Source organism: Coregonus clupeaformis, chromosome 9 (genome assembly GCF_020615455.1).
Source record: "Coregonus clupeaformis isolate EN_2021a chromosome 9, ASM2061545v1, whole genome shotgun sequence".
Lineage (NCBI taxonomy): Eukaryota > Metazoa > Chordata > Actinopteri > Salmoniformes > Salmonidae > Coregonus > Coregonus clupeaformis.
Window position 1 is genome coordinate 17,023,973 of NC_059200.1, and position 288,358 is coordinate 17,312,330.

Here is a 288,358-nt window from a genome sequence, read left to right on the forward strand (position 1 = left end):
TCTGTTGCCTCCTCCGCCTCCTCCTCCTCCTCCTCGGATGATCGGAGGTGGTCCTGCCTACACGGTGCGTCGCATCATGGATTCCAGACGGCGGGGCCGGGTTTCCAGTATCTCGTGGACTGGGAGGGGTATGGCCCTGAAGAGAGGAGTTGGATTCCGCGGCGACAGGTCCTAGATGCGGACCTCATCAGTGACTTCTACCGCCTCCATCCTGGCGCTCGGGGGAGTCCGCCCGGTGGCGTTCGTCGGAGGGGGTACTGTAACGATCCCGGCTGTCTGAGTCGGGTCCTGGCTGGTGACTAGTGTTCCTGTTCGTAATCTCCAGTTTCCCGAGGGTTCGGGAACGCTCCGGGGAGCGCTCTTGTTTTCCGCACCTGCATCCCATCAGCAATCTGCACACCTGGTCCTGATCATCACCCTTCTTAGGCTCTGGCCTAACATCCAGTTCCTGCCGGATCGTTAGCTATGAACAGTATGTTTGTCAGCGTATCAGCCTCTGAGCCATTAGTGTTAGTTTTGTTGTTTTGCACCTTGTGACTTGCTGTGTACTGACCTCCGTTTTTGTTCTGTCTGCAGTCTCTCACCCGGAACCTTCACCCAACCTCTGCCTGATGGTCGGCGGCTGCCGAGCCAGTACCGGACCAACCACTGCACCCTCAACAACCCATCCACGCCACCCGCTCTGTTCCCTGGATTATTCAGCCTCACTCGCGGAATCGATTAAATAAACACTCACCTTTCTCTCAACGTACCTTGTCCTGGTCTGCTTCTGGGTTCGGGCTTAGTAAACCGTGACAGAACGATCCGGCCAGTAATGAACCCAGCGGACCTGGACTCTGTTCGCCATGCTATTACCCAGCAGGAGAAGATGTTGGGCCATCATAGCACGGTACTACAGGAGATCGCGTTGTCAGTTCGAACCTTTCTACCGGTCTGACGGAGGTCCAGAACCAACGCAAGTGTCCGGTGGAGGATCCACTACGGTTTCACCCATCTCGCCTGCCGCTTCTGAAGCTGTGTCCATCCGTGAGCCCAAGGTTCCGACGCCGGATAAATATGAGGGGGAGATGGGAAGATGCCGTTCCTTCCTTATGCAGTGTGGATTAGTGTTCGATCTACAGCCCTACTCTTATGCCACAGACAAGGCTAGGATAGCCTTTGTGATTGAGTTGCTGCGTGGTCGAGCGCTGGAGTGGGCGTCAGCCGTTTGGGAACGACAGGATCCCTGCATGGCTTCATACCAGGGGTTCACGGCCGAGATGAGGAAGCTCTTCGACCATTCCGTCCGAGGGAGGGACGCAGCTAGGCGCCTGTTTTCGCCAAGGAACTCGCAGCGTGGCCGACTTCGTGATCGAGTTCAAGACGTTGGCTGTGGAGAGTGGGTGGAACGAGGAGTCTCTGCAAGCGGCCTTTTACCAGGGTCTGTCGGAGCAGCTCAAGGATGAGTTGATCTCCTATCCGGAGCCTAGTGACCTGGACAGCTTGGTAGCCTTGTCTATTCGGGTGGATAATCGAGTCCGAGAGCGAAGGAGGGAGAAGCAATGGGGTCCGTCCAATCGATCAGCTTCTCAGTTCCCAGTCGGGTCGGGTGGTGGACCAGAACACGTCGATCATTCTCCACCACAATGGATTAGTGGAGAGGTCCTCTCTCCCGATTCTGAACCCATGCAAGTGGGGGCGGCACGGGTTAACCAAGGAGGAGCGTCAACATAGACGTAAGACCAACTGCTGCCTCTACTGTGGTAGCTCGGGACATTACATCTCCACTTGTTCCCGGCGGTCGTCAAACTGCCCGGCTCGCTAAAGTTGGGAGGACTTTTTAGCGAGCCAGTTTCAACCTCTCAGTACCTCTGTCAGACCCCGTTTCCCGGCTACCCTTGTGAACAGGAATCGGAGCTTAGCGCTTAACGCCTTTATCGATTCAGGTGCCGATGGACGCTTTCTTGATGCCGAAGTTGGTGGAACAGCTGGGGCTTTCCAAGGAGCAATTGCCGGAAGCCATTGAAGCGACCACTCTGAACGGCAGTAGTCTGGCACGTATCACGATGAGGACTGAACCGGTTAAGATGCGGTTGTCGGGGAATCATTCTGAGATGATTTCATTCTTCATTCTGCCGTCTTCCCATGTTCCTCTGGTCCTTGGATACCCCTGGCTGAAGGAACACAATCCCACGTTCGATTGGGTGACGGGCAAGGTAACGAGTTGGAGCCTTGATTGTCATGCTAACTGTCTCAAGACTGCCTGCCCCCATTCGGTTCCCAGTCAGGTGATTGAGGCTAAACCCCAGATTTGTCCCTGGTTCCCGAGACATATCACGATTTGGGGGAAGTTTTCAGTAAGCAGAAGGCTCTGTCACTCCCCTCCCCACCGACCATATGATTGTGCCATCAACCTGGTCCCTGGAGCTGTCTACCCCAAGGGGAAGGTTATACAGTATCTCCCGACCTGAACGTGAGGCGTTGGAGACCTACATCAAGGAGTCCCTAGCTGCTGGTCTCGTTCGTCCCTCGTCATCACCCCTGGGGGCAGGATTCTTCTTTGTGGGTAAGAAGGATGGCTCTCTTCGACCGTGTATTGATTATCGGGGGTTGAATGACATCACGGTCAAGAACAAGTATCCCCTGCCCTTGATGAGTTCTGCCTTCGACTCCTTACAGGGTGCTACGGTGTTCACCAAGCTAGACCTACGCAATGCGTATCACCTGGTCCGGATCAGAGAGGGGGACGAGTGGTTGACGGGTTTCAATACACCGATGGGTCACTTCGAGTATCAGGTGATGCCGTTTGGACTGACCAATGCTCCAGCGGTATTCCAGAGTATGGTGAACGACGTCCTGAGAGATATGATCGGTCTCTTTGTGTTTGTTTACCTGGATGACATTCTGATCTTCTCGAAGGAACCTTCCGACCACGTCCAGCATGTCCGGCAGGTTCTGCAGCGATTGTTGGAGAATCGCCTGTTCGTGAAGGCCGAGAAGTGCGAGTTTCACGCCCACACGACATCCTTTCTCGGGTACATCATCTCCAGGGGAGAGATTAGGATGGACCAGGAGAAGGTTAGAGCGGTTCTGGAATGGGGCCAGCCCGGTACGAGATTGCAGCTCCAGAGATTTTTGGGGTTTGCGAATTTCTACCGCAGATTCATCCGGGATTACAGCCGTGTGGCCGCTCCGTTAACTGCCTTGACTTCCAGTATCAGGACCTTCAAGTGGAATCCGGAGGCGGATCGAGCGTTCTGGATTTGAAGAGGCGATTCACCAACGCACCGATTCTCTCTCAACCGGACACGGCCCGTCAGTTCGCCGTTGAAGTGGACGCGTCTGATGTGGGAGTTGGCGCCATCCTGTCGCAGCGATGCTCCACGGACAGTAAACTCCATCCCTGCGCCTACTACTCTCGTCGCCTTTCGCCTGCGGAGAGGAATTACGATGTGGGTAACCGGGAGCTTCTGCGTGAAACTTGCCTTGGAGGAGTGGCGCCACTGGTTGGAGGGGGCGGAGCAACCGTTTATTGTCTGGACTGACCACAAGAATCTTGCTTACGTGCAATCGGCTAAACGTCTCAACTCCCCGTCAGGCCAGGTGGGCGTTGTTTTTCGGACGATTCAGGTTTGCCCTGACGTTCCGACCTGGATCTAAGAACGGCAAGGCGGACGCCTTGTCCCGGATGTTCTCCAAGACGGAGGAGAGTGGGTCCAAGACCCGAGACAATCCTCCCCGGAACTGCGTCGTGGGAGCAGTTATGTGGAAGATTGAGGAGGAGGTGCTGGCGGCCCTCGGACTCAGCCCGGTCCCGGTAACGGTCCACCCGGTCGGTTGTTTGTGCCTGAGTCGGTTCGTCCTGCTGTCCTCAAATGGTCCCACGCCAGCAAGATGGCTTGTCACCCTGGCGTGGCTCGGACAATGGCGTTTCTTCGCAGACGTTTTTGGTGGCCTGCCATGGCCGAGGATACTCGGGGTTTTGTTGCTGCCTGTCCAGTGTGTGCGCAGAATAAGAGTACCAATCGGCCCAGCTCTGGACTACTTCACCCCCTTCCTATTCCCCGCGACCATGGTCGCATCTGGCCCTGGACTTCGTCACTGGGTTGCCCGCTTCTGAGGGGAACACGGTCGTTCTGACTATCGTGGACAGATTCAGCAAGTTCGCCCACTTTGTGCCTATTGCCAAGCTTCCCTCTGCCTCGGAGACGTCCGAGATCCTGGTTAGGGAGGTTTTCAGGGTCCACGGTTTGCCCAGTGATATCGTTTCCGACCGTGGCCCTCAGTTTACCTCTGCTGTCTGGAAGTCCTTCTGTTTGGCCATTGGAGCTACAGTCAGTCTCACATCTGGTTTTCACCCCCAATCCAATGGTCAGGCGGAGAGAGCCAACCAGAAGATGGAATCCACGCTACGCTGTCTGGTCTCTTCCAACCCCACCTCCTGGGTCTCTCAGTTGCCTTGGGTTGAGTATGCCCACAATACTCTTCCTACATCTGCCACTGGGATGTCTCCCTTCCAGTGCCTGTATGGCTACCAACCTCCCCTGTTTCCTTCTCAGGAGAAGGAGCTCTCAGTGCCTTCTGTTCAGGCCCATATTCGGCTGCCACCGGACCTGGCATCGGGCCAGAAAGGCACTCTTAGAGTTTCGGACGGTATCAGCTCCAGGCGAATCGTCGCGGATCCCCGCCTCCCACCTATACCATCGGAGATAGGGTTTGGTTGGCCACACGGGATCTTCCGTTACGGACTGAGTCTAGGAAGTTGTTACCGAGGTTCATTGGTCCGTTTGTGGTGGAGAAGGTGATCAATCCAGTGGCAGTTCGACTCAAACTACCGAGGACGCTCAGAGTCCATCCCACCTTTCATGTCTCCTGCCTCAAGCCTGTCTTCCTCAGTCCTCTGTTGCCTCCTCCGCCTCCTCCTCCTCCTCCTCGGATGATCGGAGGTGGTCCTGCCTACACGGTGCGTCGCATCATGGATTCCAGACGGGCGGGGCCGGGGTTTCCAGTATCTCGTGGACTGGGAGGGGTATGGCCCTGAAGAGAGGAGTTGGATTCCCGCGGCGACAGGTCCTAGATGCGGACCTCATCAGTGACTTCTACCGCCTCCATCCTGGCGCTCCGGGAGTCCGCCCGGTGGCGTTGGTCGGAGGGGGGTACTGTAACGATCCCGGCTGTCTGAGTCGGGTCCTGGCTGGTGACTAGTGTTCCTGTTCGTAATCTCCAGTTTCCCGAGGGTTCGGGAACGCTCCGGGGAGCGCTCTTGTTTTCCGCACCTGCATCCCATCAGCAATCTGCACACCTGGTCCTGATCATCACCCTTCTTAGGCTCTGGCCTAACATCCAGTTCCTGCCGGATCGTTAGCTATGAACAGTATGTTTGTCAGCGTATCAGCCTCTGAGCCATTAGTGTTAGTTTTGTTGTTTTGCACCTTGTGACTTGCTGTGTACTGACCTCCGTTTTTGTTCTGTCTGCAGTCTCTCACCCGGAACCTTCACCCAACCTCTGCCTGATGGTCGGCGGCTGCCGAGCCAGTACCGGACCAACCACTGCACCCTCAACAACCCATCCACGCCACCCGCTCTGTTCCCTGGATTATTCAGCCTCACTCGGAATCGATTAAATAAACACTCACCTTTCTCTCAACGTACCTTGTCCTGGTCTGCTTCTGGGTTCGGGCTTAGTAAACCGTGACATTGAAGGAGGAAACAAAGTACTTTAAGCATATGTTTTCATTTCAGGCGCCTCCATCTCCTCTAACTGAAGCAAATTGTAGAGATTTTTTTTCTATTGATAATGTAAAATTAACAGCCATACAGAAAGACTCATGTGAAGGTGAAATTACAGAGGAGGAACTTCTGGATGCAATTAAAGACTTTAAGTCCGGGAAAACTCCAGGGTTGGATGGCGGTCGAAGTATACCAAACCTTTTTTGATATACTCAGAGGACTGTTATTAGCATGTTTTAACCACTCCTATGTAAATGGTAGATTATCTGACACTCAAGAAGAAGGTCTGATCTCATTATTACTGAAACAGGATACAAGTGGAAAATATAAAGATCCTGTCGGCATGGTTATACTGGCCTGTGGCCTTCTTGGAGGCCTTGATGATATCGGAGGGGGGCTCCCATTTGAAGCAGGGCTCCAGATTGCTAGGCTGTTTCTTCTCTTGGTTTTGTTCAGTCCCACAACTGAAAACACCCTCTCAGCATGTGAGTTTGCATGGGGCAACACCAGGACAAGCTTGGCGACGGCAGCAAGCCTCTCGAATTCTTTGGCTCCTGTCACCTATGGTAAATGCACCAAAACACAATGGAAAAACCTACCTTGATTTTTGATTGATTAATACTGTAAGTATACTGTAGGTTGATCCATTGACAAAGTTCAGATAAAAACACGCATAATTTGCAACATGCATGACACATATATGCATGCAACAATTTTAAGCAACAGATGTAGCCAAGCCACACCTGCCAAAAGGAAAGTCAAAAAAGGAAAAAATTTTTACCTTATGCTTCCGGGTTGCCATTTCAGCCAAGAAGCTTGCCATTTCAGTTTCGTCCTGCAGGGATATCATTGGCATGGTCTGATAATTTAGAAACTCCTCACCCAGAAGGTCATGCTCCTCTGGCCCATGGTATGGGAGGAGATGGGGAAACCTATTTATGAATGTAGAGTTACAAGTTGTTACGTTTTAGGTATATAGTCATCAACCAGCAGCAGATCATACACATCTTTGAGGAGAATCCACATAAGAATATCTCATGTGCAGTTTAGGAGTGAACACACCTCATCATAAAACACAGGGTATTTTAGCTAAGATGATAGACAATAATTAGAGAAAAAAAACTAACCTTTCAACAAAGTACAGGACATCTTTGATGTCACTTTCAGCCCTTTGCCGTACATCTACAAATTGTGCGTGCTTGATCAGTGGCTCTTCCAGTGGCAGCTTCTTAAGTGCATAGTCCACAGCACTTGTCAGGAAACACAACACAGCTTCATGAAATGAATCCACCTGCTGTGGTGTGATGTCACCCTCGTCGAGTAATCTGTTAAATTTAGCCCTGGTTGTGAACCCAATGTTCAACTTTCTTCCTGTCACAGATACAGCATATCGGTATAAGGTACAAGGCTAAAGTGAAAGTTGGTACGGTGGCTTGGAAGAACAGCAGGTACACTTCTGTCATGGGGTCAGTGAATGTCTGCACAAGTCTACTTCTATTGCACACATTTCCTGTATTTATGTTAAATTCTTACCTGTTCGAAATCAGCTGAGTTTACATTCACCACACTAAATCATGTTCACACGCACAAACAAATAATTTCTTTCAAGATTTGAAGTTTAAGAGAGTGAGTACTCAATTGGACGACATTTCATTGTTACATACCTAGTCTCAGCTCAGCTTCTTCTCAGACTTCTTGAGGTAGTGACCGTTTCTTCTCCTGTTGTCTTTTTCTGTTGCTAACTTCGGGGTGCAGTGCATATGGTTCAGTGGCGCTCATCAGCGCCATCTACCGTCGGGGAGTTTGAAAAAAGGAACGAACGAGTCTCGGCCAATTTTTTTTGCGTGAGAAATTGGATGTGTGGCGTGAGTGCGTGTGAAAACAGGCAAAAACGTGTGTCACACGGCGAAAGCGTGAGAGTTGGCAGCTCTGTGATGGAAAGATCCCCAACCCTATATCCTGGACACCCACCTGAGCGACCCATACACCAAAGAGAAGTTCCCATCTCTTTTATGGACCTGCTGTGAGTATGCAGCCTAAACAGAGAAATAAATGCGGTCAGAGACCTACTTGAGCAGCACCGCCCCCTCAAGATTCTGAGCCTGCCTGGCAGGGTTGGTCATACAAAGCCAGAGCCCCCTGATTGGAGAGCATTATATACAAGGACATTCTCAAAGCTGCTAATGAGAACCTTGACGACCTTGTACCTAGCCGGTGGGGATTCCGGTGGGGTACCCCCACCCAGGTAGTGGCAGTGCTGGCAACACTGGCTGCAGTAACCCATGGGGAGGGGGTCACACTCAGACAATCAGAGAGGGGGTTTATCATTGTGGCCCAGGTGGCACAAAATAATCAAAGGTCTGACTGCACGGAGATGCTTGGGGAAAATGGTTACAACGGGGGACCAGAGTGTTTGTGTCTCAGGTGAAGAGGATGGATCTGATCTCCATCACCTAGGACTTGACATAGATTAAGTAGATTAATCAAATCTGACATTGTTGTGAATTTCTGCTCAATCTTGCATGCTTTCTCAATCAGCTGTAACTGTATGTGTACTCGTAAATCAGGTCCTTTCTTGAGTTGGGCTCTGGGATATAACAACCGTTGAGTATCTGATTTTATGGTGGATTGTGGAGGAGGGGGGATGAGTGTGTTGGAGTATGTGAGTATGTGCGTGTGTGCTTGTCCGGCATCTGTTGTGGGGTGGTGGGGATGTTGGGGGGGGGGGGTTATATGTTAAAATCCTACGTATGAACTGCCGACATTATTAAGCATATTAATTGATAATGATGGAAAATAAGATATGCAAGATATTTGAATAGATATATATTTTTAAATAGTTATATATAGAGGTGAAAGCATTGGAAATGCTTTTGGTGGTTAATCTGCTTCTGTTTTGTGGGTGGCACTGTGTGCTGTTTTCGATGGATGGGTCCTGGCCTCTCGGGGCCATAGGGATACGGAGGGACGTGGGTGGGATGCCGATCACTGGGATGACGGCTCAACTTGGGATGGGGAGGGGTTTTAGCGGGGGAATTAGTGGAGAACAATTGAAGGGATACTTAGTAGCAATGCAAATATCATGGTACAGCTATATGGACACTCAATCATTACGGTATTTTTTAATGGTACATTTACAAACATATATAATGATAAATAGACTTGAAACTTGTATCTCATTATGGTATGTGGTGAAATAAGTATAGCCAGTTATAATTGTAATGGCTTAGCAGATAATAACAAAAGAAGAATAATATTTACATGGCTCAAAGAGAAGGAATATAATATCTATTGTTTACAGGAAACCCATTCAACAATTCTAGATGAAGTTGCGTGGAAAAAGGAATGAGGGGGCGAAATATACTTCTCCCATGGGCAAAGAAATTCAAAAGGGGTGATGATATTAATTAATAGTAATTTCGATCCGAATGTGCAAATTGTACAAATAGATACGCAAGGTAGATGGATTATTTTAAATATGTTATTGGACAATAAACAGATATGGCTCATTAACATTTACAGACCAAATAATGATGATCCACACTTCTTTGACAATATATATAAGAAATGATCAACCCTGCAATTATTATTATTAATGTTATTATGGTGTGGGATTATAATACTGTTTTAAATAGCTCAATGGACCGTAAAGGAAATCACACCACAAACAATCACCCACATGCTCTTAAGGAAATCGTGAATGTCATGGATACATTAGAACTAGTAGATACAGTGGGGAAAAAAAGTATTTAGTCAGCCACCAATTGTGCAAGTTCTCCTACTTAAAAAGATGAGAGAGGCCTGTAATTTTCCTCATAGGTACACGTCAACTATGACAGACAAAATGAGAAAAAAAAATCCAGAAAATCACATTGTAGGATTTTTAATGAATTTATTTGCAAATTATGGTGGAAAATAAGTATTTGGTCAATAACAAAAGTTTCTCAATACTTTGTTATATACCCTTTGTTGGCAATGACACAGGTCAAACGTTTTCTGTAAGTCTTCACAAGGTTTTCACACACTGTTGCTGGTATTTTGGCCCATTCCTCCATGCAGATCTCCTCTAGAGCAGTGATGTTTTGGGGCTGTCGCTGGGCAACACAGACTTTCAACTCCCCTCCAAAGATTTTCTATGGGGTTGAGATCTGGAGGCCACTCCAGGACCTTGAAATGCTTCTTACGAAGCCACTCATTCGTTGCCGGGCGGTGTGTTTGGGATCATTGTCATGCTGAAAGACCCAGCCACGTTTCATCTTCAATGCCCTTGCTGATGGAAGGAGGTTTTCACTCAAAATCTCACGATACATGGCCCCATTCATTCTTTCATTTACACGGATCAGTCGTCCTGGTCCCTTTGCAGAAAAAACAGCCCCAAAGCATGATGTTTCCACCCCCATGCATCACAGTAGGTATGGATGCAACTCAGCATTCTTTGTCCTCCAAACACGACGAGTTGAGTTTTTACCAAAAAAGTTATATTTTGGTTTCATCTGACCATATGACATTCTCCCAATCATCTTCTGGATCATCAAAATGCACTCTAGCAAACTTCAGATGGGCCTGGACATGTCCTGGCTTAAGCAGGGGGACACGTCTGCACTGCAGGATTTGAGTCCCTGGCGGCGTAGTGTGTTACTGATGGTAGGCTTTGTTATTTTGGTCCCAGCTCTCTGCAGGTCATTCACTAGGTCCCCCGTGTGGTTCTGGGATTTTTGCTCACCGTTCTTGTGATCATTTTGACCCCCACGGGGTGAGATCTTGCGTGGCGCCCCAGATCGAGGGAGATTATCAGTGGTCTTGTATGTCTTCCATTTCCTAATAATTGCTCCCACAGTTGATTTATTCAAACCAAGCTGCTTACCTATTGCAGATTCAGTCTTCCCAGCCTGGTGCAGGTCTACAATTTTGTTTCTGGTGTTCTTTGACAGCTCTTTGGTCTTGGCCATAGTGGAGTTTGTAGTGTGACTGTTTGAGGTTGTGGACAGGTGTCTTTTATACTGATAACAAGTTCAAACAGGTGCCATTAATACAGGTAACGAGTGGAGGACAGAGGAGCCTCTTAAAGAAGAAGTTACAGGTCTGTGAGAGCCAGAAATCTTGCTTGTTTGTAGGTGACCAAATACTTATTTTCCACCATCATTTGCAATTAAATTCATTAAAAATCCTACAATGTGATTTTCTGGATTTTTTTTCCTCAATTTGTCTGTCATAGTTGACGTGTACCTATGATGAAAATTACAGGCCTCTCTCATCTTTTTAAGTGGGAGAACTTGCACAATTGGTGGCTGACTAAATACTTTTTTTCCCCACTGTATATGGAGGCTTAAATATCATGCTCTAGTGAGATATACATGGCAGAGACTCAATCAAGCTAGTCGTCTTGACTTCTTTCTTATGTAATTCTCGTTGGCACCAAAAGTTTTAAAAAAGTATTGATAGGGGACAGAATGCGGTCGGACCATCATATAATTGGCATATACATTACTCTTACTGAATTTCCACGTGGGCGAGGATATTGGACATTTAATCAAAGCCTATTGGATGATAACTTGTTTTAACTAGGACAGAGGAATTTATAACTGTTTTTTTCCAACATAACATAGGTACAGCAAATCCCCTTATTGTATGGGACACCTTTAAATGTGCCTTTAGAGGCCATGCAATTCAGTACTCATTTCGAAAACAAAAGCAATTTAGGTCAAAAGAGTCCATACTAACAAAGGAAATAGAAGGTCTAACAGAACAGATAGATAGCAATAAAAACTGTAACATAGAGGCTCAGAATAAAGTAGAGGAAAAACAAAAAGAAATGGAGAAACTTATTCAAGAAAGATCAAGTGTAATATATTATAAAAATAAAGCAAACTGGATAGAATATGGGGAAAAATGCACCAAAATCTTTTTTAATCTTCAACATAGGAATGCTACCAAAAATAATTTATTGAAACTGGTTACAAATGACGGAGTCACCCATGATTCACCAAATGATATTTTGAAGGAGGAAACAAAGTACTTTAAGCATATGTTTTCATTTCAGGCGCCTCCATCTCCTCTAACTGAAGCAAATTGTAGAGATTTTTTTTCTATTGATAATGTAAAATTAACAGCCATACAGAAAGACTCATGTGAAGGTGAAATTACAGAGGAGGAACTTCTGGATGCAATTAAAGACTTTAAGTCCGGGAAAACTCTAGGGTTGGATGGCGGTCGAGGTATACCAAACCTTTTTTGATATACTCAGAGGACCGTTATTAGCATGTTTTAACCACTCCTATGTAAATGGTAGATTATCTGACACTCAAGAAGAAGGTCTGATCTCATTATTACTGAAACAGGATACAAGTGGAAAATATAAAGATCCAGTCCATTTAAAAAATTGGAGGCCTCTTACACTTCAGTGTTGTGATGCAAAAATTCTAGCAAAATGTATAGCGCATAGAATTAAAAAGGTATTGTCGGACATTATTCATTCTAATCAGACAGGTTTTTTTACATGGAAGATACATTGGAGATAATATAAGGCAAGTATTGGAAACAATAGAACATTATTGAAAATCGGAGAAACCAGACCTGCTATTCATAGCAGACTTCGAAAAGGCATTTGATAAAGTACGACTGGGGTTTATATATAGATGCCTGGAGCATTTCAATTTTGGTGAATCTCTTATAAAATGGGTCAAAATCATGTATAGTAACCCTAGGTGTAAAATCGTAAATAAGGGCTATTTCTCAGAAAGTTTTAAACTGTCAAGAGGAGTGAAACAAGGTTGTCCACTATCGGCATATCTATTTATTGTGGCCATCGAGATGTTAGCTATTAAAATCAGATCCAACAATAATATCAGGGGATTAGAAATCCAGGGCTTAAAAACAAAGGTGTCATTGTACGCTGATGATTCATGTTTTCTTTTAAATCCACAACTAGAATCACTCCACAGCCTCATAGAGGATCTAGATACATTTTCTAACCTCTCTGGATTACAACCAAATTATGACAAATGTACTATATTACGTATTGGATCAATAAAAAATAAAAATGTTACATTGCCATGTAGTTTACCAATAAAATGGTCTGATGGTGATGTGGATATACTCGGAATACATATCCCAAAGGAAATAAATGATCTCACTTCAATAAATTATAATAGAAAGTTAGCAAAAATAGATAAGATCTTGCTACCATGGAAATGTGGGTGCCTGTTAATTTGTGGAAAAATCACCCTCATTAACTCTTTAGTATTTTCCCAGTTTACCTATTTGCTTATGGTCTTGCCTACGCCTAGCGAACTGTTTTTTAATTTATATGAGAAAAAAATATTCCATTTTATTTGGAACGCCAAGCCAGACAAAATTGAACGGGCCTATTTATATAATGAATATGAATTCGGAGGACAGAAATTATTAAATATTAAAGCATTAGACCTATCACTAAAAGCTTCAGTCATACAAAAGTTATACTTAAATCCGAACTGGTTCTCTAGCAAATTAGTAAGATTGTCTCACCCAATGTTCAAGAATGGCCTTTTTCACTTTATTCAGATTACAACCACTCACTTTCAGTAATTTGAAAAGGAAATCATCTCCTAGATATCACTATTTCTAAAACAAGCCATAGAAAGTTGGTTGCAATTTCAATTTAATCCTCCAGAAACGACAGAACAAATAATGCAAAAAATATTGTGGTTAAACTCAAATATACAAATTGACAAAAAACATATATTTTTTGGACAAAATGTTTAAAAAAGGTATAATCTTTGTAAATGATATCATCGGTAGGACTGGTGGAGTTATGTCGCACATGCAGCTAACAAAAACATATGGAAATGTCTGCTCTACCCAAAATTACAACCAAATAATTGCAGCCTTACCGCAAAAATGGAAGAGGAAAGTGGAAGGAGGAGAAAGTAAGGAACTTGTCTGTCGGCCTTGCATTAAAGAACATAATTGGTTAAGGAAAACTGTGATAAATAAAAAAGTATATCAGTTTCATTTAAGGACCAAAGGATTGACAGCCGTCCCATATAGATTGCAAAATAGTTGGGAAGAGATTTTTGACGTACCGATCCCATGGCATAGTGTTTATGAACTGATACGCAAAACGACACCGGATTCAAAACTTTGAATCTTTCAATTTAAATGATTATATAAAATTCTTGCTACCAATAGAATGTTATTTATATAGGGGATACAATCTTCCCAGCTCTGCAGATTTTGCTGCGAAGAGACGGAATCATTAGATCATTTGTTTTGGTACTGTCCATTTGTAGCTTGTTTTTGGACACAGGTCCAGGAATGGCTAAAGGATTGCAATATTTACCTGGAGCTAACCCTGCAGATAGCACTACTGGGTGATCTGAAAAGTCATAGTCAATCGATCAATAACATAATAATACTATTAGCAAAAATGTTTATTTTCAATTCACAATCTGTAGAAACAATGAGAATAGAAAGGTTCAGAACTTTTGTAAGACATCACAGTACAGTTGAAATACAGTGGGGAGAACAAGTATTTGATACACTGCCGATTTTGCAGGTTTTCCTACTTACAAAGCATGTAGAGGTCTGTAATTTTTATCATAGGTACACTTCAAATGTGAGAGATGGAATCTAAAACAAAAATCCAGAAAATCACATTGTATGATTTTTAAGTAATTAATTTGCATTTTATTGCATTTACATTATTTAGCAGACGCTCTTATCCAGAGCGACTTACAGGAGCAATTAGGTTTAGGTGCCTTGCTCAAGGGCACATCGACAGATTTTTCACCTAGTTGGCTCGGGGATTAGAACCAGCGACCTTTCGGTTACTGGCACAACGCTCTTAACCACTAAGCTACCTGCCTAAGTATTTGATCACCTACCAACCAGTAAGAATTCCGGCTCTCACAGACCTGTTAGTTTTTCTTTTAGATTCCGTCTCTCACAGTTGAAGTGTACCTATGATAAAAATTACAGACCTCTACATGCTTTGTAAGTAGGAAAACCTGCAAAATCGGCAGTGTATCAAATACTTGTTCTCCCCACTGTATTTATGGCAAATATAAATCCTATATGGATGGTGTTAAAAGATAGATGGGAGGTGTTGAATGGAATTGAAGGATGTGACTAATAACAACTAACAACAAACAATAACAAGATAACTAATAATGTAAGCATACTGTGTCCATAATAAGTATATAGGTTGTATGTTGGGAGCTTTTGTGAAGGAGCACAGTTAGAAAGATATGGCATATAGAAGCAAACCGGATGGACATCATGAAAATGATCGGAGAGGTTGAGAGTAGAAGAAGTTCAGGAGAAAAAACAAACAAAATCTAATTACTGTAAAACTGACTGTGTCCATAAAATTTATATAGTGGGTATGGGCTGGAAGTAGAGGCCTAGGCGTTGTTGTTCACTAGTTTACTCCAAGTGGGGAAAGGGTGGTGGGGTTGGAAAGTAATAAAGGGGAATATATATATATTTTTAAAGGATATGTATGTATGTATGTATGTATGTATGTATGTATGTATGTATGTGTGTATGTGTGTGTATGTGTGTATGTGGTCCTCTGTAGCTCAGCTGGTAGAGCACGGCGCTTGTAACGCCAGGGTAGTGGGTTCGATCTCCGGGACCACCCATACACAAAAATAATGTATGCACGCATGACTGTAAGTCGCTTTGGATAAAAGCGTCTGCTAAATGGCATATTTATTATTATATTTATATTATATGTGTGTATATGTGTATGTATGTGTGTATGTGTATGTATATATATATATATATATATATATATATATATATATATATATATATATATATATATACACATGGGGGATTGGAAGTGGTGCAGACAATTACATTGATGGAAGTTACAATCTATCTGCAATATTAAGCTGATCTACCCCCAATAAAAAAATACAAATAAAGGGAAATATACAGTGAGGGAAGAAAGTATTTGATCCCCTGCTGATTTTGTACGTTTGCCTACTGACAAAGACATGATCAGTATAATTTTAATGGTAGGTTTATTTGAACAGTGAGAGACAGAATAACAACAACAAAATCCAGAAAACGCATGTCAAAAATGTTATAAATTGATTTGCATTTTAATGAGGGAAATAAGTATTTGACCTCTCTGCAAAACATGACTTAGTACTTGGTGGCAAAACCCTTGTTGGCAATCACAGAGGTCAGACGTTTCTTGTAGTTGGCCACCAGGTTTGCACACATCTCAGGAGGGATTTTGTCCCACTCCTCTTTGCAGATCTTTTCCAAGTCATTAAGGTTTCGAGCCTGACGTGTGGCAACACGAACCTTCAGCTCCCTCCACATATTTTCTATGGGATTAAGGTCTGGAGACTGGCTAGGCCACTCCAGGACCTTAATGTGCTTCTTCTTGAGCCACTCCTTTGTTGCCTTGGCAGTGTGTTTTGGGTCATTGTCATGCTGGAATACCCATCCATGACCCATTTTCAATGCCCTGGCTGAGGGAAGGAGGTTCTCACCCAAGATTTGACGGTACATGGCCCCGTCCATCGTCCCTTTGATGCGGTGAAGTTGTCTTGTCCCCTTAGCAGAAAAACATCCCCAAAGCATAATGTTTCCACCTCCATGTTTGACGGTGGGGATGGTGTTCTTGGGGTCATAGGCAGCATTCCTCCTCCTCCAAACACGGCGAGTTTTGTTGATGCCAAAGAGCTCGATTTTGGTCTCAGCTGACCATAACACTTTCACCAAGTTCTCCTCTGAATCATTCAGATGTTCATTAGCAAACTTCAGACGGGCCTGTATATGTGCTTTCTTGAGCAGGGGGACCTTGCGGGCGCTGCAGGATTTCAGTCCTTCATGGCGTAGTGTGTTACCGATTGTTTTCTTGGTGACTATGGTCCCAGCTGCCTTGAGATCATTGACAAGATCCTCCCATGTAGTTCTGGGCTGATTCTTCACCGTTCTCATGATCATTGCAACTCCACAAGGTGAGATCTTGCATGGAGCCCCAGGCCGAGGGAGATTGACAGTTATTTTGTGTTTCTTCCATTTGCGAATAATCGCACCAACTGTTGTAACCTTCTCACCAAGCTGCTTGGCGATGGTCTTGTAGCCCATTCCAGCCTTGTGTAGGTCTACAATCTTGTCCTTGACATCCTTGGAGAGCTCTTTGGTCTTGGCCATGGTGGAGGCAAATGGTGGTCAAACCAGATACTGACTGGTTTTCTGATCCACACCCCTACCTTTTTATTAACGTACTGTATCTGTGACCGATGCATATCTGTATTCCCAGTCTTGTGAAATCCATAGATTAGGGCCTAATGAATTTATTTCAATTGACTGATTCCCTTATATGAACTGTAACTCAGTAAAATCTTTGAAATTGTTGCATGTTGCGTTTATATTTTTGTTCAGTATAGTTTAATGATTTCGTATGTCGCTTTAATTCACCAGAAGGTGTTAGGCAAGTGTGTAGTTTCAATATGACTCAAAAGCTATAATCCTTTAGGACAAAGAAGAAAAACACTTTTTCAATACTTGAAACCCTTTGGTGCCCTTTTCTAACCCCACACATAGTCATTTGAGCAGCGGAGGCTGGTGGGAGGAATTATAGGAGGACATGCTGATTGTAATGGCTGGAATGGATTAAATGCAACGGTATCAAACACATCAAAAATATGGAAACCACATTTTTGACGTTCCATTTATTCCTTTCCAGCCATTACAATGAGCCCGTCCTCCTATAGCTCCTCCCACCAGCCTCCACTGAATTTGAGCCTGTGTTGTGGCAAGAGCAGAGCTAGTCATGTGTCCTGCTGCACATGTGTAATGTGAACAGTTTTTCCCACACAGCAGAGAGAGAGAGAGAGAGAGAGAGAGAGAGAGAGAGAGAGAGAGAGAGAGAGAGAGAGAGAGAGAGAGAGAGAGCAGAGAGAGAGAGAGAGAGAGAGAGAGAGAGAGAGAGAGAGAGAGAGAGAGAGAGAGAGAGAGAGAGAGAGAGAGAGAGAGAGAGAGAGAGAGAGAGAGAGAGAGAGAGAGAGAGAGAGAGAGAGAGAGAGAGAGAGAGAGAGAGAGAGAGAGACTTGACCACTGTGACTGAGCCAAAATTAAGAAAATCCTTGACTATGTACAGACTCAGTGAGCATTGCTATTGAGAGAGGCTATGTGCACACTGCCCACAAATGAGGTGGAAACTGAACTGCACTTCCTAACTACCAAATGTATGACCATATAAGAGACACATACAGTGCATTCAGAAAGTATTCAGACTCCTTGAATTTTTCCACATTTTGGCACATTTTGGCACATTTTGTGCTTTATTCTAAAATGGATTAAATTGTTTTTCCCCCTCATCAATCTACACACAATACCCCATAATGACAAAGCAAAAACAGGTTTTTACAAAGTTTTGAAAATGTATAAAAAAAAACAGAAATATACATTTACATAAGTATTCAGACCCTTTACTCAGTACTTTGTTGAAGCACCTTTGGCACTGATTATAGCCTTGAGTCTTCTTGGGTATGACGCTACAAGCTTGGAACACCTGTATTTGGGGAGTTTCTCCCATTCTTCTCTGCAGATCCTCTCAAGCTCTGTCAGGTTGGATGGGGAGCATCGCTGCACAGCTATTTCCAGGTCTCTCCAGATATGTTCGATTGGGTTCAAGTCCGGGCTCTGGCTGGGCCACTCAAGGACATTCAGAGACTTGTCCCGAAGCCACTCCTGCATTGTCTTGGCTGTGTGCTTAGGGTCATTGTCCTGTTGGAAGGTGAACCTTCGCCCCAGTCTGAGGTCCTGAGCGCTCTGGAGCAGGTTTTCATCAAGGATCTCTCTGTACTTTGCTCTGTTCATCTTTCCCTCGATCCTGACTAGTCTCCCAGTCCCTACCACTGAAAAACATCCCCACAGCATGATGCTGCCACCACCACGCTTCACCGTAGGGATGGTGCCAGGTTTCCTTCAGACGTAATGCTTGGCATTCAGGCCAAAGAGTTCCATCTTGGTTTCATCCGACCAGAGAATCTTGTTTCTGATGGTCTGAGAGTCTTTAGGTGCCATTTGGCAAACTCCAAGCGAGCTGTCATGTGCCTTTTACTGAGGAGTGGCTTCCGTCTGGCCACTCAATCATAAAGGCCTGATTGGTGGAGTGCTGCAGAGATGGTTGTCCTTCTGGAAGGTTCTCTCATCTCCACAGAGGAACTCTGGAGCTCTGTCAGAATGACCAAGGCCCTTCTCCCCCGATTACTCAGTTTGGCCGGGCGGCCAGTTCTAGGAAGAGTCTTGGTGGTTCCAAACGTCTTCCATTTAAGAATTATGGAGGCCACTGTGTTCTTGGGGAGCGTAAATGCTCCAGGCATTTTTTTGTATCCTTACCCAGATCTGTGCCTTGACACAATCCTGTGTCGGAGCTCCATGGACAATTCCTTCGACCTCATGGCTTGGTTTTTGCTCTGACATGCACTGTCAACTGTGGGACCTTATATAGACAGGTGTGTGCCTTTCCAAATCATGTCCAATCAATTTAATTTACCACAGGTGGACTCCAATCAAGTTGTAGAAACATCTCAAGGATGATAAATGGAAACAGGATGCACCTGAGCTCATAGCAAAGGGTCTGAATACTTATGCAAATAAGGTATTTCTGTTTTTTAAATGTAATACATGGCCAAACATTTCTAAAAAGCTGTTTTCGCTTTGTCATTATGGGGTATTGCGTGTAGATTGATGAGGATTTTTATTTATTTAATCCATTTTAGAAAAAGGCTGTAATGTAACCAAATGTGGAAAAAGGGAAGGGGTCTGAAAACTTTCCGAATGCGCTGTATTTCCCTCAGATCACACAGACCCATAAAGAATTTGAAAACAAATCAAACATTGATAAACTCCCATATCTGTTAGGCAAAATACTGCAGTGTGCAATGACAGCAGCAAGATGTGTGGCCCGTTGCCATGAGAAAAGGGCAACCAGTGGAGTACAAACAACATTGTAAATATCACCAAAATGTATCTGTTTTTTTTATCTTCCCCCACTATTCTTACTACAACTATTTGCACATTTATTTATTTATTTATTTATTTATTTAACCTTTATTTAACTAGGCAAGTCAGTTAAGTACAAATTCTTATTTACAATGACGGCCTACACCGGCCAAACCTGGACGACGCTGGGATAATTGTGCGCCGCCCTATTGCTAAAACACTGTACATAGCTGATAATATAACACTTGAAATGTCTTTATCTTTTTGAAACGTTTGTGAGTGCAATGTTTACTGTTCATTTCTAATAGTTTTTTGTTGATGTTGTCTTTGTTTATGCTCACTTTTGTTTATTGTTTATTTCACTTGCTTTGGCAATGTAAACGTGTTTCATATGCTAATAAAGCCCGATTGAATTGAATTGAATTGAAAGAGAGAGAGAGAGAGAGAGAGAGAGAGAGAGAGAGAGAGAGAGAGAGAGAGAGAGAGAGAGAGAGAGAGAGAGAGAGAGAGAGAGAGAGAGAGAGAGAGAGAGAGAGAGAGAGAGAGAGAGAGAGAGAGAGAGAGAGAGAGAGAGAGAGAGAGAGAGAGAGAGAGAGAGAGAGAGAGAGAGAGAGAGAGAGCCCACTGCACAGTTAGGGGCCAGAGAGAGAGAGAAAGAGAGAGCTATTTCACTTGCTTTGGCAATGTAAACGTATGTTTCCCATGCCAATAAAGCCCTTAAATTGAATTGAATTGAGAGAAGGAGGGGGAGACCCCACTGCACTATGTGGTAGCATTGATTGGGTAAAAAGCCTCCCACACAAATACATCCCTCCCTCCACCAAAGCAAAGCCACATGCAGGACAGGCTTATTGACCCAGGCTTGGGGATTGTGTTGGGTTTTTGCACACACATTTTTACACTGCATTTCCAGTAGTCTCTCTGCTCTGTGTTGGGGGGGTTGTGTTTTCCAAAGGAAACTGGCCCTGTGCCACAGCGAAAGCATTGCTTTAGTGTCTCATGGAGGATCTTTAACACCAATCAGCATGACAACCCTGGAATCAGCATGACAACCCTGGAATCAGCATGACAACCCTGGAATCAGCATGACAACCCTGGAATCAGCACGACAACCCTGGAATCAGCATGACAACCCTGGAATCAGCATGACAACCCCGGAATCAGCACGACAACCCTGGAATCAGCATGACAACCCTGGAATCAGCATGACAACCCTGGAATCAGCACGACAACCCTGGAATCAGCATGACAACCCTGGAATCAGCATGACCACCCTGGAATCAGCATGACAACCCCGGAATCAGCATGACAACCCTAGAATCAGCATGACAACCCCGGAATCAGCATGACAACCCTGGAATCAGCATGACAACCCTGGAATCAGCATAACAACCCTGGAATGTAATGGAGAGATAATCTTAGATGGTAGCTAAATGCAATTGATTCCAATGTGTTTTTTGAAGTCTTAAAATGTGGAATGTTCCGTTTTGGGGGAGCCTTAGATTTAGATGTAGCTAATGTTCCCCCAACATCGGACACCCCCTAATTTCAGACACTCTCTTCAGTCCACTTTAAATGGACTGTAAAATAATGGTACGTTTTGCGACTAAAGACACCCTTTCTAGCTAGCTGACCACAGATTTTCATTGCAATTTATGTAAGTTAAGTTAGGTTTTGAGAGTTTTCAAAAATATATACACATTTTGTGTGACATTCTGTATATTGTAAAATTCGACTGCGCGACTGACCACACATCATTTACGGTAATATCCAACTTTTTACCTCTGTAATATAGCTAACAGATTTTCTAATGTTGCTATCTTAGTTGTTAAATATTGATAGAACTGCTAAGTAAGTAAAAAGGAAAGAAATTGTAAGCGTTAGATAACACATATCACGGGGGTGTTTTGCACAATCTGCAAAAATTTACTTTGAACTTTGAACCATGAACATTTTGACACCTATCACTGTTGGCTATGTTTCGTCTTACAACAGCTACATAGAGACAGTATTTAGTCAAATGTTACAATGCATGCATCAATATTAAACTAATTGGGACACTAATTTTCATTACAGATAACATCAAACAAGAAACGTGGGGACACTTTCAGTTATCGTGAAACCTTTCATCATCACCTTTCAGTGCCTTAGCTTTGAAATGTAAATGTTTATACATATTCAGATTGAGTTATCTTTCTAAAATGTTTATAGTATGCCAAGTTATTTGGCTACATGTATTTACCACCACAGCATGGAGAAAGTCAAGAGGAAGCAGTGGAGTGAGGTGGACATGTTCCATGCCATGGAGGACTGCGGGGCAGGGATGGCTATCCGCCAGGCTGCCAAGGTTAGGCATCTTTTGTTTTTAGGAGATTACCACATGTATGTGAATTGTATCTGCTAGTAACAGTTTTATTTTCTTATCTACCAAGGTGCATGGTGTACCTCGGCAGACCCTGGCGGACAGGCTGAGCGGCCGGGTGACCCATGGTTATCACAGTGGACCACCCACATTGCTTGAGGATTAACATTTTCTGGTGCAGTACTGTATATCCTGCGCCAGCCATGGGTTCCCCTTCACCAGACAGAGGCTGATGAAATACGCCGACAAAATACGCAGTTATTTGGTGTTCTATGTGTTTATGTATGCAGATTGGTGGACTGACTGTTCTCAATGTGTGTGATGTAAATGTGGATGTGTATGGTGATGCCAAAACAAACATTTTCATCCTGGATTTTTAAAATTTGTATTTCACCTTTATTTAACCAGGTAGGCCAGTTGAGAACAAGTTCTCATTTACAAATGCGACCTGGCCAAGATAAAGCAAAGCAGTGTGATAAAAACAACAACACAGAGTTACATATGGGGTAAACAAAAACATACAGTCAATAACACAATAGAAAATATATATACAGTGTGTGCAAATGTAGTAAGTTATGGAGGTAAGGCAATAAATAGGCAATAGTGCAAAATAATTACAATTCAGTATTAACACTGGAGTGATAGATGTGCAGAAGATGACGTGCAAATAGAGATACTGGGGTACAAATGAGCAAAAAATAAATAACAATATGGGGATGAGGTAGTTGGGTGGGCTAATTACAGATGGGTTGTATACAGGTGCAGTGATCGGACAATTATATATATATATTATATTATATATTATATATATATATATATTCAATTATATATTCAATTATATTGTAGGTTTCGGCACCCAAGAGAAACAATCCCACCACTGGGGAAGAGGTGGTGTGAAATGTTCAGGAGGAGGCACAAGAACCTAAGCATGAGGAGGCCGGACACCCTGGATAGGGGGAGAGCTGAGTGTGCCACACGTCCGACGATGGACACCTTCTTCACTTCTTATGAGAAGCACTTGGAGGAGAGTGGGTTGAGGGAGAAACCCAGACAAATCTATAACTGCGAGGAGTCTGGGTTTCGTAGCGACCAGAGCAGGCACAAAGTGCTGGCTCCCCGGGCCGCAAAACACGTGTACCAGCAGGCTCCTGGGACCAAGGAGCACATCACAGTGCTGGCCTGCGTCAACGCAGCTGGGGAGGACGTCCCCCCTGTTTATCATCTACCCCAAGAGTTTCCCCGGTGGACACTTCACACTGGGAGGCCCCCCCCCCAAGCCTTGTACAGTGGGGAAAAAAAGTATTTAGTCAGCCACCAATTGTGCAAGTTCTCCCACTTAAAAAGATGAGAGAGGCCTGTAATTTTCATCATAGGTACACGTCAACTATGACAGAATTAGCAAATTATGGTGGAAAATAAGTATTTGGTCAATAACAAAAGTTTCTCAATACTTTGTTATATACCCTTTGTTGGCAATGACACAGGTCAAATGTTTTCTGTAAGTCTACACAAGGTTTTCACACACTGTTGCTGGTATTTTGGCCCATTCCTCCATGCAGATCTCCTCTAGAGCAGTGATGTTTTGGGGCTGTCGCTGGGCAACACAGACTTTCAACTCCCTCCAAAGATTTTCTATGGGGTTGAGATCTGGAGACTGGCTAGGCCACTCCAGGACCTTGAAATGCTTCTTACGAAGCCACTCCTTCGTTGCCCGGGCGGTGTGTTTGGGATCATTGTCATGCTGAAAGACCCAGCCACGTTTCATCTTCAATGCCCTTGCTGATGGAAGGAGGTTTTCACTCAAAATCTCACGATACATGACCCCATTCATTCTTTCCTTTATACGGATCAGTCGTCCTGGTCCCTTTGCAGAAAAACAGCCCCAAAGCATGATTTTTCCACCCCATGCTTCACAGTAGGTATGGTGTTATTTGGATGCAACTCAGCATTCTTTGTCCTCCAAACACGACGAGTTGAGTTTTTACCAAAGTTTACCAAAGTTTACCAAAAAGGGGCGGCAGGTAGCTTAGTGGTTAAGAGCGTTGTGCCAGTAACCGAAAGGTCGCTGGTTCTAATCCCCGAACCAACTAGGTGAAAAATCTGTCGATGTGCCCTTGAGCAAGGCACTTAACCCTAATTGCTCCTGTAAGTCGCTCTGGATAAGAGCGTCTGCTAAATGACGTAAAATGTAAATGTTATATTTTGGATTCATCTGACCATATGACATTCTCCCAATCCTCTTCTGGATCATCCAAATGCATTCTAGCAAACTTCAGACGGGCCTGGACATGTACTGGCTTAAGCAGGGGGACACGTCTGACACTGCAGGATTTGAGTCCCTGGCGGCGTAGTGTGTTACTGATGGTAGGCTTTGTTACTTTGGTCCCAGCTCTCTGCAGGTCATTCACTAGATCCCCCCGTGTGGTTCTGGGATTTTTGCTCACCGTTCTTGTGATCATTTTGACCCCACGGGGTGAGATCTTGCGTGGAGCCCCAGATCGAGGGAGATTATCAGTGGTCTTGTATGTCTTCCATTTCCCTAATAATTGCTCCCACAGTTGATTTCTTCAAACCAAGCTGCTTACCTATTGCAGATTCAGTCTTCCCAGCCTGGTGCAGGTCTACAATTTTGTTTCTGGTGTCCTTTGACAGCTCTTTGGTCTTGGCCATAGTGGAGTTTGGAGTGTGACTGTTTGAGGTTGTGGATAGGTGTCTTTTATACTGATAACAAGTTCAAACAGGTGCCATTAATACAGGTAACGAGGGGAGGACAGATGAGCCTCTTAAAGAAGAAGTTACAGGTCTGTGAGAGCCAGAAATCTTGCTTGTTTGTAGGTGACCAAATACTTATTTTCCACCATAATTTGCAAATAAATTCATAAAAAATCCTACAATGTGATTTTCTGGAATTTTTTCTCTCAATTTGTCTGTCATAGTTGACGTGTACCTATGATGAAAATTACAGGCCTCTCTCATCTTTTTAAGTGGGAAAACTTGCACAATTGGTGGCTGACTAAATACTTTTTTCCCCCACTGTATGGACGGTCAAACAGTGGCTACATTGACGGGGACCTGTTCAGGAAGTGGTTTCAGCACTTCATTAAGCATGCAGTGAAGGAGCGCCCTCTCCTTCTCCTCTTCGATGGGCACAAGAGTCACATGGACCCGGAGGTGCTCGCGGCGGCACTAAGGGAACGGGTTATACTTCTTTGTCTTCCACCACACTGCACCCATGTCCTGCAGCCGCTGGACGTGGCATACTTTGGCCCTTTTAAAGGCTGAGTTCTCCAAGGTAGCTGGAGACCTTAGCCATTTTGACCACTCCTACATGGTAAACAAATCAGAATTTTCCAGAGTATTCCGCTACCCGTACCAGCGCTGCAAGGACATGTGGTGCAAGGGTATAATAAGTGTGGCCTCTTCCCTTTTGACCCTTCAGCCATTGAAGGGTCCCGTTTAATGCCGTCTCGGTCCCTACCGGGTCCCACCACCGCCTCTCCAGGAACCAGCAGCACTGTGCCGTCCGTCAGCGCCTCCTCCCCAGCGACCACAGGAGGACCCTCAGCCCCTGCTCCAGTCCCAGTTCCACCCCCTGCTCCAGTCCCAGCCCTAGAAGAGCACCCCCTAATAGAGGGGGGGCTGATAGCGAAGGACCTGGGGCACATCCTTACTGTCCTGAAGTATCGGCTGGACCGATACAGAAGACTCCCTGGACCAACTGCCTCCTCCATCTCCCCTGATCACACCACCACAGCAGCCTCGTCTGGTGTCCCTGGCCCCCTGCAATTCGAATACAGCCACCTCCACAGGTAAACACATGTTAAATTACACAAAAAAAAGACAGTTTGTGTTTGATAAAACTGCAATGTTTCAACGTTTTTTCTGTCTTTACATCTCTACAGTCCATAACACCTCCTCAAGGCATGTCCACCTCCTCCAAAACTACTGCAGCTTCCTCCAGAGGTATTGATGTAAAAAAAGTTGAAAAGGGTTTTCATGAAACATGCTCTGTCTAACACCCATGGCACCACTCTCAGGTACTTCATAATCTGTTTTTCTCTCTCTCTCAGTTATTTCAATTACTATTGTTGTTGTAGAAGTTCTACATTTTGCAAAACCATGTTAATCAATTAGATTTTTATTGATTTTTAAATAAAAGAAGACACCACCTGCTGTGCTCGCTGCGGGGAGCGTGATCCACCTGCAAGCTCCCTTCAGGAGTGTAGGTCTGAGGTGTAGTCCCCTGTAGCTCAGTTGGTAGAGCATGGCGCTTGCAACACCAGGGTTGTGGGTTTGTTTCCCACGGGGGGCCAGTTTGAAAATGTATGCACTCACTAACTAACTGTAAGTCGCTCTGGATAAGAGCGTCTGCTAAATTACTAAAATGTAAAAATGTGCCATGGGTGTGCTGTGACTTCTGCCAGCACTGGTTCCACTGCAGGTGTGTGCAGTGGGATCTAGGGTTGGCGGGGGAGCTGTATTTTTATTGTGATTTTTGTGACAATATAGGGATGGAGGTCGAGATGTAATTGTTTGTTTTGTTTGTTTTCATATGAAATTATTTATGTGTAAAAAAATACGTCTAAAATATAATATAATATAATATTTATTCAACCCATCTTGTGTATTCCTCCCTGAAATTAAAGTTGTATTTGATGTAAATTATTCATACTCATTTATATTTTAGTATTAAACTGTTATCTACTTTCTCAAAACATAAGATTAATCTATAAAACAAATTGAGACATGATTTGGTTACGACACTGAATATGTTGGCGAATAACCATTTTTTAAGAGTCCACAGGAGGGCGCACCGGGCTACGCAATAAAACATTGACAGGAAAGTTGTTGTTTTTTACCGGAAGGCTAGCCAACTAGTCAACTATCTAGTAAACACTGGTGTCTCTTTTTCGAACAAAATGTAACTGATATATCTTGTAATTGAACAAAATAGTCAGGTGGCCAATAACTGGGGATTGTATGCCGCTAATATGGGATGTATTTTTTTTTGCTAACCCGCTTATCAAAAAGCTGATAATAGTAGTATTTTCAATGAAATTTCAAACATGCTAATTGCTAACCCGTTAGCTAACATTTTTTTACGACACCAATAATCACAAAACATTGATGGCTTGATCAAAAGATTACACTGTTGAAGGTAATATATTTCTTAAACGATGTTGAATGTGCCGATAATACGGGGTGCTACGCTATATCTCGTTCAGCCTGTAACTGAGATCCAGTGCTTATTGTGTGCCGTACATATGTCACATATGGTTGGATGCAAAGATGCCTGGGTAGAAATATGATCCTGAGTGTGTTTAGGCATCAGAACAAAACACTGGGCTGGATTAAACCAATCAAATGTGTGCCTCTCCCTCTGTGCATGGTTACTGGATGGCATCGGGCCAAGGCTCGTCAGGCAGGCAAATAATGTCTGTGAGCTGTGCTAGAAGAAGCATGGGCATTGGGCACGGACACGACACGTGCAGCCAGCCCTTAATACGCCCAGAATGAAGGCTGGCTGCCTAAGAAAGGTCAGTCACTGGACACTTGCGCTCTCCCTTTCTCTCTCTCTCTCTCTCTCTCTCTCTCTCTCTCTCTCTCTCTCTCTCTCTCTCTCTCTCTCTCTCTCTTTTCCCTCTCTCTCTCTCTCTCTCTCTCTCTCTCTCTCTCTCTCTCTCTCTCTCTCTCTCTCTCTCTCTCTCTCTCTCTCTCTCTCTCTCTCTCTCTCTCTCTCTCTCTCTCTCTCTCCACCCTCTCTCTCTCTCTCTCTCTCTCTCTCTCTCTCTCTCTCTCTCTCTCTCTCTCTCTCTCCCTCTCTCTCTCTCTCCTCTCTCTCTCTCTCTCTGTAGAGCTGTCTGGCAGGCTGCCAAGAGCCAGAGCAGATAGAAACCCGGCTGCGTCCCAAACAGCACCCTATTCCCTAGTTCACTACTTTTGCCCAGTTTGCTATATGGACCCTGGTCAAAAGTAGTGCACTATATAGGAAATAGGGTGCCATTTGGGACGGATTCCCCACCTTCCCCTCACCTCGCAGGCTGGGCTGTGTTAGGGCCTTACCTCCTGTTCTACTGCTCTGCTCTGGCTGAGGGATTACAGACAGTACTGCTGCCAGGAAGTGTTTATTCGGAGAAGTGTTGGAAACACAGGTCGCTCAGGGGTGGGAGGGTGCCTCGCTCGGAGTGTGTCACCAATAGGCTGTAATTTATCGGCTGTGGGGCAGTGGAACTCCGTCAGTCCTGACATTTAGGGGCAGGCCCTGAAGGCTCCCTCTCTTCCTCTCGCTAACATTATTTGCTGTAAGCCTGCCTTCCCAGCTAACGACAAACGTTCCCACAACTTTCGAGAACGTTCCCTTAAGAGTCTCGTTAGGTCATTACCTAATGTTTTCATATGAATGTTCCAGTGACGTGCAAGAGACCACTCCCTTAATGCCAAACAGAACTTAGCCAGAATGTGGTTAACATGTTCTAGAATATTCAATATTCTGTTCTAGACAAGTTTCATGGGAACGTTGCAAGAACATTCCTGTGTATCAGTCGTCAAGATGTCGCCTGATGGTATACATATTTTCAAGCATAGTGGTGGCTGCATCATGTTATGGGTACGCTTGTAATTGTTAAGGACTGGGGAGTTTTTCAGGATAAAAAATAAACAGAATGGAGCTAAGCACAGACAAAATCCTAGAGGAAAAGCTGGTTCAGATAACCAGACACTGGGTGATGAATTCACCTTTCAGCAGGACAATAACCTAAAACACAAGGCCAAATCTACACTGGAGTTGCTTACCAAGAAGACAGTGAATGTTCCCGAGTGGCTGAGTTACAGTTTTGACTTAAATCTACTTGAAAATCTATGGCAAGACCTGAAAATGGTTGTCTAGCAATGATCAACAACCAATTTGACAGCGCTTGAAGAATTGTTTTAAGAATATTGGGCAAATGTTACACAATCCATGTGTGGAAAGCTCTTTGAGACTTACCCAGAAAGACTCACAGCTGTAATCGCTGCCAAAGGTGCTGCTACAATGTATTGACTCAGGGTTGTGAATACTTATGTAAATGAGATATTTCTGTATTTAATTTTCTTAACATTTGCACAAATATCTAAGAATCTTTTTTCACTTTGTCATTATGGGGTATTGTGTGTAGATCGGTGAGACAATTTGTTTATGGAATCCATTTTGAATTATTATATAATAATAATAATATGCCATTTAGCAGACGCTTTTATCCAAAGCGACTTACAGTCATGCGTGCATACATTTTTTTGTTGTTGTGTGTATTCAAGCTGTAACACAACAAAATGTGGAATAAGTCAAGGGGTATGAATACTCTCTGAAGTTATTGTATCCAGTGTTCTATATCCTGAGCTCTTTAATCCCACCCCTCTGCTACTCTCAGTCCATCCCACCTATCATGAGCTCTTTAATCCCACCCCTCTGCTACTCTCAGTCCATCCCACCTATCATGAGCTCTTTAATCCCACCCCTCTGCTACTCTCAGTCCATCCCACCTATCATGAGCTCTTTAATCCCACCCCTCTGCTACTCTCAGTCCATCCCACCTATCATGAGCTCTTTAATCCCACCCCTCTGCTACTCTCAGTCCATCCCACCTATCATGAGCTCTTTAATCCCACCCCTCTGCTACTCTCAGTCCATCCCACCTATCATGAGCTCTTTAATCCCACCCCCTCTGCTACTCTCAGTCCATCCCACCTATCATGAGCTCTTTAATCCCACCCCTCTGCTACTCTCAGTCCATCCCACCTATCATGAGCGCTTTAATCCCACCCCTCTGCTACCCTCAGTCCATCCCACCTATCATGAGCGCTTTAATCCCACCCCTCTACTACTCTCAGTCCATCCCACCTAGCTTTTGATTTCCATGTGCCATATATTTTTCAACTGTGCTGTGATGTCTTACATGAATTTTGAACTTTTCTAATTGCATAGTATCCACAGATTGTAAATTAAAGATGAATATTTTTCCTAAGAGTATGATATTGTTGATTGATTGACTATGGATTTCCAAATTGCCCAACACTGCTATTTGTAGATTTCATTTTAAAATGTTGTGATTTTTCAGCCATTCCTGAACCTGTGACCAGAAACAAGCTACATGGGGACAATACCAGAATAAATGATCGAGTGATTCTGTTTCTTCACTGCAGAGCTGAGATTGTTGTATGCCCCATATACAGTATATAGCGTTCTGTTGGTGGCAAGACATTTTCATAATAATTGAAATTGAAAAACTTGAAGTGTTGAATGAAACGTGGTTTTGTTGATCAGTTCATACACCATGTGCCATGGAATCGGTACATCAAAAAATATCTCCCCAGTTATTTTGTAACCTGTATGGCGTAGCTGTGAACATGTTTGTCCTCAAATGAAACTTGTATATTTTTCTATTTATGACGATCTTTTCCAGCCAATTTTGGTATTTAATACATGGCAGACAAACAAGTTCCCAACCTTGTCCCCCTTCCACTTGTCTCCTCCATTTTTGCGGTAATGCTGCAATCAGTTGATTTTGGATTGAACAAACATTCCCATATACAGTGCCCTCCGTAATTATTGGGACAGTGAAGCATTTTTTCTTATTTTGGCTCTATACTTCATAAGTTTGGATTTGAAATCAAACAACGACTATATGAGGTTAAAGTGCAGATTGTCAGCTTTAATTTGAGGGTATTTTCATCCATATTGGGTGAAGCGTTTAGAAATGACAGCACTTTTTTTGTACATATTGGGACAAATTCACTTGTCTGTGTTAAAATAGTAAAAAGTTAAGTATTTGGTCCCATATTTATAGCACGCAATGACTACATCAAGCTTGTGACTTTACACATTTGTTGTGTGCATTTGCTGTTATTGTATTGGTGAGAGGTTAGCATGTGTGTATGATCATCATTCTTAGTAATCTAGTGGAAAACCAGTTCGGGTTTAAGTATAATTTATGTGTGAGTGAAGCTTTTAGTGAGAGGTTTAATGCTTTAATACTTAATAATTTCAGCCCTCCGAATTCTTATTCATTATATAAATAGGCATGTTTAATTTAGTCTGGCTTAGCATTCCAAATAATGTAAAATATGTTTTGCTCATATGATTTAAAAAACGAATCATTTGGGTGGGCAGAGCCATAAGCAATCTGTGATATGACTAAATTAATCAGGGCGATTTTCCCACAAATAGAAAGGTATTTACCTTTCCATGGTAGGAAGATAAAATCTATATTATTATTATTATTATTTTTTTTTTTGGGTGGATCAGCTTAATATTGCAGATAGATTGTATCTTCTATCAATGTAATTGTCTGCATCACTTCCAATCCCCCATGTTTTTTATATATATACTCCCCTTTATTACTTTTCAACCCCACCATCCTTTCCCTACTTGGAGTTAATTAGTGAACAACAATGCCCAGGCCTCTACTTCCGGTCTATACTTACTATCTACACCTTATGGACACAGTTAATTTTACAATAATTCTATTATATATATATATATATATATATATATATATATATATATATATATATATATATATATATATATATATATATATATTATTTTTTGCTCCTGAACTTCTTCTACTCTCAACCTCTCCGATCATTTTCATGATGTCCATCCGGTTTGCTTCTATATGCCATATCTTTCTAACTGTGCTCTTTCCCAAAAGCTCCCAACATACAACCTATATACTTACTATGGACACAGTATGCTTACATTATTAGCTATCTTTGTTATTATTTGTTGTTATTTGTTATTAGTCCCATCCTTCAACTCTATTCAATACCTCCCATCTATCTCTTAACACCATCCACATAGGATTTCTATTTGCCATATATATTTCAACCGTACTGTGATGTTTTACAAAAGTTCTGAACCTTTCTATTCTCATTGCTTCTACAGATTGTGAATTAAAAATAAACATTTTTGCTAAAAGTATTATTACATTATTGATCGATTGACTATGACTTTTCAGATCACCCAGTAGTGCTATCTGCAGGGTTAGCTCCAGGTAAATATTGCAATCCTTTAGCCATTCCTGGACCTGTGTCCAAAAACAAGCTACAAATGGACAGAACCAAAACAAATGATCTAATGATTCTGTCTCTTCACAGCAAAATCTGCAGAGCTGGGAAGATTGTATCCCCCATATAAATAACATTCTATTGGTAGCAAGAATTGAATATAATAATTTAAATTGAAAGATTCTAATTTTTGAATCCGGCGTCGTTTTGCATGTCAGTTCATAAACACTATGCCATGGGATCGGTACATCAAAAATCTCTTCCCAACTATTTTGCAATCTATATGGGACGGCTGACGATCCTTTGGTCCTTAAGTGAAACTGATATACTTTTTTATTTGATTTTATCTATTTTTGCTAACTTTCTATTAAAATGTATTGTATTGAGATCATTTATTTATTTCAGGATATGTATACCAAGTATGTTCAATTCACCATCAGACCATTTTATTGGTAAACTACATGGTAATGTAAAACTTGTATCTTTTAGCAATCCAATACGTAATGGAAGCTAGTTCCTGCAGCAATGTTCCAACATCTAGTGGAAAGCCTTCCCAGAAGAGTAGAGGCTGTTATAGCAGCAAAGGGGGGACCAACTCCATATTAATGCCCATGATTTTGGAATGAGATGTTTGACGAGGAGGTGTCCACAAACTTTTGGTCATGTAGTTGATCTACCCTAATTACCTCGTACCCCAGCACATCAACTCGGTACTGGTACCTCGTGTACAAAGCCTATTCCCCCTCAGGAGACTGAAAATATTTGGCATGGGTCCTCAGATCCTCAAAAAGTTATACAACTGCACCATCGAGAGCATCCTGACTGGTTGCATCACTGCCTGGTATGGCAACTGCTCGGCCTCCGACCGCAAGGCACTACAGAGGGTGGTGCGTACGGCCCAGTACATCACTGGGGCCAAGCTTCCTGCCATCCAGGACCTCTATACCAGGCGGTGTCAAAAATTGTAAAAGACTCCAGCCACCCTTGTCATAGACTGTTCTCTCTGCTACCGCACGGCAAGCGGTACAGGAGCGCCAAGTCTTGGTCCAAAAGGCTTCTCAACAGCTTCTACCCCCAAGCCATAAGACTCCTGAACAGCTAATCATGGCTACCCGGACTATTTGCATTGACCCCCCCACCCCACCCCACCCCACCCCACCCCCTCTTTTACGCTGCTGCTACTCTCTGTTTATAATCTATGCAAAGTCACTTTAACTCTAACCACATGTACATATTACCTCAATTACCTCGACTAACCGGTGCCCCCACACATTGTCTCTGTACCGGTACCCCCTGTATATAGCCTCCCTACTGTTATTTTATTTTACTGCTGCTCTTTAGTTATTTGTCATTTAATATTTTTTACTTAACACTTATTTTTCTTAAAACTGCATTGTTGGTTAAGGGCTTGTAAGTAAGCATTTCACTGTAAGGTCCACACCAGTTGTATTCGGCGCATGTGGCAAATACAATTTGATTTGATTTGATTATCATTACTCATTGTGATTTAAAAAGTGTTTCACTTTTCTATTATTTCTCTATTTTCTCTCTCTCTGCATTGTGGGTAAGGGCCCATAAGTAAGCATTTCACTGTTGGTCTACACCTGTTGTTTACGAAGCATGTGACGAATACAATTTTGTTTGAGTTTATTTGACTCTGCTGCACTTGCACTGTATGTCCCTCACCGGTTCACTGCATGTTCCTCACCAGTTTTTGAAACCTCTTCAGGGGACATACTGTTCCTGTTCTGTGTTCAGTCCAGGCACGAGTCTTTCTAAAGATTCTTCCTGGCACCACAATCAAAAGAGGCCAGCTTGGGGAAACATGGTGGAAGCTAGATCTTCCTATGTGCTTTGCACACTCAAACAGTAGTCTTTCTTAGACTTGACATCAAACTGCATACTTTTCCCTATTCAGCTGTGTAGAGAATGAGAAATGTGTAGAATTATGTGTTAACAGAGAATAGGTGGGTGGCTGCAGCGTTTCCCATAGTTGGGAGTGGGGACCAGGGCTGGGGTCTGTTGGAATTGAAAGCAGTCAATTCAGGAAGTGATTTTAATTTAAGATTATTATTTTTTTTTTAATAAAGAAAACTTTGAAATAAATAGCTTCTTCTCCTATTGAGAAGTAATTGAACATCTATTTTTTTTTTCAAGTTTGAATTTTTATTTCAGTTGACTTCCTTGAATTGACTGCCTTACATTTCAATTGACCCCAGCCCTGGTGGGGACCATCATGTGCTGTGTGCCACCCTGAGTAAAATAGGGCAAAGTAGGTATGTTCATGATATTGTGTTTCTGCCAGCAGAGGGAGCTATAGTCAATATAATGCTCTCCACAGCTCGCTGTGGTAATGTAACGCCCACTGTTGTTGCAAACTGTCCACCATTTTCCTGTTACTGGTTTCTATATAAAGGTTTTCTTTTCCAGCTCTGAAAAAGTTCCCGGTCTCTCAACTTCTAATGATTTGCTCTGGTAAAAGATGAAACTATGCCCTTCTTTTTTGTGCAAGCTCACAGACATACACAATCATGAGAAGTTGTTTTAATGTTGTGCATACTTGATATGGTTGGGAAAAAATTATAGTAAAGCTCACAGTTTACAGAGTATAAATCAAACCAACTAGTGTGGTGTTATAGCAAGTTAAAGTAAGTAAAATAGAAGTTAAAGTAAATAAAATAGAAGTTAAAGTTAAATAAAATAAATGTGCTGTAGGACAGTTTCTGGGTTCACATACTTAAATTAGCAGCTAATGCATGTATATAAGTATAATTCATATAAGAAGCTTATACATTCAATATGCATACACTACCGGTCAAAAGTCTTAGAACGCCTACTCATTCAAGAGAATGCCAAGAGTGTGCAAAGCTGTCATCAAGGCAAAGGATGGCTAGTTGAAGAATCTCAAATGTTATACATGTTTTGATTTGTTTAACACTTTTTTTGGTTACTACATGATTCCATATGTGTTATTTCATAGTTTTACAATGTAGAAAATAGTACAAAATAAAATAAAGAAAAACCCTTGAATGAGTAGGTGTTCTAAAACTTTTCATCGGTAGTGTATGTGCCATCAAATGTTTGCTCCACACAATAAAGCACAAATGAACACAAAGGCCTCAAATCCATATTATTTGAAATATCATCTCATTCTAGAATCAACTATCGACCCAAAGCATACGTCCAGACAGCGTATTAACCAATGATATTGTCATCTATCAATCAATGAAATACAACAGTTCATTTTCACCTTCCACACATTTACCTCAGGTTCTTCTCAATGCCATCCTTCACATCCTTCAGAGTCAAAGATGTGCTGCCAAACTGACAGTCCATTTCAAGTCATCGTTCACAGTGCTCCATTTAGTCAACAGTCTTTGTGTGTGAAAGAGTTCAGGGTATTTCATCTGACAATCGGTTGTTTTACTGACTTTGCATTTGAATCTATCTTCAATCTGGCATCCTTTTTCTTTTCCAAAAACAGGATATAACCCACTGTGAGTGTTAGTGTTTCCCCTAGGATTTCTTTCAGCAGCGGTGACAAAGGTAGCGGGTATTTAAAGACTGAATGCATCAAATGCTACAAATATATGTTGTAACTTGTCACTCTATATTTTTTTTGGAATTGGAGGGGCACCGCTGCTAAATCAATATATGGAGAAACACTGTGTTATATACAATATGTTGCTGACTAGATAGATAGTTATTAAATAAGCAAGACTATCAGATCCAGATGCATTTGCTGTAGGAGAAGGGTTACCTAACAATTCTGACAAACTAACCTTGATGCCATCCACATTTTGGATGGTCGTTGGTTTAACAAGTCCATTTCATCCCCCCCTCGTTGCTTTGTAGGTTACTTAGTCTGCCTCTGCCACATCATCACCAGGAAAGGTGGGCATCTAATATGAACACCGTTTTCCAAGGTGCTCTGCCGTGGGACCACCTGCACACAGAACGTTGGAAATCTCTTTGTCACGGTGAACTGGTCTGTGACGTCGAAGCGGAGGCCACAGAGTTTGGAGAGTGGCGTGGGGCCGTTGAGAGGAGTCAGTACGTTGTTATGGTGGGGGAGAGTAGCTCTCAGTCCGAGGGTTTCCCCGTTAACCAGTGACACATCCACAGGTAGCATGATGTAGACATGAAGCAGGAGCTCGCCGGGGCTACACTTAGTTTTCATAGACCAGCAGTATTCTCCATGCTCACCTGTGGAGAAAAGGGGATAGTCTTAGTATGATACATGGTATATGATATATGACACTCCCACCAACTGAGCTACACACAGCACCACAGCTCGTCTTTTCTGCATATCCTTTTTATCAGTGCAAAAAAAAAAAAAAATTCTAGAAATGAATGCCTTTTATTCTCAGCAATTCCCTTAGACTGTGATATATCATGCTATATGGTGCTTTTACAGTATATCATATTATATGGGGTGGATACCAATATTGATAATTCGATATGATATTGATATCATTTGATATAGTTTGATATCGAAATGAGCAAGGCATACCGATATGATATCAATATCTAATTGAAAAATGCAACTGATATCGATATAGATTTTCCATATCGGTGCCCGTCACAAAATATATATATATAATGGTGTTCTCACCTGCTGTAGAGTCTTTGAAGCGTACAGTCGGTATAGCTTGGGTCTCCAGCATAGCTCTGTAAGTCAGTACAGTGCAACCCAGCACACACTCAGACGGTGGGTCCAGATCTTTGGATATCTCTGTCAGTAATCTGTCCTTGTCTGTACATTCCATCCCACCATCCAGTGCCCCCACGGCCATGAGCATGGTGGACAGAACCCCACAGAAAACCTGAACAGACCAGTAGTTAGCCATTCTGACCCAAACCAGCCAAAAGTCAAGTCAGGAACAAATTGAGCTGCTGCCTCTTGCTGCTGCTGTGCTGTGCTGTGTCGTAGTAGCTCTGAACATGTATCCAAAATCCAATAAGCATATTCATTGCTCATCACTCCCCCCCCAAAAAATGTAATGTTTTAAATAGCAGTTGGGTCATTCCCACCAATTTGGTGCCTTTTGAGAAGTGCAACTTGGTAAAAAAGTTTAATTTCACCTCATTTTAAAGGGGCAGTGCAGTTAAAAATGATTATTTCCACACTATGAGGTCGAAATAACACTCTGAATTGTGAAAATGATGATAACGCCCTTTTTGTGTAAAAGCTGTTTGAAAAAAATACCTGGAATTTCAGCCTGTTCAGGTGGAATGGAACTTTTGGCCCACATTATGATGTCACAATGTGATCTGATTATAATAGACCAATGACTGTTCATTTGGGTAAGGTGGTGGACTCTAGACCACCCTATCAGCCAATCAGGGCTGTGTATGTAAATAACTTCAAATTTGTTTTCTAACTCCCACCCGATCAGACTGAGCATTTCGAGGGCCGAAGGATGCTCAGGGAAATTAATAATAAAAAGTGTAATAAACACACAGTGATTTATTAGACAGACAGTGATGATTTAAAAATACAATTCCAAAGACTGCATGGGGGCTTTAACATTCTGTCATAAAGAATACATTTTCCCATCTCAAAAAATACTATACCTATTAAGCTCCAAATAAAGAAACAGGGTTGACCACAAAGTTATTATAGTTTTGTGTTTTCATATTAGTTTTTATTTCTATTAGTTTTTTCGATTTTTATTTGAAACTATAAACTTATTTAGTTTCAATTAATTTTCAGACCTGAATGCTAGTTTTTATTTCATTTTAAATTTAACCAATAAGGCCCAAGGGGGTGTGGTATATGGCCAATATACCACGGCTAAGGGCTGTATCAGCTGTGGTATATTGGCCATGTACCACAAACCCCTACGTGCCTTATTGCTATTATAAACTGGTTACCAACGTAATTAGAGCAGTAAAAAGAAATGCTTTGTCATACCCATGGTATACGGTCTGATATACCACGGCAGTCAGCCAATCAGCATTCAGGGCTCGAACCACCCAGTTTATAATATGTTTTTATATTATTTAGTTATAGTTTCAGTTTTAATGTTAGGGACAGAAGCATGTGAGGATAGAAGCCATTTGTGTTGTATAGTTTTTGTTTTTGTTTTTGGGGATGTCACTTATTGCAACTGGGGAACAGTAATAAAACTGGGGGACAGTAATACAACTAGGGGACAGTAATACAACTAGGGGACAGTAATACAACTAGGGGACAGTAATACAACTAGGGGACAGTAATACAACTGGGGGACAGTAATACAACTTGGAGACAGTAATACAACTAGGGGACAGTAATACAACTAGGGGACAGTAATACAACTGGGGGACAGTAATACAACTAGGGGACAGTAATACAACTAGGGGACAGTAATACAACTGGGGGACAGTAATACAACTAGGGGACAGTAATACAACTAGGGGACAGTAATACAACTAGGGGACAGTAATACAACTTGGGGACAGTAATACAACTAGGGGACAGTAATACAACTAGGGGACAGTAATACAACTTGGGGACAGTAATACAACTGGGGGACAGTAATACAACTAGGGGACAGTAATACAACTAGGGGACAGTAATACAACTTCGGAACAGTAATACAACTGGGGGACAGTAATACAACTGGGGGACAGTAATACAACTAGGGGACAGTAATACAACTTCGGAACAGTAATAAAACTGGGGGACAGTAATACAACTAGGGGACAGTAATACAACTAGGGGACAGTAATACAACTAGGGGACAGTAATACAACTAGGGGACAGTAATACAACTGGGGGACAGTAATAAAACTGGGGGACAGTAATACAACTAGGGGAGAGTAATACAACTAGGGAACAGTAATACAACTGGGGGGCAGTAATACAACTAGGGGACAGTAATACAACTAGGGGGACAGTAATACAACTGGGGGACAGTAATACAACTAGGGGACAGTAATACAACTAGGGGACAGTAATACAACTAGGGGACAGTAATACAACTGGGGGACAGTAATAAAACTGGGGGACAGTAATACAACTGGGGGACAGTAATACAACTAGGGGACAGTAATACAACTAGGGAACAGTAATACAACTTGGGAACAGTAATAGAACTGGGGGACAGTAATAAAATTAGGAGACAGTAATACAACTAGGGGACAGTAATACAACTGGGGGACAGTAATACAACTAGGGGACAGTAATACAACTAGGGGACAGTAATACAACTAGGGGACAGTAATACAACTGGGGGACAGTAACACAACTAGGGGACAGTAATACAACTAGGGGACAGTAATACAACTAGGGGACAGTAATACAACTAGGGGACAGTAATACAACTTGGGAACAGTAATACAACTAGGGGACAGTAATACAACTAGGGGACAGTAATACAACTTGGGAACAGTAATACAACTAGGGGACAGTAATACAACTAGGGGACAGTAATACAACTTGGGAACAGTAATACAACTAGGGGACAGTAATACAACTAGGGGAGAGTAATACAACTGGGGGACAGTAATACAACTGGGGGACAGTAATACAACTAGGGGACAGTAATACAACTTGGGAACAGTAATATAACTAGGGGACAGTAATACAACTTGGGAACAGTAATACAACTGGGGGACAGTAATACAACTGGAGGACAGTAATACAACTAGGGGACAGTAATACAACTAGGGGACAGTAATACAACTAGGGGACAGTAATACAACTGGGGGACAGTAATACAACTAGGGGACAGTAATACAACTAGGGGACAGTAATACAACTGGGGGACAGTAATACAACTAGGGGACAGTAATACAACTAGGGGACAATAATACAACTGGGGGACAGTAATACAACTGGGGGACAGTAATACAACTAGGGGACAGTAATACAACTAGGGGATAGTAATACAACTTCGGAACAGTAATACAACTGGGGGACAGTAATACAACTGGGGGACAGTAATACAACTTCAGAACAGTAATAAAACTGGGGGACAGTAATACAACTAGGGAACAGTAATACAACTGGGGGACAGTAATACAACTAGGGGACAGTAATACAACTGGGGGACAGTAATAAAACTGGGGGACAATAATACAACTTGGGAACAGTAATAGAACTGGGGGACAGTAATACAACTATGGGACAGTAATACAACTGGGGGACAGTAATAAAACTGGGGGACAGTAATACAACTAGGGGACAGTAATACAACTTGGGAACAGTAATACAACTAGGGGACAGTAATACAACTAGGGGACAGTAATACAACTGGGGAACAGTAATACAACTAGGGGACAGTAATACAACTAGGGGACAATAATACAACTAGGGGACAGTAATACAACTTCGGAACAGTAATACAACTGGGGGACAGTAATACAACTGGGGGACAGTAATACAACTAGGGGACAGTAATACAACTAGGGGACAGTAATACAACTAGGGGACAGTAATACAACTAGGGGACAGTAATACAACTTCAGAACAGTAATAAAACTGGGGGACAGTAATACAACTAGGGGACAGTAATACAACTGGGGGACAGTAATACAACTAGGGGACATTAATACAACTGGGGGACAGTAATAAAACTGGGGGACAGTAATACAACTTGGGAACAGTAATAGAACTGGGGGACAGTAATACAACTAGGGGACAGTAATACAACTGGGGGACAGTAATAAAACTGGGGGACAGTAATACAACTTGGGAACAGTAATACAACTGGGGGACAGTAATAAAACTGGGGGACAGTAATACAACTTGGGAACAGTAATAGAACTGGGGGACAGTATTAAAACTAGGGGACAGTAATACAACTGGGGGACAGTAATACAACTAGGGGAAAGTAATACAACTGGGGGATATTAATACAACTTGGGGACAGTAATACAACTGGGGGACAGTAATACAACTAGGGGACAGTAATATAACTAGGGGACAGTAATGCAACTAGGGGACAGTAATACAACTAGGGGACAGTAATACAACTAGGGGACAGTATTACAACTGGGGGATATTAATATAACTTGGGGACAGTAATACAACTGGGGGACAGTAATACAACTAGGGGACAGTAATACAACTGGGGGACAGTAATACAACTAGGGGACAGTAATACAACTAGGGGACAGTAATACAACTAGGGGACAGTAATACAACTGGGGGACAGTAATACAACTAGGGGACAGTAATAAAACTAGGGGACAGTAATACAACTAGGGGACAGTAATACAACTTGGGAACAGTAATACAACTAGGGGACAGTAATACAACTAGGGGACAGTAATACAACTAGGGGACAGTAATACAACTTGGGAACAGTAATAAAACTAGGGGACAGTAATACAACTAGGGGACAGTAATACAACTAGGGGACAGTAATACAACTAGGGGACAGTAATACAACTGGGGGACAGTAATACAACTAGGGGACAGTAATACAACTAGGGGACAGTAATACAACTAGGGGACAGTAATACAACCGGGGGACAGTAATACAACTGGGGGACAGTAATACAACTAGGGGACAGTAATACAACTAGGGGACAGTAATACAACTTGGGAACAGTAATACAACTAGGGGATATTAATACAACTAGGGGACAGTAATACAACTGGGGGACAGTAATACAACTAGGGGACAGTAATACAACTAGGGGACAGTAATACAACTAGGGGACAGTAATACAACTAGGGGACAGTAATACAACTGGGGGACAGTAATACAACTGGGGGACAGTTATACAACTAGGGGACAGTAATACAACTAGGGGACAGTAATACAACTAGGGGACAGTAATACAACTAGGGGACAGTAATGCATAAGGTGATGGTTCAGGTGTTTACACCGATCCAATGCTTTTTAACTTTATGTAAGAAAAATCAAGTTAGCAACCTAGACGATTTCCCCCCTGTTAGCTTGTGATAGCTAGTGATAGTGATGCACAAACTATGCCTATTTTAAACATTGCCTTCTCCTGGCAGCATTTTCACACCTGATTCAGTAGCTTGAAAACCCCATTCGGTATTTTGCCCAACATTTAGAAACAATTAACGTAATTCATGATGGTTTTTATTTTATTTTAGTTTGTTTTGTGGTCACAGATAATAGTTTCGGTATAGTAAAAATTGTTCTAATGGGTTTGTTAATTATTTCATTTCAGTTTACTAAATAGTTTTTTCATGATTTGTTTTTGTTTTTGTTTCAGTTTTCGTTTACTATATTAACTTTGGTTGATCGTAACAGGGTTGACAATTTCATCTTAAATCAGCCCTAAATCCCCTTGTGACAGGGGGAATGGAAGCTTGTAGTGTGCAACAGGGAGTGGCAATTAAATGCAAGCTTCACAAAACAATTTAAATTGTTAAAACTGTGCAGCTCGCGGCTGGGTTTCCCTTTGTAATCCGTGATAGTTAGCAAGCCCTGACACATCCGACAAGCGTCAGAGCCGGTGTAGTAAGATTCGATTTTAGTCCTTTGTTGATATTTTGCCTGTTCGATGGTTTGTAGGGCGTAGTGGGATTTCTTATGAGCGTCAGGATTAGTGTCCCGCCCCATGAATGCGGCAGAGTGAAAGATGTCAAAAGAGATAACAAGCTTCCAAGCATTTGGAAAACCGTCACACCCCCAGTAAACAGAAACAAAGACATTGTATAACACACTGTAGTGTACATGACCTTTGATCCATTGGACCCACTAAATATAAACAACTGGGTTGTTCCAACAAAGTCGGATGCTTTTTGAGAAGTGTAACTTAAAAACAAACAAAAAACTTGATTTCACCTCATTTTAACATTGTGTCATAACACATGTTCAACTTAATAAAAAAACATGTTTTCCCATCTAAAAAAAAAAAAAAAAAAACTATGGTAAATACCTATTAAGTGCAGAGTAAATTAACAGGGTTGACCGTAACAGGGTTGACCGTAACAGGGTTGACGATTTCTTCTTAAATCAGCCCTAAATCCCCTTGTGACAGGGGGGATGGAAGCTTGTAGTGTGAAATAGGGAGTGGCAATTGAATGCAAAAAAAAATTCAATTGTTAAAACATTTCTAGCCTGTCTATCTATGGGTAACAGGGATGACGTGTTTTGCTCGACCCGCTCAGTTTTCCACCACAAAACACCAGAAAATGGCCAGAAAGAGAAGAACCAGCTCACCTGCTTTTACACTATGATTTGACTAATAGATGTTCAATGTTTCTTTTAAAGAAACATATTTAAAAAGTAATAGTTTCCCCATATTAAAACGAGAGTTCAGTTCACGGACCAAGGTTGTACCGTTTGACCTTGAATGAGGAACAGATGTAAATGAATCACTAATTACATGAAATAAATAATAATCTTCATAAATTATTTTGTCAAAGCAACAAAATAACTAGGGCTTTACAATGATGGTGACAACCTGGAACCTTCCTAGAAGTCACAGAGGGTGCACGGAGGGACATGTCATATTATATTACAAATCTGATTTATTGAACACTTCATGTGGTCCATATTAAAGGGCACTTCATTTGATGTCGGTGCACAATTTCTACTTAAAATATCAAAGGGACGCAAAAAGGTCACCCATTTCGTGGAAAGACCCGGTTAACACTTCTACTGAATAAGAAGTGCGCAACAGGCTGTCGATGCCGTTTTACAGATGGTGCCGCACTTCTGGGGCAGTGACCCAGAAACCTTGTTTCCCTCTTGGCGTCTGTTCATTAGTGGAGACGTTAGTGGAGACATTTAGGTTCCTGTCAAACTGATCCCACAGCCGGGGGCTATGAATCATTACCTCTATTAAAAGTTCACTGTATAAACAGTTATTAACTTGTATTACAAAGGTTACACTTCAAATGCCGTGCTAAAACGTCAGTGAACAAAGATACATTTTGACAGCATTTATAAATAGTATGAATTCTCAAATACATTTCACATCATTCTAATGAGAAAAATACTGATATTTCACTGTTTAATCTAGGAAATAATGAAATTGAATCCAGAATTATTGTAGTAGCATTTATTAAAGAAATGTGATCAATGGCAATAACACATTTCACCCAATGTTTTACTGAAACTTGTTAGTGAAGCTGTGACATAACCTAAGGTACGTTCAATATCGTGGTGATAAATATAATGATGAAAATACATTGTGAAAAGGTGGCAATGTGAGGTACATGTCAAAGGAATAAATGTATTTAGTGTATCTCAAAGAAAATATAAAAAGAGTATATATTTATCCAACTTGCATAATATAAATGCCAAAACCAGAAAAGGCAGTGAAGTTTTCACTACATGGACCGATTAGGACTGATAGAGACAACAATATTGTCGAAGGAGCACATGAAGCGTTGGTGGATAACAATTAAAGTAGCAAACATAGCAGACTCAAATACTTTAGATGTTTATTTTTTTTGTTGCGCCTGCAACCGAACAAAATGTCTTAACTGAAAATGACAAGCTTTGTTTAGTGAAAACAGCAGCACGATTGTTTATCTCAATGCCCAAAGCTCTTCCTGGTCCAAACATTAACTATGGAGCTTTCCAAGAGGGCAGTGCCCAATGGAGAGTAGTGGAAAATCACAGCAAATATAAGAAGACATTTGTTTGGGAAGATCAGTATCTTTACTATGGTATTATTATTTTTTAATGTTATACTTTTGTAGAGACTGGTTCCATGCATGTTAGAGTCCGGGGAGACGCCTGTTTAGGTGAGAGCTCTGCGATTATTGCCTAGCGCTGGTCGGCTATCCCACCCTGAGAGGGTTTTTGGCAACGGAAGCCTGCACAGTGTTCACATTTTTGTGGGGAACATGCAGTAGCCTTGCCTTAATCCCTTGCCAGTCTAGTGCTTCAGGGTTGTGAAATATCGTTGTCAAAAAAAGCGTCAAAGCACATATGTAATTAAATCAAGATTGCCAACATTCATTCAACCAGGAATGTTTTTCATAACGGAGTGGCTGCGGATCGGATTTTTCTCAGAACTTTTTTTTGGGACCGGCTAAAGGTCCTGAAGCTTCTGCACATGTGCAGGATTCTCTAGGTATATTTCTTATGTAGCTGCTGCTTACAGTAATCCCCCTTCTGGGTAAAGAGAGACAAGAGCAGGGTTTCATATGGGAGCTAGCTAGAGATTCTATGAAGCCACAATGATTCATTTTAGTCATTTAGAAGACACTCTTGTCAAGAGCGACTTACATTTAGTGAATGCATACATGTTTTTTTTTTTGTTTTTTTTTTTCATACTGGCCCCCCGTGGGAAACGAACCCACATCCCTGCCGGCCAAACCCTCCCCTACCTTGGACGACACTGGACCAATTGTGCACCACCCATGGGTCTCCCGGTCGCGGCCGGCTGTGACAGAGCCTGGACTCGAACCAGGATCTCTAGTGGCACAGCTAGCACTGCGATGCAGTGCCTTAGACCACTGTGCCACTCAGGAGGCATTTTCTTTATGCTCCTCAAGATTAACATATTTCAATATTCAAATGTTTCAGAAAATTGTCTTAACTAGAAAATAGCCATAATCTATTTAGGAATGTAGGCTATGTGCCAAAACAAAGCCGCAAGCCAAAACCTCCACATTTAGGGTCGCAAAGTTCCTGTAATTTTCCCAAGAGTCCGAGATTTTCCAGAATTCCTGGTTGGAGGATTCTGAATTTCCTCCTTATTCCCTCTTGATTCTGGGAATCTTCCAAATGGGAATTCTGGATAACCTGGGAATTTGGGGATAATTACTGGAATGTTTCAACCATGTCCAACTGCTTTCATGAGCAGAAGAGATATGGAGACTAGACCAGACTTCCTGGGATGGGTTAGGGGGGCTCCCTGGGATGGGGTGGGGGGGCTCCCTGGGATGGGGTGGGGGGGCTCCCTGGGATGGGGTAGGGGGGCTCCCTGGGATGGGGTAGGGGGGCTCCCTGGGATGGGGTAGGGGGGCTCCCTGGGATGGGGTAGGGGGGTCGATGATCAGTCCTCAGCTGGCAGCTGGGGGTTGCCTGGACCGCAGGTACGGGTGAGCTGCACAGAGGAGATGGTGAGGGTGCTGAACTCATCCATGTAGAGGAAGGGCACACGCTCTGTAGAAGTGGCCTTGCAGCACGGCATCTGGGGTTAGGGTTAAAAAGAGAGAGGAGTCAACATCTGGGGTTAGGGTTAGAAAGAGAGAGGGAGGGAGGAGTCAACCTTAGGTGTTGAACACAACGTTAGGTGTTGAAGTGCTGTTTTCACTATTTTTGGAAGACTTCTAGTAGCCTTCTTTTTACCCAGACAAGCACTACCATATACAATATATTTATCTGGGGAGGAGTCTATATTTAAGAAATAAGGCCCGAGGGGGTGTGGTATATGGCCAATATACCACGGCTAAGGGCTGTTAAGCACGACGCAACGCAGAGTGCCTGGATACAGCCCTTAGCCGTGGTATATTGACCATACACCACAAACCCCCTACGTGCCTTGTTGCTATTATAAACTGGTTACCAATGTAATTAGAGCAGTAAAAATAAATGTTTTGTCATGCCTGTTATTGTCATGAGCCCTCTCACTCCACCGGGTTACCACCTTAATTTGTTTCCACTCTGCTCACCACTCTCTCTCTACTCAGCCTAACTAGCTCCACCTGTCCCTGCTCTGCTCGGCTCTAATTACTCTGCCAGCTGCGCTGCATTACCCACTAACCTCTCCCAGTATTTATAGCCCTGTCTTTCAGCTCTCCTTTGTCAGATCGTCTGCAAAGCTCACACCCGGAACCTGTGTGCTCGCGCTTCTGGCTCACCCCTGTTTTGTGACCCCCGGACCTGCCTGATTCCTGGATACTCTTCTGCCCCAGGAAAACCAGACCTGCTTTCTGCCATTACGACTCCTGACTACTCTTCGACCCCGGTAACTCTGACCAGCCTTCTGCCTTGCTACAACGTATTTGGATTTCCCTTGAACTGTACTTCTGCCTGTTTTCATCCGCCCCGTTGTGTCTGTGTTTCCTCCCCCCAGGACTTCTGGACCACCAACCACCGGCGTCATCGGACGCATCGCTGCCACTGGGGGAGGCACAGACCCAGCACATCGGACGGGATAACCCCTGGAGCCTTCACTCACTCCCTACATCCCTTTCCCCTTAAGTTTAAATAAACTTTCTGGTGTGACGCAATTGTGGTCCTCTTGTCGTCTGTCTGAACCGTGACAGTACGATCTGACCATCATGGACTCAGCGCACACCTCCCCCGACATGGAAACCGAAGAACCTGAGCAACCCACCGCCATGCTACGCCTGGAACACACTGAGAGAGAGCTAGGCCGCATGAGCGGCGACATCACCTCTCTGCTTCAGGTCGGCCACCAACAGCATCAGCAGTTCCAGCAGCACCAGCAGCAGTCCCAGCAGCAGCAACAACAACTCGCCATGATCATTCAACTCCTCACCAACCTGACCCCAGCCAGTCTGCCCACCAGCCCTGCCCCCGAGTTACCTGCCCCGGTCATTGCAGCCGCTGCTCCGGAACCCAAGATTGGAAACCCCGAGCGGTTCAACGGCGATTCAACCCAGGTCCGGCCATTCCTGACTAGCTGCCGACTTCAGTTCTCCTTGCAGCCAAGGACCTTCGCCACGGAGGGGCTAAGGTTGGGTATGCCATCACTCACCTGACGGGCCGAGCTCGACTCTGGGGAACAGCAGAGTTCGAACGTCAAACCCCCCGCATGTGCAACCTTCGACCTGTTTGCTGAGGAGATGCTGAAGGTGTTTGACCTGGATTCACCAACCGCAGAGGCGTCTCGTGAACTGTTCAGTATTCGACAAGGCAGACGTACAGTCGCAGACCATTCCATCGACTTCCGAACCCTGGCTAGACGAAGTTCTTGGAACACACCATCGTTGGTGGACCGCGTTCTTCCATAGTTTGGCTGACTATATCAAGGACGAGTTGGTCTCCCAGGAACTGCCTTCCACTCTTGATGAAGCCATCGCACTGACTGTCAGGATCGACAGAAGGATACAGACCCGTCGGTCGTGAGAGGGGGGCGCCAAGGTCCACCTACTACCGGCATTCGGAGAGATCCGACTGGGCTCCTGTCATCTACTGCCACTCACCCAGGTCAGCTTGATCAGTCTGAGCCTATGGAGATTGGGCGAGCCTCTCTCACTCCTGCAGAGCGCCAGCGACGCTTCACCTCAAACCTCTGCCTCTATTGTGGAGGTGATGGACATCGTGTGGTAACCTGCCCTTTAAAGGGCCGAAGCTCACCGGGCATAGGGGGAGTCCGGTTGAGTTCAATGACCATCCAGTCCTCCGACCGCAAACCCCTGCTGCAAGTTCACCTCCGCCTCTCTGACTCAACTCACACCCTGGCTGCTCTGGTGGATTCTGGCGCCGAAGCCAACATAATGGACATCAAGCTGGCACGCCAACTGGGACTGGAGAACCTCCGTTTGACACCTCCTATTCCTGCCCGGGCACTGGACGGACACTTACTCGGATCGGTCACTCATGTCACGGCCCCGGTCTCGATGGGTCTGTCCGGAAACCATCAAGAAACTATCCAGTTTCACCTGCTCCCCTCTCCAGGCCAACCTCATCCTGGGTTACCCATGGCTCCGCCCGGCACAACCCTCAGCTCGACTGGGTGACCCGGGGTGATCAGGGAGTGGGGAGAGGACTGCCACCGAACCTGCCTGCTTGCTGCCGCACTACCCCCTCGGCCAGTACCTACTAACTCCGCTCCTGACCTCTCCAATGTCCCAGAATGCTACCATGGTCTCAGAGAGGTGTTTAACAAAGCTAGAGCCACACTCCTCAGATCCGTTGCCAGCTACACTACCGGGGCCAACCGTCGGAGAATTCCTGCTCCCACCTACCATGTTGGTCAAAGGGGTGTGGTTGTCATCGAAGAACCTGCCACTCAGGGTGGAGTCGCAGAAGCTGGCACCTCGGTTCATTGGCCCATTCCCTATCATAAGAGTGATTAGCCCAACTGCTGTCCGGCTCCAACTGCCTGATTCCCTGAGGGTGCACCCCACGTTCCATGTGTCTAAGATTAAGCCCATCCATGAGAGTCCGCTGGTCCCTGCTGCGCCTGGTCCTCCTCCTCCACGGCTCGTCGATGGTGGTCTGGTTTACACCGTCCGCCGCCTGCTTCGGTCCAGACGGAGGGGTAGGGGTCTCCAGTACCTCATTGACTGGGAGGGCTATGGACCTGAGGAAAGGACCTGGGTGCCAGCTAGTCGGATTGTGGATAGGACTCTCATCACCGCTTTCCACCAACGGCATCCTGATCAACCTGCAATCCGTAGGGGCCGCCCCAGAGGGATCCCTAACCGTCCTGCCCGCTCGGCTTCCTGTCCTGTGCCTGATCCTGTCTCGGGACCTGTCCCATCTCCCGACCACGGCCCTCCGGCTTCCTCCGAGGATGAGGACGTTCGCTCGGACCGTTCGGAGGAGTTCTAGCCCTCCTCCGGCTCCCCTCCTCCCGCCCGGCGTGGTGTTGCTCTTGGGACTTCTGGGGCCGTCCCTTGGGGGGTTCTGTCATGAGCCCTCTCACTCCACCGGGTTACCACCTTAATTTGTTTCCACTCTGCTCACCACTCTCTCTCTACTCAGCCTAACTAGCTCCACCTGTCCCTGCTCTGCTCGGCTCTAATTACTCTGCCAGCTGCGCTGCATTACCCACTAACCTCTCCCAGTATTTATAGCCCTGTCTTTCAGCTCTCCTTTGTCAGATCGTCTGCAAAGCTCACACCCGGGAACCTGTGTGCTCGCGCTTCTGGCTCACCCCTGTTTTGTGACCCCGGACCTGCCTGATTCCTGGATACTCTTCTGCCCCAGGAAAACCAGACCTGCTTTCTGCCATTACGACTCCTGACTACTCTTCGACCCCGGTAACTCTGACCAGCCTTCTGCCTTGCTACAACGTATTTGGATTTCCCTTGAACTGTACTTCTGCCTGTTTTCATCCGCCCCGTTGTGTCTGTGTTTCCTCCCCCCCCCCAGGACTTCTGGACCACCAACCACCGGCGTCATCGGACGCATCGCTGCCACTGGGGGGAGGCACAGACCCAGCACATCGGACGGGATAACCCCTGGAGCCTTCACTCACTCCCTACATCCCTTTCCCCTTAAGTTTAAATAAACTTTCTGGTGTGACGCAATTGTGGTCCTCTTGTCGTCTGTCTGAACCGTGACAGTTATATACGGTCTGATATACCACGGCTGTCAGCCAATCAGCATTCGGGGCTCGAACCACCCAATTTATAATAAAGAACATTTGTAGCAATCACACCCTTTTAGTATGTTACAAATTTGAGGATCCCATTGATCATTTGCTGTCTAAATCCAGTGTCACTTGGTGTTAGTCAATTTAAATGAAAGGAAATAACATTGTGAGCAAAATTATTAATCATATCCCTTTAGTAAATGGTTTTTAAAGGGTTAATGACCTGAGATTTGAGCATCCGTGGCCTCCATTAAAGAAAATCCTCAATAACCTAAAATTGGTGTCTCACTGGTGGTACCACTCCTACTGATGACACAATGTTATCCTAATGGAAACATTATTTAAAAGTCATTAAGCTGCCATATCAGTTGATTTTAGAATGGAAAGATTTACCCAAATACATTTACATAAAAAGCATATAAAAAGTGAACAGTAAATTTAAACATTGTGAGAAATGTGATAAGTCTAAAGCCCAGGTGGCTGCTAGATGTTCCTTATGATCGACCTTGCACCTGGCTGTGCTTCTCACTCACAGAGCTGCTTATTTCCACAGATACCTAGACAAAACATTGATATCTCCACCAGCACAACCTAGGGTCTCCAGGACGCTCTGTTTCCCTGCTGTTTTCCCAGACATGAGACAAATTCTCTTTAAAACTTTATGTGCGCCATCGTTTAGCTTTACTGGCGTTCAGGGTGGGCAGACTGCACTTTCCTATTGTACCGGGCAAGCTGAAGACTTCAAGTATTTGAGTGTTTTTGATTTTATTGTATTTGGTCTGCTGTTTTCCCAGGAACTAAACTGAACTTCGAGCCTGGTCTATGTCTCACACTGGTAATATCCCGCCGGCCAGCTTCACATGGATCTCGGGGCAGCGGAAAGATGACCAACTCAGAATCCAATTATCCAATCCAATAGGACAAGCCAAAAACCAATTATAGTAAGCTTATTCACATAGTGTTGATACGTTGATCATTATCATAATCCACACAATGTCCTACAACACACCAGTAAAATGCCTTTCTTTTTAAGAAACATGCAGGGTTGTTTTACCTGTGAGGGGGTGTCCTGTGCAGTGGGAGTGTGTGATGGGCAGCGCGAGGGGCTCAGGTCCAGTTGGGAGTTGCAGGGTGAGCACTGGACGTAGTTGAAACTCTCAGGGTAGATTACCCAGTTCTCCCAGCCAAGATCTAATTGAGAAATGAAGACAGACAGCACAGAAGGCTCAAATGCTATGGTGATGACCACAGACATGTACACGCACACACACACACACACACACACACACACACACACACACACACACACACACACACACACACACACACACACACACATACACACACACACACACACACACACAAATACTATTGATATTTCATAGATTAACGGTGTCTTATTTAATTCGAGTGTGAACAGAGCTGGTCACCTTTCAGGAAGATCTGTGAGGCCAGCCGATAGCATTTCAGACCACTACTCTTGTCAGCTGCAGGACCCCGGGGTACAGTCACTATGGAGAAAGGGAAAGAAAATATATTAATCAATAAAACCGCAAGAAACATTGTGGCGATGCCCTGCATCAGAATATTAGAAGAAATACTGTAATGATCATATAGCCCTTTTAAGCCCATTACGAACTGGCTAGCACACTTGCACGTCTGGTCAGGCGAACCAGGTTTTACTCTCCGCTTTGGTAGCTACTCACCTCTGTAGTACTGAAGTTGGTAACACATTATTTGGATAGTCCCATGTAGATGGTTTGTAGATAGTCAATAGATGTTCAATAACTGTCAACAACATTTCAACTAACTATCCACTAACCCTAGCCCTGACCCTTATCCTAACCCTAACTTTAACCCTTACCCTTATTCTAAACCTAGGCCATCCCTAACCGTAACCTTAGCAAGCAGTTGCTTATCAACATATAGTTTGTTGATAGTATGACCATCTGATAGTATTTGTATTTTGTATTTGTATTTATTATGGATCTCCATTAGTTCCTGCCAAGGCAGCAGCTACTCTTCCTGGGGTCCAAACACATGAAGACACTTACATTACACATAAAACAGTACATCATATAACACTGTCACACCACTAAAATATCCACAACACAAAATGTACCATACAACAATTTTTACAATGTACGTGTGTGTAGAATGCATGTGCTATTATGACCATCTGGTCTACTGTATAGGACTATCCAAATAAAGTGGGTTCCTGAAGTTCTTCCCCCCAAAAAAAAATGTGTCTACCTGCTTTGTCCTGGGTGTTGTGAGAGATGGCAGAGAATGCGGTCTTCCATTGCTCTCTGATGGCAGTCAGTCTGTCAGCCTCCACCTGGGGCTCCTGTTGCAGGTTGAGGGCTCCAAGAAGGGCCTTTCTGATGTCATTCAACGACTCTCCATGGCACCTGCACACGGAACAGAAACAGACAAATTAGTTTATTGCAAATGAAATTAGTTTATTTGTGAATCGGTCATTTGAACTTAATTTGCTTATTTTCTAACAATAAAATATTTTCAGTATTCCAGTTGTCTTTTTATTTCAGTATTTATTTTCAGTCTCAGTATATGGTCATGGAAATACTTGAGAACACAATTCCTGGTGACATTTTGAACACAATTCTTGCAGACTTTTTTTTAAAACACAATTCCTGGTGACTTTTTTTTAAACACAATTCCTGGTGACTTAAAAATAAATACATATATATATATATACTAAGACATCTTTGGTAAGCAAAATCAAATTGCAAAAGGGCCGAATTTGTCCCATGAGGCTCCTATTACCTTTGACCGCAACAGAGAGAGGGAGATTGTGATGTTTGTAATGGAGTGTAGCCACCTGCCTTCTCTCTCAGGCATTCACAGTCCTGGCTACACTTCAGATTGCGCAACCATAGACAGCCTGTTCTTTTGAATCTTGCATCCATTTTGTGAGATCTGGCATTCTCTAAAAGAATCAACAGCACCATTTTGCAGGTGAAAGATTTAGCTGGACTCCAATGAATGTATTAACGGCATGGTGTTAAATTGGGGGGCAATGTTGGTAAATGAATGGAATAGATTTCATCTGAAGATTATTTTACAAATCCAACAAGTTCAACCTTTAAATTCTAAAGTATCAAAACTGCTCGTTCACTCAGACTAAGTTGGCTGTGTTACCAAAGCATGCATTGTCAAATCTATAACCGGAGGCCATACTTTTTCCAGGGCGTTTGTTCTCACAATCTCTATTTGAGATCGTCTCTATGTCTAAAGATAGTGTTGCTGACAGCGCTGCTCTGTCTCTATGCGCTGAATGTTGCCATGTAGGAGAGATTGATAGTGTGGTTCGTGTCTGGGGAGAACACAATGTTACACTTCATGACTCTTGGAACTGTTAGGTCAGCCGTTTTTAAATCTAGACGCAGCCAAGTAAACCTCTCAAACAACCCCGGATAATTTCAAGAGGCCTCAGCAAGCATCCGTCAACAGTGACTTTGCAAGTCATGATATAACCTGGCACAGCTGTATAAGTCATCAAGATTTAGCCTAACACTGGATATATGTTGGCTATTTAAAGTATTGATGACCCGTAGAACTGGGCATGGAATTTAGAAAATAGTTTATGTCCGAGATTGGCACAAATGAGAACATGCTACGTTTCTGTGTTGGTTAGACGGACAGATTGCGTTAGCAAAACGCCATTTTATATTGAAAAAAATGTAGCTGCATCTCTATTTTTGAATTTTATTTTCAGAATTGAAGTGTCGTCTATGGCCTTCTGACTATCCAGTGATGAGTTGCTCCAGTGAGATGTGCGCTAATGTGGTGCTACTACTAACCTGTCAGGGCGGAGGACGGCATAGCCAGGTGTAGCGGCAGCAGGTTCCTTCTCCTGGGGCTGGAGGACAAACGACTTTCCCAGCGAACAGCCAAGGAGCACCAGCATCATAGCAAAATGCGCAAGATACATTTTGGAAAGACGGTGGTCAGTCTGGCCCCTTATGCAACTATCGGATCTAATCTCAACTATCAGAGAAAATACCACCAACCTGCGGTTTTTGTGGCAATAAATTAATCTGAATCTGACTCTGTTCAGTAATGGAGGAAGAATTAGGTGTTCTTCAGTTGTGCTGGTACAACTGATAATGATGCTCTGGTAATGGTCTGGGTATCCAATGGAGGCGGCTCACACTGGAGCAGGAAGAGTGTAGCTATTGTTTGTAGTGGCCTGGAAACCTAAGCTTTATCTCCTCGTAGACCAGGTTGTCCTTGGAATAATTTACATTGGTTTTTTTTATCCTGCAAGTGATGGGGTGGTAGAGAATGACCAGAGAGAGAGAGAGACATAGAGAGAGAGAGCTGAGAGAGAGAGAGAGAGAGAGAGAGAGAGAGAGAGAGAGAGAGAGAGAGAGAGAGAGAGAGAGAGAGAGACAGAGAGAGAGAGAGCTGAGAGAGAGAGAGAGAGAGAGACAGAGAGAGAGATAAGAGAGAGAGAGAGAGAGAGAGAGAGAGAGAGAGAGAGAGAGAGAGAGAGAGAGAGAGAGAGAGAGAGAGAGAGAGAGCTGAGAGAGAGAGAGAGAGAGCTGAGAGGGAGAGAGAGAGACAGAGAGAGAGAGAGAGCTGAGAGAGAGAGAGAGAGTCAGAGACAGAGAGAGAGAGCTGAGAGAGAGACAGAGAGAGAGAGAGCTGGAGAGAGAGAGAGAGAGAGAGAGAGAGAGAGAGAGAGAGAGAGAGAGAGAGAGAGAGAGAGAGAGAGAGAGAGAGAGAGAGAGCTGAGAGAGAGAGAGAGAGAGAGCTGAGAGAGAGAGAGAGCTGAGAGAGAGAGAGAGCTGAGAGAGAGAGAGAGAGCTGAGAGAGAGAGATAGAGAGCTGAGAGAGAGAGAGAGAGAGAGCTGAGAGAGAGAGAGCTGAGAGAGAGAGAGAGAGAGAGAGAGAGAGACAGAGAGAGAGAGCTGAGAGAGAGAGAGAGAGAGAGAGAGAGAGCTGATAGAGAGAGAGAGCTGAGAGAGAGAGAGCTGAGAGAGAGAGAGAGAGTCAGAGAGAGAGAGAGAGCTGAGAGAGAGAGAGACAGAGAGAGAGAGCTAAGAGAGAGAGAGAGAGAGAGAGAGAGCTGAGAGAGAGAGAGAGAGAGCTGAGAGAGAGAGAGAGAGAGAGAGAGAGAGAGAGAGAGAGAGAGAGAGAGAGAGAGAGAGAGAGAGAGAGAGAAAGATTGAGAGAGGAAGAGCGAGAGAGAAAGATTGAGAGGTGTTCTTCAGTTGTACTGGTACAACTGATAATGACGCTCTGGTAATGGTCTGGGTATCCAATGGAGGCGGCTCACACTGGAGCAGGAAGAGTGTAGCTATTGTTTGTAGTGGCCTGGAAACCTAAGCTTTATCTCCTCGTAGACCAGGTTGTCCTTGGAATACTTTACATTGTTTTTATGTCCTGCAAGTGATGGGGTGGTAGAGAATGACCAGAGATAGAGAGAGACAGAGAGAGAGCTGAGAGAGAGAGAGAGAGAGAGAGAGAGAGAGCTGAGAGAGAGAGAGAGAGAGAGAGAGAGAGAGAGAGAGTGAGAGAGCTGAGAGAGAGAGAGAGAGAGAGAGAGAGAGCTGAGAGAGAGAGAGAGGGCGAGAGAGAGAGAGAGCTGAGAGAGAGAGCTGAGAGTGAGAGAGCTGAGAGAGAGAGCTGAGAGAGAGAGAGAGAGAGCTGAGAGAGAGAGAGAGAGAGAGAGAGCTGAGAGAGAGAGAGCTGAGAGAGAGAGATAGAGAGAGAGAGAAAGAGAGAGCTGAGAGAGAGAGAGAGAGAGAGAGAGAGAGAGAGAGAGAGAGAGCTGAGAGAGAGAGATAGAGAGTGAGAGAGCTGAGAGAGAGAGAGAGAGCTGAGAGAGAGAGAGGGCGAGAGAGAGAGAGAGCTGAGAGAGAGAGAGCTGAGAGAGAGAGCTGAGAGAGAGAGAGAGAGCTGAGAGAGAGAGAGAGAGAGAGAGCTGAGAGAGAGAGCTGAGAGAGATAGAGAGAGAGAGAGAGAGAGAGAGAGAGAGAGAGAGAGAGAGAGAGAGAGAGAGAGAGAGAGAGAGAGAGAGAGAGAGAGAGAGAGCGATAGAGAGAGAGAGAGAGAGAGATACAGAGAGAGAGAGAGCTGAGAGAGACAGAGAGAGAGAGAGAGACAGAGAGAGAGAGCTGAGAGAGAGAGCTGAGAGAGAGCGAGAGAGAGAGAGAGAAAGAGAGAGAGAGAGACATACAGAGAGAGAGAGAGAGAGAGAGAGAGAGAGAGAGAGAGAGCTGAGAGAGAGAGAGCTGAGAGAGAGAGACAGAGAGAGAGAGCTGAGAGAGAGAGAGAGAGAGAGAGACAGAGAGCTAGAGAGAGAGAGAGAGAGCTGTGAGAGAGAGAGAGCGATAGAGAGAGAGAGAGAGAGAGAGAGCTGAGAGAGAGAGAGAGAGAGAGGGAGACAGAGAGAGAGCTGAGAGAGAGAGAGAGAGAGCTGAGAGAGAGAGAGACAGAGAGAGAGAGAGCTGAGAGAGAGAGAGAGAGAGAGAGAGAGAGAGAGAGAGAGGAGAGAGAGAGCTGAGAGAGAGCGAGACAGAGAGAGAGCTAGAGAGAGAGAGAGAGAGAGAGAGAGAGACAGAGAGAGCTAGAGAGAGAGAGAGAGAGAGAGAGAGAGAGAGAGAGAGAGAGAGAGAGCTGAGAGAGAGAGAGCGAGAGACAGAGAGAGAGCTGAGATAGATAGAGAGAGAGAGAGAGACAGAGAGAGAGAGCTGAGAGAGAGAGAGAGATAGCTGAGAGAGAGAGAGCTGAGAGAGAGAGAGACAGAGAGAGAGAGAGCTGAGAGAGAGACACAGAGAGAGCTGAGATAGAGAGAGAGACAGAGAGAGCTGAGAGAGAGAGAGAGAGCTGAGAGAGAGAGAGAGAGAGAGAGAGAGAGAGAGAGAGAGAGAGAGAGAGAGAGAGAGAGAGAGAGAGAGAGAGAGAGAGAGAGAGAGAGAGAGAGAGAGAGCTGAGAGAGAGAAAGAGAGAGAGAAAGATTGAGAGAGGAAGAGCGAGAGAGAAAGATTGAGAGGTGTTCTTCATTTGTACTGGTACAACTGATAATGATGCTCTGGTAATGGTCTGGGTATCCAATGGAGGCTCACACTGGAAACCTAAGCTTTATCTCCTCGTAGACCAGGTTGTCCTTGGAATAATTTACATTGTTTTTATGTCCTGCAAGTGATGGGGTGGTGGAGAATGACCAGAGAGAGAGAGAGACAGAGAGAAAGAGAGAGCTGAGAGAGAGAGAGAGAGAGAGAGAGAGAGAGAGAGAGAGAGAGAGAGAGAGAGAGAGAGCTGAGAGAGAGAGAGAGAGAGAGAGAGAGAGAGAGAGAGAGAGAGAGAGAGAGAGAGAGAGAGAGAGAGAGAGAGAGAGAGAGAGAGAGAGAGAGCTGAGAGAGAGAGAGCTGAGAGAGTGAGAGAGCTGAGAGAGAGAGAGAGAGAGAGAGCTGAGGGAGAGAGAGAGAGAGAGAGAGCTGAGAGAGAGAGAGAGAGAGCTGAGAGAGAGAGAGAGAGCTGAGAGAGTGAGAGCTGAGAGAGACAGAGAGAGAGAGACAGAGAGAGAGAGCTGAGAGAGAGAGAGAGCTGAGAGAGAGAGAGAGAGAGCTGAGAGAGTGAGAGCTGAGAGAGACAGAGAGAGAGAGACAGAGAGAGAGAGCTGAGAGAGAGAGAGAGAGAGAGCTGAGAGAGAGAGAGAGAGAGAGAGAGAGAGAGAGAGAGAGAGAGAGAGAGAGAGAGAGAGAGAGAGAGAGAGAGAGAGAGACAGAGAGATAGAGAGAGAGAGAGAGAGCTAGAGAGAGAGAGAGAGAGAGAGAGAGAGAGAGAGAGAGACAGAGAGAAAGAGAGAAAGAGAGAGACAGAGTCAGAGAGAGAAATAGAGGGAGAGAGAGAGAGAGAGAGAGAGAGAGAGAGAGAGAGAGAGAGAGAGAGAGAGAGAGAGAGGGAGAGGGAGAGAAAGAGCTGAGAGAGAGAGAGACATCAGCGCCACAGGTAACTTCCACAAAGCTGTGAACGATCTGAGAGACAAGGCAAGAAGGACCTTCTATGTCATCAAAAGGATCATAAAATTGGACATACCAATTAGGATCTGGCAAAAAATACTTGAATCAGTTATAGAACCCATTGCCCTTTATAGTTGTGAGGTCTGGGGTCCGCTCACCAACCAAGAATTCACAAAATCGGACAAACACCAAATTGAGACTCTGCATGCAGAATTCTGCAAAAACATCCTCAGTGTACAATGTAAAACACCAAACAATGCATGCAGAGCAGAATTAGGCCAATACCCGCTAATTATCAAAATCCAGAAAAGAGCCGTTAAATTCTATAACCACTTAAAAGGAAGCTATTCCCAAACCTTCCATAACAAAGCCATCACCTACAGAGAGATGAACTTGGAGAAGAGTCCCCTAAGCAAGCTGGTCCTGGGGCTCTGTTCACAAACAGAAACAGACCCCAGAGAGCCCCATGACAGCAACACAATTAGACTCAACCAAATCATGAGAAAACAAAAAGAGAATTACTTTACACATTGGAAAGAACAAACAAAAAAACAGAGCGAACTAGAATGCTATTTGGCCCTAAACAGAGAGTACACAGTGGCAGAATACCTGACCACTGTGACTGACCCAAATTTAAGGAAAGCCTTGACTATGTACAGACTCTGTGAGCGTAGCCTTGCTATTGAGAAAGGCCGCCGTAGGCAGACCTGGTTCTCAAGAGAAGACAGGCTATGTGCCCACTGCCCAAAAAATGAGGTGGAAACTGAGCTGCACTTCCTAACCTCCTGCCAAATGTATAACCATATTAGAGACACATATTTCCCTCAGATTACAGCGATCCACAAAGAATTCGAAAACAAACCCAATTTTGATAAACTCCCTTATCTACTGGGTGAAAAACCACAGTGTGCCATCACAGCTGCAAGATTTGTGACTTGTTGCCACAAATAAAGGGCAACCAGTGAAGAACAAACACCATTGTAAATACAATCCATATTTATGTTTATTTATTTTCCCATTTGTACTTTAACTATTTGCACATTGTTACAACACTGTATATATACATAATATGACATTTGAAATGTCTTTATTCTTTTGAAACTTCTGAGTGTAATGTTTACTGTTAATATTTATTGTTTATTTCATTTTTGTTTACTATCTACTTCACTTGCTTTGGCAATGTTAACATACGTTTCCCATGCCAATAAATCCCTTAAATTGAAATTGAAATTGAATTGAGAGAGAGAGAGAGAGAGAGAGAGAGAGAGAGAGAGAGAGAGAGAGCTGAGAGAGAGACAAAGAGAGAGAGCTGAGAGAGAGACAGAGAGAGAGCTGAGAGAGAGAGAGAGAGAGAGAGAGAGCTGAGAGAGAGAGAGAGAGAGAGAGCTGAGAGAGAGAGCTAGAGAGAGAGAGAGAGAGAGAGAGAGCTGAGAGAGAGAGAGAGAGAGAGCTGAGAGAGAGAGAGAGCTGAGAGAGAGAGAGAGAGAGCTGAGAGAGAGAGAGAGAGAACTGAGAGAGAGAGAGAGAGAGAGAGAGAGAGAGAGAGAGAGAGAGAGAGAGAGAGAGAGAGAATGTGGTGTTTTTGTTGTATATTAGGGTTGTTGTATATTCCTTTCTCATCCTTATTGAATTGTTATAAAGGTGGTTATGAAACATGGCTGGCTGTTACCTCAGAAGACATGATAGGATACAGCATTAATTTGCAGGTGTTTCTTAAAATATAATGATCAGAATAAAATAGCCTACTTCTCATGAATGAAACAAAATAATGTAATGTAATATGTTGAAGGAGTGGGAGATGCTTCTTTCATGGAGAAGTGCAACCATGCTTTTCTCATGAAGGCCTACGATATCTAGTACAAGATCTGAGAGTACAGTTGCTGTTATATGCCTTTGTGAAAATATTAGTATTTAAAGCTTTATATTTGATATTACTTTACTTGAACCATCTGGCATGTCATGATATAAAAATCAGATCCATAAAACATCCAGCTAGCAGGGACGCCAGCATGCAAGCCTCACAGGAGAGAAACACAAAGACACCATTGATTGAGCTTTGGATTTTTTTTCAGCCCATCATCGAGTGAAGTGGAGAATCAAAAATACCTTTATAAAGGCTACGTCTCAAATGGCACCCTATTCCTGAAATAGGGCCCATAGGGCTCTGGTAAAAAAAGTAGTGCACTGTGTAGGGTGCCAATTGGGACTCAGACTATGTTGATAAGAGTGACTCGCCATGAAAACTGGGAGGTGGTTGGGTTGGTAAACCAGACAGTCCTCCTTATTGAGGGGACTGCAACCATCACCTCCCTGCGGTGCTGGACCAACATGAAAGGTGGAACTGGCAATCTTCCTCTGATAACCAAGAAAATAATATATTTGCTTTGCACCTGCCATTCAAGGACAGAGATTAAACAAAGCAGCAAAACTGTATGAGAGAGTTGAACAGAACTTATGATTTCAGCTACTGTAGCGTATTCTACTGCAGATCAGTCACGAATAGAATGGTTTAACTTCAAGTCAAGTCCTCAAATGCCCCCTCACTCTCCAGATCTCGTTGCAGAGACTCAAACTGGGTCAGTCAAAGTAAATATTCACTCACATGACCTGAGATTAACTTTAACTCTCTCTGACACTTCAAATAGCCTACACGCTGAGTAAATACCATGCAGCACAAACGAACCATAACATCAACAGAGACGTTTTAGACAAGCTGAAATAGAACATGCAGTTTTTTATCTTCCAGATCAGCCTAAGCTACAGTACCAGTCAAAAGTTTGGACACACCTACTCATTCAAGGGTTTTTCTTTATTTGTACTATTTTCTACCTTGTAGAATAATAGTGAAGACATCAAAACTATGAAATAACACATATGGAATCATGTAGTAATTGAAATGCTGTCACGATCGTCGTAGGAAGTAGACCAAGGCGCAGCGTGTTGAACGAACATGTTTATTTATCTTTAGTGATAAATACCGACAATAAACAAAACAACAAACGACTCGTGAAGTCCACGGTACAAAACACAAAACCAACTGGAACAAGAACCCACAAACACAAAGGGAAAAACAGACAGTTTAAATATGGCTCCCAATCAGAGACAACCAGCCACATCTGACACTCGTTGCCTCTGATTGGGAGCCACTCTGGCCAACATAGAAATCAACAAACTAGAACTCCCAACAAAGAAATACACCACATAGAATGAACACACCCTGGCTCAACATATAGAGTCCCAGAGCCAGGGTGTGACAAATGCATTCCAGGTGACTATCTCATGAAGCTGGTTGAGAGAATGCCAAGAGTGTGCAAAGCTGTCATCAAGGCAAAGGGTGGCTATTTGAAGAATCTCAAATATAAAATATATGTTGATTTGTTTAACGCTTTTTTGGTTACTATATGATTCCATATATGTCATTTAATAGTCTTCACTAGTATTCTACAATGTAAAAAATAAAGAAAAACCCTTGAATGAGTAGGCGTGTCCAAACTTTTGACTGGTACTGTACATCTGATAGATATCATAGGAAGACTCTGGCCTACAAATGGGGTCTTTAGCAAGCCTGACATGGACCTATAAGAATGTCAGTTAGAGGTTCAACTAATGGGTAGAGATTCATCTGACATCACTATCACCGTAGTCTCTTGTGATCGTCCTATCAGTGAAGAGGGAGAGTTCAACAAAGTCAAATCAATTATTTATATTGCTCAATGTTGCTGGAACAATCAGGGGTGGAAATGTCCTCTCAACATCTTAGGCCTGGTTGGCACAGCCACATCACTCCAATATGCCCAGCACTACATCCTTGATGTATTCAGGATAGTTTGTTCCCCCTTGGGCCATTGATTTACCACTACTGTTATCATAGTATCAAAGTTCTCCATCATAATGTAATATCCTTTTCCGACTCTCATCATATATTTTCCAATAAGGCGACCCAGAGAGAATATCCAGGTACAACAGCTTTTGCTGTGATATTTAAAGACTCAAGACTTTGTGCATTTTATCGATGACGATTTGAATGCACAGAGATACCGTGACGAGATCCTGAGGCCCATTGTCGTGCCATTCATCCGCCGCCATCACCTCATGTTTCAGCGTGTTAATGCACGGCCCTGTGTCGCAAGGATCTCTACACAGATCCTGGAAGCTGAAAATGTCCCAGTTCTTCCATGGCCTGCATACTCACCAGACATGTCACCCATTTGAGAATGTTTTATAACAACACAGGGCGAGACCCAGATGCAGACACAGGAGGCAGATGGTTAGAATCTCTGATATTTATTAAAATACAAGGGGTAGGCAAGAGGCAGGTCGAGGACAGGCAGAAGTTAATTAACCAGGTCAGAGTCCGAAAGGTACAGGACGGCAAGCAGGCTCGAGGTCAGGGCAGGCTGAATGGTCAGGCAGGCGGGCTCAGTGTCAGGGCAGGCAGAAAAGGTCGGAACCGGGAGTGCTAGAAAACAGAGACTAGGAAAAACACGCTGGTAGGCTTGACGAGACAAGCACAAGACAAGTGAAACAGACCAGGGTGTTTGGGATGCTTTGGATTGACATGTACGACAGCGTGTTCCAGTTCCCGCCAATATCCAGCATCTTCGCACAGCCATTGAAGAGGAGTGGGGCAACATTCCACAGGCCACAATCAACAGCCTGATCAACTCTATGCGAAGGAGATGTGTCATGGTGCATGAGGCAAATGGTGGTCACACCAGATACTGACTGGTTTTCTGATCCACACCCCTACCTTTTTATTAAGGTACTGTATCTGTGACCAACATATGCATATCTGTATTGCCAGTCATGTGAAGTCCATAGATTAGGGCCTAATTTATTTATTTCAATTGACTGATTTCCTTATATGAACGGTAACGCAATCAAATCTTTGAAATTGTTGTATGTTGCATTTATATCTTTGTTCAGTATAGTTTCGAATTTGGACATCCTTTTGTATTTTTCTAAAAATGTTGACAGGACAGTAGTAAGTCAGAGAGGCATGACAGGAAAGTGGCTGATCTGTCGCCAGAGGGGATACGTGGTCCAGGCTGATCCGGGGATCGAAGCCCTGTCGCCAGAGGGGATACGTGGTCCAGGCTGATCCGGGGATCGAAGCCCTGTCGCCAGAGGGGATACGTGGTCCAGGCTGATCCGGGGATCGAAGCCCTGTCGCCAGAGGGGATACGTGGTCCAGGCTGATCCGGGGATCGAAGCCCTGTCGCCAGAGGGGATACGTGGTCCAGGCTGATCCGGGGATCGGAGCCCTGTCGCCAGAGGGGATACGTGGTCCAGGCTGATCCGGGGATCGGAGCCCTGTCGCCAGAGGGGATACGTGGTCCAGGCTGATCCGGGGGATCGAAGCCCTGTCGCCAGAGGGGATACGTGGTCCAGGCTGATCCGGGGATCGAAGCCCTGTCGCCAGAGGGGATACGTGGTCCAGGCTGATCCGGGGATCGAAGCCCTGTCGCCAGAGGGGATACGTGGTCCAGGCTGATCCGGGGATCGAAGCCCTGTCGCCAGAGGGGATACGTGGTCCAGGCTGATCCGGGATCGAAGCCCTGTCGCCAGAGGGGATACGTGGTCCAGGCTGATCCGGGGATCGAAGCCCTGTCGCCAGAGGGGATACGTGGTCCAGGCTGATCCGGGGATCGAAGCCCTGTCGCCAGAGGGGATACGTGGTCCAGGCTGATCCGGGGATCGAAGCCCTGTCGCCAGAGGGGATACGTGGTCCAGAGTTGGCAGCGCTAACAATGCAGGGGCACAGAACATGAAGATGAATAAAGACCTATTCCCCACGGTCTCCTCATTCAGTGTCATGGAGAGGTGGAGAACAGGCCCTGGTGAAGTACAGGCCCTGGTGAAGTACAGGCCCTGGTGAAGTACAGGCCCTGGAGGGTAGGAAGTCATTGCCTCACAAAGGCCTTATTTCCAGAGGTTGTGTTGAGGGGGTGTGTCGCAGGTGGTCGAAAAGCAAACTAAATAGATTACATTCCTGTAGTGTTTGAAAACATCAGGATGAATAAAGATTCAACAGACAAAGTCCTTCAGTTTGTGAAAGAAATGTGATGTGTAATGCATTGGCAGCGGTTCGTTGAACCACATTTGTGTTGTTAACAAACACATACTTTTGGTCTTTCTTTGATTATAATGCATCTAGCCTGCCTCTTGTGACCTTGGACTGGGTTTGGCCTTTTGTGAAACTGTTTACAAGACATTTATAACTTTCTGAGTAAAAGAATGTCTGGGAAAAATGAAAAGGGCATCTGACTGAAAGTAACCTTGTCCCAACCCAGGCTACTGGGGAGGAAGTCTGGCGCAGGAGACTAGCTTTAGCTAGTTTACCTCCCATTAGCTCACTTTGCTAATTGCGTAATTGGTGACCTTCGCTGCTATCAGCCAATCAATCCAATCTACCCACTGTTGGGGAACATGGCTATGCCCACAATGACACACCACTTGATTTGATCTTGGTTTTCATTAGAATAAGGCAATACATTCAGCACACATGCTAAGCAGTACGACGCTATGGACATTGGAACAAAGCACCTGTGTTGTATCTTCCTCTTAGGGAGCCTGATCTCATGCCTCTTCCGTGAGAACCACATCTGTCGTGACGTAGAGTGGGAGAGGTACTTCTGCTACAAGAGCATGGAGGTGCCAGAGCTGTACTCTGGTCCTCACCTCATCTTCCCCATGACCTTCTCCAACGCAGCTGCGCTGGGTGGAGCTCTTCAAGAACAAACAAGTAGGTATCCCTATTTCTGCTCACAACATCTGAGCTGTGATTTTTTTATATTAAGTAAATGCATCAGATATGACATGCAGGCAATGCCTATAGTAGTGTTGTTGTTGACTTGCTACAGCATTCGTCAATCAATGTCATTATTCTAATGCACTTTCAGGAGACACACACTCACCGTCTCGTTTTCCTCAAGCATTCTCTTCTTCCCTGTCTGTTTCTCCCAGTAGCAGCTCCATCCATCCTCTCTCTGTGTCCTGGCTGCAGCTCCTTGGGGAGACCTGGAGGCTGCTGAGGATCCTCCCCAACATCAGAGATCACCCTCTGTGGTAGGAACAACATGGCGACAACATGGCAACAACATGACAACGACATGGCAACAACATGGCAACAACATGGCAACAACATGGCAACAACATGGCAACAACATGACAACGACATGGCAACAACATGGCAACAACATGGCAACAACATGGCAACGACATCGCAACAACATGGCAACGACATGGCAACGACATGGCAACAACATGGCAACGACATGGCAACGACATGGCAACAACATGGCAACGACATGGCAACGACATGGCAACAACATGGCAACAACATGGCAACAACATGACAACGACATGGCAACGACATGGCAACGTCATGGCAACGACATGGCAACGACATGGCAACGACATGGCAACAACATGGTAACAACATGGCAACAACATGGCAACGACATGGCAACGACATGGCAACGACATGGCAACGACATGGCAACAACATGGCAACAACATGACAACAACATGGCAACAACATGGCAACAACATGGCAACAACATGGCAACAACATGGCAACAACATGGCAACAACATGACAACAACATGGCAACAACATGGCAACAACATGGCAACAACATGGCAGGCCTCAAAGAATACACTGGTTTTATAGCTGTATACTGTAGCTTCTTCTTATGTTTTACCAGCCTGTCACTCACTGGTAAAGCCCCTCCCTCGCAACAGGAGTTTCCATGGGCATCTTGAGGATCTTTCGTTGGTCTTCTACAAGGTGGGTCAAATGTTGTATTTTTTTGTATGAAGAATACATGGTTATTCATAATAGAAACAAAACAATTTCAGCTTTCTCTAAGTATTTGACATGTGCATGCCTTTCAACTTTCTCATCAACACCCCCTATCCTGATCAGAATGGCCTGCCATCGTCTGAGAAGCCATATGTCTTCAACAGAGACTTTGTGGATCGAGGAAAAGATTCCATGCAGACGCTCCGCATGCTGTTTTCCTTCCTCCTGGTCTATCCTAATAATCCTTCCTCCTGGTCTATCCTAATAATCCTTCCTCCTGGTCTATCCTAATAATCCTTCCTCCTGGTCTATCCTAATAATCCTTCCTCCTGGTCTATCCTAATAATCCTTCCTCCTGGTCTATCCTAATAATCCTTCCTCCTGGTCTATCCTAATAATCCTTCCTCCTGGTCTATCCTAATAATCCTTCCTCCTGGTCTATCCTAATAATCCTTCCTCCTGGTCTATCCTAATAATCCTTCCTCCTGGTCTATCCTAATAATCCTTCCTCCTGGTCTATCCTAATAATCCTTCCTCCTGGTCTATCCTAACGAGGACCACATCTTAACCTCAGGTACTATATGTACAGTATGATATCTACTTCTCTGGTACTCCCCAGGAGAAACATCATTCAACCCACGCACCTTTTCTTTTCTCTTCAGGTGCTGGGGAAATACAGGGTAGGTCTCACCTCTTCAGGTGCTGGGGCAATACAGGGTAGGTCTCACCTCTTCAGGTGCTGGGGCAATACAGGGTAGGTCTCACCTCTTCAGGTGCTGGGGCAATACAGGGTAAGTCTCTGCTTGTGTCATTCTAAAAGACTGGACATGTTTGTCTCTCAGTCCCCAAACAAAGTGTATAACAAATTAGAATTCTCAGGCTACACCAACATATTTTACCTAGATGACCCCACTACAGGTAGATCATTATGTGTAGCACAATAATCTCATCTTCCCCAGCATGATGTGTACCAGTGATCAGAGTCCACTTAAATCAGGCCTATCTATTTCAATGTAGGTCACTCTCCCTCTTGCATAATGAGATTACAGGACCTTTCTCTCCGCCAACTGTGTGACTGCATGACTCTCTCTCTCTCTCTCTCTCTCTCTCTCTCTCTCTCTCTCTCTCTCTCTCTCTCTCTCTCTCTCTCTCTCTCTCTCTCTCTCTCTCTCTCTCTCTCTCTCTCTCTCTCTCTCTCTCTCTCTCTCTCTCTCTCTCTCTCTCTCTCTCTCTCTCTCTCTCTCTCTCTCTCTCTGTTTGTGTGTGTGTGTGTGTGTGCGTCTGTCAGTCAGTCAGTGAGCCAGCCTTAAATAGCCAGCACACTGACCTAGTAAGGGTCAGGGTGACCAGTTTGTTTTGGGTTACTTTGGTGACAGGTTGGCTGGCAACAGTAGCTAATGGGTTATACTGTAACATTCACATCCACTTAGTTATTGATTAAATACCAATTTGATGTGTGAATAGTGTGGGGGTGAGAGCACTACACAGGGTACAGAATAGGTCCCAAAGTTTTCAATATAATCAATAACACTGACATATTTCATCTTCTATTAAACATGCTCTATGCTGTACTCGCTCTGCCATTTCCTGGATGCAAAAATTCTAATAGTTTGACTTGATTTCAGTTTATGTGACAAACAAGCAATTATAGTGTAGAGAATCATTGTATTTACATTAATATTTTTTGTCATTTAGCAGACGCTATTATCCAGAGCGACTTACAGTTAGTGAGTGCATACATTATTAAAAAAAAAAATCATACTGGCCCCCGTGGGAATCAAACCCACAACCCTGCCGTTGCAAACGCCATGCTCTACCAACTGAGCTACATCCCTGCTGGCCATTCCCTCCCCTACCCTGGACGACGCTGGGCCAATTGTGCGCCGCCCCATGGGTGTCCCGGTCGCGGCCGGCTACGACAGAGCGGTTTACCATCTAAACCACTGTGAAATATATTTTCCATAACCAAAAACGTTGTATTTTCAGTTGTTTGAAGCTGGTGTACAAAACCGAAAGTGTCAGACGCAAAAACGAAACTTAAGAACGGGAAGCATAGAAATAGTGCATAGAACAGATCTACCGCTTCTTAGACTTGCTTTCAATGAGAATAACAGATCTATAACACACATTTCTCTGTGAATTTGGTCGGGTCGCCCCAAAAAGTTACATACTGCAGCTTTAAGTTATGCATAATAAGCAATATTCTGTTGCTTGGTTTGTCCTCAGGCAAGAAGATTCTAAAGCTTCTTCAGAATATCTTCAGCTGGTTTCCTTGGCAACAGTAATTGATCACATGGTGTTGGTTATGCATGCCGGAATCTCAGACACCGCAGACCTTCCCTTCATAGCCAGAGTGGACCTCAGCCAGTCCTCCCTGACTAACTCTGACCCAGAGTTGGAGAAGTATGGGACGAGTGGAAACAGGTCATATCTGGCCTCAGATACCAAATGTTGCTTGCACCAGCTATGTTATCAGTCTGTCACCAGAGAGTAAAACAGGCGAATTGACATCAGAGGGAATGCTTAGATTTATGGCACATTTATTGCTGGGATGGATGGATTTTGTGGAATTTTTTTCCTAAAAGACCATTGAATAGAGTGGAAGGCCCCAGTGACCATCAGCCTCCGTTCATATCTCTTTAGTGGTGGTACTGACTGGTAACTGACTGGTAACTGACTGGTAACTGACTGGTAACTGACTGGTAACTGACTGGTAACTGACTGGTAACTGACTGGTAACTGACTGGTAACTGACTGGTAACTGACTGGTAACTGTCCCCTGGTGCTGTCTGTCTGGGCTACAGATTGTGGACATGCTGTGGAGCGACCCCATGCCTAAGAGCGTCAGTGTCCCCAACGAGGTGCTGCTACTGGGCCCCCAGACGTGACAGAAGAGGTCCTGGAACGACACAGCCTCACCGCTGCTCATTGGACGCCACAAGCAGGAGGGCTATGAGTTCAGCCACAACCACAGGGTGAGAGACATAAAGATGTGCAATGAAATTAGACTCAAAGAAGGAACATTTCAACTCGTAGATGGAGGTCTAAAGCAAGACAGAACTTAATAATCAACAATGGCAACTACACCCAATGGCAACTACACCTAATGGCAACTACACCTAATGCCAACTACACCTAATGGCAACTACACCCAATGGCAACTACACCTAATGGCAACTACACCTAATGGCAACTACACCTAATGGCAACTACACCTAATGGCAACTACACCTAATGGCAACTACACCTAATGGTAACTACACCTAATGGCAACTACACCTAATTGCAACTACACCTAATGGCAACTACACCTAATGGCAACTACACATAATGCCAACTACACCTAATTGCAACTACACCCAATGGCAACTACACCTAATGGCAACTACACCTAATGGCAACTACACCTAATGGCAACTACACCTAATTGCAACTACACCTAATGGCAACTACACATAATGCCAACTACACCTAATTGCAACTACACCCAATGGCAACTACACCTAATGGCAACTACACCTAATTGCAACTACACCTAATTGCAACTACACCTAATTGCAACTAAACCTAATGGCAACTACACCTAATTGCAACTACACCTAATGGCAACTACACCTAATGACAACTACACCTAATGGCAACTACACCTATGCTTTTATATCTATAAGAGAACCTTATTACTAATGAATGTGTTTGTTTTTTATGACTGTGTTTTTCTTTCTGCGTGCATTTTGTATTTATATTTTGATGTGTGTATTTTCTGTAATTTCTGTAATTCAGGGCTCATCTGTAAAAGACGTCTCAGTATGACTCCCTGATAAAATAAAGGTTAAATAAAAATAAATAAAATGTTTATTTTGTCTTATAATTGTTCTTTCTTTCTCCAGGGTGCCATCCAGTACTAGGCAAAGGAAACAGAGATCACACCAGCCATCCAGTACTAGGCAAAGGAAACAGAGGTCACACCAGCCATCCATAGAGATTAAACAGAGGTCACACCAGCCATCCATAGAGATTAAACATAGGTCACACCAGCCATCCATAGAGATGAAACAGAGGTCACACCAGCCATCCATAGAGATGAAACAGAGGTCACAACAACCATCCAGTACTAGGCAAAGGAAACAGAGATCACACCAGCCATCCAGTACTAGGCAAAGGAAACAGAGGTCACACCAGCCATCCATAGAGATTAAACAGAGGTCACACCAGCCATTCATAGAGATGAAACAGAGGTCACACCAGCCATTCATAGAGATGAAACAGAGGTCACACCAGCCATTCATAGAGATGAAACAGATGTCACACCAGCCATTCATAGAGATGAAACAGAGGTCACACCAGCCATTCATAGAGATGAAACAGATGTCACACCAGCCATCCATAGAGATGAAACAGAGGTCACACCAGCCATTCATAGAGATGAAACAGATGTCACACCAGCCATCCATTGAGATGAAACAGAGGTCACACCAGCCATTCATAGAGATGAAACAGATGTCACACCAGCCATCCATAGAGATGAAACAGAGGTCACACCAGCCATTCATAGAGATGAAACAGATGTCACACCAGCCATCCATAGAGATGAAACAGAGGTCACACCAGCCATCCATAGAGATGAAACAGAGATCACACCAGCCATCCAGTACTAGGCAAAGGAAACAGAGGTCACACCAGCCATCCAGTACTAGGCAAAGGAAACAGAGGTCACACCAGCCATCCATAGAGATTAAACAGAGGTCACACCAGCCATTCATAGAGATGAAACAGAGGTCACACCAGCCATTCATAGAGATGAAACAGAGGTCACACCATCCATTCAAAGAGATGAAACAGATGTCACACCAGCCATCCATAGAGATGAAACAGAGGTCACACCAGCCATTCATAGAGATGAAACAGATGTCACACCAGCCATCCATTGAGATGAAACAGAGGTCACACCAGCCATTCATAGAGATGAAACAGATGTCACACCAGCCATCCATAGAGATGAAACAGAGGTCACACCAGCCATTCATAGAGATGAAACAGATGTCACACCAGCCATCCATAGAGATGAAACAGAGGTCACACCAGCCATTCATAGAGATGAAACAGATGTCACACCAGCCATCCATAGAGATATGACTCTGGGAAACCCAACTGCTCAACACTGGTAACATTGTGTCATCTGTTTGGAAGGGATTTATGAAAAGCTCTCACATACTATGCGGCCTGCTGAAATGATCAGTAGTCCTACTGTTTGTGTGATATGTTCGATAACCGATACCTCACACATAAGCTACTTCCACCAAAACCCCTGCAGTGAATCCCCTGAATACCTCCCACAGACACGTTATCTCTGTGTGTGATGTGGTTAATGCCCTATGATGTGTTAATGCCCTTGTGTTTTCAGTGTTGGGTGGACTGAGCGTTCAGCTCTAAGGGCTGTGATGTGGTTAATACCTTGTGTTTTCAGTGTTGGGCGGACTGAGCGTTCAGCTCTAAGGGCTGTGATGTGGTTAATACCTTGTGTTTTCAGTGTTGGGCGGACTGAGCGTTCAGCTCTAAGGGCTGTGATGTGGTTAATACCTTGTGTTTTCAGTGTTGGGCGGACTGATCGTTCAGCTCTAAGGGCTTTGAGGGAGCAGCTGTTTGAACACCTCATTCAGGAGTACAACCCGGAGAATGCTTGTAATGAACCACACACTCACTGTTTCACTCATATCACAACTACCAGTAACCTCTGTTCCTTCTCAGTACTTTAGAAACATTATGTCATGTTGACTATTCATCACCATCTAGTGGCTATAATGGCAACTGTAAAGTAGTATCTAGCAGCCTCTTAAAATCGTAAAGGTTCCCAATGGACACTGAATGGTGTGTCAACATCAAATCATGTTTTATTGCGTCTCTCTCTGTGATGATTAACATTTAACATTTACATTTAAGTAATTTAGCAGACGCTCTTATCCAGAGCGACTTACAAATTGGTGCATTCAACTTAGGATAGCCAGTGGGACAACCACCCTTTTATTTTTTAATGGGGGGGGGGGGGTAGTAGAAGGATTACTGTTATACTATTCCAGGTATTCCTTAAAGAGGTAGGGTTTCAAGTGTTTCCGGAAGGTGGTCAGTGACTCCGCTGTCCTGGCGTCGTGGGGGAGCTTGTTCCACCATTGGGGTGCCAGAGCAGCGAATAGCTTTGACTGGGCTGAGCGGGAACTGTGCTTCCGTAGAGGTAGGGGGGCTAGCAGGCCAGAGGTGGATGAACGTAGTGCCCTCGTTTGGGTGTAGGGTCTGATCAGAGCCTGAAGGTAAGGAGGTGCCTTTCCCCTCACAGCTCCGTAGGCAAGCACCATGGTTTTGTAGTAGATGCGAGCTTCAACTGGAAGCCAGTGGAGTGTGCGGAGGAGCGGGGTGACATGAGAGAACTTGGGAAGGTTGAACACCAGACGGGCTGTAGCGTTCTGGATAAGTTGTAGGGGTTTAATGGCACAGGCAGGGAGCCCAGCCAACAGCGAGTTGCAGTAATCCAGACGGGAGATGACAAGTGCCTGGATTTGGACCTGTGCCACTTCCTGTGTAAGGTAGGGTCGTACTCTGCGAATGTTGTAGAGCATGAACCTACAGGATCGGGTCACCGCTTTGATGTTAGCGGAGAACGACAGGGTGTTGTCCAGGGTCACGCCAAGGTTCTTTGCACACTGGGAGGAGGACACAATGGAGTTGTCAACCGTGATGGCGAGATCATGGAGCGGGCAGTCCTTCCCCGGGAGGAAGAGCAGCTCCGTCTTGCCGAGGTTCAGCTTGAGGTGGTGATCTGCCATCCACACTGATATGTCTGCCAGACATAGAGTGTCTCTATGGCTCAGTAAAGCATATAGATCAAACTTGATCTAGCTCTGTGCAGTAAAGATTGTCTGCTTTATCAATGTGAGGCTGCCTGTGCGATATCGGTCTGGCCCGACTGGTCTGTCTCTCAGGTCTGATCATTCTGGCCACTGGGCCAGTGCCATGGAGGCTGTGTTGAGCCTGGGCCTAACCTGAAGGGTTAGGGCAGAATTTCCCAAACTCGGTCCTGGGGACCCCAAGGATGCACGTTTTGGTTTTTGCCCTAGAACTACACAGCTGATTCAAATAGTCAACTCATCATCAAGCTTTGATTATTTGAATCAGCTGTGCAGTGCAAGGTCAAAAACCAAAATGTGCACCCTTTGGGGTCCCCAGGACCAAGTTTGGGAAACACTGGATTAGAATTATAGGGTTAAGGTGGCAGTTTGAGGCTGACTGTGTTATTGCTGTATGGTCTCTCTGTAATGTATGCGTGGTATGGTCTCTCTCTCAGGGCTGATCTCTCTGGGCCAGTGGGCCAATGCCTTGGAGGCTGTGTTGAGACTGGGCATCCCGTGGAAGCTGTGTTGAGGCTGGGCATGCCATGGAAGCTGTGTTGAGACTGGGCATGCCATGGAAGCTGTGTTGAGACTGGGCATGCCATGGAAGCTGTGTTGAGGCTGGGCATCCCGTGGAAGCTGTGTTGAGGCTGGGCATCCCGTGGAAGCTGTGTTGAGGCTGGGCATCCCGTGGAAGCTGTGTTGAGGCTGGGCATGCCATGGAAGCTGTGTTGAGACTGGGCATGCCATGGAAGCTGTGTTGAGACTGGGCATGCCATGGAAGCTGTGTTGAGACTGGGCCAGTGCCTTGGAGGCTGTATTGAGTCTGGCCATCACCAAGCCCAACACAGAGGTAAGGGTGGTCGTCACACACGAGCACAGACTTCAACAATGACGTCAGCGTAGACATCAACAAGGACGTCAGTGTAGACTTCAACAAGGACGTCAGCGTAGACTTCAACAAGGACGTCAGCATAGACTTCAATAAGGACGTCAGCGTAGACTTCAACAAGGACGTCAGCGTAGACTTCAACAAGGACGTCAGCATAGACTTCAATAAGGACGTCAGCGTAGACTTCAACAAGGACGTCAGCGTAGAATTCAATAAGGACGTCAGCGTAGACTTCAACAAGGACGTCAGCGTAGACTTCAATAAGGACGTCAGCGTAGACTTCAACAAGGACGTCAGCGCAGACTTCAACAAGGACGTCAGCGTAGACTTCAATAAGGACGTCAGCGTAGACTTCAACAAGGACGTCAGCGTAGACTTCAACAGGGACGTCAGCGTAGACTTCAACAAGGACGTCAGCGTAGACTTCAACAAGGACGTCAGCGTAGACTTCAACAAGGACGTCAGCGTAGACTTCAATAAGGACGTCAGCGTAGACTTCAACAAGGACGTCAGCGTAGACTTCAACAAGGACGTCAAAGTTGACTTCAATAAGGACGTCAGCGTAGACTTCAATAAGGACGTCAGCGTAGACTTTAACAAGGACGTCAGCGTAGACTTCAACAAGGACGTCAGCGTAGACTTCAACAAGGACGTCAGCGTATACTTCAACAAGGACGTGCGTAGACTTCAACAAGGACGTCAGCGTAGACTTCAACAAGGACGTCAGCGTAGACTTCAACAAGGACGTCAGCGTAGACTTCAACAAGGACGTCAGCGTAGACTTCAACAAGGACGTCAGCGTTACTTTAACAAGGACGTCAGCGTAGACATCAATGATTTCATGAAGGCCTTCCGCCTGGTGGGAGGAGACCATCTGCAGCATGAAGGAGATGACCCCCACTGATACACCACCTCAAGAGGAAATATATTATTATAAACTGGAATCTACTCATTCGACCCAATGGCCCCAGCCATTTCCAAAAGGAGATAATTACTAGTGAGATAATTTCTCAGTAGACAGAGGAAAACATTGGAAAGACATTTTAGGGGATACCTGACTATTCATTCAATAGCCTCTATAGCTGACCAAAGGAATGTTATGACCAAAGGAATGTTATGTTATGACCAAAGGGAAATTGCTTCTATAGATGAAAACTGCACAGCCATTGCTTAGTCATTATGTAAGCAGTATAATGAGAGAGAGCGAGAGAGAGACACAGGACATGGATTTGCAAAGCATTTGTTTTAGAAATGGTGCAGAAGTGAGGCGTATGCATGGTGTCTATGCTTGTGTAACGGATTGGGATTGTACCCGGATAAACTCACCCACAGCACAAAATTCAGTGGCATAACTGGTTTGTATGTGGTCATGGGAATTTGCGAGGCAAAGTACCCTGGTTAAGGCCCAGTCAGAGGCAGATTGAGAGAGGAAGCAAAGCTGCCAAGCTAGCACGGTGACGCTGGTTACACTTGGATAAGCTAGCACAGTGACGCTGGTTACACTTGGATAAGCTAGCACGGTGACGCTGGTTACACTTGGATAAGCTAGCACGGTGACACTGGTTACACTTGGATAAGCTAGCACGGTGACGCTGGTTACACTTGGATAAGCTAGCACGGTGACGCTGGTTACACGTGGATAAGCTAGCACGGTGACGCTGGTTACACTTGGATAAGCTAGCACGGTGACGCTGGTTACACTTGGATAAGCTAGCACGGTGACGCTGGTTACACTTGGATAAGATAGCACGGTGGCGCTGGTTACACTTGGATAAGATAGCACGGTGACGCTGGTTACACTTGGATAAGATAGCACGGTGATGCTGGTTACACTTGGATAAGATAGCACGGTGACGCTGGTTACACTTGGATAAGCTAGCACGGTGACACTGGTTACACTTGGATAAGCTAGCACGGTGACGCTGGTTACACTTGGATAAGCTAGCACAATGACCCTAGTTACACTTGGATTAGCTAGCACGGTGACGCTGGTTACACTTGGATAAGATAGCACGGTGATGCTGGTTACACTTGGATAAGATAACACGGTGACGCTGGTTACACTTGGATAAGCTAGCACGGTGACGCTGGTTACACTTGGATAAGCTAGCACGGTGACGCTGGTTACACTTGGATAAACTAGCACGGTGACGCTGGTTACACTTGGATTAGCTAGCACGGTGACACTGGTTACACTTGGATAAGCTAGCACGGTGACGCTGGTTACACTTGGATAAGCTAGCACGGTGACGCTGGTTACACTTGGATAAGCTAGCACGTTGACGCTGGTTACACTTGGATAAGCTAGCACGGTGACGCTGGTTACACTTGGATAAGCTAGCACGGTGACGCTGGTTACACTTGGATAAGCTAGCACGGTGACGCTGGTTACACTTGGATAAGCTAGCACGGTGACGCTGGTTACACTTGGATAAGCTAGCACAATGACCCTAGTTACACTTGGATTAGCTAGCACGGTGACGCTGGTTACACTTGGATAAGCTAGCACGGTGACGCTGGTTACACTTGGATAAGATAGCACAGTGACACTGGTTACACTTGGATAAGCTAGCACGTTGACGCTGGTTACACTTGGATAAGATAACACAGTGATGCTGGTTACACTTGGGTAAGCTAACACGGTGACGCTGGTTACACTTGGATAAGAAATTAGATCCAAACTCGGAGTACTGATGAAAGGCTCTTCAATTAAACGTTATTATAAAACCATGTTGGGCTTGTGTAGTATTCTCTCTTCATCATAAAAAAAAATACTACAGCAATAAAAGGCGTATTTATTAACAGTTTGTAGAATATCACACTTGAATATCACCCCACATCTTTTTACAACTCAAACAGTCACATCTTAGTTCAGATGGCTTGGAGCTTTGAGTGGGAAACAGAAAGAGCTTTGAACCGACGGATGTCTTGCCAAGAAAGATGCATGTAAGAGCAGCTGACCCGGTTCAAATAACATCATTTCTCTTTTAAATACTTTACGTGCACTCCATTGAGCTTGCCTGGCCCATTGTAACCAATGAAATAGTCCCAAAAAAGTGCAACCGTGCATCAGACCGGCTCAATCAAACGCTCAAAGTATTTGAAAGAAATCAAATACTATTTGAACCCAGGTCAGATGAACAGAGAAAAGGGCTTGGCGGAGGAGGTCAGCTGAGCTTGTCCAGGAGGGCGTGTTCTATCAGTTTGATGTCTTCCACGTCGTTTTTGATCACGCGGATCAGCTGACCCTCCTGCTGCTGCTTCAGGTGCTGAGGAGAGGAGAACGGAGACGCTCAGTTGGCGATACTGACCAACCATACCTACACTAATATGAACAGAGACGCTCAGTCAGTCTCAGTTGAATGACAATTGAGCAGCCATGCAATCTCCATAGACAAACATTGGCAGTAGAATGGCCTTACTGAACAGCTCAGTGACTTTCAACGTGGCACCGTCATAGGATACCACCTTTCCAACAGGTCAGTTCATCAAATGTCTGCCCTGCTAGAGCCGACCCGGTCAACTGTAAGTGCTGTTATTGTGAAGTGGAAACATCTAGGAGCAACAACGGCTCAGCCGCGAAGTGGTAGGACACACAAGCTCACAGAATGGGACCGTCCTCTGTTGCAACACTCACTACCGAGTTCCAAACTGTCTCTGGAAGCAACATCAGCACAATAACTGTTCGTCGGGAGCTTCGTGAATTGGGTTTCAATGGCTGAGCAGCTGCACACGAGCCTAAGATCACCATGCGCAATGCCAAGTGTCGGCTGGAGTGGTGTAAATCTCGCCCCATTGGACTCTGGAACAGTGGAAACGTGTTCTCTGGAGTGATGAATCACGCTTCACCATCTGGCAGTCCGACGGACAAATCTGGGTTTGGCGGATGCCAGGAGAACGCTACCTGCCCCAATGCGTGTCAACTGTAAAGTTTGGTGGAGGAGGGATAATGGTCTGGGGCTGCTTTTCATGGTTTGGGCTAGCCCCCTTAGTTCCAGTGAAGGGAAATCTTAACGCTACAGCATACAATGATATTCTAGACGATTCTGTGCTTCCAACTTTATGGCAACAGTTTGGGGAAGGTCCTTTCCTGTTTCAGCATGACAATGCCCCCGTGCACAAAAAGAGGTCCATACAGAAATGGTTTGTCGAGATCGGTGTGGAAGAACTTTACTGGCCTGCACATAGCCCTGACCTCAACCCCATCGATCACCTTTGGGATGAATTGGAACGCCAACTATGAGCCAGGCCTAATCGCCCAACATCAGTGCCCGACCTCACTAATGCTCTTGTGGCTGAATGGAAGCAAGTCCCCGCAACAATGTTCCAACATCTAGTGGAAAGCCTTCCCAGAAGAGTGGAGGCTGTTATAGCAGCAAAGGGGGGACCAACTCCATATTAATGCCCGTGATTTTGGAATGAGATGTTCGACGAGCAGGCGTCCACATACTTTTGGTCATGTAGTGTATAAGCAGACAGACAAATCACTTCTAACTGTCCAATTTAAATTTTCCCTCAGGGACAATAAAGGATATCATACATGGCTTGACATTAACTTTATTATTAGTTTTACATCATTGTATGATGCAAGGACCCACTTTACAAAATAAATGCATTACTATCTTTTGTACCATAGAGAATCAGACAAAATGGAGGCTACACTCGGTCTATTGGCTTCTCTGCATATTCAAGTCTGTCTCAAAATACAACACTGTCCCTTGAAGGCTCTCCTGGAGAATGGTTGGCCACCCTTGGTAGCCTATAAAATATTGCAACATTACAATTACAACCAAATACTTTATAAAATAATTCCATCCTGGGCTCGAAATTAAGGGCGTCTCGTTGTCTCTGGGACGATAAAAAAAAATATGTATGCAGTTCAAAACAGACTCTGGGACAGTTCTGGGACAACAGATCCAAAATTCATTCAACCACTGCAAATTAGCTCATGGCTGTAGGATACGCAAGAGAATGTTCCAAAATGCAATTAGCGGCAAAAACACCATTCTCAAAAGCACAATGCACGCACAAGAGGTTTCATGTGACAAAAAAATATCCCTTCGAAATTGAGAAAGAGGGGCTATCTAAAGATGCCTTTGGCTACTGGAAAATAAAATAACGTTGATTTGGAAACCAATAGAACATGAGAGAAATGTTGGTTTCAATGACATTACATTTTCATAAAATACTTCCCTCAACATTTCTATGGTTGTATTTTGGCTAGGCTACTTTGAACCAAGGTAAGACATGTTTCATAAAATGTCCCGGTTTTAAACAATTCAGTTTATGGTTAAATAAATAGTTTCTAAATGCTGACCGCCTCCTCTCGGCCTCATGGTTGCTGATGTGCAACAGGCACTGTCCCTTCACTCTCCGGTAGAATGATTACTTTATCCTATCCCAGGTTTGACATGTAGGCTTTTTTATTTATGCAGGCCTACATTAAATATTGATTTGAATATTATTACAATGTTGGCCTCTCTGATCCAATTCTGATCAGAATAATTGTTTGATATTGTGATGTGTGATTTTTTTTACTTGTCCATTCGGACAACTTAAATCTATATTCCTCTTGTCCGACATTTTTTTTTTTTTACTTGTCCTGGACAAGAGGACAAGCGTTAATGTCGAGCCCTGTCCATAATGTGTATATGTACAGTGCCTTCAGAAAGTATTCACACCCCTTGACTTTTCCACATTTTGTTGTGTTACAGCCTGAATTTAAAATTGATTAAATTGAGATTTTGTGTCACTGATCTACACACAATACCCCATAATGTAAATTATGTTTTTAGAAATGTTTATAAATTAATAAATGAAAAGCTGAAATGTCTTCAGTCAATAAGTATTCAACCCTTTTGTTATGGCAAGCCTAAATAAGTTCAGGAGTAAAGATTTGCTTAACAACTCACATAATAAGTTGAATGGACTCACTCTGTGTGCAATAATAGTGTTTAACATGATTTCTGAATGACTATCCCATCTCTGTACGCCACACATACAATTATCTGTAAGGTCCCTCATGAAGCTGTTTGAGAGAATGCCAAGAGTGTGCAAAGCTGTCATCAAGGCAAAGGGTGGCTACTTTGAAGAATCTCAAATAGAAAAAATATTTTGATTTGTTTAACACTTTTTTGTTTACTACATGATTCCATATGTGTTATTTCATAGTTTTGATGTCTTCACTATTATTCTACAATGTAGAAAATAGTAAAAATAAAGAAAAACCCTGGAATGAGTAGGTGTGTCCAAACTTTTGACTGGTAGTGTAAGTCATCCATTTCGGCACCAAGTTCTTACAATGGGTGCGTTAGTAAATTAACTCTGGGGTGCCAGTGCTCTCTGAGTGTTCGTAAATTCAGAGAGTTGTCCGTTGGTAAATTCAGAGCGCTGCGGATTGTTCAGAGCGCAAACTGGATGCTCTGGCCGAGAAGTAGGGTTGATCCGAGTGTTCTGCCTCACAACTGCAGTCAAGCACCCAAGCTAACTGGCTAATGTTGGCTCACTACTTCCAGACACAAATGAGAGAACACTCGAGCTGGTTAGGCAGTTTTCATGTTATCTACAGTATAGCATTATTGACTGTAACTGTGCTGCTGGCAACAATTTTATGAGTTTTTTTCCCCCGACGTTTACTGAGGTTTTTTTACGGCAGTCAATGAGAGTTTGGTCAACGAAAAATGGAATGGCTTATTTCAGGGTTTCCCAAACTCGATCCCTCCCGGTGCACGTTTTGGTTTTTGCCCTAGCACTCCACAGCTGATTCTAATAATCAAAGCTGGATGATGAATTGGTTATTTGAAACAGCTGTGTAGTGCTAGGGCAAAAAACTGAACATGCACCATGTGGGGGCCCAGGACCGAGTTTGGAAAACCCTGGCTTATTTGATCAAATATATGTTTTGTTATGATTAGGATGTTATGAGTGTACTGATATAAGTAGGACATGTGACAAACCATTTATATCAGAGTTCTACCTGGTCGTTACTAGATACCACAGCCACAAAGTCATAAACCACGCCCATTTCAACAATTTATATAATTTAAAATGTGATTTTAAACCTAATCTTAACCACACTGCTAACCTTATACCTAACCTTAAATTAAGACATATTTGTGTTTCATACATTTTTACATTTTTACGCTGATCACGGTGTGAGAAAAACCTCCCCCTCCCAGCAGTGAATTTGGGTTCATCATCACCGTTATAAGATGCCATGTCACTAAACCACTAATGTTATGTTCAAATGTCTGTTTGTGAACACACTTCTATGTTAGTTAACCATAAAAAGCACTTTTAATCCATCGTTTTCAGATTGTTTTTTTACAGGAAATAAAATAGACTGCAGTACCGCTTTTTGCCACAAGGCGACAGGAGTACCTCATGATGTAAACAGAGTCTCTAGAGCAGCAGCGCCACGGGGATTATTGAGCTGACGTCGATCAACGATGAATCCGGTTCTAGAAGGCACCAATGTAACCGGAGCTGTACTGCATCGCTGTAGCTCTGCGATTTGTGTGATTGAGACTAAAGACGTGGACTTCGGAGATCAGGTTGTTTTAATGTATCAGAGTTCTCTCTCCTGCATCCAAAAGAAAAGACAAAACATTTGTAGAGCACAACTATTTTATTTCAATCGTTGCCTCTCTCTACAACAGACGGATCAGTGGAGGAGCTAGCCATCGTTCACACAGACAATACCGTAGCTAGCTAGTAACCACATGTTGAATTCAGAATGTTAATATCATCCTAACAAGTAATACAATTCCAATAGCATCTTGATAATACCATCCACTTATGAGTAAACTCTAAATATACAACATTATTAATGAACAAAACACTGTGTGTATGACTTTGTGCTTAAAATAATCTAACTTTTCCGAAGACTACAGAAAAAGCGTGCATCACAATTATTTGAGCACGCAGGGCAAACCGTAAATACGCGCTCCAGGATGCAGGCACATAATAACAAATCAACATGTTATATTTAAGCAATAAGGCACGAGGGGGTGTGGTATACGGCCGATATACCACGGCTAAGGGTTGTTCTTACGCAAGACGCAACACGGAGTGCCTGGATACAGCCCTTAGCCGTGGTATATTGGCCATATTTATACCACAATCCCCAGAGGCCCATATTGCTATTATAAACTGGCTACCAACGTAATTAGAGCAGTAAAAATAAATGTTTTGTCATACCCCCTGATATACCATGGCTGTCAGCCAATCAGCATTCAGGCCTCGAACCACCCAGTTTATAATAATATATGAACCTGGTGAAGTTCAAAGTACTGTTACACTCGCAGATTCAGAAACATGTAGTTAGATTTTTGTCTTTAAAAAATATAAATAACTGCAATTCAATGCTATAGTGTCAATACTTTGAAGTCGAACATTTACCTCGGGAGCATCATCATAAAACATACACTGCCCCTTGGTCAAATGGTCAAAGGTCATTTGAAAAGCCACACCTACTACTCCTCACCTGATGCCATATAAACTGGGCCCATGAGGCAGATTGCCATTGTGAGCAAGTGTGTTTGGAGTTCAACCTGTTGCCTAGTTTATTTAGGTAAATCTAATTGATATGTAAACGCTTGTGGTGAGCTATCTGTGAAACTGTTTCAGGGTTCATTAATTCCTCAAAAAGGCCACCAATCTGCAGAAAAAAATGGTAAGTAGTTTTTTTTAATTCAACATGACTGATTCATTGAAATACATTTTTCTCTGGAGTCGTGCTTCCCTGCCCGATTTCCCTGTATTCTGTTAATATAGAAAACTGACACGGAGTTGAGAGATTTGTTGGTCAAAGTTTCATCTTCTCCCAGCTTTCTGTGCTGACAGGACTTATGTTCTCCACAGTGACTGGGCTCTCCAACAACTTTTAATAGCAGTTTACACACACACCTTTTTTTTTATAAATGATTGTTGGACTAAGGATTGTTTCTCTCGACAGAGGGAGTGCATTTCCGTCCACATTGGCCAAGCAGGAGTCCAGATGGGCAATGCATGCTGGGAGTTGTATTGTCTGGAGCATGATTTCCAGCCAGATGGGACCATCCGTGAGAACGCTGCTCCTCAATTGACTGACTCATCGTTTGGCACCTTCTTCAGTGAGACTGGGGCCGGGAAATATGTTCCCAGGGCTATCTTCTTAGATCTGGAGCCTACTGTTGTGGGTGAGGAATAGCAAGCTTCTTGTATAGAGGTGATGGTCTGCCCTAGCCTGGTCCCAGATCTGTTTGTACGGTCTTGCCAATTCCTATCAAAACGCTGACAAAGGCTGTTGCCAAAAGCAACTGTTTGCTCTGCCCTCTGCTGCTACAAAATACATTAACTTAAATGTTACAGTGAGTGCAGGTTTTTCCCTTTTCTCCAGTGTATACCTTTTGAACCTAAAGACAATTTGCTGCTACAAACTTGAGTTGAACATGCCAATTCCTTCTATGTTGTCAATGAATGACCATAGGAGTTGGCAAGACCGCACAAACCAATCTGAGACCAGGCTATGACATGGCAAACAATTAATGCTACTCATTATGCAATGAGTGTCTAGTATGTGACGTTTTCATTTCCTCTTGTGTAGTACTGAAAATGTAACGTTGCGTTGTCGCTAACTTTCCGTATCAAAATGATAAGCAAGCATTTCACGGTAGTCTAAACCAGTTGTATTTGGCGCATGTGACAAATTGATTTGTTGTAGATGAGATCAGGAATGGCCACTACCGTCAGCTTTATCACCCTGAACAACTCATCAGTGGCAAGGAGGATGCTGCCAATAACTACGCCCGTGGCCATTACACCATCGGCAAGGAGATTGTGGACTCCGTCATGGACAGGATGCGTAAAATGGTGAGTGGCTCTGCTGAATGTTTAAAAAGCCCACTCTGATTTAGTGGTTTTGATACCCATTAATTCTTGACTATCACTTGTACATGCCTTATGAGCATAGTTTGTCTGACTAACATTAGGGTGAATATATTAATGCTTGGTATGAATAACTTGTTTTATCCTCAGGCTGATCAATGCACTGGACTACAGGGGTTCCTCATCTTCCATAGCTTTGGAGGAGGGACCGGCTCTGGCTTTACTTCCCTGTTGATGGAACGCCTGTCGGTGGATTACGGCAAGAAGTCCAAACTAGAGTTCTCAGTCTACCCTGCTCCCCAGGTGTCCACAGCAGTGGTGGAGCCCTACAACTCCATCCTGACCACCCACACCACCCTGGAGCACTCTGACTGCTCTTTCATGGTGGACAACGAGGCCATCTTTGACATCTGCAAGCGTAACCTGGGAGTGGAGCGGCCGTCTTACACCAACCTGAACCGCCTCATTGCCCAGATCGTCTCCTCCATCACAGCCTCCCTGCGCTTTGATGGCGCTCTCAATGTAGACCTGACAGAGTTCCAGACCAACCTTGTGCCTTACCCCCGTATCCACTTCCCCCTGGTCACCTATGCCCCCATCATCTCAGCAGAAAAGGCCTACCATGAGCAGCTCTCTGTCCCTGAGATCACCAACGCCTGCTTTGAGCCGGCTAACCAGATGGTGAAGTGTGATCCCAGACGTGGCAAGTACATGGCCTGCTGCTTGCTGTACCGCGGCGACGTGGTTCCCAAAGACGTCAACGCAGCCATCGCCAGCATCAAGACCCGGCGCAGCATCCAGTTTGTGGACTGGTGTCCCACTGGGTTCAAGGTGGGGATCAACTACCAGCCCCCTACGGTGGTTCCTGGAGGAGACCAGGCCAAGGTCCAGAGGGCTGTGTGCATGCTGAGCAATACCACAGCCATCGCTGAGGCTTGGAGTCGTCTGGACCACAAGTTTGACCTGCTGTACGCCAAGCGGGCCTTTGTGCACTGGTACGTGGGTGAGGGCATGGAGGAGGGAGAGTTCTCGGAGGCCAGAGAAGACATGGCTGCTCTGGAGAAGGATTACGAGGAGGTGGGGGCGGACTCTGGGGACGCCTGTGAGAATGAGGAAGATGAATACTAAATCCTGTTCTCTCTAAAAAAGCCACCTTGTCTAAAGCCACCTTGTCTAAAGCAACCTTGTCTAAAGCAACTTGCAATTAAAACCAAATGCATTTGAATTCTTGCTTTGTTTGATTTGTATTAATCCTAGTTTATTGTTGAAGAGTGTCTGTAGCTTTTAGGGGGATGACGTTCTCTAGAACAAGTTGCTTATTAATTGTGATTAACATTAAAGCCACTGACTTTTGGTACATCTACAAGCAACTAAAGACTGCACTGATACTTCTCTACTGCCAGCCACAGTAATCTGCATTTGGTTGACTTTAGATCCATAACTGACTACGGTATCTTGCATTGTCAAGTCTCACATTTTGGGCCAAATCCTGATCTCCCTGGTGACCAATAATCCTGGGCCAGGTTCTGGTCACCACGTCGATTCCTTAACGTTTGGCTGAAACCAGACTAATCTTTAATAATGCTACAACCAAGATGTTTGACATGTTTTGAGAACATTTTAGATCTAGCACATGGACCTCATCAGTGACGCAGCGTTTCCACATATTTCAGAAATCAATGTATTTAGCTAAATCTTAAATATCCCTACCCCAAGGGGAAGGTTGCAGTATTGTGCATATCAGGCCCAGATTCCGACCACAGTTAAGCGGGAGTAAATGGATTGTAATTACCTTTTTTATGCACTTCTCTCTATGCGTAGTTTGGCACGCGGCGTCTACAGATAAGACGTATTCTGACATGACTTCATTCCACCAACTTGATCATTACACAGGTGCACCTTGTGCTGGGGACAAAAGGCCACAAAAAATGTGCAGTTTTGCCAACACAATGCCACGTCTGAAGTTTTGAGGGAGCGTGCAATTGGCATGCTGACTGCAGGAATGTCCACCAGAGCTGCTGCCAGAGAATTGGATGTTCATTCTCTACCATAAGCTGCCTCCGTTTAAGACCGTACGTGCAGACCACGTGTAACCACGCCAGCCCAGGACCTCCACATCGTCAGACCTGCCACCAGGACAGCTGATGAAACTGCAGTATGTGGGGAAAAACATTCTGATTGGGTGGGCCTATGGCCTGCCCAGTCATGTGAAATCCATAGATTAGGGCCGAATTGATTTCCTTATGAACTGTAACTCAGGGAAATTGTTGCATATTGAGTTTATATTTTTGTTCAGTGTATTTAGTTGGCTTTCTTTCGTTGATTGATTGATCCCCTTCTCTTGATGTATTCTAGTCTGTTGACAAAATTCGAATTAAAGAAGGTACACTGTATTTAAAGTGATGGCTTAAGATAAATGGACTGGAAAACCTACCAGAAAATCTGTTGGCCAGCAAGTGGGAGGGTTTTCAGCAGTTGACATTTATTCAGCGTGCACAAGAGAACCACACCTACGCTAGCCAAGTCTGAATACTAACTACTGAGAAGAGCATAGGAAAGGCTAATTTCCTAAGTCCAAATCGGGGCCCTAAGTGTTTCCAATGGAATCCTCTTTTCAGTTGCATTATTAGTGGCATTAACATCTGCATTTAAATAAAGTACCAAAATGTAAACGTTTGACTTTTATTTACAAATTGCAATTTTTCCTGTATGTAACATTAAAACATATCCACAGTTTTCAAGAGATGAATATGTACACTTTAATTTCCTTTTGATTAACACTGGCATCAGTCAGCAATTACCATAATAATACGATTTACAATGCAAATACTGTCATCGTATTCTGTCAAGGCAACTTCCAGCATCAAAATCTTTAAAAATACATGATTTTGTTCCACATTTAAAATATGAATTCATTTATCAACTGTCATAGATATTTCATAATAGCCAATAATCTATAAAAAGCATTGTTTTCACGTAGAAAAGACGGAAAAATCAACCGTATGTTCTTGTGTATACATCAAGAGAAGGGGTAGAGCAGTTAAAGAGGTAGAGGTCAAGCAAACAGAAATATACAGACTCCTGTAAGAATTTACTTTCATGAAACAAGGGACTGCTTTCCCAGACACAGATTAAGCCTAGTTCTGAGACTAAGAACCATGCTAAATGGAGATTCTCTATTGAAAGTACCAGTAAATCCAAGACTAGGCTTGATCTTTGTCCGGGACACAAGCCCAGAATGTTTTAAGGCATTTATTGAACGTTGGTTGAGCAGTGGTTTTTGTAAACCCACCGCTTGGTTCTGTTCTGTCTTCAAGGTGCTGTGTCAACTCTCCAGTGTGCGTAGTTCTGCTCTCACAAAATCTCAGGAGAGGACGTTGTTGTGTACAGCACTGGGACTTTAAAAAGGGTTGCTATCCTGAGATTTTCTCCTCTGCTTGAAGACATCGGAGCACGTATAAGATCACTTGATAGCAGAAGATGTATTGTTCCTGTGTGGAGCAAACACAAATGAGAGAATATGTATATTATTATTCATGCAGAAATAGCATAGTATGTAGACTACAGGCTCTTTAAAGAGATCAAACATATTGTAGTTGTAGAAAAATGTACAACTGAAATTACTTAAAATTGTAAAGTTACCTCTGTTTGTACCATTCCTTGTCTCTGCAGTCTCATGTTACGTACCACATCTGAAATATCAAACTGAAAACAAAAGTGTTTTAAAATACATTCTCTCAGAAACAGAACTAAAATGTGGTTGGACATTTCTAGCATAATAAAAGCTATATAAAAGCTATAGGCTTGTCACCATACTTACATCAACATCTTTACTGATGAGGCCTAGAACCACGTCTATGCAGATGAGGGTTCCGGATCGGCCAATCCCTGCACTGCAGTGCGTGATGATGGGTCCTGATTGGTGGATGTGCCTCATGTAGGATATGAACGTCAACAGCTGCTCAGGCTGTGATGGGGTACCGTGGTCTGGCCAGCCGGTATAGTTCAGGTGGGTGACGCGTTGAATCTCTTCGGTCTAGAACAGGAGGGGTACAAGAGGAATAGGGCATTATTATCACTCTGATGCTCTGAATGCATTGCACAGTACCCAAATCATTCAATGATTATGCACTGGCTTTTGTTTGTTTGTTTAACCTTATTACCAAATTACACGTCCGGTCCTTTACATTTACTTGGTAATAAAGTAAAATTATATCAAAAGAAATCACTTCAAGGTTAAGTATGGAGTCCTGCAAGGCTCTGTTCTGGGGCCATTACTCCTGTCCTTATACCTTACATTAAGTCTCACCTGGATATCTTTGACCTCGATGAGACGGATAACAAAGTGGTCCAGGTGCTGATCTTTGACCAGGGTGATCTGCAGCCTCTCGTCCACCATCTCAGCCGTCTGCAGGGTGTCGGGCCAGTACCGTTGACATTTCACCTTTCCCCCTTCCACTTCCTGGGTCATCATAGCGATGACATTGGATTTCTGCTCCCAGATCATCTGCCAGAAGTCACCCAGAGTGGTGGGTAAGGGTCCTTGACAAGCAATGTACATGAAGTTCTCGTCTTTCACTGGCATGTTGATAAAGTTGGCGTTTATGTAGCCGCCATCTTTACCCAGGATCACTCTGGTGGTATCAACTGGAGAAACAAGAGAAAACACAGGAGAAGGTTTGATTGGGCTTGTTTTCTACTGCACTGGGCTATTATTGAAGTAGATGCGGAGGAATATTGACACACGAGATGCACTATTCCCAGTTAAAACACTTACTCAGTGATGACGCTATTTTCGTTGTGACATTCGATCTAAAGTGTGCACTTACAAGGGACAATGTTCTTATAACGATTCTTTTTCTTGTTTTCCTTCGTCTGACCAATTAGACAGTCATCCAGCGGCTGTAGATTCTGTAGATTCTGGTGAGAGAAGAAGTATAAATTGGCCTTAAATCTCAGTCCCATGGACACAAATAAGTAATTTTTGAAGAAAATAAATGTCCTGTACTATATTGATGTCATGTATTATGCATCTAAGTGAGTGTTTTCTTATGCTATTTTCTATGCAATTTTTTTATATGTACACTTTGCAAGAATTAATAAAAGTCAAAACGGCAGCAGCCACAATAATAAAGATCAGCGCTACACAAAAAGCTTATTCTCTTTAGAGCTACATACTATGGAAGAAGAAGAAGAAGAGGGGATATAGCTGAGGCCGTTTAATGCAGGGTATCAAACTCATTCCACGGAGGGCCTAGTGTCTACAGGTTTTTTCCTTTCAATTAAGCCCTAGTCAACCAGGTGAGGGGAGTTCCCTACTAATTAGTGACCTTAATTCATCAAGTCCAAGGGAGGGGTGAAAACCCGCAGACACTCGGCCCTCCGTGGAATGGGTTTGACACGTGATGTGAGGTTTCTATACTTGTCTAGATCAGACAGACAGTTCGTACCTCAAACTCCTGCAAAGGGATCTTCTGTTCGAGCAGGCCCCTCAGCATACGCACCACAGTGTTGAGCTTGGCCCTAGTGTACTGTCCATCAGGGACCACTTTCACCAGGGGCAGAGAGGTCAGCTCATCCTCTGTAATGATGGGTTTATCTGGGGAGGGGATGATCATGTTGAGAGACTTACCTAACCAGAGACTTACCTAACCACTCACTCAAGAAAATCTATTTAATTGTATATTTGGAAGAGGATATTCAAAATCGGCAGATCCAAAAGGTTAATTAACGTTAGGCATCGAAATTGGTGAGGTTGAGTCGTTGGGTGCGGTGTTCACGCTCAGTGAATTTCCAGTTAATATTCTCTATAGACAGCTTACCGTCAGTGAATTTCCAGTTAATATTCTCTATAGGCAGCTCGTCACTCCCCCAGGTAATATTCTCTATAGGCAGCTCGTCACTCCCCCAGGTAATATTCTCTATAGGCAGCTTACCGTCAGTGAATTTCCAGTTAATATTCTCTATAGACAGCTTACCGTCAGTGAATGTCCAGGTAATATTCTCTATAGGCAGCTCGTCACTCCCCCAGGTAATATTCTCTATAGGCAGCTTACCGTCAGTGAATGTCCAGGTAATATTCTCTATAGGCAGCTTACCGTCAATGAATGTCCAGGTAATATTCTCTATAGGCAGCTCGTCACTCCCCCAGGTAATATTCTCTATAGGCAGCTCGTCACTCCCCCAGGTAATATTCTCTATAGGCAGCTCGTCACTCCCCCAGGTAATATTCTCTATAGGCAGCTCGTCACTCCCCCAGGTAATATTCTCTCTAGGCAGCTTACCGTCAGTGAATGTCCAGGTAATATTCTCTATAGGCAGCTCGTCACTCCCCCAGGTAATATTCTCTCTAGGCAGCTTACCGTCAGTGAATGTCCAGGTAATATTCTCTATAGGCAGCTCGTCACTCCCCCAGGTAATCTCATCCTCTTCTGGAAGCTCTGATGTCATCTGCATGTAGCTGGGAAGGAACATACGATTTGACATTTAAAAAAATATACAAAAATGTCCCCTGGGGACTTTCAGTCACAGTATTCTGGAACAGAACAGAATACTGGAGCCCCCCCTTACCTCTCATTCAGTGGGTCGTCTACACTTTCCTCTTTCCAGTCGGCTTTCCGGGAGGTCTGGAATTCCACACAACACAGAAAACAGATGTGAATGGAATTAAACTACAATGTAGAAGAAAAAAAAAAAAAAAAGTGTTTTGACCCTCTAGGACTGTAGTTGAATAGCCCCCGCCTCAGAGGCAGGTCCTCCCCAGAGTATATACCCACCTCAGGAGAGTCCTCTGGTAGAGAGGAGCCGTCACGGTCTGTGTCTTCACACAGATCAGTATTCTCCACCTCACCGTCTCTCCTCCTCCGCTCCGTTGAACCTACATCATAGTCTGGGGAGGCCGTCACAGGAGGGAAGAAGACAGTCAAACTGGCTTGTGCTCTAACACAGTGTGGAGGAGCAGGCGTCAGAAAAAGTGTAACTTTTGAACACACAGATAAAAGAGTAGTAACCCTACCTATTGGCGGTATGTCAGGAGGGCTCCTGTTCTCATTAGGTGGACCACACAGTTTGGTCTTCATTCCACTGTCGTCGGCGTCGTCAGCGTTGCCGTTGCATTCGTCAGAGTTGATGGGGAGGTAGGACAGGTAGGTGTTGGGGTTTTGGTCCGGCGGTCTGGACACTATGAGGTGCACCAGTCCTTTGGCCTTTCGGATAGTGGTGACAGCTTTAGTGTGAGACACGCCAGTCATCAGCTCCTCGTTCACCTGTGGATAGAGACACCGTCAGCTGGAAACCTCAGAGCTGGGTCATGTTTGGTAGGGTGAAACGTTTTGAAATGGAGTGAAACAGGGAGGTAATGCCTGAATTTGTCCAATGAGAACAAATATTTTCGTTTTGCTGTTGTAAAACATTTATTACAGCGTGCCCTAGTGCACAACCCTGCATTCAGATGAGTTACGGTCAAATATCACCACGTAGTGGACAACAGCTGTTGTTACATCGAAAAGACCTCAGTAGATCAGACTCACTTTGAGCAGTCTATCCCCCACTTGCAGCCGTCCTGTACGATCTGCTATGCCACCAGGGGTGATGGACTTGACAAAGATGCCCCTCTCTCCTCCGATGACAGAGAAGCCTAGGCCTCCTGCTGCAGGCTTGTCCAGGTCCAACTGAATGATCTCCTCCTGGAAGCACAACAAAACACAATTAGAATATTACTTTCACTGTCCAATGTCCAGGGGCAATGGAAAATCTCAGAAAGACACACACAGAGGTTGGAGTCATCAACTCGCACAGATCAGAACGCTTTAGTCTCCATCTTTTATTGACTACTAAAGGACATATCCTTATAGCCATCAACTGGGCCACCGTGGAAACGGTCAAAAACGTAAAGTTCCTCAGCATACACATCTCCGAGGAGCTGAAATGGTCAAACCACACAGACACCCTTGGTGAAGGCATGACAGTGACTCTTCAACCTCAGGAGGCTGAAGAAATCCGCCTGTCCCCGAGGGCCCTTACAGTGTTCTACAGGAGCCCCATCGAGAGCATACTGTCGGGCTGCATCACAGCCTGGTACGGCAACTGCACCGCCGCGGACTGCAAGGCTCTTCAGAGGGTGATACGTGCAGCCGAACGCTCCATTGGGTGCACACTGCCTGCCCTACAGGACACCTACAACACCAGGTGTCACAGGAAGGCCAAGAAGATAATCAGGGGACCCCAGCCATGGACAGTTCTCCCCGCTTCCATCACTCTGCGCGGAGCGAAAGGCTAGAGCTGCCACTTTCAAGGAGCGGGGACGCTTATAAGAAATCCCGCTATGCCCTCCGACGAATCATCAAACAGGCAAAGCATCAATACAGGACTAAGATTGAATCCTACTACACCGGCTCTGACGCTCGTCAGATGTGGCAGGGCTTGCAAACTATCACGGATTACAAAGGGAAGCCCAGTCGCGAGCTGCCCAGTGACGCAAGCCTACCAGACGAGCTGAATGACATCTATGCGCGCTTCGAGGCAAGCAACACTGAAGCATGCATGAGAGCACCAGTTGTTCCGGACGACTGTGATCACGCTCTCCACAGCCGGTGAGTAAGACCTTTAAACAGGTCAACATTCACATGGCCTCAGGGCCAGACGGATTACCAGGATGTGTACTCAGAGAATGCGCTGACCAACTGGCAAGTGTCTTCATTGACATTTTCAACCTCTCCCTAACAGAGTCTGTAATACCTATGTTTCAAGCAGACCACCATAGTCCCCTGTGCCCAAGGAGTCTAAGGTAACCTGTCTAAATGACTAACGACCCGTAGCACTGACGTCTGTAGCCATGAAGTGCTTTGAAAGGCTGGTCATGGCTCACATCAACACCATCATCCCAGAAACCCTAGACCCACTCCAATTCGCATACCGGCCCAACAGATCCACAGATGACGCAATCCCTATTGCACTCCACACTGCCCTTTCCCACCTGGACAAACGGAACACCTATGTGAGAATGCTGTTCATTGACTACAGCTCATCGTTCAACACCATAGTGCCCTCAAAGCTCATCTCTAAGCTAAGGACCCTGGGACTAAACACCTCCCTCTGCAACTGGACTCCTGGCATCCGACCGCAAGGCGCTACAGAGGGTAGCGCGTATGGCCCAGTACATCACTGGGGCCAAGCTTCCTGCCATCCAGGACCTCTATACCAGGCAGTGTCAGAGGAAGGCCTTAAAAATGGTCAAAGACTCCAGTCACCCAAGTCATAGACTGTTCTCTCTGCTACCGCACAGAAAGCGGTACCGGAGCGCCAAGTCTAGGCGCATGTGACAAATAACATTTGATTGTATTCAGATGCGGGCAGTATAGGAGCTTCATGGCAAAAACTAAGATTGGCCAATAGCTTCTACCCCCAGACCATTAGGACATTTACCCTGTCCCCACCCAATTGACATTTATAATGCTGAATAGTCCCCCCCCCCGTTGGAGCTCGGAGCTTAAGACTTTCACCGTACCCTACATTCACATCTGCAACCCTGTGCATTTAACTAATAAACTCTCTCTCTAGCCAAGTTAATGCAATTACATATCGTTATAGGCAAGTTAATGCAATTTAAATGTGTGTAAGTGATTGAAGTTCAGTTGCTATAGTCACATGTAAAGCAAAGTGTAATCGAAATCTATCTAATAATGGGAAAGTATTGTGCAGTAGACTGAATAAAGCAGGGCAGGTGAAGTTACCTCTAGAAGACATAGCGTAGATAAGGCCTCTGTTTCTCTGCGATCTGCCCCATAGACATAATCTGTAACGGGGGGGGGGGAGGAGTCCATCACACTCAACAACAACATACCAGCGTTATGTATTGTTCATAACATACACCTTCAGAAGGTATTCATACCCCTTGACTTATTCCACATTTTGTTGCGTTACAGTCTGAATTCAAAATGGATTAAATTGATGTTGTTTTCTCACCCATCTACACAATACCCCATAATAACAAAGTGAAAATATGTTTTTAGAAGTGTTTGCAAATGTATTGAAAATGAAATACAGAAATATCTAATTTACATAAGTATTCACACCCCTGAGTCAATACATGTTAAAATCACCCTTGGCAGCAATTACAGCTGTGAGTCTTTCTGGGTAAGTCTCTAAGAGCTTTGCACACCTGGATTGTACAATATTTGCACATTATTCTTTTAAAAATTCTTCAAGCTCTGTCAAGTTGATTGTTGATTATTGCTAGACAGCCATTTTCATGTGTTGCCATAGATTTCCAAGCAGATTTATGTCAAAACTAACTAGGCCACTCAGGAACATTCAATGTCGTATTGGTAAGCAATACGTATATGTATATTTGGCCTGGTGTTTTAGGTTATTGTCCTGCTGAAAGGTGAATTAATCTCCCAGTGTCTGGTGGAAAGCAGACTGAACCAGGTTTTGCCTGTGCTTAGCTCCATTCCGTTTCTTTATCCTGAAAAACTCCCCAGTCCTTAATGATTACAAGCATACCCATAACATGATGCAGCCACCACTATGCTTGAAAATATGGAGCGTGGTACTCAGTAATGTGTTGTATTGGATTTGCCCTAAACGTAACACTTTGTTTTCAGAACAAAAAGTTAATTGCTTTGCCACATTTTTTGCAGTATTCCTTTAGTGCCTTGTTGCAAACAGGATGCATGTTTTGGAATATTTGTATTCCGTACAGAATTCCTTCTTTTCACTCTGTCATCTATGTTAGTATTGTGGAGTAACTACAATGTTGTTGATCCATCCTCAGTTTTCTCCTTTCACAGCCATTAAACTCTGTAACTGTTTTAAAGTCACCATTGGCCTCATGGTGAAATCCCTGAGCAGTTTCCTTCCTCTCCGGCAACTAAGTTAGGAAGGATGCCTGTATCTTTGTAGTGACTGGGTGTATTGATACACCATCCAAAGCCTAATGAATAACTTCACCATGCTCAAAGGGATATTCAGCAAAAACAATTTTTTTTTTACACATCTACCAATCGGTGGCCTTCTTTGCGAGGCATTGGAAAAACCTCCTTGGGCCTTTGTGCTTGAATCTGTGTATGTCTGGGGTACGGAGATTGGGTAGTCATAAAAAATTAATAATCATGTGACACAAAATCTAAATTTAATCAATTTAAAATTCAGGCTGTAACAACAAAAATGTGGAAAGAGTAGAGGGGTGTGTTTACTTTCTGAAGGCACTGTGAAGAAGGTAAGAGAACTTGAGTGATGTACTGTGTGTACCAGAATGCTATACACATTCAGCAAATCTTTCAAAGGATAAAATCAACGATTTGTATGGATAGGCTTCTACAAGTTCTTACCATTCAGGCTGGTGGAGACTTCAGGGCTGACGTTGTTGTTGAGAAATGAAATACTCTTCTGTCCTGGAGAAACTGGTTTCCCATCCCTGGAGGGAAAAGAAAGATATGAGATCAACATAGCTAGGCCAAGCATAATGAACACATGTACTTCTTGGACGGGGTTCTGAAGAGGGCATTACAGGAAGTAATCATTTGTTGAGTCTCTCAGTTTCAAACCTCTTTGGCGCTAGCTGGCAAGGACTGCCTTGCACAGAAATGGATTGATAATGTTAACTAGTAAAGGACATTTCCTGAAGAAAATGTGTAGGGGCTAGGGGTCTATTTGGAATTCAGGGTGAGGGTTAAGTGTACCTTGTAGCTTTGATAGTGAGCTCCCTGAGGGAGATCTCCAGCAGCCTGCAGCTCTCATTGAGGGTCAGGTCCAGAGTTGGAGCTCCGTTGATATAGTGGACCAGGTCTAAGGGCCTCAGACTGCCCTCCATCAGCGCCGCCGAGCCAGGCAGGACCTCCTTTATGAACAACACCCCGTACACACTGTCACTGCCCCCGTCCAATACTAGACCTGTAGGGAGAGTTGCAACGTTAAGCTTTATGAACAACACCCTGTAACTAGAGGTCTTCACGGGTCCACCCGAACCTGAATACCCGACAGGGTCCTGGTCCAAAATTCTAACATTTCCCTCGGTTCTGGGTCAGATCCTGTTTGATTGTCGTCGGGTCTTGGGTCTAGTCTATAGCATATTTATTCTACACTAATAAGGTGAATTTATTGACTTATGGAAGGCCTAGCCAACATATGAAGTTCTAAGATCAACTTGGCTGATTTAAAAAAAGATTGTCACTAGGGTCCAATTGGGTCTGGTCTAGACCTGTACCCGTTAGGTCTAGCTAGGTCTGGTTGTCGTCGGGGTCCATTTGGGTTTGGGTCTGATTGTTCTCGAGTCCGTTCGGGTATGATTATCCTCGGATCCAAGTTTTCGGACCCAGAAAGACTTCTAACCCATACACACAGTCACTTCCCCTGTCCAATACTAGACCTGTAGGGAGAGATACAACAACGTTAAGCTTCATGAACAACACCCCATATACACGGTCACTGTCCCCCCGTCCAACACCAGCCCTGCAGAGAAAATATGTTTTAAAATGTTTCGCTACGGAAAAGTGAAGTCCAGCTAGGTCCTACCGGTTTCAGTCCATTTTCTTCTGTTTGGTGCCTACTGAACACAACCCTGACCTTCTGAACCAAAAGCTGTCGCCTAAAACACCACAGCGAGGCAGTGAAAGCTTATTTATGGTCCAAAAAAAACCCCACCACACATTCCTTTCAAACTGCAATCTAACACCCTTACATCTTGTGCTTTCTTGGCCCCCGGGACATGAGCACTGCCCATGTGACATGTTATCTTTACAATGATCATTATCGCTGAGGTTGATAACCCAAAACCAAAACAGTGGCATTTTGGTATATTTTCAACAGTTCAACAGTTGAAGAGGGATGATACACATTAGTTAAGTAGATAACTTTAGGCAGTCTAAATAGATAAATATCTCTATATCTCTCTTACCTAATGTTTGGTCAGGGCACTGGAAGGAGATGTCAGGCAGTAGGTGTGCCTCTATGGGGGGTTTAGGGGCCTCCAGGACCCTTCCTACCACTAGATCTACCACCCTGGGGGCCGCTCTCACCAGGTTCACCACCTCAGTGTGGCCCATGTTGGACACATCTTTGTTGTTCACCTGAAAGGGGGGAGAGAGAGGAGGATGGTAGGATGAAGGAGGAAGAGGCAAAGTTAGCAAAGAGCTACAGAGGTGGAATTCTTGTGATATAGCATGACAGAGAGTGTTCAACAAGACTATCAATTTGTCTGTCTTCAATTCCTCGCAATCCTCTCTCCGTGTGTCCTCAAACTGCATTGGAGGTGGAGATCCAAACTCTCACTCCTCACCTCCTTCTTAAAATGGATGGAGGAGGTGAGGAATCAAGGAAAGCCAAATTGAGAGCGCCCCAGAGTGAGTGTTCAGTAGTTGTGTACCATGATCATGCGATCCCCGGGCCGCAGCCTGCCGTCTCCCTTGGCAGGGTCCTGGATGATGTCATGGATGTAACAGCCCAGGTCATTGCCTTTGGTCAGAGTAAACCCCAGGCTTCCTTTCTCAGACTTCACAAGGGACACTTTCAGCTCCACGTCCTAACACACAGATAGAGGTAAACAAACACAGTTGGAATCAAACTCTGCTAAAAATGATGAACAACAGACTAAATACTACATAGTTACATAACTACATGGATAATGCACATTCAAATCCTTGCTTCCTCTGCCCATGAGAGGTTCCCTTGGACCTCCTCCTCCAATGTGCTTTGAGAGAGAGGCAAGGAATGGAGGAAACCAGGACGGTCGAAGTACTTGTGTTTTCAGACAGTCCTAGTGTTCCCCTGCTCTTACCGGCACAAACTCGTCCATGTCTTGTCTGTTGTCTGGCAGGGTGTGGGTGAGGTTGAAGAGCGGTGGTAGAGGGGGAGGCAGGGGGTCGGGACTGGGGGCTTCTCGTTGAGGGGTGGTGGCCAGGTCAGGGGTCAGAGGGGAGGAGGAGGGACACCTGCGGAAACAGAACAGAAGGAATCAATCAAATAAGTCATTTTTACATCAGCAGTCGTCACGAGGTGCTATACAGTGACCCGGTTTAGACCCCAAAGAGCAAGCAGAAGCTGAAGCACAGTGACCTGGGAAAACGGAGGTGACATTCCTAGTCTATAACGTTAACATAGAAATAACTTGTGTAGAACAGATCATACAATATTATTGTCTGTCAGGTAGAATAAAGAACTGTCAGCTGAGCTCTTTTCATTACGTTTCACCTCGACTGATCGAACCCCATCTGACTGCAATGAGTCACCTCTCATTGGTTACGGTACTAATGACCTGGAAACTATATCACCTCTCATTGGTTACGCTAGCAATGTGCGTCACTGCATTTGCCTCTGGGGGAAAGAGACATAATAATCTTGTGATTGTTATCGCAGAGAAATTACTTCATAATCGTCTACAAACACTTCCAAAGACAACTGGAAATGTTATCAGAGGAGGAAATAGAACTGTCATTAACTTAACTTGGTCCCTGATCTATTTGTGCCGTCTTGCCAACTCCCAGCACAAACAGATCTAGGATCTGAGTGGTATACTACAAAGCATGATCAATGCATTAGCCAGCTAACTTTGATAAACAACCAGAAATAACTATAGATTTTCTGGTTCATTAAGGCTGCATTTACACAGGCAGCCCAATTCTGATATTTTTTGCTACTAATTGGTCTTTTGATCATAATTGGGCAAAAGATCAGAATTGGGCAGCCTGTGTAAACGCAGCCTAAGAAAGCTCAACTTAGATATGCGTTTTTGGTTCTTGAGTCGATTAGACCACGACCATTTCAAGCTTATCTTTCTAAAAAGTATAACGTTATTTCAGAACATTTAGGCAGGTTAGCTGGCTAACTCATGAATCCTTCTTTGTTAGATTATGTTAGATCTGGGATCAGGCTATCCCTCTCTGGGTTCAGGCTATCATGAATAAAATCAGCAGTAGGATCTAATCTTTACCTTCTGCTGAGGTTGGCCAGTGACAGGTTGGGAGAGTAGTAGGCAGAGCGGATGGTGTCATCCAGCTCACAGGGGGTCTCATACTGGCGGAGCCTCCCCAGAGTGAGGTTACTGCTGGGGGTCTGGTAGATACTACGGTCCCAGGCTTGTCGGCCCTGCTCCAGAGAGGGGCTGAAGGCCTCCTCCACCTGAATAAATTAACAAATTAATTAATTAAGTAACGAATGAATAAATAAATCCATTGTTTAGTCATTCGTGAATTTGACAAATGTACAGTTGCCTCAGCCGAGTGAAACAATACGCACATCATTGACGATTAAAAACTCAAAGCCAACACAACCCATATCTATTGTGGTTCTTGTTATCAATTGTTACCAGTGATCAATTAAATCGTTACCTCCTCATCATCCGTGCTGTCGCTGTAGCTGTCCCGTCGGCTGGGGGACTTCATGAGCAGTCTCTCCAGAGCTTCCTCCACTGGCCCAGGTCCCAGATCCTGGTTCCTCATCCCTTCAGACCCTACAGGGGAGGTTGTCCTGGGACTGGCCAGGCTGCATTCAGGCTGCTGGGTCTGGGCTACTGGTTCCTTACGAGGAGAGGCCATGGAAGTCTGGGTAGTGGTGAAAGAGATACACTCAGTAAGTATATTAGTGTAAAGCTCACTAAATATAAAAAAATACTAATATACACTCCACTCCACTTATAGTGAATGTGGCTATAGTGAGGGAACTGTCTTGCATATTGTCCTATGTGATCACTGTAAGAGAAATGCAGGCATTTTGCCCAGTTTGTGGACCAAATGAGAGGTGCTGGTGGCTGGTAGAGTTTCTCACCAGAGCAGAGGAGTCCGTCTCAGGTAAGACCCCCTGGTCAGGTCTACAGAGCAGCAGAGTCACCTCCTGACCGGTCCCTCGCAGCGCTGAGATCACCTCCTAGTGGCAGGGCAGAGAAACACAACAGAATATTCAATATAAATGGTTAAAGTCATATAATATTGGCATACAAGGAAGTCCGTTTTTTCAACTGGAAAAATCTATTTGAAACCCCACCCCAATATAACCTATTGATTGACTGATTGATCAATATTGAAAAGGTGACATACGTGCTGCGAGAGTCCTTTGAGGGGCATCTGGTTGACACGGAGTATGACGTCACCCACGTTGATGCGTCCACTCTCAGCGGCAGGTTGCCCGGGGAACAACTTCTTGACCCGGACCATGCTGGAGCCGTTACCAGGGCCGTTACCAGTGGTCTGGTCAGGCAGGGTGCCCTCTCTGCTGAAGCTGAACCCTAGGCCTGATGAGTTCTTCAGCAAGGGCACCTCAAATACATTGTCTGGGGGGACAGGAAGACACGAGACAACTTTATTGTCCATCAAAATGTGCATTTTTTTGCAGTCTGGTATTTGACTCCCAACTCTCCCGGACACGACACACAAACGAGAGACTGGTAGAAGCACAGGGTCAGCTGCAGAGCAATGCCCCTGGAGCAAAGTTAGGGTTTAAGTGCCTTGCTCAAGGGCACAACGGCAGTAGGGCACAATGTCTACATTACAAATCAAAGACGAGCAACTGCTGGTGACGTATAAGAAAGCAATGAGTGATGAAGCTGTACTGTACTGGACACTCACCGTCAGTGATGAAGCTGTACTCTGGCTGGGCTTTAGGCTGAGTAGGCTCTGGCGCCTGTTTCTGTTGGTCGTTGGGCACAGAGGGAGGGGTGCACTGAGGCGTCAGGGGGGCGTGGACACGGTCCGCAGGGAGCTGACCCTTCTCTAACAGCAAGTGGACCATCTGAAGAGGGGAGGAGCAGAGGAGAGGGGAGGAGCAGAGGAGAGGGGAGGGGAGGTCCAGAGGAGAGGGTAGGACCAGAGGAGAGGGGATGAGCAGAGGAGAGGGGAGGGGAGGAGCGGAGGAGAGGGGAGGGGAGGAGCGAAGGAGAGGGGAGGAGGAGCGGAGGAGAGGGGAGAGGCGGAGGAGAGGGGAGGAGGAGCGGAGGAGAGGGGAGGAGGAGCGGAGGAGAGGGGAGGAGGAGCGGAGGAGAGGGGAGGAGGAGCGAAGGAGAGGGGAGGAGGAGCGAAGGAGAGGGGAGGAGGAGCGGAAGAGAGGGGAGGAGGAGCGAAGGAGAGGGGAGGAGGAGTGGAGGAGAGGGGAGGAGGAGTGGAGGAGAGGGGAGGAGGAGTGGAGGAGAGGGGAGGAGCGGAGAGTAACACCACTGGTCAGAAAGCACAAGGAGTCTCAAACAGGAGAGAGGACACCAGCCTATATAGTAGATAGATGCTGGAACAGGAGAGAGGACACCAGCCTATATAGTAGATAGATGCTGGAACAGGAGAGAGGACACCAGCCTATATAGTAGATAGATGCTGGAACAGGAGAGAGGACACCAGCCTATATAGTAGATAGATGCTGGAACTTGCTAAACAAGCTAATGGACTAACTGTCTGGATGAATCACACCATAGGTAAGTGGAAATAAGGTAAAACTTATTGAACTATCCCTTTAACAGTGACTGTGTAAGTACTGACCTTTCCAGTATCTCTGAGGGTCTCCACAGCCTGCTTGTGAGTGGCTCCTTCCAGATTCTTCCCATTGACAGCCACCACCCTGTCACCTAGTAACAATAGAGAGAGAGAGACAGGTATTACACTGAGTGTACAAAACATTAGGAACATCTTAATATTGAGTTGCACCCCCCTATAGAAATGTTGCGCTACATCAGCTCATGGGCTCTCATGAAGCGTTTGATTAGATTTCTGATGATATTTCCATTGATGTCAGAGTGATTAGAGATAATAGAGTGCTGAGTACCAGGCAGTTAGCAAGGTTGCTAGGCTACTAATGACCAGCAGCAGCATCACGTTGAATTTGACTGCCTTCATGACTCGTGACTGCCGGTGTGGCGGTAATACGGTCACCGCAACAGCCCTACGCCTGTCACCTACTACCATACCCCGTTCAAAGGCATTTAAATATTTTGTCTTGCCCATTCACCCTCTGAATGGCACACACACACAATCCATGTCTCAATTGTCTCAATGCTTAAAAATCCTTCTTTATCCTGTCTCCTACCCCTTCATCTACACTGATTGAAGTAGAGTTAACAAGTGGCATCAATAAGGGATCAGAGCTTTCACCTGGATTCACCTGGTCAGTCTGTGTCATGGAGAGAGTTGTTCATGTTTTGTAGACTGAGTGTATATAAACACAGTCTGACTCAGAAAACACCAGTCAAGCATCAAGGTGCTGACAACATGATACCACAGCAGGTTTGGTGGGAATCCTCCATGCTGGCCGTAGTCCATCAGGGCAATGTTCAGTAGGAGACACCATAGCACAAGGTTTTGCTACGGAAAACGTAAATCTGTGTTCCTATTGGACAAGTTCAGGTAGTACTCCCAGTTTCTAAATGTTTCAAAATGTTTTCTCTCTACTGATGTGTGTTCTCTGTAGCTCAGCTGGTAGAGCACGGCGCTTGTAACGCCAAGGTAGTGGGTTCGATCCCCGGGACCACCCATACACAAAAATGTATGCACGCATGACTGTAAGTCGCTTTGGATAAAAGCGTCTGCTAAATGGCATATTATTATTTTATTATTATTATTATTCATTAGGTCAACAAATGGAACAACACAGACTGAAACAGGGAGGGGTCTACCTGGACACAATCCAATAAAGAAACCCTCGTTCTAAAATGTTTTGCTACGTTGTGCCTTACTGAACAGGACCCAGGTGCTATAGCTTACCCTTCTGGATCCTTCCGTCCAGTTCTGCAGCTCCTTTCGGGATGATGGCTTTCACATAAACACCTCCATGCTTCACACTGGTATTCACTCCACCCTGAGGAGAACAGGTCATGTTACTACAGTCAACCAGACAGAGTTGGAGTATAATGCTGTATTCCTGTCGATCACGGACTACCTGGCTCTTGTCTACGGGGTTATTATTTATGGTCATATAGTGGGGTTGTATTATAAGTATCAGATTTAGCTAAATGGTGTTGTTAACATGACAGATCGCCATGATAGATCACATGATTAAAGTTTAAAGACCTTGAATAATAATAATAATAATTATTATTATTATAAATAATATGTGCCACAACAGGCATTGTGCTCTTCTTATGAATTTGTATTGGTACTGACTGAATCTCTGGTCTTTGAGTAGATAAGTAAGGTGCCTTAGTGCTTGCCTTATGCAGGAAAGCAGGCTTTTAAATCATCAAGTTTGAGATGATTCAGAGGGGGGAAAAAATCACACTGCTGGTCACTTCTGCAAATCAAAGTGGTCAAGCAGGCAGCGGCACAACATCTAAGCAGGCATTAGTACTACATGATTAATACCACAATTAAAACTGGTGGGTCGTCATAGGGTAAAATTATCCTTCTGTAATCTGTACCTACTGTGGCAGTGTCACCCATTAGTGAATCCTTATCCATTCAAAATGTCTGTGAGAAAATCAGCATGCAAAGAGACGCAAGACAATCTACAAATCCCACAGAGCTTCGAAAGCAGCACAGCTACACGAAACCAGCACATACACTACACACATACACCAGTCACCAGGAAAGAAAAAACCTGAAGAAAACCTTTTCCGAACAGTACCAGAAACAGAACCAGTAACAGAACCAGTAACAGAACCAGTAACAGAACCAGTAACAGTACCGTGACACTTATGCCCAGGCTTCTGTCCTTTTTAGACAGCTCAACGTCAAACAGATCTCCAGGAGAGAGACTACTGACCCCTGGGACATTACCACTTAACCCTCCCATGATGCCGTTGAGGAGAGGAGGAGTTAACTCCTGCAAACAGAGAACATGGCAGTAAATGGAATGTTGGGGTTGTGGCCAGGCATCAGACATGCAGAGAGAATAACAGGAAGTTGTTTTATAGAGGGGAAGGAATTGGTATAGGAAGTATAACATATAGGAAAGGATCAAAAGGATGCAGCCATTCTATAACGCTGTATTGCATTTGTTAAAATTCTAAAATGCAATGACAGGTAGCCATAACATGATTAAGCAAAACATGCAATTAGTTTGTAAAGAACGTCAAGCATTTGAGAGGTCGTTTGTTAACTGCGTGCATCTTTGTAGTGGTACTGTACAGTGTACCTTGGGGACACCTACAAACATATGACTAACTATTAGGGACTGTTTTCCCAGGTAGTTTTCAGGTGATACACAAGATGTTCTCAACATTATTCGCTGTAAATGTTGCTCTTTAATTTAATCTTGTAGCCTACTGACTATCAGACATGTCAAAAGCACCAAAACATCACCAGAGAAAAAACTCTCCATTACAGGTAACTGAAACAGAGCTAGCACCTGTTGAACTCTTGTTGAACACACCAGCCCCTACCTACCTTTTTCAATTTTGGTTTCTCTTGACTACTAGAGTACGTCTCCTCATCCATTTCAGAGTCCCCTCTATCTGAATAGTCCGGGTCTTTAAGGATCTTAGCTTTCCTGGTTTTGGGTGGCAACGCCGGTGGAGCCACTTTGAGGGGGTCGAAGGTCAAGGCGATGTTGATGGTTTGATCCTGGTGATGGAGTATGGATACGGGTACTGAGGCAGCTTCAGTGGGCGGGGTGCGATGGGGTTGGGTGCCGTTGACGGGGGTCTGGAGGGGTGCATTGGTGCTCTCGGTCCTGGAGTCCTGTGACTGGAGGCTGCCCTGGCGTGGGACAGTGGAGACAGACAAGGGGGTGGTGGTGGTGGTGGGGAGAGGAGGGCTGGGGGAGCCTGTTCCTGCTTCCTGTTCCTCAAATGAAGACTCAAAGTCCAGGTCCTGTTGTCTCTGTCTGGAGACCGCCAGAGGAGCCTGGGGTTTATATGGAGCAAACCCTGACGGAGACTCTAGAGGAGACCGAGAGGAATACTGGTTGTGATTGCAATGCTACTGATTATAAAGCGTGACATAGGCACTTATAACACCTCATAAACATCTAGAACTACATTCATAAAGGATACTAGTTATAAGATTGCTCTGCCACTAACTACTACTGCCAGACCTACCACTAAACTCAGCCAGTCAGACATACCACTAAATCACTAAACCTGACCATAACTCTATCCTCCTGATTCCTGCTTACAAGCAAAAACTAAAGCAGGTAGCACCAGTGACTTGGTCAATAAAGAAGTGGTCAGATGACACAGATGCTAAGCTACAGGACTGTTTTGCTAGCACAGACTGGAATATGTTCTGGGATTATTCCGATAGCATTGAGGAGTACACCACATCAGTCACTGGCTTCATCAATAAGTGCATCGATGATGTCGTCCGCACAGTGACCGTTCGTACATATCCCAACCAGAAGCCATGGATTACAGGCAACATCCGCACTGAGCTAAAGGGTAGAGCTGCCGCTTTCAAGGAGCGGGACACTAACCCGGACGCTTATAAAAAAATCCCACTATGCCCTCAGACGAACCATCAAACAGACGAACCATCAAACAGGCAAAGCGTCAATACAGGACTAAGACTGAATCGTACTACACCGGCTCAGACGCTCGTCGGATGTGGCAGGGCTTGCAAACTATAAAGGGAAGCACAGCCGCAAGCTGCCCAGTGACACGAGCCTACCAGACGAGCTAAATTACTTCTATGCTCGCTTCGAGGCAAGCAACACTGAAGCATGCATGAGCGCATCAGCTGTTCTGGACGACTGTGTGATCACGCTCTCCGTAGCCGATGTGAGTAAGACCTTTAAACAGGTCAACATTCACAAGGCTGCAGGGCCAGACGGATTACCAGGACGTGTACTCCGAGCACGCGCTGACCAACTGGCAAGTGTCTTCACTGACATTTTCAACCTGTCCCTGTCTGAGTCTGTAATACCAACATGTTTCAAGCAGACCACCATAGTCCCTGTGCCCAAGAACACTAAGGTAACCTGTCTAAATGACTACAGACCCGTAGCACTCACGTCTGTAGCCATGAAGTGCTTTGAAAGGCTGGTCATGGCTCACATCAACACCATTATCCCAGAAATGTGCATACCACCCCAACAGATCCACAGATGATGCAATCTCTATTGCACTCCACACTGCCCTTTCCCACCTGGACAAAAGGAACACCTACGTGAGAATGCTATTCATTGACTACAGCTCAGCGTTCAACACCAGTGAACGCTCATCACTAAGCTAAGGACCCTGGGACTAAACACCTCCCTCTGCAACTGGATCCTGGACTTCCTGACTGGCCGCCCCCAGGTGATAAGGGTAGGTAACAACACATCTGCCACGCTGATCCTCAACACAGGGACCAATCAGGGGTGCGTGCTCAGTCCCCTCCTGTACTCCCTGTTCACCCATGACTGTATGGCCAGGCACGACTCCAACACCATCATTAAGTTTGCCGACGACACAACAGTGATAGGCCTGATCACCGACGACAACGACGAGACAGCCGTGTGGTGCCAGGACAACAACCTCTCCCTCAACGTGAGCAAGACAAAGGAGATGATCGTGGACTACAAGAAAAAGAAGAGGACCGAGCATGCCCCCATTCTCATCGACGAGGCTGTAGTGGAGCAGGTTGAGAGCTTCAAGTTCCTTGGTGTCCACATCACCAACAAACTATCATGGTCCAAACACACCAAGACAAAGCCCATTTCCCCTCAGGAGACTGAAAAGATTTGGCATGGGTCCTCAGATCCTCAAAAAGTTCTACAGCTTTACCATCGTGAGCATCCTGACTGGTTGCATCACTGCCTGGTATGGCAACTGCTCGGCCTCTGACCGCAAGGCACTACAGAGGGTAGTGCATACGGCCCAGTACATCACTGGGGCCAAGCTCCCTGCCATCCAGGACCTCTATACCAGGCTGTGTCAGAGGAAGGCCCTAACAATTATCAAAGACTCCAGCCACCCTAGTCATAGACTGTTCTCTCTGCTACCGTACGGCAAGCGGTACCGGAGCGCCAAGTCTAGGTCCAAAATACTTCTTAACAGCTTCTACCCCCAAGCCAAAAAAAAATATATATATATATATACTCTGTACCGGTACCCCCATGTATATAGCCTCCCTACTGTTATTTTACTGCTGCTCTTTAATTATTTCTTTTTTATTTTTTACTTATCTATTTTTTACTTAACACTCATCTTTCTTAAAACTGCATTGTTGGTTAAGGGCTTGTAAGTAAGCTATGGTGGAAAAATAACAAGATGATGTTTAATACTGTTTATGCAATAGAATAGGGTTCTTAGAACTCTCGTCTGTGTGAACTGAGAGGAACCTCTGAAGCTGGGCCTGGCAGTTGATTTAGGGACGACTAGGTGATAAAACCAACTGCCACTTTCCATTTCATGATTAATGGTGTGTGAGAGGGAGATGTCTCTGGTCTGACTGAGCCTGCATTTTCATGGACTGAATTGGTGTACCAGGCTCGGGTAATGTTGATAAGAACCTTGTCTTGGGGGCCAAACCCTGGTTTGCATACAATGAGAACAGTCTTCATAGCAGATACTGTCTGCTGTGAATTATTAATTTATTTCATACAAATCCTAACCTTTTGACTCATTCCAAACATCTGCTGTTTGTCATGTAGAGTGAGAGGGGGTATTGTGCTATAAAATATATTTGTATTGTCTGTATGTCAGTGCTCTCCACCTCACTTACTACCTTATTAATACGTTTTGAATAAAGGAATATCTTGATTGGTGATTGACCTTGTCTCTCCTCATTATTGATTAGAATTTCCACAACAAAGCAATTCACTGTAAGGTCTACACCTGTTGTATTCGGCGCATGTGACAAATAAAATTCAGGACAAAGGTACTTTAACTGCTCATAAACATCTATAATAAGTACATAACTACCTCTCTGGGCTGGGAGCTATACATAATGGATCGTGCTGAATTATTTACCGACATTTCTTTATTCCGGTTATTAACTAGTTGACCTGACGTCGGTTCAATTACTTGAATTCCATTTAATGTTTTTTTTTGTCAGCCCAACGCACCGTTTTTCTAGAGAGAATTTAAATGATTCACGAGAGAAATCAAGTCAAGAAATATGTGGGATGCTGTGCTGAAGGGAGTTGTCGTTTTCATTAAGCAAATATTCAACCTAGTTCAGCGCAGAAACGTGGTAATTAACTATAATGACCATAATCCATTGCGCCTTTTTCCCCCGGCTCAGACAGAGGCGGATCAGAGAGGAAGAGGTGAAGCGAGATGTTTCACTCTCGACTAAGCTTGCCGCCTGCCTTCCAGCCTTTGGGACAACAACTCCCATTGTTAGGGCGGAGACATGAGCATCTCATCATTAAATACAGTGCTCTGGATGGATACACTTTTACGCCTGCTACGTTAGGTTAGATACACACAGACCGCATGAGAGAGGAATGTACACAGCGACGAGAGAGAGGGACAGAGACAGTTTGTGAAAGTATACCTTATTTACTTTGAAGAACTAGTAAAATGATTTTGTCAGACAGCTCTGCAGCATAGCTAGACAGGCTAGCTAAATAGGATGACTAAAGACAGGACAGTATGGGGAGCGCATAACGTTAGATGGCCTGGCTGGCTGACTGCTACAGCCTGAGCAGAGATGAGATGATAACTTTAAGGAATGAAAAATAATAAAGTAATCAAATAATAATAATATACACAACTGAAATATTTTATTATTTCATAGTAATTTCTATGGATGTCTACCCAATGTGGACCTGACAGAGACAATGTAATATATTCAATGTTTTGGCAATTGAATGTTCACCATTTTTGTCTTTGGAATTACCATTAAAATCTTTGTAATGTCATTATTTCATTTAATGTTAAAATAAATAAAAACCGAAAACTGTGATTATGTTTTAATAATCGAACTGAAACCGACCTAAAGCACTAATCGCTCAGCACTAATAATGGATTATATAATGCACAACAAAAAGGTGCTTATAACTACTCATAAAAGTCTATAATAACTACATAAATACCTCCATAGAGCATTTCTGTGAACGATACATAATGTACGACATAGCTGCTAATAACTGCCCATAAACATCTATAACTACCTTCATAGAGCCTCTCTTTGGGTTGAGACACCACCAGTGTGATGTCATCGGGGGCGCTCTGCAGGACCTCGATGGCAGCGGAGTGGGGGAGGCCCTCTAGGTTCACCTCATTCACAGAGATTAGACGGTCCCCTGCAGAACACAACACATTCTGATACTGTCACCCACACTGCACATACTGGAGCAATATGGAGTTACCTATTCCACACAATGATGATACGGCTCTCTGAAAGTTACAAAGTAAGGCTTCCTGATGGATGCAAAATACCCTTTTCTGAACCATTTACATACACTATATATCCAAAAGTATGTGGACACCCCTTCAAATTAGTGGATTTGGCCATTTCAGCCAACCCGTTGCTGACAAGTGTATAAAATCGAGCCCACAGCCATGCAATCTCCATAGACAAACATTTGCAGTTGAATGGCCCGTACTGAAGAGCTCAGTGACTTTCAACGTGGCACCGTCACAGGATGCCACCTTCCCAACAAGTCAGTTCGTCAAATTTCGAAACCTGCTAGAGCTGCCCCGGTCAACTGTAAGTGCTGTCATTGTGAAATGGAAATCTCTAGGAGTAACAACGGCTCAGCCGCGAAGTGGTAGGCCACACAAGCTCACAGAACGGGACGAGTGCTGAAGCGCGTGAAAAAAAAATTGCCTGTCCTCGGTTGCAACACTCACTACCGAGATCCAAACTGCCTCTGGAAGCAACGTCAGCACAATAACTGTTTGTCGTAGAGCTTCGTGAATTGGGTTTCCATGGCCAAGCAGCCGCACACAAGCCTAAGATCACCATGCGCAATGCCAAGCGTCGACTGGAGTGGTGTAAAACTCACCACCATTGGACTCTGGAGCAGTGGAAACGCGTTCTTTGGAGTGATGAATCACACTTCACCATCTGGCAGTCCGACGGACGAATCTGAGTTTGGCGGATGCCAGGAGAACCCTACCTGCCCCAATGCATAGTGCCAACTGTAAAGTTTGGTGGAGGAGGAATAATCTGGTCTGGGACTGTCCTTCGTGGTTCGGGCTAGGCTCCCTAGTTCCGTGAAGGGGAATCTTAACGCTACTGCATACAATGACATTCTAGATGATTCTGTGCTTCCAACTTTGTGGCAACAGTTTGGGGAAAGCCCTTTCCTGTTTCAGCATGACAATGACCCCGTGCACAAAGCGAGGTCCATACAGAAATGGTTTGTCGAGATTGGTGTGGAAGAACTTGACTGACCTGCACAGAGCCCTGACCTCAACCCCATCGAACACCTTTGGGATGAATTGGAACGCTGATTGCGAGCCAGGCCTAATCGCCCAACATCAGCGCCCGACCTCACTAATGCTCTTGTGGCTGAATGGAAGCAAGTCCCTGCAGCAATGTTCCAACATCTAGTGGAAAGCCTTCCCAGAAGAGTGGAGGCTGTTATAGCAGCAAAGGGGGGGACCAACTCCATATTAATGCCCATGATTTTGGAATGAGATGTTGGACGAGCAGGTGTCCACATACATTTGGTCATGTAGTGTATCTTACACAAGTAGGAGCAGAACCTTTGGCTTCAAAAATATGTATGGTACAATATATTTTAGACATCAAGTGCATTATCTAAATGATGCTATATTATAATTCTACATTATATTATTATACAATATATAATCATCATCATACAATATATTATTATTATTATTATTATACAATATATTATTATTATTATACAATGCATTGTGTTATTGTTTCTCACTGACCTGGCTTGAGGCAGCCGTTGACATCTGCAGGACCCCCAGGAGTTATGGAGCTGATTAAGGTGCCAAGATCAACAAGACCAGAGTTCTGCCCCCCCCCTACTATCTGAAACCCTGTAGTAGACCGAGACAGACAGCAGGTTAGTATGAACAGATCAACAAGACCAGAGTTCTGCCCCCCCTACTATCTGAAACCCTGTAGTAGACCGAGACAGACAGCAGGTTAGTATGAACAGATCAACAAGACCAGAGTTCTGCCCCCCCCCTACTATCTGAAACCCTGTAGTAGACAGAGACAGACAGCAGGTTAGTATGAACAGATCAACAAGACCAGAGTTCTGCCCCCCCCCTACTATCTGAAACCCTGTAGTAGACCGAGACAGACAGCAGGTTAGTATGAACAGATCAACAAGACCAGAGTTCTACCCCCCCCTACTATCTGAAACCCTGTAGTAGACCGAGACAGACAGCAGGTTAGTATGAACAGATCAACAAGACCAGAGTTCTACCCCCCCTACTATCTGAAACCCTGTAGTACAGTGCTTCTCAACTGGTAAGACGCGACCCAAATTTGGTTTTGAATGGGTCGCAGGTGGGTCGCAGGTGGGTCGCAGGTGTCTTGAGTAAAAAAAAAAAGAAAAGAAAAAAGACTCCAGTCTGAACGACTTAAACCAGGTAGAAGGTGCGTAGAAATTATAATGAACTTAATTTTTTTTTAAATAGTTACATCTCTGAAAATGTTTCTTCAATCACAGTATTTTTAATATAGAGCTATTAGCAGTGTTATTTTGGTTGATTTTGGAGTCCCAAGCCAGGGAGTTTATTCACATTCTTCATCTAGACCATGGGCTACATTTCATTGACAATGAAAGAGGTGGGAATGTTGTTCCCTTGTATAATTGCTACATTTACTATCAATATAGCAGTTAAAATAGTTTTCCAGATAGTATTTTTTTGCGATTATTTTTCCGTGATGCGAGTATTGGATCGCGACTGAGACAACCTTGTTCAATTTGGGTCCCGAGGCAAAAACCTGCCGAGAACCACTGCCGTAGTCGAAAAACAGACAGCAGGTTAGGATGAACATGAATCAATGCCCTGGAAATCTCTACGATAAATGTGCCAACCACCAGATTACGAGACTTATAAAAAGAAACCATAAAATGTCTTCCATCACTACCACTAAAGTCCTATCGCTGTAGCCCAGTCGTGTTTCCCTCCATGTTGGAGGTCCGTCCATCACAGCTACATGTTGTGGAGTGATAGCTAGCAGCACTAAATGAGGCTGTTTTTGGTCTGACAGTCTTAGTGCACTTCTATGCAGGTTGCCTGTTCTAGATCTGACAACCCTTCTGAGAGCCCTGGGACTAACCGCCATTTATCAGTGTCTTTGTATCAACTCGGCATTCTCTATTCCCGTTTCCATGGATCTATTGCTTCCCAATCTGTCAAACCCGTCCTGACAATCCAAGCTACACCGGAGTAAGAGAGGAACTCACCCAGGCCAGACTTCACATCTTTCTTCAGATTGACCGTGGTAATCTCTCTCTCTGGGGAAGGCAAGGCATTCAGCTTTGTCTTCAGGGAATCTTGGTAAAACACAATCCAAGGAGAACCATTTAGTTAGCTCTACAGAAGTATATAGAGCTACAAAAAAAAAAAAAAACGACATCATGCATGTGGTACGAAAACGTCCCACTACTGTAAGTCGCTCTGGATAAGAGTGTCTGCTAAATTACTAAAATGGTACTCAGGACTCTAAAGCGTGACCAATCTGGTCGCATATGCAACATAATATTTTGCTGTGCGACCATGAGTTATATTTTGGGAGCACTGTGCGACTTTGGAAAAAAAATCTCCCAGATAATAACAAATCTGGTCAAAAGATCTGACCCATATTACCGGCGCAACATTTGTTGCTTCCTATAGCAGACGTTCATGTCATGGGCCGCTCCAAAACTACTCTCGCGTTGACATCGTTAACCATTTGTTTACACTTAGTTCACTCGTGTTACTTCATTGCTGGCTAACAACCTGGTAACTTTACCAGTACAACACCAGTGCCCGGCGCACAGAAATAAAGGAAGGGGGATATCTTCTTCAGCAGATCAATGATCACAGCAATGAATGAATGAATCTCTTGCATGTCATCATCACAAACCTGACCTTTTTTTAAAAGAGAAAGTGTACAATTTTCAATGTAATGCATCTCAATAGGAAAATAGTGCTTTTACACAATGTAGAAACCTTATACTCCACAAACGACTTTGTAATTTCAATGAAAGGTATGTAAACATTTTAGCTTTTATAATAACCAAATGTACAGTGTCTTCAGAAAGTAGTCATAACCCCTTGACTTATTCCACATAAAAAAAAAAAAAAAAACAGAATTCCACTTTGACATTATGGGGTATTGTGTGTAGATCAGTGACACAAAATCTCAATTTAAATAAATTTTAAATTCAGGCTGTAACACAACAAAATGTGGACAAAGTCCAGGGTGGTGAATACTTCCTGAAGACACTGTAGATACAGTGTTACATATTAGTTTCTAGGGCACAACATGTACTTCAAAAGTAGCTAGAATTCATAAAGGCCCAACATAGGCTGTATCTCAATCAATTAAAACAAAAACCTCCTACTTTTTTTAATTTAGAGCCCTGGTGGTACTGAATGAGTTTTGTAAAGGGGATATATTTCAACATTTGAGAGTACATTTAAACAGTACCACTATCAAAGCAACATATCAAGGTTGTATTAAAGTTCACTGAGGATTTTCTAGGCTGTCCCACTGACCATAACACATTCAATAATAAGAAGCTTATTGCAGGAACCACACTATGGTGAGCACATCACCCTGCAGGATAATTGACTTTCATGGTTAAATACATTAGCAAAGTGTGAATGGACAGCATTATCTGTGTGTGTGTGTGTGTGTGTATGTATTATCTCTGGTCTATCACAGAGACTGATGCATTACATTGCTCTGCTCTCTAAGCAACTGGGAGCAGCCTGCACCTATAACATAGGGAAGAGGTTTAAACAGGCTGACAGCTTTAGCATATCTATCTATATACCACTGCTATCCAGCACAACAGAAGCAGTGTGTGTGTGTGTGTGTGTTGGCCAGGGGCTAATGGGGGCTAACACACAGGCTAAGCTAGGGTAAAAGGGAAGGTCATGATACATTCTTGTGCCAAGCATGATGCTATTAAACTGGGGAGACCTAGTCTAATTTAGTGCACTATATAGGGAATAGGGTGCCATTTTGGCCACACATGGGGAACAGAAGCCAGAGTTATGTAACTCTACCAACGAGACTTAGTGTTGTTGCAGTTACATACCCCTATATAACTGAGGCTAAAGGCAGCTAAAAAAGACACTCACTAGACCGATGACTGTGTCCCAAATGGCACCCTATTCCCTTTATAGTGCACTACTTATAAGTAGTAAAGGGAATAGGGTATTAGTGCACTATAAAGGGAATAGTATATTAGTGCACTATAAAGGGAATAGGGTATTAGTGCACTAAAGGGAATAGGGTATTAGTGCACTATAAAGGGAATAGGGTATTAGTGCACTATAAAGGGAATAGGGTATTAGTGCACTATAAAGGGAATAGGGTATTAGTGCACTATAAAGAATAATAGGGTATTAGTGCACTATAAAGGTAATAGGGTATTAGTGCACTATAAAGGCAATAGGGTATTAGTGCACTATAAAAATAATAGGGTATTAGTGCACTATAAAGGTAATAGGGTATTAGTGCACTATAAAGGCAATAGGGTACCATTTAGGATGAAAACAATAGCTTGTTGAGAATGAGACCGAGCCCAAGGAGAACCTACTGTTGACACTAGTCAGAGAGGCAGGTGCTGAGGGCAGACCAGAGCTGTGCATGCTCACACCTGGAATGAGAACAAACAAGTATTGTATGTATGTCTGCCTGAACACAAGAAAAATCATGACATGGTTTCTAGACATAATACATGGCGTTGGACAATGCCAACACAGTTCACACAGCCAGACACTGTTGGCACTGTCAAAGCCAACAACAGACAACAGAAAGATGAGCACAGCATGTCTCATAGCAGCCAGGAAAAAGACAAGACCCTGACCTACGACATAAGCATGTCCCGTCTCTTCGATGGAGGAGGAGTCAGACTCTTTCTGGAAGCTCTTAAGGCTCCAGGCGGGGCTGCCGTGCGACGCTGAGGAGCCAAACCCTCTGTTGAGGAGAGAGAGAGAGACAGAGACAGAGAGAGAGAGAGACAGAGACAGAAAAAGGAAGGAGAAAGAACATTAACACCCTCTACAGAGTATGATATTTTTGTTATCATTCAATCTGGGGGTGTTAAACTGGTCTGGGACAGCCCAAACTACACCGCTGTATTAGAAGAGATAGAATAAAGTCCATATTCAGATGTAGTTAGCAATCCGGCTGGAAGCAAAAAACAAATCAAAAACAGAGACTGTGGCTGAATACATCAAACCCCTTCACTAATTAACATTATGTTAATATGAAGCCCGTTTTTCTGTTCTAGTTCATGGGCCTTTTAAAGTATGCAGAAGGCCGTTCCATTCCAAAAAGCCCCAAACTAAATCTGGTGGGAGGAAGAGATGAGGGAAGAGATACAACAAGACAGAGAGTACTGTCAACTCAGCACTGAACCAGGAGGAAGAGGTGAGGGAAGACAGAGAGTACTGTCAACTCAGCACTGAACCAGGAGGAAGAGGTGAGGGAAGACAGAGAGTACTGTCAACTCAGCACTGAACCAGGAGGAAGAGGTGAGGGAAGACAGAGAGTACTGTCAACTCAGCACTGAACCAGGAGGAAGAGATGAGGGAAGACAGAGAGTACTGTCAACTCAGCACTGAACCAGGAGGAAGAGATGAGGGAAGACAGAGAGTACTGTCAACTCAGCACTGAACCAGGAGGAAGAGGTGAGGGAAGACAGAGAGTACTGTCAACTCAGCACTGAACCAGGAGGAAGAGGTGAGGGAAGACAGAGAGTACTGTCAACTCAGCACTGAACCAGGAGGAAGAGATGAGGGAAGACAGAGAGTACTGTCAACTCAGCACTGAACCAGGAGGAAGAGATGAGGGAAGACAGAGAGTACTGTCAACTCAGCACTGAACCAGGAGGAAGAGATGAGGGAAGACAGAGAGTACTGTCAACTCAGCACTGAACCAGGAGGAAGAGATGAGGGAAGACAGAGAGTACTGTCAACTCAGCACTGAACCAGGAGGAAGAGATGAGGGAAGACAGAGAGTACTGTCAACTCAGCACTGAACCAGGAGGAAGAGGTGAGGGAAGACAGAGAGTACTGTCAACTCAGCACTGAACCAGGAGGAAGAGGTGAGGGAAGACAGAGAGTACTGTCAACTCAGCACTGAACCAGGAGGAAGAGATGAGGGAAGACAGAGAGTACTGTCAACTCAGCACTGAACCAGGAGGAAGAGATGAGGGAAGACAGAGAGTACTGTCAACTCAGCACTGAACCAGGAGGAAGAGATGAGGGAAGACAGAGAGTACTGTCAACTCAGCACTGAACCAGGAGGAAGAGATGAGGGAAGACAGAGAGTACTGTCAACTCAGCACTGAACCAGGAGGAAGAGATGAGGGAAGACAGAGAGTACTGTCAACTCAGCACTGAACCAGGAGGAAGAGGTGAGGGAAGACAGAGAGTACTGTCAACTCAGCACTGAACCAGGAGGAAGAGGTGAGGGAAGACAGAGAGTACTGTCAACTCAGCACTGAACCAGGAGGAAGAGATGAGGGAAGACAGAGAGTACTGTCAACTCAGCACTGAACCAGGAGGAAGAGGTGAGGGAAGACAGAGAGTACTGTCAACTCAGCACTGAACCAGGAGGAAGAGGTGAGGGGAAGACAGAGAGTACTGTCAACTCAGCACTGAACCAGGAGGAAGAGGTGAGGGAAGACAGAGAGTACTGTCAACTCAGCACTGAACCAGGAGGAAGAGGTGAGGGAAGACAGAGAGTACTGTCAACTCAGCACTGAACCAGGAGGAAGAGGTGAGGGAAGACAGAGAGTACTGTCAACTCAGCACTGAACCAGGAGGAAGAGATGAGGGAAGACTGAGAGTACTGTCAACTCAGCACTGAACCAGGAGGAAGAGATGAGGGAAGACAGAGAGTACTGTCAACTCAGCACTGAACCAGGAGGAAGAGGTGAGGGAAGACAGAGAGTACTGTCAACTCAGCACTGAACCAGGAGGAAGAGATGAGGGAAGACAGAGAGTACTGTCAACTCAGCACTGAACCAGGAGGAAGAGGTGAGGGAAGACAGAGAGTACTGTCAACTCAGCACTGAACCAGACAGGCTGGCAGGCAGACAGGCAGACAGGCAGGCAGGCAGGCAGGCAGGCAGACAGGCAGACAGGCAGGCAGACAGGCAGACAGGCAGGCAGGCAGGCAGGCAGGCCCTCCCCTCCCCTAGAGGGCTAATTAAAGGCATGACTAGACAAAGACTAGAACACTCAGTGATCCACAGACAGAGGAATGAAGAGCCATTACACAGTAATGAGTCTGCTGTGGTGCTGAAGGTGGCAACCCCTGCCTTGCCCTGTACTACGATCAGCTCAGTCAGGACTACGAAGCACGTGACAAATCAAATGTGATGATTTGATTAGACCCAAACATGCCATACAGTAATCCATCTTCCAAATCAATATCAGGGCTAGTTTTTTGGATTATCGGATGGTCCCTCCATTTACTAAAGAGGCTTAGGTGAGCACTTAGGGGATAGGTGACTCACATGTCCTGCTGGTGAGCTACAGAGATGGAGTCTGTGTCCGAGCTGGCTCGGTGGTGGGAGTCCAGGAGCTGGGCGTGGTTCACAGCAGACTGGGACTGGCTGTTGAAGGGGACCGCACGGTGCTCTGGAGATTCAGGCACCTGGATAGAGCCATAAATAGATAGATAAATACTTGAATAGCAGTATCCGCTTGGATGGAACTTTATTAATTGTAACGTCATACAGCAGCAGACCAAAAACACGCACAACAAAAATAAAAGACAAAGTCAGGAGCCATAAAAAGCGGCATAGACCTCCGTAACATAGCATGACTAAATAGCATCATACCTGGCCCAGGTTGTGGTGTGATCTGCTCATCATTAGCCGGGCATTGGAGGGGTGGTGGTGGTGGTAGGGGCCGAGGCCAGAGTTCAACCCAGGGAAGAGCACCTCCTCCTGGGCATGGAACCGGCTGCCAGGGGCCTTGTTCAGTGCCACCTGAGGTAACAATAAGCTTTTGCTATTGTTTTTTTTCCCCACAAAAATGGATGCAATTAAAACTACACACCACAAAGGACATAGAGGACTGGGGATTGGGACCAGGGATTTCAAAAGATGTAAAACATCACTTACCTCTGAGTAGGAGATCCTCTTCAGGTCTGAGTCTGAGTGGGCGGAACGGGCTGAGGAGCTAGGAGTCAGGCTGGCAGAGCTCACTGCCCTCCCGATCCCCTCCACCCCCCCCTGGCCCAGAGAGTACTGCAGGAGGCTCAGTGGAGAGTTCTCTGTGGAACAGGGAGAAGTACCGGAGAGGACATTATCAGCGGGTCTTAAACCCAATTGACAAATCTTATCCAATAATTAATATAACTGAAGTGTAAAAATAAAAAGTCAAGTGTTAGTAAAACGACTGTCTCCAGCCCATAATTAGGTCTAATCAGAATCAGTTCAGGTTTTCTATTGTTTAAGATCATGTGACAAAGCTCATGTCGACATGCTGTAGTTATTTCACCATCTCCCTCTGTCTCACCCAAGTCCTGCAGCTCCTGGTTGTTCTGTCGGGCCTTCATCTGCAGGTGGAACTTGTGCTGAGCAGAGCAGAGGTGTAGCAGGTACTGACAGGTCTTGTTGCTGTCTGTCTGGAATAGGTGTTTGATCCCGTCTGATGTGTTCTGAAGACAGATCTTCTTCTTCTGCAGAGAAACAGCAGGATCAGAAAAGTGAGTGAGAGAAAAGGATAAAAGTGAGTGAGAGAAATGTTGAATAGCAGCAGAAAGCAGGGCATGATTTAAAATGCAGTGAGTGAGAGAAATACACCCGACAGAATAAACAGCATACAAATGAGTGAGAGAAATATTACAAAGCAATGCAGAGTAACAGGGGACACTAAACTAGGACTAGGGAACCCATACTTCAAATCTAAGACTTCAGAGAGCCATGCACTTACTGTGAAAGAGATCTTCTTGGTTTCTCTCCAGGGGAACCTTAGTACCGGGGTTCTGTTTCCATTCAGGACCTCAAAGATGAGGACACCCTTGGAGAAGACCCCGAGCATGATACCTGTCTGGGACCGCTTCTCAGGGAGGACGCGGTGGAAGTGAACCCCGTACTCTGTCAGCCTCTGGCTCTCCTTCAGGAGAAAACACAGGATAAAAGGAGTTTAACTCAAGACAGGGATCGATCACAATCACAATCATCATCTTATCAGCAAAAAAAAGTTTCCACCCCCTTGATATTACAGCATCTTTATGTCATTTGACGTAGTAGCACAGTCACGCCACCTTGAAGCCTGGTCCCAGATCTGTTATCAAGTTGGCAAGACAGAACAAACAGATCTGGGACCATCTTGGCCCTTACCTTGAGGAACTCAAACTCAGTCTCTGTCTCTGTGGCTCCATAGTATGTGCTGTGTAGTTTCAGCAGTTCTTCCTTGATGGAGCTCTGGTCAATATTATCCAGCGCAGAGGCAGACATGTAATGTTCCAGTCTGAAGTACGTTTTTCCATGGAGCTAGAAGAAACAGATGGTATAATTGTAGCCCTCACATAGGGTTGGTCGGCTTCCTGGTTCCAGATTAGGCCTACTCCCGAACTAAAAGGCATGTTCAATGGAGAGTCTCAACTGAAAGCACTTTTTAGTCCAGGAATGGCTTAATATGGTCTTGGAAACCACCCCATTATGTAAATGTAGTAAACAATGTATAATAACTATACTACTACTGTAGAGGATGGATAACTACCTCTGCCTGGTAGTCGCCAAACTCTGCCTGAAGAGCCAGAGATGCCAGGAGCATGGCATTCTCCATGTCACAGCACACCCTCTCCTCCAAGATATCCTTCCTCAGCTGCAAGTAGTACTGATGTTTTGTCATGGTGTGCCTGGAGTGGAGCACAGTATTGATACTTTATTCTGAAGTAGGCTATTGTTGTTTAACTAAGGGCTAGTTTCACTTCAGCTAAAAGGCTCAGAGTAGCCTGGTCCCAGATCGGTTTGTGATGTATAGTCCTATTGGTTGTTGCCGTGCTTGGCACAGATCTGGGACCAGGGTCCATATTAATGGTTGTTGCCGTGCCTGGCACAGATCTGGGACCAGGGTCCATATACAGTGGGGAAAAAAAGTATTTAGTCAGCCACCAATTGTGCAAGTTCTCCCACTTAAAAAGATGAGAGAGGCCTGTAATTTTCATCATAGGTACACGTCAACTATGACAGACAAATTGAGAAAGAAAAATCCAGAAAATCACATTGTAGGATTTTTAATGAATTTATTTGCAAATGATGGTGGAAAATAAGTATTTGGTCACCTACAAACAAGCAAGATTTCTGGCTCTCACAGACCTGTAACTTCTTCTTTAAGAGGCTCCTCTGTCCTCCACTCGTTACCTGTATTAATGGCACCTGTTTGAACTTGTTTTCAGTATAAAAGACACCTATCCACAACCTCAAACAGTCACACTCCAAACTCCACTATGGCCAAGACCAAAGAGCTGTCAAAGGACACCAGAAGCAAAATTGTAGACCTGCACCAGGCTGGGAAGACTGAATCTGCAATAGATAAGTAGCTTGGTTTGAAGTAATCAACTGTGGGAGCAATTATTAGGAAATGGAAGACATACAAGACCACTGATAATCTCCCTCGATCTGGGGCTCCACGCAAGATCTCACCCCGTGGGGTCAAAATGATCACAAGAACGGTGAGCAAAAATCCCAGAACCACACGGGGGGACCTAGTGAATGACCTGCAGAGAGCTGGGACCAAAGTAACAAAGCCTACCATCAGTAACACACTACGCCGCCAGGGACTCAAATCCTGCAGTGCGAGACGTGTCCCCCTGCTTAAGCCAGTACATGTCCAGGCCCGTCTGAAGTTTGCTAGATTGCATTTGGATGATCCAGAAGAGGATTGGGAGAATGTCATATGGTCAGATGAAACCAAAATATAACTTTTTGGTAAAAACTCAACTCAGTCGTGTTTGGAGGACAAAGAATGCTGAGTTGCATCCAAAGAACACCATACCTACTGTGAAGCATGGGGGTGGAAACATCATGCTTTGGGGCTGTTTTTCTGCAAAGGGACCAGGACGACTGATCCGTGTAAAGGAAAGAATGAATGGGGCCATGTATCGTGAGATTTTGAGTGAAAACCTCCTTCCATCAGCAAGGGCATTGAAGATGAAACGTGGCTGGGTCTTTCAGCATGACAATGATCCCAAACACACCGCCCGGGCAACGAAGGAGTGGCTTCGTAAGAAGCATTTCAAGGTCCTGGAGTGGCCTAGCCAGTCTCCAGATCTCAACCCCATAGAACATCTTTGGAGGGAGTTGAAAGTCCGTGTTGCCAGCGACAGCCCCAAAACATCACTGCTCTAGAGGAGATCTGCATGGAGGAATGGGCCAAAATACCAGCAACAGTGTGTGAAAACCTTGTTAAGACTTACAGAAAACGTTTGACCTGTGTCATTGCCAACAAAGGGTATATAACAAAGTATTGAGAAACTTTTGTTATTGACCAAATACTTATTTTCCACCATAATTTGCAAATACATTCATAAAAAATCCTACAATGTGATTTTATGTATATTTTTTTCTCATTTTGTCTGTCATAGTTGACGTGTACCTATGATGAAAATTACAGGCCTCTCTCATCTTTTTAAGTGGGAGAACTTGCACAATTGGTGGCTGACTAAATACTTTTTTCCCCCACTGTATTCATAAAGAATTTTAGAGTAGGAGTGCGGATCTAGGATATATACATTTACCTCTGGAATTCATCCATATAAACGTATTCATTATGATCAAATATAATAATAATAATAATAATAATAATAATAATAATAAATCTGCCATTTATCAGACGCTTTTATCCAAAGCGACCTACAGTCATGCGTGCATACATTTTACATACGGGTGGTCCCGGGAATCGAACCAACTACCCTGGCATTACAACTGCCATGCTCTACCAGCTGAGCTACAGAAGATAAAGGCAAAAGCGATCCTTGATCATCACTCATCACTCTGAGAAGCTTTTTGAATATTCCCACGGTCTTACTGTATGAGGTTGACGTCATCCAGAAAGAACTTGATGCGTAGGAACAGGTTAAACTGGACGTCTGGTTTCTTCTTCTTGGGTTCTTCCTTCCACCCCTCAGGAGCAACTTTGGACAGCTTGGCATCGGGATCAATGAAGAAGAACTCATTGTCTACATAAAGACACAGAGGGAGGTGAGAAGGGGGAGGGAGCAGAGAGAGGAGGGGGAGAGAGGAAGCAGGTAGAGGAGGAGGAGAGAGGGAGAGGGAGGAGGGATGGAGGAGAGAGGGAGAGGAGGGAGGGAGGGAGGAGAGAGGGAGGGGAGAGGGAGAGGAGGGAGGGAGGGAGGAGAGAGAGGAGGGAGGGAGGGAGGAGAGACGGAGGGGAGAGGGAGAGAGGGAGGGAGGGAGGAGAGACGGAGGGGAGAGGGAGAGAGGGAGGGAGGGAGAGATAGAGTGATAACATAGGAATAAATCAGCATGAGCTGGACACTTGCACAGACACACTGAAAATAACTAAGAAACTTGAAATCAACAAGTGTCTGGATGTTGGTTTATATGGGACAGCAGGAGGGCAGAAGAGTGCACACCCAGCAGGGGCGGATTGGTTATATGGCATTTCTGGCAAACACCAGATGGGCTGGACCATTTTATTGTTGGGTGGGCTGGTCGAAATTGGACACACACAAAAGAATAACAACAACAAATTCTCTGTTATAATCATGTATAATGATCCTTTGGCTGATCAGTGGGCAACAGCCGCCCCCCTACCAAGATGGGCCGGCCCGGTCTTCTGATAGGCTGAGCTGAGGTCACACAAACTCACATTCAAAGTCAAACGCAGCATCAGCAAAGAGACCTGCTCCGACTCATCAGTTTGACAGCCAAGAACATGGATGGTAAAAAACGATAAGGGTGCCTATAAACGTAGAAAGGTCACCTCACTCAAAACTTGCTGTTTTTTGGGGGGGGGCTAAAAGCATAATTTCTTCAAACAGTAAAGTGCATTATCATCCATGATTCCTGTAATAAAAGTGTCTTCCCAGCCCCTGTGCTGTCGTCTGCTGCTGTGATGAGTGAGCCACTCTCCTCTCCCCGCATGCGCTCCAGAGAAAAATGCGTTCTGATCATATAACGTTTCAAAATGCAATTGTGGGAAAAGTTGGCGGCGCGCGCAGGGATGTGGCCTTGTGTGGTTAAAATGCCATGGCCGAATTCTTGTCCCAGTCTGCCCCTGACAACCAGACACACACACACAGGATGAACCGTCTCCTCCCATACCGTACCTGTGAGGCAGGCAAGGCCAAAGAGGTGGTGTTCCACAAGTCCAATGTGAGCCACCACCATGTCCAACACGTCCTTACACACAGCCTTGATGTCACAGCTCAGCTCCAGCTTCTGGCCGTTCAGCAGAACCACCCCCACCTTCCTCTGGACCTCATCCAGCTTCCCACGCTTGTTCTGAGAGCGAGAGAGAGAGAGGGGTAATAGAGGGTGAGAGATGGGACATTGTACTGACCAGGAGAGGTCCATTACACTGTACTGACCAGGAGAGGTCCATTACACTGTACTGACCAGGAGAGGTCCATTACACTGTACTGACCAGGAGAGGTCCATTACACTGTACTGACCAGGAGAGGTCCATTACACTGTACTGACCAGGAGAGGTCCATTACACTGTACTGACCAGGAGAGGTCCATTACACTGTACTGACCAGGAGAGGTCCATTACACTGTACTGACCAGGAGAGGTCCATTACACTGTACTGACCAGGAGAGGTCCATTACACTGTACTGACCAGGAGAGATCCATTACACTGTACTGACCAGGAGAGATCCATTACACTGTACTGACCAGGAGAGGTCCATTACACTGTACTGACCAGGAGAGGTCCATTACACTGTACTGACCAGGGGAGATCCATTACACTGTACTGACCAGGAGAGGTCCATTACACTGTACTGACCAGGAGAGGTCCATTACACTGTACTGACCAGGAGAGGTCCATTACACTGTACTGACCAGGAGAGATCCATTACACTGTACTGACCAGGAGAGGTCCATTACACTGTACTGACCAGGAGAGATCCATTACACTGTACTGACCAGGAGAGATCCATTACACTGTACTGACCAGGAGAGATCCATTACACTGTACTGACCAGGAGAGGTCCATTACACTGTACTGACCAGGAGAGGTCCATTACACTGTACTGACCAGGAGAGATCCATTACACTGTACTGACCAGGAGAGATCCATTACACTGTACTGACCAGGAGAGGTCCATTACACTGTACTGACCAGGAGAGGTCCATTACACTGTACTGACCAGGAGTGATCCATTACATTGTACTGACCACCAGACCTGGGATCTCTCCTCTCTAGAGCGGGGTTAAAATAGGATGTGGTGGGGTTTTTTTTTATAGTTTGAGAGAGTTTGATTGAGCATGCCTGGAGCTGCTAGGTGAGCAGGGTTTCATTGGTTCCATTGCAGCCAGGCCAGCTCAATCAAGCAGAGCTAAAGGATTGAAATGAAAGCTTTCTGTTTGAACCCAGGGCTAGAGGAGAACAAGGCTGCATTCCGCTACACTGACATAACCCTCACTCCCACAACCACCGGCTCCACTAGTATCCTGCGCCAAACGTCTCGAGGAGTCTTACCATTATTGAAGAGGGAACAGTTAAGGCAACACATGGCTCGCTGGTCATCTTCACAAATTCAGGACCAAAGAAATTCTGCAATGGGGAAGAGAGACAGAGTAGGAAGAGGTTACGCACACAGACTGCACCATGTCGTGGTGTACAATGTTAGGCCTACTTGTACTCCCATCAACAACAACAACAACAACAAAATCATACAACAGCCGTTTCACAAAGAGACAGCATTGGTCTAGATCTAGGCCTGAGATGTAGGTAGGCTACCATTAGGTTTGTCATGCGGTAGCTACCCTTAGGTTTGTCATGCGGTAGCTACCCTTAGGTTTGTCATGCGGTAGCTACCCTTAGGTTTGTCATGCGGTAGCTACCCTTAGGTTTGTCATGCGGTAGCTACCATTAGGTTTGTCATGCGGTAGCTACCCTTAGGTTTGTCATGCGGTAGCTACCCTTAGGTTTGTCATGCGGTAGGCTACCTTAGGCTTGCGGTGGTGTGGTAGCGTTGCATTGAGAGGGTCCCGGAGATCCAGCATGGAGGTGCGTGCCAGGGCCATGGCCAAGGCCAGGGGCTCATCCCCGGGGTAGAGGCTGGCTCGGGGGTCGTCCCCTGGGTAGAGGGATGCCCTGGACAGCCTGTTAGCCTGGAGCCTCTGAACCTCGTCCTCCCGTCTCTGGAGCATCAGACCCTCGTCTGCTGCACCCTCATACCGCCTGGGGGGGATAGAAATGTAAAACTGACACGATTGATTCCCTACTATACATTACAGACATTCATATCTGTGTGCAGACCCTTCCTACAGCCTGCATGGGGAGGACATAGAAATAAGATGCATAGAACTGCCATGATTCCTTACTCTACATGACCTAGACAAGCACATACACAGAGTGTACAAAACATTAAGAACACCTTCCTAATATTGAGTTGCCCTCAGAATATCCTCGTTTTTTCGTCAGGGCATGGACTCTACAAGGTGTCGAAAAGCGTTCCACAAGGGATGCTGGCCCATGTTGACTCCAATCTTACAGTTAGTGTCAAGTTGGCTGGATGTCCTTTCGGTGGTGGACCATTCTTGATACACACAGGAAACTGTTGAGCGTGAAAAACCCAGCAGCGTTGCAGTTCTTGACACAAACCGGTGCGCCTGGCACCTACTACCATACCCCGTTCAAAGGCACTTCAATATTTTGTCTTGCCCACTCACCCTCTGAATGACACATGTACAATATATGTCTCAATTGTCTCAAGGCTTAAAAATCCTTATTTAACCTGTCTCCTCCCCTTCATCTACACTGATTGAAGTGGATTTAACAAGTGACATCAATAAGGGATCATAGCTTTCACCTGGTGTTCCCCGGGTGCCGAAGACGTGGATGTGGATTAAGGCAGCCCTCCGCACCTCTGATTCAGAGGGGTTGGGTTAAATGCGGAAAATCTAAAGTGCTATGTTCATACAGTGCATTCGGAAAGTATTCAGACCCCTTCTCCACATTTTGTGGCGTTACAGCCTTATTCTAAAATGTATTAAATTAATTGGGTTTTCCCGCATCAATCGACACACAATACCTCATAATGATAAAGCAAAAACAGGTTTTTAGAATAAAAATAAATAAACCAGAAATACCTTATTTACATAAGTATTCAGACCCTTTGCTATGAGACTCGAAATTGAGCTCAGGTGCATCCTGTTTCCGTTGATCATCATTTAGCTGTTTCTACAACTTAATTGGAGTCCACCTGTGGTAAATTAAAATGATTGGAGATTATTTGGAAAGGCACACACATGTCTATATAAGCTCCTACAGTTGACAGTGCATGTCAGAGAAAAAAACCAAGCCACGAGGTCGAAGGAATTGTCCGTAGAGCTCCGAGACAGGATTGTGTCGAGGCACAGATCTGGGGAAGGGTACCCAAACATTTCTGCAGCATTGAAAGTCTCCAAGAACACAGTGGCCTCTATCATTCTTAAATGGAAGAAGTTTGGAACCACCAAGACTCTTCCTAGAGCTGGCCGCCCAGCCAAACTGAGTAATCGGGGGAGAAGGGCCTTGGTCATTCTCGACAGAGCTCCAGAGTTCCTCTGTGGAGATGGGAGACCCGTCCAGAAGGACAACCATCTTTGCAGCACTTCACCAGTTAGGCCTTTATGGTAGAGTGGCCAGACGGAAGGCACTCCTCAGAAAAAAGCACATGACTGCCCGCTTGGAGTTTGGCAAAGGGCACCTAAAGGACTCCCAGACCATGAGAAATAAGATTCTCTGGTCGGATGAAACCAAGATGGAACACTTTGGCCTGAATGCCAAGCGTCACATCTGGAGGAAACCTGGCACCATCCCTATGGTGAAGCATGGTGGTGGCAACATCATACTGTGGGTATGTTTTTCAGCAGCAGGGACTAGGAGACTAGTCAGGATCGAGAGAAAGATGAACGGAGCAAAGTACAGAGAGATCCTTGATGAAAACCTGCTCCAGAGCACTCAGGACCACAGACTGGGGTGAAGGTTCACCTTCCAACAGGACAACGACCCTAGGCACACAGCCAAGACAACGCAGGAGTGGCTTCGGGACAAGTTTTTGAATGTCCTTGAGTGGGCCCAGCCAGAGCCCGGACTTGAACCCGATCGAACATCTCTGGAGACCTGAAAATAGCTGTGCAGCGACACTCCCCATCCAACCTGACAGAGCTTGAGAGGATCTGCAGAGAAAAATGGGAGAAACTCACCAAATACAGGTGTGCCAAGCTTGTAGCGTCATACCCAAGAAGACTCGAGGCTGTAATCGCTGCCAAAGGTGCTTCAACAAAGTACTGAGTAAAGGGTCTGAATACTTCTGTAAACGTTTTTAATTTTTTACATAAAAAAAATAACTTTTGCTTTGACATTATGGGGTATTGTGTGTAGAATCATGAGAAAAAATAACTATTTAATCAATTTTATAATAAGGCTGTAATGTAACAAAAAATCTGGAAAAAGTCAAGGGGTCTGAATACTTTCTGAATGCACTGTATCACTAAAATCTAAAGCGCCAGAACATATCAGTACAAACTAAAAAGGCATGAGGACAGAGGATCATTGCTCTGCCATGATTTCCTTTTAGCATAAATGTCACGACTGGTTTGGGCTGGTATTAGTACACACACACACACACACAGTGTGATGCCAAAGATTAGAGTGAGATCAGTGCTGGATGGGGTTTTCACATCAGTGCACAGGCATGTGACCCGACCCAGCTGTTTGGTGAGTGTGTGTCAATCCCCTCTGTGGTCCTGTGCCCAAACTGTCTGTCTGCACACAGGATCAATTATGAAATCATACTGGCACTGATTAACCTACCACCCCACACTACAGCCTGCAGCCGATTGACGTTACCATGACCACACACACACACACACACACACACACACACACACTACTACGGCCCACTACTAGTAGGAGTCCCCAATGGCACCACATTCCCTATATAGTGCACTACTTTTGAACAGGGCACTATATAAAGGAAAAGTGTGCTATTTCTGAGACACCCCTAGACTAGAACATAGAGCCAGCTTATACATTAACTTAGCCAGCAGGGGGTGAAGTAGTGCCACAGATTAAACATCGTACAGCTAACAGGCAAGGCTGCTTCAGGAAGTTAAAAAAACAAACAAAAAAAACATTACCCTTCAGGAACAGTAATAACTGAAAACGTGACAGGATGATTTACCTTCTATGATTCCTGATAAATAACTCAACTCGGACTGACTTCCAAGTAGAGGGACGTGTTTCCATACCTCAACTACGACACACCTCTCCGTTTTCCCAGTCGTGAGCGGCATGAGAACAGCGGAGATCCTTTAGCTGAACATTAACAGGTGTCTATCCTGGGCCAGGGTATATAAACTACATGATCAAAAGTATGTGGACACCTGCTCGTCAAACATCTTATTCCAAAATCACTGCCATTACTATGGAGTCGGTCCCCCCTTTGCTGCTACAACAGCCTCCACTCTTCTGGGAAGGCTTTCCACTAGATGTTGGAACATTGCTGCGGGGACTTGCTTCCATTCAGCCACAAGAGCATTAGTGAGGTCAGACACTGATGTTGGCCGATTAGGCCTGGCTCGCAGTCGGCGTTCCAATTCATCCCAAAGGTGTTCGATGGGGTTGAGGTCAGGGCTCTGTGCAGGCCAGTCAAGTTCTTCCACACAGATAGACAAACCATTTCTGTATGGACCTCGATTTGTGCACGGGGGCATTGTCATGCTGAAACAGGAAAGGGCCTTCCCCAAACTGTTGCCACAATTTGGAAGCATAGAATCGTCTAGAATGTCATTGTATGCTGTAGCGTTAAGATTTCCCTTCACTGGAACTAGCCCGAACCATGAAAAACAGCCCCAGACCATTATTCCTCCTCAACCAAACTTTACAGTTGGCACTATGCATTGGGGCAGGTAGCGTTTCTACTGGCATCCGCCAAACTCAAGATTCCTCCGTCGGACTGCCAGATGGTGAAGCATGATTAATCACTCCAGAGAACGCGTTTCGACTACTCCAGAGTCCAATGGCGGCGAGCTTTACACCACTCCAGCCGACGCCTGGCATTGCGCATAGTGATCTTAGGCTTGTGTGCGGCTGCTCGGCCATGGAAACACATTTCATGAAGCTTCCGACGAACAGTACTTGTGCTGGCGTTGCTTCCAGAGGCAATTTGGAACTCGGTAGTCAGTGTTGCATCAGAGAACAGACGATTTTAATGCGCTACGCGCTTCAGCATTCGGCGGGCCTGTTCTGTGAGCTTGTGTGGCCTACCATTTCGCAGCCTAGCCGTTGTTGCTTCTAGATGTATTCACTTCACAATAACAGCACTTACAGTTGACCGGGGCAGCTCTAGCAGGGCAGAAATGTGATTAACTGACTTGTTGGAAAGGTGGCATCCTATGACGGTGCCACGTTGAAAGTCACTGAGCTCTTCAGTAAGGCCATTCTACAGCCAATGTTTGTCTATGGAGATTGCATGGCGGTGTGCTCAATTTTATACACCCGTCAGCAACGGGTGTGGCTGAAATAGCCAAATCCACTCATTTGAACAGGTAATCACATACTTTTGGTGTACACACACACACACGTTGCTATTGCAGGACTCAGACTTTTGGCTTGACTGGACACTAGGAATGTGAGAGGGGAGAAAGTCACAGAGAGAGCGCTCAGGTGAAAGGTTGTTTTCATTAAGGCACACCATAGCGCAACTTTTTTTTTAACATTGTGTAATGAAAAAAGGAGCCTTTGCTATAGGACAAGTTCAGATAGCGCCTCCCTGTTTCGGACTGTTTTCTTCCACTGCGTATTTTAATGAACAAGGCCCAGGTGAATCTTTTACTGGGAACGGACATGCCTCCATCTCAAGTGTAATTGTTAACAGGGACGTACCTGTGCCTGTGCGTGTTGTGGCTGGTGAGAGACACGCCGTGATGGTCTGAGAGAGCCAACTGGGAGCTGTAGCGTCTCACTTCCTCTGTTTTCTTAGCTGAAACAGAAGAAAGAAAGATGTAAAAGATCCATCACATGATCAACAGCAGGCTCCAGCGGGCAGCAGAATCAGAGGGAGTTGGTCGAGTAGTGATGGTGAAACCAGAACAGAGCCAGGAGTATCACACATTCAAAGAACTAGGCTACGGGTGAGCGTTTTCCAAAAGATCTAACAGTTCAAATCAAATCAAATTGTATTTGTCACATACACGTGTTTAGCAGATGTTATTGCGGGTGTAGCGAAATGCTTGTGCTTCTAGCTCCGACAGTGCAGTAATATCTAACAAGTAATATCTAACAATATCTATCAGTTGCTCAAGATGCTACGGTGAGCGTTTTCGAAAGACCTAACAGTTGCTCAAGATGACAGCAGCTTTGTGTGTCAGTGAGGTTTCTGGTGCTGCAGTTAAGCTGTTTATAATTTCGTTTCCAAGATGAGGGGGACGTGAAGTGCATAGTCAGCTCTGGCTTTCAGATACAGGACTCATAATAAATCTACATTCAACGGCACATGTTCCTCTTTTGCTGTGGAATTTGAAACACCTTGTGCGTAACAAACATGTAATTTTGTATTTTAAAGTTAAAAGGACTGGCTTGAATGATATGAATATGAATGAAATTAGCCCACCCAACTACCTCATCCCCATATTGTTATTTATTTTGCTCATTTACACCCCAGTATCTCTATTTGCACATCATCTCTTGCACATCTATCATTCCAGTGTTAATACCAATTGTAATTATTTTGCACTATGGCCTATTTAATGCCTTACCTCCATAACTTGCTACATTTGCACACACTGTATATATATATATTTTCTGTTAGTATTTTTGACTTTATGTTTTGTTTTACCCCATATGTAACTCTGTGTTGTTGTTGTTTTTAAAATCGCACTGCTTTGCTTTTATCTTGGCCAGGTCGCAGTTGTAAATGAGAACTTGTTCTCAACTGGCCTACCTGGTTAAATAAAGGTGAAATAAATAAATGCTACCTTGTCTGTAGTCTGTTTCAGAGGAAGCTACAGAGGGGCTCTCACTGGACGAGCTGTAGTCACTGTGGTACCTCCGGTGGGAGTGCAGAGGATCTGAAAGACAGAAATATTAAAATCAGAGTTATTATATTGTATCTCTATGGTCTGAAAGACAGAAATATTAAAATCAGAGTTATTATATTGTATCTCTATGGTCTGAAAGACAGACATTTTTTTTTACTCAGACAGTAGAGAAGCTGCAGTGTGTCAAATAGACGGAGTGTACAAAACATTAGGAACACCTGCTCTTTCCATGACAGACTGACCAGGTGAATCCAGGTGAAATCTATGATCCCTTATTGATGTCACCTGTTAGATTCACTTCAAATCAGTGTAGATGAAGGGGAGGAGACAGGTTAAAGAAGGATTTTTTTTTAGCCTTGAGACATGGATTGTGTATGTGTGGCATTCAGAGGATGAGTGGGCAAGACAAAATATTTAAATGCCTTTGAACGGGGTATGGTAGTAGGTGCCAGGCACACCGGTTTGAGTGTGTCAAGAACTGCAACGCTGCTGGGTTTTTCATGCTCAACAGTTTGCCGTGTGTATCAAGAATGGTCCACCACCCAAAGGACATCCAGCCAATTTGACACAACTGTGGGAAGCATTGGAGTCAACATGCTTCCCTGTAGAATGTTTTAAGACAACTTGTAGAGTCCATGCCCTGATGAATTGAGGCTGTTGTGAGGGCAAAATGGGGTGCAACTCAATATTAAGGATGTGTTCCTAATGTTTTGTACACTCAGTATATTTTCAAGAGAACGGTCACTGCATCATAGTCCCGTTTTGCTCTCACAGCTCAAACATCCAGGACACAGCATCACTGTGGGCGATGGATATAAAAATCATGCAAAGTATGTTTTTCATTTTGGACACAGGAAAAACTAGTTTGATCCATGATGCCATATTTCATGTCCCGACCAAATACATTTAAATAAATTCATTTTAAGAGGATTTGACTGGTTAGCAGTGCCGGAGTTCTAACTCAGGGGAAATAGAGTCCAGACATTGCAGTGGGTGAGACTGAGGAGGTGTCATAAATGGTACCCTAATACCGTAGGGTTCTGGTCTAAAGTAGTGCACTATAGAGGGAATAGGGTGCCATTTGGGATCGCAGCCTGCGAGTTCAGAGCAGCGGTCCCTTTCCAACTGCCGGGGGAATTCGATTCTCCCAAATCGTTCTTGAACTGAACTTGAACAAACACATTAACCTGTTGAAAACTACAGTAAGATATACAAATAACTCATGCCAGGAAAGTAAACATACATGGAGAGCTGTCACGAAAAGTCCATATAATCAAATAGAAAATATTATAAATAAAGGTGAAGCCAGCTAGCTTGACGCTGCAAAATGCTGTGAATCTTCCTCTCTAGTCTTAACAGCCTCGGGCAGGGATATAGGCTAGCTGAGTGAGAGGAGAGATGACTAGATGGATTAGAGGAAGGGCTGGCTGAGTGTGAGGAGAGATGACTAGATGGATTAGAGGAAGGGCTGGCTGAGTGAGAGGAGAGATGACTAGATGGATTAGAGGAAGGGCTAGCTGAGTGTGAGGAGAGATGACTAGATGGATTAGAGGAAGGGCTAGCTGAGTGTGAGGAGAGATGACTAGATGGATTAGAGGAAGGGCTAGCTGAGTGTGAGGAGAGATGACTAGATGGATTAGAGGAAGGGCTAGCTGAGTGAGAGGAGAGATGACTAGATGGATTAGAGGAAGGGCTGGCTGAGTGAGAGGAGAGATGACTAGATGGATTAGAGGAAGGGCTAGCTGAGTGAGAGGAGAGATGACTAGATGGATTAGAGGAAGGGCTAGCTGAGTGAGAGGAGAGATGACTAGATGGATTAGAGGAAGGGCTGGCTGAGTGAGAGGAGAGATGACTAGATGGATTAGAGGAAGGGCTGGCTGAGTGAGAGGAGAGATGACTAGATGGATTAGAGGAAGGGCTAGCTGAGTGAGAGGAGAGATGACTAGATGGATTAGAGGAAGGGCTAGCTGAGTGAGAGGAGAGATGACTAGATGGATTAGAGGAAGGGCTAGCTGAGTGAGAGGAGAGATGACTAGATGGATTAGAGGAAGGGCTAGCTGAGTGAGAGGAGAGATGACTAGATGGATTAGAGGAAGGGCTAGCTGAGTGAGAGGAGAGATGACTAGATGGATTAGAGGAAGGGCTAGCTGAGTGAGAGGAGAGATGACTAGATGGATTAGAGGAAGGGCTAGCTGAGTGTGAGGAGAGATGACTAGATGGATTAGAGGAAGGGCTAGCTGAGTGAGAGGAGAGATGACTAGATGGATTAGAGGAAGGGCTAGCTGAGTGTGAGGAGAGATGACTAGATGGATTAGAGGAAGGGCTAGCTGAGTGTGAGGAGAGATGACTAGATGGATTAGAGGAAGGGCTAGCTGAGTGAGAGGAGAGATGACTAGATGGATTAGAGGAAGGGCTAGCTGAGTGTGAGGAGAGATGACTAGATGGATTAGAGGAAGGGCTAGCTGAGTGAGAGGAGAGATGACTAGATGGATTAGAGGAAGGGCTGGCTGAGTGTGAGGAGAGATGACTAGATGGATTAGAGGGAAGGGCTAGCTGAGTGTGAGGAGAGATGACTAGATGGATTAGAGGAAGGGCTAGCTGAGTGAGAGGAGAGATGACTAGATGGATTAGAGGAAGGGCTGGCTGAGTGAGAGGAGAGATGACTAGATGGATTAGAGGAAGGGCTAGCTGAGTGAGAGGAGAGATGACTAGATGGATTAGAGGAAGGGCTGGCTGAGTGAGAGGAGAGATGACTAGATGGATTAGAGGAAGGGCTAGTTGAGTGAGAGGAGAGATGACTAGATGGATTAGAGGAAGGGCTAGCTGAGTGAGAGGAGAGATGACTAGATGGATTAGAGGAAGGGCTAGCTGAGTGAGAGGAGAGATGACTAGATGGATTAGAGGAAGGGGCTAGCTGAGTGTGAGGAGAGATGACTAGATGGATTAGAGGAAGGGCTAGCTGAGTGAGAGGAGAGATGACTAGATGGATTAGAGGAAGGGCTGGCTGAGTGAGAGGAGAGATGACTAGATGGATTAGAGGAAGGGCTAGCTGAGTGAGAGGAGAGATGACTAGATGGATTAGAGGAAGGGCTGGCTGAGTGAGAGGAGAGATGACTAGATGGATTAGAGGAAGGGCTAGCTGAGTGAGAGGAGAGATGACTAGATGGATTAGAGGAAGGGCTAGCTGAGTGAGAGGAGAGATGACTAGATGGATTAGAGGAAGGGCTGGCTGAGTGAGAGGAGAGATGACTAGATGGATTAGAGGAAGGGCTGGCTGAGTGTGAGGAGAGATGACTAGATGGATTAGAGGAAGGGCTGGCTGAGTGTGAGGAGAGATGACTAGATGGATTAGAGGAAGGGCTAGCTGAGTGAGAGGAGAGATGACTAGATTAATCATGAAGCAGAGGTTCAGGCACGGCTGAATGACTGTGTGAGAGTTGACTGGATAGAGAAGCACTTTGGTTGGAAACTCCTGATGCCACGTTTCCCTCTCTGACCTGTCCTACTCATCACCATGACACTCTTGGCACCACACATGAGGGGTATCCTACGAAGTAAGCTAGATACTGCTTTTTGCCTTCTGCGCCAACTCTAGCAGGCTTGTAACTGCGCGTGCATGTTGCACATAGCTTGTTGAACGCAAAACTCTTCATTGAGACAATGCTAAAACATCAATCCAGGGGCAAGTCAGTGCCATATTTGATTACTTATCGTGAATGTCGTCTTTGGTGTGCTTATCAATGCACAAACACAAGTTTAAAATGCATTCTGTCATTCCAAAATGCGTAATGTGATATATTTTAACATGACTAATTTATAACACAAATAAACATTTGATGAATAAAAAGATTTAACCTCTGTGTGGTATACTACAAAGCAAGTTCAATGAGTTAGACATCGAACTTTGATAAACAACCTGAAATAACCATTGATTTTCTGATTGATTAAGAAAGCTAAACTTAGATCTATTAGTCATTTCAGAATATTTAGGCAAGTTAGCTAGCAAACTCATTGAACCTGCTTTGTAGTCTACCCATCTACTGTGGGAAAACCCATGACGTCGGTCCAACATACCTTCAAGTGTATGTTGGACACCGGAAAATCCTGCTCGGAGTATCACTCCATGCTACTGTAGAAATGTTTAGTACGCAACATTCTTCAGAGATTGCTCATGTAGGCCAGGAGTTAAAAATACACTTCTCAGTACAGTAGGGTGCCGGTCTAGTCGGTGTCGTATGTAAACAAAGACCAGAGCAGAATGGTAAGACACTTTGAAGACACTTAAAGCAACAGGGATAACGATAATGGTTCAGATATTTTGTGAAACATCACAGTACAGTTGAAAAACATATTGGCAAATAGAAATCCAATATGGATGGTGTTAAGAGATATATGGGAGGGGTTGAATGGAGTTGAAGGATGGGACTAATAACAACTAACAACAACAAGATAACTAATGTAAAGCATACTGTGTCCATAATAAGTATATAGGTTATAGGTTGAGTGCTTTTGTGAAAGAGCACAGTTAGAAATATATGGCATGTAGAAGCAAACTGGATGGACATCATGAAAATGATCGGCGAGGTTGAGGGTAGATGAAGTTCAGGAGTAAAAACAAACAAAATAGAATGATTGGAAAATTGACTGTGTCCATAAAATTTATATAGTATGTATAAGCTGGAAGTAGAGGCCTAAGCATTGTTGTTCACTAGTTTACTCCAATTAGGGAAGGGGTGGTGGGGTTGGAAAGTAATAATGGGAGAGTACGAGCCTGCCTTACACAGGAAGCGGCACAGGTCCTAATCCAGGCACTTGTCATCTCCCGTCTGGATTACTGCAACTCGCTGTTGGCTGGGCTCCCTGCCTGTGCCATTAAACCCCTACAACTCATCCAGAATGCCGCAGCCCGTCTGGTGTTCAACCTTCCCAAGTTCTCTCACGTCACCCCGCTCCTCCGCACACTCCACTGGCTTCCAGTTGAAGCTCGCATCTGTTACAAGACCATGGTGCTTGCCTACGGAGCTGTGAGGGGAACGGCACCTCCGTACCTTCAGGCTCTGATCAGTCCCTACACCCAAACGAGGGCATTGCGTTCATCCACCTCTGGCCTGCTGGCTCCCCTTCCTCTGCGGAAGCATAGTTCCCGCTCAGCCCAGTCAAAACTGTTCGCTGCTCTGGCACCCCAATGGTGGAACAAGCTCCCTCACAACGCCAGGACACAGCGGAGTCACTCACCACCTTCCGGAGACATTTGAAACCCCACCTCTTTAAGGAATACCTGGGATAGGATAAAGTAATCCTTCTACCCCCCCCCAAAATAATAATAAAAAAATAATAATTGTAAAGTGGTTATCCCACTGGCTATAGGGTGAATGCACCAATTTGTAAGTCGCTCTGGATAAGAGCGTCTGCTAAATGACGTAAATGTAAATGTAAATATATTATAAAAAAAGGATATGTATACATACATATATAAACACATATACAGTGGGGAAAATAAGTATTTAGTCAGCCACCAATTGTGCAAGTTCTCCCACTTAAAAAAGATGAGAGAGGCCTGTAATTTTCATCATAGGTACACGTCAACTATGACAGACAAATTGAGGAAAAAAAATCCAGAAAATCACATTGTAGGATTTTTTAATGAATTTATTTGCAAATTATGGTGGAAAATAAGTATTTGGTCACCTACAAACAAGCAAGATTTCTGGCTCTCACAGACCTGTAACTTCTTCTTTAAGAGGCTCCTCTGTCCTCCACTCGTTACCTGTATTAATGGCACCTGTTTCAACTTGTTATCAGTATAAAAGACACCTGTCCACAACCTCAAACAGTCACACTCCAAACTCCACTATGGCCAAGACCAAAGAGCTGTCAAAGGACACCAGAAACAAAATTGTAGACCTGCACCAGGCTGGGAAGACTGAATCTGCAATAGGTAAGCAGCTTGGTTTGAATAAATCAACTGTGGGAGCAATTATTAGGAAATGGAAGACATACAAGACCACTGATAATCTCCCTCGATCTGGGGCTCCACGCAAGATCTCACCCCGTGGGGTCAAAATGATCACAAGAACGGTGAGCAAAAATCCCAGAACCACACGGGGGGACCTAGTGAATGACCTGCAGAGAGCTGGGACCAAAATAACAAAGCCTACCATCAGTAACACACTACGCCGCCAGGGACTCAAATCCTGCAGTGCAAGACGTGTCCCCCTGCTTAAGCCAGTACATGTCCAGGCCCGTCTGAAGTTTCCTAGAGTGCATTTGGATGATCCAGAAGAGGATTGGGAGAATGTCATATGGTCAAAATATAACTTTTTGGTAAAAACTCAACTCGTCGTGTTTGGAGGACAAAGAATGCTGAGTTGCATCCAAAGAACACCATACCTACTGTGAAGCATGGGGGTGGAAACATCATGCTTTGGGGCTGTTTTTCTGCAAAGGGACCAGGACGAATGATCCGTTTAAAGGAAATAATTAATGGGGCCATGTATCGTGAGATTTTGAGTGAAAACCTCCTTCCATCAGCAAGGGCATTGAAGATGAAACGTGGCTGGGTCTTTCAGCATGACAATGATCCCAAACACACCGCCCGGGCAACGAAGGAGTGGCTTCGGAAGAAACATTTCAAGGTCCTGGAGTGGCCTAGCCAGTCTCCAGATCTTAACCCCATAGAAAATCTTTGGAGGGAGTTGAAAGTCTGTGTTGCCCAGCGACAGCCCCAAAACATCACTGCTCTAGAGGAGATCTGCATGGAGGAATGGGCCAAAATACCAGCAACAGTGTGTGAAAACCTTGTGAAGACTTACAGAAAACGTTTGACCTGTGTCATTGCTAACAAAGGGTATATAACAAAGTATTGAGAAACTTTTGTTATTGACCAAATACTTATTTTCCACCATAATTTGCAAATAAATTCATTAAAAATCCTACAATGTGATTTTCTGGAAAATTTTTCTCATTTTGTCTGTCATAGTTGACGTGTACCTATGATGAAAAATTACAGGCCTCTCTCATCTTTTTAAGCGGGAGAACTTGCACAATTGGTGGCTGACTAAATACTTTTTTTTCCCCACTGTACATACACATATATATATATATATATATATATACACACACACACACACACACATATTTATTTGCAAGAAAAAAAGACATATGGGGGATTGGAAGTGATGCAGACAATTACACTGATGGAAGTTACAATCTAACTGCAATATTAAAGTAGTAGGCCTCGGTGGAACGGTTCACCTGTTGACTATAAATAGTTCCTCAGATCCTTCCACTGTGACACCTGTTGACTATAAATAGTTCCTCAGATCCTTCCACTGTGACTCCAGATCTCCGTGAGAGAACAAAGCGGGGCTTCACAACACGGTCAACAATGTCATGGGCTGATTAACCCATGACACTGATTTAAGTACGTCTGTCCCAATGGGGATAAAGATGATGAAGTATGTAAAAGGTAGTAAATACATCTGATATGAACTGTGAAGACCTTACTAAATGCCATAGGGCTGGACCAAGTGGTGCTGGTTTTTTTGTACGCCTACATCCAATCAAATGATTCAAGGGACAAAAAATATTGAAATAATCTCCCTTTCATGGACACAATTGTAAGCTAAATATATGTTCTCAGCATGTGTGCGTACGTACATACATACATTTCCGACAGCATAGGTATTTAAAATTGAGATCCTGTCATTCTGCCCACCACCAGCAGCTCTGAGGCCATAGCCTAGTGAATGATGCCCTGACTGAGCCAAATCACTCATGAGATAGAGGAAACGTACAATCAAAACACGTGTCTGTGTTTCAGGCTGGTTTAGTCTAAAGCAGTAGCAACATGTCTGAAACCATCCTGTTTAGTTAACACGTCTACAGCAGTACCAACATGTCTGAAACCATCCTGTTTAGTTAACACGTCTACAGCAGTACCAACATGTCTGAAACCATCCTGTTTAGTTTAGTTAACACGTCTACAGCAGTACCAACATGTCTGAAACCATCCTGTTTAGTTTAGTTAACACGTCTACAGCAGTACCAACATGTCTGAAACCATCCTGTTTAGTTAACACGTCTACAGCAGTACCAACATGTCTGAAACCATCCTGTTTAGTTAACACGTCTACAGCAGTACCAACATGTCTGAAACCATCCTGTTTAGTTTAGTTAACACGTCTACAGCAGTACCAACATGTCTGAAACCATCCTGTTTAGTTTAGTTAACACGTCTACAGCAGTACCAACATGTCTGAAACCATCCTGTTTAGTTTAGTTAACACGTCTACAGCAGTACCAACATGTCTGAAACCATCCTGTTTAGTTAACACGTCTACAGCAGTACCAACATGTCTGAAACCATCCTGTTTAGTTAACACGTCTACAGTCAATCAATCAATCAATCAATTTGATTTTATATAGCCCTTCTTACATCAGCTAATATCTCGAAGTGCTGTACAGAAACCCAGCCTAAAACCCCAAACAGCTAGTAATGCAGGTGTAGAAGCAGACCAACATGTCTGAAACCATCCTGTTTAGTTTAGTTAACACGTCTACAGCAGTACCAACATGTCTGAAACCATCCTGTTTAGTTAATACGTCTACAGCAGTACCAACATGTCTGAAACCATCCTGTTTAGTGAACACGTCTACAGCAGTACCAACATGTCTGAAACCATCCTGTTTAGTTTAGTTAACACGTCTATAGCAGTACCAACATGTCTGAAACCATCCTGTTTAGTTAACACGTCTACAGCAGTACCAACATGCCTGAAACCATCCTGTTTAGTTAACACGTCTACAGCAGTACCAACATGTCTGAAACCATCCTGTTTAGTGAACACGTCTACAGCAGTACCAACATGTCTGAAACCATCCTGTTTAGTGAACACGTCTACAGCAGTACCAACATGTCTGAAACCATCCTGTTTAGTGAACACGTCTACAGCAGTACCAACATGTCTGAAACCATCCTGTTTAGTTAACACGTCTACAGCAGTACCAACATGTCTGAAACCATCCTGTTTAGTTAACACGTCTACAGCAGTACCAACATGTCTGAAACTATCCTGTTTAGTTAACACGTCTACAGCAGTACCAACATGTCTGAAACCATCCTGTTTAGTTTAGTTAACACGTCTACAGCAGTACCAACATGTCTGAAACCATCCTGTTTAGTGAACACGTCTACAGCAGTACCAACATGTCTGAAACCATCCTGTTTAGTTAACACGTCTACAGCAGTACCAACATGTCTGAAACCATCCTGTTTAGTTAACACGTCTACAGCAGTACCAACATGTCTGAAACCATCCTGTTTAGTTTAGTTAACACGTCTACAGCAGTACCAACATGTCTGAAACCATCCTGTTTAGTTAACACGTCTACAGCAGTACCAACATGTCTGAAACCATCCTGTTTAGTTAACACGTCTACAGCAGTACCAACATGTCTGAAACCATCCTGTTTAGTGAACACGTCTACAGCAGTACCAACATGTCTGAAACCATCCTGTTTAGTTAACACGTCTACAGCAGTACCAACATGTCTGAAACCATCCTGTTTAGTTAACACGTCTACAGCAGTACCAACATGTCTGAAACCATCCTGTTTAGTTTAGTGAACACGTCTACAGCAGTACCAACATGTCTGAAACCATCCTGTTTAGTTAACACGTCTACAGCAGTACCAACATGTCTGAAACCATCCTGTTTAGTTAACACGTCTACAGCAGTACCAACATGTCTGAAACCATCCTGTTTAGTTTAGTGAACACGTCTACAGCAGTACCAACATGTCTGAAACCATCCTGTTTAGTTAACACGTCTACAGCAGTACCAACATGTCTGAAACCATCCTGTTTAGTGAACACGTCTACAGCAGTACCAACATGTCTGAAACCATCCTGTTTAGTGAACACGTCTACAGCAGTACCAACATGTCTGAAACCATCCTGTTTAGTTAACACGTCTACAGCAGTACCAACATGTCTGAAACCATCCTGTTTAGTTAACACGTCTACAGCAGTACCAACATGTCTGAAACCATCCTGTTTAGTGAACACGTCTACAGCAGTACCAACATGTCTGAAACCATCCTGTTTAGTTTAGTTAACACGTCTACAGCAGTACCAACATGTCTGAAACCATCCTGTTTAGTTAACACGTCTACAGCAGTACCAACATGTCTGAAACCATCCAGTTCTTTCTTCCGTCTCGTTGTTCCGCCAACCCTGATAAAGGTTCAGTGCCGTGACCATCCTCTACCACGGTGTGGTACTCAAAAGGGAAAGGGATAATTAGTACTCGTCGCCACATCGATAACGTGAATAGATAACCGCTGTATCATACCGACTCAGTCTACTGCAGGTTGTGAAGGTGCCATCTGTCTTTCATTTTAGCCATTAACTACGGCCTCTGCTCTGAGAGCTGGTGGGAGTGGGCTGGAGGGATCGCCATTTCAAAATGTTTTGCTGTCTGAAATATATGTTCAGTTCAGACATCTCTACTCTCTTCACCCTGTTTACCTCCCATTCAGCTGAATCTCCTAGTCTGAACTAGAGCAGAACGTGCATCGACTAGCCTGATCTCAGGGATCTGCCTTGATACGGTGTGGTATAATCAAGCCGTGGCTAACTATGAAGGAGGGAGGGTGTGGACAGTGGTTTAAAAGGATGGCTTCCTGATAATGATTTTCAAATGGGAGTTCTATTACTTTTTAACCACCCATTAACCTTTGATTTAATTCAGACAAAAATGTAATTAAATCAATCTGTTTTTGCTGCCTGACCTCACCATTAGACTAACAGCTCTGAGAGAGAGAGAGAGAGAGAGAGAGAGAGATTACAGCGATCCACAAAGAATTCGAAAACAAACCCAATTTTGATAAACTCCCATATCTACTGGGTGAAAAACCACAGTGTGCCATCACAGCAGCAAGATTTGTGACCTGTTGCCACAAGAAAAGGGCAACCAGTGAAGAACAAACACCATTGTAAATACAACCCATATTTATGTTGATTTATTTTCCCATTTGTACTTTAACTATTTGCACATTGTTACAACACTGTATATATACATAATATGACATTTGAAATGTCTTTATTCTTTTGGAACTTCTGAGTGTAATGTTTACTGTTAATATTTATTGTTTATTTCACTTTTGTTTACTATCTACTTCACTTGCTTTGGCAATGTTAACATACGTTTCCCATGCCAATAAATCCCTTAAATTGACATTGAAATTGATTTGAGAGAGCGAGAGAGAGAAAGAGAGAAAGAGAGAGAACCCAGCACTAAAAAGTGACATGATTCTTTAGGCAGTCAGAGTAGCCAGAGAGATCCCCTAGGACAAGACACACATCTGCATTCTACACAGGTGCTTCCTGCTGCCTCCTCTCACACAAGTCTGCTGTCAAAGAATCGACTAGAGTGACTGACTCTTCACTGGGAGAGAAAAACTGTAATGTGGTAAGGCAATCTAGCCCTGTACTGCCTTAGCCATCTTCAGACAGGCTGTGGAAGGGTGGCAGTCAAGGCCAGGACAGAGGCCAAAGAGCTGAGGAGGGAGGCGTCAAAGGGCCAGGGCCAAACACACACACGCCCCCAGCTAATCTGGAATGAACACCTCAGCACATTCCCCACGCCAACACACTCTGCAGAGGGAAAGGGAGTGTGTGTCTGTCTGTGAAGAATAGTTTACTTTTCAGATCTAATCCTCCCAGTGAATCATTTGATAATTGCTTCAATCTTTTGTCTTTCTATTTTATAACTGTTTGGATTTTCTGCTTCCAAGGCAATAATCACCAACACACACTAGGGGAGAGAGAAGGAAAGGACTCCCCTATGTTTATCTGAGCTGAGGACACTCACCGATCACAAGCCAGGTTTCTATCCAGTTTGACAGATTTTAATGCAAATATGATCAAATCTGCATTAAAACAAAAATGTGCATTTTCCCCACCAGAGGTTTGTTTCCATCAAAACTGACTTGTTACGGACAAGGCTGTGATGACGTAGTGCACATTCTTTTTATTTTTATGTCATTTAGCAGACGCTCTTATCCAGAGCGACTTACATGAGCAATTAGGGTTAAGTGCCTTGCTCAAGGGCACATCGACAGATTTTTCACCTAGTCGGCTCGGGGATTAGAACCAGCGACCTTTCGGTTACTGGCACAACGCTCTTAACCACTAAGCTACCTGCTGCACATAAAAGGCTGTGATGACGTAGTGCACATAAAAGGCTGTGATGACATAAATTCTAAAGTTCCATTGTACAGAATAAAATAAAATAAAGTTCAATGTGAGACACACACACACACACACACACACACACACACACACACACGTTGTGATAAATGGCAAACATGCCCAATCTGGTTTTCGCACATGCTCTCTAGACAGCAGTTGGCTGATAAAGTGGACAGGTGAAGTTATATGATGAGCTGGATAAGATCATTCTTATTTGATCATCGGCAGCTTCTACCACCTATTGTTATTGGAAAGGAACGTCAAGCTCACCACCGTGAAGGTCATTACAGCTAATTACATATGTAGCCTGATAAACTGTGCATGCTTTTTCAAGACATAGTGGGGAAGAACCACACAACATAGCATCGCGTGACTGCAGATGTTCCTCGACATGGCTATTCTATCAACAATTGAAACCAAGAAATCGTTTCCACTGCAATTTGTCGCATAATTCATTTCATAGACACAAAAAGATTCCACCGTGTTTCCATCACAGTGGTAGTGATTTTTTTTTAATATACGGTATGACTTTACTCCTATATAAAAAACTGTGGATGGAAGGATTTTATTCATTAGAACTGGTTGTTTTTTCCTCTGAGCTTAAATGCTGCATAGTGTGACTTAAATCAACAGCAGGACACTCAAACTCCAACTGCCTGTCAATCAATCCAAACAGATTCAACACTATTCTCTGAACACTCTTAGAGCCTCTTCACACTAATTACACCTTCCCTAAAAATACCATCTGCTACACATATTACTCAAACGTAAACTTGTGTATAAATAAAAAAATAAAAAAATATGCCATTGTGTAGGGCGGCAGGTAGCTTAGTGGTTAAGAGCGTTGTGCCAGTACCCGAAAGGTTGCTGGTTCTAATCCCAGAGGCGACTAGGTGAAAAATCTGCCGATGTGCCCTTAAGCAAGGCACTTAACCCTAATTGCTCCTGTAAGTCGCTCTGGATAAGAGCGTCTGCTAAATGACTAAAATGTAAACTTGTATACTTGCTACGTCCCGACTGCTACCTCCGGAGAGATTGCCCCCCTTGAAGCACGGCAGTGTAAACACAATTGTCTCGTCGAGCTCAACACTCCTACAGTATAAACGGTAATAGCAGAGTCATGTTTTTGAAACAGCTCAAAACGTATAGACATTTTCCTAACATTTGAGACTTGTTTTATTTAGTTTTTCCCTGAAATTGCAGTAACAGCATGTTACATTCTGTTACATGTTGCAGTAGCTGCCGGCTGCTCTGAGCCACATGAAAATGGTCATACTGTTTAAAAATAAAACTCCTGGGGAAAAACTCCTGGCCCTAGGGAGGATGAACACAAACCCTTTACACAGACAAAGAGACAACAACCGCGATTGGACCAAAACTAACAGGGGCTGAGCTAGCTGTATGCAAGGTTGCAGGGTGAGGGCCTTTGAGTCTGTAATTTAAAGATACTCAGACAGTATGTCATCATTATTGTGTTGTTTGATTAATTCCAGTCAATCAGTTTGGATTAAAAAGGCCCAGGTAGTCTAACCACCTGAAGGTTGAATATAAACCAAATTTGATGACATTCGCATTTTCTCAGAACACAAATAAATGGGCCTATTTCGGGCTATAAATACATAGCTTTCCCCGGGCCCAGATGGGATCAGAGAGCATAGGCTGCTCTAGGCAACCTGCAGCTGTGTTTGTTATCAGTAGGCTACCTGCAGCTGTGTTTGTTATCAGTAGGCTACCTGCAACTGTGTTATCAGTAGGCTACCTGCAGCTGTGTTTGTTATCAGTAGGCTACCTGCAGCTGTGTTTGTTATCAGTAGGCTACCTGCAGCTGTGTTTGTTATCAGTAGGCTACCTGCAGCTGTGTTTGTTATCAGTAGGCTACCTGCAGCTGTGTTTGTTATCAGTAGGCTACCTGCAGCTATGTTTGTTATCAGTAGGCTACCTGCAACTGTGTTATCAGTAGGCTACCTGCAACTGTGTTTGTTATCAGTAGGCTACCTGCAGCTGTGTTTGTTATCAGTAGGCTACCTGCAGCTGTGTTTGTTATCAGTAGGCTACCTGCAGCTGTGTTTGTTATCAGTAGGCTACCTGCAGCTGTGTTTGTTATCAGTAGGCTACCTGCAGCTGTGTTTGTTATCAGTAGGCTACCTGCAGCTGTGTTTGTTATCAGTAGGCTACCTGCAGCTGTGTTTGTTATCAGTAGGCTACCTACAGCTGTGTTTGTTATCAGTAGGCTACCTGCAGCTGTGTTTGTTATCAGTAGGCTACATGCAGCTGTGTTTGTTATCAGTAGGCTACCTGCAGCTGTGTTTGTTATCAGTAGGCTACCTGCAGCTGTGTTTGTTATCAGTAGGCTACCTGCAGCTATGTTTGTTATCAGTAGGCTACCTGCAGCTGTGTTTGCTATCAGTAGGCTACCTGCAGCTGTGTTTGCTATCAGTAGGCTACCTGCAGCTGTGTTTGTTATCAGTAGGCTACCTGCAGCTGTGTTTGTTATCAGTAGGCTACCTGCAGCTGTGTTTGTTATCAGTAGGCTACCTGCAGCTGTGTTTGTTATCAGTAGGCTACCTGCAGCTGTGTTTGTTATCAGTAGGCTACCTGCAGCTGTGTTTGTTATCAGTAGGCTACCTGCAGCTGTGTTTGTTATCAGTAGGCTACCTGCAGCTGTGTTTGTTATCAGTAGGCTACCTGCAGCTGTGTTTGTTATCAGTAGGCTACCTGCAGCTGTGTTTGTTATCAGTAGGCTACCTACAGCTGTGTTTGTTATCAGTAGGCTACCTGCAGCTGTGTTTGTTATCAGTAGGCTACCTGCAGCTGTGTTTGTTATCAGTAGGCTACCTGCAGCTGTGTTTGTTATCAGTAGGCTACCTGCAGCTGTGTTTGTTATCAGTAGGCTACCTGCAACTGTGTTTGCTATCAGTAGGCTACCTGCAACTGTGTTTGTTATCAGTAGGCTACCTGCAGCTGTGTTTGTTATCAGTAGGCTACCTGCAGCTGTGTTTGTTATCAGTAGGCTACCTGCAGCTGTGTTTGTTATCAGTAGGCTACCTGCAGCTGTGTTTGTTATCAGTAGGCTACCTGCAGCTATGTTTGTTATCAGTAGGCTACCTGCAGCTGTGTTTGCTATCAGTAGGCTACCTGCAGCTGTGTTTGTTATCAGTAGGCTACCTGCAACTGTGTTATCAGTAGGCTACCTGCAGCTGTGTTTGTTATCAGTAGGCTACCTGCAGCTGTGTTTGTTATCAGTAGGCTACCTGCAGCTGTGTTTGTTATCAGTAGGCTACCTGCAACTGTGTTTGTTATCAGTAGGCTACCTGCAGCTGTGTTTGTTATCAGTAGGCTACCTGCAGCTGTGTTTGTTATCAGTAGGCTACCTGCAGCTGTGTTATCAGTAGGCTACCTGCAGCTGTGTTTGTTATCAGTAGGCTACCTGCAGCTGTGTTTGTTATCAGTAGGCTACCTGCAGCTGATCAGACTGAAGCACAGACTAATTGTGCACATTGACAAAACATGAGGCATTCTATAAAATGGTGGCGGGTATGGGCTTCCATATAAAACAGCTCATCGCAGTGAATTCACTTATACCCACGTTCTCCGTCACGATTTGCTTTGACCATGTAATGATTTGCATGATATTGATAAAATGAAGCCTGGTTTGTTGTAACGTTGTAGGCCTACTGTACATTATATTCATCTGACGAGGGCACTACGTTCATCCACCTCTGGCCCGCTAGCTCCCCTACCTCTACGGAAGCACAGTTCCCGCTCAGCCCAGTCAAAGCTATTCGCGGCTCTGGCACCCCAATGGTGGAACAAGCTCCCTCACGACGCCAGGACAGCGGAGTCACTCACCACCTTCCGGAGACATTTGAAACCCCCACCTCTTTAAGGAATACCTGGGATAGGATAAAGTAATCCTTCCCCCCCCCTCCAAAAAAAAAAAACATTGTAAAGTGGTTATCCCACTGGCTATAAGGTGAATGCACCTATTTGTAAGTCGCTCTGGATAAGAGCGTCTGCTAAATGACGTAAATGTAAGACAAGCATGTAACGTGAACTGAAAAGTAGAATTCTCTTTCCGCTCCTCAGACTCTCCTTCATATCTCGTAGTGGGAATAGGGCCTTAGGCGAGTTGGAAAACAAGCTCTGAAGAAAGTCCTCGCTGTTGAAATGTGTGACAGCATTGAAGCTATGGCCTTCAGCTGTGTTCAAACAGAGAGGAGGAGGGGACAACTCAGACAGATTATTTACAGTCTGGTGGCCCCAAGAAGGAAGCAGAAGAACCTCCCTCCCACTAGAAAATATGCTAACTGGATAATGACAGCTTACTAGAAGAAGAACCTCCCTCCCACTAGAACATATGCTAACTGGATAATGATAGCTTAATAGAACTCAGCATTTCCGGTAAATCAAGTTTGTTTTACAGTGCAAAACATGATACAAAGACAGACATGTTTTTGATCTGATAGAAGCGTTTGTTTTCCAGAATTGTGTTTTTTCAGGGGGCTTTACCTTACCAAAACTGGATTAATATTCTCTGCCCTGCAAAGCAATGCAAACCTCAGCAGCTACTGTTTGCCCCAGTTTCCGCTCCTGACCCCCGGTATCTCTGTGACACAGATTTGAGCCTACCGATCTTATCACATGTTAGAGGGCCATATCATCTAGGTCTGTGACTCAAACACATGCTCGGTCACACTGCAAGGTTAGTAACTGACAAAATAAGAGGACTTTGGGTAAATCCATTTGAATTCAATCACTTTTTTGACAGCACCCCTTTTGATTTTGAACAAAACCTTTCATACATATTTGCCAATTGTAGAAGTGGTCAGAAAATGACTGTTTATACCTGAATGCCAAAACATTTAAGAGATAAAAGGTGCTCAAAGTTATTTCCATCATTATTATTTTTCCTTAAATGTAAATTAATCTCAAAACAAGATTTTTTTCATATTCGCATATGTTGTAGCATACACCCTATTTTACGTCATCTGAGGTTTTAGTGTTGTGCCCACCATAGGTTGAGACACAACATGCTCTTGAATACATGGATTGAACCACGTTTCATTGTATCTAAGGTGGTTAGCTATATCCAGAGAAAAAATATTTTACGGTCTTGTACATACAAGAGATACTAGCTTCAACAGCTACTGCTTCTGCATTCCCAACAATTATTCTGAGCCGAATTACAGCCTAGCAACCTTCGGCCTCTTGCTAAAAGCCCTCCCCTCCCACTGACCTAACTAACCTAACTAAGTCTTGCGACAGCCGACAGCTTTTGAAGTCAACAAGCAGATATTCCCGATTTAGAAATCCTGTGGTACTTAGTTCAGTTAGGCCCCTCCCCCCAGAACGCTCACCAGAAGTTCCAGAACTCTTCTTCCAACACAGCCCATTCCGGAGCCCAGCCCATCCTATCTCAAGCCCAGCCCAGTCCCCAGCCCATTCCGGAGCCCGGTCCAGCAAATCCTGGCACAGCCCCGCCCATTCCAGAACCCAGCCCAGCCTAATCGAGAGCCACATGACCCGCTGCCAAGCACTGGAAAGTCCAATAACATTTGGAATTCCCTCATCCGCTACACATGCCTCCAATTACTGACCTCAGGGAAGCTAGGAAACTATAGTCCTGATTGAAGCACCTTGGTCCTGAAGGAAAGAGGAGGGGGTGGGGAAGGAAAGAGAAGGGAGGTGGAGGGGAGAGGGTGGAGGAGGAGGAGAGGGTGGAGGAGGAGGAGAGAGGGTGGTGGAGGGGAGAGGGTGGAGGAGGAGGGTACACTGCAGCCAGAGGAGCAAGCCACAGATTAAGGCTCCATGTACATGGAGGTAACCGGAGAGCATTAACCGCTGCTGTGAGATCCTTTCTTGCTTTTCGGCAAAAGAACCACAAAGAAGAAAAGAGAAAAAAGAAACAGAGGAAGCTTTGTGTCCCAAATGGCACCCTATTCCCTACAAAATATGCTACTTTGACCAGGGCTCATAGTATCCTGTAGGGCCCTGGTCAAAAGTAGGGCACTTTATAGGGAATAGGGTGCCAATTGGGCTTCAACCCTGCAGCATGAGCAGAATAGAGACCTGAATAATACAAAAATATCTAGGTTCAGCAGCCATCCATCCATCCAGCCAGCCATCCATCCAGCCATCCAGTTTTTAAGGGATACTGCCTGATTGTTCTTCTACTTCCCCAGCGTCAAATCAAATGTTATTTGTCAAATACACATGTTTAGCAGATGTTATTGCTGGTGTAGCGAAACGCTTGTGCTTCTAGTTCCGACAGTGCAGTAATACTTAACAAGTACTATATATATTATATATTACTTGTTATATTAATTTTTTTAGTCATTTACCAGACGCTCTTATCCAGAGCGACTTACAGGAGCAATTAGGGTTAAGTGCCTTGCTCAAGGGCACAGACAGATTTTTCACCTAGTCGGCTCGGGGATTAGAGCCAGCGACCTTTCGGTTACTGGCACAACGCTCTTAACCACTAAGCTACCTGCCGCCCTAATATCTAACAATTTCACAACATATACCCAATACACACAAATCTAGTAAGGACTGGAATTTAAGAATATATACATATATGGACAAGCAACGACAGAGCGGCATGGACTAAGATACAGTAGAATATTATAGAATAGACTGCAGTATATACATATGAGATGAGTAGTGCAAGATATGTAAACATTATTAAAGTGACTAGTGTTCCATTTCTTTAAAGTGGCCAGTGATTTCAATAGGCAGCAGCAGCCTCTAGTGTGCTAGTGATGGCTATTTCACAGTTTGATGTGAGGATACCGCGTGCAGTATGACGAAAGTTAGCGATAGTGTCGCAAGCCAGCGTTAGTGCAACGACTGGAAGTCTACAGGTACAGTAGCAATGCTAACTTCCTTCATACTGCACACTGGGACATAAAAATGGTATCCACAAGTTCATTTGACTCTGGGGAAGTAGAATCTCACAGTATCCCTTTAAAATGACCCAACATTCCTTCACATCAGCATGGACTATAATATTTTTTTACATTTTTGTTTTATTCATTTAGCAGACGCTCTTATCCAGAGCGACTTACAGTTAGTGAGTGCATACATTATTCTTATTCTTCTTTATTTTTTATTTTTTTTATACTGGCCCCCCGTGGGAATCGAACCCACAACCCTGGCGTTGCAAACGCCATGCTCTACCAACTGAGCTACATCCCTGAGCTACATTATTTTCAGGTTGACTGGGAGCAATGACTGTTTCATTCTCCCTGCTACAGTACACCGCTCTGCATGGGAGGAGGGAGACAGACCCCCACATTAAAGAAAGAGAACCTGTCCACAGCTCAGATAGAATAAGCACATGGAGGGGGCCGAGCCTCAGCCAGGGAAAAAGCCTCAGACAGGGAAAAAGCCAGGGAAAAAGCCTCAGCCAGGGAAAAAGCCTCAGCCAGGGAAAAAGCCTCCGCCAGGGAAAAAGCCAAGGAAAAAGCCTCCGCCAGGGAAAAAGCCAGGGAAAAGCCAAGGGAAAAAGCCTCCGCCAGGGAAAAAGCCAAGGAAAAAGCCTCCGCCAGGGAAAAAGCCTCCGCCAGGGAAAAAGCCAGGGAAAAAGCCACAGTGTCAAGGAAAATAATGCCTCTGGTTGGCGGCTCAGTCAGTCAGCGATATAAAGTTAGAAAACGCTGGAGGAGAGAAGCGTTTGTGTCCCAAATGGCAACTTTGGGCCATATAGGGCAACTCTGATGGGTATACTGTATGAAGAAAAAAATTTATGAAAAAAAAAAAATGCAGTAACTGTAAGTCGCTCTGGATAAGAGCGTCTGCTAAAAATGACCCCCCCAAAAATGGGGGTGGGGGCCACAAAATCTGAATTTATCATGAGGAGCCACAAGTTGCGCGCGGTTCTGCGTACGAACATCCATACCCACACATGAATTCAGAGCAGGCCCTAGCTTTTTGGGGGCCCTAAATTAAAATTATGTAGCCCCCCCGCGAGCAAAACATTTTAGCAGCCCTGCTCTTGACAGCGGAGAGAAAAATAAAGGAGAATTGTTTTAGAGTTCATTTCCTGGAATTCTACACATTCTGCCATCGGGCGTAGAGAACATTATGTAGTTTAATGCAAGTGTGCTGAAATTCTACACATTTTGCAATTCTACTAATTTTGCCATAGGGTGGAAAGAAATGTCTGCAGTGTTTAATATGATATCTGCGCGAGAGTGACTAACAAAATCAATGGGGGCCCTCCAGTCAGTAAATCGACCATGATTACTACAAGTTTAGATAGCTGGCTAGATTAATGTTTTTGCTGACATGGGCTAATTGGATGATTGTCAGCGACTGACATAAGAGAAAAACTGCTGATGCCGCCAGGTGCCCATCCCTGTCCTATATAGTAAACTACTTTCAACCAGAGGACCATGGGCCCTGTTCAAAAGGCAATAGGCTGGGTAGGAAGGCAGGCTGGGTAGGAAGGCAGGCTGGGTAGGAAGGCAGGCTGGGTAGGAAGGCAGGCTGGGTAGGAAGGCAGGCTGGGTAGGAAGGCAGGCTGGGTAGGAAGGCAGGCTGGATAGGAAGGCAGGCTGGATAGGAAGGCAGGCTGGATAGGAAGGCAGGCTGGGTAGGAAGGCAGGCTGGGTAGGAAGGCAGGCTGGGTAGGAAGGCAGGCTGGGTAGGAAGGCAGGCTGGATAGGAAGGCAGGCTGGAGAGGAAGGCAGGCTGGATAGGAAGGCAGGCTGGAGAGGAAGGCAGGCTGGATAGGAAGGCAGGCTGGGTAGGAAGGCAGGCTGGGTAGGAAGGCAGGCTGGGTAGGAAGGCAGGCTGGGTAGGAAGGCAGGCTGGGTAGGAAGGCAGGCTGGAGAGGAAGGCAGGCTGGAGAGGAAGGCAGGCTGGGTAGGAAGGCAGGCTGGATAGGAAGGCAGGCTGGAGAGGAAGGCAGGCTGGAGAGGAAGGCAGGCTGGAGAGGAAGGCAGGCTGGAGAGGAAGGCAGGCTGGATAGGAAGGCAGGCTGGGTAGGAAGGCAGGCTGGGTAGGAAGGCAGGCTGGATAGGAAGGCGGGAGGCAGGCTGGGTAGGAAGGCAGGCTGGATAGGAAGGCATGAGGTTTAGTATAGGAGCCCGTTCATCCCTCCCCTCTCCCTCCCTCCCGCCCTCCACCCCGCCCTCCCTCCATCCCGCCCTCCCTCCCTCCCGCCTCCATCTCGCCCTCCCTCCCTCCGCCTCCTCCATCCCTCCCTCCCTACCGCCTCCCTCCATCCCTCCCTCCCTCCCGCCCTCACTCCATCCCGCCCTCCATCCCTCCCGCCCTCCCTCCCTCCCCCAAGCCTCCAGATGGCCAACAGACAGAGAGCGCTGCATTAGAGAAGGATGTAAAAATTAATGTCCCACATGACTTCATATACGTAGACTCAGAAATTAAATAAGTGCCATGGCAAGTAGCTTATGCGATATGGCAAGTAGCTTATGGCTCTCATGGCTCGTTACAGCATGCAAGCAGTGTCAATCATGCACCAGTGTGTGTGTGTGAGAGGCAGACTTGGCTATAAGTGAGAGAGCGTTAAAGGTCTAGAATTATCCCGTCTCTTATTAGAAGCAGGCATTTGGAAACCACAGCCACCCTGTCTCACGCACTCTGGGTGTGCGTTCCAAATCGTACCCTATTCCCTTTATAGTGCACTATTTTGACCAGGGTCCATACGGCTCTGGTCAAAATGAGTTCACTATAGGAAATAGGATGCCATTTGGGATGCACCTGGCACAACACAGCACCACTAAAACACATCCAGACCGTCCTGAACATCTCACCAACCAGTCAGCCTCTCTGCTCTGGTCCGCTCCGTTCACGTCGTCTCACACATTTTTTCACCTTCCTTTCCAAACATCTCAACAGCTGAGTCTCTTGACAGTCCTTCACTAGTTAGTTATCAATCATCAACTCGACGCCAAGGTTTAGATTCACAGCAGCAGGACTCACCGTCCATGGAGAAGTCTGGTCTACATACCCCCTGGGATAGTGGTCCAAGCCCCGTCTCAGCCAGTCTCCTGTCAGTGCCCCTGACGTTTCAATCTCTTCCTTACTATCCTACCATTAGAAACAGGAAAAAAAGGGTCTCACCGTCCATGGCCTGGCGGAGGACCTGCAGCTTCCTCTGCTTCTCCTTGATCCGGTCATAGGCTGAGGTCAGAGCTGAGCTGACCGACAGGGCTGAGCGGTGGTGGGCCTTCGTCCTGTGCGTCTCCAACCCCCCAAAGTCTGAGTAGCGGTTCTCCCCGTCTCGGTCTCTGTCCCGGGACACCCGGGAGGCTGACTTGTGCCTTCCCCCTGAGCGGGTACTGAGGGCACTGCTACCCCGCCTGGCATCCTCAAGGGCTCCAAAGCGGAGCATATCCGGGTCAATGTGGGCCAGGTCTACAGAAGACGCCCAGTTCTTCTTGTGTTGGGCTGTTGAGTCTCCTCTATAGGGCAGGGACCTCCTGTCCAGCTCGACCGGCCTGCCTCTCTGCTGGGCCTGGAAGTAGAGGGCCGGGTCTGCGGAGGACTCTGACCCAGGATGGTTATCCGAAGGCGGGTAGGGACCAGGCGGGGCCACCTCCTCACCTCTCAGGAGGTCCTGGATGGGGAGGGAGCCCATGGAGCGACTCATGCCACGGTTCAGAGATGCCTGCTCCTGACTACGGGCCTTGTAGCGCTCCAGTACCCGCGGGGCTGCACTCCTCCCTGAGGGGAAAGACAGAAGGTAGATCAGACAACAGGGATATAACATACTGTATAGGGACTAATTAATCAGACAACAGGGATATAACATACTGTATAGGGACTAATTAATCAGACAACAGGGAAATAACCTACTGTATAGGGACTAATTAATCCGACAACAGGGAAATAACCTACTGTATAGGGACTAATTAATCAGACAACAGGGAAATAACCTACTGTATTAGGGACTAATTAATCCGACAACAGGGATATAACATAATGTATAGGGACTAATTAATCCGACAACAGGGATATAACATACTGTATTAGGGACTAATTAATCCGACAACAGGGATATAACATACTGTATAGGGACTAATTAATCTGACAACAGGGAAATAACCTACTGTATAGGGACTAATTAATCCGACAACAGGGAAATAACCTACTGTATAGGGACTAATTAATCCGACAACAGGGAAATAACATACTGTATAGGGACTAATTAATCAGACAACAGGGAAATAACATACTGTATAGGGACTAATTAATCCGACAACAGGGATATAACATACTGTATAGGGACTAATTAATCAGACAACAGGGAAATAACATACTGTATAGGGACTAATTAATCCGACAACAGGGAAATAACCTACTGTATAGGGACTAATTAATCCGACAACAGGGAAATAACCTACTGTATAGGGACTAATTAATCCGACAACAGGGAAATAACCTACTGTATTAGGGACTAATTAATCAGACAACAGGGATATAACATACTGTATAGGGACTAATTAATCAGACAACAGGGAAATAACCTACTGTATAGGGACTAATTAATCCGACAACAGGGAAATAACATACTGTATAGGGACTAATTAATCCGACAACAGGGAAATAACCTACTGTATAGGGACTAATTAATCCGACAACAGGGAAATAACCTACTGTATAGGGACTAATTAATCCGACAACAGGGAAATAACCTACTGTATAGGGACTAATTAATCAGACAACAGGGAAATAACCTACTGTATTAGGGACTAATTAATCCGACAACAGGGATATAACATACTGTATTAGGGACTAATTAATCCGACAACAGGGGAAATAACCTACTGTATAGGGACTAATTAATCAGACAACAGGGAAATAACCTACTGTATTAGGGACTAATTAATCCGACAACAGGGATATAACATAATGTATAGGGACTAATTAATCCGACAACAGGGATATAACATACTGTATTAGGGACTAATTAATCCGACAACAGGGATATAACATACTGTATAGGGACTAATTAATCTGACAACAGGGAAATAACCTACTGTATAGGGACTAATTAAACCGACAACAGGGAAATAACCTACTGTATAGGGACTAATTAATCCGACAACAGGAAATAACATACTGTATAGGGACTAATTAATCAGACAACAGGGAAATAACATACTGTATAGGGACTAATTAATCCGACAACAGGGATATAACATACTGTATAGGGACTAATTAATCAGACAACAGGGAAATAACATACTGTATAGGGACTAATTAATCCGACAACAGGGAAATAACCTACTGTATAGGGACTAATTAATCCGACAACAGGGAAATAACCTACTGTATAGGGACTAATTAATCCGACAACAGGGAAATAACCTACTGTATTAGGGACTAATTAATCAGACAACAGGGATATAACCTACTGTATAGGGACTAATTAATCCGACAACAGGGAAATAACCTACTGTATAGGGACTAATTAATCCGACAACAGGAAATAACCTACTGTATTAGGGACTAATTAATCCGACAACAGGGAAATAACCTACTGTATTAGGGACTAATTAATCCGACAACAGGGAAATAACCTACTGTATTAGGGACTAATTAATCAGACAACAGGGAAATAACCTACTGTATTAGGGACTAATTAATCAGACAACAGGGATATAACCTACTGTATAGGGACTAATTAATCAGACAACAGGGAAATAACATACTGTATTAGGGACTAATTAATCCGACAACAGGGATATAACATACTGTATTAGGGACTAATTAATCCGACAACAGGGATATAACATACTGTATTAGGGACTAATTAATCCGACAACAGGGATATAACATACTGTATTAGGGACTAATTAATCCGACAACAGGGATATAACATACTGTATTAGGGACTAATTAATCCGACAACAGGGATATAACATACTGTATTAGGGACTAATTAATCCGACAACAGGAAATAACATACTGTATTAGGGACTAATTAATCAGACAACAGGGATATAACCTACTGTATTAGGGACTAATTAATCCGACAACAGGGGAAATAACCTACTGTATAGGGACTAATTAATCAGACAACAGGGATATAACATACTGTATTAGGGACTAATTAATCCGACAACAGGGATATAACATACTGTATTAGGGACTAATTAATCCGACAACAGGGATATAACATACTGTATTAGGGACTAATTAATCCGACAACAGGGAAATAACATACTGTATTAGGGACTAATTAATCAGACAACAGGGATATAACCTACTGTATTAGGGACTAATTAATCCGACAACAGGAAATAACCTACTGTATAGGGACTAATTAATCAGACAACAGGGATATAACATACTGTATAGGGACTAATTAATCCGACAACAGGGGAAATAACATACTGTATTAGGGACTAATTAATCCGACAACAGGGATATAACATACTGTATAGGGACTAATTAATCAGACAACAGGGAAATAACATACTGTATAGGGACTAATTAATCCGACAACAGGAAATAACCTACTGTATAGGGACTAATTAATCCGACAACAGGGAAATAACCTACTGTATAGGGACTAATTAATCCGACAACAGGGAAATAACCTACTGTATTAGGGACTAATTAATCAGACAACAGGGATATAACATACTGTATAGGGACTAATTAATCAGACAACAGGGAAATAACCTACTGTATAGGGACTAATTAATCCGACAACAGGGAAATAACATACTGTATAGGGACTAATTAATCCGACAACAGGGAAATAACCTACTGTATAGGGACTAATTAATCCGACAACAGGGAAATAACCTACTGTATAGGGACTAATTAATCCGACAACAGGGAAATAACCTACTGTATAGGGACTAATTAATCAGACAACAGGGAAATAACCTACTGTATTAGGGACTAATTAATCCGACAACAGGGATATAACATACTGTATTAGGGACTAATTAATCCGACAACAGGGAAATAACCTACTGTATAGGGACTAATTAATCAGACAACAGGGAAATAACCTACTGTATTAGGGACTAATTAATCCGACAACAGGGATATAACATAATGTATAGGGACTAATTAATCCGACAACAGGGATATAACATACTGTATTAGGGACTAATTAATCCGACAACAGGGATATAACATACTGTATAGGGACTAATTAATCTGACAACAGGGAAATAACCTACTGTATAGGGACTAATTAATCCGACAACAGGAAATAACCTACTGTATAGGGACTAATTAATCCGACAACAGGGAAATAACATACTGTATAGGGACTAATTAATCAGACAACAGGGAAATAACATACTGTATAGGGACTAATTAATCCGACAACAGGGATATAACATACTGTATAGGGACTAATTAATCAGACAACAGGGAAATAACATACTGTATAGGGACTAATTAATCCGACAACAGGGAAATAACCTACTGTATAGGGACTAATTAATCCGACAACAGGGAAATAACCTACTGTATAGGGACTAATTAATCCGACAACAGGGAAATAACCTACTGTATTAGGGACTAATTAATCAGACAACAGGGATATAACCTACTGTATAGGGACTAATTAATCCGACAACAGGGAAATAACCTACTGTATAGGGACTAATTAATCCGACAACAGGGAAATAACCTACTGTATTAGGGACTAATTAATCCGACAACAGGGAAATAACCTACTGTATTAGGGACTAATTAATCCGACAACAGGGAAATAACCTACTGTATTAGGGACTAATTAATCAGACAACAGGGAAATAACCTACTGTATTAGGGACTAATTAATCAGACAACAGGGATATAACCTACTGTATAGGGACTAATTAATCAGACAACAGGGAAATAACATACTGTATTAGGGACTAATTAATCCGACAACAGGGATATAACATACTGTATTAGGGACTAATTAATCCGACAACAGGGATATAACATACTGTATTAGGGACTAATTAATCCGACAACAGGGATATAACATACTGTATTAGGGACTAATTAATCCGACAACAGGGATATAACATACTGTATTAGGGACTAATTAATCCGACAACAGGGATATAACATACTGTATTAGGGACTAATTAATCCGACAACAGGGAAATAACATACTGTATTAGGGACTAATTAATCAGACAACAGGGATATAACCTACTGTATTAGGGACTAATTAATCCGACAACAGGGAAATAACCTACTGTATAGGGACTAATTAATCAGACAACAGGGATATAACATACTGTATTAGGGACTAATTAATCCGACAACAGGGATATAACATACTGTATTAGGGACTAATTAATCCGACAACAGGGATATAACATACTGTATTAGGGACTAATTAATCCGACAACAGGGAAATAACATACTGTATTAGGGACTAATTAATCAGACAACAGGGATATAACCTACTGTATTAGGGACTAATTAATCCGACAACAGGGAAATAACCTACTGTATAGGGACTAATTAATCAGACAACAGGGATATAACATACTGTATAGGGACTAATTAATCCGACAACAGGGAAATAACATACTGTATTAGGGACTAATTAATCCGACAACAGGGATATAACATACTGTATAGGGACTAATTAATCAGACAACAGGGAAATAACATACTGTATAGGGACTAATTAATCAGACAACAGGGAAATAACCTACTGTATAGGGACTAATTAATCCGACAACAGGGAAATAACCTACTGTATAGGGACTAATTAATCCGACAACAGGGAAATAACATACTGTATAGGGACTAATTAATCCGACAACAGGGAAATAACCTACTGTATAGGGACTAATTAATCCGACAACAGGGAAATAACCTACTGTATAGGGACTAATTAATCCGACAACAGGGAAATAACCTACTGTATAGGGACTAATTAATCCGACAACAGGGAAATAACCTACTGTATAGGGACTAATTAATCAGACAACAGGGAAATAACCTACTGTATAGGGACTAATTAATCCGACAACAGGGAAATAACCTACTGTATAGGGACTAATTAATCCGACAACAGGGAAATAACCTACTGTATAGGGACTAATTAATCCGACAACAGGGAAATAACATACTGTATAGGGACTAATTAATCAGACAACAGGGATATAACATACTGTATTAGGGACTAATTAATCCGACAACAGGGATATAACATACTGTATTAGGGACTAATTAATCCGACAACAGGGATATAACATACTGTATAGGGACTAATTAATCAGACAACAGGGATATAACCTACTGTATTAGGGACTAATTAGAAAGTGTACCACAGGTGTACTTTCAGTAATGTCATTCTACTGCCAATGTTTGTCTATGGAGATTGCATGGCTGTGTGCTCGATTCTATGCACCTGTCAGCAACGGGTGTGGCTGAAATAGCCAAATCCACTAATTTGAAGGAATGTGTCCACATACTTTCGAATATAGTGCCTTCAAAAAGTATTCAGACCCCTTGACTTTTTCCACCTTTTCCTTTTACACACAATTCCCCATAATGACAAAGCGAAAACAGGTATTTAGAAATGTATCAAAATTAAAAATAGAAATACCTTATTTACATAAGTATTCAGACCCTTTCTTATGAGACTCGAAATTGAGCTCAGGTGCATCCTGTTTCCGTTGATCATCCTTGAGATGTTTCTACAACTTTGAGTCCACCTGTTGTAAATTCAATTGATTGGACATGATTTGGAAAGGCACACACGTGTCTATATAAGGTTCCACTGTTGACAGTGCATGTCAGAGCAAAAACCAAGCCATGAGGTTGAAGGAATTGTCCGTAGAGCTCCGAGACAGGATTGTGTCGAGTCACATATCTGGGGAAGGGTACCAAAAACATTCTGCAGCATTGAAAGTCCCCAAGAACACAGTGGCCTCCATCATTCTTAAATGGAAGAAGTTTGGAACCACCAAGACTCTTCCTAGAGCTGGCCGCCTGGTCAAACTGAGCAATTGGGGGAGAAGGGCCTTGATCAGGGAGGTGACCAAGAACCCGATGGTCACTCTGACAGAGCTCCAGCGTTCCTCTGTGGAGATGGGAGAACCTTCCAGAAGGACAACCATCTCTGCAGCACTCCACCAAATCAGGCCTTTACAGTAGATTGGCCAGACGGCAGCCACTCCTCAGTAAAAAAGGCACATGACAGCCCGCTTGGAGTTTGCCAAAAGGCACCTAAAGACTCTGACCATGAGAAACAAGATTCTCTGGTCTGATGAAACCAAGATTGAACTCTTTGGCCTGAATGCCAAGCTTCACGTCTGAGGGAAACCTGGCACCATCCCTACGGTGTAGCAGGGTGGTGGTAGCATCATGCTGTGGGGATGTTTTTCGGCGGCAGGGACTGGGAGACCAGTCTTCGGGATAAGTCTCAATGTCCTTGAGTGGCCCAGCCAGAGCCTGGTCGAACATCTCCGCAGAGACCTGAAAATAGCTGTGCAGCAACACTCCCCATCCAACCTGACAGAGCTTGAGAGGATCTGCAGAGAAGCAGAATTGGAGAAACTCCCCAAATACAGGTGTGCCAAGCTTGTAGCGTCGTACCCAAGAACACTCAATGCTGTAATTGCTGCCAAAGGTGCTTCAACAAAGTACTGCGTAAAGGGTCTGAATGCTTATGTAAATGTGATATTTTAGTTTTTTATTTGTAATAAATTAGCAAAAATGTATAAAAACCTGTTTTGGTTATGTCATTATGGGGTATTGTGTGTAGATGAGGGGGAGGGGGACAATTTAATCAATTTTAGAATAAGGCTGTAACGTAACAAAATGTGAAAAAAAAGTCAAGGGGTCTGAATACTTTCCGAAGGCACAAGCCTGGTGTCAGATCTGTTTGTGTTGTCTTGACAATGCTGTGACACTGACCAATAGGAGTTGACAAACCTACACAAACAGATCTGGGACCAGGCTGGAAAAATCTATTAGTATAATAAAACCTCTTGCAGTTTTACAGGTTATTGGATTAACACATTTTTATAAATCCCAATTGTAGACAGACTGATTTAATGAAGTCATGTGAAAAAGTGGTCTTTTTTTGTTGTTGTACATATTTGGACAAATGGATATTTGAGCTAAATTCCCACAGCATTCATTGATAAAAGGTAAAGAAATTTAACAAATCACACACAAAAAAATTAAAACTTTGAAAATGTTATGCAATTAAAATAAACAAAAATGCATTTTCCTTAGTACACCCCTACCTTTACCATCACATAAAATGGCTCCAATTTGAATCAGGTTCACCAAAACAGGTGCAAATGATCAGAAAATTATTAGAGATAAACTTAACCATATTAAAAACTTGGTCTGGTTTAAAAACTTGGTCTGGTTTGGTCTTAACCATATGGGTGTATGGTAACACATCATGCCAAGTTCAAATGACCTACCAGAGGCCCTCAGAAGAAAGAGTAGTGATGCCCATGAGTCTGGGAGGGGTTACAAATCCATTTCTAAGCAAATCAACGTACATCATTCCACTGTCCGATGGCTCATCTACAAATGGAGAAAATTCCAGACCCTCTGGCAATCTACCTAGGACAGGTCGTCCCACCGAATTCAGCCCAAGAGCTGACCGAAAGATGCGAAAGATGCTCATAGAAGTCTAAGAACCCCGGGGGTAACATCAAGGGATCTACAGGCCTTTCTTGCCACAATCAATGTGGAAGTGCATGAGTCAACTGTCAGAAAGAGACTGCACAAATTTGGCCTACATGGCAGGTCAAGGAGGAAGAAGCCTCTGCTCTCAAAAAAGAATATGTAGACACGACTGATGTTTGCCAGACAACACCTGGGTAAAGACCAAAACTACTGGAACAATGTGCTCTGGACAGATGAGTCAAAAGGTGGAGTTGTTTGGACGCAATGCCAGACGCCATGTTTGGAGAGAACGAAACACTACCTTTGAACAGAAGAACCTCATGCCAACCGTAAAGCATGGAGGCGGTGGCGTTATGGTTTGGGGCTGCTTTGCTGCCTCAGGGCCAACTTGCCATCATTGAGTCAACCGTTAATTCTATATTGTACCAGATAATTCTGAGGCCATCTGTCAAAAAGCTGAACCGAACATGGATCTTGCAACAGGACAATGATCCAAAACACAAAAGCAAAGCTACAACAGAATGGCTCAAAAATAAGAAATGGAGGGTAATGGAATGGCTGAGTCAAAGCCCAGATCTCAATCCTATCGAAATTTACATTTACGTAATTTAGCAGACGCTCTTATCCAGAGCGACTTACAGGAGCAATTAGGGTTAAGTGCCTTGCTTAAGGGCACATCGACAGATTTTTCACCTAGTCGGCTCGGGGATTAGAACCAGCGACCTTTCGGAAATGCTGTGGGGGGACTTGAAGCGGGCCGTGCACGCAAGAAAACACAGTTGAAACAGTACTGTAAAGAAGAGTGTCAAAAATGTCCTCCCAGTCGATGTAAGAGACTGATTGACAGTTACAAGAAACGTCTACTTGAAGTTACTTCAGCCAAAGGGGGCAACACCAGCTATTGAAGCTAGGGGTGTCCTTAATCTTTTCCGCACTATGGAATTGCATGTTAATATTTGATGAATAAATGATTGCAAAGTATAATCTTTCAGTGTCATTTGTTAAATTAGGTTACCTTTATCTGTCAATAGTGTTGAAGTGAAGATTACATATCCATCTGTCCAAATATATACAATTAAGACTGTATAAAACACACGCACCTTAAAAATAACATTTTACTTTGAAACAGGAAGGCTAAGTTTCACATACTAATAAAGAGAATTAAGGTAAAGTGCTTTGAAAGACTACAACAAAAATGTCCAATGTTTTGAAATGTTCCTCCTGAATCTAATACAGACTACTGGTTAAAAACTGTACTGTTCATATTTATTTATTTATTTCTTTCACCTTTATTTAACCAGGTATAGCCAGTTGGGAACAAGTTCTCATTTACAACTGCGACCTGGCCAAGATAAAGCAAAGTAGTGCGATAAAAACAACAACACAGAGTTACATATGACCCTGCAGCATCTTCTATATCAGCTATCTACACACTGAGTAAGATACACTGTCTTGGACATGAGAGTGAGTGAGTGAGTGGGGGGGGAGGGGCCCTCAGGCCTATAAAATACTGCATGTAGTACCTTGCTTTAATCTACAAAGCATATGGCTCCCTCTCTACAGTAAAACAGAACATATAAAAAGACAGGCTGACATTTTTCCAGGAACACTGTTGCTATGGAGGCAGACAAACAAGGACAAGAGTGAGTCAAAAAAAATACAAATAAATGAAACTTGGTTTTCAGGCTCCATTGGCCTTTCATTCTTAGTTGCAACATTCAGAGAATTGTTGCCTGAGGTTTATCTAGTACTATTAGTGGTGGTGGGCATGGGTAGGCTGCCACAGGACAGTGAGAGCTGTGGTACTAAAGCAGAATGAAAACAAATCACGTCGCCCAGCATGAAAAACAAAGCAATGACAGCATTTTCTCCACAGTCAGAACACTTCAACCCTAACCACTGAAATGTCTGATCTGCAGAAAGAAAGAAACACACAAGTGACTAAGACTATTTGTGTGTATTTTCACACCAAATTGGTTTGGAGTGTTTTTTTTTCTTCTGAACTCTGGCATGTTTTCCCCCTTAGTTCGGTTCGTTTGGACTGGTGTGAACACTATCCGTGCTTGGGAGTGCACTAACCAACGCACCGTGGTTCGCTCAAAAAGGGTGGTCTCGGTCAGATTCCATTCATACCGTGGTGCGGTCAAATGATTTATATCAACCCTGGATTGCTGATGCTATGTATTGGCCATTGAGAGGCTTTGTCGCCACCGGCGGCCATATTGGGACTCCTCATTCGGAACAGTCCTCCATAGGAATGAATGGAATTCATTAAAATGTTTCAAGGACAAAATTACATGTACAGTGAACAAAAATATAAATGCAACATGTAAATGTTGGTCCTATGTTTCATGAGCTGAAATAAAAGATCCCAGAATTTTTCCATATGCACCAAAAGCTTATTTCTATCAAAATGTTGTGCACAAATTTGTTTACATCCCTGTTCGTGAGCATTTCTCCTTTGCCAAGATAATCCAGCGACCTGACAGGTGTGGCATATCCAGAAGCTGATTAAACAGCATGACCTTGTGCTGGGGACAATAAAAGGCCACTCTAAAATGTGCCGTTTTGTCACACAACAGAATGCCACAGATGTCTCAAGTTTTGAGGGAGAGTGCAATTGGCATGCTGACTGAAGGAATGTTCACCAGAGCTGTTGCCAGATAATTTAATGTTAATTTCTCTACCATAAACCACCTCCAACGTCATTTTAGATAATTTGGCAGTACATCCAACTGGCCTCCCAACCGCAGACAATGTGTAACCACGCCAGCCCAGAACCTTCACATCTGGCTTCTTCACCTGCGGGATCGTCTGAGGGAGGGGTGGTCGGTGCTGGTTGCTGAGTGAATTTATTTCAATTGACTGATTTTCTTATATAAACTGTAACTCAGTAAAATCATTGAAATTGTTGCATGTTGCGCTTATATTTTTATTCAGTATATTTACGTTGTTTTTGTTGTTGTTGTGGGGACAGTAACTACACTATGAAACAAAGATAAGACAAAGAATGATAGTAAAAAGCTTTGGAGCACCTTAAATGAAGTTTTGGGCAAAAAGGCAAACTCCATTATTCATTGAATCAGAAAACCCACTGATATTGCCAACTACTTCAATGATTTTTTCATTGGCAAGATAAGCAAACTTAGGCATGACATGCCAGCAACAAACACTGACACCACACATCCAAGTATATCTGACCAAATTATGAAAGACAAACATTGTAATTTTGAATTCCGTAAAGTAAGTGTGGAAGAGGTGAAAAAAGTATTATTGTCGATCAACAATGACAAGCCACCGGGGTCTGACAACTTGGGTGGAAACTTACTGAGGATAATAGAGGTCGATATTGCCACTCCTATTTGCCATATCTTCAATTTAAGCCTACTAGAAAGTGTGTGCCCTCAGGCCTGGAGGGAAGCAAAAGTTATTCCCCTACCTAAGAATAGTAAAGCCCCCTTAACTGGCTCAAATAGCTGACCAATCAGCCTGTTACCAACCCTTACATTTTGGAAAAAATGGTGTTTGACGAGACAAAATGCTATTTCACAGTAAACAAATTGACAACAGACTTTCAGCACGCTTATAGGGAAGGACATTCAACAAGCACCGCACTTACACAAATGACCGATGATTGGCTGAGAGAAATTGATGATAAAAAGATTGTGGGGGCTGTTTTGTTAGACTTCAATGTGGCTTTTGACATTATCAAGCATACCTGTCTAACACAACACAGAGGGTGTTCTTTAATGGACGCCTTTCCAACAAAATCCAGGTAGAGTCGGGAATTCCCCAGGGCAGCTGTCTAGGCCCCTTACTTTATTCAATCTTTACTAACGACATGCCACTGGCTTTGAGTAAAGCCAGTGTGTCTATGTATGTGGATGACTCAACACTATACACGTCAGCTACTACAGCGACTGAAATGACAGCAACACTTAACAAAGAGCTGCAGTTAGTTTCATAATGGGTGGCAAGGAATAAGTTAGCACTAAATATTTCAAAAACTAAAAGCATTGTATTTGGGACAAATCATTTACTAAACCCTAAATCTCAATGAATAATGCGGAAAGTTGAGGAGACTAAATTGCTTGGAATAATCCTGGATTGTAAACTGTCATGGTCAAAACATATTGATACAACAGTAGCTAGGATGGGGAGAAGTCTGTCTATAATAAAGCGCTGCTCTGCATTCTAAACAGCACTATCAACAAGGCAGGTCCTACAGGCCCTAGTTTTGTCGCACCTGGACTACTGTCCAGTCGTGTGGTCAGGTGCCACAAAAAGGGACTTAAGAAAATTGCATTTGGCTCAGAACAGGGCAGCACGGCTGGCCCTTGGGTGTACACAGAGAGCTAACATTAATAAAATGCATGTCAATCTCTCCTGACTCAAAGTGGAGGAGAGATTGACTTCATCACTACTTGTATTAGTGAGAGGTATTGACATGTTGAATGAACCGAGCTGTCTGTTTGAACTACTGGCACACAGCTCGGACACCCATGCATACCCCACAAGACATGCCACCAGAGGTCTCTTCACAGTCCCCAAGTCAAGAACAGACTATGGGAGGCGCACAGTACTACATAGAGCCATGACTACATGGAACTCTATTCCACATCATGTAACTCATGCAGCAGTAAAATTAGATTTAAAAAACAGATACAAATTCTCCTTATGGAACAGTGGGGACTGTGAAGCAACACAAACATAGGCACAGACATGCATACACACACACGATAACATACGCACTACACACATGTACACATGGATTTTGTGTTATAGATATGTGGTAGTAGAGTAGAGGCCTGAGGGCACACACTTAATATGTTATGAAATCTGTTATGAATGCATTGTAATGTTTTAAAAATGTATAACTGTCCTAATTTTGCTGGACCCCAGGAAGAGTAGCTGCTGCCTTGGCAGTAACATTAGTCACCGCTAAAAAATTTAAGGAAAATGTTTTTATATATTTACATTTTATGTTCTAGATAATCAGATGGATTTAACGTGAGCATTTCTTTCCAATAAATAAATAACTGATTTTGTTTAGACATTTTAGTTAGTTTTACATTTAGCAATGTGAAAAACTAACCGGACCAAATTTAAAAAATACAATGTAACAAATAATCTAACTCCGATTGGAACTATAGCCTAGAACTGTGTGTGAAAACGATGTTTAAAAGGAAAAATCCACCCAAATCCACTCATTCCTTTAATTTATAGTGTTACATAACACTAATATGTGAGAACAATATTTTTTTGTGAACAAATGTTTCATTTTGGCGTTATTATAAGGTTGGTAGCAACATGGAAAATTGTCGTGGAAATCTGTTGCAGCTCAAGTAGACTACAAAATCCACAATGCAATGCTCTCTATGGGCTGGCTGGCTAGCTAGAAAATGTAGCTACACACAATACCTAACAATATCAGCATGTAAACACAGCTAGTTAGCTGTAAAATCCCCTAAACAAACTGCACTATCAATTTAGGAGTCTACAATCTCACCATGTTCAACCTGCAGATTGATGTGCCTCACAGAGTGGAGTCTAAGATTTGCTTAGCAACCAGATATACTTTTGAGGAGATGGGAAACATTGCCCACGCTACGTCAATGGGCCATGCGGTGCATTCTGGGCGATTCTGGGACAAGGAGTGCTCTTCTTAAAGGAGTGAATGGGAAGTCTATTGGGGGCTAGCTCAAATACCCAACTTTTTTTCTGAGATGTGAGATAATTAACTTGCCATCTGTAGTATCATATAGCTTTGGAATCGTGACATTACATACTTGAGGAAAGAAGGCACGTTTCTTGACATATACACTGACTTTGAGAAGGAATTGTGTGACGATTAACTTAGCAACCGCGTGACGTTGGATGACAACGTGAACGGTCAACATTCTGCTGGGTGGGGCGTTATACGGTCCTTCATTCATTGGATTCCTATCTCCTTTATATAATATCTATGGCAACGGCACCCTGCAATGCACCCTGGACTAAAGAGACAGACAAGAAAAATGTGCTTGACCCTCCATTAAATTACATTTCTTGAGGTAGGAATATCGCAAAAAATATGATCAATGGTTCATTCGAGAAAATACATCCTCCCGAGTTATGACATCAGCCAGTATTGAAATCTGACATGTATGATAGACGTTTTCGCGATCTAAAAGTCGTATTCCTATTAACTTCCAGTATAGTGAGAGCGACTTTATCACAGTGCTACGTCGTACCGGCCAGATTTCTGCCTGCTTGAACGCGAACAACTCAGATACACATTAAAACATGAGATGACCCAGGGAATCGATAGATCACTCAGAGATGCACAAAGACAATACAACATACAAAATGGGTGAACCTTTCCTTTAAGGCTGGTTCTCCTGACTCTTGGAAAGAAACAAAGCTAAAATACACCAACACCACCAGACCAGCTTAGCAAATACTATACTTTTTAAATCTTTCAAATATTTCTAGGTTTTGCTTTAGCCTGCCTGGAGTGCCAGGTGGTTGGTCTTTCGAGACTTTTCTATTGGTTCCATTGTGCCAGGCATGCTCAAATCAAGGCCAGCTAAAGTATTTAAAAATGTTTTCAATTAGTACTGAACCCAGACCAGCTTAGGAACTATAATCAATACCATGCAATGGTTACATAACCCTCCTCTCCCCCTCCTCTCTACATGGCCCCGTCCATCGTCCCTTTGATGCGGTGAAGTTGTCCTGTCCCCTTAGCAGAAAAACACCCTCAAAGCATAATGTTTCCACCTCCATGTTTGATGGTGGGGATGGTGTTCTTGGGGTCATAGGCAGCATTCCTCCTCCTCCAAACACGGCGAGTTGAGTTGTTGCCAAAGAGCTACATTTTGGTCTCATCTGACCACAACACTTTCACCCAGTTCTCCTCTGAATCATTCAGATGTTCATTGGCAAACTTCAGACGGGCATGTATATGTGCTTTCTTGAGCAGGGGGACCTTGCGGGCGCTGCAGGATTTCAGTCCTTCACGGCGTAGTGTGTTACCAATTGTTTTCTTGCTGACTATGGTCCCAGCTGCTTTGAGATCATTGACAAGATCCTCCCGTGTAGTTCTGGGCTGATTCCTCCCCGTTCTCATGATCATTGCAACTCCACGAGGTGAGATCTTGCATGGAGCCCCAGGCCGAGGGAGATTGACAGTTATTTTGTGTTTCTTCCATTTGCGAATAATCGCAACCAACTGTTGTCACCTTCTCACCAAGCTGCTTGGCGATGGTCTTGTAGCCCATTCCAGCCTTGTGTAGGTCTACAATCTTGTCCCTGACATCCTTAGAGAGCTCTTTGGTCTTGGCCATGGTGGAGAGTTTGGAATCTGATTGATTGATTGCTTCTGTGGACAGGTGTCTTTTATACAGGTAACAAACTGAGATTAGGAGCACTCTTCGTTACCTGTATAAAAGACACCTGGGAGCCAGAAATATTTCTGATTGAGAGGGGGTCAAACACTTATTTCCCTCATTAAAATGCAAATCAATTTATAACATTTTTGACATGCGTTTTTCTGGATTTTTTTGTTGTTATTCTGTCTCTCACTGTTCAAAAAAACCTACCATTAAAATTATAGACTGATCATTTCTTTGTCAGTGGGCAAACTTACAAAATCAGCAGGGGATCAAATACTTTTTTCCCCTCACTGTACACTTTCAATCGTATACATTTACATTTTAGTCATTTAGCAGACGCTCTTATCCAGAGCGACTTACACAGTTAGTGAGTGCATAAATTTTTCATACTGTATACACACCAATTATAGCTATTAGCTAACTTATAGCTTTTCGCTAACTTATAGCTTTTCACTAAGCACATTTCAAGGGCTGCTTTTCTTTCTCTCACCACGGACAACCACGGACATGTCTTCTGAGCACCTCCCTCTTGGCCATGGTTCAGGAAGCGTGGGAGTCAGTCAACATTGGGACAGTGGTAATGCCACCCATTAAAAGAAGGATCATCAACTACAACCACTGTTCACTGTCCCAACTTGTCTATGCCAGCCTACCAGGGTGTCTCTATTGTCAGGGTATGTTCAGCCCCCGCCTACTGTAACACCCCCAGGGCTTTCTTTTCTTCCTCAGCTAGAGGAGACCAAGCCTGTTAGAACCAGACCAGGGCCTATCTCTCTGTTGACATTGTGAATCACTTCCTCCCAGTTACAGCAGCAAAACTGACATGACTCAGCAGAAAGTCCTTAGATCAGATATTAAATCAGTCAGGTAAAATCCTGTAGCTCAGTTGGTAGAGCAATGGCGCTTGCAACGCCAGGGTTGTGGGTTCGATTCCCACGGGGGGCCAGTATGAAAAATGTATGCACTCACTTAACTGTAAGTCGCTCTGGATAAGAGCGTCTGCTAAATGACTAAAATGTAAATGTATATACTCAGTCAGGTGTCAGGCTGGAATATTTGAAAAATGAGTTGTCCTCTAGAAATGGTTTGCCTGGTTTCCCATCCATATCGCCCCGGCCATGCCAACTCATTATTTTTCTATACTGTGCTTTAGTCAAGTGTGTCCTGATAATATCCATAGTATTGAACCCTTCACAGTCCCTTCATAGTATTGAACCCTTTACCATCCCTTCATAGTATTGAACCCTTTACCAATCCCTTCATAGTATTGAACCCTTCACCAATCCCTTCATAGTATTGAACCCTTCACCATCCCTTCATAGTATTGAACAGGAAGTTTTATCTGGAGCTGTGCACAGAATTATACAGAACAGTGGGCAGAACCTCTTCACACAATTCAGAAAAACTACTGCTGGATCTGCTGCTGATTGGGAGGGTCAGTGGGTTGCACAGTGTGCATGTATGTATGTATGTATGTATGTATGTATGTATGTATGTATGTATGTATGTATGTATGTATGTATGTATGTATAGTGCCTTGAGAAAGCATTCACACCCCTTGACTTATTCCACATTGTTGTGTTACAGCCTGAATTCAACATTTATTAAAGAAAAAATCTCACCCATCTACTGTACACACAATACCCCATAATCAAAAAGTAAAAACATGCTCAGTAATTTACCAAATGTATTTAAAATTAAATATAGAAATCTCATTTACACAAGTATTCACACCCCGTGTCAATGCTTTCTGTTTAAGTTTCTAAGAGCTTTGGACTGTACAATATTTGCACATGATTATTTTTAACATTCTTCAAGCTCTGTCAAGTTGGTTGTTGATCATTGCTAGACAGCCATTTTCAAGTCTTGCCATAGATTTTCAAGCCGATTTAAGTCAAAAATGTAACTGCGCCACTCAGGAACATTCAATGTCGTCTTGGTAAGCAACTCCAGTGTATATTTGGCCATCTATTTTAGGTTATTGTCCTGCTGAAAGGTGAATCTGTTTCCCAGTATCTGTTGGAAAGCAGACTGAACCAGGTTTTCCTCTAGGATTTTGCCTGTACTCTGCTCCATTCCGTTTCTTTTTATCCAAAAAAAAAAAACTACATAGTCCTTGCCGATGACAAGCATACCCATAACATGATGCAGCCACCACCATGCTTGAAAATATTTAGAGTGGTACTCAGTGATGTGTTGTGTTGGATTTGCCCCAAACATAACACTTTGTATTCAGGACAAAGTTAATTTCTTTGCCACATTCTTAGCAGTTTTACTTTAGTTCCTTATTACAAACAGGATGCATGTTGTAGGATATTTTTATTCTGTACAGGCTTCCTCCTTTTCACTCTTGGCTCTGTCATATCCTCACATGGTCTATCCTATCATTGCTACGCAGACGACACACAATTCATTTTCTCCTTTCCCCCTTCTGATAACCAGGTGGCGAATCGCATCTCTGCATGTCTGGCAGACATATCAGTGTGGATGTCGGATCACCACCTCAAGCTGAACCTCGGCAAGACGGAGCTGCTCTTCCTCCCGGGGAAGGACTGCCCGCTCCATGATCTCGCCATCACGGTTGACAACTCCATTGTGTCCTCCTCCCAGAGTGCAAAGAGCCTTGGCGTGACCCTGGACAACACCCTGTCGTTCTCTGCTAACATGAAAGCGGTGACCCGATCCTGCAGGTTCATGCTCTACAACATTCGCAGAGTACGACCCTACCTTACACAGAAAGCGGCACAGGTCCTAATCCAGGCACTTGTCATCTCCCGTCTGGATTACTGCAACTCGCTGTTGGCTGGGCTCCCTGCCTGTGCCATTAAACCCCTACAACTTATCCAGAACGCCGCAGCCCGTCTGGTGTTCGACCTTCCCAAGTTCTCTCATGTCACCCCGCTCCTCCACCCACTCCACTGGCTTCCAGTTGAAGCTCGCATCTACTACAAAACCATGGTGCTTGCCTACGGAGCTGTGAGGGGAACGGCACCTCCTTACCTTCAGGCTCTGATCAGACCCTACACCCAAACGAGGGCACTACGTTCATCCACCTCTGGCCTGCTGGCTCCCCTACCTCTACAGAAGCACAGTTCCCGCTCAGCCCAGTCAAAACTATTTGCTGCTCTGGCACCCCAATGGTGGAACAAGCTCCCCCACGACGCCAGGACAGCGGAGTCACTGACCACCTTCCGGAGACACTTGAAACCCTACCTCTAAGGAATACCTGGAATAGTATAAAGCAATCCTTATACCCCCCCATAAAAAAAAGAAGAAAAAAAGTGGTTGTCCCACTTGCTATCATAAGTTGATTGCACCAATTTGTAAGTCCCTCTGGATAAGAGCGTCTGCTAAATGATGTAAATGTAAAATGTCAATTAGGTTAGTATTGTGGAGTAACTACACTGTTGTTGATCCATCCTCAGTTATCTCCTATCACAGCCATTTAAAGTCACCTTTGGCCTCATGGTGAAATCCCTGAGCGGTTTCCTTCCACTCAGCAACTGAGTTAGGAAGGATGCCTGTATCTTTGTAGTAACTTGGTGTATTGATACACTAATCAATAACTTCACCATGCTCAAAGGGATATTCAATGTCAGTTTTTTTACCCATCTACCAATACCAATTGGTCCCCTTCTTTGCGAGGCATTGGAAAACCTCCCTGGTCTTTGTGGTCAAATCTGTGTTTGAAATTCACTGGTTGACTGATGGACATTACAGATAATTATATGTGTGGGGTACAGAGATTAGGTAGCCATTCAAAAATCATGTTAAACACTATTATTGCACACAGAGTGAATTAATGCAATTTGTGACTTGTTAAGCACTTTTTTACTCCTGGACTTATTTAGGCTTGCCATAACAAAGGGGTTGAATACTTATTGACTCAAGACATTTCAGCTTTTCATTTTTAATTAGTTTGTAAACATTTCTAAAAACATAATTCCACTTTGACATTATGGGGTATTTTGTGTAGGCCAGTGATACAAAATATCAATTGAATCCATTTTAAATTCAGGCTGTAACAACAAAATGTGGAAAAAGTCAAGGGGTGAGAATACTTTCTGAAGGCATGGTATGTCTGTGTCTGTAGTGGGGTCCTAAATGAATGACACCGTTGATAAAGATGAGCAATAATGACTGCATAAAATAATTCAAATATGAAGTTATATTGTATGCTTAAAAAAAAGGGGGAAATTACTAGCCAAAAGTTTAGTATTTGGTCCCATATTCCTAGCAGACAATGACTACATCAAGCTTGTGACTAAACACATTTGTTGGATGTATTTGCAGTTTGTTTTGGATGGGTCTCAGATTATTTTTTGCCCAAAATATTTTTTGTTGTTGTAAATAAACAGTGTCATTTTGGAGTCACTTTTATTGTAAATAATAGAATGTGTTTCTAAACACTTCTACATGAATGTGGATGCTACCTTGGTTACGGATCATCCTGAATGAATGTGGATGCTACCATGGTTACGGATCATCCTGAATGACTGATGAGGGAAAGTTCCACAGGACCAAACCATTACCAATAACAGCAGGGGTTAGTATGTTTTGGCTGTAATATCTTTGACCAGCTGTACTTTTATCACACATCATTATTCACCATTTATTATAATCATGGTAGCATCCACATTAAATGTAGAAAAGGGTTTAGAAACATATTTTATTTACAATAAAAGTGACTCCAAAATGACACAATACATTATTTATCATTTCAACTGGGCACAAAATAAATCAAAAGAAACAAAACAAACTGTAAATGCATCCAAGTTTGTAGAGTCAGAAAGTTTGATGTAGCTATTGTGCGGTAGAAATACGGGACCAAATACTAAACTTGACTACTTTATTTATAAAAATCCTTAGGGGTGTCAATAACTTGAACCCCTACCTTGTTGAGAAAAAAAGTATTAAAACAAAATCTGAGCAATTGTATTAGAATAAAATGTAAAAAATAAATCTAGCATACAATATCGCTCAGTATTTGAATTCTTTATTTTATAGTCATTATTGCTCATATTTATCAAGGGTGTCAATCATTTCGGACGCCACAGTATGCATGCGTGTGTGTTAGTCTACAGGGGTAGAGGATAAGGTTCTCTACTGTCACTAAGAACCTCTATGCAGGTGGTTGGGAGGTTGAGACCGTGAAGAACATGTTACCTGAGGGAAGGCCTTTGCCCCGAAGCCTCTCCCGAATCTCCTTGCTCCTCTCCGGAATAGACTCCCTATCACTCTGGGACAGTAGGCCATCCAGCTGATGGAGAGATGGAGAGACGGGGAGAGAGACAGAAAAACAGGGAGCAAGAGAGTGAATGAGAGAGAGCGAATGAGAGAGAGCGAATGAGAGAGAGAGAGAGGGAAAATGAGCGCAGGAAGGAGAGAGAGAATAAAGAAAAGAAAAGAGGTTGAGGTTAACACAAGGAGCTGGAGGGGACATCTAACAGTCTGTCTGAGGCTTCATAAGATCCCTTGGGGTTGACGTGAACCACGGTATATTGGTTACGTTGTGCTGTAACCAGTCAGATAATGGCCTTTTAGCCTGCCTAAGTTGTCCTTCCTCTGCTAGCACTTCAATAAGAAGCTAGGGAAAGACTATATTGGATTGAGTCACACATTTTAGTCATTTAGCAAATGCTCTTATCCAGAGCAACTTCCATTAGTGCATTCATCTTAAGATACTGTAGCTAGGGAGACAACATATCACAATCATAGCTAGCAAATTTTCCCTCAAAGTAGTTTTCAGCAAAGTCGGTGGTGGTTAGAAAAGACAAACGCAGTGGTATGTTTTTAAGAAACTCTAAAAAGAGCTTTAAAAGGGTTTCAGACGTTTTCAGAAGATGGGCTGGGACTCTGCTGTACTGACGTTAGGGGGAAGCTTGTTCCACCATTGGGATGCCAGGACAGAGAAGAGCTTTGACTGAGCTGGAGCACAGTAGGTAAAGTAGCGCCCCTTCAAACATTCAATCTTTGCCATTTGGCAATGGGCTTCACAAACAGTTAAGGGTTATCTATTGTAGTTCAAAATATGACTATTTTGATTATGAGAATTACTGTACTTTAGGCATGGGCAGTATTGTACATAACGTTGATGCTACCGTCTCTTAAGACCGAAAAGAGCTTCTGGAAATCAGAACAGCGATTACTCACCTCGAACTGGACAAAGATTTTTTCTTTAATGAGTCGGACTCGAAGGATATAATGTTGCTCCCGGAAAAAGGCCCAAATCCCCATCATTCGCATTAAGAAAATAAGGAAATACAGGGGGTGGAGATCGGGTGCCTTGTGAGAATTTGTCGGCGAGTGGGTAACCCGCCTCTACCATCCATTCTATTGGCCAACGTGCAATCACTGGAGAATAAACTGGATGAGCTCCGTTCGAGACTATCCTACCAACAGGACATTAAAAACTGTAATATCTTATGTTTCACCGAGTCGTGGCTGAACGATGACACAGATAATATGCAGTTGGCTGGGTTTTCCGTGGATCGGCAGGACAGCTACCTCTGGTAAGACGAGGGGTGGGGGTGTGTCTATTTGCCAATAACAGTTGGTGCGCGATACCTAATATTAAGGTAGTCTAAGCTGTAGACCACACTATTTACCAAGAGAGTTTATCTATATTTTTCGTAGCTGTCTATTTACCACCACAAACCGACGCTGGCACTAAGACCGCACTCAACGAGCTGCATAAGGCCATAAGCAAACAAGAAAATGCTCATCTAGAAGCGGCGCTCCTAGTGGTCGGGGACTTTAATGCAGGCAAACTTAAATCAGTTTCACCTCATTTCTACTAGCATGTCAAATGTGCAACCAGAGGGGGAAAAAAACTATAGACCACCTTTACTCCACACACAGACAAAGCTCTCCCTCGCCCTCCATTTGTAAAATCTCTCTATCCTCCTGATTCCTGCTTGCAAGCAAAAACTAAAGCAGGAAGTACCAGTGACTCGCTCAATACGGAAGTGGTCAGATGACGCGGATGCTACGCTACAGGACTGTTTTGCTAGCACAGACAGGAATATGTTCCGGGATTCATCCAATGGCATTGAGGAGTATACCATCTCAGTCAACGGCTTCATCAATAAGTGCATCGACGACGACGTTCCGACAGTGACCGTACGTACATATCCCAACCAGAAGCCATGGATTACAGGCAACATCCGCACTGAGCTAAAGGGTAAAGCTGCCACTTTCAAGGAGCGGGACACTAATCCGGACGCTTATAAGAAATCCCGCTATGCCCTCAGACGAACCGTCAAACAGGCAAAGCGTAAATACAGGACTAAGATTGAATCCTACTACACCGGCTCTGATGCTCGTCGGATGTAGCAGGGCTTGCAAACTACTACGGACTACAAAGGGAAACCCAGCCGCGAGCTGGCCAGTGACGCGAGCCTACCAGACGAGCTTAATGCCTTTTATGCTCACTTCGAGGTAAGCAACACTGAAGCATGCATGAAAGCACCAGCTGTTCCAGACGACTGTGTGATCACGCTCTCCGTAGCCGATGTGAGCAAGACATTTAAACAGGTCAACATTCACAAGGACGCGGGGCGGATTACCAGGACTTGTACTCAGAGCAGGCGCAGACCAACTGGCAAGTGTCTTCACTGATATTTTCAACCTCTCCCTGACCGAGTCTGTAATACCTACACGTTTCAAGCAGACCACCATAGTCCCTGTGCCCAAGAAAGCGACGGTAACCTGCCTAAATGATTACCGCCACGTAGCACTCACGTCGGTAGCCATGAAGTGCTTTGAAAGGCTGGTCATGGCTCACATCAACACCATCAACTCGGAAACCCTAGACCCACTCCAATTCGCATACCGCCACAACAGAACCACAGATGATGCAATTGCACTCCACACTGCCCTTTCCCACCTGGACAAAAGGAACACCTATGTGAGAATACTGTTGATTGACTACAGCTCAGGGTTCAACACCATAGTGCCCACAAAGCGCATCACTAAGCTAAGGACCCTGGGACTAAACACCTCCCTCTGCAACTGGATCCTGGACTTCCTGACGGGCTGCCCCCAGGTGGTAAGGGTAGGCAACAACACATCTGCCATGCTAATCCTCAACATGGGGGCCCCTCAGGGGTGCGTGCTTAGTCCCCTCCTGTACTCCCTGTTCATCCATGACTGCGTGGCCAAGCACGACTCCAACACCATCATTTAGTTTGCTGACGACACAACAGTGTTAGGCCTGATCACCGACAACGATGAGACAGCCTATAGGGTGGAGGTCAGAGACCTGGCAGTGTGGTGCCAGGACAACAACCTCTCCCTCAACGTGAGCAAGACAAAGGAGATGATTGTGGACTACAGGAAAAGGAGGGCCGAACACGCCCCCATTCACATCGACGGGGCTGTAGTGGAGCGGGTCGAGAGTTAAGTTCCTTGGTGTCCCCATCACCAACAAACTATCATGGTCCAAACACACCAAGAAAGTCGTGAAGAGGGCACGACAACATCTTTTCCCCTCAGGAGACAGAAAAGACTTGGCATGGGTCCCCAGATCCTCAAAAGGTTTTACAGCTGCACCATCAAGCACATCCTGACTGGATGCATCACTGCCTGGTATGGCAACTGCTCGGCATCTGACCGTAAGGCACTACAGAGGGTAGTGCATACGGCCCAGTATATCACTGGGGACAAACTTCCTTCCATCCAGGACCTCTATACTAGGCGGTGTCAGAGGAAGGCCCAAAAAATTGTCAAAGACTCCAGTCCCCCTAGTCATAGACTGTTCTCCCTGCTACTGCATGGCAAGCGGTACCGGTGTGCCAAGTCTAGGTCCAAAAGGCTCCTTAACAGCTTTTACTCCCAAGCCATAAGACTGTTGAACAATTAATAAAATGGCCACCCGGACTAATTGCACTGCCCCCCCCCCACCCCCCACCCCCACCCCATCCTTTGTTTTTACACTGCTGCTACTTGCTGTTTATTATCTATGCATAGTCATTTTACCCCTACCTACATGTACCCCCACACATTGACTCGGTACCCCCTGTATATAGCCTCATTGTTGTTTTGTGTTACTTTTTTTTTAAAAACTTTTTTTAACTTTAGTTTATTTAGTAAATATTTTATTAACTATTTTCTTAACTGCATTATTGGTTAAGGGCTTGTAAGTAAGCATTTCACGGTAAGGTCTACACCTGTTGTATTCAGCGAATGTGACAAATACAATTTGATACCGTATACCTGGGTATTTGGAAAAAATAGTCAATTATTTATTTGAAGTTTTTCAATAAATGTAAATATTTGTAGCTACTTTAAGTTAATACCTGCAGTCAACTTGTGCAATACGTTAGTAGATAAAGCAGATTGCGTTCTTTTACCCGTCAATTAATTTTACATTCTGAAGCTTACCGTAGTTCCCCAGAATGGTTATGTTCGTTAATATTTAGCTAACAGCGTCCATCTGATTTCGCTAATTTTGTTAGCATTCTGGTAATAGACGCCCAATGGGCTTTTTCCATTTTTTTTGCGCCCCCTTGTGTGCTATGCCGGTAATACCATAAATCCCGGGATGGCAGAAGAACGGTATGAAAATCTGGATACCGCCCAAGCCTCCTGTATTTTGTTAAGTATAAGGGGTATTAAACACACAGGTCCACTATAAAATGCTAACAGTGATGTGTCGTAGTTGTTATTTACCTGGGAGAGGCTGCCCAGCACCAGTCGGACCAGCTTTCTGATGTGTGTGAAGGAGGGTTCGCAGCTAGAATTTCTGATGTGTGTGCTGCAGGCGTCCATTACGGTGAGCACAGACATACGGCTCAGGGTGCCGTCGTCACACATGTTGAGGAGAATACTGTTCAGGCGCTCGCCCAGCTTCATCGGCTGAGACAGACACAGGACATCACAGAGGAGTTTTAAATGAACACTTACAGGGGGAGGATGAGTATACATAAAACATCATTTCTGCAAATAGAAAACGTGATTGTTAAATCCGTTTCGAACTTGTGAATGCATCATCTATGGATTATGCAGCTGTACCTGACTCTGTGGAATCTCATAGTCCGCTCCCCAAAACAAGGTCATTCCAAGGGAGTACATGTGCATCTGTGAACAAAATGAATTGCAAAAAACAGGATAAGTGTTTCCAATAATTAGGCACAAAAAAAAGGCAGTCGCTGTAGTTCTGAGGCCTGGCTCCCGTCTGACTAATACAACAATAAATCTGACCCTTTGTTCTGTTCTGAAACTAAGCTAAAAGTAGCCATCTATTAAAAATGTGCTGAAGTATGTATGTCTCATCTAAAATGTTCTGAGATAAAAATGCTGCCTGCAATTCAATAACCACTTGACCATGTGGGCTAAAATACATTGTCATACTTCAGTTCAGCTAGCTCAGATCCATACATTTTACTTTCAATTCTGCAGCAGATTTCCTAAAAGAGGAGAGAAATTGCCTACAGTTCAGCAACTAGATCCAAACCTTTTCCATTCCTTACAATTCTGCAGGCAAGCTCCCCAAGAGCAGAGAAATAGCTTCCCCTCAGAGTTAGGCTTGCTGATGATAGAATAATGAGACGATTGCCAAAGAACGCAACATCACAGCCTCCAATGTCTTAGGAACAGTCAGAGTTCACCACAAGCTTTAAAGAGTAAAACTACAATTGTTAGAGTTATGAATGTGATTCACAAACACCTCACAATTACCATGTCCTCTCTGTCATTATACAGAGCATGGCATTTCTAGGGCAATTAAAACAGAAAAGCATAGGACATGTTGTAATATATCATTCATTTTCAACATTTAATTGTATTGATATTATGAGAATAGAAACCTTATTGTATCCTAACCTATAGACTTCCAGTGGATAGTCACTATTGACTGTGTACAGCGCTGTGTGTTGAGGTGTGTGATTCTTGGCCAGAGATAGGTCTTTTGAGGTCAATTCAGGAAGCAAACTGAAATGGAATTGACCCCAACCCTAGCACTCCCTTTGTTATGTTTTTGTTTAACATTGTTTTTATATACAAAGCAACAAACAACCCCACAAACAGATGTGTTGAAACTGTAACAATACAGTGTCTTCTATATGAGAGAGAGGAGAGAGAGAGAGAAGACAGAGGCAGAGAGGGCAGAGAGAGAGGGCACAGAGAGAGAGGGCACAGAGAGAGAGGGCACAGAGAGAGAAGACAGAGGCAGAGGGCAGAGAGAGAGGGCACAGAGAGAGAGGGCACAGAGAGAGAGGGCACAGAGAGAGAGAGAAGACAGAGGCAGAGAGGGCAGAGAGAGAGGGCACAGAGAGAGAGGGCACAGAGAGAGAGGGCACAGAGAGAGAAGACAGAGGCAGAGAGGGCAGAGAGAGAGGCAGTGAGAGAGAGGGGACAGAGAGAGAGGGCAGAGAGAGAGAGGGGACAGAGAGAGAGGCAGCGAGAGAGAGGGCGAGAGAGAGAAGACAGAGGCAGAGAGAGAGGGCACAGAGAGAGGGGACAGAGAGAGAGGGCACAGAGAGAGAGGGCACAGAGAGAGAGGGCACAGAGAGAGAGGGCACAGAGAGAGAGGGCACAGAGAGAGAGGGCACAGAGAGAGAGGCAGCGAGAGAGAGGGCGAGAGCAAGGTGCGGCAGAGAGCGAGGGGTGGCAGAGTCACCTTGTCAGAGAGATTTACACGGTTATCAAAACGTCACACCAGGGTAAGCCTACACAAAACACAGCCCTTATTTTAAGTGTTTCTAAAATCCCCTATGGGAAAAATGTCTGTCTGTCTGTCTGTCTGTCTGTCTGTCTGTGACAGAGAGGAGAGTGTAAGGCCCTCCAGGCCCTCAGATCCTGCTGCTACTGCACCTTCTTACATAATAATATACAGTATCATAAATACCTTCTCTATATCTGACAGAGAAGAGAGTGTGACTCCCTCCAGGACCTCTGGAGCTGTGAAGGCCCTCAGGTCCTGCTGCGTCACGTTCTCGTCTGTGAAGGAGATGCTGCCTGAGGGCATCAACAACAGGGACCATGGAGAGATGATGAAGCCCAGGGCAGAGGGGTCTGGAGGGAGGGAGACATCATGGGGTTAGAGAGGACCGGAGCATCTTTATTCAATATAACAGTCACACAGCACCTCACCATAAAACTTGAGTGTTTTGACTTCAGTTGCTTTAGGTGACACTTTAAATCAAAGCCTGCAGGTATGATGATTTATAACTTATGGATGAAGGCCGTCAATAATAAATAAATACATATACTTAAATACACAGTCAGTGTTTCCGCTGCACTCCTTCAACTGTGGCCCTGTGCAAAGGCAAAATCATTGCCGCCATGCCAAAAAAAATTAACATTTCTGTCAAGGCGCACTTTGAAGATGCTATAACAGTCCACACTTACTTTTCCTCTGCAAACAAAATGAGTAACGAATAGAGAAATCAGACAACCCCTTGGTACAATAGTTGACTTATTTACATAGTCAGCTTGTTGTGTGTCCTGTGAGAGAGAAACATTCCTCTCGATGCGCATTCAAGTAACAAGTGCCAAAGGGAGGGAAACCTGCATTCTGACAAGCAGTCAATGCACAACAATTCTTGAAATCGTGGGAAAATAGCTGTTTTAATGGCCTTTGTTAAAAAGAGTGGGTTTCCCCAGCATTCCATTCCTACTTCATTTCTTTCTCAATTCCTAAACCATCTCAATTTGGTTGAGGTCGGGGGATTGTGGAGGCCAGGTCATCTGATGCAGCACTCCATCACTCTCCTTCTTGGTCAAATAGCCCTTACACAGCCTGGAGGTGTGTTGGGTCATTGTCCTGTTGAAAAACAAATGATAGTCCCACTAAGCGCAAACCAGATGGGATGGCGTATCACTGCAGAATGCTGTGGTAGCCATGCTGGTTAAGTGTGCCTTGAATTCTAAATAAATCACTGACAGTGTCACCAGATGAGCACCCCCACACCATCACACCACACATTTCGGAGATCATCCGTTCACCTACTCTGCGTCTTGCAAGGACACTGCGGTTGGAACCAAAAATCTCCAATTTGGACTCCAGACCAAAGGACAGATTTCCACCGGTCTAATGTCCATTTCTTGTGTTTCTTGGCCCAAGCAAGTCTCTTCTTCTTATTGGTGTCCTTTAGTAGTGGTTTCTTTGCAGCAATTTGACCATGAAGGTCTGATTTCACACAGTCTCCTCTGAACAGTTGATGTTGATGTGTCTGTTACTTGAACTCTGTGAAGCATTTATTTGGGCTGTACTTTCTGAGGCTGGTAACTCTAATGAACTTATGCTCTGCAGCAGGGGTAACTCTGGACTTCCATTCTTGTGGCGGTCCTCATGAGAGACAGTTTCATCATAGCGCTTGATGGTTTTTGCGTCTGCAAAGTAGAGGCTTTGTCGCCGGCAGTACCTTCTCGTTTATAAAGAAAAGTCGGCGGGGTGCTAAAGTTGGCAAAAAAAAACCTCTTGGTTTGAAAGCTGTGAAAGAGAGGAATGGTCCCTCAACACAGAAATGGAGTAATTCTCCTTTCCTACAAATCTACACTCAGGGAGGTTGAGTTACACTGAACCAACGTCTTAAAAATATACAAAAAGGAATGTTTGAGCTGCACTGCAAAATTCCTTTCCTTGACGGACGGATATTGTGCTCCTCCAAGAGGAAGAGAAGGAGCTTTTGAAGCACACCATTTTTGCAAAGACTGGAATTCAAAAGTAAATAGATGTTTCCTGTTCAATTATTTTTGACCGTCTTGCAAAAAGACCTCACTGGAAAAGCTGGATGCCATTCTATGTCATTTTTACTCAACGAAAATTCCTATCTTTACCATCATAAACACTTGACAGTTTCAAGGCAACACCCATACTTTATAAAATTCAACAAAGTGACAAAATTGGCAGTCCAACAACCCAAACACTGAACGCAACTTGAAGGAGATACCACAGTATATATTTTTACATTTTACATTTTAGTCATTTAGCAGACGCTCTTATCCAGAGTGACTTACAGTTAGTGAGTGCATACATTTTCGTCCTGGTCCCCATTGGAACACTATACAGCTAATAGGGTACCATTTTGGATGCATCCTTACACTACTCCAGTCAGCAGGCAGGAACATCAGATAAGCTTTGTTTATCAGGGTTTGGGACTCAGATCAATGATGAGGCAGAGGGCCAGGCCTGGGAGTAGCAGCAGACAGGCAGCACAAACTGTACAGTATCGCGCTAGCCAGCTATCCGTTTTTAAAATCGCACAAACTAAAACAGGCTTTGACGGCACTGGGCACCATCACAATACCTTTTTTTTGTTTTTAGACAGTCTAGAATTAAAAAGTGATTATAAGCAGAAATGCCACTCGCTCACAAAAAAACCCAACACCTTACTTCACCTAGTTAAACAAATCCATTCCCACAAACATGGTAGCTAACAAACATGTAGTTAACTAATAAACCTGACAAACAAACCACTACTATTTACAAATAGTAGGCTATATGGCCACCCGGGAGGTTTACACTCCTGGTCTTTTTCGTTGTAAACAGAACAGCATCCTGTTCACTATGTACTGCACTTCCTTTGAAAAAAAAAAAAAGTAATTTTGACTGGTCAAAAGTAGTGAACTTCATCATTTCTTTAGTTCCTCTCAGAGCAGAATAGTATGGGAGCAGGGTTGTACTAAGGTCTCTACTTGAACTTGGTTTATATCCACAAAAACAAAACTTCATGAAGCTATTAGTAAAAGTAAGGCTCTGGTATACAAGAATATAGAGGCCTATATGCAAATAAATCCACAGTCACAAACACACACAGAGCCTTCAGGAAGTGGTCACACCACGCTTTTTCCACATTTTTGTTTTGTTACAGCCTGAATGTAAAATGGATTAAACTGAGATTGTGTCACTGATCTACACACAATACCCCATAATGTCAAAGTGGAATTTGTCTTAACTCATTCTGTGTTCAATGATAGTGGTTACATTTTTTTTTAATAACTACGCAGTATCTCAGTCGAGCAGTGAATTTCAAGCACACGTTCAACCACAGACCAGGGAGGTTTTTCAATGCCCCACAAAGAAGAGCACCGATTGGTAGATGTGTATAAAAAACACACAAAAAAAAAGCAGACGCTGAATATCCCTTTGAGCATGGTGAAGTTATTCATTAGGCTTTGGATGGTCAATACACCCAGTCACTACAAAGATACAGGTGTCCTTCCTAACTCAGTTGCCAGAGAGGCCAATGGTGATTTTAAAAAAACAGTTACATAGTTTTAATGGCTGTGATAGGAGAAAACTGAGGATGGATCAACATTGTAGTTACTCCACAATAGTAACCTAATTGACAAGAGGGAAAATAGGGAAGTCTGTACGGAATAAAAATATTCCAAAACATGCATCCTGTTTGCAACAAGGCACTTAAATAACACCGCAAAAGATGTGGCAAGGAAATTAACTTTTTGTCCTGAACACAAAGTGTTAGGGCAAATCCAATACAGCACGTCACTGAGTACCACTCTTCATATTTTCAAGCATGGTGGTGGCTGCATCATGTTATGGGTATGATTGTCAACGGCAAGGACTTGGGACTAGAGGAAAACCTGGTTCAGTCTGCTTTCCAACAAGCACTGGGAGGCAAATTCACCTTTCGGCAGGACAATAACCTAAAACACATGGCCAGATCTACACAGGAGTTGCTTACCAAGACGACATTGAATGTTCCTGAGTGGCCTAATTACAGTTTTGACTTTAAAAAAAAATAATTAAATACTTGAAAAAAATATATAAAAAAATGCATGCACTCAAGTCGCTCTGGATAAGAGTGTCTGCTAAATGACTAAAATGTAAATGTAAAAAGTATTGTGTAGTTAGGTAATTTAGTTTTATTTATTTTTTATCCATTTTGAATTCAGTCTGTAACAAAATGTGTAGTAAGTCAAGGGGTATTAATACTTTCTGAAGGCACTGTACATGCATACATACAGTGTATAAAACATTAAGGACACTTGCTCTTTCCATGACAGACTGACCAGGTGAATCCAGGTGAAAGCTTTGATCCCTTATTGATGTCACTTGTTAAATCCACTTCAATCAGTGTAGATGAAGGGGGGAGACAGGTTAAAGAAGGATTTTTAAGCCTTGAGATAATTCAGACATGGATTGTGTATGTGTGCCATTCAGAGGGTGAATGTGCAAGACAAAAAATGTAATTGCCTTTGAACAGGGTATGGTAGTAGGTGCCAGGCGCACCGGTTTGTGTCAAGAATAGCAACGCTGCTGGGTTTTTCACGCTCAACAGTTTCCCGTGTGTATCAAGAATGGTCCACCACCCAAAGGACATCCAGCCAACTTGGCACAACTGTGGGAAGCATTGGAGTCAACATAGACCAGCAATTTATTTCCTTCTTAATGCATTTGAGCCAATCAGTTGTGTTGTGACAAGGTAGGGGTGGTATACAGAAGATAGCCCTATTTGGTAAAAGACCAAGTCCATATTATGACAAAAACAGCTCAAATAAGCAAAGACAAACGACAGTCCATCATTACTTTAAAGACAAGAAGGTCAGTCAATCCGGAATATTTCAAGAACTTTGAAAGTTCCTTCAAGTGCAGACGCAAAAACCATCAAGCGTTATGATGAAACTGGCTCTCATGAGGACCGCCACAGGAATGGAAGACCCAGAGTTACCTCTGCTGCAGAGGATAAGTTCATTAGAGTTACCAGCCTCAGAAATTGCAGCCCAAATAAATGCTTCAGAGTTCAAGTAACAGACACATCAACATCAACTGTTCAGAGGAGACTGCGTAAATCAGGCCTTCATGGTCGAATTGCTGCAAAGAAACCACTACTAAAGGACACCAATAAGAAGAAGAGACTTGCTTGGGCCAAGAAACACGAGAAATGGACATTAGACCGGTGGAAATCTGTCCTTTGGTCTGGAGTCCAAATTGGAGATTTTTGGTTCCAACCGCAGTGTCCTTGCAAGATGCAGAGTAGGTGAACGGATGATCTCCGAATGTGTGGTTCCCACCGTGCGGCATGAAGGAGGTGTGATGGTGTGGGGGTGCTCATCTGGTGACACGGTCAGTGATTTATTTAGAATTCAAGGCACACTTAACCAGCATGGCTACCACAGCATTCTGCAGTGATACGCCATCCCATCTGGTTTGCGCTTAGTGGGACTATCATTTGTTTTTCAACAGGACAATGACCCAACACACCTCCAGGCTGTGTAAGGGCTATTTGACCAAGAAGGAGAGAGTGATGGAGTGCTGCATCAGATGACCTGGCCTCCACAATCCCCCAACCTCAACCCAATTGAGATGGTTTGGGATGAGTTGGACCGCAGAGTGAAGGAAAAGCAGCCAACAAGTGCTCAGCATATGTGGAAACTCCTTCAAGACTGTTGGAAAAGCATTCTAGGTGAAGCTGGTTGAGAGAATGCCAAGAGTGTGCAAAGCTGTCATCAAGGCAAAGGGTGGCTACTTTGAAGAATCTCAAATATAAGTTGATTTGTTTAACACTTGTTTGGTTACTACATGATTCCATATGTGTTATTTCATAGTTTTGATGTGTTCACTATTATTCTACAATGTAGAAAATAGTAAAAATAAAGAAAACCCTTGAATGAGTAGGTGTCCAAACTTTTGACTGGTACTAAAATATATACATATATACATATATACATACACACACACACAGACAGCAAAAAAAGAAATGTCCTCTCAACTGCGTTTATTTTCAGCAAACTTAACATGTGTAAATATTTGTATGAACATAAGATTCAACAACATACATAAACTGAACAAGTTCCACAGACATGTGACTAACAGAAATGGAATAATGGGTCCCTGAACAAAGGGGGGGTCAAAATCAAAAGTAACAGTCAGTATCTGGTGTGGCCACCAGGTGCATTATGTACTGCAGTGCATCTTCTCCTCATGGACTGCACCAGATTTGCCAGTTCTTGCTGTGAGATGTTACCCCACTCTTCCACCAAGGCACCTGCAAGTTCCCGGACATTTCTGGGGGGAATGGCCCTAGCCCTCACCCTCCGATCCAACAGGTCCCAGACGTGCTCAATGGGATTGAGATCCGGGCTCTTCGCTGGCCATGGCAGAACACTGACATTCCTGTCTTGCTGGAAATCACGCACAGAACGAGCAGTATGGCTGGTGGCATTGTCATGCTGGAGGGTCATGTCAGGATGAGCCTGCAGGAAGGGTACCACATGAGGGAGGAGGATGTCTTCCCTGTAACGCACAGCGTTGAGATTGCCTGCAATGATAACAAGCTCAGTCCGATGATGCTGTGACACACCGTCCCAGACCATGACAGATCCTCCACCTCCAAATCGATCCCGCTCCAGAGTACAGGCCTCGGTGTAACGCTCATTCCTTCGACGATAAACGTGAGTCCGACAATCACCCCTGGTGAGACAAAACCACGACTCGTCAGTGAAGAGCACTTTTTGCCAGTCCTGTCTGGTCCAGCGACGGTGGGTTTTTGCCCATAGGCGACGTTGTTGCCGGTCATGTCTGGTGAGGACCTGCCTTACAACAGGCCTACAAGCCCTCAGTCCAGCCTCTCTCAGCCTATTGCGGACAGTCTGAGCACTGATGGAGGGATTGTGCGTTCCTGGTGTAACTCGGGCAGTTGTTGTTGCCATCCTGTACCTGTCTCGCAGGTGTGATGTTCGGCTGTACCGATCCTGTGCAGGTGTTGTTACATGTGGTCTGCCACTGCGAGGACGATCAGCTGTCCGTCCTGTCTCCCTGTAGCACTGTCTTAGGCGTCTCACAGTACGGACATTGCAATTTATTGCCCTGGCCACATCTGCAGTCCTCATGCCTCCTTGCAGCATGCCTAAGGCACGTTCACGCAGATGAGCAGAGACCCTAGGCATCTTTCTTTTGGTGTTTTTCAGAGTCAGTAGAAAGGCCTCTTTAGTGCCCTAAGTTTTCATAACTGTGACCTTAATTGCCTACCGTCTGTAAGCTGTTAGTGTCTTAACAACCATTCCACAGGTGCATGTTCATTAATTGTTTATGGCTAATTGAACAAGCATGGGAAACAGTGTTTAAACTGTTTACAATTAAGATCTGTGAAGTTATTTGGATTTCTACGAATTATCTTTGAAAGACAGTGTCCTGAAAAGGGGACGTTTCTTTTTTTCTGAGAGATTGTTATATATATATATATATATATATATATATATATATATATATATATAAATAAAACCAGTCCAAAGTTTGGACACCTACTCATTCAAGGTTTTTTTTTTTTTTTTTACTATTTTCTATATTGTAGAATAATAGTGAAGACATCAAAACTATGAAATAACACACACACACACACACACACACACACACACACACACACACACACACACACACACGATTAATTAACTGTAATGGTTATGATAAATTAGGCATTGTTGTGCACTGTTAGCCTATAGATAAATGCGCTCATTTTTTCCCAGTATGGCCCATGTTCTAAAAAACAAAACAAAAACAACACAAAAAAACTACTATTTTTGAGTACATGGGGGGGAAATAATGCGAGTACTCGAACAGTCAAAAAAAAGGTAAAATGCCCATCCCTAGACGTGAGATACTGATCAACAACTACAGGAAGCGTTTGGTTGAGGTCATTGCTGCTAAAAGGTGGCATAACCAGTTATTGAGTGTAAGGGGGCAATTACTTTTTCACACAGGGACATTGGGTGTTGTTTTATTAAATAAATGAAAAAAAAGTATCCATACGTTGTACTCATTTGTTCACTCAGGTTCCCTTTAAAAATAGGTTTTGGTTGAAGATCTGATAACATTCAGTGTCCAAAATATGCAAAAAATTGAGAAAATGAGAAAAGGGGGGGGGAGATACTTTTTCATGCCACTGTATGCTAGTGGGGCCTAGACCAAGGCTACATTTCACATTCATTGACCAAGGACAGTAGCATTCTGAAGTCGCATACCATCAGACAAAATCACCCACCCCCCTGAAGGAACAGGCCAATTACACAGTAACCGCACTGGACAAGTCAGAGTCAAAAGAGAGAGGAAGGACACTGTGACTCAGAAGTAGGTTAGCAAAATCCCGTAGGAGGATTCCCGGCATCAGGAACGGAATCCTCCAACTGGGATTTCTATGAAAACCTTATTAGTTTGGAAAAGTTACCGGAATTGCACAACCCTACTCAGAGGAACATATTACAGAAGCTGGGTATTGTCCTCTGATCCCAGTGACTCAGACGATCTACAGAGTCTCCTATCTCTCTCCCTCTACAGTGACCGGTCTAATAATGACTTCAAGGGCCTTGGCATAGATGACCAGTATGTGGTCAAAAAGGCTGGCTGGCACACAAGACAAGACAGAAAGACAAGACCGACAACACAGAGAGACCGACAGAAAAACAGAGTGAGAGAGAACGAGACAGACAACGACAGAGAGACACAGTAAGACAGAGACAAACATACCGACAGAGAAAGACACGCAGACAGAGATACAGACAGAGACGGCCAGAGCCAGTCAGAAAGAGACCGAGACAGCCAGAAAGAGACAGAGACAGTCAGAGACAGAGACAGAGACAGTCAGAGCCAGACACAGACAAACAGACACAGAACCAGACAGTCAGAAAGACACGGCCAGAGACCGACACGGCGACAAACAGAGAGCCAGACACAGAATCGACAGAGACAGTCAAAAAGAGAGAGAGACAGAGTACACAGACACGGCCAGAGACAGAGACGGCCCGAAAGCAAGCAGAGCCTTTAGAACCTCCATGTTGTCAAAACAGACCACAGGCAGTGGAAAATAAAGCATCCTTTGAATGAAAGTCTGCTGGCCAGCACCACAACCACCCTATCCTTATCTGTTGGACATATGGACACTGGAGTTGTGCTGGCTGAGGTACCAGCAGCTTGTATTGTGGAACATCTCACAAAGCTCAATAGCCCATTTGCTGGAGATGAGAAATTAGTCAATCAGTATAGAAATATGATTAATTATATTTTAAGTCAATAAGTCAATCTGCCACACATTTCCTTTAACGTCGCACTACAAAAAAAATTCCTAAATTGTTTAATTGAAGGACTAATGAGGATGAGAAGTCAAAAGAATGAAGCAAGGAAAAAACAGGATTCACTGGAGATTTACTCCCTTAAGAGCTAATATGAAGAAGTGAAGTCATATTGGATTCACTTTCAAATATGCTCATAAATCAAAACGGATCGAAAGCTTCAATCACAGAAATCCATTAAAATAAAAAAAGGGCAAGAATGCTAAAAAGCAGTTAGAGAACAGCTCCATTGTTATGAATGCCAAACCATCATATGGAAGCACTAACAGACTTAGGCTGAGCCTCAAATGGCACCCTATTCCCTATATAGTGTACAATGTTTGACCCAAGGCCCATAGTGCTCTGGTGAAAGGTAGTGCAGTATATAGGGGATAGGGTGCCGTTTGAGATGCATCCTCAGCTTAGAATGCCAGAGTCAAATGTTTGCACATTAAGTGAGGTAACTAGCTAGCTTAGCTACAGCGTCTATTGGCTGGAGGCAGGATCGCTGTGGTTTGGAGGAAACTGCTTGTTTATATTTTGACCGGGCATTAGAGCTATGACATTTTCTGGTTGACATCTGCTATGACTTGTCTCACACCAAAACAGTAGGCTTAACGGCTCAAATACAATAATGAAACAAAACAAAAAAAACACTGCAACTTTTTACGAGTGTAGGTGGTTACGTCCTTTGACTCGTGTGCCTACCAAAAATCGGTTTAAGGAATATGCACAAAGCCTGAATTAGCTACATACTGCATCTTCACGACGTACTGAAACCCAATACGTAAATTTGTCCAGCATTTGATTTGACATTTTAAAAATACATGAAGAAGCCATACCAGGCAACTAACACATTTGCAGAGGATTGTACAGACAAAAATACTTGTTTCCATTGTGGTCCTCTATTGCTACACAAGTGGTAGCAAGACAGAACAAACGACATGGGCCCTCTGTGACACACATGCAGACACACACACACACACACACAATGTTCATATATTTACACCAAAAAAAAAAAAAAACATACACACATACACATCTAACTAGCGCAGAATGGCTTTACACTTGGCTAGGATGCCATCTCAACATTAACCAAGCCTTGCAGGAGTGTTTGAACCTAAGACTGGCAGAAACAGTTTCTCAGCCCGGGAATTTGTTCCACTCTAACACTGCCGTATATAAAAAAAATACAAAAAAAAAATACAAAAAAAAAAAAACATGTTCTGGCCCGTACCGCTCTTGAATCGACATGGCACAAAAATCTGTTGCACTGACTCTCATGGCGTAGGAATGAGAGTCCCTAACAGCAGTAAGATAGTTCTTCAGATCCTGGGGCACTATACCATGCTCGATTTTATTGTCCAATCCAAGCGTCAGCTGAATTACCCTTTCATTAACTGATAGCCACCATAGTTCACTGAGCTGAGAAGGACCAACAAGAGCCCGAGGGATAAGATTCAGAATGACCCTTGACATTTTATTCTGAGCTGCCTGTAGCTTGTTCTTCATGAACAAAATGGGAGCTTCTGTACCACACGCAGTCAAAGGTCAGGCTGCACTAACGCTGCTGCAAGAGTTTAAGGTCCCTTTTGTCTAGGAATGTAGCTTTTCTGACTAGAAACTTAACTTTCTGGTTGACCTTGGCAATTACTCCCCCTGTCAGGAACATGTCTAGTTCACAGCCTAAGTATCTAACACCGCTGTGTCACCAACCGTGACTAACATCTGATGATCTACCTAGCCTAATCTTAAAGCCAAATAAAGTGGACTCTTGTTTTCCCCAAATGAAGAGACAGCTTGTTGTCTGACAGCCAGTTCTGCACTAAGCTGGCTCTCAACCATACTGGTGAATTTTTAGCTAATTTATCAAATAAGATACATTTACAGAAACAAATGCAACAGTGAAAATGCAACACATGATATTCAGAGAGCGACTGGGGGACAACCAGGACAAGCTGAATGAAGAGAAGATAGAGACAGTTAGAGACGGGAGAGGGGAGGGGGTAGGAGACAGCAGAGGGAGGGGTGGGGAGACAGAGGGAGGGGGTGGGAGACGGCAGAGGGGAGGGGTGGGAGACAGCAGAGGGAGGGGGTAGGAGACGGCAGAGGGAGGGTGGGAGACAGCAGAGGGAGGGTGGGGAGACAGGAGGAGGGGGTGGAGACAGCAGAGGGGAGGAGGTAGGAGACGACAGAGGGAGGGGGTAGGAGACGGAGAGGGAGGGGGTGGGAGACGGGAGAGGGGAGGGGTGGGAGACGGAGAGGGGGGGAAGGGAGGTGGGAGACGGGAGAGGGGAGACAGAGAGGAGAGGAGGTGGGAGACGGAGAGGGAGGGGTAGGAGAGGGGGGGAGAGGAGGGGGAGGGGGTGGGAGAGGAGAGGGAGGGGTGGGAGACAGCAGAAGAGAGGAGGTGGGAGACGGCAGAGGGGAGGAGGTAGGAGACGGCAGAGGGAGGAGGTAGGGAGACGGAGAGGGAGGGGGTGGGAGGCGGAGGAGGGGAGGGGGGAGGGGGGGAGACGGGAGAGGGGAGGGGGGGAGAGGAGAGGGAGGGTGGGAGACGGAGAGGGGAGGAGGGGGGGAGCAGGGAGGGAGGGGGTGGGAGACGGCAGAGGGAGAGGAGGTGGGGAGACGGCAGAGGAGGGGGTGGGAGACGGCAGAGGGGAGGGTAGGAGACGGCAGAGGGGGAGGGTGGGAGACGGAGAGGGGAGGGTAGGAGACAGCAGAGGGGAGGGTGGGAGACGGGAGAGGGAGGGGGTAGGGAGACGGCAGAGGGAGGGGGTGGGAGACGACAGAGGGAGGGGGTAGGAGACGGCAGAGGAGAGGGGTGGGAGACGGCAGAGGAGGGGGGAGGAGAGGGAGGGGGAGGGAGACGGCAGAGGGGAGGGGTAGGAGACGGCAGAGGAGGGGTGGGAGACGGCAGAGGGAGAGGGGGTAGGAGACGGCAGAGGAGAGGTAGGAGACGGCAGAGGGAGAGGGTGGGAGACGAGAGGGGAGGGAGGTGGGAGACGCACAGAGGGAGGGGGTGGAGACGACAGAGGAGGAGGAGGGTGGAGACAGAGGAGGGAGGAGGGTAGGAGACGGCAGAGGAGAGGGTAGGGAGACGGCAGAGGGGAGGGAGGTGAGAGACAGCAGAGGGAGGAGGTAGGAGACGGCAGAGGGAGGGGTAGGAGACGACAGAGGGGAGGAGGTAGGAGACGGCAGAGGAGAGGGGGTAGGAGACGGCAGAGGGGAGGGGTGGGAGACGGCAGAGGGAGGGGGGAGGGAGACGGCAGAGGAGAGGGAGGAGCGACAGAGGAGGGAGGAGGGTAGGAGACGGCAGAGGGGAGGAGGTGGGAGACGGCAGAGGAGGGGTAGGAGACGGCAGAGGGAGGGTAGGAGAGCGACAGAGGGGAGGGGTGGGAGACGACAGAGGGGGAGGGAGGTAGGAGACAGCAGAGGAGAGGAGGTGGGAGACGGAGAGGGAGGTAGGGAGACGGCAGAGGGAGGGGTAGGAGACGGGAGAGGGAGGGGTGGGAGACGGAGAGGAGGGGGGGAGAGGAGAGGGAGGGGTGGGAGACAGCAGAGGAGAGGAGGTGGAGACGGCAGAGGGAGGGGTGGGAGAGCAGAGGGGAGGGGGTAGGAGACAGCAGAGGGGAGGAGGTAGGGAGACGGCAGAGGGAGGGGGGAGACAGCAGAGAGGGGAGGTGGGAGACGACAGAGGGAGGGGGGGGAGACAGGAGAGGGAGGGGGGTAGGAGGACGCAGAGGGGGGGGAGACGGCAGAGGGGAGGAGGTAGGAGACGGCAGAGGGGAGGAGGTAGGAGACGGCAGAGGGGAGGGGGTGGGAGACGGAGAGGGAGGGGGGTAGGAGACAGCAGAGGGAGGGGGTAGGAGACGGAGAGGAGGGGGGTGGAGACAGAGGACGACAGAGGGGAGGAGGTGGAGACGACAGAGGGAGGGGGTAGGAGACGGCAGAGGGAGGAGGTGGGAGACAGCAGAGGGGAGGGGGTAGGAGACGGCAGAGGAGGGGTAGGAGACCACAGAGGGAGGAGGTGGAGACGGCAGAGGAGAGGGGGTAGGAGACGGCAGAGGAGGGGTAGGAGACGGCAGGAGGAGAGGAGGTGGGAGACGACAGAGGGGGGAGGTAGGAGACAACAGAGGGAGGAGGTAGGAGAACAGAGGGAGGGGGGGAGAGGCAAGGGGAGGGGTGGGAGACAGCAGAGGAGGGGGTAGGGAGACGACAGAGGGGGAGGAGGTAGGAGACGACAGAGGGAGGAGGTAGGAGAGGCAGAGGAGGTGGGTAGGAGACGGCAGAGGGGAGGAGGTGGGAGACACAGAGGGAGGAGGGTAGGAGACAGCAGAGGAGGAGGGTAGGAGACAGCAGAGGGAGGAGGTAGGAGACGACAGAGGGGAGGAGGTGGGAGACGACAGAGGGAGGGGGTAGGAGAGGCAGAGGGGAGGAGGTGGGAGACGGCAGAGGAGGGGGTAGGAGACAGCAGAGGGAGGAGGGGGTGGGAGACAGCAGAGGGGAGGAGGTAGGAGACGGCAGAGGGGAGGGGGTGGGAGACGGAGAGGGGAGGGGGTAGGAGACGGCAGAGGAGGAGGGTAGGAGACAGCAGAGGAGGAGGTAGGAGACGGCAGAGGGGTGGGAGACGGAGAGGGAGGGAGGTGGGAGACGGGAGAGGGGAGGGTGAGGAGACAGCAGAGGGAGGAGGTGGAGACGAGAGGGAGGGGGTAGGAGACGGAGAGGGGAGGGTGGAGACGAGAGAGGGAGGGTGGGAGACGGCGAGGAGGAGGGGTAGGAGACAGCAGAGGGAGGAGGTAGGAGACGCAGGGAGGGGGTAGGAGACGGAGAGGGGAGGGGTGGGAGACGGAGAGGAGGGGTGGGAGACGGAGAGGGAGGTAGGAGACAGCAGAGGGGGAGGTGGGAGACGGAGAGGGAGGGGGTAGGAGACGAGAGGAGGGGGTGAGACGGAGAGGGAGGGGTGGGAGACGGAGAGGGAGGAGGGGTGGGAGACAGCAGAGGGGAGGAGGTGGAGACGGCAGAGGGGAGGAGGTAGGAGACCCAGAGGGGAGGGGGAGACGGAGAGGGAGGGGGTGGGAGACGGGAGAGGGAGGGGGGAGAGGAGAGGGAGGTGGGAGACGAGGAGGGAGGGGGAGACGGCAGAGGAGAGGGAGGGTGGGAGACGGAGAGAGGAGGGGGCGGGAGAGGGAGAGGTGGGAGACGGAGAGGGAGGGGGGGGAGACGGAGAGGGGAGGGGGTGGGAGACAGCAGAGGAGAGGAGGTGGGAGACGGCAGAGGAGGGGGTAGGAGAGCAGAGGGGAGGGGGTGGGAGACGGAGAGGGAGGGAGGGTGAGACAGCAGAGGAGAGGAGGGTAGAGACGGCAGAGGGGAGGAGGTAGGAGACGGCAGAGGAGGTGGGGAGAGGCAGAGGGAGGGGGTAGGGAGACAGCAGAGGGGAGGGGTGGGAGACGGAGAGGGAGGGGGTGGAGACGACAGAGGGGAGGGTGAGACCAGAGGGAGAGGGTAGGAGATCAGCAGAGGAGAGGGTGGAGAGACGGCAGAGGAGAGGGGGTAGGAGACGGCAGAGGGGAGGAGGTAGGAGACGGCAGAGGAGAGGGTAGGAGACGAGAGGAGGGGGGTAGGAGACAGCAGAGGAGGGGGAGGAGAGGAGCGGGAGGAGAGAGAGACGACAGAGGGAGGAGGTAGGAGACGGCAGAGGGAGGGGGTAGGAGACGGCAGAGGAGAGAGGTAGGAGACGGCAGAGGAGAGGGAGGTAGGAGACAGCAGAGGAGAGGGGCAGGAGACGGCAGAGGAGAGGGGGTAGGAGACGGCAGAGGAGAGGGGTAGGAGACGGCAGAGGAGAGGGGTAGGGAGACGGCAGAGGAGAGGGGGTAGGAGACGGCAGAGGGGAGGAGGTGGGAGACGGCAGAGGGAGGAGGTAGGGAGACGGCAGAGGAGGGGGTAGGAGACGACAGAGGAGAGGGGGTAGGAGACGGCAGAGGAGGTAGGGAGACGGCAGAGGAGAGGAGGTAGGAGACGGCAGAGGAGAGGGAGGGTAGGAGACGGCAGAGGAGAGGGGTAGGAGACGGCAGAGGGAGAGGGTAGGAGACGGCAGAGGAGAGGGGTAGGAGACGGCAGAGGGAGGGGAGGTAGGAGACGGCAGAGGGGGAGGTGGGAGACGGCAGAGGAGAGGGTAGGAGACGGCAGAGGGGAGGGTGGAGACGGAGAGGGAGGGGTGGAGACCAGCAGAGGAGAGGGGTAGGAGACAGCGAGGAGAGGGGGTAGGAGACGACAGAGGGAGAGGGGGGTAGGAGACCGGCAGAGGAGAGGGGGTAGGGAGACGGCAGAGGAGAGGGGGTGGGAGACCACAGAGGGAGGGGGTGGGAGACGGCAGAGGGGAGGGGTAGGAGACGGCAGAGGAGGGGGGTGGGAGACAGAGAGGAGAGTGGGAGACGGCAGAGGGAGGAGTGGAGACACAGAGGGAGGAGGTGGGAGAGGCAGAGGAGAGGAGGTAGGAGACAGCAGGAGGGAGGGGGTAGGAGGACGGAGAGGGAGGGGTGGGAGACGACAGAGGGGAGGGGGTGGGGAGACGGCAGAGGAGAGGGGGAGGAGAGGAGAGAGAGGGGGGTGGAGACGGCAGAGGAGAGGGGGAGGGAGACGGCAGAGGGGAGGAGGTAGGAGACGGCAGAGGGAGGGTGGGAGACGGGAGAGGGAGGGTAGGAGACAGCAGAGGAGGGGGTAGAGACAGGAGAGGGAGGGGGAGACAGAGACGACAGAGGGGAGGAGGTAGGAGACGACAGAGGGGAGGGGGTAGGAGACGGCAGAGGGGAGGAGGTGGGAGACAGCAGAGGGGAGGGGGTAGGAGACGGCAGAGGGGAGGGGGTAGGAGACGACAGAGGGGAGGAGGTAGGAGACGGCAGAGGAGAGGGGGGAGAAGGCAGAGGAGAGGGGGTAGGAGACGGCAGAGGGAGGAGGTAGGAGACGGCAGAGAGAGGGGGTAGGAGACAGCAGAGGAGAGGGGGGTAGGAGACGGCAGAGGGAGGAGGTGGGAGACGGCAGAGGGAGGGGTGGAGACGGCAGAGGGGAGGGGGTAGGAGACGACAGAGGGGAGGAGGTAGGAGACGGCAGAGGAGAGGGGGTAGGAGACGGCAGAGGAGGTAGGAGACGGCAGAGGAGAGGAGGTGGGAGACAGCAGAGGGAGGGAGGTAGGGAGACCAGCAGAGGGAGGAGTAGGAGACAGCAGAGGAGGGGGTGGAGACGACAGAGGAGGAGGGGGGAGACACAGGAGGGAGGAGGAGGAGACACAGAGGGAGGAGGTAGGAGACAGCAGAGGGAGGGGGTGGGAGACGACAGAGGGGAGGAGGTAGGAGACGACAGAGGGGAGGAGGTAGGAGACGACAGAGGGGAGGGGGTAGGAGACGGCAGAGGGGAGGGGTGGGAGACGGAGAGGGAGGGGGTAGGAGACAGGAGAGGGAGGGAGGGGTGGGAGACAGCAGAGGGGAGGGAGGGGTGGGAGAGCAGCAGAGGAGAGGAAGTAGGAGACGGCAGAGGGAGGGGGTGGGAGACGGAGAGAGGGAGGGGTAGGAGACAGCAGAGGGGAGGAGGTAGGAGACGACAGAGGGAGGGGGTAGGAGACGGAGAGGAGGGGGGAGACGGGAGAGGAGGGGTGGGAGACGGAGAGGAGGGGGGGAGGCAGCAGAGGAGAGGAGGTGGGAGACGGGAGAGGGAGGGGGGGAGACGGGAGAGGAGGGGGTGGGAGACGGAGAGGGGAGGGGGTGGGAGACGGAGAGGGGAGGGGGAGGGAGAGGGGAGAGGGAGGGAGGGGTGGGAGACGCAGAGGAGAGGAGGTGGGAGACGGCAGAGGGAGGAGGTAGGAGAGACGGCAGAGGGAGGAGGAGGAGACGGCAGAGGGAGGGGGTGGGAGACGGGAGAGGGAGGGGGGGAGACAGCAGAGGGGGGGGTGGGAGACGGGAGAGGGAGGGGGTGGGAGACGACAGAGGGGAGGGGGGTGGGAGACGGCAGAGGAGAGGGGGTAGGAGACGGCAGAGGAGAGGGGTGGGAGACGGCAGAGGGGAGGAGGCAGGAGACGGCAGAGGGGAGGGTGGGAGACGGCAGAGGGAGGGTGGGAGACGGCAGAGGGAGGGGGTAGGAGACAGCAGAGGGAGGGGGTAGGAGACAGAGACGACAGAGGAGGAGGTAGGAGACGACGAGAGGGAGGGGGTAGGAGACGGCAGAGGGAGGAGGTGGGAGACAGCAGAGGGGAGGGGGTAGGAGACGGCAGAGGGGAGGGGGTAGGAGACGACAGAGGGGAGGAGGTAGGAGACGGCAGAGGAGAGGGGTGGAGACGGCAGAGGAGAGGGTAGGAGACGGCAGAGGAGAGGAGGTAGGAGACGGCAGAGGAGAGGGGGTAGGAGACAGCAGAGGAGAGGGGGTAGGAGACGGCAGAGGAGGAGGTGGGAGACGCGAGGGGAGGGGTGGGAGACGACAGAGGGGAGGGGGTAGGAGACGGCAGAGGAGAGGGGGTAGGAGATCGGCAGAGGAGGTAGGGAGGACGGCAGAGGAGAGGAGGTAGGAGACGGCAGAGGAGAGGGGGTAGGAGACGCAGAGGAGAGGGGGTGGAGACAGCAGAGGAGAGTGGGTAGGAGACGGCAGAGGGGAGGAGGTGGGAGACGGCAGAGGGAGGGGGTGGGAGAGCAGCAGAGGGAGGGGTAGGAGACGGCAGAGGGGAGGGTGGAGACAGAGAGGGAGGGGTAGGAGACAGCAGAGGAGAGGGGTAGGAGACGACAGAGGAGAGGGGTGGGAGACACAGAGGGAGGGGGTGGGAGACGACAGAGGGAGGTAGGAGACGGCAGAGGGGAGGGGGTAGGAGACGGCAGAGGAGAGGGGTAGGAGACGGCAGAGGAGAGGGGGTAGGAGACGGCAGAGGAGAGGGGGTAGGAGACGGCAGAGGAGAGAGGGTAGGAGACGGCAGAGGAGAGGGGTAGGAGACGGCAGAGGAGGGGGTAGGAGACGGCAGAGGAGAGGGGCAGGAGACGACAGAGGAGAGGGGGTAGGAGACGACAGAGGAGAGAGGGGTAGGAGACGGCAGAGGAGGGGGGTAGGAGACGGCAGAGGAGAGGGGTAGGAGACGGCAGAGGAGAGGGTAGGAGACGGCAGAGGAGGTAGGAGACGGCAGGAGGAGAGGAGGTAGGAGACGCAGAGGAGAGGGAGGTAGGAGACGGCAGAGGAGAGGGGGTAGGAGACGGCAGAGGAGAGGGGGGTAGGAGACGGCAGAGGGAGAGGTAGGAGACTGCAGAGGGAAGGGGTGGAGACGGAGAGGGAGGGGTGGGAGACGGAGAGGGAGGGAGACGAGGAGGAGGAGAGTGGGAGGCGGCAGAGGAGGGAGAGGAGGGTAGGAGACAGCAGAGGGAGGGGGTGGGAGACGGAGAGGGAGGGGTAGGAGACAGCAGAGGGGAGGGGTAGGAGACAGCAGAGGGAGGGGGTGGGAGACGACAGAGGGGAGGGGGTGGGAGACGACAGAGGGAGGGGGTGGGAGACGGCAGAGGGAGGGGTGGGAGACGACAGAGGAGAGAGGTGGAGACGGCAGAGGAGAGGGTGGGAGACGGCAGAGGAGAGGGGTAGGAGACGGCAGAGGGGAGGAGGTAGGAGACGGCAGAGGGGAGGGTGGAGACAGGAGAGGGAGGGGGTAGGAGACAGCAGAGAGGGAGGGGTAGGAGACGGAGAGGGAGGGGGTGGAGACAGAGACGACAGAGGAGGAGGAGGAGAGCAGAGAGGAGGGGTAGGAGACGGCAGAGGAGGAGGGGAGACAGCAGAGGGAGGGGGAGGAGACGGCAGAGGGAGGGGGCAGGAGACGACAGAGGGAGGAGGTAGGAGACGGCAGAGGAGAGGGGTAGGAGACGGCAGAGGAGGTAGGAGACGGCAGAGGAGAGGAGGTAGGGAGACCACAGAGGGAGGAGGTAGGAGACGCACAGAGGGAGGAGGTAGGAGACAGCAGAGGGAGGGGGTGGAGACGACAGAGGGAGGAGGTAGGACGACAGAGGAGGAGGTAGGGAGACGACAGAGGGAGGGGTAGGAGATCAGCAGAGGGGAGGGGTGGAGAGGCAGAGGGAGGGGGAGGAGAGGGAGGGAGGGGGGGGTGGGAGACAGCAGAGGGAGGGAGGTGGGAGACAGCAGAGGAGAGGAAGTAGGAGACGGCAGAGGGAGGGGTGGGAGACGGAGAGGGGAGGGGGTAGGAGACAGCAGAGGGGAGGAGGTAGGAGAGACAGAGGGAGGGGGTAGGAGACGGGAGAGGGAGGGTGGGAGACGGCAGAGGAGGGGGTGGGAGACGGAGAGGGGAGGGGGAGACGGCAGAGGAGAGGAGGTGGAGACGGAGAGGGGAGGGAGGTAGGAGACGGAGAGGGAGGGGGTGGGAGACGGGAGAGGGAGGGGGTGGGAGACGGAGAGGGAGGGAGGGGGTGGGAGACAGCAGAGGAGAGGAGGTGGGAGAGAGAGGCAGAGGGAGGAGGCAGGAGAGGCAGAGGGAGGGGTGAGGGAGGGAGAGGGAGGGGTGGAGAGGAGAGGGAGGGGGTGGGAGACGGAGAGGGAGGGGGAGGGGAGAGGGAGGGAGGGAGGCGGGAGAGGAGAGGGAGAGGGAGAGGGACGAGAGGGAGGGGGGTGGGAGACGAGGAGAGGGGAGGGTGGGAGACGGAGAGGGAGGGTGGGAGACGCGAGGAGGGGAGGGGGTGGGAGACGAGAGGGAGGGGGTGGAGAGCAGGAGAGGGGAGGTGGGAGAGAGGCAGAGGGGAGGGAGGTGGGAGACAGCAGAGGGAGAGGGTGGGAGACGGAGAGGGGAGGGGGTAGGAGACAGCAGAGGGAGGAGGTGGAGACGGGAGAGGAGGGGGTAGGGAGACGGCAGAGGGAGGGGGTGGGAGACGGCAGAGGAGAGGGGGGAGGAGACGGCAGAGGAGGGGGTGGGAGACAGCAGAGGGAGAGGGGGTGGAGACGAGAGAGGGAGGGGGAGGAGACGACGGAGGAGAGGGGGGTGGGAGACAGAGGAGGAGGGGGTGGGAGACGACAGAGGGAGGGGGTGGGAGACAGAGGGAGGTGGGAGACAGGGAGGAGGAGGGAGAGGGAGAGGAGGGAGGAGGGGAGGGTGGGAGACAGAGGAGAGGGGGTAGGGAGACGGCAGAGGAGGGGTAGGAGACGGCAGAGGAGGGTAGGAGACGGCAGAGGGAGAGGGGGTGGGAGACGGCAGAGGAGAGGGGGGGAGACGGCAGAGGAGAGGGGGTAGGAGACTGGCAGAGGAGAGGGGGAGGAGACAGCAGAGGAGAGGGGGTGGAGACAGCAGAGGAGAGGGGTAGGAGACTGAGAGGAGGGAGGTAGGAGACGGCAGAGGAGGGGGTGGGAGACGGAGAGGAGAGGGGTAGGAGACAGCAGAGGAGAGGGGGTAGGAGACGGGAGAGGGAGGGGTAGGGAGACGGCAGAGGGGGGAGGTGGAGACGGAGAGGAGGGTGGGAGGCAGGAGAGGGCAGAGGAGAGGGGGTAGGAGACAGCAGAGAGAGGGGTAGGAGACGGCAGAGGAGAGGGTAGGAGACGGCAGAGGAGGGGGGGTGGAGACAGCAGAGGAGAGGGGTAGGAGACGACAGAGGGAGAGGGGTAGGAGACGACAGAGGAGGGGGGAGACGGCAGAGGGAGGGTGGGAGACGGCAGAGGGGAGGGGGTAGGAGACAGCAGAGGGGAGGGGTAGGAGACAGCAGAGGGAGGGGGTAGGAGAGCGGCAGAGGAGAGGGTGGGAGACGACAGAGGAGAGGGGGTAGGGAGACGCAGAGGGAGGGGGTGGGAGACGGCAGAGGAGGAGAGGGTAGGAGACGGCAGAGGAGAGGTGGAGGGAGAGGCAGGAGAGAGGGTGGAGACGGGCAGAGGGGAGGAGGTGGGAGACGGAGAGGGAGGGTGGGAGACGGCAGAGGGAGGGGGTAGGAGACGGCAGAGGGAGGGTGGAGACGGCAGAGGGAGGGGGTAGGAGACAGCAGAGGAGGGTAGGAGACAGCAGAGGGAGGAGGTGGAGACGACAGAGGGAGGGGGGGGGAGACGGCAGAGGAGAGGGGTGGAGACGGCAGAGGGGAGGGTAGGAGACGGCAGAGGGGAGAGGGGGTGGGAGACGGCAGAGAGAGGAGGTAGGAGACGGCAGAGGAGAGGGGTGGGAGACTGACAGAGGAGGAGGTAGGAGACAGCAGAGAGAGGAGGTAGGAGACGGCAGAGGGGAGGAGGGTGGGAGACGGCAGAGGGAGGGGGTAGGAGACAGCAGAGGGGGGTAGGAGACGGCAGAGGGGAGGGTGGGAGGCGGAGACGACAGAGGGAGGGGGTAGGAGACGGCAGAGGGAGGGGGTAGGAGACGGCAGAGGGGAGGAGGTGGGAGACAGCAGAGGGAGGGGCAGGAGACGGCAGAGGGAGGGGGTAGGAGACACAGAGGAGGGGGTAGGAGACGGGAGAGGGAGAGGGCAGGAGAGGCAGAGGGAGGGGGTAGGAGACGGCAGAGGAGAGGGGGTAGGAGACAGACAGAGGGAGGGAGGGAGACAGCAGAGGAGAGGAGGTAGGAGACAGCAAGAGGGAGGGGTGGGAGACGGCAGAGGGAGGGGGGTAGGAGACGACAGAGGAGGAGGGTAGGAGACGACAGAGGGAGGGGGTGGAGACGGCAGAGGAGGGTGGGAGACGCGGGAGAGGAGAGGGGGAGGAGACAGCAGAGGAGAGGAGGTGGGAGACGGCAGAGGGAGGAGGGGTAGGAGACAGGAGAGGAGAGGGGTGGAGACGGAGAGGGAGGGGGGTGGGAGACGGGAGAGGGAGGGGGTAGGAGACAGCAGAGGGGAGGAGGTAGGAGACGACAGAGGGGAGGGGGTAGGAGACGGAGAGGGAGGGGGTGGAGACGGGAGAGGGAGGGTGGGAGACGGAGAGGGGAGGGAGGAGACAGCAGAGGAGAGGAGGTGGGAGACGGAGAGGGAGGAGGTAGGAGACGGGAGAGGGAGGGGGTGGGAGACGGGAGAGGGGAGGGGGTGGGAGAGGCAGGGGAGAGGAGGGAGGGAGACAGCAGAGGAGAGGAGGTGGGAGACGGCAGAGGGGAGGAGGTAGGAGACGGCAGAGGGGAGGGGTGGGAGACGGAGGGAGGGGGTGGGAGACGGGAGAGGGAGGGGGTGGGAGACGGGAGAGGGGAGGGGGTGGGAGACGGGAGAGGGAGGGAGGGAGACAGCAGAGGAGAGGAGGGAGTGGGAGAGAGGGAGGGAGAGGGGAGGGTGGGAGACGGAGAGAGGTGGGAGACGGGAGAGGAGGGGGGTGGGAGACAGCAGAGGAGAGGAGGTGGGGAGACGGAGAGGGAGGGGGTGGGAGACGGGAGAGGGGAGGGGGTGGGAGACGGGAGAGGAGGGAGGGGGTGGGAGACAGCAGAGGAGAGGAGGTGGGAGACGCAGAGGGAGGAGGTAGGAGACGGCAGAGGAGGGAGGGGGTGGGAGACGGGAGAGGGGAGGGGGTAGGAGACAGCAGAGGGGAGGGGGTGGGAGACGGGAGAGGGGAGGGGGTGGGAGACGACAGAGGGGAGGGGGTGGGAGACGGCAGAGGAGAGGGGGTAGGAGACGGCAGAGGAGAGGGGTGGGAGACGGCAGAGGAGAGGGGTAGGAGACGGCAGAGGGAGGAGGTAGGAGACGGCAGAGGGGAGGGGGTGGGAGACGGGAGAGGGGAGGGGGTAGGAGACAGCAGAGGGGAGGGGGTAGGAGACGGGAGAGGGGAGGGGGTGGGAGACAGAGACGACAGAGGGGAGGAGGTAGGAGACGACAGAGGGGAGGGGGTAGGAGACGGCAGAGGGGAGGGGTAGGAGACAGACAGAGGAGAGGGGGTAGGAGACGGCAGAGGAGAGGGGGTAGGAGACGGCAGAGGAGAGGGGGTAGGAGACGGCAGAGGAGAGGAGGTAGGAGACGGCAGAGGAGAGGGGGTAGGAGACAGCAGAGGAGAGGGTAGGAGACGGCAGAGGAGGAGGTGGGAGCGGCGGGGAGGTGGGAGACTGGCAGAGGGAGGGGGTGGGAGACGACAGAGGGGAAGGGGTAGGAGACGACAGAGGAGAGGGGGTAGGAGACGGCAGAGGAGGTAGGAGACGGCAGAGGAGAGGAGGTAGGAGACGGCAGAGGAGAGGAGGTAGGAGACGGCAGAGGAGAGGGGGTAGGAGACGGCAGAGGAGAGGGGGTAGGAGACGGCAGAGGAGAGGGGGTAGGAGACGGCAGAGGAGAGGGGGTAGGAGACGGCAGAGGGGAGGAGGTGGGAGACGGCAGAGGGGAGGAGGTGGGAGACGGCAGAGGGAGGGGTGGGAGACGGCAGAGGAGGTGGGGAGACGGCGAGGGGAGGGGTGGGAGACCGACAGAGGGGGGGTAGGAGACAGCAGAGGAGAGGGGTAGGAGACTTACAGAGGAGAGGGGTAGGAGACGACAGAGGAGAGGGGGTGGGAGACGACAGAGGGAGGGGGTGGGAGACGACAGAGGGGAGGGGGTAGGAGACGGCAGAGGGAGGGGGTAGGAGACGGCAGAGGAGAGGGGTAGGAGACGGCAGAGGAGAGGGGGAGGAGGACGGCAGAGGAGAGGGGTAGGAGACGGCAGAGGAGAGGGGGTAGGAGACGGCAGGAGGAGAGGGGGTAGGAGACAGCAGAGGAGAGGGGGTAGGAGACGGCAGAGGAGAGGGGGTAGGAGACGGCAGAGGAGAGGGGTAGGAGACGGCAGGGAGGGGGTAGGAGACGGCAGAGGAGAGGGGGTAGGAGACGGCAGAGGAGAGGGGTAGGAGACGGCAGAGGAGAGGGGGAGGAGAGCGAGGAGAGGGGGTAGGAGACGGCAGAGGAGAGGGGGTAGGAGATGGGAGAGGAGGTAGGAGACGGCAGAGGAGAGGAGGTAGGAGACGGCAGAGGAGAGGGGGTAGGAGACGGCAGAGGAGAGGGGGTAGGAGACGGCAGAGGAGAGGAGGTAGGAGACGGCAGAGGGGAGGGGGTAGGAGACGGCAGAGGGGAGGGGGTAGGAGACGGCAGAGGGGAGGGGGTAGGAGACGGAAGAGGGGAGGGGGTAGGAGACGGAAGAGGAGAGGGGGTAGGAGACGGAAGAGGAGAGGAGGTAGGAGACAGCAAAGACTGTAGAGGAGAATTTGGCAGTAAGTCTAACTGGCCTCACAACCACAGACCACCAGGTGTAACCACACCAGCCCAGGACCTCCACATCCGGCTTCTTCACCTGCAGGATCGTCAGACCAGCCACCCGGACCACTGAATAAACTGTCAGAAACAGTCTCAGGGAAGCTCATCTGTGTGCTCGTCGTTCTCACCAGGGTCTTGACCTGACTGCAGCTCGGTGTCCTCACAGACTTCAGTGTGCAAATGCTCACCTTCGATGGCCACTGGCACGCTGGAGAAATGTGCTCTTCACGGATGAATCCCGGTTTCAACTGATGGTGTTGTGTGGGCAAGCGGTTTGCCGATGTCAACATTGTGAACAGAGTGCCCCATGGTGGCGGTGGGGTTATGGTATGGGCAGGCATAAGCTACGAACAACGAACACAATTGCATTTTAATCTATGGCAATTTGAATGCACAGAGATACCATGACGAGATCCTGAGGCCCATTGTCGTGCCATTCATCACCTCATGTTTCAGCATGATAATGCACGGCCCCATGTCGCAAGGATCTGTACACAATTCCTGGAAGCAGAAAATGTCCCAGTTGTTACATGGCCTGCATACTCACCAGACATGTCACCCATTGAGCATGTTTAGGATGCTCTGGATTGACGTGTACGACAGCATTATCCAGTTCCCGCCAATATTCAGCAACTTCGCACAGCAATTGAAGAGGAGTAGGACAACATTCCAATCAACAGCCTGATCAACTCTATGCGAAGGAGACGTGTCACCCTGCATGAGGCAAATGGTGGTCATACCAGATACAGACTCGTTTTCTGATCCAGGCCCCTACCTTTTTTACTAGGGTATCTGTGACCAACAGATGCATATCTGTATTCCCAGTCATATGAAATCCATAGTTTAGAGCCTAATGAATTTATTTCAATTGACTGATTTCCTTACATGAACTAACTCAGTAAAATATTTGAAATTGTTGCATGTTGCGTTTATATTTTTGTTCATTGTAGCTACATCGCTTTGATGTTATAAAAAATCTTGTCCAAAAGGAAACCACATGATTTCCAAAATATCTGGCACTCCACCAATCAGGCCCTTATGGTAGAGTGGTCAGACGGAAGCCACTCCTCAGTAAAAGGCACGACAGCCCGCTTGGAGTTGCCAAAAGGCACCTAAAAGACTCAGACCATGAGAAACAAGATTCTCTGGTCTGATGAAACCAAGATTGAACTCTTTGGCCTGAATGCAAAGTCTCACGTCTGGAGGAAACCTGGCACCATCCCTACGGTGAAGCATGGTGGTGGCAGCATCATGCTGTGGGGATGTTTTTCAGCGACAGGGAGACCAGTCAGGATCAAGGGAAAGATTAAAAGAGCAAAGTACAGAGAGATCCTTGATGAAAACCTGCTCTAGAGCGCTCAAGATCTCAGACTGGGGCGAAAGTTCACCTTCCAACAGGACAACGACCCTAAGCACACAGCCAAGACAACGCAGGAGTGGCTTCAGGACAAGTCTCAATGTACAGTGAGGGAAAAAAGTATTTGATCCACTGCTGATTTTGTACGTTTGCCCACTGACAAAGAAATGATCAGTCTATAATTCTAATGGTAGGTTTATTTGAACAGTGAGAGACAGAATAACAACAAAAAAATCCAGAAAAACGCATGTCAAAAATGTTATAAATTGATTTGCATTTTAAATGAGGGAAATAATTATTTGACCCCCTCTCAATCAGAAAGATTTCTGGCTCCCAGGTGTCTTTTATACAGGTAACGAGCTGAGATTAGGAGCATGCTCTTGAAGGGAGAAACTCTCCACCATGGCCAAGACCAAAGAGTTCTCCAAGGATGTCAGGGACAAGATTGTAGACCTACACAAGGCTGGAATGGGCTACAAGACCATCGCCAAGCAGCTTGGTGAGAAGGTGACAACAGTTGGTGCGATTATTCGCAAATGGAAGAAACACAAAATAAACTGAAAATCTCCCTCGGCCTGGGGCTCCATGCAAGATCTCACCTCATGGAGTTGCAATGATCATGAGAACGGTGAGGAATCATCCCAGAACTACATGGGAGGATCTTGTCAATGATCTCAAGGCAGCTGGGACCATAGTCACCAAGAAAACAATTGGTAACACACTACGCCGTGAAGGACTGAAATCCTGCAGCGCCCGCAAGGTCCCCCTGCTCAAGAAAGCACATATACAGGCCTGTATGAAGTTTGCCAATGAACATCTGAATGATTCAGAGGAGAACTGGGTGAAAGTGTTGTGGTCAGATGAGACCAAAATCGAGCTCTTTGGCATCAACTCAACTCGCCGTATTTGGAGGAGGAGGAATGCTGCCTATGACCCCAAGAACACAATCCCCACCGTCAAACATGGAGGTGGAAACATTATGCTTTGGGGTGTTTTTCTGCTAAGGGGACAGGACGACTTCACCTTCAGGGACGATGGACGCGGCCATGTACCGTCAAAATCGTGGATGAGAACCTCCTTCCCTCAGCCAGGGCATTGAAAATGGGTCGTGGATGGGTATTCCAGCATGACAATGACCCAAAACACACGGCCAAGGCAACAAAGGAGTGGCTCAAGAAGAGGCACATTAAGGTCCTGGAGTGGCCTAGCCAGTCTCCAGACCTTAATCCCATAGTAAATCTGTGGAGGGAGCTGAAGGTTCGAGTTGCCAAACGTCAGCCTCGAAACCTTAATGACTTGGAGAAGATCTGCAAAGAGGAGTGGGACAAAATCCCTCCTGAGATGTGTGCAAACCTGGTGGCCAACTACAAAGAAACATCTGACCTCTGTGATTGCCAACAAGGGTTTTGCCACCAAGTACTAAGTCATGTTTTGCAGAGGGGTCAAATACTTATTTCCCTCATTAAAATCCAAATCAATTTATAACATTTTTTACATGCGTTTTTCTGGATTTTTTTGTTGTTATTCTGTCTCTCACTGTTCAAATAAACCTACCATTAAAATTAGACTGAGCATGTCTTTGTCAGTGGGCAAACGTACAAATTCAGCAGGGGATCAAATACTTTTCCCCCCTCACTGTACTTGAGTGGCCCAGCCAGAGCCCAGACTTGAACCCGATCGAACATCTCTTGAGAGACCTGAAAATATCTGTGAAGTGACGCTCCCCATCCAACCTGACAGAGCTTGAGGGGATCTGCAGAGAAGAACGGAAGAAACTCCCCAAATACAGGTGTGCCAAGCTTGTAGCGTCATACCCAAGAAGACTCGAGGCTGTAATCGCTGCCAAAGGTGCTTCAACAAAGTACTGAGTAAAGGGTCTGAATACTTATTTAAAATGTTATATTTCAGTTTTTTATTTTTTAATACATTTGAAAAAAATGTAAAAAAAAAAAAAAAAAAAGTTTTTTGCTTTGTCATTATGGGGTATTGTGTGTAGATTGATGACGAAAAACAACAACAATTCAATCGATTTTAGAATAAGGCTGTAACGTAACAAAATGTGGAAAAAGTCAAGGGGTCTGAATACACTGTGTGTGTGTGTGTGTGTATATATATATATATATATATATATATATATATATATATATATATATATATATATTTTTTTTATCGGTTACCACAGCCATGGAGACATTGGAGATAGCAGAGAAGACTCAGGAGTCATTTAAATAAACCACCATCTTGGGTCACTGTCTCAAAAGGACCATAGACGTTCTGGATATCCACGTGGGAAATGTGTAAATGAGATGAAAATTAGAGAGGTGAAAGAGAGGCGACACAGAAAACAGAGGACTTTGGGGGGAATGAGCCAATACACAATAGTTAACATAACAGGGATAATTATGCTGAGAATGCAACTGAGAGAAAGAACAAATATGACAGAAAGATAAAAAGGTTTCAACTCCACTCATCTGATCAGACCAGAGAAACCGGGGAAACTGGATGACGCAACGAACACACACACACACACACACACACACCCCTCTGAATAGTTCTCCCTGGTGTGCTGGTAGAAGTAGATTGTGTTTGGACAACGAGCTCTCAGCAGTCCGACTCCCTAAGCTATACACAGTGAACTCTGGTTACCTAGTGATATGTAGTGGGTGCAGCAGCTTCACGGAATAATGTCAGACTCGCGTCATGCTCCGACTGGCCTAATCTATCCAACAGCCTCGTCTCAGGGGAAACCTTGACGAATGAGTGTGTGCGTGCGCTACATCAATGTACCTCTTCTGAATAGCTCCTGGAGGCTGTCGGCACTCTGACTGAGGACAGCCCAGACCTCCTCCTCCTGAAGTGGACCTCCTCGCACCTCCAGAGCTTCAGCCAGAGACACATGCATCGTCCCTGGAAGGAGAAAATACACACATTAAAAAAAAAAAAAAACATGCTAAGTGGGGACATTGACTTACAGTATATTGCTTTATATTACAAAACCATGGATTTGCATCATCCCTGGGGGACAGAAATAACTAAAACACATTTTTTTTTTTTAAACGTACTTTAGCTTAGTGATTTGTTGTAATTGGGGGGTTTCATTCGAGGGAGTAGGGATCTCCTGTAAACAGAGCTTATGTTATGTGATTCATTCTTCCATATGATATTTAAAACCTCAGGAGGAGTTGGAGAACGCTTGCAGTAATTCAGTGTGTGTGTCACTACTCCCAACACCAGCACTGTAATAAGGGCTAGGTCTCTCATCACATCCTGCTCGCCTCCAGCTGAGACAGCAGAATCACATGCTGCTGAAGTAACTCAACAGCCCACTGAAGTAACTCAACAGCCCACTGAAGTAACTCAACAGCCCACTGAAGTAACTCAACAGCCCACTGAAGTAACTCAACAGCCCACTGAAGTAACTCAACAGCCCACTGAAGTAACTCAACAGCCCACTGAAGTAACTCAACAGCCCACTGAAGTAACTCAACAGCCCACTGAAGTAACTGACAGCTTGCTGTTGGCTTCTCGAGAGCTGGCTGGCGAGGGGATTTACTTGTGTGAGGAATAACACACGACTCCCTCTGAGAACACAGGAGAATACTATATCAGAGAAAAAAAATGCCCGAAAATGTACCAAAGACTCCAGCCACCTGAGACATGGCCTGTTCTACACGCTCCAGTCCGGTGCATCAAGACTTAGACCAACAGACTCAAACAGCTTCTAGACGGTTTAAATGGCTAACAACTCCTGCTCTCTCTCTCTCCCACAGACTATCCACACTGACTCTGTGCCCATCCACTGGTCTCTACCCACTCAGACACAACCGACGCTGCTGCTAAAATGATTATTGATTAGATTTATTACTCCATTACGCTGCTGTCAATTGATTATTGATTGCCATTACATTAGTATCTATCTATTTATCCTATTACTATTCACTATTACTCCTGTTTACATGTATATATTACCATAAGTATTTATATATTCCTGCTACTAGTTACTTTTCAGCCATGTTTACACTGAGTGAATAAAACATTAGGAACAGGTTCCTAATATTAAGTTGCACCCCCTTTTGCCATCAGAACAACCTCAATTGGTCGGGGCGTGGACTCTAATAAAAAGCGTTCCACAGGGATGCTGGCCCATACCGTTCCACAGGGATGCTGGCCCATACCGTTCCACAGGGATGCTGGCCCATACCGTTCCACAGGGATGCTGGCCCAGGTTGACTCCAATCTTACAGTTAGTGTCAAATTGGCTGGATGTCCTTTGGGTGGTGGACCATTCTTGATACACATGGGGAAACTGTTGAGCGTGAAAAACCCAGCAGCGTTGCAGTTCTTGACACAAACCGGTGCACCTAGCACCTACTACCATAACCTGTTCAAAAAGACACAAATATTTTGTCCATTTGAATGGACACATACAAAATGAATGTCTCAATTCTTATTTAATTGAAGTGGATTTAACAAGTGACATCAATAAGAGATCATAGCTTTCACCTGGTCAGTCTGTCATGGAGAGAGCAGGTGTTCCTAATATTTTGTACACTCAGTGTCTATCCTACTACATTAAAATGGTCACTTTTTATCTATAAACCCACCTCAACCACTCCAGTCTCCCTGCACATTTAATAAGGAACTGGAACAGACCTGTATATACTTGCATGTTTCTTTAACTCACGTCGTAGTTCTTGTGTGGTTTTGTATTTTTATTCTATTTGAATTTTTTTATTCCATATTATTATTATAACTGCATTGGAAAGCGTTTCAGAGAGCTAGTCTGTTGCCTGACGAATCAAACTGAATTCTTCCGCTGATCTGTGTTCGCTACATACTTCAGTCAGTCTGCAATCACTGAAGTTGTTTATGGTATCGTCAAAATGAGGGGTGTGTATAAAAACAGTAAAATCAGCAATTGGATCATCTCTAACCAAGCAGAGTAGCAAAGCCAATGACACATTTTCAAAACTCCGCCTGTGTTCTGGCTCTGGCTCAACCCATCGGTTTCTGGGACCAATCAGGAAGTTTAGAATGTGCTTGCGTTCTAGAAATCGTCTGGGAGGTACCCAGATCCAGACTCATTGTGGAGAAGAAACCAATGTCGGGGGTGTAGCGTTTGACTGGAGTTTGTTCCTGTTCTCGATCCTACCAACCAACCATGGAGATATGTAGAAGTCGAAAACAGTGTTCTCTGGCAACAGGGGCCTCCTTGGAGATGTTAAGCCCGGACACAGACCAGAAACAGCTTCGCCACCCTGGATCCGGAGGTACCTGCAACTTCGTCCTCTATTCGGTCTCCCTCTCCGGTGGCTTCTATCTCGGGTTCAGATCCTCAGAGCTCCCACCCTTATCAGACCGTGAGGCTGTCAGACTCCGGTCCATTCATCATTCACGATGGATACTACAGCTGGCGTGGTACATCGGGCCCCACCACCCTTCGGTTTTGCAAAACCCCTCGAGGCCAAAGAACGTCCGGACCTCCTCAGCCAGTGCACCAGCTGTCGTCATCTGCAGTTCTATTGTAAGAAACATCTTGGTTCCCAAAGCAAAAACCCTGTGCTATCCTGGAGCTCGAGCATGGGACATCACAAGGCTGCTTCCAACCGTTCTACGACAGATGCCGGGAGCGGACGCTGTCGTAGCCCATGTCGGGTCAAACGACATCAGGAGGGCTAGCTCGGAACTTCTGAAAATTGATTTTAAAAAGAACTGATTCCAGCACTGAAAGATTTTAAAAAGCGGACAATTATTTCAAGTCCAGTACCATCGTTGGGCCGCAGGTGTGAAAAGATTCTGCAGGCTACTGGCACTACACACCTGGCTAAAACAATTACTGTAGCTCTGTTGGAATCACTTTTATAGATACCTTCGACACCTTCTGGAAACAGAAGACGCTCTACAGGAATGACAGAGTCAATCCAAATCATCTTGGCTCCTGGACTCTGTCCAGGCATTTCAAGGCTGCGTCGAGACAATGCCTTGTCAATGACACAAGAACAGCTCAGTTAATCCCTACCATTGTAATTTAATGTATGTCCCCCTGACTGACCTGAATGCCTCTGTTGATCCTACAGCTATTGTATGCAGTAGTCATGTGCCTATGAACCAGAGTTATACTGTTAGCACTGAGGCGGTGTGCCCTAGTAGGAAGTCCGCATTAAGCCATTACTCCTGTTCTGCTCTGTTTCTAGAGGCCAACTTGAATTACTTTGCTGCAGTACAGTAGCAGACAGGTCAACCTGACACACTTCTTCCAGGTTAGTGCCCGGTGCAGGACAGAGAACGGGTTCTACCATAGCTATGGGCGGAGTCCTAAATGGCCCTTGCCAAAAGGGCAATTCCAGCGTTATGATGTGACAATTGCACACAAAATGAGAAACAAAAATGTCTCACAGAATTGACTTATCAAGCATAAATGAAAATTTAAAAATTCTAAAGTAATAGCACTCTGCTGGTGTAAAAAGAGCTTTATAAATAACATTTGATTTATACCACTTTGAAGTAACGGAAAAACCAAACTTGCGTTATGGATGTGACGGAAATGGACAGGCATTTTTTGGGAGAACGGACACATGGGCAAATGTCTGAATCTCAGTCTTCGGTTAAAATATGAATAACCACTTCGAAAGTAAGGCTTGGCTACACACTAAAACAACTAAATATAAAAATTGTCATTATACTTTAGAGAGGAACATTTACCGTAAAATTAGTGTTTATACTGTATATTAAAGATTTTATTCACCAAACTTCATCATAATACTTTTGTCATCTGAAAATGCAGTGTACCTCAAAGAACCAAGAAATCACCAGTATCTTGAATAGTTATTTCTTATCAAAGTGCACTCGTGGGTCCTGTCTTAACCAACCATAAAAACACAAAAATGTGCAAAAGAATGCATTTACAATTCTTTATTTGAAAATCTCTACGTTCGTTATGAATTAGAGCGCTGCATACCTCAACAATCATAGAAATATTTGCACTTTCATAATAACACTAGAGAAAAATGTTATGGATGTGACAGGGTCCCAAAAGACAGACAGACAATGATGACACTGCACTCCATTTAGAATATACAACATTTTAGTAATTTCCTTCTAGAGCATTAAATGAGATGTTTTATTTAAATATTAAAATGTTATTGTCAATCACCTATTGAGTAACATACAAAAACTAAATAATTTTTATTTTTTAAATAAAATCATGCTTTGTGTTAATCTCACACCCTTTAAATCTGCCAGCACATGCTCTATGAATTGGAGCTCCTCCACAAAAGGACACAGGGACTGGACGACTTGACCTGCAGCCACCCAAGCCTGGTCATCCTTGGCTGGCAAGACGTAAACAAATCCTGTGTGTGGTCGTTTCTCCTCAAGAACTGCATTTCCCACAGCATCAGAGTCTGTTTTTTTTCCTGTTACCAGTCCTACAAAACTTCCTGTATATACACAGAGTGACTAAACATTAGGAATACCTTCCTTTTTTTGGTCTTGCCCATTCACCCTCTGAATGGCACACATACACAATCCATGTCTCAATTGTCTCAAGGCTTAAAATTCATTATTTTACCTGTCTCCTTCCCTTCATCTACACTGATTTTAAATGGATTTAACAGGTGACATCAATAAGGGATCAAGTAGGAGAAGTGGCGCCGTAGAAGATGGCTGCCGTTTTATAGCCCTCTAACCAATTGTACTATTGTGTGTGTTTTTTCGCGTTATTTGTAATTTATTCTGTACATAATGTTTCTTCCACCGTCTCTTATGACCAAAAACAGCTTCTGGATATCAGGACAGCGATTACTCACCTCGTATTGGACAAAGATTTTTTCTTCAACGAGCCGGACGCCAAGGATATCCTACAGACACCCGACAAGGGCCAAATCCCCGTCATTTGCAGGAGAAAGAGATGGATATATCGTGGACGTAGGTCGGGGTGCCTTGTAAGGATCCGACCTAAGATTACGGTTATCCTACCAACGGGACATTAAAAACTGTAATATCATATGTTTCACCGAGTCGTGGCTGAACGACGACATGGACAACATACAGCTGATGGGATATACGCTACATCGGCAGGATAGAACGGCTGACTCCGGTAAGACAAGGGGTGGCGGTCTGTGTATATTGTAAACAACAGTTGGTGCACAAAATCTAATACTAAGGAAGTCTCGAGGTTTTGATCGCCTGAGGTAGAGTATCTCATGATAAGCTGTAGACCACACTATTTACCAAGATAATTTTCATCAATATTTTTCGTAGCTGTCTATCTACCACCACAAACCAATGCTGGCATTAAGATTGCACTCAATGAGCTGTATAAGGCCATAAGTAAACAGGAAAACGCTCATCCAGAGGCAGCGCTCCTAGTGGCCGCTTTCAAGGAGCGGGACTCTAACCCGGACGCTTATAAGAAATCCCGCTATGCCCTCCGACGAACCATCAAACAGGCAAAGAGTCAATACAGCACTAAGATTTAATCGTACTACCCCGGCTCTGACGCTCGTCGGATGTGGCAGGGCTTGAAAACTATTACAGACTACAAAAGGAAGCACAGCCGCGAGCTGCCCAGTGACACAAGCCTACCAGACGAGCTAAATCACTTCTATGCTCGCTTCGAGGCAAGCAACACTGAAGCATGCATGAGAGCACCAGCTGTTCCAGATGACTATGTGATCACACTCTCCATAGCCGATGTGAGTAAGACTTTTAAGCAGGTCAACATTCACAAGGCCGCAGGGCCAGGCGGATTACCAGGACGTGTACTCCGAGCATGTGCTGACCAACTGGCAAGTGTCTTCACTGACATTTTCAACATGTCCCTGACTGAGTCTGTAATACCAACATGTTTCAACCAGACCACTACAGTCACTGTGCCCAAGGATACTAAGAACCTGCCTAAATGACTACCGACCCGTAGCACTCACGTCTGTAGCCATGAAGTGCTTTGAAAGGCTGGTCATGGCTCACATCAACACCATTATCCCAGAAACCCTAGACCCACTCCAATTTGCATACCGCCAACAGATCCACAGATGATGCAATCTCTATTGCACTCCACACTGCCCTTACCCACCTGGACAAGAGGAACACCTACGTGAGAATGCTGTTCATTGACTACATGAGACAGCCTATAGGGAGGAGATCCGAGACTTGGCTGTGTGGTGCCAGTATAACAACCTCTCCCTCAACGTGATCAAGACAAAGGAGATTGTGGACTACAACAAAAAAAAAGAGGACTGAGCACGCCCCCATTCACATCGACTGTAGTGGAACAGGTTGAGAGCTTCAAGTTCCTTGGTGTCCACATCACCAATGAACTATCATGGTCCAAACACACCAAGACAGTCGTGAAGAGGGCACGACAAAGCCTATTCCCCCTCAGGAGACTGAAAAGATTTGGCATGGGTCCTCAGATCCTCAAAAAGATCTACAGCTGCACCATCGAGAGCATCTTGACTGGTTGCATCACCGCCTGGTATGGCAACTGCTCGGCCTCCGACCGCAAGGCACTACAGAGGGTAGTGCGTACGGCACAGTACATCACTGGGGCCAAGCTTCCTGACATCCAGGACCTCTATACCAGGCGGTGTCAGAGGAAGGCCCTCAAAATTGTCAAAGACTCCAGCCACCCTAGTCATAGACTGTTCTCTCTACTACCGCATGGCAAGCGGTACCGGAGCGCCAAGTCTAGGTCTCTTCTCAACAGCTTCTACCCCCAAGCCATAAGTCTCTTGAACAGCTAATCATTACTACCCAGACTATTTAAACTGCCCCCCACCCAAACCCCCCTTTTACGCTGCTGCTACTCTGTCTACTATTTATGCATAGTCAATTTAACTCTACCCACATGTACATATTACCTCAATTACCTCGACTAGCCGGTGCCCCCGCACATTGACTCTGCACCGGTACCCCCCTGTATATACAGTGAGGCAAAAAAGTATTTGATCCACTGCTGATTTTGTACGTTTGCCCACTGAAAAAGAAATGATCAGTCTATAATTTTAATGGTAGGTTTATTTGAACAGTGAGAGACAGAATAACAAAAAAAATGATTTGCATTTTAAACAAGGGAAATAAGTATTTCACCCCCTCTCAATCAGAAAGATTTCTGGCTCCCAGGTGTCTTTTATACAGGTAACGAGCTGAGATTAGGAGCACACTCTTAAAGGGAGTGCTCCTAATCTCAGTTTGTTACCTGTATAAAAGACACCTGTCCACAGAAGCAATCAATCAATCAGATTCCAAACTCTCCACCATGGACAAGACCAAAGAGCTCTCCAAGGATGTCAGGGACAAGATTGTAGACCTACACAAGGCTGGAATGGGCTACAAGACCGTCGCCAAGCAGCTTGGTGAGAAGGTGACAACAGTTGGTGCGATTATTCGCAAATGGAAGAAACACAAAATAACTGTCAATCTCCCTTGGCCTGGGGCTCCATGCAAAATCTCACCTTGTGGAGTTGCAATGATCATGAGAAGGGTGAGGAATCAGCCCAGAACTACACGGGAGGATCTTGTCAATGATCTCAAGGCAGCTGGGACCATAGTCACCAAGAAAACAATTGGTAACACACTACGCCATGAAGGACTGAAATCCTGCAGCGCCCACAAGGTCCCCCTGCTCAAGAAAGCACATATACAGGGCCATCTGAAGTTTGCCAATGAACATCTGAATGATTCAGAGGGGAACTGGGTGAAAGTGTTGGTCAGATGAGACCAAAATCGAGCTCTTTGCCATCAACTCAACTCGCTGTGTTTGGAGGAGGAATGCTGCCTATGACCCCAAGAACACCATCCCCACCGTCAAACATGGAGGTGGAAACATTATGCTTTGGGGGTGTTTTTCTGCTAAGGGGACAGGACAACATCACCGCATCAAAAGGGACGATGGACGGGGCCATCTTGGGTGAGAACCTCCTTCCCTCAGCCAGGGCATTGAAAATGGGTCGTGGATGGGTATTCCAGCAAGACAATGACCCAAAACACACGGCCAAGGCAACAAAGGAGTGGCTCAAGAAGAAGCACATTAAAGGTCCTGGAGTGGCCTAGCCAGTCTCCAGACCTTAATCCCATAGAAAATCTGTGGAGGGAGCTGAAGGTTCGAGTTGCCAAACGTCAGCCTCGAAACCTTAATGACTTGGAGAAAGATCTGCAAAGAGGAGTGGAACAAAATCCCTCCTGAGATGTGTGCAAACCTGGTAGCCAACTACAAGAAACGTCTGACCTATGTGATTGCCAACAAGGGTTTTGCCACCAAGTACTAAGTCATGTTTTGCAGAGGGGTCAAATACTTATTTCCCTCATTAAAATGCAAATCAATTTATAAAACATTTTACATGCGTTTTTCTGAATTTTTTTGTTGTTATTCTGTCTCTCACTGTTCAAATAAACCTACCATTAAAATTATAGACTGATCATGTCTTTGTCAGTGGGCAAACGTACAAAATCAGCAGGGGATCAAATCATTTTTCCCCCTCACTGTATATACACATCACCTTTGCCCTTAATGAAAGTAACTTTGCACAGAAGGGTTGCATACAATCATATGAAATGCATCCACAATAACAACCTTTCCTCAAAAACGTTACGGATGTGACACTGCCAATCCAAATAGGACTTCTATCTTCACTAGATTGGACAAACATTTATTTATCGTTTCATTAACCTTCCGATTTGGTCAGAAACACAGCGGCACAGATGTGAGTACCAAAAACAAGTTCTGTGAGCCATTGCCAAAAGCTATGAAATCTGGTTGACTGAAAATACTTATTTTGAGACTTTGTATCCTACTTTGTAGTAAAAAATAACATTCAATTTGGCAAATATAAAAGGCCAAAATGTAGTCACTTCGAAATACACACATTCAAGGTAAATATTTAAGTCGTTTAATTAGGAAATAAGCTATTTCGTTTTTCATGCTCAGGTTGACCTTACTATGGATATAATCCACTAATTAGGGAATAGGGTGTGAATAGTTTCATAGACATAACCTCATTTAGTTTAACTGCAGCACTTTAACATGTGTTCCACTAGAGACGTGTAATAACAAGTTCTGCTTGGGATAGTCCTCTTTGAATTCATTTCATACAGTCAAATGGAGGCATGGCCTGAGAACAAGTCTAGATTATGTAGGGTCTACATTCAAATCAGTCTCAATTCGTCTGGGCATGGACTCCACGAGGTGTTGAAAGCGTTCCACAGGGATGCTGGCCCATGTTGACTCCAATGCTTCCCAGAGTTGTGTCAAGTTGACTGGATGTCCTTTGGTTGGTGGATCATTCTTGATAAACACGGGAAACGGTTGAGCATGAAAAATGCAGCAGCATTGCAGTTCTTGACACAAACCTACTACCATATCCAGTTCAAAAGGCACTTAAATATTTTGTCTTACCCATTCAACCTCTGAATGGCACAAATATACAATCCATGTCTCAAGGCTTAAAAAAAAAATCAATAAGGGATCACAGCTTTCACCTGGTCAGCCGGTCATGGAAAGAGCAGGTGTTCTTAATGTTTTGTATACTCAGTGTAGTTCAATAAAGAAGAGAAAAGCAGAGTAAAGTTCAGGGTTCATGACTGTCGCAATAACAACAACCTCAAACTCAACATCAACAAAATAACTGCTCATTGATTTCCGGAGGAAAGCAGACCCAGTGAGCCACCTGGTCCTGGAGAGAGAGTGGCGAGTACCTGGGAACCATCATGAACAGCACACCTCTTAATGCCAACACTCAGAACATAAACGAAAAAAAATAAGACAGACAGAAACCTCCTGCACAGACAGCGACAACTGAATGTCAACATCCAGATACTAGGGCTGGGAATAGCCAGGGACCTATTGCGATTCTAATATACAGTGCCTCGGAAAGTATTCAGACCCCTTGACTTTTTCCACATCTTGTTACGTTACAGCCTTATTCTAAAATTTATTAAATATATGTTTTTCCTCAGCAATCTACCCATAATGACAAAGCGAACAGGTTTTTATAAATTTTTGCAAACGTATTAAAAATAGAAATACCTTATTTACATAAGTATTCAGACACTTTGCTATGAGACTTGAAATTGAGCTCAGGTGCATCCTGTTTCCATTGATCATCCTTGAGATGTTTCTACAACTTGAGGAAACCTGGCACCATCCCTACGGTGAAGCATGGTGGTGGCAGCATCATGATGTGGGGATGTTTTTCAGCGGCAGGGACTGGGAGACCAGTGAAGATCGAGGGAAAGATAAACAGAGCAAAGTACAGAGAGATCCTTGATGAAAACCTGCTCCAGAGCGCTCAGGACCTCAGACTGGGAAGACAGTTCACCTTCCAACAGGACAACGACCCTAAGCACACAGCCAAGACAACGCAGACAAGTCTCTGAATGTGCTTGAATGGCCCAGCCTGAGCCCGGACTTGAACCCGATCTAACATCTCTCTAGAGACCTGAAAAAAGCTGTGCAGCGACGCTCCCCATCCAACCTGACAGGGCTTGAGAGGATCTGCAGAGAAGAATGGGAGAAACTCCCCAAAAATACAGGTGTGCCAAGCTTGTAACATCACACCCAAGAAGACTCGAAGGCTGTAATCGCTGCTAAACGTGCTTCAACAAAGTACTGAGTAAAGGTTAGAGGGTTAGAGGGTTAACACTAGCTACAGTACTTAGGGCTAAAGGTTTTGAATACTTATGTAAATATGAGTTTTTTTTTTTTTTTTTTATACATTTGCTAAAATGTCCAAAAAACTGTTTTTGCTTTGTCATTATGGGGTATTGTGTGTAGATTGAGGAGGTGGAAAATACAATTTAATCCAATTTAGAATAAGGCTGTAACGTAACAAAATGTGGAAATAAATCAAGGAGTCTGAATACTTTCCGAATGCTCCAACAGCCTCCACTCTTCTGAGATGTTCGACGAGCAGGTGTCCTCATACCAGGCCCAGCCAATACAGTGAGGGAAAAAAGTATTTGATCCCCTGCTGATTTTGTACGTTTGCCCACTGACAAAGACATGATCAGTCTATAATTTTAATGGTAGGTTTATTTGAACAGTGAGAGACAGAATAACAACAACAACAAAAAATCGAGAAAAACGCATGTCAAAAATGTTATAAATTGATTTGCATTTTAATGAGGGAAATAAGTATTTGACCACCTCTCAATCAGAAAGATTTCTGGCTCCCAGGTGTCTTTTATACAGGTAACGAGCTGAGATTAGGAGCACACTCTTAAAAGGAACTTGGTAGTGAGTGTTGCAACCGAGGATAGACGATTTTAATGCGCTACGCGCTTCAGCACTCGGCGGTCCCGTTCTACAACCTTGTGTGGCCTACCACATCATAGCTGAGCCGTTGTTGCTCCTAAACATTTCTATTTCACAATAACAGCACTTACAGTTGACCGTGGCAGCTCTAGCAGGTCAGAAATTTGACGAACTGACTTGTTGAAAAGGTGGCATCCTATGAAGGTGCCACGTTGAAAATTTAAATGTAAATGGCCAATAAATTATATTGTACATTATACAACAGGTGGGTCTAATCCTGAATGCTGACTGGTTAAAACCGCATTCCAGCCGGTGTCTATTCCACAAGTTACCACCGGCTACATCTATGACGAAATCGTGCCTCATTAGCTCATTGTTACGGATGTATCCAAATAAATGTCACTAGAAAACAGCTTAAACAAATGCGGCTACTTTGCTGTTATTCTGGATGCACTTTGACGTGACTAGGTAGCCGTAGTTGTCTAGCTAGCAAGAAAGGGATAAGAACGTTGCCAGCCAGTATGGCAATGGAACATTTAGAACAAACGACTGGGTCGCGTCCATAGATACAGAACAAAAATACTGAATGACTGGGTCGCGTCCATAGATACAGAACAAAAAGACTGAACGACTGGTCGCGTCTTTGGCAACCGAACCGATAGAACGAACAACCAGCCGGGTTGGGTAGCAACCCTAGATTTGTGTTGGGACTATATTTTATGGAAGGATGAAATAGTATGTATAAATTCATCAAAATAACATTTAATGAAAATATGTAAATCATTATTTGAATATGTTGGTAAACTGTTTTATAAAAGTGAAAATGCCATCGAAGCCGGTGTTTGAAGGATGTATTGGCACGGTTTGCCGGACCGAGACGAACTCACAACACCCGTGCCAACATATGCTGGGGCGGCAGGTAGCTTAGTGGTTAAGAGCGTTGTGCCAGTAACCGAAAGGTCACTGGTTCTAATCCCCGAGCCAACTAGGTGAAAAATCTGTCGGTGCCCTTGAGCAAGGCACTTAACCCTAATTGCTCCTGTAAGTCACTCTGGATAAGAGCGTCTGCTAAATAAAAATACTTACTTTATACTTTACTAAACTCTATAGAGGACTGACAGTATAATTTACAACAGATAGGTATTCCCATTCAAGATAACATGATCTGATGTGTGGACCTCCAACCATCTTTGTGGTACCATTTGAATGTATCAGCCAAAGCACGTCACCCACGTTTTGACTGACACAAAAGCATGTTGCGTCTCAACCAATGGTGGGCACAACAACCTCAGATGATGTAAAGTAGGATATACACTACAACATATAAAAAAAATCAAAATATAAAACAATAGAATGGTAGAAGAAGAAGAGGTGTCAACATTTGTATTTTAAAACAACTTAAGAAATTATAAAATAGTTTTGACAACCCTGTGTGTAAGCTTTTAAAATGTTAGCAAATCGCAACCGTTTATCTTTTCCCAGTGATGAAAACATGGATGTCTCATGCTATGGTGGGGGTCAACTTCGAGCACCTTTATCTCTTGGGCCCTGGTCAAAAGTAGTGCACATAGAAAAGGGTGTCGTTTGGGATGCATCCAGTGTGATAAACCCCCCAGCTGCTGGGCTGGGGGGGGGGGGGGGGACAAAGATGTTTAAATCCTCTGAATCCCATTGCGATGTGATGCAAGTGAAAGGAAGCTTTGGGTTTAAAGGGATTACATTTGACTAAGCAAAAACCATTAGCACCTAAATAGTTGTGGGTCACATTTCAATTGAAATGTGGAGTCAGACCGTCTGTGGGGTTCCTGCCTGTTGCTGTAATGCTGATGTAACAGGGCTACATCAGTTATGGGTTGGAATGTTTCCCCTATATGCATTTAAAATCGTGGCAGACACTTTTTGTAAATAATGTGGATGTATAGATGAATGCCCCAGGAAGAACCCATTCGCCGCTCCCCCCCTCCCAATACAGCACTAAAACATAGATTCTGTCATGAATATTATATGCAGGGATGGATCGGTTTTGCAGAAACCTCTGCTAAATCCTGAAGCTTATCTAACACAAAATCCACGCTGGTCAAAAGCGGGAAAAGTAGATACAGTCGGCATCACAATCTACATCAGCCAACTGGGTGCAAATGAGGACACAATTATTCTAATGGGTGGATTTGTAGGTAGATCAGTAAGGTAGAGTTGATGAATAGCCATGTAGGGATAGTAATACATATTTATGGAAGAATGCAAGTTAAATACTTTGGTCAATGGGATGGATCCAGGACCAAAGGGAAAGTGGGTTACAACCCATAACGCCTCATTAAACGACATAATGGGTGAGAGAGTGAGTGGTGTGGAGACCAATTGTTTAGCTCTCTTGTTATTTCAACGGAGACATAACAGCGGAATGTTTTTATTCTCACAGAGGCTGCTATGGAGGGCAGGCTCTGTTCCTATTGGTCGAGAGAGATAGAGAAAGAAAGTGGGTGTGAGAGCACACACACGAGATAAAGAGGGAAAGAAAGAAAGAAAAAAAAAAGAGTGAAAGAGCGAGCGAAAGAGCGCAAGAGCTAGCGCGAGAGAGAGAAAAGAGCTAGCGCGCGAGAGAGAAAAGAGCTAGCGCGCGAGAGAGAAAAGAGCTAGCGCGCGAGAGAGAGAAAGAAGGAAGAGAGAGAAAGCGAGAGCAAGTGAAAGAGCGAGGGAGAGGGAGAGAAAAAGGGAGTGAGAAAAATTTGAGAAAAATTTGAGAAAAAGAGAAGAGTGTGTGTGAGAGAGAGAGAGACAGTCATTTTCTCTTTCCAAAAGGGGGTTAAGTTTGTTCTGTTCCAAGGTATTTCCCACGCTACATTTAGAGGGGAACAAACTAAGACTACTATGGTCTACATGGTCGCAGTCACAAGAAGGATATTAACTAAGACTACTATGGTATACATGGTCACAGTCACAAGAAGGATATTAACTAAGACTACTATGGTATACATGGTCACAGTCACAAGAAGGATATTAACTAAGACTACTATGGTCTACATGGTCGCAGTCACAAGAAGGATATTAACTAAGACTACTATGGTATACATGGTCACAGTCACAAGAAGGATATTAACTAAGACTACTATGGTCTACATGGTCACAGTCACAAGAAGGATATTAACTAAGACTACTATGGTATACATGGTCAGTCACAAGAAGGATATTAACTAAGACTACTATGGTCTACATGGTCACAGTCACAAGAAGGATATTAACTAAGACTACTATGGTATACATGGTCACAGGTTTACATCCAATTGGCGACAGATTTTCATGCAAATATATTCTACAATCCACATGAATAAAACATGCACATTTTCCCACCAGTGGTGTGTTTCCACCAAAACATACTTTTTTTCTAAAAGTGGAACTGACAAGAGTTTTAACTCAATTAAAACCTATTAAAATCTGTTCATATACACCTCCAGGAAGAATGACACTTTTTACATTTTCTGACAGGCGAGCGCTCAGATATGAATTTATGAAAACGTGAAAATGACTAATCGAATGTTTGGGAATTTGTGTAAATTCTATAGCAATATAGAGTGGGAAAACGGCCGTGCGTTTGGACAATGAATAGACACTGCAGTAAATAAAAGCTAATAAAAACATCTGTCTTGTCCAGGACCAGAGTCTACACAGACCGGTGCGCCATAGCCAATCAGAGCTACAGTAGGCCTATATGCAAATAAGCCATTTGCAACACGGCCCTGCCGTCATTCACTTTGAACTGGACTGTGTTTACAGGCAGCAGCAACAGTGTGACTAGATCATTAGAACGCATTTGCCAAAAGCCACACCTGAATGGATTTCTGAAAATATGTACAGTGGGGCAAAAAAGTATTTAGTCAGCCACCAATTGTGCAAGTTCTCCCACTTAAAAAGATGAGAGAGGCCTGTAATTTTCATCATAGGTACACGTCAACTATGACAGACAAATTGAGAAAAAAAATCCAGAAAATCCCATTGTAGGATTTTTAATGAATTTAATTTGCAAATTATGGTGGAAAATAAGTATTTGGTCACCTACAAACAAGCAAGATTTCTGGCTCTCACAGACCTGTAACTTCTTCTTTAAGAGGCTCCTCTGTCCTCCACTCGTTACCTGTATTAATGGCACCTGTTTGAACTTGTTATCAGTATAAAAGACACCTGTCCACAACCTCAAACAGTCACACTCCAAACTTCACAATGGCCAAGACCAAAGAGCTGTCAAAGGACACCAAAAACAAAATTGTAGACCTGCACCAGGCTGGGAAGACTGAATCTGCAACAGGTAAGCAGCTTGGTTTGAAGAAATCAACTGTGGGAGCAATTATTAGGAAATGGAAGACATACAAGACCACTGATAATCTCCCTCGATCTGGGGCTCCATGCAGGATCTCACCCCGTGGGGTCAAAATGATCACAAGAACGGTGAGCAAAAATCCCAGAACCACACGGGGGACCTAGTGAATGACCTGCTGAGAGCTGGGACCAAAGTAACAAAGCCAACCATCAGTAACACACTACGCGCCAAGGGACTCAAATCCTGCAGTGCGAGGCGTGTCCCCCTGCTTAAGCCAGTACATGTCCAGGCCCGTCTGAAGTGCATTTGGATGATCCAGAAGAGGATTGGGAGAATGTCATATGGTCAGATGAAACCAAAATATAACTTTTTGGTAAAAACTCAACTCGTCATGTTTGGAGGACAAAGAATGCTGAGTTGCAGCCAAAGAACACCATACCTACTGTGAAGCATGGGGTTGGAAACATCATGCTTTGGGGCTGTTTTTCTGCAAAGGGACCAGGACGACTGATCCGTGTAAAGGAAAGAATGAATGGGGCCATGTATCGTGAGATTTTGAGTGAAACCCTCCTTCCATCAGCAAGGGCATTGAAGATGAAACGTGGCTGGGTCTTTCAACATGACAATGATCCCAAACACACCGCCCGGGCAACGAGGAGTGGCTTCGTAAGAAAAGCATTTCAAGGTCCTGGAGTGGCCTAGCCAGTCTCCAGATCTCAAGCCCATAGAAAATCTTTGGAGGGAAGTTGAAAGTCTGTGTTGCCCAGCGACAGCCCCAAAACATCACTGCTCTAGAGGAGATCTGCATGGAGGAATGGGCCAAAATACCAGCAACAGTGTGAAAACCTTGTGAAGACTTACAGAAAACGTTTGACCTGTGTCATTGCCAACAAAGTGTATATAACAAAGTATTGAGAAACTTTTGTTATTGACCAAATACTTATTTTCCACCATCATATGCCAATAAATTCATTAAAAATCCTACAATGTGATTTTCTGGATTTTTTTTCTAATTTTGTCTGTCATAGTTGACGTGTACCTGTGATGAAAATTACAGGCCTCTCTCATCTTTTTAAGTGGGAGAACTTGCACAATTGGTGGCTGACTAAATACTTTTTTTCCCCACTGTAAATACCACGGGAGTCCTCTTACATTTGGGAACTTTACAGTCCTATTGATCAAACAACCATGAAAAGATAGGCTCTCTCTCCCTCAGTTGCCTATGCACATCAACAACAAGATCAACAACTAGCTAATGCTAGCTAGAGTTAGATGAGCTAAAATCTAACGAGGTAACACTAGATAAACACTCAAACTTTTTCAGCTAGTTGGCCGTCAAAATTGCACTGATAAACGATGGGGAATAGTAGCCTGCTCGTCCTTCTGCAGTTTGCCTGCTAATGCGTGCTTGTCCCAACCCACGTTTTGACAACTGAATGGGAACACGCCTGCCTGCCAAATACATTTGACTGACAACAAAGAGATATGCTAACTATGGATAACCGTCGTTCATGTTCAGCATAGCTAGCAAAGCGATTCACATTTCTTAAAGTATCAAAAGTTAATGTAATTACTAAAATATACTTAAGTATCAAAAGTAAAAGTATAAATACTTTCAAATACCTCATATTAAGCAGACCAGATGGCACCATTTTCTTGTTTTTTTATTTATTTACGGATAGCCAGAGGCACGCTCCAACATTCAGACATCATTTACAAACTAAGCATGTGTATTTAGTGAGTCCGCCAGATCAGAGGCAGTAGGGATGACCAGGGATGTTCTCTTGATAAGTGCGTGAATTTGACCATTTTCCTGCCCTGCTAAGCATTGAAAATGTAACGAGTACTTTTGGGTGTCAAGGAAAATGTATGGAGTAAAAAGTACATTATTTTCTTTAGGAATGTAGTGAAGTAAAAGTAGTCAAAAATACAAATAGTAAAGTAAAGTACAGATACCCCCCAAAAAAACGACTTAAGTAGTACTTTAAAGTATTTTTTACTTAAGTACTTTACAGCACTGTAATAGGCCTACGTGTTTCTCCTTTGCATGTTGTTTTGTTGCAGGTTTAGTTTTTTGGTTAGTCATCGTCAAGCTTTAAAAACCGAAGCCAGACTGCAACATTTTAGTAGCCTAGATAGGATTGTGTCATGTCTCTGTAGAACGACACTTTCCCTCTGCTGTGCGCCGTAAAAACGGGACAAAACGAATTCAGAGCAATTGAAGTCTAATTTACCGATGCCAGCACATCAGGCTTTAATTTCATAAAGTAGACGGCTCAACTGTTGACTCGCTTGGGTGTCCGACTAGTCTTCCCGCGGCTAGCATACCTGTGTTTGACAGGTACGCTAGCCTATTGCCCTTGCTAGTTTGATTGTATTGACATACCCAGCCTTAATTACAGATGCCCATTTTTTTTCAAAATATTGAATAATTGAAACTAAAAAACAAACAGTGCATCCGGAATGGGTGGAGGCAGCAAACAATGTCCCAGGCCAGCTGTGATTTACAACCTGATAGCAATATTTGTTGGACTACCAAGAAATGAATTATATTAAATAATGCATTGAACTGCATCCATCTATTCTGCCAACAATGCCTTAGTGTACGTCATAGAATTTTGAGTCAAATAGAACCTATTTTTTTAAACTTCTTATAAAGTTGATTTTGTAGCATTAACTAGGAGTTTGATATTTTGGACTGATATTATGATTGTCTGTTTAAATATCTGCAAAATAGTTAAAAAAAACGCTGTCAGTTCCACTTTAAATTGTCATGTGCATTTTAAACTCTACCGATAGTTTTGTCACAAAATAGCATATGTGCCTACTCTGGTCTTGGCACGTGCACTCTAGCCAGCTGGCAGATACAGTGTGGGTAGGCTAGTCTTCATGAGATGTGTGGGTAGGTTGCGAGGGTAGGCTAGTCTTCATGAGATGTGTGGGTAGGTTGCGAGGGTAGGCTAGTCTTCATGAGATGTGTGGGTAGGTTGCGAGGGTAGGCTAGTCTTCATGAGATGTGTGGGTAGGTTGCGAGGGTAGGCTAGTCTTCATGAGATGTGTGGGTAGGTTGCGTGGGTAGGTTAGTCTTCATGAGATGTGTGGGTAGGTTGCGAGGGTAGGCTAGTCTTCATGAGATGTGTGGGTAGGTTGCGTGGGTAGGCTAGTCTTCATGAGATGTGTGGGTAGGTTGCGAGGGTAGGCTAGTCTTCATGAGATGTGTGGGTAGGTTGCGAGGGTAGGCTAGTCTTCATGAGATGTGTGGGTAGGTTGCGAGGGTAGCCTAGTCTACATGAGATTATTATGCATAAGAATATTTATATTTGTCAAACGGCAGTCCAGCGTCGATCATGTCACCAGAATAAGACCCTCGATATTTATAAATCAAGCTCATCGTTTCACCACGTTCATCATAAATGACTTCATCTGTTGCCTAGTGAACTGCATGGTTTCGGAGTCGGAGGACCACACACCATATCGTCGCCATTTCTCGCATAATGCATTTTACCGACACAAAAAAGATCCCACCATGTCGAACGAACAAATGATCTGTCGGCACTTGTAAAATTGTACAGAAACTTACTGTTTCCATCACAGCTGTCATGATTTGTGTTATTTTTTTATATGGTATGACTTTACTCGCATTAAAAACTGTGGATGGAAACATGGTTAGTGTCATAGAAAGGATATTAACTAAGACTACTATGGCATACACTGTAACAGTCACAAAAAGGCTTTTAACTTAAGAGTCCCTAGTCTTAGGTTGTCTCAAATGGCACCCTATTCCCTATATAGTGCACTACTTTTTAGAAGAGCACTATGGACCCTGGTCAAAAGTAGTGCACTATATAGGGAGGCATGTGGGACGTAGGCCTATTCTGTGCTGCTGTAGGCTTTTTCCTCTCGCTGTCTGACTGACTGACGCAGTTACTCACCATGAAACGGATTTGGAAAACAACCCATTCTGTAAAATTACATTTTTCAAGTGGTTGAATAAGACATGTTGTTATCGGACTGATTCAAAGTTGCCTCAGATTTTACAGACATTTTCTCTGCCTTTTAGAGATGAAAGGAGACAGCAAACACACACACCTTCCTTTCCAAAACATCTCCACTTCCTTTCCAAAACTTCTCCACTTCCTTTCCAAAACTTCTCCACTTCCTTTCCAAAACTTCTCCACTTCCTTTCCAAAAACTTCTCCACTTCCTTTCCAAAAACTTCTCCACTTCCTTTCCAAAAACTTCTCCACTTCCTTTCCAAAAACTTCTCCACTTCCTTTCCAAAAACTTCTCCACTTCCTTTCCAAAAACTTCTCCACTTCCTTTCCAAAAACTTCTCCACTTCCTTTCCAAAACTTCTCCACTTCCTTTATCAAACTTCACAGAAATCCCTCAAACTCACACATAATCATAGACAACTTTTGAAGCAATCAAAATAAAAGCAGAAAATGCTATACATGTAGGCTTAGTTTCCAACGGCATAATGATTCAGAGATCTGAAAACAAGCTGTTGGTTAATTTTCTCCATACGTTAGAGCCGTGGTTGGGTTGGACCTGGTAAAACCATTTGAGTCAGAAGGGTGGTGGCTAGAAGGGAAAAGTCAACTAATAGTTAAGGGGGGAGAAGAAACATACATAAAAATCGATAGTTGCATATCACAATATTATTGTTGGACGATATTATATATCGATATTTGACTCTAAGTATGAATTTGCATTTATTTTAGTTTTTGCTTTGTAGCAAAAAACATCATGGTGTCTTAAAGCAGGCCTGGTAAGGCCAAAATGTCACAAATGTTCCAACTTCAATTCATTATCTCAATTATGCTTTAAGATATAAATGTCAAATATATGTCAACAATCCTTCCTCCAAAGGACCCTTCTATAGATTAAATTGTGAAAATCCAATAAATCATGGTCCTGTTTTGTTCTAGTTTTGTGAGGAATCACCCAGGCTTTTCCGGTCAGGTGAAAGAGACACAGCTTTCCCAGTCAGGTGAAAGAGCAATGGATTTCGCTCTGTCACTCATTCTCCTTTAAATGTGGGGGGAAAACATCCTGTCCTGTTGATGTTTTGATGACAGGCAGCTAGACATAAAGCAGGTCCATCATTATCTCTCTCTCTCTCCCTCTCTCTCCCTCCCTCTCTCTCTCCCTCCCTCTCTCTCTCTCTCCCTCCCTCTCTCTCTCTCTCTCTCTCTCCCTCTCTCCCTCCCTCCCTCTCCCCCTCCCCCTCGTATATACAAATCTCTACCTCTCCAGCAGCACGCTCTTAGTCTTCACCTCATCCGCCCATTCCTGCTTATCACAGGGTTACCATGGAGACAGTGACATGCAGCTCATGGTTTTTACTAAACCACACATTTCTCTCCCCCCTTCACTCCTGACATTCCTGACTCCAACCGGGACTTCTGAAAAATCTGGGGAAAGTTTCCAGAAAGTTTCTGTAATGTTTCAACCTTACCCAAGACCCAGTATTTGTATTCTTATCTTGTATTATTTCTTATTGTTGTTGCACTGTCCAGAAGGAGCCTGCAAGTTAAACATTTTGTTGGATGATATATACAATGTGCATCGTGTACATACAACTAATAAAACATGTTGGTTTTCCCAATAGCATTATAACTCAAACATAAAACTGCCTATTAGCCTACCTGTGGTAAAGGAGACCGCAAGGTAACACACCTTCCTAATCTAACTGTTCCTTGTTAAATTGGGACTGCTGCATGGCCAACTTTCCCCCCCAAAAGTAACTTCTATTATATGGGACAAATATCAAAAACCTGAGTGTTGACTTTCCAAACATCCTATAGTAATGGATGGGGGAGGGGTGAAGACAACCCAGAACTGCATTAGGATTTATGCAACGTTGTCAACCAAGGAACCAAGACTAGATAGGTGGATGATTCTCTATTTAAAATCTGAAAGTGAAGTGAGATTCAATGAACAGTTGAAATTCTATATTGAGTCATGATACATTACATCTAATTTAACACTTGTTAAAGTAGATTATCTAGCTGTAGCCCAAATGAGGATTCCATTGGTTTTAGATGATACAGGCCTATGTAGCCTACAATTTACATTTTTAGTCATTTAGCAGACGCTCTTATCCAGAGCGACTTACAGTTAGTGAGTGCGTACATTTTTCATACTGGAAAATGTATGCACATTGTTTCTTAGAACCTCCAAAAATGACCCTTCGTGGATTTCAACACGGGCTTCTAATGCAACTTTGTGAGCCTTTTCTTTGTAATGATGATTAACATTATGAAGTTCATCAACCAAGAATGCATTAGACCATTTAGGTTCAAATTGAAACATTGTTACAATGTACACAGGGCACTGTAGCAGTTGATCCAGCTGGCTACTTCAGAGAGCTGATCCTGTATTTTTTTTGTTCCATCCCGTGGCATCTCGTGCTACAGCATTTTTCCTCGAGCGATACCTTCCTTTACAACATTGTTGCAACACACATTCCATGCTACGCTCAAACCACATATGGTGAGGTTTCCACTAAAACGCATCAACTATGTAATATATATATTTTTTTAAAGACAAGTAACGAAAAGCAACAGACTAATTCATAATACGGGGTGTTTCCGCACATTCCTGTCTGAAAAACTTTGGCTTTAGACCCATGATAACAAAGCTATAACACTAGTACCGTTTCGGTTGTGAAGAGCTAGTCGAGGGATAGGCTGAGTAGTACTAGGCGCTTAGCACGTCCATAAACTTTTATGCTAAATAAAACTTAAGAAAAGCCCACCCTTTGAAAATAGACAAAATTAGTCAACTTACCGAGCAACGTATGACACTAAAGAGCTTGAAGAAAAAAAAATCGCACTCCGACTTTCCTACAGAACTGCAAACCATCGACACCGAACGTCATCGCATCCACAATAGAACATCTTTAAAGTTGACCGCTGCCGCGAGACTGTCGAAAACAATGCAACAGGTTAATGTCCTCCCGAGAACGCATTCGATCCAAAAAAAATATCCGTTAAAGATCATGTGGTAAAAAATTAACAAAACCCTGCGTTGAAAAATACTTTTAAACAGTCGTGGCCGGTTTGCCTGTCAATCCCCAGTTTGATCGGCGCAGCCCAGTAACCATTACTGCTTATGAGCGTTTTCCTTCTCCAGTCCCCTCCCTTCGCCCATCTAGTTGTGGCGGACTGGGAGTAACCAGACGCCCTGTTCACACTGTTCATTGGCTCTTTGCAAGGGGACCGTCTTCGTCATTTAAGCATCTGAGACGTCTCTATAGTTACCCTCAACAGGGAGGAAAATACTGTGCAGGAGTCTAAGGCTACTAATGTTGATATAGGTGTAGTCGTCCACTTTTGGTCTAGTGTAAAAATCTTTCCAAGGTTTTTCATATGTGGTTTTCTAAGGGATATGGGGTAGCCATTCACGGTCCTCTGCAGCTCAGCTGGTAGAGCGTGGCGCTTGTAACGCCAGGGTAGTGTGTTCGATCCCCGGGATCACCCATACGTAAAAATGTATGCACACATGACTGTAAGTCGCTTTGGATAAAAGCGTCTGCTAAATGGCATATTATTATTATTATGGTGGGTATTATTGAACAGTGGTATACAGTATATTTCACAAAAATGGACAATGGAGCAGGCCTATGTATTCTATTCTATTCTATTCTAGGATCTGAGTAATTAACAATAGCTGGGCCCTTGAATCCAAGCAATTTGGCGGGTCAACAAATATAAACAACTAAATAACCAAAGTAAAGTAATAGTGCATTCGAACTCTCTCCCTCCACTCCAATGTCTAGTGTGGATATGCCAACTTCCCAACTTCAGTTAGCCTACCACAGAGGCCTACCACACAAACACGCACACTCACACACACACACACACTATGTTCTCTCTCTCTTTCTTTCTTTCTCTCTTGTTCTCTGTCTCTCTCACACTCACTCTCATACACATTCTCGCACTAATTTTCTCGCTTTTAACAAACAACTATCAATCATTGTAGTCCTATTGACACAATACGAGTGCTTTTTGGTCTATTTTGGCCGTAGCTACCAGTGAGGAAAGTGGCATGTCATTTCACCACTTTCAATGACTAACAAGAGAAGAATTATATTTCACACCACAAATGGCGGGGTATGAAGGGAAGAAATGGGCTCAACACTGGTTCTGTTGTTTTTCTTAAGCCTTGACATTTCTCTTTCAGAAACATTATCCGGAGCAGCAGAAAGTTAGCTTTTTCCAAGCAGACCACAACATTTTTTGTTTCAAGACATTTTTCCCACAAGATTTAAAGTTAAGTCAGAGCACAGCAAATAGGCTAAGTGATTAAATACTGTACTGTACTGTGTTATGCTGTAATCCAACATAATCCACTTGTCCTTTAACGTTTTTCTTTATCTGCACTGTAAACTATTTGTAATTATTGACCACATTATACATGATGATTGATGTCCCCTGTAGCTCAGTTGGTAGAGCATGGCGCTTGCAATGCCAGGGTTGTGGGTTCGTTTCCCACGGGGGGCCAGTATGAAAATGTATGCACTCACTAACTGTAAGTCACTCTGGATAAGAGTGTCTGCTCAAATGTAATGATTCATGTTTTTTCTTTTAATGAGAGAATATCATACCCACAAGGGATGGAAGCAGGCTAGGCTATTTTAAACCACACATTGTTAGAACCTGTGGACTGAACGGAAAGCATTTTGCCAGAAGCGTCTATAGACCAAGCTCATTAAACCACCTCATGACATGCATGACGGACAATACAGGAGTAGGAGTGGGAGGAGGAGAGGAGAGGAGAGGACATATCATGGTACAGCCTATTGGTAATTGGTCATCTGGGATTCACAGATGTATCCTTTGATGACACCATGCATTTAAAGAGGTAGCACAAAACTTTTACGAACTTAAATAAGTAAGTATTTTCAACATATTATCAGAAGCATAAACAATATTGTATTGTATGTATATGCCCTATATGTCCATCAAAATATCAACAACAAAACAACATTTTTAACATAGCAGTTAAAAATAGCAACTATGAGCTCTGCCACATCAACTATTTTGTTTGGAAATCTGATGCCATCCATCCAGTCAGTCAGGAAGTAATTCAGCATCAAGCACTTCCTCAGTTTGCGCTGGGCTGGCCGTTTCTAAATCATGATTTTGCCCTCTAGTGGTTTTGTAAATCATTGCAAGTAGGATATGATGGCGGACTTGGTGCATATTCTCCTCAATGAGGCCTACTTCCTTCACGCATTTGGGAGGGATAATTTCATGAATGTGTGAATTGTAGAGACACAAAGAGGTCATATTGACTTATTACTATCAGGTTTGTAAATGTGTGTGTGTGTGTTTGTGTGTGTGTGTTCAAGTTTAAAGTTTCAAGGTTTATTGTCACATGCACAGGATACAGCAGGAAATGCTTAACTTGCGAGCTCTTTCCCAACAATAAAGGTAGTAATAAAGATAAGAAATAGAACATGTGATATGTGAGAGAAGAAAAACAGAAAAGAAACATGAGAATGCAGTTAAATACAGGTCTGAGATACAGGTCTGAGATACAGGTCTAATATATACAGGTCTAATATACAGGTCTAATATACAGGTCTAATATACAGGTCTAATATACAGGTGTGATATACAGGTCTAATATACAGGTCTGATATACAGGTCTAATATACAGGTCTAATATACAGGTCTAATATACAGGTCTGATATACAGGTCTAATATACAGGTCTGATATACAGGTCTAATATACAGGTCTAATATACAGGTGTGATATACAGGTCTAATATATACAGGTCTAATATACAGGTCTAATATACAGGTCTAATATATACAGGTCTAATATACAGGTCTAATATACAGGTCTAATATACAGGTCTGATATACAGGTCTAATATACAGGTCTAATATACAGGTCTAATATACAGGTCTAATATACAGGTCTAATATACAGGTCTGATATACAGGTCTAATATATACAGGTCTAATATACAGGTCTAATATATACAGGTCTAATATACAGGTCTAATATACAGGTCTAATATACAGGTCTAATATACAGGTCTAATATACAGGTCTGATATACAGGTCTAATATATACAGGTCTAATATACAGGTCTAATATATACAGGTCTAATATACAGGTCTAATATATACAGGTCTGATATACAGGTCTAATATACAGGTCTAATATATACAGGTCTGATATACAGGTCTAAAATACAGGTCTAATATACAGGTCTGATATACAGGTCTAATATATACAGGTCTAATATATACAGGTCTAATATACAGGTCTAATATATACAGGTCTAATATACAGGTCTAATATACAGGTCTAATATACAGGTCTAATATACAGGTCTAATATACAGGTCTAATATACAGGTCTGATATACAGGTCTAATATATACAGGTCTAATATACAGGTCTAATATATACAGGTCTAATATACAGGTCTAATATACAGGTCTAATATACAGGTCTAATATACAGGTCTAATATATACAGGTCTAATATACAGGTCTAATATACAGGTCTAATATACAGGTCTGATATACAGGTCTAAAATACAGGTCTAATATACAGGTCTAATATACAGGTCTAATATACAGGTCTGATATACAGGTCTAATATACAGGTCTGATATACAGGTCTAATATATACAGGTCTAATATACAGGTCTAATATACAGGTGTGATATATAGGTCTAATATACAGGTCTAATATACAGGTCTGATATACAGGTCTAATATACAGGTCTGATATACAGGTCTAATATACAGGTCTGATATACAGGTCTAATATACAGGTCTAATATACAGGTCTAACATACAGGTCTAATATACAGGTCTGATATACAGGTCTGATATACAGGTCTAATATACAGGTCTGATATACAGGTCTGATATACAGGTCTAATATACAGGTCTAATATACAGGTCTGATATACAGGTCTAATATACAGGTCTAATATACAGGTGTGATTACAGGTCTGAAATACAGGTCTAATATACAGGTCTAATATACAGGTCTAATATACAGGTGTGATATACAGGTCTAATATACAGGTCTGATATACAGGTCTAATATATACAGGTCTAATATACAGGTCTAATATACAGGTGTGATATACAAGTCTAATATACAGGTCTGATATACAGGTATAATATATACAGGTCTAATATACAGGTCTAATATACAGGTCTAATATACAGGTGTGATATACAAGTCTAATATACAGGTCTGATATACAGGTCTAATATATACAGGTCTAATATACAGGTCTAATATACAGGTGTGATATACAGGTCTAATATACAGGTCTGATATACAGGTCTAATATACAGGTCTAATATACAGGTGTGATATACAAGTCTAATATACAGGTCTGATATACAGGTATAATATATACAGGTCTAATATACAGGTCTAATATACAGGTGTGATATACAAGTCTAATATACAGGTCTGATATACAGGTCTAATATACAGGTGTGATATACAGGTCTAATATACAGGTCCAATATACAGGTCTGATATACAGGTCTAATATACAGGTGTCACAGGTGTAGAGAGGTTTAGGCAGGAGGCAGTCGCGGGTTTATTTAAGCACCATAGATTAAAGCAGGACGAAACCCAAATGCTGTTGTGCTCAAAATATACCTTGATAAACAAGAAGGCACAGGGCGAACCCAAAGTGCAAAATATAAAGTACTCAGGAAATAGTAGGAGCGATACCTCTCAGGAAAACAAGGAACATATACAATGACCGACAAAGACAAATGGCAGAGGGAGTATATATACAGTGATAGATTGGGGATTGGAACCAGGTGTGTGTAATGATGACGAGCCAAGTCCGGGGTTGATGAGTGAAGGGCGTTTACCAGCAGTAGGTTCAGCAGCAGCTAGAATGCCTGAGCTGGACAGGAGGGGGAGCCAAAGCGAAGGTTGGTGTGACAAATATACAGGTCTGATATACAGGTCTGATATACAGGTCTAATATACAGTTCTAATATACAGGTCTGATATACAGGTCTAATATACAGGTCTGATATACAGGTCTAATATACAGGTCTAATATACAGGTCTAATATATACAGGTCTGATATACAGGTCTGATATACAGGTCTAATATACAGGTCTAATATACAGGTCTAATATATACAGGTCTAATATACAGGTCTAATATATACAGGTCTAATATACAGGTCTAATATACAGGTGTGATATATAGGTCTAATATACAGGTCTAATATACAGGTCTGATATACAGGTCTAATATACAGGTCTGATATACAGGTCTAATATACAGGTCTGATATACAGGTTGTGATGTCACGAGAGGCTGTGTCCTGGAGGGACGTTACATCCCCCTGAGATGGCTGCAAACCCAGACAGCTATGGCTCCATCTGCTGGTATGGTCGGGAACTCCAACCCTCTATGGCCAATCTTCCCACGCAGCTGAAACCAATCAGGAGCTGATGAGCTGAAGGTTTGTTGAAGGGAAGAGACACGGTCTCCAAGCTGGGCTCTCTGGAGGACAAGAGTGCTGCACGTCCACTTCCATGAGGAATATAAGGATTTGGAGATACTTACCTTTGGGAAATACTCACCTTTGGATATATGCACCTGTGGAAATACGTGTGGGACATTTGGAAGGACGTTTTGCTGGGTTGGCCACTAGCTGCAACGTGGAATACAGTAAGACTGGGGAAAAGTTATTTGAGCGAGGGAGAGTTATGATTTTGGATGTGGAAGAGACATCCCTGAACTGTTAACCCTTAAAGAGCCACCAGAGAACAGAATTGTGTTATACTTTCGTTAGTTTCCCAAGACCTTTAATAAAATCCTTGTTTTGATTGAACCTGGTCTCCTTGCACTACTTGAGCAATCCCGCTGAAAGCTGTGTAGCCTCTCGTGACATCACAGATGGTGGAGAATACGGGCACGCTCAAGCGTGAATAGTGCATGTCAGAGGAGGATACCGAAGGTTTGATCACCCAGTTTTCCAAGTTGGCCATAGGCTCCCCGCCGACTGAAATGGAGGACATATTGAAAGCCCTTGTTGCTGGCCAGCAAGCCCAGATGCAAGCAAACGTGGCTCTCTTGGAGGAGCAAAAGAAAGCCAACCTTCTGAAGGCAGAGGAATTGCAGTTGCAGAGACAGAGGGTGGTCCAAAATACCCGCCCAATAAAGGCAAGTGACTTTATATCTAAGATGGGAGCTACCGATGACATTGAGGCATACCTGCATGCATTTGAGGCCACGGCCACTAGGGAAGCCTGGCCCAAGCAACAGTGGGTTGGTCTGTTAGCCCCCCTTTCTAACCGGGGAAGCGCTGAATGCTATCGGGACCTGGGCCCTGACCAGGTTACTGACTATGATGCCCTGAAGTCTGAGATCCTCAGCAGATATGGACTCACAAAGTTTGGTATGGCCCAGCGCTTTCACAGTTGGACCTTCCAACCAGACCAACCTCCTCGGGCGCAGATGCATGAACTTGTCCGAATCGCAAGGAAATGGCTGGATCCGCAGAGGAATACAGCAGCGGCGGTGGTGGAGGCCGTTGTGGTGGATCGTTACCTACGCGCCCTGCCTTATGAGGCACAACGGTTCATCAGTCAACAGGCCTTGACCACGGCTGATCTGACCGTGGAAGCTGTGGAAAAGTACCAGGCCACAGCGGAGATGCTGAATGCTTCCCGAAAAAGACCCCGGGAGGCGGCCCCACCACAAATGGGAAGAACCCCGTCCAAAGGACCCCAAGGTCTCGAACCCAGCCACGTCAGGACTTATCCCGGCTCCAGGGGAGCCAGAAACCAGGCGGGTCCAAGAAGAGTACACCAGAGGGGGAAAACTCGACAGTGTTACCGGTGTGGGGAGATGGGACATATCTCCTGGCAGTGTGGGAAACCAGCCGATGAACCTATGCCCACTGCGGAGTCCTCCAGCTCAGCACCCACACATCGTTTTGCCTCGCTCTTGGGAGTCGTAGATGGCGGCACAGATCGACCCCCCACCTGCCCGGTAACTGTGAATCACCATGATGTGGAGGCCTTACTGGATTCTGTAGCCGGGCCACCCTGGTGCGTAAGGATTTGGTGGGCCCAACGTGTCTGACCCCGGGGAAAGTCCTCCCAGTTTCCTGTGTCCATGGGGACACCAGAGAATACCCCATTACTGAACTTACAATGACCAGCACACGGGGAACCATACACACGACGGCGGGGGTGGTTGATTCCCTCCCCGTCCCTGTCCTAATTGGGCCGAGACTGCCCAGCCTTTTACCCACTCTGGAGAGAGTCTCAGGAGAGGATAACCCGAGTACCTCGGAAACGGAGAGGCAAGACTCATCCTGGGAAGGCTCCGGTGCAATCCTCCGAGTACTCACTCCCGCCCGGGCTCTGATAGGGATGGCAGGTGCCCAGACCGACACCGAGACTGGTCCGGATACGGGAGAAGAGAGCGCAGCCCAGGAAAGTGCTCCGTTCTCCAGTGAAGAAGGCGTCCCAGGCACCCAAGAGCTTCCCCCCTCTCACAGGCCAGTATGGTACGGCTCAATTACAAGATCCTACTCTTGCAAATGCCTTAAGAAATGTGCAGGTATTAGAAGGTGTAGTGTTAGGTGATAAGACAACCCTACTTACCCCCCATTTCGCAGTAAACCGGGGGTTAGTATATCAGATAGTCAAGAAAAATGAGGAAGTGCATGAACAGCTCCTCGTGCCACAGCCCTATCGGGCCACAGTACTCAACCTAGCCCACACACACCCGCTGAGCCCACTTGGGGGTAGAGAAGACTAAGGAAAAGAATCATGCAACGTTTCTTTTGGCCAGGAGTACACAAAGAGATAGAGAACTACTGCCGTAGTTGCCCTGAGTGTCAGCAGGTTGCGCCTAAAGCCCACATATAGAAACCCGCTCATTCCCTTGCCCATTATCGAAACTCCTTTTGAGAGGATTGGATTAGACATAGTCGGGCCCTTACCGAAAAGTGCCAGGGGACATCAATACATTCTGGTCATTCTGGACTATGCGTCCCGGTACCCGGAGGCCATTCCGCTGAGGAAGGCTACATCCAGACAAATCGCCAAGGAGCTGTTCCGTCTCTCAACTAGTCTGGGAATCCCAAAAGAGATATTGACGGACCAAGGGACTCCATTCATGTCCAGGGTGATGAAAGAACTCTGTGCTTTACTGAAAATCAAACAGCTGAGAACCTCGGTCTACCAACCCCAGACAGATGGCCTAGTCGAACGTTTTAACAAAACACTAAAATCCATGCTGCGGAAGCGGTAGGGGAAGATGGGCGCAACTGGGATCAGCTGTTACCATACATATTATTTGCGGTGAGAGAGGTACCTCAGTCTTCTACTGGTTTTTCACCCTTTGAGCTCTTGCTTTCCTACAGACCCAGAGGACTGCTCGACATCGCCAAGGAGGCCTGGGAGGAGCAGCCATGCCAACAGCGGACACTGATCGACCATGCTTAGGGGCTATGAGGGAGAGAATGAAGGCCATCTATCCCATGATGCGGGAACACCTGGAGGCCAGTCAGCGGCAACAGCAAGCCTCCTACAACAGATCTGCTCAACCCAGGGAGTTTAAGCCGGGGGACAGAGTGCTGGTCCTGGTGCCAACCGTTGAGTGCAAATTCCTGGCAACCTGGCAAGGACCATATGAGGTCATTGAAGCTGGGAGAAGTAAACTACAAGGTGAGGCAACCAGATAAAAGGAAAACTGAGCAGATTTATCATGTTAACCTTTTAAAAAGTGGCACGCCAGAGAGGCGCTGTTCAGCTCTCTACCCCCACAGAGACCCAGGAACCGGCGCGAGAAGAGGTTCAGCTGGGTCCAAATCTGTCCCCACATCAACGACAGATGGCCCTGGAACTCGTGGAGCAGAACCAGGATGTCTTCTCCTCCCTTCCCGGTCACACAGAGGTGGTCCAACATGAGATCCGCACCATGCCTGGCCGAACGGTAAACCAGCGCCCGTACCGCGTGCCAGAGGCTCGTAAAGTGGTTATACAGAAGGAGGTAAGGAAGATGCGGGAGTTGGGAGTAATCGAAGAGTCCCACAGTGCCTGGGCAAGTCCCATCGTACTAGTTCCCAAGCCAGACGGTTCAGTACGATTTTGTAATGACTATCGAAAGTTGAATGAAGTGTCTGAATTTGATGCATACCCAATGCCTCGTGTCGATGATTTAATAGACTCCTTGGGGCATGCTCGTTTCCTAACCACTCTTGATCTCACAAAAGGCTACTGGCAGGTGCCCTTGACCCCGGCGTCTAAGGAGAAGACAGCCTTTGCCACCCCGGAGGGGCTCTACCAGTATACCCGACTTCCGTTTGGTCTCCACGGGGCACCTGCCACGTTCCAACGCCTGATGGATCGAGTCCTTGCGCCCCCACAAGAGGTACGCAGCGGCTTATTTGGATGATGTTGTTATACAAAGTCAGGATTGGGCCAGCCACCTACCCCGGGTACAAGCGGTGCTGGATTCGCTCAGGGAAGCAGGGCTCACGGCAAACCCGAAGAAGTGCAAGGTGGCCTTCAGTGAGACAAACTACCTGGGGTACACCATTGAGGCGGGGGTTGGTCAAACCACAGGAAGCCAAACTGCGGGCCATACAGGACTGGCCGCAGCCCATCAACAAGAAGCAAGTAAGGTCATTTTTGGGCCTCGCTGGCTACTATAGACGCTTTATTGCAGATTTTGCTACCATAGCTGCACCGTTGACGGAGCTGGCGACCAAACGCCACTCACGAATGGTGAAGTGGAACCCTGCGGCGGAGGCGGCTTTCCTCAACCTGAAGCGAGCACTCTGCTCCAGTCCGATCCTGGTGGCACCAGACTTCAAGAAGGAATTCATTGTCCAGCGGATGCTTCGGAGGTGGGTCTGGGTGCTGTCCTCACCCAGGCACATGACGGTGAAGAACATCCCATTCTCTACCTAAGCAGAAAGTTACTTCCAAGAGAGAAGAACTATTCAACGGTGGAGAAAGAATGTCTGGCTGTAGTCTGGGCCCTGGAGTCCCCTTCGGTTCTATCTCCTGGGCCGGCGTTTCATGGTGGTATCTGATCACGCCCCTCTGCAGTGGATGGCCAAGAACAAGGAATCAAACAGTAGAGTAACCAGATGGTTTTGAGCTTGCAACCGTTTAACTTTTCTGTTGTCCACAGGGCTGGCAAGCACCACGGCAATGCGGACGCCCTCTCCCGGCGTGATGCCTTCTTCGCTGCCTTTACCCAGACGAGGACGTCGGTCCCGAGAAGGGGATGTGTGATGTCACGAGAGGCTGTGTCCTGGAGGGACGTTACATCCCCCTGAGATGGCTGCAAACCCAGACAGCTATGGCTCCATCTGCTGGTATGGTCGGGAACTCCAACCCTCTATGGCCAATCTTCCCACGCAGCTGAAACCAATCAGGAGCTGATGAGCTGAAGGTTTGTTGAAGGGAAGAGACACGGTCTCCAAGCTGGGCTCTCTGGAGGACAAGAGTGCTGCACGTCCACTTCCATGAGGAATATAAGGATTTGGAGATACTTACCTTTGGGAAATACTACCTTTGGATATATGCACCTGTGGAAATACGTGTGGGACATTTGGAAGGGACGTTTTGCTGGGTTGGCCACTAGCTGCAACGTGGAATACAGTAAGACTGGGGAAAAGTTATTTGAGCGAGGGAGAGTTATGATTTTGGATGTGGAAGAGACATCCCTGAACTGTTAACCCTTAAAGAGCCACCAGAGAACAGAATTGTGTTATACTTTCGTTAGTTTCCCAAGACCTTTAATAAAATCCTTGTTTTGATTGAACCTGGTCTCCTTGCACTACTTGAGCAATCCCGCTGAAAGCTGTGTAGCCTCTCGTGACATCACAAGGTCTAATATACAGGTCTAATATACAGGTCTAATATACAGGTCTAATATACAGGTCTAATATACAGGTCTGATATACAGGTCTAATATACAGGTCTAATATACAGGTCTAATATACAGGTCTGATATACAGGTCTAATATACAGGTCTAATATACAGGTGTGATATACAGGTCTAATATACAGGTCTGATATACAGGTCTAATATACAGGTCTAATATACAGGTCTGATATACAGGTCTAATATAAAGGTCTAATATACAGGTCTAATATACAGGTGAGATATACAGGTCTGAAATACAGGTATAATATACAGGTCTGATATACAGGTCTAATATACAGGTCTGATATACAGGTCTAATATATACAGGTCTAATATACAGGTCTAATATACAGGTGTGATATACAGGTCTAATATACAGGTCTGATATACAGGTCTAATATATACAGGTCTAATATACAGGTCTAATATACAGGTGTGATATACAAGTCTAATATACAGGTCTGATATACAGGTATAATATATACAGGTCTAATATACAGGTCTAATATACAGGTCTAATATACAGGTGTGATATACAAGTCTAATATACAGGTCTGATATACAGGTCTAATATATACAGGTCTAATATACAGGTCTAATATACAGGTGTGATATACAGGTCTAATATACAGGTCTGATATACAGGTCTAATATATAGAGGTCTAATATACAGGTCTAATATACAGGTGTGATATACAAGTCTAATATACAGGTCTGATATACAGGTATAATATATACAGGTCTAATATACAGGTCTAATATACAGGTGTGATATACAAGTCTAATATACAGGTGTGATATACAGGTCTAATATACAGGTGTGATATACAGGTCTAATATACAGGTCCAATATACAGGTCTGATATACAGGTCTAATATACAGGTGTCACAGGTGAAGAGAGGTGTAGGCAGGAGGCAGTCGCGGGTTTATTTAAGCACCATAGATTAAAGCAGGACGAAACCCAAATGCTGTTGTGCTCAAAATATACCTTGATAAACAAGAAGGCACAGGGCGAACCCAAAGTGCAAAATATAAAGTACTCAGGAAATAGTAGGAGCGATACCTCTCAGGAAAACAAGGAACATATACAATGACCGACAAAGACAAACGGCAGAGGGAGTATATATACAGTGATAGATTGGGGATTGGAACCAGGTGTGTGTAATGATGACGAGCCAAGTCCGGGGTTGATGAGTGAACGGCGTTTACCAGCAGTAGGTTCAGCAGCAGCTAGAATGCCTGAGCTGGACAGGAGGGGGAGCCAAAGCGAAGGTTGGTGTGACAAATATACAGGTCTGATATACAGGTCTGATATACAGGTCTAATATACAGTTCTAATATACAGGTCTGATATACAGGTCTAATATACAGGTCTGATATACAGGTCTAATATACAGGTCTAATATACAGGTCTAATATATACAGGTCTAATATACAGGTCTAATATACAGGTGTGATATATAGGTCTAATATACAGGTCTAATATACAGGTCTAATATACAGGTCTGATATACAGGTCTAATATACAGGTCTGATATACAGGTCTAATATACAGGTCTAATATACAGGTCTAATATACAGGTCTAATATACAGGTCTGATATACAGGTCTAATATACAGGTCTAATATACAGGTCTAATATACAGGTCTAATATACAGGTCTAATATACAGGTCTGATATACAGGTCTAATATACAGGTCTGATATACAGGTCTGATATACAGGTCTGATATACAGGTCTAATATACAGGTCTAATATACAGGTCTAATATACAGGTCTAATATACAGGTCTGATATACAGGTCTAATATACAGGTCTAATATACAGGTCTAAAATACAGGTCTGATATACAGGTCTAATATACAGGTCTAATATACAGGTCTAATATACAGGTGTGATATACAGGTCTGAAATACAGGTCTAATATACAGGTCTGATATACAGGTCTAATATACAGGTCTGATATACAGGTCTAATATATACAGGTCTAATATACAGGTCTAATATACAGGTGTGATATACAGGTCTAATATACAGGTCTGATATACAGGTCTAATATATACAGGTCTAATATACAGGTCTAACATACAGGTGTGATATACAAGTCTAATATACAGGTCTGATATACAGGTATAATATATACAGGTCTAATATACAGGTCTAATATACAGGTCTAATATACAGGTGTGATATACAAGTCTAATATACAGGTCTGATATACAGGTCTAATATATACAGGTCTAATATACAGGTGTGATATACAGGTCTAATATACAGGTCTGATATACAGGTCTAATATATACAGGTATAATATACAGGTCTAATATACAGGTCTAATATACAGGTCTAATATACAGGTCTAATATACAGGTCTAATATATACAGGTATAATATACAGGTCTAATATACAGGTCTGATATACAGGTCTGATATACAGGTCTAATATACAGGTCTAATATACAGGTGTGATATACAAGTCTAATATACAGGTCTGATATACAGGTCTAATATACAGGTGTGATATACAGGTCTAATATACAGGTCCAATATACAGGTCTAATATACAGGTGTCACAGGTGTAGAGAGTTGTAGGCAGGAGGCAGTCGCGGGTTTATTTAAGCACCATAGATTAAAGCAGGACGAAACCCAAATGCTGTTGTGCTCAAAATATACCTTGATAAACAAGAAGGCACAGGGCGAACCCAAAGTGCAAAATATAAAGTACTCAGGAAATAGTAGGAGCGATACCTCTCAGGAAAACAAGGAACATATACAATGACCGACAAAGACAAATGGCAGAGGTAGTATATATACAGTGATAGATTGGGGATTGGAACCAGGTGTGTGTAATGATGACGAGCCAAGTCCGGGGGTGATGAGTGAAGGGCGTTTGCCAGCAGTAGGTTCAGCAGCAGCTAGAATGCCTGAGCTGGACAGGAGGGGGAGCCAAAGCGAAGGTTGGTGTGACAAATATACAGGTCTGATATACAGGTCTGATATACAGGTCTAATATACAGTTCTAATATACAGGTCTGATATACAGGTCTAATATACAGGTCTGATATACAGGTCTAATATACAGGTCTAATATACAGGTCTAATATATACAGGTCTAATATACAGGTCTAATATACAGGTGTGATATATAGGTCTAATATACAGGTCTAATATACAGGTCTGATATACAGGTCTAATATACAGGTCTGATATACAGGTCTAATATACAGGTCTGATATACAGGTCTAATATACAGGTCTAATATACAGGTCTAATATACAGGTCTAATATACAGGTCTGATATACAGGTCTAATATACAGGTCTAATATACAGGTCTAATATACAGGTCTAATATACAGGTCTGATATACAGGTCTAATATACAGGTCTAATATACAGGTCTGATATACAGGTCTAATATACAGGTCTAATATACAGGTCTAATATACAGGTCTAATATACAGGTCTAATATACAGGTCTGATATACAGGTCTAATATACAGGTCTAATATACAGGTCTAATATACAGGTCTGATATACAGGTCTAATATACAGGTCTAATATACAGGTCTAATATACAGGTGTGATATACAGGTCTAATATACAGGTCTGATATACAGGTCTAATATACAGGTCTAATATACAGGTCTAATATACAGGTCTGATATACAGGTCTAATATACAGGTCTAATATACAGGTCTAATATACAGGTGTGATATACAGGTCTGAAATACAGGTCTAATATACAGGTCTAATATACAGGTCTGATATACAGGTCTAATATACAGGTCTGATATACAGGTCTAATATATACAGGTCTAATATACAGGTCTAATATACAGGTGTGATATACAGGTCTAATATACAGGTCTGATATACAGGTCTAATATTTACAGGTCTAATATACAGGTGTGATATACAAGTCTAATATACAGGTCTGATATACAGGTATAATATATACAGGTCTAATATACAGGTCTAATATACAGGTCTAATATACAGGTGTGATATACAAGTCTAATATACAGGTCTGATATACAGGTCTAATATATACAGGTCTAATATACAGGTCTAATATACAGGTGTGATATACAGGTCTAATATACAGGTCTGATATACAGGTCTAATATATACAGGTCTAATATACAGGTCTAATATACAGGTGTGATATACAAGTCTAATATACAGGTCTGATATACAGGTATAATATATACAGGTCTAATATACAGGTCTAATATACAGGTCTAATATACAGGTGTGATATACAAGTCTAATATACAGGTCTGATATACAGGTCTAATATACAGGTGTGATATACAGGTCTAATATACAGGTCCAATATACAGGTCTGATATACAGGTCTAATATACAGGTGTCACAGGTGTAGAGAGGTGTAGGCAGGAGGCAGTCGCGGGTTTATTTAAGCACCATAGATTAAAGCAGGACGAAACCCAAATGCTGTTGTGCTCAAAATATACCTTGATAAACAAGAAGGCACAGGGTGAACCCAAAGTGCAAAATATACAGTACTCAGGAAATAGTAGGAGCGATACCTCTCAGGAAAACAAGGAACATATACAATGACCGACAAAGACAAATGGCAGAGGTAGTATATATACAGTGATAGATTGGGGATTGGAACCAGGTGTGTGTAATGATGACGAGCCAAGTCCGGGGTTGATGAGTGAAGGGCGTTTGCCAGCAGTAGGTTCAGCAGCAGCTAGAAGGCCGGCGACGCCGAACGCCTGAGCTGGACAGGAGGGGGAGCCAAAGCGAAGGCTGGTGTGACAATACCCCCCGAGCAGGGCGCCGCCGACTTTGGGGACGACCCCGGAGATGCAGTGCGGGTTGGTCGGGATGACGTCTGTGAAAGTCCCGAATGAGAAAACGATCCAGGACATCCCGTGCCGGAACCCAGCACAATTCTTCAGGACCGTACCACTCCCAGTCGACCAGTACTGGAGGAGCCCCCCACATTTACATTTACATCATTTAGCAGACGCTCTTATCCAGAGCGACTTACAAATTGGTGCATTCAACTTATAGCCAGTGGGACAACCACTTTTCTTCATTTTTTTTTATGGGGGTGGGGGTGGTGGGGGTAGAAGGATTACTTATACTATTCCAGGTATTCCTTAAAGAGGTAGGGTTTCAAGTGTTTCCGGAAGGTGGTCAGTGACTCCGCTGTCCTGGCGTCATGGGGGAGCTTATTCCACCATTGGGGTGCCAGAGCAGCGAATAGCTTTGACTGGGCTGAGCGGGAACTACGACGGCGTGAGTCCAACAGGCTGCGGACGGAGTACGCCGAGGCCCCCTCGACATCCAAGGGAGGGGGAGGTGCGTCGTGGGTCCAGCACTAGCCAAGGGACCAGCTGCCACCGGCCTGAGGAGATATACATTAAATGAGGGTGAGATATGGTAATTGACAGAGAGCTGTAATCTGTACGTCACCTCATTGACTCTCCTCAGGACCTTGAACGGCCCCACAAACCGCGGGCTCAGCTTCCGGCAGGGCAGGCGGAGGGGCAGGTCCTTCGTAGAAAGCCAGACACTGTCACCGGGGTGAAAGACCGGGGCCAAACTGCGGTGACGATCGGCCTGCGCCTTCTGCCGGAGGACGACGCGCTGGAGATGGGTGTGCGCTGTGTTCCATACATCTTCGGTTCGCCGGAACCAATCGTACACCGCAGGAGCCTCGATCTGACTCCGGTGCCAGCATGCCAGGGCCGGCTGATAGCCTAGAACACACTAAAAGGGTGTGAGGTTAGTGGGGGAGTGACGGAGGGAGTTTTGTGCGTATTCTGCCCAAGGCAGAAACGCAGCCCACTCCCCCGGCCTGTCCTGACAGTAACTACCAAGGTACCTACCCAGTTCCTGATTTACCCTTTCCACCTGCCCATTAGATTGGGGACGGTACCCGGAGGTGAGGCTGACCGTGACCTCCAGTCATTCTATGAAGTTCTTCCAGACACGGGAGGTGAATTGAGGACCATGGTCAGACACAATGTCCTCCGGGATCCCTTAGTGCTGGAATACGTGAGAGAAGAGAGCCTCCGCGGTCTGCAGGGCTGTAGGGAGACCAAGCAGAGGAATCAAATGACAGGCTTTGGAAAACCGGTCCACAACAACCAGGATGGTGGTGTGCCCCTCCGAGGGGGGGAAGGTCTGTGACAAAGTCCACAGAGAGATGGGACCAGGGTCGTTGTGGAACCGGCAACGGGTGGAGTTTGCCATATGGGAGGTGTCTAGGTGTCATGCTCTGTGTGCAGGTGGAGCAGGAAGAGACGTAAAACCTGACGTCCTGGGCCAAGGTAGGCCAATGGTACTTGGCGGAGAGACAGTCGATAGTATGGGCTATACCCGGGTGCCCCGACACAGGTGCTGTGTGTGCCCAGGCGAGGAGACGGTCCCGCACATCAGAGGGCACATAGATACGTCCCTCGGGACAGTGGGCAGGTGAGGGCTCCTATCACAGGGCTCGACGGATGTCCGCGTCCACATTCCACACGACAGGAGCCACAATGCGGGACAGGGGAATAATGGTTGTCACTTTCTCCCTCCAATCCTCTTTGTCATGCACCCGGGACAACGCATCGGCCTTAACGTTCTTTGATCCCGGCCGGTATGAGAGAGTAAAGTAAAAGTGACACTGGTTCAGCCTCTTCGCTGCTCGAATGTACTCCAAGTTCCGGTGGTCCGTCCAGACAAGGAATGGGTGTTTAGCACACTCCAGCCAGTGTCGCCATGCTTTCTGCGCCTTCTTGACGGCCAACAACTCACGATCCCCCAGGTCGTAATTCCGCTCCGTGGGAGACAGCTGCCGTGAGTAGAAGGCGCATGGATGGAGTTTAGTCGGCGATCCAGTGCGTTGGGAGAGAACAGCCCCTACTCCAACCTCGGAGGCGTCCACCTCCACGATGTAGGGCAGAGACGGGTCAGGGTGAGCCAGAACAGGTACGTTAGTAAAACGTTCCTTGAGTGCATGGAAGGCTTGGCCTCCCCAGTGCAGCGCAGCTGTCGAGGACCTCCCTTCAGGAGGGAGGTGAGAGGGGCCACCACTGTGCTGAAACCCCTAATGAAGTGCCTGAAATAGTTGGCAAAACCAAGGAAGCGCTGCTCCGCCTTGATGCTACACAGCCCCCCGTGTAGCTCAGTTGGTAGAGCATGGCGCTTGCAACGCCAGGGTTGTGTGTTCGATTCCCACGGGGGGGCCAGTGTGAAAATGTATGCACTCACTAACTGTAAGCCGCTCTGGATAAGAGCATCTGCTAAATGACTATAAATGTAAAAATGTTGCTCTTCCATCTCCACTCCCGCGGTGGATATCCGATAGCCCAGGAAGGAGACCACCCGCTGAAAGAAAAGGCACTTCTCTGCCTTGGCGTACAGGTGATGCCCTATCAGCCTCTCCAAAACTGACCTGACATGAGAGACATGAGGGTAGATGTGCCCCCGCGGGAGGGTAGAACCAGGCAGTAGGTCGATAGTGCAGTCCCATGGGCGATGAGGGGGCAGGCACGTGGCATGAGTCTTCGAAAATGCAACCTGTAGGTCCCGGTATTCCTCCGGGATAGGGGACGTGGGTGGCCTTCGACGGAGATGGCACAAATTGACACAGAGAGACACCTCCCCTGGCACTCCTGCGACCAAGCCGAAAACTTCCTCTCAGTCCACGATATACTGGGGTTATGCAACTGTCGCCAGGGGAAACCTAAAACTACGGGGTGTGCAGTAGAGTCAAAGATGGGGAAAGTGATGCATCCATGGTGGTTGTGATTAACTGTGAGGGAATTGGGAATTGTGGTCTGGCGCACCAGTCCTGTTCCTAGGGGACGGTTGCCCCCCTACTTGTATCTAAGAAAAGCTGAGCCCCTATCCCCCCCACACACACACACCAAAATAATAAAGTGATTCATTCCTAATCTTTATTGGCAAAAATGTACATCAATTATAGTTTTTCTTTCCTTTTCTCTTTGGTATAATTAACTGTAGGCCTATAGACACACATTGTTACCAAAATAATAATAACGATTCATTATCAGCATAATAAGTGATTAACAGCACCTATATAGCTCTGTCCTAGATCTCCCTCAGACCAATCCTATATAGCTCTGTCCTAGATCTCCCTCAGACCAATCCTATATAGCTCTGTCCTAGATCTCCCTCAGACCAATCCTATATAGCTCTGTCCTAGATCTCCCTCAGACCAATCCTATATAGCTCTGTCCTAGATCTCCCTCAGACCAATCCTATATAGCTCTGTCCTAGATCTCCCTCAGACCAATCCTATATAGCTCTGTCCTAGATCTCCCTCAGACCAATCCTATATAGCTCTGTCCTAGATCTCCCTCAGACCAATCCTATATAGCTCTGTCCTAGATCTCCCTCAGACCAATCCCTATATAGCTCTGTCCTAGATCTCCCTCAGACCAATCCTATATAGCTCTGTCCTAGATCTCCCTCAGACCAATCCTATATAGCTCTGTCCTAGATCTCCCTCAGACCAATCTATATAGCTCTGTCCTAGATCTCCCTCAGACCAATCCTATATAGCTCTTCCTAGATCTCCCTCAGACCAATCCTATATAGCTCTGTCCTAGATCTCCCTCAGACCAATCCTATATAGCTCTGTCCTAGATCTCCCTCAGACCAATCCTATATAGCTCTGTCCTAGATCTCCCTCAGACCAATCCTATATAGCTCTGTCCTAGATCTCCCTCAGACCAATCCTATATAGCTCTGTCCTAGATCTCCCTCAGACCAATCCATATAGCTCTGTCCTAGATCTCCCTCAGACCAATCCTATATAGCTCTGTCCTAGATCTCCCTCAGACCAATCCTATATAGCTCTGTCCTAGATCTCCCTCAGACCAATCCTATATAGCTCTGTCCTAGATCTCCCTCAGACCAATCCTATATAGCTCTGTCCTAGATCTCCCTCAGACCAATCCTATATAGCTCTGTCCTAGATCTCCCTCAGACCAATCCTATATAGCTCTGTCCTAGATCTCCCTCAGACCAATCCTATATAGCTCTGTCCTAGATCTCCCTCAGACCAATCCTCTATAGCTCTGTCCTAGATCTCCCTCAGACCAATCCTATATAGCTCTGTCCTAGATCTCCCTCAGACCAATCCTATATAGCTCTGTCCTAGATCTCCCTCAGACCAATCCTATAGCTCTAGACCCTAGACCAATCCTATATAGCTCTGTCCTAGATCTCCCTCAGACCAATCCTATATAGCTCTGTCCTAGATCTCCCTCAGACCAATCCTATATAGCTCTGTCCTAGATCTCCCTCAGACCAATCCTATATAGCTCTGTCCTAGATCTCCCTCAGACCAATCCTATATAGCTCTGTCCTAGATCTCCCTCAGACCAATCCTATATAGCTCTGTCCTAGATCTCCCTCAGACCAATCCTATATAGCTCTGTCCTAGATCTCCCTCAGACCAATCCTATATAGCTCTGTCCTAGATCTCCCTCAGACCAATCCTATATAGCTCTGTCCTAGATCTCCCTCAGACCAATCCATATAGCTCTGTCCTAGATCTCCCTCAGACCAATCCTATATAGCTCTGTCCTAGATCTCCCTCAGACCAATCCTATATAGCTCTGTCCTAGATCTCCCTCAGACCAATCCTATATAGCTCTGTCCTAGATCTCCCTCAGACCAATCCTATATAGCTCTGTCCTAGATCTCCCTCAGACCAATCCTATATAGCTCTGTCCTAGATCTCCCTCAGACCAATCCTATATAGCTCTGTCCTAGATCTCCCTCAGACCAATCCTATATAGCTCTGTCCTAGATCTCCCTCAGACCAATCCTATATAGCTCTGTCCTAGATCTCCCTCAGACCAATCCTATATAGCTCTGTCCTAGATCTCCCTCAGACCAATCCATATAGCTCTGTCCTAGATCTCCCTCAGACCAATCCTATATAGCTCTGTCCTAGATCTCCCTCAGACCAATCCTATATAGCTCTGTCCTAGATCTCCCTCAGACCAATCCTATATAGCTCTGTCCTAGATCTCCCTCAGACCAATCCTATATAGCTCTGTCCTAGATCTCCCTCAGACCAATCCTATATAGCTCTGTCCTAGATCTCCCTCAGACCAATCCTATATAGCTCTGTCCTAGATCTCCCTCAGACCAATCCTATATAGCTCTGTCCTAGATCTCCCTCAGACCAATCCTATATAGCTCTGTCCTAGATCTCCCTCAGACCAATCCTATATAGCTCTGTCCTAGATCTCCCTCAGACCAATCCTATATAGCTCTGTCCTAGATCTCCCTCAGACCAATCCTATATAGCTCTGTCCTAGATCTCCCTCAGACCAATCCTATATAGCTCTGTCCTAGATCTCCCTCAGACCAATCCTATATAGCTCTGTCCTAGATCTCCCTCAGACCAATCCTATATAGCTCTGTCCTAGATCTCCCTCAGACCAATCCTATATAGCTCTGTCCTAGATCTCCCTCAGACCAATCCTATATAGCTCTGTCCTAGATCTCCCTCAGACCAATCCTATATAGCTCTGTCCTAGATCTCCCTCAGACCAATCCTATATAGCTCTGTCCTAGATCTCCCTCAGACCAATCCTATATAGCTCTGTCCTAGATCTCCCTCAGACCAATCCTATATAGCTCTGTCCTAGATCTCCCTCAGACCAATCCTATATAGCTCTGTCCTAGATCTCCCTCAGACCAATCCTATATAGCTCTGTCCTAGATCTCCCTCAGACCAATCCTATATAGCTCTGTCCTAGATCTCCCTCAGACCAATCCTATATAGCTCTGTCCTAGATCTCCCTCAGACCAATCCTATATAGCTCTGTCCTAGATCTCCCTCAGACCAATCCTATATAGCTCTGTCCTAGATCTCCCTCAGACCAATCCTATATAGCTCTGTCCTAGATCTCCCTCAGACCAATCCTATATAGCTCTGTCCTAGATCTCCCTCAGACCAATCCTATATAGCTCTGTCCTAGATCTCCCTCAGACCAATCCTATATAGCTCTGTCCTAGATCTCCCTCAGACCAATCCTATATAGCTCTGTCCTAGATCTCCCTCAGACCAATCCTATATAGCTCTGTCCTAGATCTCCCTCAGACCAATCCTATATAGCTCTGTCCTAGATCTCCCTCAGACCAATCCTATATAGCTCTGTCCTAGATCTCCCTCAGACCAATCCTATATAGCTCTGTCCTAGATCTCCCTCAGACCAATCCTTATAGCTCTGTCCTAGATCTCCCTCAGACCAATCCTATATAGCTCTGTCCTAGATCTCCCTCAGACCAATCCTATATAGCTCTGTCCTAGATCTCCCTCAGACCAATCCTATATAGCTCTGTCCTAGATCTCCCTCAGACCAATCCTATATAGCTCTGTCCTAGATCTCCCTCAGACCAATCCTATATAGCTCTGTCCTAGATCTCCCTCAGACCAATCCTATATAGCTCTGTCCTAGATCTCCCTCAGACCAATCCTATATAGCTCTGTCCTAGATCTCCCTCAGACCAATCCTATATAGCTCTGTCCTAGATCTCCCTCAGACCAATCCTATATAGCTCTGTCCTAGATCTCCCTCAGACCAATCCTATATAGCTCTGTCCTAGATCTCCCTCAGACCAATCCTATATAGCTCTGTCCTAGATCTCCCTCAGACCAATCCTATATAGCTCTGTCCTAGATCTCCCTCAGACCAATCCTATATAGCTCTGTCCTAGATCTCCCTCAGACCAATCCTATAGCTCTGTCCTAGATCTCCCTCAGACCAATCCTATATAGCTCTGTCCTAGATCTCCCTCAGACCAATCCTATATAGCTCTGTCCTAGATCTCCCTCAGACCAATCCTATATAGCTCTGTCCTAGATCTCCCTCAGACCAATCCTATATAGCTCTGTCCTAGATCTCCCTCAGACCAATTAACTGAAACGGGGCAGTTTGTTGTATACACTCATGCACATCATGTGAACACTGGTTTTGACACAGCTATAATGTATGCGTTATAAAAATAACAATAAGTAACAATAACAAACAGTAAGTTACAATCAATTACTTTTTCCTTCCTTAAAAAACGAATGGCCACCTTGGGGCCTGCACACCTCTGACCAGGGATGGGATGTCAGGTGTGATGCTAGTGACGGCCAGCCTAAAGTCCCGGTTGACATGGTTACGGGCTTTTGTTTTTATTGTTCCAAGCGCGCTGAAGGCCGTCTCAGACAGGTACGTAGTGCTGAATGGTAGAATAACCCTTGTAGCTGTGTGTTTGGCCAGTCTGGGTGCAACAGCGTGTCCTTTGACAATCCAAAACGTTTTGTATCCGTTCTCGTGGAAATATTTATTCGACACAGAATCGGTTTGAAGGTCAGCAAGCTCATCTTCACAGCCGAGGTATGCCACGTCCTCGAGACTGCAAATGTAAGGGTCCGTCAGCCATGATTCCTTTGATAAGTATTCGTCAACATCGACAAAACAGGTTTTAATTTCCTCCCGAAGCAAAGACGCAGGCACAGTGCCACCAGACTGTTTCATCAGCAGTGGAAATTGTTGTAGCTCCCCTTTTGACATTTTTCCAAACTCTGTTCTCCAGTTTCCGCACAAAAGCGTTGAGAGCGTCTTTGCACTGCATGACGTTTGATTCAGGACCCTGCATACGCTTGTTTGTCTCATTGTAGAGAGTGAATGTATCCGCTAGGTATGCCGTTTTGATCCAAAACGCATTAGTCAGCTGTTCGCAAAGTCGTCGATTGTGATCTTGCAAGAATTCCTTCATTTTTTCCTGCAGTTCCATAAAACGCACAAGCACTTGTCGACGTGACAACCAGCGTACCTCTGTGTGTAACAGCAGTGTTTGATGCCCTTCACCCTCACACAGCTGGGCAAACAGTCTCTTGTTAGTAGGGCGAGCCTTAATGAAGTTTACAACTTTAACAACGGTTAACAGGGTGTTACTATGGTCTTCCGAAAGTTTTTTACTGGCCAAAGATTGGCGATGTAGCATGCAGTGGATAACTGCGCACCCCGGGGCTTTTTCCTTAAATCGGCTGTTAAATCCCTTGTTTTTGCCCATCAACGCTGCAGCCCCATCAGTGCAGCGTGAAACAATATTCTTGTAGGGCAGATTGTTGGACTAGAGATATGAGTCCATAGCTATAAACATATCTTGGCCTGTTGTTGTTGTGGCTAGATTGGTAGACATAACAATGTCTTGTTTCAAGTCATCACCGTCAATATATTGCACATAAATGATGAGCACGGATTCGTCTGACACTGCTGTTGTTTCATCCAACTGAATGGCAAAGGGAACATTCCTAAGCTTCTCGTGCAGCTGGTTTTGACAATCTCCAGCCATTTTATCAATTCTGTCTTTGACAGTGTTGTCAGAGAGTGGGACGGTTCTCACTTTATCCACCACCTGTGGGCCACACAGCCTCTCTACAATTTTCAGGCAGGCGGGTTTGATTAGCTGCTCTCCAATATTGTGCGGCTTTTTAGCCTTGGCAATTAATAGCGAACACTCAAATGATGCCTCCGTGGCTCTGTGTAAATCACTGCCTGCTCTTTCAAATGCTTTTCTGATGTCTGTGGATCTTTTTGATAGTGCCAACTGCTTCTTCCTCTCAAAAAAGTCCTGACCTTCACCAATAGTCTCCTGGTGTTTTGTTTCCTGGTGTCGTTGCATTTTGCTTGGCTTCATGCTGTCATTAGCTAGCTTCTCGCCACAAATGACCCATTCTGGCCGAGTCCTGTCCTTCAATAAAACCGAAGTTAAGATAACTCTCGAGATATAGCCTTCATTTCTTTTTTGATGATGAGTCATCAGCACTTTTACATTTCTTAGACATGTTGTTTTATTCATAAAATAGTGATGCTCTGACTGCAGGAAAAACGAGCTGCTAGCTGACGTGCACATTTTTTTTCTCTGGGAATTACCGCTTTTACGTTTCTCTGTCATTATTATGATTTTTTTTTAGATTGGCCTTGGCATTGCAAGCATATGATCTTTAATAACATTTTAAAATGTATTAATTTTACAATTAAATTATAGTGGAACATTTTATGCATGTTTGACCTCAAAGCAAATGAGATCACATTTTGAAGTCTCTTTCCCCTTGTTTGGCTGCTGCTGTGACTGAATTTTGAGTGAAGGGGATGAGTACTGTCGTGTAAAATGCTTTCAAGTTTTAGGAGGATGAGTTTTGTGTACAGGTTGGTGGCTGATTCTTGATCTAATTATCCTTCCCGCCGTCTTAATCAAGCGCTGAAGCTTGACTTGGTCTTGCATTCGCATGTTTCCAAATACGCATATCAGACCAAAGGACAGCACACTCTGCAGGACAGATTTATATAACATTTGTAAGACCTGGCGGTTCAGTTTGCGTTAAAAAAATGTCTTTATCTTTGCAAAGGCACAGTCATTGAATTTGAGCTGTGGACTGTGCTTTATATTAATTATATGTTGCCTACAGTATGTGTGTATTCTTAAATGTTTATAGAATCAAAAAGGAAAGCTGTGTGTGTGTGGACTGATGAGTGAGGCCTACTGATATGGCTATGCTCAGAGGGAGGACTCTGTATATTTCTCAGAGAGAAAGGGAAAGAGAGAGAGAGAGAGAGAGAGAGAGAGAGAGAGAGAGAGAGAGAGAGAGAGAGAGAGAGATAAGTAAGCCTTCTCTCCTCCATACCCACCCTCCTATGTGCTCCGGGATTTTTACGTCACATGTGCTCCTTTCTGTTGCCATAGCAACTTATTTCCCTAAACCCCTTATTTTTTTTCTCTCCCTGCTCTTCTCTGGTAGGTCCACAATGGTTGTACATCCAGCATCTTGCAGCACAATGGTTGCAAGACGGTGAACGGGGAGTGATTCAGCATTGCAATCTCGATTTCTACGGTATTCTTCATCCATCGCTGGCTTTTTTTTTCTAGTTATCTCCATCTTCACGTTTATTATTCTGCGCGTGTAAGGTCGTTAAATGTCTCCCGTCGGAATGTTTTGAACTGTCACCGGACTAGGATCGTCGTCAGCTGGCACGGAATGGTAGGTCTGCTCGGTGTGGTGCGGTGGAACAGTGATGTTAATGCAGCGGGAACTGCTGAAGGGTGGGGTGATGAATGTTGATTTGCTGCGAAGGTTAAGCAATGCTTTCCGCTTTGGAACGCGAAAGCGACAATAACAAACTTTTTGATTAGACTCTTTTGTCCAGTGTAGCTATATTATAAAAAGGTGGGTAGTAGTGTGATGGAAGTGATAAAATGCGTTGATTTGATAGGATATCGTTTTGATGCAGGACAAAATGTTGTTGGCCATTAGTGCATATATATATATACGCTTGACGTGTTTTTTTCCCGCCGTCGATGGTCCAGCCTATGCATGCACCGACATTCGTTTTTTATCATCACTAGGCTGGTGTGTTATTATGTATCAGCCAGTGAGAACAAAATAGCAACAATGTTGCAACATCAATGAATATGGCCATACAGGAATGAATGGTAGTCTATTATTTAGAGTTTATAAGGCTATTTCAGCCACATTATTTTTTTCGTGGTTTGACCTCAGCATCTATATTCAATATTATTTTGACAACCTTGTTAGATAATACACCGTGCCAGATTGAAGTCACTTCACCGGTCCTTATAATTTGGCCATTCATTACGGCGCACTGATAGAATGCACCATATCCAACCGTCATGCATGTACTTGACATAGGAAACACTGGCGCAAATAATTATACTTATTGACATGGCCGCTTTAGATCTGTTCTAGACCTAAAATGAAGTTGAAGTTTATTTTATGAACTTGAACGGTTGAACCATTCAGCCAGGGCTTTATACATAAATAGGCTTTAGACATTACCATTTATTCCAACCCCCTCTCAGATGTCATTTGCACCTTGTGCAATAGCCTATGCGTGGGCAATGGACTCTCATCTCCTGTAAAATGCCTTTGCATCAATCCATCTCAATTATAAAGTGCACATTTACTAATTTGTATTGAAGAGTAATTGATTAATTTCGAAAGATCATGAATGAATGGACCACCTGGCATATTATTGCACGGTGATGATGAGATGTGTCAAGGCAGTGCCTTACTGAATATGAAAAGTCTTTAGAAAGATTGGAGACTGTGAAAAACAAAAATGCCTCTATTTGGGAGAAGAGCTGTAGTCATCATAATGCAGCACCAAGAGATTGAATACATTGTTGACACAGGTCATCTTGGTTTCACCTGCTTTGTTTTTATTTGTGGCTCTTGGCATATCAGATCTTACACAACAAATGTCAGTGTATCAAAGAAGAGATAATACTGGAACTGCAGTAGGTCACTGATGGAATGGTGCAATATGCTCACTCAATGACGAAAATAAGAACATCATTTACAAAAAAGAATGTGTTGTTTTTTTGTAAATTTCACACCTCAAGAGGCATGAGAGATGGCTCGTACAGACTGCAAATATTTCTTTGATAAATTGTTGTGAAATTGTTTGGAAACATAATCTAAAAAGGCATGGGTTTGAAACAATGAGTTCAGGCTAATATAATCTAGTTTGGGGATATCATAACTTCCTGTACTGGCATCAATGTCTGGACGGCATCCTTCAGTCATGTTCTGGAAATATAAGAGGATGCTGAGATGGGAATGAAGTCTCAGGATCAGGCCTACCAGTACAAATAGCAGCCCGAAGAATATGAAACTTGAAGATCATAAACTATCAGGGATAAACGGGAGAACCAGCACCAAATAATCAATACCGCTCCCACCAGTGTTACATATCTGAATGATAAACACATTTATCAAAGCATCGCCATTCACCTGATCATCTATTATTAATTATTCCTCTCCAGTTTGTAGGTGCCTGTCTGTCTGTCTATCTTTCTGTCTGTCTCTCTCTCTGTCTCTCTCTCTCTCTCTCGCTGTCTCTTTCTCTCTCTCTCTGTCTGTCTGTCTGTCTGTCTGTCTGTCTGTCTGTCTGTCTGTCTGTCTGCCTGTATGTCTGTCTGTCTGTCTGTCTGTCTGTCTCCCTCTGCCTGTCTCTCTGCCTGCCTGTCTCTCTGTCCTTCTGTCTCTCTGTCTGTGTGTCTGTCTCCCTCTGCCTGTCTCTCTGCCTGCCTGTCTCTCTGTCTGTCTCTCTCTCTGTCTCTCTGTCCTTCTGTCTCTCTGTCTGTGTGTCTGTCTCCCTCTGCCTGTCTCTCTGCCTGCCTGTCTCTCTGTCTGTCTCTCTCTGTCTCTCTGTCCTTCTGTCTCTCTGTCTGTGTGTCTGTCTCCCTCTGCCTGTCTCTCTGCCTGCCTGTCTCTCTGTCTGTCTCTCTCTCTATCTCTGTCTCTCTCTCTCTCTCTGTCTCTCTCTCTATCTCTGTCTCTCTGTCTCTCTGCCCCGCCATATGATGGATGATGCCATTTGTCCTTCATTATGGCGACTAGGTGCTCATTACCAGGGATATAATGAAGTATCATGGGAGTAGTGGCGTAGTGAAGCCTGAGGCAAGAAGCCAATGCCCAAACTAAGTATGGCCTGGCAGGCTGGCATCCTCCACTGGGCTCCAGTGAGTCAGATCGTATCATCAGAGATAATACTATTCACGGTCACCTCACTGAGGAATTAGAGATGGAGGGCAAACTCCTCAGCCAACGATGGGCCCATTCAAACAGAGAGAGAGAGAGAGAGAGAGAGAGAGAGAGAGGTTTCCTGCTAAACGTTATGTCTGTTCTGACATTGTTCTAAGAATCGATTCTGGTCAGACATGTCTTTGCATTGATCATCAATACTTGAATATCATGTCACATCATAGAGGAGGGAAGTGTCTATCAAGGTTACAGGGAGTACTGAAAAACTATTATTTGCTGCGACAATTCAGCTAGTCAAATTTATCAGCATCAAGTAAACAAGTCTGAACTGGAGAGGGATTTCACAGTTTCAGTGAAATGTTTTCATAATGAAATAGGGTTCTAGAAAACATCCCAAGCTGTTGTTACTAGACAGGATGTAGACAGGATGTAGACAGGATGCCATCTTAGCTCTCATTACTATACTGGAGAGGGACTTTTCAGTGATGTGTTTTCTTTATGAAATAGGCCAGGTTGACGCCCTCCTAGGTAACATCCCAAGCTGTTGTTAGGCAGGATACCATCCCTTCCATCCCAGCTAGCTCCCTGGATCTGGTCTGAATACTGCAGCTAGCTCCCTGGATCTGGTCTGAATACTGCAGCTAACTCCCTGGATCTGGTCTGAATACTGCAGCTAACTCCCTGGATCTGGTCTGAATACTGCAGCTAACTCCCTGGATCTGGTCTGAATACTGCAGCTAGCTCCCTGGATCTGGTCTGAATACTGCAGCTAGCTCCCTGGATCTGGTCTGAATACTGCAGCTAACTCCCTGGATCTGGTCTGAATACTGCAGCTAGCTCCCTGAATCTGGTCTGAATACTGCAGCTAACTCCCTGGATCTGGTCTGAATACTGCAGCTAACTCCCTGGATCTGGTCTGAATACTGCAGCTAGCTCCCTGGATCTGGTCTGAATACTGCAGCTAATTCCCTGGATCTGGTCTGAATACTGCAGCTAGCTCCCTGGATCTGGTCTGAATACTGCAGCTAGCTCCCTGGATCTGGTCTGAATACTGCAGCTAGCTCCCTGGATCTGGTCTGAATACTGCAGCTAGCTCCCTGGATCTGGTCTGAATACTGCAGCTAATTCCCTGGATCTGGTCTGAATACTGCAGCTAACTCCCTGGATCTGGTCTGAATACTGCAGCTAGCTCCCTGGATCTGGTCTGAATACTGCAGCTAACTCCCTGGATCTGGTCTGAATACTGCAGCTAACTCCCTGGATCTGGTCTGAATACTGCAGATAACTCCCTGGATCTGGTCTGAATACTGCAGCTAGCTCCCTGGATCTGGTCTGAATACTGCAGCTAACTCCCTTGATCTGGTCTGAATACTGCAGCTAGCTCCCTGGATCTGGTCTGAATACTGCAGCTAACTCCCTGGATCTGGTCTGAATACTGCAGCTAGCTCCCTGGATCTGGTCTGAATACTGCAGCTAGCTCCCTGGATCTGGTCTGAATACTGCAGCTAGCTCCCTGGATCTGGTCTGAATACTGCAGCTAGCTCCCTGGATCTGGTCTGAATACTGCAGTTAATTCCCTGGATCTGGTCTGAATACTGCAGCTAGCTCCCTGGATCTGGTCTGAATACTGCAGCTAGCTCCCTGGATCTGGTCTGAATACTGCAGCTAGCTCCCTGGATCTGGTCTGAATACTGCAGCTAGCTCCCTGGATCTGGTCTGAATACTGCAGCTAATTCCCTGGATCTGGTCTGAATACTGCAGCTAGCTCCCTGGATCTGGTCTGAATACTGCAGCTAACTCCCTGGATAAGGTCTGAATACTGCAGCTAACTCCCTGGATCTGGTCTGAATACTGCAGCTAGCTCCCTGGATCTGGTCTGAATACTGCAGCTTGCATAACACTGGCTGCTGATGTGGGTGATGCCATACCACTGGATCCTGATGTGGGTGATGTCATACCACTGGATCCTGATGTGGGTGATGTCATACCACTGGATCCTGTTGTAGGTGATGTCATACCACTGTATCCTGATGTGGGTGATGTCATACCACTGAATCCTGATGTAGGTGATGTCATACCACTGGATCCTGATGCGGGTGATGTCATACCACTGGATCCTGATGCGGGTGAGGTAAAGTCTTCGTGCCCTGGCTGACACACTGTGCTTTCATCTGTTTTCTTGTGGCTATGAGATCTAAGTTATCTCTTCTGCAGGATGCGTTATCACCACTAAAGTTATTTCTCACATTTATTCAGTTTGCCGTATTTAGAGTTAAACTCTTAAGCCTTTGTAATAACATTGTAATTAAAGTAGCAACATTGCTGTTACATAATACTTTGGTAATATCTCTGTAATTGCATAGCAATGGAGTTCAGAGACAACTTGTGCCATACATGTCCCCACCACAATACACTAAGGATAGCCACGGTCTGTCTGTTGACAACCCTAGCAGTAGGATAGCCACGGTCTGTCTGTTGACAACCCTAGCAGTAGGATAGCCACGGTCTGTCTGTTGACAAACCTAGCAGTACGCCCTGGCCAGCAGAGAGCTACAGTTAGTCGGTTACATAAATTAATTTGATGGAAATTAAGTTGTGGGTTTTTCAGTTGTCTCTATACACCCTCCCACCCAGCTGACTGAGCCTTAGCCAGCTAGCCATACGGTTGTAGTTTGCATCCCAAATGGCGCCCTATTCCCTATGTAGTGCACTACTTTTGACCAGGGACTATAGTGCACTATGTAGGGAATAGGGTGCTGTTTGGGATGAAGCTGAAGTCTCTGCCCAGTCCCTCCCCATGATAAGCAGAAGCATAGCTCAGTTGGTAGAGCATGGCGCTTGCAACGCCAGGGTTGTGGGTTCGTTTCCCACGGGGGGGCCAGTATGAACATTTATGCACTCACTAAAACTGTAAGTCGCTCTGGATAAGAGCGTCTGCTAAAATGACTAAAATGTAATGGGAGCTAACTACTTCAGGGGTCAAACAGCAAAACGCATTCAGGGGTCAAACAGCAAAACGCATTCAGGGGTCAAACAGCAAAACGCATTCAGGGGTTAAACAGCAAAATGCATTCAGGGGTCAAACAGCAAAACCCATTCAGTGGTCAAACAGCAAAACGCATTCAGGGGTCAAACAGCAAAACGCATTCAGGGGTCAAACAGCAAAACCCATTCAGGGGTCAAACAGCAAAATGCATTCAGGGGTCAAACAGCAAAACGCATTCAGGGGTCAAACAGCAAAACGCATTCAGGGGTCAAACAGCAAAACGCATTCAGGGGTCAAACAGCAAAACTAATTCAACGGTCAAACAGCAAAACGCATTCAGGGGTCAAACAGCAAAACTAATTCAGGGGTCAAACAGCAAAACGCATTCAGGGGTCAAACAGCAAAACGCATTCAGGGGTCAAACAGCAAAACGCATTCAGGGGTCAAACAGCAAAACGCATTCAGGGGTCAAACAGCAAGGCAGGGGCATCATCCAGACTGAAAGCTACAAAGAACTGGTCTTGATGTGCACCACCATCCGCATGATATAATTACATTAAAGCAAGTGGCACATAAGAACCGCATGATCAGCAGTAAAAAGATAGGGTTTTTGATCACAGACTGTGTACAGAACTGTGTAGGGAGGGATCTGCTTGTTCACTGAAGGGCTCAACATCCACAGTCAGGCCTCGGCGTCCAGCTTGATTATGTTTCAGGCTGATTAAGAATGTGCTAAAGGAGGGAAGAGAGAGAGAGAGAGAGAGAGAGAGAGAGAGAGAGAGAGAGAGAGAGAGAGAGAGGGAGGGAGGGAGGGAGGGAGGGAGGGAGGGAGGGAGAGAGCAAGGGAGAGAGCGAGGGAGGGAGAGTGAGGGAAATGAGGGAGGGAGGGAGGGAGGGAGAGAGAGAGAGGGAGGGAGAGTGAGGGAAATAGGGATGGGAGGGAGAGAGCGAGAGAGAGTGCTAGAAGACAGAGAGATAGAGTGAAGTGCGTGTGTCTGTGAATATCATAAAACGTATTCAAGCTGTGTTTTTACAATGTTTACCTCTTCAAGGCCTTTGAATTGTGCCGTACCTTTTCAAACAATGGAGGATAGTTGGTGAGCTGGGACAGTTCAGAACAGTAGCAGCAATATAATAGGTCTCAATTGACTGTTTCCTGTGTTTGAATTACGGTTTAATATTTTCCAGAGAATATACCAATTTTCCTTCCCGAGAAAATTGCAAGTAATGACCAGGCTTTCCGGTATTCCCGTTCAAACCAGAAGTGGTATTTAAAAGAATATAATACCAGCGAATAGTGCTGAGCGATTAGTACGTTTTGAGGGCGGTTTGGTTTCGGTTCAATTATTAAAAAATAATCACGGTTTTTGATTTCGGTTTTGATTATTTTTTAAACATTAAATGCATATGCATTATGTGGGTTGAATGCTGTAACAACACAGAATAAAACAGTTAATACAAGTCCCATGGTGGTAGTGACTGCCCATTACTGCTTATCACTTAACCCTCCTGTAGCTCAGTTGGTAGAGCATGGCGCTTGCAACGCCAGGGTTGTGGGTTCGTTTTCCACGGGGGGCCAGTATGAAAAATTTATGCAATCACTAACTGTAAATCGCTCTGGATAAGAGCGTCTGCTAAATGACGTAAATGTAATTAACCATCATTTATTCACTTTACTTTCATAAAATATTTCAGTTGTGTATATAACATTTATTTTATTTGATGACTTTATTATTTCATTCCAAGTCATCATCTCATCTCTATAGAGCTGCTGTCTGACTAAATCACTATTTTAGTAGTTCTTCAAAGTAAATAAGGCATACTTTTATGACTTTTATGATAATGTATTTTCAGGTAGAGATACCTCTCGAAACAACAGCTGCTCTCTATATCCCCTCACGATCACGCATTCTTCGCCCTTGTTTAGCAGTCGTAAAAGAAACACAGACCGGACAAGTAGATGCGCAATGGATTATGGTCCTTGTAGTTAATGACCACGTTTCTTTGCGCTAAACTATGTAGGATATTGGCCTGTTGGAAACTACAACTCCCTAATACATCGCACAGTTCAGGCTGGATCTGATTTATCTCGAGAGAAACTGTGCGATGTGCACATTGAGCTCACAGAAAAATGGAATTCAAATAATTCACCTGACATCAGTCAATTAGTTGTTTAAAAAACGAAAAGTAACCAAAATGTAGGTTAATTGCTCAGCACTCACTACCAGCAAAAAAAATAGGACAATATTATACCACTGTAAATCGATAAATATTCACATGAATCTAACGGTTTCTTGTTGTATTTGCTGCAATTTAATCAACTCAAAGTTCTCTCAGAGTCACCACACTATTTCGTTGATGTAGCCTAGTTTTAACAGGCCTAAGAAGCACTGTTGACCGACTGGTCTAATATTTATTAGTTCGGTTATTACAGTCTAGTGAAATTCCATTTGTTTTAGCCTGAAAGATGCAGCGTGGTCCTTTTCTCTCCCTTTACACCTGGCTATCGGGGGAATCTGTTTTTATCTTAGCTTACTGTGGTGGTTTTGTTAGAAGGAATCTTTGCTAAATCAAACAGATAAGTTGTTAGCGGAGATTCAGCACCATGAATAGCGCTGCGGTTGATCATTTGCCCGCAAATCTAAAGCCGCCGTGAGTCATGTGCCACTCTAAGTTAGGCTATATTTGATGTACTTATTGCATTTGTTATCATTCGTTAGCATTCGTTAGCCTAAAAATCAATGGTAGGCCTATTTCTAGCAATAAAGTAAATGATCATCTCTTTATTTAGTCACAGCATATAAGAAATTATACGTGAGCCTTTTGGCTACACAAACGGATATAATATATAATAAATTAATAAAATATATAATAAAATATAATACTATATAAAATTAAATAAACAAGTCATTATTCTTTTCCATTTGTACTTTTATTCAAGACAGAAAAACTAATAAATATTTTCATAAAACTTGCTTGTTCAATTCGAGGTTCATTAAAAGACACCCGATTATCATGTAATTTTTCAAGATGAAAAACAGACTTGGTCAGAAACAATAGAGGTCTAGAAGCGTAGGAAATGAGAATTGATCATACAACCATCCTCCATGGACTGGATACAGGATAAGAGAGAGAACAAAGGTATTTAATTCCATTTATAACTGGTGAAGGTGTGACCTTTCAACCCAAAACCAACCACCACTGACCAATCAAACGATAACGAGTTTACATTAACCTAAACACTCCCAGGCCCAATCGCCACAGGGTGTGTCAGCATTTAAAGGCTTGTGTGGGAGATGAGACCTACTGTATGTAAATAAGACTTCCTGAGAATTCCTGAGAGGACAATAAATCCTCTTTGAGAGTAATTTAGAGTTCACCCTGTACAGATACACGTTACCACAGAGATCATACATCCATATAGATAGCATCAGAGTTACCCTCTGTGAACAAGTTTCAGAAAGATACCAAACATGGATACTATCTCATTATTCTATCACTCATTCAACAGTCAGTCCTCTGGATACTGTAACAGAGAGATACATGTTGTCCCCTCAGAGGGGGAGGGGCTGACTAGTCCTTGTGTTCCTGGACCATTTGCCGTGCAGCTCCAGGTAATAATAATAATAATAATATGCCATTTAGCAGACGCTTTTATCCAAAGCATGCATACATTTTTTGTGTATGGGTGGTCCCGGGGATCGAACCCACTACCTTGGCGTTACAAGCGCCGTGCTCTACCAGCTGAGCTACAGAGGTGACAGAGAACACATACGTTAGGGCCGAGTCTACACCTGTACAGTTTCAGCATTAACAATGCGTGCCGTGCGCTTTCATTTATGGTGACTTTGTGGAAGTTAACACGGTAGGCACAACAACGCACACACACACACACACACACACACACACACACACACACACACACACACACACACACACACACACACACACACACACACACACACACACACACACACACACACACACACACCAACTCACACAGCACACACACACAGCACACACACACACACACAGCGCACACACACACACACACACACAGACACACACACACTCACACAGCACACACACACAGCACACACACACTCACACAGCACACACACACAGCACACACACACACACACACACACACAGACACACACACACTCACACACACACACACACACACAGCACACACACACACACAGCGCACACACACACACTCACACACACACACACCCTGAGCGTTGATTATTGATCAAGCAGATAGCAGAGCAGAGAAGACTGCAGAGAAGACAGATTGTTATTCTGCATATAATTTAACGGTTCCATTTCATGTCACACTGTTCATATAAATACTTTATTATAATTTACCGGTTTCTCGCAATTATCTATCCCGGTAAATCTCTGCAATCCAGTTCACGTCATTCAACCCTAGTTTGAATGTCTCCCCTGGCTGCATAAAAAAATTGCCAACATAAACATGATGGCAAATATGATACAGATGAATTGGTTTCAGTTGAAGAACTACATATTGTATTGTGGCAAGGTGACGGTCGTGTACCTTTTTCTCCATGGTTAGTGGTGAAGGAGGTATCTTATGTGGCTGCCCTATCTGAAGGTAATGATAGCCCTTCTTCCCCATAACCTACACTACCTCCCCAGAGTCCAGATGGAGGGAGAGGAGGCTGCGTTGCACAGGGATGGAGGGATGGAGGGAGGGATGGAGGGATAGAGGGATGGAGGGATGGAGGAATGGATGGAGGGAGGGAGGGAGGGAGGGAGGAATGGATGGAGGGAGGGAGGGAGGGATGGAGGGATGGAGGGATGGAGGAATGGATGGAGGGAGGGAGGGAGGGATGGAGGGATGGAGGGATGGAGGGATGGAGGAGGGATGGAGGGAGGGAGGGAGGGATGGAGGGAGGGAGGGAGGGAGGGAGGGAGGGAGGAGGGAGGGAGGGAGGGAGGGAGGGAGGGAGGGAGGGAGGAAGGAGGGAGGGAGGGAGGGATGGAGGGAGGGAGGGAGGGAGGGAGGGAGGGAGGGATGGGTGAATGCAGCAGGAGGAGCTGCTGAATGAAGCAGTCGCAATGGAACACAGAGGGAGGGGTGGGGAAAGGAGGGAGGAGGGAGGGCAGGAATGAGGAATCACAGGCTCTCTGCAGCAGTATTGTAGATGGAGAGAGAGAGAGCTAAAGAGACAGAAAGGAAGAGAGAGAGAAAGAGAGAGAGAGAGAGAGAGAGAGAGAGAAGGAGAGGAGAGAAACACTGACATATTCATGTTATGTGTGTAAACTGCCTTAAAGGCGGTCTCACATTTACATTTTAGTCATTTAGCAGACGCTCTTATCCAGAGCGACTTACAGTTAGTGAATACATATCTTTTTATACTGGCCCCCCGTGGGAATCGAACCCACAACCCTGGCGTTGCAAACGCCATGCTCTATCAACTGAGCTACATCCCTGCCGGCCATTCCCTCCCCTACCCTGGACGACGCTGGGCCAATTGTGCGCCGCCCATGAGTCTCCCGGTCGCGGCCGGCTGCGACAGAGCCTGGATTCGAACCAGGATCTCTAGTGGCACAGTTAGCACTGCGATGCAGTGCCTTAGACCACTGCGCCACTCAGGAGCTCCTGTGTGAAGTAGGAGAATAACAGGAGAATAACCAGAGAATAACAGGAGAATACCAGGAGAATATCATGATAATAACAGGAGAATATCATGATAATAACAGGAGAATATCAGGAGAATATCATGATAATAACAGGAGAATATCAGGAGAATATCATGATAATAACAGGAGAATATCAGGAGAATATCATGATAATAACAGGAGAATATCAGGAGAATATCATGATAATAACAGGAGAATAACAGGAGAATATCATGATAATAACAGGAGAATATCAGGAGAATAACAGGAGAATATCATGATAATAACAGGAGAATAACAGGAGAATATCATTATAATAACAGGAGAATAACAGGAGAATACCAGGAGAATATCATGATAATACCAGGAGAATATCAGGAGAATAACAGGAGAATGTCAGGAATTATACCACAATAGTATCAACAACATCTAAGAGCTGAATTACACTACAATAGTATCAACAGCATCTAAGAGCTGAATTACACTACAATAGTATCAACAGCATCTAAGAGCTGAATTACACTACAATAGTATCAACAGCATCTAAGAGCTGAATTACACTACAATAGTATCAACAGCATCTAAGAGCTGAATTACATTATACAATATAAAAGATAAGTTAGTAAAACATAATCAACAACAACAACAACACGTTCACATTCAGAAGTAGCCTAGTGCACCCACTTCCTGCTCAATTAGAACAGGGAGACCAAGCGGAAGAATCTCATCCGAGCTGGTCAGATCAGGTTTTGGAGAGCTGTCTATGGATGGGGTGTGGAGGGGAGCCGGTCCAGCAGGTCTGAGGAAAGGGAGGATGCAGGCCTTGGGGGAAGCAGTGCTGGGGGGCTTGGCAGAGGATGCTGTTTTCTCAGACATTTGGAGATGGTACAGGACCTTGGGTTATATCTTGTGGTTGGGTTAGATCTCCTCCTGCAGTCCACTGAATTCCACGTTCAAGTGACGTTTTTACGTATGACAAGTAGTGCCGTTGTCTGTCTATGACATATGTTATAATGTCTTGTGTATCGGTTATAAAGGTTTTATAAATGCATTCATAAGGGGTCTACAGTCAAATGTTACCCTTATGTTCTATAACTGGCACTCAATAAGGGAAGCACATGAGTGGAACAGCAGGACAGGACACTTTAATGGGATATCCAGGAAAATAAAATAAAATAAAAAGGAACACTCAGTATCTGATCTGATCTGATCTCTTCTGATCTGATCTGATCTCTTCTGATCTGATCTGATCTGATCTCTTCTGATCTGATCTCATCTGATCTCGTCTGATCTGATCTGATCTCTTCTGATCTGATCTGATCTCTTCTCATCTGATCTCTTCTGATCTGATCTCGTCTGATCTGATCTGATCTCTTCTGATCTGATCTGATCTCTTCTCATCTGATCTCTTCTGATCTGATCTGTTCTGATCTCTTCTGATCTGATCTCTTCTGATCTCATCTTATCTGATCTCATCTGATCTGATCTGATCATTTATTTTCAGGACATACAAACAGGCTTAGGTTTGGGCATAGGACGCCTTCATCAGAGCCTTGGGTAGGAAACGGTTGGTTTGTTCTTATTTCAGCAAAGGTGCTCATTGTAAAATCCCTTAGTGGCCATAGGCGAGCTGCGGGGGTGTGTGCGAGTGTCCTCCAAGATCAAATAAGAAGCATATTAGTCACTCATAGAGGCAGTTGATGTAGACATTTCTACCTGTAGAGGAGGATCTGTTCAGAGACATATTGGGTGCGTCCCAAATGGGCAGCCTTTTCCCTTTATAGTGCTTTACATTCGACAGGGCTCTGGTCGAAAGCAGTACACTACAGGCAATAGGGTGCCATTCGGGATGCGGCCAATACGTCTCTGAACAGATCCTCCTCTACAGGTAGAAATGTCTACATCAACTGCGGCCGTTGGGTCAGAGCCAGTAGTCTGGGTGTGGAGGCATGATGATGAATTCACTGTTCTCTTTATGACTGGGAACACCACAGTCGTTTACCTCATATGTCTTCTTCCATATCTGGGATCTGCCCCGGTCACTAGACGCTATAACTATTATCACTCACACGGTTGGATTTAACGGTTGGATTTCATGGCAAGGATAAGATAGGATGGACAGAGAAATATCTCGAGTTGATTCAGGCCTTATAAAGAAGCACTGCAGCCGTAGAATCTTGCCCAGCTGCCCAGCCACTGTAGGAATGGACAGAGAAATATCTCGAGTTGATTCAGGTCAATGAAAGAGCGCAACTTCAGCCACTGTGAGTTGTGTCCCGAGGGGCTGTGTAACCAAGGGGACCTCTTCCAAGTCTCTCTACGAGGACCTGCTCTGAATGTCAACCTCCTGAGCCACAACACTCTTTCGTCCTCGTCCTCAACCCCACAGAACAGAAACCCTGAGCTTAACGGTGAATGTTCCTCTCTCTCTCTCCGTTTTCCAGAGGCTTCATTCAATAACATTAATAGCAGCTCCTTTATCTTTTTTTGGCTTCATTCTCACTTGGTTTAGTTTCTGTTCAAGATTGGCTGTCTCAACAGTGAACTCCCACCTGAACTCACTTGTAATAGTAACAAGAAGAATACAATTACTTTATTGTCGGAGAGGGAAAAATGAATGTAGCCTTTCTACTTTAAAATCAAGGAGGTCTCCTCTGTGAAATCTAGCAGGTGTTATGTGTGTGTGTGTGTGACTATGTAATCGACTCGTATCCTCAGGGTAAAGGTTTGTAAAGGTATTTCAGGTCACCGGGTTCTCAGGGTTTAGGATAAAGGGTTTCTGCTGTCTGTGTAGAATAGACCAACCTATAATCTGTAACAGTTTACCCTGATAGTATTCTGATGAGAGAATTAAAGATTACATCACGTGTGTGTGGTGTGGGTGTGCGTGTGTGACCCAAACGGTCACCTTGAACCCCCATCCACTGCTGTTCTGTTGGGAGGATTGGGATTTTGTTGGAATGTAATGGTGTTTGTTAGATGGAGGATTGGGATGTTGTTGTGTAATGTAATGGTGTTTGTTAGATGGAGGATTGGGATGTTGTTGTGGAATGTAATTGTGTTTGTTAGATGGAGGATTGGGATGTTGTTGTGTAATGTAATGGTGTTTGTTAGATGGAGGATTGGGATGTTGTTGGAATGTAATTGTGTTTGTTAGATGGAGGATTGGGATGTTGTTGTGTAATGTAATGGTGTTTGTTAGATGGAGGATTGGGATGTTGTTGTGTAATGTAATGGTGTTTGTTAGATGGAGGATTGGGATGTTGTTGTGTAATGTAATGGTGTTTGTTAGATGGAGGATTGGGATGTTGTTGTGTAATGTAATGGTGTTTGTTAGATGCATTATAGAGTAGCAATATGATCACATTAGATTAAGAGGAGGCTTTTTGATCATATAATACTCTGGTGGTGGTGCAGATTGTGATGCAGGCCCTCTCTAATCCCATCTAACATCTAACCCTTTGAGGTATTCCCTATGGATTATATTATCCATAGGGAATACAAAGTATATTGAAAGCAGGTGCTTCCACACAGGTCTGAATCCTGAGTTAATTAAGCAATTAACATCCCATCATGCTTAGGGTCACGTATAAAAATGCCCAGGTGCCCATTATTTTGGCTACCATGGCTAGAAGAGAGTTTAGTGACTTTGATAGAGGGGTCTGAAAGGAGCATAGGGGGTTTAAAGTGTGTGTGTGTGTGTGTGTGTGTGTGTGTGTGTGTGTGTGTGTGTGTGTGTGTGTGTGTGTGTGTGTGTGTGTGTGTGTGTGTGTCTCAGTCACAAGATCTCAACCCAATTGAACACTTGGGAGATTCTGGAGCGGCACCTGAGACAGGGTTTTCCATCACCATCAACAAAATACCAAACGATGGAATTTCTCGTGGAAGTATGGTGATGCATCTCTCCAATAGAGTTCCAGACACTTGTAGAATCTATACCAAGGTGCATTGAGGCTGTTCTGGCTTGTGGTGGCCCAACGCCCAATTAAGACACTTTATTATTTGGTGTTTCCTTTATTTTGGCAGTTACCTCTAGCTAGTAGATACTCTGATGGCTTCTTTGGTTTTATCATCCTCATATCAGCCTCATATCAGTCTCAATAAGTAAATGCTATTTTTTCTCTCATAACATCGTCTGCTACATTTTCTATGCATTGCTCAGTGTTAGGCTGGCTAGCATCCATGCAATCTTCTAGAGAGACGTTAATGATAAATAACTGTTCTAGAGAGACGTTGATGGTAAATAACTATTCTAGAGAGATGTTGATGATAAATAACTATTCTAGAGAGATTTTGATGATAAATAACTATTCTAGAGAGACGGTGATGATAAATAACTATTCTAGAGAGATTTTGATGATAAATAACTATTCTAGAGAGACGGTGATGATAAATAACTCTTCTAGAGAGATGTTGATGATAAATAACTATTCTAGAGAGATTTTGATGATAAATAACTATTCTAGAGAGACGGTGATGATAAATAACTATTCTAGAGAGATTTTGATGATAAATAACTATTCTAGAGAGACGGTGATGATAAATAACTATTCTAGAGAGACGTTAATGATAAATAACTGTTCTAGAGAGACGTTGATGGTAAATAACTATTCTAGAGAGATGTTGATGATAAATAACTATTCTAGAGAGATGTTGATGATAAATAACTATTCTAGAGAGACGGTGATGATAAATAACTATTCTAGAGAGATTTTGATGATAAATAACTATTCTAGAGAGACGGTGATGATAAATAACTCTTCTAGAGAGATGTTGATGATAAATAACTATTCTAGAGAGACGTTAATGATAAATAACTGTTCTAGAGAGACGTTGATGGTAAATAACTATTCTAGAGAGATGTTGATGATAAATAACTATTCTAGAGAGATTTTGATGATAAATAACTATTCTAGAGAGACGGTGATGATAAATAACTCTTCTAGAGAGATGTTGATGATAAATAACTATTCTAGAGAGATTTTGATGATAAATAACTATTCTAGAGAGATGTTGATGATAAATAACTATTCTAGAGAGATGTTGATGGTAAATAACTATTCTAGAGAGATGTTGATGGTAAATAACTATTCTAGAGAGATGTTGATGGTAAATAACTATTCTAGAGAGATGTTGATGATAAATAACTATTCTAGAGAGATTTTGATGATAAATAACTATTCTAGAGAGATGTTGATGATAAATAACTATTCTAGAGAGATTTTGATGATAAATAACTATTCTAGAGAGATGTTGATGATAAATAACTATTCTAGAGAGATGTTGATGGTAAATAACTATTCTAGAGAGATGTTGATGGTAAATAACTATTCTAGAGAGATGTTGATGGTAAATAACTATTCTAAAGAGATGTTGATGATAAATAACTATTCTAGAGAGACGTGATGATAAATAACTATTCTAGAGAGATGTTGATGGTAAATAACTATTCTAGAGAGATGTTGATGGTAAATAACTATTCTAGAGAGATGTTGATGATACATAACTATTTATTGTGTCTTCTGTCCACTGCTTTTGGTCATGTTCAATGTTTTTACTTATAAGGGGTTTCCCCTCATCCTTCAAGTGCAGTATAATGTTGGATGTGGTTAGGTTATATATTAAAAATATTATGCGTATAATATAGTTATATTATACAAAAACATAAAGGTTGCCTCAGCTGTAGGTACTTTATAGGAAGCTACAGTTTATGGCAAATCACAGTGGATTTCCCGAAATCTGCTACTATGTTTATTTTGAACAGTCCCTAAACCCAATACCATAACCCTGTGTTTCTATAGGTTAAGGTTTCCATTGAGTCAGTACTAGGGTGTGCCACCACTGGGTCAGTACTAGGGTATACCACCACCACTGGGTCAGTACTAGGGTGTACCACCACCACTGGGTCAGTACTAGGGTGTGCCACCACTGGGTCAGTACTAGGGTGTACCACCACTGGGTCAGTACTAGGGTATACCACCACCACTGGGTCAGTACTAGGGTGTGCCACCACTGGGTCAGTACTAGGGTATACCACCACCACTGGGTCAGTACTAGGGTGTGCCACCACTGGGTCAGTACTAGGGTGTACCACCACTGGGTCAGTACTAGGGTATACCACCACCACTGGGTCAGTACTAGGGTGTGCCACCACTGGGTCAGTACTAGGGTATACCACCACCACTGGGTCAGTACTAGGGTGTGCCACCACTGGGTCAGTACTAGGGTGTACCACCACTGGGTCAGTACTAGGGTGTACCACCACCACTGGGTCAGTACTAGGGTGCCACCACCACTGGGTCAGTACTAGGTGTACCACCACCACTGGGTCAGTACTAGGGTGTACCACCACCACTGGGTCAGTACTAGGGTGTACCACCACCACTGGGTCAGTACTAGGGTATACCACCACCACTGGGTCAGTACTAGGGTATACCACCACCACTGGGTCAGTACTAGGGTGTACCACCACCACTGGGTCAGTACTAGGGTGTACCACCACCACTGGGTCAGTACTAGGGTGTACCACCACCACTGGGTCAGTACTAGGGTGTACCACCACCACTGGGTCAGTACTAGGGTGTACCACCACCACTGGGTCAGTACTAGGGTGTACCACCACCACTGGGTCAGTACTAGGGTGTACCACCACCACTGGGTCAGTACTACGGTGTACCACCACCACTGGGTCAGTACTAGGGTGTACCACCACCACTGGGTCAGTACTAGGGTGTACCACCACCACTGGGTCAGTACTAGGGTGTACCACCACCACTGGGTCAGTACTAGGGTGTACCACCACCACTGGGTCAGTACTAGGGTGTACCACCACCACTGGGTCAGTACTAGGGTGTACCACCACCACTGGGTCAGTACTAGGGTATACCACCACCACTGGGTCAGTACTAGGGTATACCACCACTGGGTCAGTACTAGGGTGTACCACCACCACTGGGTCAGTACTAGGGTGTACCACCACCACTGGGTCAGTACTAGGGTGTGCCACCACTGGGTCAGTACTAGGGTGTACCACCACTGGGTCAGTACTAGGGTGTACCACCACCACTGGGTCAGTACTAGGGTGTACCACCACCACTGGGTCAGTACTAGGGTGTACCACCACCACTGGGTCAGTACTAGGGTGTACCACCACCACTGGGTCAGTACTAGGGTGTACCACCACCACTGGGTCAGTACTAGGGTGTACCACCACTGGGTCAGTACTAGGGTGTACCACCACCACTGGGTCAGTACTAGGGTGTACCACCACCACTGGGTCAGTACTAGGGTGTACCACCACCACTGGGTCAGTACTAGGGTGTACCACCACCACTGGGTCAGTACTAGGGTGTACCACCACCACTGGGTCAGTACTAGGGTGTACCACCACCACTGGGTCAGTACTAGGGTGTACCACCACCACTGGGTCAGTACTAGGGTGTACCACCACCACTGGGTCAGTACTAGGGTGTACCACCACCACTGGGTCAGTACTAGGGTGTACCACCACCACTGGGTCAGTACTAGGGTGTACCACCACCACTGGGTCAGTACTAGGGTGTACCACCACCACTGGGTCAGTACTAGGGTATACCACCACCACTGGGTCAGTACTAGGGGTGTACCACCACCACTGGGTCAGTACTAGGGTATACCACCACCACTGGGTCAGTACTAGGGTGTACCACCACCACTGGGTCAGTACTAGGGTATACCACCACCACTGGGTCAGTACTAGGGTGTACCACCACCACTGGGTCAGTACTAGGGTGTACCACCACCACTGGGTCAGTACTAGGGTGTACCACCACCACTGGATCAGTACTAGGGTGTACCACCACCACTGGGTCAAACTCTTCAGAATATATATATCTTACGTAGCAGACATAATGACAAATTTGCCCATCTCATTGCACATTTTCTAGTAATTTTCCATTAGTAACTAACTGTTTTTGGAAAATTTATTATTAATGTCAAATTCAATTTGGAAAAAACGAATGTGTGATAAGGGTACTTAAAGTCTGATATAAACTTCACAGATTTTTAAACAGCTCTCTGAGTTATGCCATTAGACAGCCTGGGCAGTGGAAACCTCTTCACATGAACATGATTTAGGTGGTGTTGCTTTGTAATGGAGTATCCTCTTCTTCTTTCACTCTCTTCCACTCTCTTTCCCTCTGGACTAAACAGCATTTCCCTCTTCATTTGATTTCCCGTTCAGCTCGCTTCAGAGTAACATCTCCCTCTTCATTTGATTTCCCGTTCAGCTCGTTTCAGAGTAACATCTCCCTCTTCATTTGATTTCCCGTTCAGCTCGCTTCAGAGTAACATCTCCCTCTTCATTTGATTTCCCGTTCAGCTCGTTTCAGAGTAACATCTCCCTCTTCATTTGATTTCCCGTTCAGCTCGCTTCAGAGTAACATCTCCCTCTTCATTTGATTTCCCGTTCAGCTCTTCAGAGTAACATCTCCCTCTTCATTTGATTTCCCGTGCTCGCTTCAGAGTAACATCTCCCTCTTCATTTGATTTCCCGTTCAGCTTTCGTTTCAGAGTAACATCTCCTCTTCATTTGATTTCCCGTTGCTTCAGAGAACATCTCCCTCTTCATTTGATTTCCCGTTCAGCTCGTTTCAGAGTAACATCTCCCTCTTCATTTGATTTCCCGTTCAGCTCGTTTCAGAGTAACATCTCCCTCTACATTTGATTTCCCGTTCAGCTCGTTTCAGAGTAACATCTCCCCCTTCATTTGAAGAAGCATTGGTGAAACTCTTGATTTAACAGAAGGGCAGTGGGTAGCAGGACGATAAATGGGTCTTTTAAAGTCTGACCACCCGGTGCTGACAAAGTGTGCTACTAGCATTGTCTCCTGAACTTATTCCACCTGTCAGGAGATTGTGAAGGGGAGAAACAAGCCAAGTGGGTTTTTAAAACAGCATAATGTGCGTTGGGGTGTTGAGTCCCAAACTGCACCCTATTCCCTGTTTAGCCCAATGGGCCCTGGTCAAAAGTAGAGCACTAAATAGGGAATGGGGTGCCGTTTGGGACGCGGTCCTTGACTCTAGACATGCTGAATAAGCTGCTGGAGAGGAGGAGAGGAGGAGGAGATGATGAGGGGAGGGGAGGAGAGGAGGGTAACCCTGTTGTGTGAAACTGAATGGTAATGTGAATTGAATGGTAATGTAAATGGAATGGTAGTGTATTTGAATGGTAATGTTAATTGAATGGTAACAGCAGTTAGCCTAAATGCAAGGAATGTGCTACAGGCTCTCCCTCTCTGCTTAACACAGGCTACAGGCTCTCCCCCTCTGCTTAACACAGACTACAGGCTCTCCCTCTCTGCTTAACACAGACTACAGGCTCTCCCCCTCTGCTTAACACAGACTACAGGCTCTCCCTCTCTGCTTAACACAGACTACAGGCTCTCCCCCTCTGCTTAACACAGACTACAGGCTCTCCCCCTCTGCTTAACACAGACTACAGGCTCTCCCCCTCTGCTTAACACAGACTACAGGCTCTCCCTCTCTGCTTAACACAGGCTACAGGCTCTCCCCCTCTGCTTAACACAGGCTACAGTGCCATAGCCAGCAGCAGCAGGGTCGGCCCAGGTATTAGCTGAGTTTGGGTTTGGGTCGTGGGGGGGGATAAAGCATCTGTGGACATGCTGTCATACATGGTCACAGTGTCAAGAGGGTGGCTGAGCCCTTTGTTTCAGACCATAAGCACTGCAGCCATGCTGTATCCTCTCTACCCATCGACCAGACAGAGACCCTGACAGAGACTCTGCACTGGACAGCTACTTGGCTTGACTGAGAGGTTTGTGCTGAGGTGAATGGATGAAAAACTGGACTAGGCTACTGTATGTGTCAATGCAATAACTACTATAGAAAATATACAGTCCTGGGGAGTGTCTTAGCTAGTGTGTGTGTGTGTGTGTGTGTGTGTGTGTGTGTGTGTGTGTGTGTGTGTGTGTGTGTGTGTGTGTGTGTGAGTGTGTGTGTGTGAGTGTACATTCTGCAGTGCGTTGCAGAGTATTGCAGTGCAGTGTAACTGATTAGTATAGCAGCCTGTCAGTAGCAGGGTGTGGCTGAGTGAGTTACTTTAGCAGGAAAAACCCAGGGCTAGAAAACATGGCTGATCCCTTAGAGGGGACCAATCGGAGCGCTGTCATTTGTATTTGTATATATTATGGATCCCCATTAGCTGCTGCCAAGGCAGCAGCTACTCGTCCTGGGGTCCAGCTAAATTAAGGCAGTTATACATTTAAGAAAACATTACAATACATTCATAACAGATTTCACAGCACACTAAGTGTGTGCCCTCAGGCCCCTACTCCGCTACCCCATATCTACAACACAAAATCCATATGTACGTGTGTGTATAGAGCGTGCCTATGTTTGTGTTGCTTCACAGTCCCCGATGTTCCATAAGGTGTATTTTTATCTGTTTTTAAAATCTGATTCTACTGCTTGCATCAGTTACCTGATGTGGAATAGAGTTCCATGTAGTCATGGCTCTATGTAGTACTGTGCGCTTCCCATAGTCTGTTCTGGACTTGGGGACTGTGAAGAGACCTCTGGTGGCATGTCTTGTGGGGTGTGCATGGGTGTCCGAGCTGTGTGCTTCAAACAGACAGCTCTGTGCTTTCAACATGTCAACACATCTCATAAGCACAAGCAGTGATGAAGTCAATCTCTCCTCCACTTTGTGTACATCCAAGGGCCAGCCGTGCTGTCCTGTTTTGAGCCAATTGCAATTTTCCTAAGTCCCTCTTTGTGGCACCTGACCACACGACTGAACAGTAGTCCATGTGTGACAAAACTAGGGCCTGTAGGACCTGCCTTGTTGATAGTGCTGTTAAGAAGGTAGAGCAGCGCTTTACTATGGACAGACTTCTCCCCATCTTAGCTACTGTTGTATCAATATGTTTTGACCATGACAGTTTACAATCCAGGGTTACTCCAAGCAGTTTAGTCACCTCAACTTGCTCAATCTCCACATTATTTATTACAAGATTTAATTGAGGTTTGGAGTTTAGTGAATGATTTGTTCCAAATACAATGCTTTAAGTTTTAGAAATATTTAGGACTAACTTATTCCTTGCCACCCACTCTGAAACTAACTGCAACTCTTAGTTAAGTGTTGCAGTCCTTTCAGTCGCTGTAGTAGCTGACATGTATAGTGTTGAGTCATCCGCATACATAGACACTCTGGCCTTACTCAAAGCCAGTGGCAGTGTCATTAGTAAAGATTTAAAAAAGTAATGGGCCTAGACAGCTGCCCTGGGGAATTCCTGATTCTACCTGGATTATGTTGGAGAGGCTTCCATTAAAGAACACCCTCTGTGTTCTGTTAGACGGGTAACTCTTTGGCCCTGATGGCTCCCTACTCCCAGCTGCCTGACACACGGACCACACTGCTTTGCAAGAACGGGGGGTGGTGAGAGGACAGATATTATGAAAATATTGAGTATGAAATGAAAGAGGCAACTTCGATAAAATGTATGTCTGCAATTGACACAATACCCCTCTCTCTTTATCTCTCTCTCTCTCTCTCTCTCTCTCTCTCTCTCTCTCTCTCTCTCTCTCTCTCTCTCTCTCTCTCTCTCTCTCTCTCTCTCTCTCTCTCTCTCTCTCTCTCTCTCTCTCTCTCTCTCTCTCTCTCTCTCTCTCTCTCTCTCTCTCTCTCTCTCTCTCTCTCTCTCTCTCTCATTCTCTCTCTCTCTCTCTCTCTCTCTCTCTCTCTCTCTCTAATCTCTCTCTCTCTCTCTCTCTCTCTCTCTCTCTCTCTCTATTGGGGATGGTGGTGGTATTCCCCATTAGCTTACAGTCACATTTGTCCTGTATGGTGGAAGGCGAATGGTTGGAAGGCGAGTGGTTGTCCGCCATCGTATCTCTATCATAGAAAAAATATGCACGGTTGTGAGGACAGACATTTTGAGTATTACAGTTTTTCTCAATTGCTAAAACACTAAACCCTATTGTCTGAACCAAATGCTCAGTTTCCTGAACCCACTGATTGAATCAATCACTCTTTTGGCAAAACCATAAGCACTTTTCACCTGTTTAGACATAACTTGCCAACACATTTTCATTGTGATGCACCCGTGCTGCATAATGGTGAGCACAGGTGACAAAAGTCAAACACAATTAGAGCACAGGTGTCACCACTTGAACACAACAACTCAAAATTGATCACACTTGTGGCTAATGATGTGAGGGAACATATACAGTAAGCCAGTTCAGAGAGCACTGGTTTGTGAGGCCCTACAATGGATAGAAATCTGAGAGGAAGAGTTCGTGTGAGAGGAGGTCGAGGTGGTCGAGGTGGTCAGCGAAGACAAAGAACAGTAATATCTGATGAAATCAGAGCTACTGTGATTGACCATGTTCTTGTCCATGGTATGAGCATGAGGGAGGCTGGACAAAGGGTACAACCAAACATCAGTAGATTCACTGTGTCCACCATAATCCGAAGATTTAGAGAAGAGAACAGGTAATTACCTTTTTTTGACATTATAGTACAGTATGTAAATGTTGACAGCAATTACTGTATGACATACTATATACTGTACCACAGTATACTGTAAGTAAATATATGTTTCAGTACATCACTGTACCAATGTACTGTAGTATTGTAATGGAGGGTTGGTCTAACTGTTTGTAGGCCTAGTATTCCATGTATATTTTTTGTAACTCCATGTTCTCTTTTTGTAGAATTGAAATACTGCCACATGGGGGTGGGAGGACAGGTATGTTCTACCCACACCAAGAGACCCTAATTGTTGATATGGTCCGTGAGAACAATGCCATTAAACTGAGCGAAATTCAGCAGAAGATCATTGAGGACCATTTAAATTTTGAGGGTATCAACAGTGTCAGCCTCTCTACTGTTGATCGTGTCCTCAAGCGCAACAGACTGCGCATGAAACAGCTATACAGAGTGCCCTTTGATCGCAACTCAGACACAGTCAAAGAGCAAAGATTCCAGTATGTACAGGTTGGCATATATCCAGACACATTCAATGTTGATTACTCTAAGTAGTGATTTACTGTAGTGGCCTAAATCACTTTTTCCGTATCACTTACAAAACTATATATATTTCTACAGAGGGTTTTTCAACTGGATGCAATGGAAATACCCCATCAATACATCTACATGGATGAAGCTGGGTTTAATCTCACCAAAAGGAGAAGGAGAGGCCGTAATGTGATTGGCCATCGGGCCATTGTTGGTGTTCCTGGGCAGCGTGGTGGCAATGTCACATTATGTGCTGCCATCAGCAATCATGGGGTTGTCCACCATCATGCCAACCTGGGGCCCTACAACACTCACCAGCTCCTCATTTTCCTCAATCACATGCGAGATGCTTTGTTAGGGCAGCAGGATGAGCATCCCATCTATGTTGTTGTTTGGGACAATGTGAGTTTTCACAGAGCCCTCCAGGTTAGAGAGTGGTACAATATGAACCAAGGTTTTATCAATCTTTGCCTTCCACCGTACTCCCCTTTCCTAAACCCCATTGAGGAATTATTCTCCTCATGGCGGTGGAAGGTATATGAACGCCAACCTTACACCAGGGTAAATCTCCTGCAAGCCATGGGACTTGCCTGTGGTGACATAGGTGTGGAGGCATGCCAAGCCTGGATACGGCATGCCAGGGTTTTTTTCCCCGTTGCCTGGCCAGACAAAATGTGGCCTGTGATGTGGATGAAGTCCTGTGGCCTGACCCAGTACGGAGACATGATGCTGTGGCTGAGTAATGCACTTATTTGTATATTTTTGTACTTTATTTTTACATGGGCTTACTGTACACAAGTGGCAAACGCATAAGATTTCTGTTTGTTTTTACAAGTGCTACATGTAAATGCACAAGATTTCTGTTTTGTCTTTTTGTACAAGTGCTAAATGCACAGTTTTTTTTTGTTTTGCAACATGCATTTAGCCTACAGTGAACAATAAACATTTATTTCTCCAGCTTCATGTCCTGAGCATTGTGTTTTCTATTTTTCTACGTAGTGTTTAGTGACTGTTCAGTAGTGTTTTTTATTTTGATTGACTCGGGGCACGATTTGACAACATAGTTCAGTTTTGAGCACATATTGAACTGTTTTGAGGTGAAAGTTTGGTTTTGCAAGAAGAGTGTGAGGTTTTGTGAATGTAGCTTGAAAATTGGGTTTTGTGTTCACAGTTAAGAGAAAAGGAGAGCAGCTTTCAAGAAATGTGTCTTAGCAATCGAGAAAAACTGTAAATGAAAGTGTCAAATATGTCTCAGCAATCGACACAACTACCCCCTCTATCCTCCGTCTTCGGCTACTACTGTCCTGATCCCATCTTCATCACACACTGAGGTGAGGTGTGTAATATTTATTATACTGGGAAAATTAGATCACATTGGTGCAAATTAATTGAGTTATTGCACTTTTTGCTGCTATGACCCAGCAGGTGCATAATAACAGTACAGGGATCACTTGGGGCTCCTTGTGTTTATAATATGTGATTGACAGGTAGGAAGTCGTCTTTGATTAAAAACGGAAACCTCAGACACCTCCTCCAGAGAGAGAGAGAGAGAGAGAGAGAGAGAGAGAGAGAGAGAGAGAGAGAGGAGAGAGAGAGAGAGAGAGAGAGAGAGAGAGAGAGAGAGAGAGAGAGAGAGAGAGAGAGAGAGGAGAGAGAGAGAGAGAGAGAGAGAGAGAGAGAGAGAGAGAGAGAGAGAGAGAGAGAGAGAGAGAGAGAGAGAGAGAAATGGTGGTGGTGGCTGTAGCATTCATGATTATTATTCAAATTACCATTCCTTCATTTCATGCCACGTTTTCAGATGTTTTTTGGAGGAGGAGGAGGTGGTGGAGGAGGTGGATGTGGAGGAAGAGGAGGATGTGGAGGAGGAGGAGGAGGAGGTGGAGGAGGAGGTGGAGGTTTGATTCCTGAGTCATCTCCGCATGCACTTAATCTAATATGGCTGATTTGCAGCCTCACCAATTATAGTTGACTATTCCAAGAAAAGGTCCCTGATTGGAGAAAATCAGTTAAATGTCTTTATCTACTATAATCATTATCTCTAATGTGAAAGCAAATTGCTGCTAAGTAATCTGACCATTACCACTCTCACAGAGTGGTGTTGTAATCTCAGGCTACTGTACCTCACTGTTGCTATGCCAATGTGTTAGTACCTCACTGTTGCTATGCCATTGTGTTAGTACGTCAGTGTTGCTATGCCAATGTGTTAGTACCTCACTGTTTGTTATGATGAGTTTATGGTATGGAGAAGTTCAGGATGTAAGAGAAAGTAGCAGACACTCAGATGGAAGTTTGATATACATTTATTTCAGTACTGGATCACATAATAAGACGAACGTGCTTTGCCTCTTATCATATGACTGAATTACATAGACTCTCTCTCAGGCTATATAGTGCTCTTCCAGTCTACTTTTGTCTTATCCAGTTGCTAACCATAATTGAGTTTTCACTCAACTATGCCCATATCATTCCTTTCCTTGGTGTCATATCTCACCCTTGCCAGGCCATTCCATCACGCACCAATCCTAAGATTAGCATTAGTGGCCCCCAATCTACCTTGGCACACCAACCCTCTGCTCCTCACTCTTGTTACCACTAATACATGGCTTTCCTCGCTCTCTCATACAATTTACAATCTTTATAATATTGGATCAAATACTCTTCATATCAGTGTTGCTATGCCAATGTGTTAGTACATCAGTGTTGCTATGCCAATGTGTTATTACCTCAGTGTTGCTATGCCAATGTGTTAGTACCTCAGTGTTGCTATGCCAATGTGTTAGTACCTCAGTGTTGCTATGACAATGTGTTAGTACCTCAGTGTTGCTATGCCAATGTGTTAGTACCTCAGTGTTGCTATGCCAATGTGTTAGTACATCAGTGTTGCTATGCCAATGTGTTATTACCTCAGTGTTGCTATGCCAATGTGTTAGTACCTCAGTGTTGCTATGCCAATGTGTTAGTACCTCAGTGTTGCTATGCCAATGTGTTAGTACCTCAGTGTTGCTATGCCAATGTGTTAGTACATCAGTGTTGCTATGCCAATGTGTTAGTACCTCAGTGTTGCTATGCCAATGTGTTAGTACATCAGTGTTGCTATGTCAATGTGTTAGTACCTCAGTGTTGCTATGCCAATGTGTTAGTACCTCAGTGTTGCTATGCCAATGTGTTAGTACCTCAGTGTTGCTATGCCAATGTGTTAGTACCTCAGTGTTGCTATGTCAATGTGTTAGTACCTCAGTGTTGCTATGCCAATGTGTTATTACCTCAGTGTTGCTATGCCAATGTGTTAGTACCTCAGTGTTGCTATGCCAATGTGTTAGTACCTCAGTGTTGCTATGCCAATGTGTTAGTACCTCAATGTTGCTATGCCAATGTGTTAGTACCTCAGTGTTGCTATGCCAATGTGTTATTACCTCAGTGTTGCTATGCCACCAGATCCTTTTTTCTTTGTCTTTCTTTCTTTCTGGACAGAATACTAACCAATAATGACTTCCGACTTCCGACTACCTGATCATGTCTCAATTAATTTGTAGCCTACACACAGATTCTTTATGTCAGTGTCAGTATAATGTGACCTGCTGCAGAGACTATTAGTGATGGACATTGGAACGTAGCCATTATATTGCCTTACATTAAGTGGAATGCTAGTGTCTACTGTGGATATACGAAGAGACCTAGTAACCAGAAGAGGAGGAGGGTGTCCGTCCTTTATTAAGGATGATTTTGAGCTCTCCAGGGGCATCAACGACACCTCTGTCAATATAGGACTGACCCACAGTCAAGGCTCGAGATTCTGTACGCCCCACCACTATTACAGAAACATGAATTCTGGGTCCTGTCTCTGCTTTGGAGCGAGACTGTAGTGTGTTATGACCTGGGTTCAAATACTATTTAAAATCTTTCAAATGTATTTAGTGTTTACTTAAGTCTGCCTGGAGTGTCAGATGGGCGGGGTTTGTGACTATTCTATGTGTTCCATTGCGCCAGGCAAGCTCAATCAAGCCCAGATTAAGTACACTATATGACCAAAAGTATGTGGACACTTGCTTGTCGAACATCTCATTCCAAAGTCATGGGCATTAATATGGAGTTGGTCCCCCCTTTGCTGCTATAACAGCCTCCACTCTTCTGGGAAGGCTTTCCACTAGATGTTGGAACATTGCTGCGGGGACTTGCTTCCATTCAGCCACAAGAGCATTAGTGAGGTCGGCACTGATGTTGGCCGATTAGGCCTGGCTCGCAGTCGGTGTTCCAATTCATCCCAAAGGTATTCGATGGGGTTGAGGTCAGGGCTCTGTGCAGGCCAGTCAAGTTCTTCCACACCGATCTTGACAAACAATTTCTGTATGGACCTCTCTTTGTGCACAGGGTCATTGTCATGCTGAAACAGGAAAGGACCTTCCCCAAACTGTTGCCACAAAGTTGGAAGCACAGAATCGTCTAGAATGTCATTGTATGCTGTAGCGTTAAGATTTCCCTTCACTGGAACAAAGGGGCCTAGCCCGAACCATGAAAAACAGCCCCAGACCATACTTTTTCCTCCACCAAACTTTACATTTGGCACTATGTATTGGGGCAGGTAGTATTCTCCTGGCATCCGCCAAACCCAGATTCGTCCATTGGACTGCCAGATGGTGAAGCATGATTCATCACTCCAGAGAACGCATTTCCACTGCTCCAGAGTCCAATGTCAGCAAGCTTTACACCCCTCCAGCCGACACTTGGCATTGCGCATGGTGATCTTAGGCTTGTGTGCGGCTGCTCGGCCATGGAAACCCATTTCATGAAGCTCCCGACGAACAGTTCTTGTGCTGACGTTGGAGGCTGTTTGGAACTCGATAGTGAATGTTGCAACTGAGGAAAGACGATTTTTACGCGCTACGCGCTTCAGCACTCGGCGGTCCCGTTCTGTGGCCTACTACTTCGCGGTTGAGCCGTTGTTGCTCCTAGACGTTTCCACTTCACAATAACAACACTTACAGTTGACCGGGGCAACTCTAGCAGGGCAGAAATTTGATGAACTGAATTGTTGGAAAGGTGGCATCCTATGACAGTGCCACGTGTAAAGTCACTGAGCTCTTCAGTAAGGCCATTCTACTGCCAATGTTTGTCTATGGAGATTGCATGGCTGTGTGCTCGATTTTATACACCTGTCAGCAACGGGTGTGGCTGAAATAGCCAGATCCACTAATTTGAAGAGGTGTCCACATACGTTTATATAAATTATATAGTGTATCTGAAATGTTTTCAAATAGTATTTGAACCCAGGTCTGAGTGTGTTATCATCTTTACTGAGGCGGCAGGCGAACAGCTTGTCATCCATCTTACTCAGTGATATCTGTCCCCTCCATCTTGTCTTCAGTCTTCCCTTACTCCTCTTCTTCCTGCCTCTCTGTGTGTGTTCTGTTAACACCATACATTCACTTATTCATGTATCATGTTGGCTATCAATACCTTGTATCTGACTGCAGATACATTTGTCAATGCTTTGTTGTAACCTATGATGCCACAGTTTTATCCAGTTCAGTGAGTGGCCTAGCTACCGTTTCCAGGAAGGCCCAGTGGCCTAGCTACCGTTTCCAGGAAGGCCCAGTGGCCTAGCTACTGTTTCCAGGAAGGCCCAGTGGCCTAGCTACTGTTTCCAGGAAGGCCCAGTGGCCTAGCTACCGTTTCCAGGAAGGCCCAGTGGCCTAGCTACTGTTTCCAGGAAGGCCCAGTGGCCTAGCTAAGCTACCGTTTCCAGGAATGTGTTAGGCCTACTGCTGCTAGGTAGCTCTCTCTCTGCTCTCCCCCTCCCCTCTGTCTGTCCTTGATTGCAGGAGTGAAGTCTGGTGTGCGGGAGTCAGGGTTCCAGCTGCAGCTCATTCACCATAATCACCTCAGCCTTTAAGACCCGGTCAAACTTTCCACTCATCGTCAGATCATAGTCAAGACAACCATGTTAGTCTCGCTGCCGACTCAACCTGTCTGTTTTCGCTCTTGTGTTTTTGGACTGTTTATTTACTTTTT

The 288,358-nt window shown here is 45.1% G+C and overlaps 5 protein-coding genes and 3 long non-coding RNA genes across 18 annotated transcripts in view; 5 read left to right on the forward strand and 3 right to left on the reverse strand.

The window, feature by feature from the left end:
- Positions 1-6,029: 6,029 nt before the first annotated feature.
- LOC121573395 lies at positions 6,030-6,877 on the reverse strand. Its single transcript, XR_006002037.2, has 3 exons — positions 6,837-6,877; positions 6,491-6,641; positions 6,030-6,270 (listed from the first exon to the last, which is right to left on the reverse strand). It is a non-coding gene; the product is annotated as an uncharacterized LOC121573395 (long non-coding RNA).
- An 18,848-nt stretch (positions 6,878-25,725) lies between these two features.
- Positions 25,726-30,658, forward strand: LOC123491582. The gene is made up of 3 exons (XR_006661432.1): positions 25,726-25,836; positions 25,930-25,990; positions 30,121-30,658. It is a non-coding gene; the product is annotated as an uncharacterized LOC123491582 (long non-coding RNA).
- A 15,262-nt stretch (positions 30,659-45,920) lies between these two features.
- On the reverse strand, positions 45,921-54,530 carry LOC121574291 (bone morphogenetic protein 6). Its single transcript, XM_041886909.2, has 5 exons — positions 54,067-54,530; positions 52,496-52,653; positions 51,673-51,753; positions 51,297-51,433; positions 45,921-46,141 (listed from the first exon to the last, which is right to left on the reverse strand). Exons 1-5 carry the CDS (start codon positions 54,195-54,197, stop codon positions 46,004-46,006), a joined length of 645 nt encoding a protein of 214 aa, XP_041742843.1. The 5' UTR covers positions 54,198-54,530; the 3' UTR covers positions 45,921-46,003.
- Positions 54,531-68,852: 14,322 nt separating this feature from the next.
- Positions 68,853-71,915, forward strand: LOC121574292 (involucrin-like). The gene is made up of 2 exons (XM_041886910.1): positions 68,853-69,017; positions 69,930-71,915. The coding sequence occupies exons 1-2, from the start codon at positions 68,995-68,997 to the stop codon at positions 71,173-71,175; spliced, it is 1,269 nt and encodes a 422-aa protein (XP_041742844.1). The 5' UTR covers positions 68,853-68,994; the 3' UTR covers positions 71,176-71,915.
- A 9,326-nt stretch (positions 71,916-81,241) lies between these two features.
- LOC121573398 (tubulin alpha-8 chain) lies at positions 81,242-84,904 on the forward strand. The gene is made up of 5 exons (XM_041885340.2): positions 81,242-81,365; positions 82,441-82,486; positions 82,769-82,991; positions 83,516-83,664; positions 83,830-84,904. The coding sequence occupies exons 2-5, from the start codon at positions 82,484-82,486 to the stop codon at positions 84,805-84,807; spliced, it is 1,353 nt and encodes a 450-aa protein (XP_041741274.1). The 5' UTR covers positions 81,242-81,365; positions 82,441-82,483; the 3' UTR covers positions 84,808-84,904.
- A 1,443-nt stretch (positions 84,905-86,347) lies between these two features.
- On the reverse strand, positions 86,348-232,323 carry ptpn13 (protein tyrosine phosphatase non-receptor type 13). Of its 3 annotated transcripts, XM_041885336.2 has the most exons (51): positions 231,993-232,323; positions 209,419-209,538; positions 180,942-181,108; positions 179,108-179,173; positions 178,766-178,951; positions 174,260-174,353; positions 153,204-153,806; positions 130,796-130,888; positions 129,705-129,801; positions 124,778-125,012; positions 124,308-124,382; positions 122,931-123,105; positions 121,667-121,817; positions 119,357-119,495; positions 118,975-119,127; positions 118,565-118,747; positions 118,148-118,310; positions 117,751-117,902; positions 117,466-117,615; positions 117,139-117,278; positions 114,478-114,587; positions 114,208-114,267; positions 111,859-111,948; positions 110,363-110,473; positions 108,625-108,756; positions 103,971-104,464; positions 103,270-103,407; positions 102,351-102,444; positions 101,133-101,218; positions 100,236-100,398; positions 99,708-99,940; positions 99,439-99,537; positions 99,003-99,215; positions 98,606-98,793; positions 97,454-97,607; positions 97,043-97,198; positions 96,575-96,746; positions 95,361-95,571; positions 95,010-95,095; positions 93,411-93,472; positions 91,209-91,364; positions 90,695-90,944; positions 90,456-90,568; positions 90,250-90,305; positions 90,042-90,139; positions 89,130-89,278; positions 88,509-88,599; positions 87,989-88,326; positions 87,500-87,715; positions 87,322-87,384; positions 86,348-87,170 (listed from the first exon to the last, which is right to left on the reverse strand). In XM_041885336.2, the coding sequence occupies exons 2-51, from the start codon at positions 209,531-209,533 to the stop codon at positions 87,093-87,095; spliced, it is 7,797 nt and encodes a 2,598-aa protein (XP_041741270.1). In that variant the 5' UTR covers positions 209,534-209,538; positions 231,993-232,323; the 3' UTR covers positions 86,348-87,092. The 3 variants fall into 3 exon arrangements, with proteins under 3 accessions (XP_041741270.1, XP_041741271.1, XP_041741272.1); XM_041885337.2 differs by lacking the exon at positions 114,208-114,267; XM_041885338.2 differs by lacking the exon at positions 103,270-103,407.
- On the forward strand, positions 89,681-90,138 carry LOC121573399. Its single transcript, XR_006002039.1, has 3 exons — positions 89,681-89,710; positions 89,939-90,016; positions 90,095-90,138. It is a non-coding gene; the product is annotated as an uncharacterized LOC121573399 (long non-coding RNA).
- A 25,538-nt stretch (positions 232,324-257,861) lies between the features above and the next one.
- Positions 257,862-288,358, forward strand: part of mapk10 (mitogen-activated protein kinase 10) — a 129,464-nt gene continuing 98,967 nt past the window's right edge. For 3 of the 9 annotated variants that reach the window (XM_041885348.2, XM_041885349.2, XM_041885350.2), the window contains exon 1: positions 257,866-258,171. In XM_041885348.2, coding sequence (XP_041741282.1) covers positions 258,169-258,171 — 3 coding nt within the window. In that variant the 5' untranslated portion in view covers positions 257,866-258,168. Of the gene's footprint in view, positions 258,172-288,358 lie in introns of all 9 variants that reach the window. The other 6 variants (XM_041885345.2, XM_041885346.2, XM_041885341.2 and 3 more) reach the window with 4 other exon arrangements.

Bases quoted from the DNA above. Each gene is read 5' to 3' on its own strand.
- LOC121574291 (XM_041886909.2), bottom strand. From the start codon at position 54,197: ATGTATCTTGCGCATTTTGCTATGATGCTGGTGCTCCTTGGCTGTTCG. The intron at 52,654-54,066 runs GTTAGTAGTAGC...TTCCGTGTGCAG, and splicing joins GCCGTCCTCCGCCCTGACAG to GTGCCATGGAGAGTCGTTGA. The intron at 51,434-51,672 runs GTGACCAGCTCT...TTTCTCAATTAG, and splicing joins CTCACAGATCTTCCTGAAAG to ATCTTGGCTGGGAGAACTGG.
- LOC121574292 (XM_041886910.1), top strand. From the start codon at position 68,995: ATGAGTTCAGCCACAACCACAGG. The intron at 69,018-69,929 runs GTGAGAGACATA...TTCTTTCTCCAG, and splicing joins AGTTCAGCCACAACCACAGG to GGTGCCATCCAGTACTAGGC.
- LOC121573398 (XM_041885340.2), top strand. The intron at 82,992-83,515 runs GTGAGGAATAGC...GATTTGTTGTAG, and splicing joins TCTGGAGCCTACTGTTGTGG to ATGAGATCAGGAATGGCCAC. The intron at 83,665-83,829 runs GTGAGTGGCTCT...TTTTATCCTCAG, and splicing joins TGGACAGGATGCGTAAAATG to GCTGATCAATGCACTGGACT.
- ptpn13 (XM_041885336.2), bottom strand. From the start codon at position 209,533: ATGCATGTGTCTCTGGCTGAAGCTCTGGAGGTGCGAGGAGGTCCACTT. The intron at 119,128-119,356 runs GTAGTTATCCAT...TGTTTCTTCTAG, and splicing joins TTGGCGACTACCAGGCAGAG to CTCCATGGAAAAACGTACTT. The intron at 90,140-90,249 runs GTAAGGGGGGGC...GTTCCTTCCCAG, and splicing joins GACGACCCACTGAATGAGAG to CTACATGCAGATGACATCAG.